General features: G+C 40.3%; 9 protein-coding genes across 13 annotated transcripts; 3 read left to right on the top strand and 6 right to left on the bottom strand.

The window, feature by feature from the left end:
- Positions 1-1,416: 1,416 nt before the first annotated feature.
- On the bottom strand, positions 1,417-22,031 carry map3k4 (mitogen-activated protein kinase kinase kinase 4). Its single transcript, XM_030748282.1, is given in 37 exon segments — positions 1,417-2,267; positions 2,422-2,600; positions 2,994-3,100; positions 3,392-3,514; positions 3,640-3,800; positions 3,880-3,995; positions 4,093-4,145; positions 4,148-4,162; positions 4,249-4,282; positions 4,284-4,378; positions 4,381-4,432; positions 4,597-4,676; positions 4,767-4,806; positions 4,808-4,868; positions 6,706-6,722; positions 6,724-6,829; positions 7,136-7,248; positions 8,863-8,922; positions 9,065-9,143; positions 9,773-9,906; positions 10,222-10,383; positions 10,765-10,817; positions 10,820-10,910; positions 11,014-11,280; positions 11,396-11,479; positions 11,634-11,733; positions 11,829-11,945; positions 12,083-12,183; positions 12,185-12,241; positions 12,339-12,371; positions 12,373-12,494; positions 12,624-12,661; positions 12,663-12,748; positions 12,750-12,887; positions 14,380-15,806; positions 15,909-16,099; positions 21,811-22,031. Coding segments are annotated over 37 exon segments (4,851 nt in total). The 5' UTR covers positions 21,843-22,031; the 3' UTR covers positions 1,417-2,140.
- Positions 22,032-29,463: 7,432 nt separating this feature from the next.
- Positions 29,464-39,223, top strand: kcnk1b (potassium channel, subfamily K, member 1b). The gene is given in 5 exon segments (XM_030748545.1): positions 29,464-29,829; positions 29,832-29,870; positions 29,873-29,968; positions 33,816-34,211; positions 36,470-39,223. Coding segments are annotated over 5 exon segments (1,002 nt in total). The 5' UTR covers positions 29,464-29,615; the 3' UTR covers positions 36,727-39,223.
- A 9,717-nt stretch (positions 39,224-48,940) lies between these two features.
- On the top strand, positions 48,941-101,414 carry slc35f3b (solute carrier family 35 member F3b). 2 transcript variants are annotated; one of them, XM_030748125.1, is made up of 8 exons: positions 48,941-49,050; positions 49,941-50,155; positions 88,326-88,665; positions 94,619-94,838; positions 97,968-98,093; positions 98,557-98,749; positions 98,880-98,969; positions 99,244-101,414. In XM_030748125.1, the coding sequence occupies exons 1-8, from the start codon at positions 48,941-48,943 to the stop codon at positions 99,483-99,485; spliced, it is 1,536 nt and encodes a 511-aa protein (XP_030603985.1). In that variant the 3' UTR covers positions 99,486-101,414. The 2 variants fall into 2 exon arrangements, with proteins under 2 accessions (XP_030603985.1, XP_030603986.1); XM_030748126.1 differs by lacking the exons at positions 48,941-49,050; positions 49,941-50,155 and adding an exon at positions 78,696-78,907.
- Positions 101,415-102,261: 847 nt separating this feature from the next.
- On the bottom strand, positions 102,262-104,254 carry LOC115793594 (5-hydroxytryptamine receptor 1D). Its single transcript, XM_030748642.1, has 3 exons — positions 104,092-104,254; positions 103,652-103,812; positions 102,262-103,554 (listed from the first exon to the last, which is right to left on the bottom strand). The coding sequence occupies exons 1-3, from the start codon at positions 104,252-104,254 to the stop codon at positions 102,262-102,264; spliced, it is 1,617 nt and encodes a 538-aa protein (XP_030604502.1).
- A 312-nt stretch (positions 104,255-104,566) lies between these two features.
- On the bottom strand, positions 104,567-117,170 carry tarbp1 (TAR (HIV-1) RNA binding protein 1). The gene is made up of 29 exons (XM_030748137.1): positions 116,176-117,170; positions 115,985-116,082; positions 115,827-115,896; positions 115,581-115,729; positions 115,431-115,483; positions 115,221-115,318; positions 114,990-115,125; positions 114,804-114,900; positions 113,813-113,902; positions 113,585-113,726; positions 113,234-113,500; positions 112,512-112,609; positions 112,237-112,395; positions 111,933-112,159; positions 111,582-111,813; positions 111,270-111,458; positions 110,965-111,164; positions 110,813-110,884; positions 110,585-110,705; positions 110,187-110,297; positions 109,962-110,111; positions 109,780-109,866; positions 109,483-109,685; positions 109,285-109,366; positions 109,025-109,196; positions 108,757-108,942; positions 107,573-107,697; positions 106,078-106,214; positions 104,567-104,818 (listed from the first exon to the last, which is right to left on the bottom strand). Exons 1-29 carry the CDS (start codon positions 117,095-117,097, stop codon positions 104,638-104,640), a joined length of 4,854 nt encoding a protein of 1,617 aa, XP_030603997.1. The 5' UTR covers positions 117,098-117,170; the 3' UTR covers positions 104,567-104,637.
- Positions 117,171-117,376: 206 nt separating this feature from the next.
- On the bottom strand, positions 117,377-130,079 carry LOC115793191 (FERM domain-containing protein 6). Its single transcript, XM_030748057.1, has 14 exons — positions 129,872-130,079; positions 127,265-127,463; positions 127,044-127,134; positions 125,771-125,850; positions 125,557-125,633; positions 125,228-125,423; positions 124,965-125,120; positions 121,303-121,368; positions 120,805-120,873; positions 120,536-120,710; positions 119,769-120,053; positions 118,939-119,070; positions 118,684-118,751; positions 117,377-118,599 (listed from the first exon to the last, which is right to left on the bottom strand). The coding sequence occupies exons 2-14, from the start codon at positions 127,340-127,342 to the stop codon at positions 118,309-118,311; spliced, it is 1,764 nt and encodes a 587-aa protein (XP_030603917.1). The 5' UTR covers positions 127,343-127,463; positions 129,872-130,079; the 3' UTR covers positions 117,377-118,308.
- A 1,313-nt stretch (positions 130,080-131,392) lies between these two features.
- On the bottom strand, positions 131,393-148,955 carry fam135a (family with sequence similarity 135 member A). Of its 3 annotated transcripts, none has more exons than XM_030748051.1 (21): positions 148,684-148,955; positions 146,451-146,580; positions 144,070-144,149; positions 142,629-142,768; positions 141,534-141,604; positions 141,249-141,422; positions 140,835-140,961; positions 139,666-139,819; positions 139,013-139,090; positions 138,632-138,681; positions 138,028-138,186; positions 137,826-137,899; positions 137,533-137,687; positions 134,841-136,779; positions 134,555-134,715; positions 134,368-134,459; positions 134,176-134,273; positions 133,627-133,778; positions 133,412-133,522; positions 133,209-133,322; positions 131,393-132,527 (listed from the first exon to the last, which is right to left on the bottom strand). In XM_030748051.1, exons 2-21 carry the CDS (start codon positions 146,525-146,527, stop codon positions 132,322-132,324), a joined length of 4,212 nt encoding a protein of 1,403 aa, XP_030603911.1. In that variant the 5' UTR covers positions 146,528-146,580; positions 148,684-148,955; the 3' UTR covers positions 131,393-132,321. The 3 variants fall into 3 exon arrangements, with proteins under 3 accessions (XP_030603911.1, XP_030603912.1, XP_030603910.1); XM_030748050.1 differs by lacking the exon at positions 148,684-148,955 and adding an exon at positions 148,592-148,648 and having other exon boundaries at positions 132,322-132,527; XM_030748052.1 differs by lacking the exon at positions 139,013-139,090.
- Positions 148,956-154,297: 5,342 nt separating this feature from the next.
- On the top strand, positions 154,298-168,770 carry col9a1b (collagen, type IX, alpha 1b). Its single transcript, XM_030748056.1, has 32 exons — positions 154,298-154,372; positions 154,812-154,874; positions 154,958-154,993; positions 155,087-155,149; positions 156,149-156,202; positions 156,558-156,593; positions 156,758-156,781; positions 156,893-156,946; positions 158,123-158,176; positions 158,387-158,419; positions 158,519-158,575; positions 158,670-158,723; positions 160,293-160,346; positions 160,465-160,518; positions 161,406-161,459; positions 162,110-162,163; positions 162,294-162,347; positions 162,446-162,499; positions 162,612-162,665; positions 163,049-163,093; positions 163,205-163,258; positions 163,346-163,399; positions 163,499-163,552; positions 164,128-164,199; positions 164,371-164,406; positions 164,512-164,556; positions 164,650-164,682; positions 164,806-164,952; positions 165,868-165,922; positions 166,816-167,004; positions 167,134-167,211; positions 167,805-168,770. The coding sequence occupies exons 1-32, from the start codon at positions 154,298-154,300 to the stop codon at positions 167,999-168,001; spliced, it is 2,040 nt and encodes a 679-aa protein (XP_030603916.1). The 3' UTR covers positions 168,002-168,770.
- A 211-nt stretch (positions 168,771-168,981) lies between these two features.
- LOC115793189 (collagen alpha-1(XIX) chain) lies at positions 168,982-282,019 on the bottom strand. 2 transcript variants are annotated; one of them, XM_030748055.1, is made up of 54 exons: positions 281,989-282,019; positions 275,917-276,038; positions 275,204-275,278; positions 275,016-275,115; positions 269,828-269,951; positions 269,466-269,741; positions 266,908-266,988; positions 266,230-266,349; positions 265,047-265,109; positions 257,967-258,011; positions 255,242-255,286; positions 246,158-246,211; positions 244,385-244,420; positions 240,331-240,360; positions 240,221-240,247; positions 239,640-239,693; positions 223,144-223,188; positions 221,541-221,576; positions 216,985-217,047; positions 216,864-216,908; positions 214,621-214,653; positions 211,406-211,444; positions 211,217-211,261; positions 209,685-209,720; positions 209,169-209,213; positions 208,320-208,373; positions 207,788-207,841; positions 202,814-202,894; positions 201,016-201,057; positions 199,355-199,432; positions 198,995-199,030; positions 198,799-198,852; positions 198,498-198,551; positions 197,699-197,740; positions 195,453-195,557; positions 195,232-195,285; positions 194,763-194,816; positions 192,348-192,401; positions 192,211-192,264; positions 191,688-191,732; positions 190,757-190,789; positions 190,545-190,589; positions 189,566-189,592; positions 188,363-188,416; positions 187,665-187,709; positions 187,306-187,350; positions 187,146-187,208; positions 186,680-186,715; positions 185,185-185,229; positions 184,530-184,664; positions 183,508-183,574; positions 183,279-183,407; positions 180,047-180,124; positions 168,982-172,553 (listed from the first exon to the last, which is right to left on the bottom strand). In XM_030748055.1, exons 2-54 carry the CDS (start codon positions 276,002-276,004, stop codon positions 172,453-172,455), a joined length of 3,369 nt encoding a protein of 1,122 aa, XP_030603915.1. In that variant the 5' UTR covers positions 276,005-276,038; positions 281,989-282,019; the 3' UTR covers positions 168,982-172,452. The 2 variants fall into 2 exon arrangements, with proteins under 2 accessions (XP_030603915.1, XP_030603913.1); XM_030748053.1 differs by lacking the exon at positions 281,989-282,019 and adding an exon at positions 278,452-278,580.
- Positions 282,020-288,358: the final 6,339 nt, after the last annotated feature.

Here is a 288,358-nt window from a genome sequence, read left to right as displayed (position 1 = left end):
GATGGCTACCTGATTGAGGCGTAAGCTGCTACGGGGCAGTTAAACAAATATTAGTGAGTGTATGTATATATTTGAGCCTGTATGTATACTTCTGAGCCTGTGTAGATCAGAGAAAATCCAAAATAAATTCAGACTACTAATCTAATATCATCCTAAGTATTATTAAGAACAGATACAGGCAGATACTGATGGGGTTTGAGTCCGTTTTCTTCAGATATTACAGTAGAAATTCACATAAAGAAGTTTGCTGTGGGAACCTCTTGCACAAAACTGTCCTCCCTTCTTCCTTATTTGCTCGTGTGAAATTCTAAATATACTCTCAACTCCGTCACAGCTTCACTGGAAGTTTGAAACTGACAGAGAGAGGCACTTGGTAATACAGAGTTCAACACTTCCCTCAAACTTATAGACAATTTATTGTAATTTTACAGTTTCAACACTTATGTTTTTACCTTAACACTGGACTTCAGAAGTTAAAGGAAATGCATAGAGCTGTTTTCCTACAAAACATTTAGAAAGGTGATTTAAGTGACCTGAATGTATCACGGTTGTTGGTGCCAGACAGGCTCGTTTGAGTAGTTGATAAACTGCAGATCTACTGGGACTTTCCTGCGTAACCATCTCTACGGTTTAAAGCTAACAGGAAGGTGACAGTAACTCAAGAAACACTTTGTCATAACCAAGGTATGCAGAAGAGCATCTCTGAATGCCCAACACAGCAAACCTTGAAGCAGATGGGCTACAGCAGCAGAAGACCACACTGGGTGCCACTCCTGCCAGCTAGGAACAGGAAACAGACTAGAATTCATGCAGGCTCATCAGAAGTACACAACAGAAAATTGGAAACAGTTGCCTGATCTGATGAGTCTCAATTCTGCTTCATCATTCAGATGGTAGGGCCAGAATTTATCCCAATAACATGGCGCATGGTGGTGTAATGCAGAGGATATTTTCTCGCCATGTCAGCATTGTTTAAACCACAGCCTACCCGAGTACTGTTGCTCACCATGTCCATCCCTTTGTGATGACAGTGTACCCATCTTCTCATGGTTACTTCCAACATGTCACAAGCCTAAATCATCTCAAACTGATTATTTTAACATGACAGTAAGTTCACTGTACTCAAATGGTCTCCACGGTCATCAGATCTCAAGTCACCCGATAGTTCACCTTTGGGATGTGGTGGAACAGGAGATTCACATCATGGGTGTGCAGTCCACAAATCTGCAGCGGCTGCATGTCAATACAAACCAAATCTCTGAAGAATTGTTCTTGCACCTTTGTTGTGGTATTTCTCAAAGTAAAAGGGGAGCCAACCCAGCACTAGCAAGGTGTAGGTCTGGTAAGTGTATAATACTTCTAATAAATTAAAATTTCATGATGACAGACAAAACAATTCTTAAAAAAAAAGGTCATTTAATCGTTTGTACATGGCAAACACTGTGAAAGCAGCAGAGAACGAGAAATTGTCTTTGACAATTGTCAGTGTCTTGTGTTTGGCTGTGAGGATGTTTTATGTTCAGCAGCAGGTGGAAGAGCAGACCCCGTTCTCCTCTTGTTGGTTGAGCCTCAGACACATGAACAGCTCTTCACTGGCAGCCCGTGGACTTTAACATTGCTCCAACTTGAAAATTTCTTCTCAACAAAGGCAAAGGAAAAAACCAATAATATAAAAAAAAAATAAACCTTCCCAGTGCCCATACTCGCCAAATGGCAAGTGATAACCTTGGTTATTATATGTGGATGGTTTAGTTCATAAGATACCACAACCGTTTCAGTCTCAGAGGGACAAACAAATGATAACTGCACTGCCCCCATGGGTAAACAGTTTAAAAGTGCTATAGACCCCACCCCATCCCCAAGTCCCATTTGTTTAATAAAAAGAAAAAAATATTTCTCAATGCCTTTTCAGAGGTCTATTCACCAGTGGGAACAAATAGGTGTGGCCAATCGCCAATGACGTTTAACTTTACAGTAATGTTACAGGAATTTTTTACTAATTCTTGTTTTAACTTTTACACTATGTACAGGACCACCTGTTCTTGGTCCACAGATAAAGACATAACAAATCAATACTATACAGAGCCAGCTTCTCACTGGAAATCACTCTATTAGTTCCTCAGCTTAAATCCATGTGCCTTCAGCAGTAACCCCCTGCTTCTCCGTGTCCACAGTTCTCTTTTCTTAATGAACATGTACAGTAGTGCTTTAATTTGTAAACTTTAAAGCCACACAGGAGGTTTCGTTTATTCTTCATCCGTGCAGACCTGAAACAGCAGAGAGGTAGGGGATATAATGTGAAATTGATGGTTAACCAGTATATCCATCCCTAAACCTTTAATCGCGGCTTGAAAATGTAAAGTGACCCTGCCTTTACGATCACGCTTTGTGACGTCAATCCACACAATCGCAGCATCTCACCTTAACAAACGGTGGTCTAGCAGCATGCTAGCTGTCCAGCGCCGTTTGGGTTCACTCTCCAGACAGTGACAGAGGAAGTCCTTCCCTTCCGTGCTCAGTTTCTCAGGGATGGGAGGTTTGTGGCCCATGCCCACTTTGTACATGATCTGAAAGTTGTGCTCATACTCATGCCAGGGCCTCTGGAGGGTTGAGATAATTGTAAGAACAGAGTCATTTCCTTGTGGTTTTAAATTTTAGTGAGTGAATTTCCTAAAGCAGTAAAAATAAGTTAAGTCATGTATCACAAGTGATACATTTGTAGTTTTTTTTTAGACAGCTATGCATTGGCAACAGTAACCATGCTCACTTCACTCTTGAAGTGGTTTGCAGAAGTGACAAAAGCTCAGAGTGACGCAGCATCTCAAGCTAAATCTCTATTTTAAATCTAGATTTTAACAGGACAAAAACTCATCTTTTTTTCATTTTCTTCTACTTAACTCATTTATTTAAACATGAAAAATAGCTGTGAGTGAACATTTTTTTTTAAAAGCTTGAACGCGTGAAAAGGAAAACCCGTTTCTTTAACTTGTTACCTTTCCGGTCACCATCTCAATAAGGACGCAACCCAAACTCCAAATGTCAGCTGCTCGTCCGTGTCCTTCTCCTTTTGCTCTGGTGATAACTTCAGGTGCCATGTATGCTGAAAAAATATTTACCAATTTACTATTAATAACAATATTATATAATGCATAATGCAGGTTTGACTGAAATGCTAATCATGCATAATACCTTATGTCCAATGTAAAATGTAGAACAACACAATAATATGCGAAGCATGAAATACACTGGATCCAATAGAGCTCAAGAAAATATTGGCATTCACATCGACTATACAAATATTCATAACAATGGCCACACGCTTATACATAGTTTATAGCATCTAGGATGGGGGGTTGGGGTGTGATGCAATACATCTCTTTTTTTTTTTTACCTGCTGTTCCCAGAGTGCTGTTCACCTCTCCTGGCATTGTATGAGTGTTGTTTCTCAACTTCACTGAGCAGCCAAAGTCACCCAATTTAATCAGGCCTGATGATGTCAGAAAGATGTTGGCTCCTGATGGGGACAAAAAGGAAAAAAAGAAGAGGATGAGGAAACGGTTGCTGAGTTTATGCATAATTTTCTGCACATCAAATAAGAAGAAGAAAAAAAAAAAAAGAGAACAAATGCATGACACTGACCCTTGATATCCCGGTGAACAATGCCGTGTTCATGGAGGACATTAATGGCTATAGTGATCTGTTTGCTGTAAAGCCTGATGACATGCTCCTGCAGCCCCAGCCTGGACACCTCCTCCAGAGTCCCCTCATCACAGTACTCCATGAAGATGTACATCTCCTCCTACAGGTGAGCACATTAACATTTATACCACACTGCCTCCACATGCAACATGTACTTCCTGAACTCACGCTTCTTACCACCGGTGAAGCTCCACTCCAAAGTATCGCACCAGGTTCGGGTGTTTAATGCCTTCGAATAGTTTCAGCTCGTCCGCAGTCTCCTTGATTGTTTTGTGATCATTTGGTTGGAATCGGATCTTGTTGGAGCAAAAAAAAAAAAAAAGGAAATGTGTGTTACTATCGGCAGTCACTATGATCTGTTAAACTGCTGATTCAATTTGCTGAACTACATACCTCCTTCATGGCCATCAGCTCACCAGTGTCAACATTGATGCAAGTATACACCTTCCATACTGGCCCTCACCTGTGATCAAACACAATAACATCACATCAGTGTTTGTGTGAGTATTAAATTGCATCACAATCAAAACATTCACAATGTAGTCATACCTATCTTGTTGCCCCTCTGCCACTTGAAGGTCACCCTTCCTGAGCCCAACTTGCATGACGTTGTCGTATGACTTGGGTGTGTGGCACACCTGGCCGATGATGTTGCGCTGCTTCATCATAGCGTAGCGTTCTCCTCAAACTTGCGAATGGAGCGCGGACAGCCTCCATGGGGCTTTGCCGCCTGCTGTGTCTGAGACAAGGAGACTGGATTCATGATTGATTTTTTTTAAAGCTGCTATGGGATTTAGTTAATATACCTCAAAGCTTATCAATACTTAAGTCTTTAAAAATTTTGTTCTGTGGCTCATAGGACCATGTTTTGGCACCCATCTCTAAATAATCTCTCACCCTTGGACTGCTGATGAAGGTGCGGAGCTCCCAGCTTCTGCGTGAAGCACTGTTAGGGTCTCCCTTAGGATATGAAGGTTCTAATGTAAGAAGGAAAGAAAATGAGATTCAGCCAAAGTATGCTAATACACAAAGCAGATCAAACCCCACAGATCACTGAAAGCACCCACCTTCTCTGTCCTCTGTGGGGCTTGAGTGGCGGCTCAGGGATTCTGAAATTCAACTCTGCTGCAACTGATGACAGACGGTCATTCTCATGGAAACTGGATCCCCTACAAAGACACAGAAGAACTGATGCAATGCTGTGATTCAATCAAAGACTACTTATTCAGATGGAGTGCTTCAGTCTGGCGCAAGTTAGTGCAATCTCGTCTACCGAGAAGGGACTTTACTTTATATGCTTTGAACAGTATGCTGTAGATACATTTTCTTTACATTAAATGAACTGAGGAAAATTTAATGGCTTTCTAAAGGCATCTTAATCACATGCAAACCACTGGCTTGCAAAGGAACAGAAATCATCTTCAACTTGAGAAGCTTTGAGAGACAATTTTCCCAGACTTGTCTTCATAATAAAACTAACTGTACATACAAAACTACTGGAAATTACATAATTTACATTTGAATATAATGCAACAAATTTAACGGTAAAACTTAGACTACAGGAGATATTTTTAGAGAACTGAAGATATAGATTAGAGAGTGCCTTATGAAACCCATTAATAGTTCAGCATGCGTGATGTGTGTGATTAGATCTTTAGTATGCATGCTCTGATTTCAGTACTACATGCTAACTCACCAGGAAAGCATCAAAGCAAGACAGGTGTGGGTAACAAAGCAGAATTCATAGCCAGCTCTTTCAGTGCGGTTCTGTTCATTTTCACACCATGCACAACAATCACAGCAGCTCTTCCCTTAACCAGAAGACCTGTGGAAGTCTTTTTTTTTTTTTGGATTTGGTGACTTTTGTAAAACTTTTACAAGTTACATTTAAGACTAGAATAGCGCTAACCACATCTTATTTTTTTTCCCATCTTTTGTAGCTATGCAAATTATTATGTTGTTGCATCTTCTATCAACCTCAGGATCCTCAGAAACCTTAATATCATTGTAATTTAATAGCCATGCTGTAAATTGATTATGCAGTCATTTAAAGTAAAATGGAAATGCTTCATGATTTAATTTAAATCAAGAGCTTAAAAATGTAAACCAGAACTAAACCAGACTGATGGTCTACATCTGTGATGCACCAATGTAGAGCCTGCGCTTGATTTACAAAGAATGAAATAGCCAATCCAATATCTCACTACATTTCCAAATAGAGTTTACATGCAGTCAGAAGGCTAAAAGCACAATGTAATCAGTCTGCAAGTGAAGCTATAATTAAAGTTATGACAAAAATAAACTCAATACAAAATGCATTACTTAATTAAATATTAGATGTCAGATTCAACTCATTGTCATTGTGCACACAAGGCACACAACGAAATGATCGTTCCAGATCACTCATCCAGAGACGAGCATCTGCGGTCATGCAGCCAGAGACTGGCGCTAACCGTTAGGCAATGTGGTTTAAGTGTCTTGCCCAAGGACACAACGCAGCGCAGGGGACAGGGGCTCAAACCTGCAACCTTCCGGCTGCAAGGCCGAGTGCCTACCCACTGCGCCACTGCCACTACAAATGTGTCTTTCTTACATTTTTGAAATTCACTGTTAAAGGTATACATTGGCACAACATCACAGATTTGATAAGTGGGTAAAACATGCTTTGGCTCTTAGCTCAAGACTTTAAACCCTCCAATACTGATTTTTGACTACATGATTTTGCAAATAATAAATAACATGAAGCATTTCCTCCTTCCATTTCTAGAAGCCTTACAAATAAATTTCTAACAGCTTGGGTTTTTTTTTTCCTCTTGTCTGGAGCTGAGCTCTGACAACAGTTTCATCAGTTTTTTTTTTGGGGGGGGGGGGGGGGGGGGGGGGGGGGGGGGGGGGGGGGGGGGGGGGGGGGGGGGGGGGGGGGGGGGGGGGGGGGGGGGGTTGGGGGGGGGGGGGGGGGGGGGGGGGGGGGGGGGGGGGGGGGGGGGGGGGGGGGGGGGGGGCTACCTGGCGTCATTGGGGGGGGCTGCCGGGTGCTTTGCTGTGGCTCTGTTCCCCTGGCCCCTGAGGGACAGGGCGAGGGCCGTTTGGGAACAGCTGGTTCCGGAGATCACAGGGGAGACTTCGAGAGCTGTGTGGTGAAAAAACAAACTGAGGAGCGCTGCCTTGGAGAAAAGGTGGCTTGCATGGATGTGTGTAGATATATGTATGTGTGTGACTAGGTGGCTGGTTCAGGGACAGATATGCACACTCACTCAAGACAGTCTCACACAGCACACATACGCACAAACAAGAAGCACACATGACACACAAGCTTAATAACTACAGAGCAAAAACATTAGAAGGTAAAAAAAAAAGCAAAGCATGCAGGATAGTTTGAACATAAAAAAAAAAACTTAGACACATTGTTCCAAAACCTCAAACTGCAGTCACCTACCTGAAGCCTTCAGCATTAGGGATGATCAGAGGGGGGTTTGGTGGGTCGCTATGGCAGCGGCCATCAATTTTCCAGTACGAGGGCTATTCCTGGAACCTGAAAAGAAAAAACACCTAATGCTCAATTTATTCCATCCTCAGATTGTCACTGGGTGTAAATCACGGCAATAAGAAATAAGTTAGCAGTAAGAAGAAATCCTCTCTCATGTTTTTACAAACAAAAAAAGTTGGAACACTGTAAAATACAACAAACACAGAATACAATGATTTCCAAATCTCATAAACCCATATTTTATTCACAATAGAACAATCAAATGTTTAAACTGAGACATTTTACTCTTTCATGAAAACAGTAGCAATCATATTAGCTTATCAATTTGATGGCAGCAACATGTCTCAAAGAATTTGGGATGGGGCCAACAAAAGACTGGAACAGCTGGAGGAACATTTACAACTAATGATATCAACTGGCAACAGGTCATTAACATTATTAGCAGAGTCTCTCAGAGGTGAAGATGGTTCACCAAGCTGCAAAAAAACTGCATCGACAAATTGTGGAGCAATTGCAGAATAATGTAACATAATTTAATATATTTAAAGTAATGTAATGAATAATGGAATGTAATTTAACATAAAATTACAACAACTTCGAATATCTCATCAGCTACAGTCGATAATATCATCAAAAGATTCAGGGAATCTGAAGAAATCTCCGTGCACAAGGGGCAAGGGCCAAAAATCAGTTGGAGGCCTGTGATCTTTGGACCCTGAGGCAGCACTGCATTAAAAACAGGCACGATTCTGGCCGTGGAAATCACTGCGTAGCCTAGGAAAACTTCCAGAAATCAGTCTGACCACAGCTCATTGCGCCATCCACAAATGCAGGTTAAAGCTCTCTCATGCAAACAAGTTGCACATCTGGAAAGGCACCACCAGAGCAGCATATGCTCCCATCCATATGATGTATTTTCAGGGATATCAAGGCAACAGAATGCTAAACTGCATACTGCAGTTATTACAAGGTGTTGAACTGGCTGTCTGCAGTCCAGACCTTTCACCAACTCAAAACATTCTGCACCTCATGAAACAAACAAAAAAGACCCAGCCCTGTTGAGAATGGGAACACATTCTCTCGCCCAAAAGTCCAGCAACTGGACTCCTCAGTTCCCAGATGTTTATGGACTGTGAGAGGGATGCTACACAGTGGGAAACATGACTCTGTCCCAACTTATTTTAATTCACGTTGCTGCCATCAAATTTTCTCTGTTTAAACATTTGAGGTTCAATAACCATAGAAATCCACAACAACCACATATGTTGCAACATTTTCCTTTGTTCTGGTACCAGTTTGTAAACGTCATATCTAATTTTCCACTCCATAACACGTTTTAACGTCAACAAATCATTTGGTGGTAGAATTATTTATCCATGTAACATTCCTTATGTTACATTACTTTACTTTTCCTCAGGTTTAATATTTATTCTTTATTTATACCCATTTACTTTAGACGAGGCTGAGGAACCTGTCCACCTTATTTAAATTAAGCTTCTCTATTCTATGGGAACTGAACTCCAGTGTCACTGCTGCTTTGTCTGCTTTGTTAACAGCATGACTCCATGGCATCCGGATTGTAAACTTGCAGAGCATACGCTGGAAATCAATTCTAAGCTCTAGATTGGAAGCTGGTATTGTGGAGAAGCTTCTTACCAAAGTACAGGCCAGTGAACCGGGCTATGAGGTTTTCCAATCACATGTCCAATACATTCATTCATCAAGGCTTGAAAATTCTGCAGAAACACAACACAAATTTTCAGTTAGTATAAAAACATTTTATTCCAAGCAGCTTATTGTGCATGTTATAGAAAACCAGAGACAAGAGGTTAAAAGGTTGAGCCATTATCTCTTATCTGTGTAGAAAACTATATTTACCAGGAAGTCATCCTCTGGTAATGCTGAGATAAAGGCAGGCTCAATAGCCTGAAGAAAGTCAAAACCCTGAGTCGCCCACCTGCAGAAGGGAAACATTGTAAATCAGTGTATCCAAAAACAAACAAACAAAAAAACAACAAATGGTTACTTAATGATTTATGATTTTTTTTTTTTTTTTTGAGAAACATGTCAGACAGGAAACATTACCGATTATGACAACTGACCCATGCCCAGAGTTAAGTGGGACTATTTCTGTTTGAGTATTTGTCATTGTCATACTATTAAAAGTCTTCCCTGTTATGTCTCCAAAATGTCAAGTTACGTCAAAGTCCTGACGCTATTAGAGCACAAAGTTTGCCATGGTAACTTGTTAGGGCTCAAAGGAAAGGCTCTTGACAAAAAGGACTAAAAATAAACACCTTAATGAACATTGTGATTTTACACAGTAAATAAATATAGCTGCAGCATAATATAAATCTTACACTGATTCATCATTTTTTGCCAAAGCCATTTCACATGTATGATGACTTAAAGCTCCAACAGTGAGCCTGGCTTTAGCCAGCTTTCAAGCACTGCTACAAAAAGCATCCTGAGCAGCATATTACAGACCAGACGACTACCCAGCAGAGCAGACACTCTAGAAGGGGCACAGTGAAACATAAGTGATTTTCTTAAACATGCTTGAGCTTAGCTGATGGAATGTCTTACCTGGGTTTGGTGCCCCTGCCACTCTCACATTTAGTCAGGACATAGGTCATCCACTTGCGGGCAAAAGCTATGTAACGATCCCCGATCCTCTGTCTGAACTCTCCTGACATCAGGCGCACCACCTCCTTGTGGTACTGGAAGCAAAGAAAATCAACCACAGTACAGTAAGAATTGAGAATTCAGAAGGGTTCCCTCCACGTCCGGGTATCCCAGATTGTTTATGAATATGAATATGAATCTCTATTTCAATGTATGTTTGCACACATTTCAATATATCAACTGCTTCTATTTCCATATAAAGAATTGAGGGGAAGCTCAAGACCTTTGCACAGTACTGTATGTAGCTGTACCTGTCAGTGTTAATGCATTTTTGTAATTAAAATAGCAAGTACGCGGGTACAGACCATGAGACGCAGCATTTGCCACATTTAATTTCTCAAGTTTTTTACCTCAAAGGCAAAGTTGTAGCCCTGAGTCATCGCCTCTCTATAGTAGTGATGCAGGGTGGCTGACTCTGACTCGTCGATCTCTGCCTCAAACTCCGTGGTAAACATGTCCTCCACTCGGTCAATGGCGTGGAATATCTTAATGCATAGTTGCAGTGCCTCGTTCTGTGAAAGCAGTGAGAAAATGAGGAGAAGAAAGGTTCAAAACCTTTCATTATTATTATTATTATTAATACAGTACCAGTCAAAAGTATGAATTTATTATCAAGTGCAATCATGGGATGCATATAAAATTGAAAATTAAAGGAAATCTTGTGAGTTTTTTCCCTCATATTATGGGCTTGAATATAACAGTTAGAGTTACTGAAAGTTTCCCTTTAGGAAGTACTTGACTTTTATGCAATGTGAACAGGCCAGAAAAATCAGGGTAGCTGATAACAGTTGCTATAAAAACAGATCTGAAAGTAGGACACTGACAGCACCTGTCTGCACGACAACACATAATAACCATGAGTTAGATGTCATAGCATGTGGTTATGTAAGCACCTTGAGCTCTTCAGAGCGCCAGCATAAGAGCTGACTGGATGTTTGCTCTCGGTTAGGGGTAGCACATCCTCCATGGACTGCTGAAAGGCCTTTCGCTGCGCCACTAGATGAGCTGACTGCATCACAATCAACAGCATGTTCTCTACCTGAAAGCATACAGAACCATCGTGAAGCATATAAGAATGAGACAAACCAACAGGCAGACGCACGCACTCACACACATAGACTGCACTTAGAAATGTGACATACCTTCATGGCCCTTAAAGTGTCAACAGTTTCCATCTGTGGGACAAGTTTGAGAAGCTCTCCATCCCATTGAGCCCAATCAGAATCAGTAGTGGATTCCCCAGCTTTGTGTTTACTCATGAGCAGGAAGGCCTCATTAGCAATTTCATCTGGCTCTCTGGAACAGTCTTTGCCAGCAGCAGCATTAAGAAGCTGCAGGATGACAGGACGCTGATCCATCAAGGCACACGGGACAAAAACTTGGAGTTCTTCCAAGCCCGGTATCTGAACCTGGGGGTAAAAGGAGAAGGCTAAACGGTTATATAAATGATCGGAGGGTAAAAAAAATAAGATCAGAAATTGGCTAAATAAAATGGAAAAATAAAATCCAAAACAAAATAAACACCTTGACATAGTTTCTTTTCTTCAGTGCGTCCAGGAGACAAGAAACCCCGTTAGTGATACTGAAATCTGCAGCAACCTCCAAGTCCTGCAGAGAAGGATGCAAACAAAGTACGTGTCAAAACACACGATCCTGATGCTTCAGTGAACAGAGAAAACAGGGTCAAAGACAAACTGCAAAGGCAGTACTGCTGCATCTTTTTTGGTCCAGAAAGTGAAAATTCTTTAATTCTGTCTCTCACCTTACGCAGCATTTTGGCAAAGCCGCAGAGCCTTAGATGCTCGCTCCTGGCCTCGTGGAACAGCGACTTAAGAGACCGACTAGTCTCAATTACAGACCGCCTAGAAAAATCAAAAGCTTTAAAGTTAAGCCACTGGGACAAAAATGCCAATATAAACTCAAATCTTGAAATCTAATAACTGCAATATCATCCCACCTGATCTCATCTGAGGCAGTGCTGTCATCCGCGCTTTCCCAGAATTCATTATCACTCTTTTTCAGGCCAGCATCGAGGAATTCTCCAGTGGATTTGAGCAGCATCCCAGCAATGTCACTGCAGAGAGCAAGAGTAGTGCTCAGCTTCATATAAATGATTAATAAACTTCTGCAAGTAGGCACCATGACTAAAACAAGAATGCAGTCACTCAGTTTTAAGATGGCACATTTTTGATGGACTGCGGGTTCACTCACCAGAAAAGCTTCCCAGACTGGGCTTCTCCTCCACGGATGTAGGGAGTGATGACCTTGGTGAAGTGCCATTCCTCCTCCAACAGGTTCTTTAAGCTATGAGAAGGCCTGAGGCAGCTGCTGCAACATCTGAATCCAGCTGTGCATGTAGTCAAAGTAAACCTACACAGAATGCAGCAGACAATGGATAATCCCAGAATCTTCAAAGGACAAAGTACAGCTGAAAAAAAGGAGGAGGGAGAATGTCTGGGAAACTTACCACTAACATCTTGTGAAGGTCTTCTTCAAAACTCATCAATATTGGCATTTATTTGCAAGCCCTGAGCATCAGTCACCACGCCATGCAGCATGAACTGATAATACTACTGCTTCATCACAAGACCACCTTTAAGGACCTCTTTACACTCACGTACCACTGCAGAGCACAAACAAACACAAGTAAGACACTTGTACATGACATGCCTGCAAGTATAACTCTCTTCAAGGACAACTGCCTGTAAAATGGTAACAATGCACACAAAACTACAAAAGCAAGGATTCCAACAGCTGCTTGCCTGTTTGATACTGAGCAGCGAGGCTCTCCGCAGGCCTCTGTTCAAGTCGCAGTTTAAGGCATTCGTGAATGACATTGAGGAGGACTCTACACAGCACGAGGAATGCTGGCCGGAAAGGATGGTAGGTCCATGTCCATCAGATCTGCCCAGGATACCTGATCTGCTCCGAGCTCTTGGTCAGCAGGACTGCTGCACTGACGTGACAGCTCCGGCAGGTAATCGCTGTACAGCATTGGGTCTGCAAAGTCTGCAAACTGCAAGTGGAAGAGGACAGTGAACTTAATTGAGCATCTCTTGGGTGAGGGGGGGGCTTCTTGTAAGCTCCTATCAGTAAGAACTTCTCAAAATGAGGTTTCCCCAAGTGACTAATTACATGATATTAACATTTGCACTACAAACAATGTAGTTGTTACACTGCTTCTGCTCTCAACACTCAACATTTCAAAAAAGTCCAGACTGCAGACACGAATGCTATTAAACTGTTTAGAACCAATGTATCACTGTTTTAATTGGAACAACAACAAAAAAAACACGCTTAATTCTACTGTTCCCTTATTAACGAGGGGGTTGCCACAGCAGGTTGCTCTGCAGCTTTGATTTGGCAGTTTTTTTCTTTTTTATGCCAGGGATCTGTGTCTCATGGATTCAAACAAAAGATCTTTTCTTTCTTGGGCAAATATATGAACCACTACACTATGGACTCACTTGAATATGGCAGTGAACAGATGTTTGGGAAACATCCTGTTTTGGTCTTCATTATCACCCATAACATGTAAATAATGCATGCAGTATAACAATGTACTTAAAAATCTTTTCCCTTGAGTTTCTTCTAGAACAATAGTTAAATGCTTCATGCCCCGTTGGTATAGAAACATCATGTTAGAATAGGCAGAACCTCAAAGTACTGTATTTTAAATAAATCAAAGAAATAATTATCTTTTCATTAGCATCTGGAAAAGGCTGCTAAGCAGATGTGTAGCTCAGCACATCCCACAGACAAAATTCTTTGGGGGCAGCGTAAACCTAACCCACCTACTAAAAACTCTATACATATGCAAACGACTTGCCAGGTAATGCAGCTGAGAGAAATCAGCCCTATTGTTTCTGACCTGGTGTGAGCTTGGGGGGTTTCCCCCAGACTGACTTGTGAAAACCTTTTGAGTGTTAACAAACCATTACCATTTCCAGTGGCAACTTGAACTACTAAGAACACAATAAGAACATGCCATTTTAGAAATCCATTCAATAATCTCTATCGGTAGAGTGATCGTCTTGTTTCATTTTAAAGATTTGGGTGGCCAAAATGGTAACAACAAGTTAATTAAACAATTATTTCATTTATTTAACAACAATTTAACATTTTAAAAACAAGAATGATGACATTCAAACTTTTTAGATACTGAATTTGCAGCATTTGTGCTAAAACTCATGTGGTTTTAATTAAATGAACATTTAAGTGACAGATTGCTGTAGGACTCGTTTCTAATTTTCTATTCATTTTTTAAATTGTCAATAAACAAGAACATGTTTCAGCAGTTAAAAAAAAAAAAAAAAAATAAAATATAATTTGCTTACCAAAGCTGTTGTTAGTTACTTTTCTGTACATCAATAAAGTGATTAACCAGGAGGGCCTTAAACACCAGATGTATACATTCCCTGATGTAGCTTTAATAAGGCTATCAAGTTTATGGGATTTCATTTGACTACCAGATTTCTTAGAATAAATTCATTGAATGATATCCTCACCTCTAGTGCAAGAGTGTGGCGGAGCAGCGCTGCTCTGGACCTCAGAAGAGAGCGATCCATCAGTTTGTGCAGTCTGAGGATCAGTTTACGCAGCCCCATCTGTTTTAGAGCTTTATCCACAAATGGTCTGTAGATGGATGTGGGACAGAATACTCCCCCTCCCACAGATGCTTCTGCACTTCCTGAAGTAGCATTTGGAAGAAACTCATCTTCAGACAACAATCGGGCAAATTTAGGAGTCAGGGTGGGAGACATCTCTCCCTCAGTGACAGTACCCACTTCTTCGTCGTCCTCAGCATCCCTGTCCTCTCCATCACTTTCTGTGACAAAAGTGGCTATTGAGTCATTCTCATCATCTTCCTCGTTTTCTTCATCTTCATTTCCGCGAGAGCAGCGAGGTGAAGGGATCTCAAAGACGGGCCACCCAATACGGGATAAATCATGGATGCCCAACACAGTGGCCATAACGCGCAGCTTCTGGTTTAGGTCCTGGGTGATATTGAGCCACAGACAGAGCGCCTGCACCCTGCCTTGAAAGTCTCGTGCTGCATACTTTTCATAGTCCTTTTGTAAGGCCTGCAAAGAGGGATATAAAGCTTCCACAGACTCCAACAGTTCCATAACACGCTTGACCTGCTCAAATGACAGCCGCTGACGTTGAAGATGCTCCCTGCAATCCGCGCCAGACCCCAGAGGCTCTGCTGCATTCATTGTTGATGAGGGGCAAGCACTAAAGCCCCAGAGATCTACTCCACAGTGGTTGGTCTCTGCTACAGCAGGCTCCCTTTTCTCTTCACAGACTAGGTGAGGGACACTTTGACAGTCTTCCTGAATTGCTTGAGACCTTGAACACTGAGCCCCTCTCAGGCTGTCGTAGTTGACTTTAAAGTGCAGCACCTCGTTGATGATGTCGGGGATAGCTCGGCGAGCAGTGAAAAGAAAAAGGTCTTGGTCACTGATGGAACGTCGTGCATGCCACGCCTGCAGCTCCAGCCAAATAACCTCGTTGTTGTGATCCATGTAAGGCATGTTCTCCAAGCCTCTCTGCTCCTTCTCTTTCCTCTTGGAGGACATAGATGTGAGCTTGAGCAACAGACGCAAAGTTTCAAAGAATTTGACACGGTCAGCAGGACAGTCTGTCCTGGAGGTCTGGCGATGGGTCCGGGCAATATGGGGCATGGATACAGGAAGATTGCGACTACTGCAGCCCAAACTCAAGTAATGCTTCCTGGGATCCATGCTGAGGGCACCAAAATGGCTTGACTTTGAGATTGGATCCAGCATGAAGGAACCCTCAAATGTCTTCTTGTGGTCTCTTTCTGTGGAGCGCAGTGTGGCCCTCTGTTTCTTGCCCTGTTTGTAGCTCTGTTCCTCAGAGGTCTCCATTACCTTGTGACTGTCCCTAACGGCAGATGAGCTGACGTCGGCTGGAATAAAAACAGACTTCCAGTCAGAACACTGTGTGCAAAGCTGCATGTAATAAGTGATTTCTATATAAATTTCTATGTCAAATTAATTTATTAACTTACCTTTGCTTGGAGACCGACCGGCACTCCTCCCCTGACTGCTCCTTTGGTGTTTGCCAGACATGCGTTTCATCTGACGGGGGTTATATGGAGGTGATGTCCCATACAGAGCTTCCTCTTCCTCACTGGGAGAGTCACAGGATTCATCCACTTCTTGGCCTTGTAGGGATGCATCTTCTGCTGGCTTGGCCTGCCTATTAAATAAGAATGACAACAGAAAACACAGCCTATTGATCTGGTCTAGATCTGCATATTTACATTAGATTTGCATATCTATATAAGCACTGTCACCTGGAACAGACACGAGATTTGGCAGAGACACAGCGACTTGAAATCATTTCATTCATATCACAAACAACACCTAAGAAATGTGTGCACAAGGTCAAAGAGTGCTCTCCTGTTTGCACCAAGAACAGACTGTGCAGCAAATCTCCAATGCCACAGCAGACAGGCTGCTAAATTGCAACTAGACTGAGTGTCTGTTACTACCTACAGCAGTCTGACGACTTGTCTGCCCTGGCTGCTCCCTAAATGTCTAACAGCAAAAGCCTGTGCATGACCACAGGCATCCAGGTGCAGGATAAACTCTCTTGGTAAACATAAAAGCTTGACCAAAAAGGGAGTTCAAGTAACCCATTATTAAATTTATCTTCTAAGTCATCAATCATACTGCCCAAGACTGAGCCAGTTGCATGCAAATATAGTGCTTATGCAAAAAGCACAACACCTTGAGGAGACTGCAGTAAATCCTGAGCAGCAATAAGGATTGGGCACCATGGCTACTACTTACCAGCATTCTGAAGGGCTATAGCAGTTAGTTCTGCAGAAAGGAAACATTATAAACACTTGAAACACTGGGGAAAAAAAAAAAGCCAAAGCTGGGAGCACCACGCCTTTCCAGATTACAATGTCAAGGCTTTGTTCACTAAGGCCTTTCTGAGAGTCTTTTTAATAGGATTAGAGTAAAGGGTTGGAAGGTCTCACCCTGTCAAAATAAAACAATGAGGAAGAAAAGGAAGCGAATGAAAACGAGTGATGTCTATTATATCTATGCAGGCCACCATGTGTCCCTCCGTTGATCATCTGACTAAATGGCAATCCCCTACATGTGCCTGTTAGTCTGTGTGCAGGCAGCTTCAAAAAAGGGGAGGTGTGTATCACTGTCACCTGGGGAGTGTGAGTATCATGGGGGTGGGGTTGATAGCGGAGGGAGACCACAAGTCTATCACCCATCTGCCCCCAGCAGAATGCCTATGTGACTCTCCACACATACACATACACATACACATTCAGAGAGAGCGAAAGAGAGACTGGGAGCGGCTGTGGAACTAAATGCAAGGCAGACACAGGTCAGACACCTGCTGAAAATGCTGCATGTGCAAGACTAGCTGCATACCTGTTCCTGTTCACAAAACAGTCATACTCAGCATCACTGCAATAATACGGCTAGTTTCTGCTCATGCAAAATGTCTCAAATTGTTAATGCAGTCAGAAGCTCCTTTTTTCACACGGTTCTAATCTTGTGGAGTGGCCTATAAATTCAGATGTTAACCAAAGCACCTTTTGTTTTTTACTAATTTTTACTAAAGCAATCAAATTATTCGTGATGTTCTTAAGTGCTTGGGTTATTATTAAATGCTCTGTTTTTCTCTTTAGACTACATTGGAAAGAAGTCTTCAGTTTAAGATATTTGTTTTGGGATTTTTTGGTCAGTATCTATAAAAACCCATTAATCCCCACGAGAGCACAACCAGCCTACCTAAAACAGTTTTGAAATTACAGATCAACTCTTAAATGAAAGTACACTGATTTCATTATGAGTGTATTCTATGGGAAACTGTGAGGGAACTTGTTCTGCAAGAGACGGACAAAAAAAGCGTGCAGTACTTTTCAATGTGCCTGCACAGTACGCAACTGTGTTTCTTACAATAAGGCATTAAGCGCCACAACAGACAAATCACTGTGGTTTTGTAATGTGATAAATCTGACAGGTATCAGGGAACATAAAGAAAGAAGACATATTAAAGCAACTATGCAACACTCAAGTACAAACTACTCCTGCATTAGATCAACAAAGCATTTAAAAACCTGCTATGCTTCCAGACACCTACGGCGTGTGTGTGTGTCAAAAGTGATCAGACGGTCTGTGTGTATCTGTAAACATTCCAAAACCTGGATGTGTGTGTGTGTGTGTGTGTGTGTGTGTGTGTGTGTGTGTGTGTGTGCGCATGTTTGGATGTGCATGAGTATGTGTGTGAGTGTGTGAGAGGACAGAAATAGTACATACATGTGAGCGGGAATGAGACCAATTTTAAAAAACGCACCCCTCTACGCAGAACAGAGTGATTCAATCACTCAGGAATGAGAGCGGAACCAATGACGCCATCAGCGCTGGTTGTTTGTTAGGTTGCCATGACACATTTCAAGCACAGACTGTGCTGTTGCTGTAAAGGGTACGCAAATTTGTCTTGTGAATTTCTTAACCTACTTACGCACTGCACAAAAGTTACCAGCATGTGTGTCCTGCAGTTAACCATAGCAGCACTGTGGTCTTCAAGCTGTCCCTGCCTGGCTGCCACTAGTGAATAATCACTGCAGATGGTGTCTGGCTGCTCTCAATGGCTCATCTGATGGCTCATTGGGGCTCCCATAAAGGCTAGTGGAATGCTAAAGCCCCAGGCAGAACACTGAGTGAATAATAAACAGCACAAAATCGAGAGTCTTTTCTGTATAGCGACTGAAGCAGAGATACCAAAGGCTGCCAGAGTCAGGGGGGCCTGACCTTTGACACCAACCATCCACACTATTGTACCAGCAAGGGGCACTCTATTGTAAAATGGTGACACGTGGCCCGTGAGGCCCACAGCTGAATACCACACAGCTGGTTAGTGAGCACACTTGCTCACAATGCCCAAACTAAAGGGGACTTTTTTTAAAGAGAGGAAAAGGAGGAGAAGGTGGTTGGGGTTTTGTATGAGCACACTTTGCTTTAATTAGGTCACGCTGCCATAACTGATGCCTAACTGGTAGGCTAAATACAGATTTGAATTACCCCCCCACTGTAAAATGCATGTGTCTGCAGGGTACTAATTTCAACCAGTAGCTCACTGCTGAGACCATGAGATTAAAAAGCAATTGGTGTGCACGTGCCCCTTTCTCAGTGGAAATGCAGCACATGTATATAACATTAAGCATTTGCGATATGCTGTTAATGCCTGATAAACTGGCAGAGCTGAAACCACCATCAGCTTTTGCGCTGTAAGCTGATAGAACTCAGAAACAATGAACATGATGTACTTAACCACACCCCCTTTGCTGGAACAATGTAACCTCCCAGCTTCTCCTGCATGCAATTATGCAAAGTACACTGTTAATGCGCAGTAAAGGAGTTTGCTTCTGTTATTACAGTGCACTAAATGGACTCTAATTCATAGCCCTGAAAAAGTTAATTGATCTACAAACATTGCTTTGATTACTATCTGGACTTGCTCTTTACTCACCAGAGGAAACCGTCTCTGTAAGAAAAAAACTGTACCAGAGGAAGCTAAAGTAGACACTGTTTGCAGACTGCCGGATGAAGCACGAGTTAAACGATAAATGGTGTAATGACATGTTTTTCACCTTATGACGCATGCATTATAAATGCGGTGAAAGCAGCAGTCTGCTCCACCTTTGAAACGTAATCTGAAACTGTAGTGGGAAACAAGCAACACCTCTTTTAGTTTCGACTTGCACTCTGTTCTGCAGCTGTGCACATTATAAAGCGTGTATTCAAGTCAACAAACATGTTATTCACCAGTGCTTAATCATTTTTATTACACGATTGCTCTCCTGCATTAGCAACATCAGTTGCCACAGTTCAGTAGTTACAAAAGTGCTATTGTTTAAAAGGAAATGACAGATGAAAGTGGCAGCCTGTGAGAGTGTTAGTTTCTTTCTCTAAAGCAGGTGTGGGCAGAGACAGGATGCAGATAGGAAATGCTAGAGGACAGTCCATCTGTATTCTACAGCCTGTGCTCCTGGCAAAAGCAGGCATTAATGAGTTCTGCCCAATGAGCGCCTACAGGGCTCCAGGCAGCTATCTACTGCACACAGTAGCCACATCCTGAAATCTCTGGAATGCTTGTGAGCCACAGTGTCTTCAGACTGACTTTGAGAACAAGACATTATTGACAAAGGACCTCTGTACTTGCAAAGATAGGGATAGCCTTCAACTGCCAAGTGAGCACATAACTGATCTTTCTTAAAATAGCTGATGGTGTGAAACAATCTTATATAAGCTCATAGAGGTAGATAGCTGCAAAGACTAAAAGCAAACTTCTTATAGTCTTTTCAGTCTACAGTTTGAATTTATATACAGAACTATGCATCATGAACCCGATAAAGGCTGAACTAATGTTGCTCCTCTGCAAACGCTGCAGCTTGGAACATGTAAACGCTGTTGTTTACAATTTTTGCTGGCAGTTTATAGTAATCCCATTACTATAGAAACAGCATGAAAGCAAATTCTGCAGTAGAGACAAATTTAGACCCACATTTGTTAACCAGTAAAAAAAACACTGCCAAGCATTTGTTTGAGCTCCCTAGAACATCAGTTACCTTTCATCTGCTGGTGCACAAAGTAAACGTGATATAATAAGCATGTAAAGTGATATCAACTTGGGACACATGCTACCAGCAATATTGCGGGCACTGGCTCATCAATTTTCTTTCTGCAATAATGTCAGGCAGCAATAAGCCTAACCCAGGCCCATTGTTGCACAATCAAGACGAGCTGTTTGTGTATCCACTTCGACTGAGTGGCCACAAAAGTGCAAGGTAATAACAAGTGGCTGCTACTCAATCATTACCGAAATAGCCACCGAAGAAAAAAAAACGTATGTTTGCTCAAAACTGGGATTATGGCATTTGACAAGAGTTGACCTAACATGACAAATGATGCTCACTCTGTCAAAAAACAAAACAAAAACTGCATATGAGGAGGAGGAGGAGAAGGGGAGGAGGAGAGGGGAAGACACAACAGCAGATTCCTGAGGGTCTATCGCCAGCGGTCAGGGGCAAACACTGCGGCATTTCGATTACCAGATACGCACATATTTTCCTGAGAATCTGCTTAAATGCAGTCTTCCTGCGCGATTGCACAAATGTGTCCCTCACCAACTTTGCCATCTAAGCACATACAGTACGGCCAAACATCCGCAGCGGTGCACATTTGCAATACATTATCAGCCACTATTATTCCATATCCCTGGAATAATAGTGACCCAAATGCGATGCATCGAGTCTGAAAGTACAGATTCAGCGTCCAGCAGCAGCGCCGAGTGGAGCCACGGGGTTAACAATAACAGTAGGGCAACACGCTAGCTACAGTAGCGAAGTTTGTGTGCCTTGATGTTATTGGGGAAATGCACAACCTGGCAATCCAAAATCATCAAAAACGGACATTCAAGTCCACTTAAGGGGCCCACACTGCAAAGCTAATGTAGATTCAGCACTGCCCGTTTCTGTCAACAAACTTGCGGCTGAACAATAAACTGACCAGCGGCGGCTAATATGGACGTTAGCTAGCTGGCACTGTTGCACTGTTATAGCGGTTGGTAATTGTTAATAACGTTACCTCAGCATTTGGCGAGCATTTTGGCCTCTTTCACGAGCAACAGAGACCTGCTTGGAAATAAATTATCTGCGGCAAAGTACGCAGAAAAATATTTCTCTAAAAAAACAAACAAAAAAGTTTAGAACTACAGTGCTCTGCAAATGCATTAACTGCACGGGTATCACTATTTGACAGGAAGTCGATTTCTGCAGGATGCGCAAGCGCTCCGATTGCAGTGTCATGGCTAGCTCACTATTTGGCAACTGCGAAATCCTGGCGATAAAGTGTCTGTTCAACGAATTCGCGTACCTGCTGGGCTTGTTCCGATCCGGCGGCTCCATAACAAAGCGGTAGCTCCTTATTTCAAGCTATGCATGGACTATACCATTCTAAGCTACATCAAACACACTTTGCACTGGTAAATCTATGCAAAGGAGGTGGATTTTGTCTCTTTATAGCACTTTCTATCCGCCGGCACAGTTGACTCTCGCTTGTGCGTATGCTGTCGCCATCTTTCCACCGTTCATTGAAGGAGGAGTGCCACAGCCTTGCAATGCTACGGCAACTGGGAGAGATCATCTTCGCTCATCAGTGCAGGGCCGGAGTGATCGCGTTTATCCTCAGGGAGCAATCACAGCTGTCGCATTTACGACAGACATTACATTGTCACCACTTGGCTGATATGACTAATTACACTTGAAACCACTTGTTATACAGAGCTGTGAAAAAAAAGTTGGTTGCGTGAAACGACTGAGACCAGTGGGTGCGTCTGATTATTTTTAATTAATTGTTCATGAGTGGGTGCGTCTGCGACAATATTTATTTATTTATTACTTTCAGAAAGCAGCTAGTATTTCTAAACTAGAAAACCTACCCCGTGTTTGCTGAATATTGTGCTGTCAATCCGACATAAAGTTATTTCATTTTATTACTATTATGATTTTATAACACACTATTTTGCATTACTAAACTTTATATCATGACTTGCCAAGTTTTGGGGCGGCTAAAAATACATTATATTATATTATATTATATTTGCAGTGAATTCAGTGAATTTTATTGTATCATCTACATCATGGATTGTGAGTATTTTTGTATGATTCATGCATGAACTCATCATCATAAATTTAGTTAAGTACATCATGTGCAGTATTTTTTTCTCACTTTTTTTTTTCTCTAATTCAAGTAATGTATAAATCAAGGATCCTCAAATCCAGGCCTCGAGAGCCACTGTCCTGCAGGTTTTAGATGTGTCTCTGCTTCAGCACACCTGAGTCAAATATAGAAGTCATTAGCAGGACTCTGGAGAACTTGACTGCATACTGAGGAGGTAATTCAGCCATTTGATTCAGGTGTGTTGGATCAGGGACACATGTAAAACCTGGAGGACACTGCACCTTGAGGCCTGGATTTGAGGATCCCTGGTATAAATCATAGCACTGAGGACGGTTGGATTAGCAACATGATTTCTGTCTCTGTCAGCAGTAAAGTGTATTGCTGTTATTACTGAGATAAGCAGCCCTCCCATGTTCCAGAAAAGGCCACAGTGGCTATTTTTGTGTGTGTGTGTGTGTTTAACCTCCTGACACCCTGTGTATCCATATGAAGACACAGCATTTTGGCTTTTGTGTACCTTAAACTTCCTTTTGCTCAATAAAAGGCTTTATACTGTGTTAAACACAACTTTATTGTTGTCATGCTGCCAAATAGAGCTGCTGTCTCCATATGAGAACATACTTTAAAACTTTCTGTTCAAAGATAATTTTTAGTAGTTATACTCATCAGGTCTAACTAATCCCAAATAGCTAAAAGAAATTTAAAATGCATCCCAAGCAAGAGCTTGAGTATAAGGAGGTTAAAATTGTAATTATTCATATTTTATAAGTATGAATAAGCCAAATCAAGTGCTTTATGAATTAAGTCATGATACAGGCAGAAAAGGTTTTTCTGTTGAAGATAACAAAGAACAATGGGGACACTGCTTCTTAAGTGAAGTGCTAGTCTCCCAGTTACTTCAGTGAGCCTGCTGTGATTATCAACTTCATCTGCAACCACATAAGGGGAGTAGGCCACCTTCATGGCTGCCAGGGTCTCCATAATCATTCTGTAATGTAATGAAAACAAAAGTTGTTTGCCTGTGATTAATCACCCTGTTATCTGTAGAAATGAGCCTGGTGTTTTGTTAAGATAAGACGATGAATGAATCCCTTATCAAGATAACACACATGGCAATAGATAATGAAATTTAAAAAAATCATTACAAGCAATCTCAAACCCAAACTCAAACTGCATCAGTTCTATTTGTCCATCTATTAGAACATCTGATAGAGTTGAAAGGTTTTCCCCACATTGCTCCAACAAGTTTATTAGCTGGAACGTCCGTGTGAACTGCTGACACACAAAAGTACAGTGAATCTGCTTTCTGAGTGCTTTGAATTGACAAAATTACATTAAAACATGTGAATTATAATCCTCCTAAACCAAAACCTCAAGTTGTCAGTCAGACAGATAAGAGACACTAAAAATACCAATATCTTCTTACACGCACTGATAAAAAATTCCTCGTTCATCAACATAAAAAAAAAAAAAAATCTAGTGTTTGTTTTTGGACAGGACTATTATGCAGATCTTAATCTATAGTCTTTGTGTAAAAGTCTTCTTTTTTGAATGCACAAATATGCAAGTAAAGTCAACTCAGTTTTATGTTTTTCCTCAGGTCATGCATTGCATTGTTAGAAATATCAAAATTTTCAGCTTACTTAAAGTGAGATCCCGCATTTTTTTTTGCAACTTATTACTTCTGACTTGCATGAGAACATCTGTTCCTCATGACTTTAGGAACTGGCTTCACTCATGGTCTCACAGATTCGCTGATGTAGGAAAACAAATCACCTGACCTAAGCAACTGAACTGTAAACACAACAGTCATTATGACAGCTCCTTTAAGCTAATACCCATAATCTTTGTTTTTTACCTTTATTTTATTTTTAAAAAAGAATTACTGGCAACTGCAGATTACAGCAGACAAATGTGATCCAGGAGAAGACCCTGATTACCTGCTCATGTAACTTGTGACTCCTCCCAGTTAGCAATTATGCTGTACAAGAGTAAACTGAACAAGAAATCATTAATTCGGATTACACAAATTCCCCTTCTTCAGGGAAAAAAAGCAAAATGTCTTGTGTTTCAGACAAAGAAAGACCCCCAAACAAGGTTCAATGTACACAAACTTAATTTTGCATTTTTAATATCCATATTTAACTTTGTTACATTTAGTTCTGCTTAGATTAATTTTTGTCTGCATATTTAACATTGTAAAAAAAAAAAAAAAACTCCCAGTGCCATAGTAGTGTAAATGTCACATGCTGTCACATGTATTCTTCAGTTTTTCTGATGATGCTAATGTTGAATTATTCATGGTTAAGGTTAAGGAAGATTTTGTATAGTACACTGTCATTACCGGTGCAAGAGTTCATATTACTGAGAAAAATGAACCCACTGTGAGCAAAAATGTGACAGGAAAAAAACAAACCACAAGCTGTCAGGGAGGTCATAGCATTAAAGGAACGTTTCATGTTATGAAATCCATGTCTGAGATGAAATCTTTTTTAAAGTACATTTTACAGAATATCTAATAATCTGTCATTATTTTTTATTTCTTCATTTTAATCTAATGACGGCTGCAGTTTTGATTGTATGAAACTGTGAAGAAAGTCATTCTGATTGTTGACTCTTGTCTGCCACCTTCAGGTCTCCTGCTGGTATTCTTTGCCTTCCAGTTACACACAACAGATTTGTGCTCTCTGAGTGCTGTTAGTACTCAGTGGGCTAAGCTAGCCCACTGTTCCCTCTGCTGTTCCACTATTACCTGATATGTCATCATATAGGTAGAACTGTTTTATAGCAAACCTAAAAAGCAACTTCAATATGCAGTTATTTCATATACATATTGTCTGGCAGCTATTATGGAGACTCAGGGTCAGCCCAAGCATGTGCCGCTAACTCAAAGCATCTACACCCAGCTGTACATCCTTTTTTTAAGCTACTGATTTTTATGTTGCATGGAAGCTCAAGATATAAATGTATCATGCTTTATGAAGGAGAGTAGATAAGATATATGGTAATGTATGTAATTCCTGCAATTGCTACAGTTGTTCAAATATTCCTTCTACTTTTTTTGCATGCATGAAGAATAAATTCACAGTCCAATCACCCAGGTTTTTATAGTTTTTATGGCCTGATGAAGACAGGAGCTCCTTGTTTTACTGTATGTATAACATCTGAAAGAGTGCATAAGTTAGATGGGAGGTTGTTGTTTTGAAAAGCATTTAAATGCGTCCCACATTAACGTGTACTCACATTCGAAAAAGTGCAGATGAGGACAATTATTAGCCCCCTTATTAAATTAAAAGTTTTTGTCAAAAAATTTTCCCATGTGCTTCTTTAACAGAGCAAGTGATTTTCAAGATAGCGTTTCTAAACATACTAGTTTTCTAACAGTATAAAAACTTCAGCAAGGGTTTGAGCTGTCACTTGAGAAACCATCAAGCCAAAAAAACAAAAGAAATCAGTTTAAAGTTGAGAAAAAGAATTGTTGATGCTCACCAAGCAGTAGATGGATACAGAGTTTCCAACTGTGAAGAACTGGAGTGAGAAATATCATTAAATTCAAAGAAAAACCCACAGTACAGAACAAGCCTGTCAGAGGCAGGAAGAAAAAGATTTCATAGACCCTGGAAAAAAACTAGAGAGCGACGTGTTTAAAGACCCAAGAACAACTGCCAAGACGCTAGTGAATGACTTAGACAAGTTGGGAATTGTAGTCTCAAAGAAGACAATCACTAGAATCCTGCACAGGAATGGACTGGAAACTTGTAAACCAAGAAAAAAATCAATTTTTGCTGGAGATTTACTTTCCAGCCAGACTGAAGTATGCTAAGGACAACCTGGAGAAAGAATATTCATACTGGAAGAGGATCCTTTGGTCAGATGAAATGAAACTCTTTGGCTCTTTGGCTATAGAGACGCTGCTTATGTTTGGAGAAAGAAGGGTGTGGTTTATTGATCTTGATGCCATGATGTTGTGTTTGAAGGAATTCTTGGTCAACACAGTCTTTATAAAATAACAAAATTTATTATAAAAAGACAATGTCAAAATACAGACGCTTAAGACATCTGGGTGAGAGAAAGCCAATGATTTTCTGCACCCTGGACAAAGAAAGCTACAGCCTTATATATGCTTTAACATCTGGTACACACGTTGTCACACCTAGACTGGTTTCTACCAGTTTTTGGAGGGGCTCAGAGAATCCTCAGTTTTACAACTTTCCTTTTTTGGTCAAGATAAACAGTGAAGATGAGCTCCCAAACTGAGAAGGCCTCTTGCTGGAATTTTCCTACACCTTTAGGAGACAACATACATGCAGTTTCACATAGGCGTTTCAGACACTACAAGGGAAAGGCGTACAACTCAAAGAACACCTTCTCCACAGTGAAACATGGTAGTGGGAGTATTATGCTGTGGAGATGCTTCAGCGTGTAAGGAAGTAGGAATCTTGTCGAGGTGGAAGGAATCATGAAAAGAGGATATGTAAAGATTCTGAAAGAAAACTTCCAGCAGTCAGCAGCAAAGCTGGGGCTGGGTTATCGTTTTGTCTTCCAACACAGCAACAACCATAAACATATGTGACTCCTGGTGAAGAACTACCTCCAGAAGACTAAAGTAATCATCACTGACTGGCCTGTACAAAGCCCTGACTTGAAACCCACTGAAAATATGTGGAGTGAACTGAAGACCAACGTCCACGCCAGAGGACCATCAAATCTAGATGTGTTGAAAACTTCAAACAATGACTGCAGACCATTATACAGCAAAAAAAGGGTACGCAATTGACTAATAGCAACAGAGGGGGTACTAAATTTGACTGGTTTTTTTTTAGTATTTGTGAATTTTTTTTCTTGTTCCTGTATGCAAAGTAAAATAATGTAAACATCCAACATAAAACTAGGCTGTCTGGAAAAGCGTGTTAAAATTCTTAACAGCACTTGGGAATTACTTAAAAAAAGGGGGCTAATAATTCTGTCCTCATCTGTATGAAGACATTGCTCGCTTCCTAATGATGCTGCATCTGAACCCTCACGCAAGAATAACACTGAGTGACAGTTCAAAACACCCATTTTTCACTGGGTGCACAGTTCTCAGTAAGTAATTATGTGGTCACTTTACTGGTTTGTGTTAATCTAGTTCATTTGTTTAGTCTTTCATTGAATAATTTATTGTCATTCCTCTCTCATCAGTCTCAGTTACACTGACCAGCATCTCTCCAGTTCTGGAGTAAACAGAGAAGGAATTCAAGATTTACCCACCAGCTGCTCAGGTGTTGGGAACAAAGTGGCGCAATTTATATAATCTGATTTTAAATAGGGTGGCTGGCCTCTCCCTTAGAGATAAGGTGAGGAGTGCAGCCATTCAGGAGGGGCTCAAAGTAGAGCCGCTGCTCCTCCACATTGAAAAGTTGAGGTGGTTCATGCTTCTGACTAGGATGCCTCCTGGGAGCCTCTTGGGTGAGGTGTTTCGGGCATGTCCTACCTGGAGGAGGACCCGGGTCAGACCCAGGACATGCTGGAGAGACTATATCCTCGCTGGCCTGGAAACTCATTGGGGTCCCTCGGGATGAGCAGGAGGAAGTGTCTGGGGAGAGGGAGGTCTGGGCTTTGCAGCTTAGGCTGCTGCCCCCGCAACCCAGCCCCGGACAAGCGAAGAAAATGGATGCATCATTTTAAATAGTGTATTGTCTTGTACAAGTAAATTCCACCAAAACTTTAAAACACCTGAAAAACTTACTAAAAAACAAAATGAAAAATGTTGTGTGACAGGAAAGCACTCTGAGTAAAGCAACACAATGTTTTTGAAGGGCAGGTAACTTCAAAGAAACAAACGCAAATGTTGGCTAAGTTAGTCCATGCATAACATGATGGATCGGTTTAAACCATGCCACGCCTCTGAGTGCAACAAGCAAGGTAACAAGCTGAACAGTAGTCTTCCTCTCTTTGTCACTGATGCAAAGAGCATTGTTGTGTACTTAGGTACAGCTGTGATTTAGTTATACTTGTGTATTTCCACTACATGTTGCCTGTTAAGGACTCCATTATATCTGCAAAGGAAAGTATTGGACTTCTATTTGACTCCTTTACTTAGGCCTTTACCCCTTTACTTACAAAATATATGAAAAAGCTGGACTTAGTTCCACTTTAACAAAATGTGATTCCTGTTTTACTGTCAGTGCATTTATAATAATAGCAATAATAATGATATAACAAGAATTCTGCCTGCATGTGCTTTGATACTTTAGGTATTATGTCACCACAAGCCTGAGTTCATGTGATTGACATTTTGCAGCCAGGAGTGGGGAGCAGCAGTGGAACATTATTCTGTATGTAGGGCACATGTTGGATGGCACAGAACTGGGCCAGGATAATTTTTGCCGTTTGGGACTTCACTCTCCACGTCTCAGTTCCTCTCAGCCTCTGCATTGGTGTATTGCGGGCGTTTCTTCATCCTCCCTTGATAACGACCGTCTCTGGTATTCGAAAATAGCTTTCTGAAGTCTCATGACTGCTTTCACTATAAATCGAAAGACAGGCTCGACTACCTGCGAGGGTAGAAAGGGGAAGTTCTTACGTCACAACGGCCTTTGTCGCTGCCACATCATTGATGCCTTCCGGAACAGCTGAAGCTCGGATTTTTCGATACCAAATAATATTAATACAGTTGGATTATCAGTCAACCTCTTAGTGTGCCTTTTTGCTTTTGTATGCTCAAGAGAGATCCAGTGACGACAACAACCCGACTCGACTGGCCTGTCATATGGAAAATATGTGTTTACAACCCAAATACTCCTCTGGTAAAAGTCAAAAACGGAGATTTCCGACTGCATTTGAAAGCATCACTTGCCAAAGCAGGTTTCAGTGAGGGGAAAGCAGATCTTCATTTGCGCTTTGTCTTTATCAACATCCCTATAAGTAGGCTATATGTCGTTAATTAAGACGTTAGGCGGTTAAATTAATAACCTTAGTGTATCATTATACAAACGTAGCTTAACACCTTTTGAAAAATGCTTCAGTCTTTAGCCAGCAATTCTTGTGTGCGTTTGATACAGAGTCACAAATCGACGTGGTATTTTGTATCTCTAGTGGTAGGCTATCTCCTCTACCTCATATTCGGCGCGGTTGTTTTCTCTTCGGTCGAGCTGCCATACGAAGACCTCCTGCGCCAGGAGCTAAGGGCCATTAAAAAGCAGTTCCTCCAAGAAAATGAATGCCTCTCCGAGAGCGCTTGGAGCAGTTTCTTAAGAAAGCACTGGAGGCCAGTATTACGGGGTTTCCATTCTCAATAACGCCTCGGCTAACTGGAACTGGGACTTCACCTCAGCGCTGTTTTTCGCGAGCACTGTGCTGTCCACCACAGGTAGGTGTTGGTCTGCGGGGCTGGCTGGGTGATGCTGCGGCCGAACAGGTGCGCAGCATAGCACAAAAAACCATCTTTCTTACTTACACTAGACCACACAGACCAGTGGGTTAAAGAAAGGCATTTTATGCTAAATTTAATAGTTAATCCCTTTCATGTGCTCCTATATTTTAATAGGTTATTTAGGCGGAAGAAAATCGATGGGTAGATGGATGGATATTTCAATAGACTTCATACAATTTAAATTATTTTTTAACAAATGTGATTTTATATATTAAGATGCAAAAGCAAGGAAATTTATGTCAGGTCGATTATATCTTGTTGTAACAAGGCTTCTTGGCAATAAATCTTATAACGCTGAAAGCCTGTTTGGTGCCACATTTGTAAGGAAATGCATTTGTGGGTTGCACCCATGACAAACTCGCCAAATATTCTCTGCAATGCCAAACAGCTTATTCTGCTATTGACTCTTGTTTGGTGTTTATCGAGTTCAATTGAAGTCTGAAGAAACAAGACATTTTTGGCAATTTAACAATTTATGGATTTAACAAACAGGGTCCTCAGTAACATGTGGCTGTTGTGGCCATACCGGCCACAACAGCCTGGCACCTCCTCCTCATGCTGACCACACACTGGTGTGCCATGGCATCCCATTCTTCAACCAGCATTTGTTGCAAGTCAGCCAGGGTGGTTGTGTTGGCTACTCTGGCACAAACAGCATGCCCAAGCTGATCCCACAGGTGTTCAGTGGGGTTGAGGTCAGGACTGCAGGCAGGCCATCCCATCCTTTCCACTCCCAAATTCTGGAGGTAGTCTCTGATAAACCCCACTCTGTGGGGGTGAGCGTTGTCATCTTGGAGGATAGAGTTGGGTCCCAGACTGTGGAGATATGGGATTGCCTCTGGTTGCAGGATCCCATCTCTGTATCGCTCTGCATTGAGATTGCCTCCAATGAGGCCTGATTGTCAGCACCTGGGGTACCAGAAGCTCAAAGCAAGAGTCAATAGCAGAATAAGCTGTTTGGCATTGGCAGAGAAGATTTGGCAAGTTTTTCATGGACACAACCCACATACTCAATTCTGCTGCTCAACCCACAAATGCATTTTTGCTTACAAATGTGTCTCCATTTAAGAGGAAATAAACAGGCTTTCCAACAGTATAAATGTATTGCCAGGAAGCATTGTTACAGCAAAGAAATAATCAACCAAACACAAAGTTCCTTACGTTTTTTTGTGCCAAGTTTAATTTAGGCAAGTGCCTTAGACACAGTTTTATATAAGTTGTCTTAGGAACAGTTTTGCATGATAAGGTACAACATTTTACCTTTTTGTATTTTGTATTTTTTTTTTCTAAATGTAGCATTTAATCAGTGAGCAGCCTTGCAGATCATTTAGAACACAGGAGGAGCTTTAATCTCACACATGGCAGCAGTAAATCTGTGAGGTTACAACATACAGTTATACAGGTACCCTTGTTGTTGGGAAAAAGGGAAAAAGTAGTAGTATCTTGTTTAAGGCTCACAAAACTGATGACTGTAAACAGACCTGACCAGGTCAGATAAACGTGTCGTTTTTCCTATTCAGTGTCAGACACTCCCTGATATTGTTGGACATTTTCTATTGCCTTTGTTACTGTACAAAACCACATTACCCAATACATAAGCAGTGACAGACATGGTATTATCTTTAATACTCTAATACAGCTTTTAAAAGGGCAGGGCTCAGTGTGCGTTCATCTTATTCTGAAGAGATGTAGTTTCAGTGTAGTTACTAAATAACAAGCAGAAACCGGGGATGAATTATGTGGGATTTTGTCACAAGAGAACAGTTTTATCATTTGCATGTTTATGTGAGGCAGTAGTGCGATGTTTTCAGACTTTTGTTCAGGTCTGCTTGACATGAACATGTCATGTTTTTATACTGAAGAACCTCTTCACATCAACACAAGTTCAGAACTGTGAACAGGAAGCTGTTTAGTACGACTTAAACTAGACCACAGATAAAGATAAACCTTAAATAGAGAGACACATTGTTTACAGAGAAGGAGTAGGAATAATTTTATGCATACTAATATAAAATATGATTAAAATACCATCCCAGTTCCGCAAGTGTTAAAGCCCTGTGTTGAATTAAATAATAACAGCATACAAAGTTTTAAATCTAACACCCCACATTTTATTCACAATCAAACACAGAAAACATATGAATTGTTTAAAACTGAGAAAATGTACTATTTAAAAAAAAAAAAAAATTGTCCATTTTGACTTTGATGACATCACAACAAACAGTCGCCTCAAGGCGCTTTAAAACGTCTGGGAACTGAGGAGTCAAAGTTATGGCCTCATATCACCCCAATAGAGCACTTTGCTCTCAGACTGTTGGCTTACTTGTGGTTCCTAGGACACTTAAGAGTAGAATGGGAGGCAGAGCCTTCAGCTTTCAGGCCCCTCTTCTGTGGAACCAGTTTGGATTCAGGAGACAGACACCCTCTCTGTTTATAAGATAAAGCTTCAAACTTTTCTTTATGATGAAGCTTATAATTAGGGCTGGATCAGGTGACCCTGAAACCTCTCGTAGTTACAGTGCAGTAGGCTTAGGCTGCTGGGGGCATCTCAGAGTGTTTCTTCTTCATTCACCTCATTCACCTTCATTTGGTGCTATATAAATGAAATTGGTTTGAATTGAACTAAATTGAATTACTTCAAAGCCATGCTATTGTAATAGCTGCAGTATATGGGTTAGTATTGTCTTGGTGAAACATGCAGGATCTTCCCTAAAAAAAGACATCTGGCTGGGAACCTATGTTGCTGTAAAACCTGTATATCCCTTTTAGCACTTATGTTGTCTTTCTAGATGTGCAAGCTGTCAATTCCACAGGATCAATGCACCCCTATACCATCAGAGGTGCAGGATTTTGAGCTGAGTGCTGATAGCCAGCTGGGTGGTCCTTCTCCTCTTTAGTCTGTTTTCCAAAAGAACTTCAAGTTTGAGTTTGTTTGACAACAGAACAGTTTTGCACTTTGCCTCAGTCCATTTTAAATGAGCTTTGGCCCAGAGGAGACAACTGCATTTCTGTATCATGTTACCATATGGCTTCTTCTTTGCATGATGGAGCTTTAACCTGCGTTTGTGGATGTCACAATTCATAAACAATGATTTCTGGATGTGTTCCTGAGCCCATGCAGTAATTTCGACAATATTGTGTCTGTTTTTAATGCAGTGCCGCCTGAGGGCTCGAAGATCACATTGATTGATTTTGTCCCTCGCACACAGAGATTTCTCCAGATTCTTGGAATCTTTTAATGATATTTTGTACTGCAGATTATGAGATATTCAAACTCTTTGCAATCCATGTTGAGGAACATTATTTTGAAATTGTTCCACAATTTGTAGATGCAGCGTTTTTTGTTTTTTTTTACAGATTGGTGAATCTCTGCCCATCTTGCAAAATCTCTCCAGTTATCTTAAATTAAGATTAAAATCCAAGGCAAAATGCATTAAAGAATAAGGAAAATTTGTTGTGTGCCACTATATAATTAAAGAAGAAGTCATATTGCCATATCTTCCAACATTTTTGCTTAATCAGTAACTATGATACAGGATGTTCCTTTTAGTGAAGCTGAGCTCTTCCCATAAAATACACAGGTAGAATCTTACTGTGTAATTACAGATCCCCCTTTCAAGGTAAATATTTGCTTAAATTCTACCCTGTGATCACACCTGGCATGGCAGGTGAAAGAACAACAGACTATGATTTTATGGCAGTGATTAGAAAAGTGTCCTAGAAAAGTATTACACTCTCACATTAATCTGCAGTTTTTGGTGACTGTAATGTTTTTCTGCTACAGGATATGGGCACACAGCCCCACTCTCAGATGGTGGGAAGGCCTTCTGCATAATTTACTCAGTGATTGGCATTCCCTTCACCCTTCTCTTCCTCACTGCTGTGGTGCAAAGGATCATGGTATTTAGCACACGGAGACCGATTGTGTACATCCACACACGCTGGGGCCTGTCCAAGCCACTGGTGGCCATCGTTCATGCCACTGTGCTCGCCACGTTGGCCGTCTCTTGCTTCTTCCTCATCCCTGCCGCCATCTTCTCGGCCCTGGAAGAAAACTGGAACTTCCTTGAGTCCTTCTACTTCTGCTTCATTTCGCTCAGCACCATCGGCCTTGGAGACTACGTGCCTGGAGAGGCTGTGAATCAGAAGTTCAGGGAGCTCTACAAAGTGGGAATCACTGGTGAGTGTTGATGAGTACTGACACGATGGCAGTATTGTTAGCTGACTGTCCATTTTCATCCTGGATACTGGATGATATTATATGAGTAAATGCAAAATATGTATATAGTAGCTCTATTACTTTGGTCCAGTCACTGTTACAAAAAGACATTTTGGTGTTATATTGTTTTTAGTGCCTGTGCTTCTCAAAACTGCAACACATCTTTCATTAACTCTGATGTATTCCCTGTTTTGTTTGCACTGGAAGAACATTCGCTTCATACCTAACCTATAAAGTGAACAAAGGGTCTCTACAAATCCTATACAGTGTAACACTATGTAATATATTACAGCAGCAGTCTTTATCTGTTCAAATTCAGCCTCACAACTTTCATTTGGAAATAACTGTTTATTTTGTTTGTTTGTTTGTTTGTTTTGCAGCTGTAAAATACAGTTAGAATTTGAGCTCATTGGCTCCAGCAAATATGTCACATAAAATTTGGGGTGGTGTAAGGGATAAAACAGCAGATCATACAGGGCAGCATCAGGACTAACATGTCAGAGGGAGGGATGGAAACTTTTGCTGCTTATATAGGCCAGTAAATTAGGAGGGTGTGTTTGGTATGATGTTAGTGAGGTTATGTTGTTATGTGTGTGTTAGCCAGTTGCCTGCCTGAACTGGCTCACAGGCTTTGCTTCATTTAAATATTGAAAATGTGTCAGAACTAATGCTGTAATTTTTCTGAGAAAATCACTTCTAGTGGGTTTTATTATGACTAACTTTGATATGACTGGCCGTACAAAAAATTAGCTGGGTCTTTTTCTTTTATCCCATTAGACAGTATTGTGCAGTATTGTGAATGCATTCATTAAAATTACAGACACACAATTAGCATTCATACTGCAACTGTACGTTTTTCCTAAGAGCAGTTTTATGCTCTTCTGATGATCTGTTTTCATCATAGATGAACTTGGGCCATAGTCAGGTAGTGTGTAGGATATAGCTGCACTGCTCTAGCAGATACAGTTAGATTCATTAGTGTGCCACTATGGAAAGTTTTAAAGTCTGCACACTAAATTTTCTAAAGCCTTCAGTTGCAATAGCCAGTTGTAAGCAGTTGTATTTTCTTAGATGTTTAAAGCCATATTAATCATTATGATAAAGAAGAATAGAGCAGTTTTAAAATCTGGACCATGACCTACTGGACACAGCAAGAAGGTCTTGCGTGCATTTTCAGGCTGACTTGTGCAGCATGTTGTTAGCAGCACTCCTTATGCTGAAATAGCATAAGCATTTTTTTCCTTTCCCAGAAAGGAAAAATGTAGAACTCAGTTTAAACCTATTAAGTCTTGGCAGCGTGTGGGTACACATAAATGGCAAACGCTGCTCCGCTGAGCTGTCTCCAGCATTTGTGATGTGGGTGTGTGGTCAGAGACGTCAATTTGTAGGCACAATGTGCCAGTCTGTAGGAGGAGACGAGGCAGGAACAGAATGTGTTTGAATGAATGGCTCCAGACACATTTGTGCAACTTCCTCTGTGAAGAATAAAATGTTTCGGAAGTAATATGACCATAACTGTATTACCGTTTGGGATACTAAGTAAAACATCTAAAAGAAAATCATGCCTCAGTACGTACTTAACAAACAAGCCTCATTTGCTGACGTTTCTTCAGTCTTGCTTTTGGGGATAAGCAATCACTGCTTTTGTGAGTTGCACTCAGGATTTTGTACTATTCTGTGTATTCTGTTAATGTGCGTTTTGCCCTTAATTGAGGCTTAACAAAAGACTGTTACTTAAATTCAAACATACATTGAAACACGCCATTTCAACAAATGCCAGACTCTGTTCTGATATGTTTGTTATGTTCTCCATTTTCTGAAAAGGTTTCTGTGTGTCTCTCTCTCAGTATTCTAAAGCACACTCCCTGTTCTTGTTAACATGTGTAGTTTACCACTGCCCTCTTGTGTCAGTCTGTATAACAACAGGGTTTGTGAGAACACAAAGCAGAGAGTGGCTTACACAAATCATTAGTCTTTCAGCAAAATCTCATCAGAGACTGCCATGCTGAAAAAATGCCACGTTTTCAAAGAAAAGTCTCAAATTCTGCAGGTCAAAGATCAAGTGAGGTTCTAAACTTATATTTAAATCCAGGAAAATGCAAAAGTTTCACATCAGGATTAAAGAAAATGCTTTTAATATGGTGGTAATTATAGTAAGCACCGCAGCTCATTACTCATAATTCTTCTAATCCTCGTCTGTGTTTTTTTTGTCTCATCAGTCTACCTGATCTTGGGTCTCATAGTCATGCTAGTGGTGCTGGAGACCTTCTGTGAGCTGCAGCAACTGAAACAGCTCAGGAAAATGTTCTACCTGAAGAAGGAGAAGCCACAGGACCGCCTCGCCATTTTGGAACACGATCACCTCTCCTTCACTACGGTGTCCAACAGTGGCACAGCCCAGAGTGAGGACAAAACCCAGACGTTTGTTAGTGTCCCGACTCTGGCCTCTCCCAATGATGATCCTATGATTCAGTAAAGATCAGTGGTGTAAACACTTAGTAAGGGATGCAAATGTAGAAGTGGGGTGGTAATGCACCCAAGACTACTGGCAGAGAGAAGGAGTAGATCTTAGCTGCAGGCATTCTTTAACACTCAACCCTGCAAATTATAGTAGTAAAAAATACGAGACTTCTCAGATCAAACAAACGTTTTCCTTTAGTGAACCACAATACTGACAATAGTGTTACGCAGCAGAGATTAAATTTATGTATATTAATAAGGGAGAAAATGAATATTGTAACAGTGACTATAAATACAAAGACAGCGATAAAAGAAAAACATTCTGCTGTATTACCATCTTGCAGATGTTAAACACCATTGGGAGCTGCATTATTTATTGCATATTTAGGAATATTTCAAAATTAGGGGCTCTTGAATCTAGCTAAATGCAGGACAAATCTCTGTTGTCTGTCTCAAAATAGTACATAAACATGTATGCGTCTTGTAAATAGAGATGCTTGACAGGTATGTGGAATGTACATAATCAGTCATTGTTTAAAATGTACATTACAGTGGCGCCTCCAGTTATTCCACGTCATGAAGATGATTCAACGTGATGTTAAAACATCTAAAAGCAACTAATCGTTTTAGCTATTTTAAGTTATTTTGTTTACTTGAAATGTGTCGTCACATCTTTATGTAAAAGTTGTTTTTTTTTAGGTCTGCTTGGTGCAGACTAATGAGATTGTTGCTGGGTAATCTCTGCAGCACTTTATTGCTCTCTTTGCTGTTGAATTAGCTTCTGCTGAGTTTCAGGTTCCTGTTGTTTTTTTTTGTTTGTTTGTTTGTTTTTTAACATATGGGTTTCACAATTGATTGATATGCTGAAAACATGATTTTTGTGAGCAAGTTAAACAGGCTTTTTGCTAAGTAGAAACACTTTGCAAACATGCGGTTTTTAGTCTGCTTGGTTCATCTTCATAGAGGTGTTCAATATTTCGGTTGCCCCTCCTCGCTGTGACTTTTCATCACGAGGGGAAAATATTGGTGTAATTTCTCATGTAGCAGCTCTGTTTCAGAATTATTATTGTGCCAAGCACTATAATTTATTGATTCATCTGAATGGCTTAATGTGTGCTGAAGCGTCTGAAAATGTTAGCCCAGCTCAAACAGGGAACTACAGAGAGCTGGCCCGTGGCATTTTACCTTCAACAAAGAGAGCTCAGTTTGCACGTGGACCAGAGTCGGGCAGCGATACAAGAACTCCTAAAGAAAACATTAGGTATTTTTAATGGAAGGAACTTTTTTTTTCATGGATAGTCTTTAAAACCTGAGAATTGCTCTAAGTTAAATTAATCGTGTTGAGCAGAAACTATTTTATTGTAGGTGCAAAATTTGAATGTGGCAGTGCTTATTTTTGAATATTACATTGGAAAGGTTTACAACATTTTGCTGTTAATTAAAGCAATTCTGTTCTATAAATGGTGGAATAGGAAATTAGGAAATTCTGAACTCCACAGTAGGAGTGCAGCTAAATCCCAGCTCTTATCCACCACCTCAGTTGGACAAGAGGATGTCAGATGTACTAATTTCATGTCATTATCCGTCCTTTTATCTGTTTGGTGCAAACAGGCGACCACTCAAACAGCGATGCATACTGCTGTAATGAAAACTTCTCATCATGTAAACCTTTAATAGAAGCGTCTGCAGTTTCTCTGAACTGTAACAATTGCAGTCTGTTTAAGGGAGCGGAAGTTCTGACCTCATCTTTCTCATTGGGTTTTGAATGTAACTTTTTTTTAATGCTTTTTGCTACGTGACATTTAAGGTCTGTTGAGAGTGCAGAGACACTGGCTGCTCTGCTGGCTCTAATTTCAGTTTCATTTGTTTGGAACAGTGCATACAGGTGTCATGACTTGAAAGATTACCACTTGAGTTGGGCACTGATCTGTAATATTGTGTTCTATAGTTCAGTGGTTCTCTCGCTTTCTATTTTTTTTTTTTACCAGTCCGGTCCTTCGCGAAACTGTGAAACACTGATACTGTTCAGATTGTCTCTCAAGAAGAAGAACTTAAACTTGGGAGTTTCTCTTTTACTGTCAGATGTTTAATTGCAGGCAGATTATGCAGATTGATGTCAAGGCTTTGATACTACATGTATGTGCATGCAGTCTGTCAACATGCACACACAGTTTGTCTTAAAGGCAGAAGCTGTCAGGTGAGGTAGTTCTAGCTTTGATCAGGGAATAAACATTGTGTGAAGGATTAAAAATGGAAGCACACTGACATTATTTATTCATGCTCAGAAATGGCATGTTTGGAGTATTTGGATTCATGAGTTTTTGTACATATCTCTTCTGCAGTGGATACTATATATTCACATTTGTTGTTAAGTATTTTAGTGTTGCAGTACTATGGTTGTACATGATTGCCGCTGAGTACATGAAGTTTTACATGAAGTTTATTTCAGCATAAGAAACAGATAAACTGTAAAGTGTCAGCATGTCTTAAATAAAGTGTTTGTTTGTTATTAAGTAATTAAACTTCTTCTTTTGTTTTGTGTCTTTGACATTTATCCAAAGCTATTATTGTCAGGAATTGTGAAGGACAGACCAGGTCCAAAGTCCACAACGTAAATAAAATACAATACTGGCTGGGTGACAAGCAGGGAAATTGAACAGAATCTAAAATACAAAACAGCCCCCCCCCCCCCCCCCCCCCCCCCCCCCCCCCCCCCCATGTCTGTGTGGGTCCATTCTTTTTCTGGGGCCTCTGGTTTCCTTAGCTGTCTCTGCGTTGGCCCTGCATCAGACTGGTGAGGGTTACCCAGCCTCATGCCCCACACATATGGCAGCTGGGCTAGGTGACCCAGAGTTAGATAAGAGGATGGCTGGGAGAACATGAGGTAGGATAACAGAAATGACAAGGACTAAATGGAACGCAACACTACTTATACAAAAGAGGGCAATTACAGGGGAGTATAAACACCTGGTTAATGAGACACATAGATAGTAAAGGCGAGACAGGAGTGAAGGTAAAACTAAACACAAGACACTAGAAACATAACTACCAATAACAGTTGAAGTGAGAAGAGAAGTGATAACTAAATGGGGAAACACAGACACATGAATGGAAGAAGAAACACGGTGGGAAAAACTAAACGAATACAAACAGGAACTAAGAACTCAAGACTAAATACCCCGAGGAAATACTTGATGAAGAAAATAGAAAATATTTAAATAAACAAAACTTGAAAGTCCATAAACACAAAAACACTGCATCAAAAGATCCACGAACACGTCAAGTACTGCATGCAACATGATAAAAAGCCTCAACACAGGCTAACAGTGTTAGCTCATGGCAAATGTGATCCAGTAGCTGTGTTCTCTTGTAGCAGCACATGATAATGTGATATGACAGTGTACACAATCTAGTAGGAGGAATTGGAAAGTACAACTAGAACAAATAACCACAGGGTCTTGTGCCACCTGGAGCTCTAAAAAAAAAATCAGGGTTTTTTCTTTTTTCGTTATATTGGTACTTGAATGCACCATTTTGACCTTTATTTCTTTGAATTTAAAATGGATGTGGATGCTCATCACACCTTTGTGTCAACCAGTAATTCAAGTTGGAGGTGAGCAAAAGGCTCAGACATCAGCAACAAGTGTTTAATCTGGAGATATTCTGGAACCATCTCAGCACAGAAACAATGGTCAGGCTCATGGGACACTTCATGAGAGAGAGGACATTGCTAGCTGTTGAAAGACACTAATTTACTATGAGGCTTTGGTATGACTGGACAGTATCTGATACAAAGAAATACATACAGCAAACATAACGCTAAACTTGAAATATTTATTTTGTATCCTGCTTTGGCTGTGACACCTTCCAGCCTCATCATCCATCTTAGACCTAAAGTTTACATTGTTTTTTTAGAGCTCCAGGTGGCACATATCTCTCTAAGGATAGTCAATTTAATTGTGCGATGTTTTTGTTTTATTAAGCAGCTGTAAGCAGCTTCGTGTCAAAGAGAAGTGTAACCAACTTTGACATGTGGGAGCCACAGAGCTGACATCCATGTTATTAACTCCCTGAATATAGATGGGAGGAAAGCAACTCGAATGCTTGCTCCCAGCAAGTATTTATTGGAAGCAAATTGTGAGAGTGCAATTATCTATCTATCTATCTATCTATCTATCTATCTATCTATCTATCTATCTATCTATCTATCTATCTATCTATCTATCTATCTATCTATCTATCTATCTATCTATCTATCTATCTATCTATCTATCTATCTATCTATCTATCTATCTATCATCTATCTATCTATCTATCTATCTATCTATGTATCTATCTATCTATCTATCTATCTATCTATCTATCTATCTATCTATCTATCTTATTCTATTCTATTCTATTTTGTAATCCACATAACCCTCCATATCCCCTGTCAAATAATGTCTGTCAATTATGGATGACATTTAACTGCCAACACAGAGAAAACAGTGCTGAATAAAAAGTAGAGAGATCACCCCCTTATTGAAAATGAAACATTCAGCATGCACAAGCAAGGTCTGTGCTTACAGCAAAATGAGATTGGATTTGCTCCAGACTCAGACAAAATACCTTCCATTCTTGGGATGCAGCCAGCTAAAGTACACCTCTACTTTTGCCTATCATCCATTGTCACAGTTTTTTTTTTCTATTAATTTGCACCCACACTGGCTGCGTCTTTTAACATTATGTAAAATTGTCAGAAGATGCAGCCGGACTGTCAGTCAAGAAGGTAACGGGGCAGAACACAAGCATCCCCTGAAGGCTCATCTCTACACACTTGAATAAAATTAATCAGCAGTTTCTTATCATTAATTTTGCCATTTGACCTTCTGTTTTTAACATGATTCATGAGCGTATTGGAAGCTACCTAAGGGATTAAGATCAAAACAACCAGATTTATTTTGAAATCTGATACTGACAGTGTTATCCTCATCTGGCTTTAGTTGAGGATAATGCAAGACTGATAATGCGACAGCTTAAATTACACAGTATTTCTCACAAAACCCAAGAGAATACTCATTCTAGTAGCACCCAGTGATACATTGCGCAATGCTTGACATTTCATCTTGGGTTGGGTTTTAGAATAACTTTGGTCCTCATATGCTTGTAGTGCAGGCACTCAGGGGTCATGCAGGACAGGAGGTGGGTTGGGCTAGATTGAGGCGACGACTGGCATCTACCCTATAGCACCGCTTTCTGATGGTGGAGCAACTCTATTTATATCCTGAAACAAACACACGTACACACACACACACACACACACACACACACACACACACACACACACACACACACACACACACACACACACACATAGGGACAATGTGAACGCAGGAGGCCTCAAGCACATATATTCCCCCCTGCCTACTCCACAACTGCTCTCATTTGCTACTGCAAACACAACATGTTCATTTTACTGACAAAAAAGTGGATGTTGGTTATACTTAAAAGCTATTAGAGATTTATTTAATTGATGAAATAAATGATATCTCTCAGGTTGTAGTTGTGCGTGACTGTTTATTTTTTAAACCGCATATATTGCAACACTTAACAGGACGTACCCACTCTCTCTCAGTTAACTATGTGTTGAATGAATAAGAGGTGAGACAAACTGACAGTACCAGAAGGGAGGAAAGAAGAGAGGGAGGATGCTAATTGGATGATGCAGCCACAGGCATTTGTTCTCTTGCAGCTATTCTGCAGTGAAAACTATCTCTGCAGTGTGTGATGTTTTGAGAACATCAAGACTGAGCTCATATCTAGTTTCATGCAAGGCAGATGCACATTTATTATATAAGAAACATGAGTAGATGGAAAAGGGAAATAGGAAAAAAAGATTATAATCTGCTCTAGTTTTCATAGCGGTTTAAAAAAAAAACATGTTGAAGCATTGTCAGTTGGGATGAAAAGTATATGAATACATAGGGAATATAAAGAAATTACTGGGAAAGCAGCAGCAGAGGGCACATCTGTGTTTTCTGCTTTGTAATCCTGCTAAAGCTTATCTGAGAGGAGATGTATAATGTATTTGATATACTGAAGATGCTGTGGACACTAATTAGATGACAAAAGTCACAAAACTATGCATTTAATAACACAACTGCCACCAAAGCATAAGAACATGAAGGAACAAAGCCGACTAATTGCCTTGCAAATTTCTGACATGATCAGCGTGCCTTTAACCTCAAAATGGCCTGATTGACAGATAGTCTTCATGCCCCACAACCCACCGAAAAATAATTGGCTATAAATATTAAAAAGAACCAGTCACTTGTTTCAAGTGGCCCATGTCGTACACCCCTCTGGACCTGCAGCATGCTGCTGAGGGTTCCTTGTGCAACATGGGCTGACCAGTTGTGACCAGCTGTTAGTTATAATAACAACATGGCTGTGATGGAACATAATAATGTGTTTTGACTGGGGGAGACTACAGTTATGTCATTAATTGAATGGCTGCTGTCTGTGTCTACACAGGCATTCATTTAATTGTTGTATATACAAGAGAGAGAGGACTCTCTGTGGCCACTTCCAGAACTTTAATCATTTATTTGTCAGCAGAACTAAAAAGAGAATATCTAATAATGGAAATCAGGGCAGTTAACGGCCAGATAAAGAAAGACGGATGGTGCCAATCTTTTCAACCCACTGGAGCCGTGTTGCCGCTGCAGCAAAATGGTCCATGATGTTGACACATGGTAGCAACAGCAGGACTTCTCATCCTTAAGGAATCTGCTTCTTCTCTCCAGCTGTGTGTCAGCCTTTCTGGTAATGGCAGATGAATAACAAATGCACCCTAAAGAAATAACACAGAACTACAGGGAGCCTGAATGTCAATGAAAAATTGATAAATTGTTTTTTTCAATTTTGTTCATTCCAGTTACAGAACTTCAACCTGCAAGATGTCATATTTTGGTAGCGGAACAGACAGAATACAGAACTGTGCTAATGGAGGAAGGTCTGCTGCTTCTAATACATCTTCTGCACATCTTTTAGGGAGAGGATGACTTAGCAGGATTAATGATGAAATAGAAATTATTACAGGAAAAAACGAACTTCGAGAAGAATGGGAGGGGATCGGGCCAAGAAAGGAGCAGTTTCAACTGGATGAAGAGATTGCAGCACACATTAAGATCTCAGAGTATGATTAATGGCAAAGCATTCAGTGAAACAAAAGGAAATGAAACGTGACCACTCGGAACAAGAAAAAAGAACAAGGCCTGAGGAGAAAGTCGCACCTCAGTTCATGCCTTCCCTGAACCTATGTCACTTAAATGTCATGTAAGCAACAGTCAGTGCATCACAAAGCTCAGAAGAGCACACAAATGATGCCTTTCATCTGTGACAAAAAGAGAGACGGCAATCTTTGATGGTGATCCATTAAAATGTCCTGCATTTTTGAATGCTTTTGAAAATAGTGTCAGTGGGTACATCCTACAGCAGTACATTTAAAGGAACTTGTGAGATGCTGCCAGCACATCAATCCAGAGAGGGGATATGTTAAAGATAAAGCATACTATAGGACCACCGTGGAAATGAGTAGGAGGTTATATGTGCATTGAAAAGGGAGGTTTCATGGCCTGTAATCAAAATGGAAGCTCTTCAGAATCACAGCTGTTTCCTCAGAGGCTGCTCTAATGCTGTGGAAGAGGTGCAAGATCTGCAGAAGTTAAATATGTCTGCAGATATGGTGAGCATCATTAGCAAGTGGCCCCTGCAAACTCAAGGAGAAGTGGAGAAGTGCAGAAGAGATGCCTCCAGAAAGCTGTATTGAATTACATCACGCAATTCATTTAGAGAAAAGGTTAAAAGCGCAACATACCCGGTGTTTGGTAATATGAAGGGTCTTTCTTCACTGGCAACAAACAAAAGTGGAATAAAAATAAATAGCTTTACCATCGCTGTAGCCTATTGTGGAAAACAAAACTCAGCATGGAATCAAAGGAAAGACAGATATTCAAGCTGAATGGAAGATGTGACTCTGCTGTGGAAGGAACTACATTTGAGTCACGGACATAGAGGCACGCAAAAAGAACAAACGTTTCATGGTGTAAAATACTTTCTGTTTTGATTATTTGTGCATTGAACGCATCAGCAAAGATTGCAAACAGATCTGTTCTGCACAATGTGGTCTAAAGCATCCAACCATAAAAAAGAAAAGAGACTTTTATAAACAATGAGGGAACCAGATGTGCCAGTGGACGAGACTCTGATCCAAAGCAAGTCAAAGAAGAGCAGCTGATTTGTTACCAGCTATGCTTTCTTGGAGGAAGGGAGTACAGTGGTATCACCTAAAGCGGGCTTCATCCATTAGCTGAGTCCTATTTTTCTAATAGAAAATAGATAAGGAGAAAATTGTAAGGATTGAATGTGGCTAGCTTAGATTGTTATAACTTGTGGGAGCTGCCAAAGGCTTAAACAGAGGAGTGCTGGGGGGGACCATTCTATGACACAGCTCTTCAAGGACGGCCTCATTTGAAACCAACAGATTCAAGCATGGAGTTGTTAATAGGGATACATTTTCCTCACTTCAGCCTCTCAGCAACTCTTAGTTAGTTTCCTTGAGTCTCCACTGTACTGCCTTCATAAAAGTTATGAGTCCTTCTGTAACAGATGATGCCTTGTTTAGCAGCAGATAAATGGATATGTCTGTTTGGATTAGAAAAACAATAATCCTCCTCATGTTCATGTATGCAAATCCAAAGTCCCTTATCAAACACAGAGTGAAGAGAAATATAAAATGTCTGTTAACTCTCTTAAATGCACAGTGATGAGTGTGACCTTTTTACTGGTTCAGAGTTTCTCTTCACTCTCACCATCGGCCAATCAGCAGCGGCCTGTCGCACTGTTTCCATGCTGAACGCTGCATTAAATATTGATAGTGAGCAGAGACAGGGTTTGCATCATTCTTTTTTTAAAAATGGTATGAAACTGGACACAGAAAGAGGAATAATAAAAAAAAAAGAGTGAAAAAGTAGATCAAGGATCATAACGTGCAGAGCAGAAAATAGCTGAAGGATGGGAAAATCTGTTACTACGTTTGCTCTCACTACATCAGTGCTGCTAGTTCTGAGAAATCATACTTACAGGAGTATCCTGTGTTCAGAGAGAGAACAGTCATTTTGGATTCAGTTTCCTTTATTTTGCAGTCATTCACGTGATGCGCTGAGAAATGTGTCCTAAGAAACACAAAGAGAATTATTAGTTGAATCCCATTTCTTTACTTTACTGGTATGGCTCACTTTTTTGCTGCCACATCTTAGTAGGACACTTGAAGAGTGTGGAGCCATGATTAATGCACTTGTAACACCTGTACTTTTCACAATCAAAGCTATTCTCCTGTTACATTCATAATGCCCATTAAAGAATCATTTCACAAACCACTGTGCAGTTTCTCAGAGGATTTCTGACCCTTTCATCAGAACCACAAGCCGCAAAAAGTTGTTACCTTTCAAAAAGAAAAGAAAAAAAATGTATAAAATGTACTCAGGGAGCACAATGGTGCCTCACAGCAAGAAGGTCCTGGTTTGAATCCATCGGAAAAAGCTGGGACCTTTCTGTGTGGAATTTACTTTTCTTGAATTTACTTGCATGGGTTCTCTCCGGGCACTCTGGCCACAGTCCAAAGACAAACATGGGGTTAGGTTACCTGGTGATTCTAAATTGCGTGTGTGAGATGTGCACAAATAGATATGTATGAGTGTTATTTGTCACTCTGTGTTAGCCTGTCCAGGCAACCTGTCCAGCGTATACCCCGCTTTTCACCCTGTGACAGGTGGAGAAAATGGATGGATGGGTGGATAAAATGTACTGAAACATTTATGTCTTCAGTAAGCAAAAAAAAAAAAAAAAAAAAAAGAAGAAGAAAAAGCTTCCTTTAGAGTAAATAAAACCCACAAAAATAATGAACTTTCTGTCAAAATTAGAAATGCAGTACAAGCTGACATGTAAAAATCTTTCTCCTGGCAGGTGTGAGGGAGCAGGAACAATGACATAATACTACACCTTTATAAGATCAAACTGCAAATACTTTTTTCATGACTGACTATTCAAGTTTCATGTAAGAAAACAGATGTCACATATTATTAATGACTGCATTCTATTAAAGTGGGGCAGCTCCGTGCAGGGCCCTGGTACTATGAAGGCAGGCTTTGACATTTAGTGGAGGGGAGAAACTGTTAGTAACACCTCTGCTTTCCTTGAAATGGCGGGACAAAATGTCAGCCGTGTAAAGGTTGATTGGAACTGCTTTTAGGAAAATAAATAGATTGTTATAGAATTTATTTTAGCTAGTGTCGCCTGTCATCATGTGTGAAGGAAAAAAACTGTGCAAATTGAGCTTTGGCTCTCATTTCAAGTCAGATCCATATTTAGAAAGGAGTGCAGTGCCCTGCAGACTGGGGCATCAGTTAGATGGGATCAGGCGTCTGCTGAAATGGAGGATGGTTTACTGGATAGCAAAGAATGACTGTTTTGATATGTATGAGCTGTGCCTCACAGAAATGGTGTCCATGTGATTTAGTTTTGGCAAAGAAGAAAGTCAAAGTGAGAATCGATTTAGCTTAGGCTGAGCTGTGAAGTTGAGAGGTGCATTATGCAAGATGAACTTGAGCCTGTCCTCCCTATGGCTGTCAATGAGAGGTGTTGACCTCCTTATCGATGACTAGACTCTACTTTGCTTTTGTTTTTTTTTTCTGCTCAAGTAAGCACAGGTGCCCCTGCCAACCACCTACCCCAACTCCCGTGGACATGTGAGGTGTGGCTGCATTGATCCATGCAAAACCTGTCTTCAAAAAGCAGTCAGCGCTCTGCAGTTGGGAGCTCACAGAATGAAGACGCAATGCAGCGAGTGGAGGACAGACCTGGGAGGTATGGACAGCACAACACCCTTCAAGCAAGGTAGAGTTCCACTCATCCTGACTGCTGGACCTGCATGTACTGTAGTTATTTCAGTTAGGAAACAAAGAAAATAATCATTTAAACTTTGTCAAATATTTAAAGAATGAACAAAAAACAAACAGTGAGTACGTTTCTCATTTAATAAATCCACATTCATCTGACACCTTGATAGTCAGGGCTGTTCTAGTAAGTGTAGCTTACAGTTGGTTGATTTGAATTTCCTAGTAGGTACAATCACCACCAGTAAGCAATTACCCCATTGAGTATAGCTCTGATTGGATGTAATCAACCACATCAACCTGTGCTTGATTCTATGGTCTTGAACATAAACCAAATTTCTACTTTTGTACCACTGTTCACTTGGAAAATTGAAGTAGAGGCCCTGCTATTGCCTTAAAAGAGTAGTGGAGATCTTAGGTAAAGTACCCATGAATAATAGAACAAAGAGAACCCCAGAGGCTTGTCAAATCCACAGTAATAGTTGCTGGACAAGGTAGTCTGGTAAAGACGCTGGCAGCGTGCTAGGAAACAGCCTGGATGTGTGCAGCTTATATTTCTTTGACAGCCCAAATATTCAAGATGGAAAATTCAGTCTATCCGCTCTGGCCAGAAAACCAAGGCAAGAAACAAAAGCAATATTGCAGGACTGCAACTGAAGCACTGTCAGATTTCTTTGCATTTTTTTAAATAGAAAAATGACATTTATTTCACAAAACATAAGCAGGGGGTTTACTATTACTTTTACTGTTATCAAGACAATTGGGCTACTTTATTATTTTATTACTTCCACCTTACATCCCAATTGCCTGCTTGCTTCACTGTCTTAAAAAAAAAAATCTCCAGAACAGTTAACAGTGCTCTGAGACAGACTGGCACAATCGGATAACGAATAAAACGTATAGTTCACACTTAAAGCAAGTCTTTTTCTTTCTTTCATTTTGAGCTTGGGGAGACTATGTCTGTTTGAACCTGACATCTTTAGGGAACATGCGGGGGGGGAAATCAGCTCTGTAAGCTGCAAATCATGCTGCGATGTACAGTTGTCATACTTCACAAATGTACACTCCGCATAATCCACATAAGGATTATTCCCCCGAATCCGGCAGATGACGCTCTTGCTGTGGTTCCAGGACGCAGCAGCATCCAGAGCGGAGCGCAGCCTTTTAATGTTAAAACAGTCTGTGCTGTAGTAGCCAGGCAGGCATATGTTTGTGGGGGTGAGAAGAAGCAGAGCGATGGTGCTTGTTTCCGTCAGCCTTGATGAGGATTTAGATTCACAGTAGCTGTCTTGCTGCATGGCCCTGAGGATGTACGGCGATGGAGAGGGCACTGTGTGGGACCGGGTCGGACGGCCCCACCGGGACTGTATGTGCTACCTTGGACCTCCTACCACTTTAATGCCGCTGTAAGACATTTAAACTTTTACAAATGCAGTGCAGCCAATCGATAGGAGGCAGGACAACCTGTTGCGCACTTGATTTCATAGCTAGACTGATAAAGTAAATTGATTTGATTGAGCAGAAATGTTAAAAATGTCCTCATCCTGATTGCTGTTTTGAATTTAATTGCTTTTTACTGCCTAATAGGAATTGTTTGGAATCATATTACAGTTTTACAATGATTGTGCGGTCTGTGCTGTAAGATATGGATGCACGGGGGAAAATTTTCCACACCACTTTCCTCTGAGTGGGTCAGTAAATCAGATTTTGCTGTCACATTGTGCCAGCAGAGGCTGTCAGGTCACTCCTGCGTTACTTTGCCAGGTTACTCCATACAGCAGAGCCTTAGTTGTGCAGATTTCGACCATTCTTCTTTGTGCTGTGCAGACGGCACCAAGCATGCGTGTCCTCTGCGTGCTAAAAGCACAATTGATAGGCTGTGTTGCATGGTAGGCGCAGTTTTGTGGTACACTGCCTACATAAAGCTGTCACAAATGTTGCATCTCCCTCTCTACAAATCACTCACGATCGATTCATTAGTTTCACACTCATATGAGCCTATAATAGGCGCTGCACAGTGCATAGTATACAACAACTGCAGGACCAGTCACTCTTGCTTAGTGTCTTCACAGTGTTGCCGTGCGCAGGGCCACTGAAGGATGATGATTTCTGTACTGTACAAAGGAGGCGTTGCAGCGGCCCTTAACTCCTGTCTCTGTGGAATATGCAACACCGACTTTCCTGTTTTAGCCAAGGAAAAGTCTGACATCATCAAGTCATATACAAGCTTTGCAGACTTCCTTCCCTTTGCCAAGTGGCCTCACTTAGTCTTAAACCTCTTGTGCTCTCTTTCCAGCGGGATGCGCAAGTCGCCCGACGTGAGCCCCAGAAGGCTTTCGGACATCAGCCCGCAACTCAGGCAGCTCAAGTACTTGGTGGTGGACGAGGCCATCAAAGAGGACCTCAAATCCTCCCGCTCAGTTGAGGACATCAACAGCGCGTCCATAGAGGAGCGAATATTACGCATCACCGGATATTATGGATATCAGCCTTGGAGTGCAAGCTACAAGAGTGAGTTATACTTGGACTTGTTACTTTCTGTGGCTGTAAAGCATGCAGGGGTGGCCAGAGAGGTCAGGTAGCCCAAGTATAGATGCTACCAGGGTATAAAGTCCTTCTGTTCTCTTGAATCCAGCACTGCCAGCACTCTGCTTCCTTTATGGTGAACCTGAATTTGGTACTAATGAATGCCCAAGCCCTGGCATTCCATGTACAATATGAGGTCTTCACAGAGGAAGTTCTGCTCATCTGAACAAGAAAAGTATACATGTGTCAGTCAGAATCTTCATTATTATTTCCCCTAAAATCTGAATGCATGAGTATTAGCTGAGAAAGTGTGTGTTTCTGGTTGCTGCAGAAGGTGGAGCTGATGTTTGCTTCAGTGGAGCTTGCTGAGCTTGAAGTCAAACAGGGAGAATTTCTCTCAGAGCAGTTCATTCTTTGAAGGAAAAAAAGTTGTCGCTTTTATTTCTGTCTTTCATTTCCTTCTCTGCATTGCTTCAGTAGATTTGTATAATTTTTTACACAGAGCATTAATTGCTTGAGCTGTAACTATACTGCTGATAATGGCTTGATAATGTGAAGGATTACAGTGTTGCTTCTTCTTTCAGCTGTTCTGTAGCTTCCTGGACTTTGTTGGCATGGTAGTGTCACGGCAAACCACAGTCCCGCTCTCTCTTTTTTAAACTGTTGCTCTGGGGTGAATATTTAGTAGGTAACATTATGCTGACTGACACCAAATAGCTGAAGGGCAGATTTTGTAAATTTCACAAGACTGCAGTATTAATCAGCTGCAGGGCTGCATTAAATTCACAGACCTATAGCCACTGTGAAATCTGAGCACTGCAGGACAGCTGCTCTTCTATTGACCAAAATGCTTTACAAGTGTGTATATGAGATGCTTCAGTTGATAATTAGAGTCAAATGAACGTATCTAGTAAATATAAATAAATACACATATATATTAATAAGTGACCTGTATAAAATCATACATGACTATACATCCATGTTCTTCTGCTTATTCAGTTCAAGGCTGCAGGGGTGGTGGTGTTGGGGGGTGGCACTGTTGCCTATTCCAGCTGTCATAGGGTGAGAGGCGGAGTACACCCTGCAACAGGTTGCCAATTTATCGCAGGGCTAACACAGAGACAGGCAACCATTCACACTCACGTTCACACCTATGCCCACTTTAGAATCACCAGTTAACATAACCCCATGCATGTGTTTGGACTGTGAGAGGAAGCTGGTGAAAACCCCTACAGGCATGTGGGGAACATGCAGGCTCCCACAGAAAGGTCTCAGCCAGGATTCAAACCCAGGACCTTCTTACTGTGAGGCAACAGTACTAACTACTGTTAGTGCTAACCCATACCAAGAGTAAACAAAACGACTAACTAACAAAAGACAAAGTAAATGCAGAAACATTCTGGTCTTTAGAGTTACATGCATTCAGTACTGTGGAAAGGTCTTGAGCCTCCTCTCATTTACTTGTGCCTGAACATATTCAGATGAATGTTTTCTTTTTTTTGCCACTTATTACTGACCAATGATTGACTCAGGCTTGAAAAAGCACCTAATTCAAGGAATGAACCATTGTTGTGTCTACACCTAATAGGCAACTTAGCAAAGAACCCACTTTAAACTGGATCTTCAGGCACTTTGTTACTAGCAGCCTGTCACAAAGTTTGCACCAACAAGGTGATTCCCAAAGAGCTATGGTGTGCAGTATTTTCATAAAAAAATTAAGGAAACTGGACAAGTCAAGGACAAAAGAAGAAGTGACAGGTCCAAAAAAAATATATATACGTATAGCAGGCAAACAGTATCTGAAAGTCATGTCCTTTTGAAATAGGGGAAAAAATCCAGCAAAAACCTGACACAGGACCTGAATGATGCAGCTGGCTCTTCAGTTGGTCTATTGTTCATCAAAGCCACATAGAAATGATCTCAGTGGAAGGGAGGATGTCAGGAAGTCATTCTTAAAGAAGGGAAACAGGGAGAAAAGGTTGAGGTATGTGAAACTACACAAGAAATTGACAGAAAATTAGTGGCAACAGGTTTTATGGAGTCCCATCCATCCATCCATTCGCTTCCGCTTATCCTGGTCAGGGTCGCGGGGGGGCTGGAGCCTATCCCAGCTGTCATAGGGCGAGAGGCAGGGTACACCCAGAACAGGTCGCCAGCCTGTCACAGGGCCAACACAGAGAGACGAACAACCTTTCACACTCACATTCACACCTATGGGCAATTTAGAATAGCCAATTAACCTAACCCCAGTAAGTGCATGTCTTTGGAATGTGGGAGGAAACCGGAGTACCCGGAGGAAACCCACGCAAGCACGGGGAGAACATGCAAACTCCACACAGAGAGAGGGAGAGGCCTGGGCCAAGGTGGAATCGAACCCAGGCCTTCCAGATGGTATTCTATCTGTGACGCAACAGCGCTAACCACTGCGCCACCGTGCTGCCCGTTTTATGGAGTCATGAATCCAAATTTGTTCTCGGTATGCACAGAGGAGGTCAGGAGAAAGGTACAACAGTGAGTGACTACAGCCATTTATAAAACATGGTGGAGGTGCTGTCATGGTTTGGAGCTGCAGTGGTGTCAGGGATCTTGTCAAAATTGATGAAATGTACCATCAGAATTTGATCCACCTTTTGGAAAGAATCTGATTGACAACAGATCCCAAACATGCCGTCATTGTAGTAAAAGCGTATCTGGGTGGGAAAATATTTTTGAAGCAGTGTGGAATCCTCCTGACAAAAGGCAGCCAACATCCAAAGAAGATCTTTGACTGTCATTCAAGAAGCCTGGAGAACCATTCCTAAAGATTACTTAAAGAAATTACAAGAAAGCTGCCTGAGAGAGTTCAGGCTTTGTTAAAGAATAAAGGTGGTCATACCAAATATTGACGTTCAAGCTCATTAGAATTGTACAAACTCTGTTTTGCCTCTTATGCTGCGTTTCCATTTATGTTTGCACGCTTCAATAAATCGCTGCATCCATTTTCCTATCAAAATACATAAAAATGAAGGGCCACTCGAGACTTTTGCACAGGACTGTAAATTTGTGACATTCCCATCGAGCGTGTTTATTAAATGTATTACATAAAACCCATTTTGCAAACAATGTTTTTATGGCAGGTAATTTAAACACTTCATTAAAAACTGTGATTTAAACTATTCCAGCATTTCATTATTCTCTATACAGCACTAGTTGCCTAATTATAATTGCTGTTCTGGAAGAGGCATCAGTGAGAACTGCTTGTTATACAGCAAGTGTTTTTATTAAACTGAACGAGTTATTGCACAATATTTTTCCAAAGTACACAAATGATAAGCAATGACACCATCTCCATATTCAGAAAACGTCCCACCTAAAGGAAAAAAAGCAATTTTTTGAGCCTCTCCTTTAAAATTTAACTTTTGGGGCAGGCTGTTGCAATGCATGAAATATTTTATGATGAACTGTACTGTTCCATCAGGTGTATTTCTGTATGCTTGGCCATCAGGGGAAATGATTGGACATTTAAGGAAATAATGGATTCATTTAGCTTTCTTCTGTTTCTAACAACACAGTCCTAAAGTTAAATGAATATGGGCCAAATCAACACAGCCTTCAGATCTTCCTAGCACAGCTTGTTGCAGGTGCTCTTCGTGGTGCAGAAGACAGAAGCCCACTCCTCATCTGTTGTCCACAGCTGCACGCCGCATGTTGATTAGAGGGCAGCTCGAAACCAGCAGCTAGTGGTTAAAGAGTGGAGGGCTGATGCTGAAAGAAGCCAATTTCAAGACAGGTGGGAGACTGAGTAATTCTCAGCAGCGTGCAAAGAGAAGCCTATTTGTTTCATTTACAACCAGCCTTCCCAAATTGGCACATGTGCTCTTTAACTCAGGAGTAAGCAGAGAGAGAGAGAGAGAGAGAGAGAGAGAGAGAGAGAGAGAAAGTGGGAGCTAGTAGTAAGGCATGACTCAGACTGGGAATGAAAGCTGGCTGTGAGACTTAATGGATCATAGCAATATCCTGAATATGAATCTGCAGGGATCACACACATGCAGGATGCTGTAATGGCCCTCTGAGCATTGCTGCATGTGCAACAGAGCACAGCATGAAAACCCTGCTTGTTTTTCAGGCCTGGCTTTGAGTTACTCTCCTGTTAGTGGTGTACATGCAAACTCAAAGAAGCGTTAATCTAGTGTTTTGCTTTTGATGTGTTAGATACACGTGATTTAGCTTACCAGTTTATCCCTGTTAGGATGCCGTGGGCTGTGTTTAACACATGTTGATGTATGTGTTCACCTGGCTGTACACCTTGAATTTCTTCTTAATTAATGTGGCATCTTTCCTCTCTCTTTATCCACTCTAATCAATTATTTTCTTAGTGAAGATCAACAAATCATTCCACATTCCCTGCCTGGGAGAAAAACACATGTACTGTATTTTAAAAATGGCCTCAGATAGAGAGATTGATGTCTGCATCAAAGAAAAGGTCACTGGGTACTGGGGAAAGGCTACTGGGGGGAATATCTAAAGTCAATACATCATCATAATAACCCTTATCAGTCATTTTTGTCTATTATTCATGCTTATGGTTTTCTATGGGAAACTCACATACGTGAGTACTTTATAGCTAAAATTAAAGAAGCAGTTAATGGACAACATAGAAAGGAAAAAGACACTTATCCAGCTGGCATTGCCATAAAGTGCCAGAGCAAATATACTCTCAGTGCTGAAGATGTAATATATAATCTTCTGACATATCGAACTCATTTCTATCTGTCCACCAAGAGGGATTACTTCTGCTGATTTTGAACAAAATGTCATTTTATAAAACCTCCCCTCATCATGATTAATAAAACATAACTGAATGTCCTTTTCTAAGACTGATTAAAAGTTTGAGTAAAGAGCAGCTCAATCTGAAACCCCCGAAGCAGGATAACACTTTTTTTTTTATGTGTAACAAAATGGAAATTTAGAGAGTGTCATCACTTTCTTCTTTGCCTCAGGAGTCCACTAAACACACATTTTGGGCAGTTATTCAAACTTCTTTCACCTTTATCATATAAATAATGTGCAGTAATATGGACAGAGGTGGCAGCTGTTGAATAATTTGACTCTTATGACTCTTCAAATGATACTAAATGTTTATTTCAGGATATTTTGATGATAAAATTACCTAAAAAGAAGAGTTTGCTTGCTGCTGCTTGGTTTAGTGTTTTACTAACACAGGTTATCCAGACAAAAGTTAGGTCTGAAAAGCTTGTCATACTTTAATCCACAGAGTGAAAGGCTGTTCTCTAAGATAGGTCCTTTCTTTGTCTGTGAAATTGTCTCTTTTGGTTTCTCAGGGTCCACAGAGAAGGGAACAATTTGTCAGACAAACGGACTTTGTTCTTTCTTCTAATATACTTGCACTATCTATCACAAATGTAGTGTCCCCTCTGGTGCAAATTTAGAGCTTCACGAGGCATGAAATGAGGTTGGATTCTATTTTGAGCTCAGGGTTTGGGCATGGTGAGACACAACACTGAAGCAGGTTGGAGAGAGCGTAGTGTATACCCACATACAGATTCACTGCTCGCAGTTAACAGGACAGCTGGAAGGGGTGGGCAAGGTATGGCTTTACTGTGAGAATGACTCCTTTCAACTCTCTGGAAGGTGAAGAGAAAGATGGAAATAGTTATGCAGATATACTCTCTCACTTGCCCAGCTCCTTATGGATAAATGCAACTTGCACACAAACTCCTAAAAGAAAGAGGAAGATTGCCATTCTGCACTAGAGTTCAACAAATGTTGTAAGGCAGAAAAAAACAGTTTTTCAATCAGCAAAGCAAATAAGAGATATATTGTACTTTTTCTTAAGTTGCAACAGTATAGAGGCCAGACGTTGGTATCAACTGATATCAGCACTGCTGATTGAAATGAAAAATTGCAAATTTTCATTGGACAAATTTTGAAGAACTGGCATAAAGGGGGACAAGAACCAACAAAAATGTAACATAAACCAAACAGGGGGGAAAAAAATTGGCATTGGCGACTGTCACATTTTGCACGTCAGCAGTGATGTCGTCCCAGAATTGGTACACTCCAACTTTTTTCTTTTTTTAATATTTTATTTATTGAATTTTTTTTATGTCACAATATACACAAACACAAAGAGCAAGAGGTTGCCAGACACTAAAATAAAGGAAACTGAAGATGAAGCGACTGCTACAACAGTAATGACATTAGGAAAGCATAACCAAGAACATAACCATAATATATAAACAAAATTCCACATCCTGTTGGGCTGAGAGAAAAGTAGAGGTCATTTAAGTAAAGGCCTCGATCTCCTGTTGAACCTACCCTAAGTATCTGGTTTACACATACAGTACTGTGAAAAAAAAATTCTGTTATCAGTCCACAGAATATTTTCCCCAAAATCTTGGGGACCATTAAGATTTTTTTTTTTGGCAAATATGAGACGAGCCTTTGTGTGTGTTTTTTTTTTTTTGCCCAGTCTTTTTCTTATTGTTGAATCATGAACTTTGACCTTAACTGTGGCAAGTGAGGCCTGCAGTTCTTTAGATGTTATTCTGGGTTCTTTTGTGAACTCTTGGATGAGTTGTTGATGAGTTCTTGAAGTAATTTTGTTAGGCTGACCACTCCTGGGAAGGTTCACCATTGTTCCAAGTTTCTCCATTTGTGGATAATGGCTCTCACTGTGGTTCACTGGAGTCCCAAAGCCTTTGGAAAAGCTTTGTAACCCTTTTCAGACTGATAGATGTCAGTGACTTTATTTCTCAGCTGTTCTTGAGTTTCTTTGGATTGTAGAATGATGCATTGCTTTTTGAGATCTTTTAACCTGCTTCAATTTGTCAGACAGGTTCTATTTAATTCTTGAGACAAGAGGTCTGGTAGTAATCAGTCTTGGGTGTGGCTAGTTAGCAATATTGCTCAAATGTAAACAGCGTGGTTGCATTGAGTTTGTACATGGTTGCCTTATGATTATAGTGATGTTATATATAATGCATTGATAACAGCAAATTATTTAGTATGGGTGCATTATAGTAATAGTGATAGTATAGTGATATTCTTGTACACACATGGGTATAATATGATGTGAATGTTTTGTGTCTGCTCTAGGATGTGGTTACCAAAAGATATTTGTAGAAATGTTAAAGGTAATCACAGAATATCAATCTTTTACAGCATGCTTAAAATTGTATTCATATAATGAGTATTGTTAATATTGAAAACATATTTTTGCTGGAATATGTATTATATCTTTACTAACTCAGGGGTGACTAAAAAGTATTTGGATAAAGGTTTAGGGCAAGGCCCCCAGATTAGGGCAAAAGGTAATAAGATGTCAGATGAAGGGTTTTCTTTTATGAAATGGGGCTGTAATGTTATCCTGATTTCTACATTTATTTTATATTTTCAATAATCGAGGGAGGTTCTTGTTACATAGAAAAATAGTCCACAGGTGAGTAGCTTGAGCGTGTTATCATGCTGTCTAAGGATTTTGAAAGGTATTCTGGGAAAGTAGTCAATCACTGGCTGGAATGGAAATAAGCAAGAGAACTTTAAAGCTGTGTATGCCTACCAAATAAGTCACAGACTGGCAATGTGTAAGGTTTAAGTGTGTGAAAGACACAATGCGTCTCGCAGTGTAAAAGCACTTTGTCGTCAGTAAGACTAAAAAAGCACCACAGCAAAAAAAAAAAAAAAAAAGTAACAGAATATTTAGAGGTGAGCTGAAAAGGAATTTTATCACTTTGTTCTCTGTGTGAAGTGGAAGTACCACAGTGTGCATTAGACTGGAGGTGAAACCTCAGCTTTCTCCACTTCTGTAGCCATTGTTCAAGTCAAGGGACACAGAACAGGCACACGTCGTGTTCATGTTCAGTCAAAGGACAACATCGTCTGTTTACAGATTCACTATTAAATTTCTGCATGTTCACATGCAGAGTCATCCACAAAGAAGAAGAAAGGCGTAAGAGAAATTGAGATGGCAGCAGAACAGTATTTAGGTAAACATTCATTACTCTGCAGAGTTTCTTCTGAGCGCTATTCTTCTTCCTCTGTGCATTCATTATTAAAACACTGCTACATGTTTTAGTGATATGCATAACATAGAACACACTAAAAAAAACCCTAGATACCCAGAGGACTTGAACATTGTGATATATTTATTTTTTTATGTAAATGGACTATGTAACAGTGGGGAATGTAACTGTTAGATCCATAGGGTGCAAATGCCAAAATTTGACATGTTGCCACAATGGGATTATTGACACATACAGTGTGCTTTGCTATACTTCGGGGTATTTAGGTATCTACAACACTGGAGTCTTACAAATTACCAAAGCAGCACAGGTACTGTGTCTGCAGGAGTACCAGCACTTAACAGTAAATTACCCTGCTTCAGCTCTCAGTCAGCCAAAGAAACTGGCAAATCAACAGTAAAAATAAACCAACACACTATCCAGCGAACAAGACATTTCTGACAGTTTGTCCTTATTTAAAACAATGTATATATTTTTAACACAGTTTTTTTTTTGTCCCAGTTCTGTTTTTATTCTGGTCCAGCATGATTTAATGGGCTACAGTCAAAGGTTTTATTGCTGTCCTCAATCAAAACAATGTCCCTACTGTATTTCAAAAACATAAGTTGAGTTGAATGTTTCTAGTTTTAGGTTGTGCCCAAGTGCTGCAAGCAAAGCTCCTCTGAACAAGTGTATTTTTGGCTTTTTACCATCTCCAGTACAGTAGATGCAGCTCCTCTTGCGTAATAGCACATCCATAATTGAGGAGGATGCATAGATCATCACACACCTGCTCCTGAAGTCCGGCTTGTGCTTATTGAACGGGTGGAGCTGCAGTTCAGCTGTAGCACTTTGAAGAAGGGAAAAAAAAAAATCCTATTTTGTCTTTCACAGTCAGTGTCATCCAAAGTGGTGGAAAAGCGGTGAATGCAGAGGACCAAATGAGTGTGCAGGTCCAATGGGCTTGAAATAGTATTAGGATTTGGTATTTCATTCAGAGGGACACAGAGTTTTAAATGCATGGCATGCATGTGCTGTGGAGCTGTATAGCCAGTGTAACAAGACAACAGCTTGCCTGGTGTTGTTAGTGCTTGTGTTTTAAAGAATTAATCCTGAAAACAATAGCCCAAACTGAATTACAGCTGTAGTGCTCAGTTCTCAGTGCTCACTCTTCCTTGTAATGGAAATCCTGCCAGTTTAATGCCAAATCCGTTCTGCTGTCACCCCTTTCTTCTCCTCACTCCTTTTATCTGCCGTTAATTAGAAGTTGTGAAGTGATGACTCCTACCTCTGCGTAATTAATCCAGGGTCTGCTGTGTCCCTGCACGGCACATCATTGTATGTGCTGGCCACAGAAGAGCAGTGCACACGAGTGGGAAGAGCAAAGTGTAAATGGGGTTGTGCAAGTAATTAGGAGGCTTATTTTGAGCATCTTGATATACATGATGAATAAAGATGCCAGCTTTTAACACTGATACAAAAATCCTCGCAAGTGTTCACTAACTTCTCTTAACTAGGAAATGTTGATACATTGGCCTTAATGTAATTTGTGTCCACTCGCCATGAGATAGGTCAGTGCAGACATCATTAGAAAATTGTTACCAGATTAAAAATGAGACTGATGCTTTGCACAGATGCAAGTGTCAGGAATGAAAGTGTGGAAAACTTTGTCTATATTTAAGTCCTAAACGAGGATTCCTTTCATTTTTGTTTTTTTTTTTTTTGCTTGACCACCACATTATCCTTCCTGATGCTAACCTTCTTACTACATTCAGGCCTCAGATGCCACAAAATCCAGCAATGACCCAGAGAAGTTAGTTACACAGGTTCAGCTGAAAAGATTCTGCACGCAGCCTGCTCCCTGCTGGAAAATTTCAGGCTGGTTGCAAAAAAATCTTGCTTGATAGTAACCTAAATTTCAAGGAACTTATTACAAAACTAACGGCATCATGTTTTTGATCAGAAATCTGATCTTTTTTTAACATTCAAAGACACATGGCCTATTTTACATGTTTTTACATAGATTATTGCGACAGCCTTTTTACTTGCCTTAGCAGAAAATCTGTTGAACAACTGCAGCTGCCAGGCTTTTAACTAGAACAAAGAGATGGAATCACATCACTCCATCCATCCATCCATCCATCCATTCTCTTCTGCTTATCCAATTCAGGGTGGGGGGGTGTTATATCCTGGACAAGTTGCCAGCCTGTTGTAAGGCTAACACAACACAGAGAGACAGACAACAATTCACACTCACATTCACATCTATGGGCAATTTTAGCACTTTTACACTGTGTGCCAGTTTGTTTCCGAATTGATTTTAATATATTGATTATCTTTAAGACCCTACATGGCCTCGCTCCCAGCTACAGTACACATCTGACCTCTTAGTAGCATATGCACTTTTGTTTTATTATGTTGCTCCTGTGAAGCACTTTGTCACATGGATTTTGAAAAGTGCTATATAAATAAAGTGTTTCAGTAAGTAAACATGAGACAGTAGACATGTACAGAAGTTGAGCAATAGGTAAATCAGTTTTGTTTTAACTGCCTCAAATCAGTTAGAACTGATTAGCGATTGTTTTATTGCCTCACTAGTGGTTTGCTAACACTACTATCATTTTAAATGGCTCAAACAGCTCTGTGTATTATGTACACTGTAAATTGATATAGACTGTATATAAAAGGTGGCTGTAGTCACCATGACATCACCCACTGGTTTTTGGAATATCTTTTTTTTTCTGAGACATGTCCATTTTGCTTGTTGCCATCATAATTTGTTAATGAGGGGTGGATCTGACTAAGAAGCCTCATGGTGGAAACTTATAGTGGGGCTCCAGTCACAAAACAGTATCAGTGCATAGCCTGTTTTATTACCTATTTGATAATAAATGGAACTATGTTATAAATTGAACATCGTGGTGTATTATAAGTCTAGCAATTTAGACCATGAGGTTTTTAGAAAAGTGATTACTCAGATAATAAGCGGAGTGAAAAGAAACTGGACTTCTCTTTGCAGCCAGAAAAGCGCTCCCTACTGCCCTTTAGAAAGAATGCAGGTTCAAGGCACTTGTGCTTCTTCTTGCTGTTCTTTGTTTGCAGGCTATGTCCAGCTTTTATATAACAGTCATGTAGACTATCTGCCTAAAACTGAGAGGTAAACAAAATTCTCAGGCAACTAATAAACATGGCTGAAAAGGTATTTTCCTAATAAAAAGAGAGGTAAAAGGAAAGGAAGATTTAATTCTGGATTGGAAAAAGTGGAATCACAAAATTATAAATGTATATGCATATAGCAAGCCACTGCAAGATTTTTGAAAATATTCTTTTGTGAGTATATTGGGCTAAAGATAGTAGATAAATATATTGTATGTGGAGGTACATTTTTAACCAGAGTCCAGGAGCAGCACCACAGACCTGTTTATTGTCCTATCTTGCCCCTCTCTGACTCTCTTTTTTTCTTTCTCATGAGGGATTCCCAACAAGACTTGGCAACTGCATACATTGCCTCTCAGCATCACACTAAAGTCTCCTTTAAAATCAGCTAATCGATAGAAGCATAACTAGATTCACTGCCAAAGAAAAACTGGCATAAATTATGCCAGCTGACATAATGAGACCCGCTGAAGCGAGCATTAAGCACTATATCAATGACTCGTGTATTTATAGAAAAAATATGCAGTACCTGTTATAATGTGTCACATCTACTGCAAAACACAGTAATTGTCAGATAACCAGAAAATGCAAGATGAGTCAGTTTACCACCAGCAAATCAGAACAGAGGGCAGTGAATATGCTGTGAACGGTGAGTACACATCTACACACTATGCAGAGTTTCTCCAGGGTCAACGCTCCTCTCATCTGCATTAGTGAGTCACATTATCCACAGGCAAACAGTAAAGAGTTGATGACTCATTTTCAAGTTTTAATTTGTGTTTGTTGTAAATCTCATACTTTGTCCCAAGGCATAAACACTGATGTTGATAAACAAATTCATAAAGTTTTCCAACAGGATAAAGGGACAGTTTATAAAGGTCATGGCTGATTATGACCACTTCATGTAAGTGAAAATTAATATTGTGCCTGATTTTTTGTCTGCAGAAATATGGGCATTGTTTAGCTGTCTGTTATAAATGGTTACAACTTTGTCTGTGATTGAGATTTGCATGTGCATCAGTTTGTCTAAAGTTGCACGTACAAATCTGATTGCATCACTGCAATCAAGACCATATGAACCAAAATTTAAAGTCCGCATAGATGATATACTGTAATTGTAAAAGCTCACCATCTGCACAGATTCTCCTAGTTTTCAGGGCAAATTTACATCCAACCTTGTGGGTTTACATTTTTAGCTCTCAAATATAGATTATGATTATAGTATTCAGTAAATGCAGATCTATATTTTGATTTGGCAGTGCTGCTGGTTTAATGAATGGAAATGCAAACAGATTAACTTTCATAACAGCTGAACCAGTTATCGACTGACCTTAGCTGTGGCATTGCCAGACTCAGCATTGCTTTACCATACCAGAGGGCATTACATGTTTGGATTACATACAGTCCAGATACAAGACTTTGCTGGTAGCAAAGATGCACGAAGCCACGGCCGCATATTTTACCTTTAAGTAACTCCTCATTTTACAACTGTCTCCCGTGTGCACGATTGACCACAAATCAAAGGATCCTTTTTAATAATGCACTAGTATCTATATTCCATCACTGTAGTCATGCAAAATCTGCTCACGCCACTTTGTTACTCACCTATTTCATGCACCTGACAGTCATTTTTTAGATATCATAATGTATTTATGACTGGAGCTTTGCAGCAGAGTGAGAGCTGCAGTCTCACTGGACAAAGCGCCTTTGATGTACTCTTGAATTTTAAACTCCAGCCATTCCCAGCTACAAGTTCCCTTTCCATGCTTATCTCTTCTATTTGGCTCAGCATCATTCCTTGAACACAGGTAAAGACGTGGATGGGGAAAAAAAAAAACTGCTGCTAAAAATAAATAAATAAATTGCTGATCTCAGCATGTGACACTTGAAATTTATCTTCTGCAGTCTATTGCAAGGGAAAGAGCAGCCATGCATGCTAGTTCTGGTAAACAGACTTATTTGATCCCATATTTATTTATCAGCTGCTCTTAGCAACAATAAACTGTGTTTGCTGTTGTCTTTAAAAGATGGAACAGTATGTGCTCTGCGGTTAGAGGGTTGTAATGTGCAGCCTGGGGCAGCAGGGATAACACATTACAATGAAGCCTCAAGGAAGCTGTTGCAACTAAAGGATCACTTTTCACGCTAACATTGTGCATCACTCTTCACTCTTTGTCATTTTCTAAAACCCTGGGATTAATAGACTTGTTTGACATTTTGGCAAATTTGCTTTTTTTTCACAAAACACATTTTCCTGCCTCACTGTTTTGTAGGGATTTATTTACACAGCTATCAGCTTGGGTAATCCTATTATCCTACTCTTAGGAAGAAAGCGAATAAGCATATTTCCCCAAATGTCAAACCGTTCCTCCCAGTGTTACCTGATGATACTCAATGCGCAAGCTACTTGTAAATGTGTGAGACAGGCTTGCTTCCTAAGAGAGGAACAAAAGCCTGAACCGATCTGTCAGAGAAAGAGAACGTGTCTGGGAGGAATAGCAACAATAAAGACCAACCGGATGAATCTATTTCTATTTCTAGATGATAGAGACCAATATACTGCCTGTAACGTGTGATAGGCCATGGGCTCTGATAGGCCAGCTAATTGGTATCTCTGCAAGAGGAAAAATTACCACCGGTTATCACTGGTATAATGTTTGACAGCTGATTCCTTTAGTCTAAAATTGTTCAGAGGGGAATAATCATCAGTGAACACTGCACAGGCAGCAACTTAAATCTGTTTTGAAAGTTATATTTTGGTTCTGTGGCCTGGTTAGAACAAACTTTAATTACTGTAATATAAGTTTAGACTTCAACCAGCTGAAAGGTTCAAATTAAATAGAAGGATGGCAGTGGTAAACTGAAATAGATAAAATTATACAGATGCAATTCCACATCCGAATCACATGTAAGTACTTATAACTACTACGCTGCTGTCAGTCACTTGTTCCATCTCTCAGATTGTTTGTGCACTCACAGGAGTATCACTAATAACACTGGTCAACAATGATTTTGCTACCTGGAGAAAAATACCTGATATAAGGCATTTCAGGTATGCTGATTCCAAATCTGTAATCAGAATTTCTCTAGCACATCAGGTTCTTGAGTTATGCACAATATTTAGCTAATGTATTGCTGTACTGGTGCTTCTCACACAAATGTAGAGTGTGCTAAGATTTTCTAATTGTGAAATTGAACAGAATTTAGCAATAATTTGGGTGATTTGGGGTGCTGAATCCAAATATGGTCATTAAAATTCAGTCAAAGTTTAACTGCCTATATTGAGGATCAACGATGCGATTCTGTTTGCATTTTTGGACTCAGCATATCCAAATTAGTAAAAATCTGTTGTTTTTCCTCAGGTAGCAGACAAAAAGGTTTTTCTTGTTGACCAGTGCAAGTGAGGGTAAGCAGTGGATTTTCTTTGGACTCTAGAAGCTATGAGCCATCTCATCCAGCTATCTGAGTTTCTCAGTGATGAACTATAGGCCCATAAGCTTTGAAAACTCCCCAAATGACCAGTTTTGTTGCAGTGCTTTAATATCTCAATGTAAGAATTAGTACATTATTGAAAGAATGCAGTTGGTATTGTGATTATAACAATAGTGATACATCTCAGTTTTTCTGTACAAAAAATCTAGATAAATTTGCTTTAACGCAAAGTTGTTCTTCAACATCTGCACAGAGGAGGGATTAAAAATCATCCCACTTGATTTGGCAATGGTTTCATCTCAATTTAAAGTTTTGGTGTCACCCACCAAGCCCAATATCTGTGAGAAAAACTCTTCTATAGAATAATGGGAGGATTTACGCATTAAATTAAGAGGAATGTAATGGAGCTGCAGTTGGTTGGTGAGAGCTGCGATAGCCGAGGGAGCGAGTCTTCCCCATGCATGTCACTATAAGTCATTATAATAACCTCCAGCCCTCAGCGTACAAAGTATTCTACGTTGGGTCAGGAAATCGGGCAATTAAAGGAGCTGGGGATGTGGATGAGAACTGACAGCCAATGGGGAAGTGCAGAAGGAGCCAGGAAGGCTTAAACCTCCTCTACCCTCGGGGAACTGACTGGTCCACATCCCTCAGCCCACTACATGTGCAGAGCAACTACTTAATCAGAATGCTTATTCAAATCAAATAATTCAGAAGCCTCCATTTGCCAAAGTATCACACCATCATTTAAAGACAGTACTCAGATCAGTTCATAGAATGAAAATTGTATGGAGAATGTGCTGCTATTACTGTTTTCTGATCAAGAATAAACATGGTCACATTTACAGTGCTGTGCAAAAGTCTTGAGTCACGCCTCATTTCTTAATATTTTGCTTCCAGTGAGCCAGGCTTTCTTGTAATTGTTTAAAGTGGTCTTGAGCAGTAGTTCTCTGGGCTTTTTTGAAAATTTTCTTTAGACCTTGCCTGTTTTGTCACTAATTTTCAGTCCAGTCCTCGTACATAACCATTTTCAGAGGAATGTGGGACTTTTTTTTTTTTTTTACTGTTATTGTTTGTTTGTTAAGCAACTTAACATTGACCTATGAATTATTCAAACATGAAAAGTACACCCAATTCAAGGGATGAACCAGCTGCATGAATTCAGACTGTGTTGAAGTATTACTAATGAGCATTCTTACCTTATACATATACTGGATTTTCATGTATGTTTCAACAAATTGCTGTACCTATCTTCCATTTTCCTAGAAAACTATAAAGAAACAAGGGGAGGCTCAAGACTCGTATAGGACTAAAGATATTAGTTTAATGATTTGTATAATGAATTAGTGCAGTGTAGTGTTTATAGCAGGCTGTCAGGTTTATTGAGCTCTCTGCTGTAAGAGTTTTAAATTTCCCCAGCTTTAAAATGATAATTTTACATCTGAAACACAGATAATACAGCCCTCAAATGCAGCACTTTCCTTCCTCAGCACGAATCCAGGGTAATTACGAAAGAGAATGAAATGTGATATTTGTCACGCATGCTTCTTACTTTACACTTATAATGGGGAGACTGCCCTGTAATAAGATCTACTCTCAATTGAAGGAAATTTCCTCATTTAGGAAATTCCATCACCAGCTGATGAAGACAACAGCTCATCCATAAATCCTATAACAAGCACACAAAGCTGTGCATTTACAGCTATGGGAACGCAAAGGCATCAAGCTCTATTTTTGTCCAACACTGACTGCTCACTGTTTGCCTGGTTGCTCTCAGTGTTGCAGGTTGGACTGAAAAGGGGGAGAAGGAGAAAAAGAGTGTGACTATTACACTAGTGACAGTACACACATCTTCTGGCCTTTTGAAGGGTCTCCAAACACCTTCGGCTGTAGTGGATGGAATGATAGGTTTCGCTAGTGTTCAGAAAACCAGTTTGATGAGCGGTGAAAGCAATCTGGCTCGAACGGGCAACTAAAGAACACTTCAAAGACAAAAACAGATCAGAAGCTAAATTATTAATCTTTTCTTTTCGTTTGGCCTCCAACAAAAAAAACATTTTTCTCTCCTGGGAAAGACTATTATATTGTTGCTGCTGCAACTGACAACTGCGTTAAACTGCTGCTTTCTGGTGTTTGAGCCTGTTTCCCATCTTTGAATTATTTACCAAAGAAGTTAGAGCCCTATGCCCAATTTTTGTGAATCTGTCAGGCTCGATTACATTCAAGAAAAAATGATTCAAATCACCAAATCTCTGTATAATTGAGGTGTAGAGTCTCAGGTGTGTTGCTTCACTGTTACTCATCTTTCTCATTTTGTGCTGAGGACATTCACTGCACGTGCACTGACAGCAGTCACCATTTGGAACAAAGATGAAGATGAGTTAAACCCCTCGTTTAAGGTCCCATGTTAAAGGCTGTTTCTGTAGTAGCACTAAGTGAAGGTTTTCAACAGGTTCTCCATTTCATATTCAGGATTCTGGGCCTCGCTGCTGCTTGTCATTGCTTTAAAGCTGATGTGCTGCGGGATATGACTGGTGGTAAGCCAGGGTGTTTTCTAATCTGAATGTTTGGGGTTTGATCACCTTTCTATACGTGCTAAAGACACACTTCTTCTCTAACCCTTTAAATCAGCTGTGATTTCCCAGTTTTTCAGTGCTGCATACTAAAGTAGAGGGAGAGAATAAAATAAAATTTATGCTTGAGGGATCAATAAAACTGTGTCAAAAGTTCTGGGGATAAAAGAGAGTCGGTGAAGCCTTATTTTTGAAATCCATGTTGCCAATTCCTATTCATGTTATAATGAATCTTTTATTCCACTGCCTGGGTGTAAAATAACCTTCAGCGTGCCTGTACATGAAAGCTGCTTATACATTCAGATACAGTACATGTGTATTCCTCACATATCTAGGATGTAGCAGTTACATGTGTCCATTATGTATTTGTTGTTTATTTATTACCACTGTTTGAATTACAGATATATCACTTTATTGTATTGCCTGTGGAGCAGCCGTGTGATATTGCTTATTTTTCTGTGCCAGACTGTGCTGCAACGTTTGATTGGAATCCAGCTGTGTCCAGCTGTTTTAATCAAACTATTTGACCTTTTAAATATATGTTGCTAATACCACCTTTTGCTGCCAATCTAGTAACATGTAACATGTTTTTGTTGGGTACTTAAAGCTTGAACCATATTTTTTTTTTTTGGATAATATTTTTTCCATTTTTAGAATCCCATTGCACATAGCTGCTAATAGACTTGTCTGTGTTTTATCACGTCAGTGTGGAGTCTCTGTACCCTTTTGTCACCTCGCCTCAGTGTCTGCTGGAAAAACAAAACAAACAAAAAACCCTAAAATAAAAAATTGGAGCGATTGCCTCACAGTGTGACAGAGCTTTAACAATATCCCCAGAAAGGACAAGAAAGTGAGTACAAAGAGCTGACATGGCTATTTTTACCTGTGTGTGTGTGTGTGTGTGTGTGTGTGTGTGTGTGTGTGTGTGTGTGTGTGTGTGTGTGTGTGTGTGTGTGTGTGTGTGTGTGTGTGTGTGTGTGTGTTCATTTAGGATCTTTGTATTTCTTCACTGTGTTCTCCTAAAGGTGTTGATCTGTTCTTACATAAGTGCACTGTACAGGTTATGTGTGAGTCTCTGTCTGCTATTTCCTGTGTATGTGGGTCACTTCATCACCTTTCATTACTGCTATCCCACTTTTTTCTTCTTCACTTCTGGGCTGTATTTTGATTTCTTGATCAGTTTTCATGCGAAGCCTGAGCAAGTTATTTATTTATCAGTGAGTAGACGTGGTCACAGTGCCCCCTTCAGGCACTATGGGCTCTCTGCAGTTTCAGGATGTTGTTGAGTACCTCAACAGCTGTTGTCAAATCATTAGTAGGCTATACCTTACATTTTCATTTGATTCATAATTTATATGTTAAAATGGGAAATTCAACATACTACCTAGCAGCATGATATACAAAATGTGCTATTTTTTTGCACATTTAGGGGCATAGCTCTTTCACAAGAGCTCATCACGTTGCAATAATATATATATATATTTTTTTATACTTTTTTGTTTAATAAAGGTGTGAAAAGCTTGGTTATCATAATGTTTTATAATTACATGCCCACACGTTTCCGGTTGAAGTAACAGCCTCATATAAATGCAAGTGGTAACGGGAAGCTTTTGCAAATGCTGCACCATAATTACAGCAATTTAGAGCAATCACAATAATTTCAAGCACTGTGAGATAAGTGCAGGTGAAAGAAGAACAGCTTCAGCTAAAACAGCTGGTGACATCTCAGAATATTAAAATTCCATTCAAAGTTTTTATTTTATTTTTTATTTTTTTAAAGTTAAACGCTGGACAGGTTTAAAATGAAAATCAAATTAACATGTTCCACACTTTCTGTTTTTTTTTTTTTTTTTTTTCCCCAGGCTAAGCTGCCCAGTAAAGCTTGAAGATGAATTAATCATACTGTAACTTGACAACAGAGGGAGCCAGTGGCATTTCTTTCTCTGCAGACAGAAACTGTCTCCTAAGGGAAACTTCTCACTTTAACCGGGAAGCGTGGTGCAAAGATTAGAGTCTCTGCTCATGTAGTGAGTCATAGTTAATTAAGTTCCTCAAGCATAATTTGTCAAGTACAGTCATGCAAATGATGAAACCAGAGCTCATGGCAGTGGCGAGAGCAGCCTCAAATCAGTGGACCTTGCGTGCGTTATCCACAGCTTTCTTAAGGAATATGACAAAGATGGCACTTAGAGATCAGGATAGAACTGGATGGTGAAAGCCATTGTAAAAGGTGCACAATATTTCTGCAGACAGAATAGAATAGAATAGAATAGAATAGAATAGAATAGAATAGAATAGAATGCCTTTATTGTCATTATACAGGATGTACAATGAGATTGGAGGGCCACTCCTGTTCAGGGCCATGTAACAGAAAATCAAACTCTCTAAATGAAAATAAAAATATTACAAAAATATTATAATCTAGTATAATCAATATGATCAAGAGATATACAGAAAATAAACAATGTGTAAAATATACAAAAAATAGAATGTATAAAAATATATACATACATACCTACATTGGTGCATCTGTACATTGTAAGAAAGTAAATGCGTGTATACATATAATAATGAAGATGATGAATATTGCACTTGGTGAATGAATATTGCACTAGTGAATGAATACTGGATATTACACAATATAGGAATGTTAGATATTGTTCAGTATGAATGATATAATATTGCACAGAGATGTGGGTGTTGCACAGTTACAGTGGGTGAGTGTGTGAGTTCAGGGTGGTGATTGCTCTGGCGAAGAAACTGTTCTTGAGTCTGTTTGTTCTGGCTTTGATGCACCTGTAGCGCCTGCCAGAGGGCAGCAGGTCAAACAGGTCAAAGCCAGGGTGTGAGCTGTCCTTGATGATGTTCCTGGCTCTGCTGATGCAGCGGGAGGTGTAGATGTCCATCAGGGAGGGGAGAGGGCAGCCAACGATTCTTTGTGCTGTCTTGACTACCCTCTGAAGCCTGACCCTGTCTGCCTCAGTGCAGCTGCCGTACCATACTGTGATACAGTACATCAGCAGGCTCTCAATGGATGAGCGGCAGAAGGTCAGCAGCAGGTTTGAGTTCAAGTTGTTCTTCCTGAGGACCCTCAGGAAGTGAAGTCGCTGCTGAGCCTTCTTGATAACAGCTGTGATGTTATCTGACCAAGAGAGATCAGCAGAGATGAGGACACCGAGAAACCTGAAGGTGTGGACCCTCTCCACACGCTCGCCGTTGATGTAGAGGGGAGCTGGGTCAGTCCTGTGCTTCCTGAAGTCGATGATGATCTCTTTGGTTTTCATGGTGTTCAGTACCAGGTTGTTCTCTGAACACCAGGCTGTCAACTTCAGGACCTCCTCTCTGTAAGCTGCCTCATCTCCTCTTGAGATGAGCCCGATCACTGTGGTGTCATCAGCAAATTTGACAGTGAGGTTGTTATTGTGGGCCGGACTGCAGTCATGGGTGTAGAGGCAGTACAGGAGGGGGCTCAGCACACAGCCCTGTGGGGAGCCAGTGCTCAGTGTGCGGGTGGAGGAGAGATGGGGGGTCAAGTCTCGCAGTCTGGGGCTGGTTGGTTAAGAAGTCCTTGATCCAGGAACATGTGAGAGGGGGGAGGCCCAGGGTGTGCAGTTTGATGGTGAGAATGTCCGGGATGATTGTGTTGAACGCTGAGCTGTAATCCACAAAGAGCATGCGAGCGTAGCTCTGCTGCTGCTCCAAGTGGCTCAACACAGAGTGGAGAGCTACAGCGATGGCGTCCTCTGTGGATCTGTTTGCACGATATGCAAACTGATGGGTGTCGAAAGTGGGGGGCAGATGGTCTTTGATGTGCTGGAGAACCAGGGCCACAGGGCGGTAATCATTTAGGCTGGTGACAGATGACCTTTTGGGCACGGGGATGATTGTGGCTGTTTTTAGGCAGGGGGGGATGACTGCTTGGGCCAGGGAGAGGTTGAAAATCCTGGTGAGAATCAGGGTGAGCTGGTGGGCACACGCTCTGATCACCTTGCCAGGTACTCCGTCTGGTCCGGCAGCCTTCCTGGGGTTCACTGCTAGGAGCACGCGCCGTACCTCATGCTCCTGGACAGTGAGTGGGGTGCAGCCTGGTGGGGGTGGCAGGACTGGAGCAGATGGGTGGTCCTGAGGTGTCTCAAAGCGAGCAAAGAAACAGTTAAGTTCCTCTGCTAGTGACACACTCAGGTCTCCTGCAGTCACATCACAGCCTCTGAAGTTTGTGATGTTCTGAATGCCCTGCAACACCTCCCGTGTGTTATTGCTGGACAGATGGGACTCTATTTTCCTCCTGTAGTCCGTTTTGGCTTTTTTAATTCCTCTTTTCAGAATCTGGATCCCATTAATATTACCCTTAACATACCCTCTACATGCTTTACACAGAAATGTGGTCATTATGTTGGTAAAACTACCTGAAGCAGCAGCTGGAATTGGACCAACACTACTATATGTACTGCATCTTTTATATCCCGTTCTTGATCTTAATGATCCATTATTGTCTGTCACAATTATTATGCATGCAAATAGCTGACGGATCTTTATGCAGAGGAAACAATATGAGGCTCAAATCATTCTTGCTTCTCCAGTGTCCAGCACACTAGGCTGTTTACAGGATAATAAAACCTCTTGGCCTTCAGGCACAGCTGCACCGCAAATAAGACTTTTGCACTTCACATATGGTGGTCTTGAGACATCCCTAATTGGGAAGGAGAAATGTGCTAGCAGGAGCTGATTCCTCTGGTGGGATGTAAATTTAATGGAGACTCACTCTTCCTGATTAAGCATGGGCCACCGGGATAGAGTGTGATTATAAGTGCTATCACTGGGTGTTACAACTTGATGGCATTTAAGAGATGCTGCTGGACTTAAATAGCTGTGGTTGTAATTAAGAGGAAGTCCCATATTTTAAAGTGACTGCCTGTCTGGCTCTCTGTCTCCCTCACAGAAAACACAGTGTTTTGGAGGGAGTGGAGGTCATAATCTCCGTGACCCATTTACTACCCTCGCAAAGTAGTGCTAGTCAGAACATTTATTTGGGTTTGTGTTAGACTGCAAATGTAATCGAGTGCTGGAACAATACTTGGCAAAGCAACTGAGGCAATTATACCACATAGATAAAGAACTAACCTGAGATTAGGATACTGATTAATGGAGAGAGCATGTGAGAATATGGGTTTTTAGTTTTGTCAGTTTTTGTCAGACTCTATGGTCGTTTTCTCCATAAACAGTAAAACAAATGATACTGCCAGAGAATAAATTAACTAGTCTACTGAAGGACAATGTTGTGTTTGCATACCTTTGGACTGCACACAAATTGCTACACTGTGGATGGCAACACCACAAATTCTTAATCATGTGGAAGCCTGGGATCAGAATATTATTGTTTATTCTATCATAAAATATTTATGTTGCTTTTGTCCTGCATAGAAGAAGGTAAGACAGCATTGCACAGAGACAACAAGGGATTTGCAAAATCCATAAAAAATCATTTTGAAATTATGTGTTGTGGAAACACAGATTTTCAATGACTTTCAGCCTGTATTTTAACAAAATGTGGCTGCGGCTGTATTATCAGTTACACTATGGCAGCAGAGATTTATAGTCTCAAGAGTATATCTCGGAGTATATGAAAGATCAGTGCAAGTCTGTGCTCCCATGTAACTCTGCAGTGTAACAAAAACAGGGAAAGTGTTTTGGCAGTGGTTTTCTAATCCTCGGGGGACCCCACTGAGGCCATTAATCCAATGAATTGCTGCTGGTTGCGGTACCTTGACAGCCACTCGCTTTTACAGATGAGCTGTGCCTTTTGCTGAAGATGTAAAGGGCCTCTGAAGAGGGAAAGTTAATTTGACTTGACCTTTCTGGTGCTCAGAACAAGCTGCTATGTAGGGCTCCATGCCACAACCCCATCTTCTGTTTCCACACTCAGGGAGGTATTATTGTTACACAGCGAGACACAATCTTTCAGGTTCGTAATGAAGCCTCAGCTTCCATGGTTAATACTTGTCCTCATACTCTTATGTGTTAAGCAGGAGTCAGAAGTCATCTAGGAGAGAGAAATTGGAAGATAAAAAAAAAACGCACTTTCTTTCTTAAGAACATCAAACACCGAAATCCTCTAAGGAACACCGTCAATACTTTACATCAATAATAATGAATCATTAATATTTATTGCAACATTAAATTTAATTGTCCTCTTTTTATATGTGTGTGTCTGTACGTCGTTTCTTTGCTCATACTGCAAAATGTGATTGTGCCTGTTTGTTTTAATGAAATGGAAAAACTTTGCAAAAAAAGAAAAGTAACCTTGGGAATTCTTCCAGTTCATTGCGGAATCATGAAGCTTAATTCATACAAAGCTGAGCTAAATGTTAGCACTAATAAGTCCACAGTAAGTTTAACATTGAGAGACTTAGTGGGTATAATGTAGCCTACCCATATGTGCTAATCAGTGCAAAGTAGAAGCTATGAATGATTAGGTTTTCTGTCATTTGATGGTTTATCTTTTACTTACTTACTTTTGTGTAGTGTGCCAGGTTGTGGGTGATGTGACTGTGAAACTGATCAAAATACAGATAAAAACAAAATGTTTGTAATTTTTACATTTTCCAAAGCCAACCAGTGGGTTGGATTGGACTCTTGGAATTCGAGTGCTCGAGCTATGCGGTGTTGTATCGTTCCTTAACACCTCCCTTAACAAATAGAATTCGAATATCCTCCATTGTACATGGAATTATACCAAGATATTTTACAACTGCTGGTGCAAAACATACGGTTCATCTCCACAGCATTGATAATGGCTCAGCCACGCTGTCGTGCGACATCTGTTACACTGTATCTCCACCAGTGGAACGCTGTAATAGTCTTGAAAAGTTAACTAACGTACTACACTATAATATGACATAACACAGGGGCCTTGAGTAATGCACTACGACTTGGTCATTGCCATTCTGGCAACAGCAAATTTATAACACCGTGTCTGAGGGTTAAGTAGGTTCGCTGTGAATCGTCTTTGAAAACTGGCCAATCCTTATAGCCTAAAAAAGATACATTTTACTCAACTCCATTTAAAAGCGAAATATGTTTAAAGCAATCTATTTCATGATAATTTCTTCCACACATTAGGCCCGTATCCTAATTCATGATTGTTAGTAGCGGCTGCAAACGAGGAAAAGAAACGACTCGAAGTTAAACAGATATTTCTTTATTGTTCAGGGCAGGCGTAATTTTATAGGCTATATAATGCAATAGACAATATATATAATATAAAATTATATAATACAAAATACCTTAGGCTAAACACATTGCCTACGATTTCAACAGAATTAAAGAGGAAAAAGCACAACTGTGTAATACCTCTATTAAAACGCTTGAGATGAAGGCTGAAGCCTTAAACGGAGGCTGAACGTGCCTGAAATGAAGAGTAATGCTTTTTCGCATTAACGAACGCCTTCTCTCAATATTTCCTTAAATTTAACATTCTGAAGCTTCTTTCTTTCTGAAAGTCAAATCGACGCGCGGCGACTTTTTTCCCGGTGTCCCGTCTAACGTTTCCCGGGAAACGGGAAATGGTTCTGATCGCAATTTCCCGGGAATCCCGGATCCCCGGGATTAAACCCTATTGGAAGGCTGGTTCTGGCCCCTGGGCCATGTTTTTGATGCCTGCCTACATTATCAATAGAGAATATATATATAATAATTAAGTTAATAAAATTACATAATGAATTGGATCACTTCCTTTAGGAGAAGACTGGGTGTCTCTAGTGTTCCTTCATTTCAGCAAACTGAGGCTTTTATAGTGTGAGACAAGGAATTGATTTGTCTTTCATCGGGTTTTGCGGTGTCACTGGATAAGAAAATGCCATTAACAGATCTGTCAGTGTCTGGCAAAGATGCACTACAACAGCTTGGACTGTCAGTAAAAAAAACAAAACATCTGGACACAAAGCAAGCTGGGCACTTTTGCTCATACTGGCACTTTAGGCTTATTTAGATCAGACAAGAAATCCTTTTACTCTTGCACACCTTTTAGCAGTCTGAATCAATCATCTTCCAATATCAAGTCCAATTTGCAGCTGTACGTTAATGCATTATCAGTAAAATAGATTTCTACACCACCTCGCTTTACTCCTTCCCAGCCAGCTCCACGCTTGCACAGCTTGGTTACTGTCAAAGTGGTGAATTTATGTTGCATCAAGTTGGTAGTAAATATCACAAGATGTGTGCATGTTGATGTGGATTAGACTTCAATTTTGTATGCACATTCTCATTTCTTAAGACTTTATGCATCTCCAGTTACTTTTATTTTGGTTCTAGTTTCATCTTAACCCAATAAGGTGCCCTTTGATTGTCAAGGTCAATTTTAATGAACTTTATTTACTGATCTCAATAGGTTAGTATTCCCCTGTGGAATGATGAACAGTATCTGAAATAAATATGAAAAAAAAAAAAAACCTCAGCAAAGATCTGACACAGGACCTGAGAAATGCATCTGGACCTTCAGTTGATCCATCTACTGTTTGCCAAAGCCTCACCAGAAATGGTCTCAGTGGAAGGGAGGCTGTCAAGAGGGTATTCTTAAGGAAGGGAGAAAAGGCCAAATTACACAAGAACTGGACTGAAAATCAGTGTCAACAGGTGTTATGGGGTGATGAATCCAAAGTTGAAACTTTTTTTGTCCAAATTATCATCGGTATGTATGGAGGAGGTCAGGAAAATATAAGTGAGGGGATGCTCAAGAATTTTGCAGTGTATGTTACAGCTATATCTTGTTTTAGATGAAGGATTGCCCTGTTCCAGCACACAATGGTGTTTGACACCGTTAAACTGTGCTGTTTGATCTGGAAAATTGCTACTCTGGCTTCCCTCATTATTCAGCATGAATAAACAAAAGAAAGAAAAGTACAAGCTGCTCTTTGGAGCACACTAGAACATTCCAAAGTACGTGGAAGAATAATCGGCTCTCTTTGCAGATCTGCTTCTTTTAAGGATAAAAAGAATTCATACGGCTGTGTTGATGCAGGGACGGGACCTCAAAGGATTTGGCTTTTTAACGTGTCGTTACTGCTTGTGCGCACTGATTGCTGTAGATTGTTTGTTAGAGAGAGAGAGAGAGTTGTCATGTGGCGTCTCAGAGCTTGGACTGGTTTGATCCTCCTCCGTGCTTGCAGATAAAAGTCTATGAGTCACTGACTGGGATCTTCTAATGATCTCACCCACTCCACCTATTTCCACATCCCTGTCTTTCCTATCAATAATAGCATGTATACAGTCTCTGAATCATCTCTGAATCTAAGGCACTGAAATTTGACATTAGTTCCCAAAAACATCTGGCAGCTGCAGAGACTCACACACACGCACCATGTGGAAATTTTTACTGTGACACACAATAATATAATTCATAGGTGACATGTTTATAATGTTTATCCATCAAACATCCTGTTCTGCTCTTTCAGTCCATTCACTGTGAGCTTTTGCACTTCATCCATTAGCCCCCATCCGCTCTCGCTGACATTTCCCATTTTCAAACCCAAACACAGGAGGAGTGGGCAGCAGTGGAAAATAGTAAAGGATCCAGTGGATTTGGTTGCTGAGGGATGCCAGAATGCATCTGGGCAGAGTGTTTTTAGAGCTTGCTGTCCTAGTTAGGCAGGGCAGGGGATTGTTGCTTGACTGTGAGTCTAAAAAGTGAATTATTCAGCACGGCTTCCTTTAGCTGGCTCACACTCTGCTCACGCAGATTTTGCACACACATGAAGAGCCGCTGCAGGCACTCACTCATATGTCTATAAAGACATTAACACAGAGTTGCAGGGATCAGATGCACTCACCGATCAGTATGGAGCTGGATAATTTGAACTGCTGACAGCTTTTCTCTGATGTGTCCTATAAAGGCTTCACATGAATAAAACACAAGTGAAACATGGAATGACATGATACAGATGCACCCAGGCACAATTTCAGCTGACCACCTACTATAACGGTGCCTTGGACAGATTTCAGTTTAAGAGAGTTATGAAACTCACAGTGAAAGTCTGAATTGTCACTCCAGGCTTCAGAACCAATGTCTGTTGTTGATAGGGCAAACAGACAAGAGTCCTAGGAGCTCAGAAATGTTTAGCACCTCTCGGTCACCTCGAGAAGCGCCCAGATATGCTCAGATTCACTTCTTTTACCAGAAGAATCCAAACTGTTAAGACTTTGTCAAAGACACAGATATGAGCTGCACAGAGAAGAAATAACTTCTATCAAGGGACTAACTTAGGTCACTCAGTTTACTTGTATTTTAGGGTAATAGGGTACTACTTTAACGCCTACCTGCTGATATACTAACATACAGTCTCATTTGCAGTCTATTCATGGCAGTGTAATTGAGGAGTACAACAGGTGCTGAGCATGGATTTGCCTTGGTATCGCAATGTTTTTAGTTTTGTTAGGTAGGCACTGATATGTCAGCTTGGTATCAGTGCAAACTATTAAATGGCTCTCATCAGTCCACATTAAATTCATTGACTTCATCATAAAAGTCACTATTTCTGCTCCATGACCTCATGTTACCTTACATATTGTAAAATATTTCCTGTGAAATGGAAGCGATCGTACTCGATAAGCACTCTGCATGGTTGAGGAAACAGAAACTGTAATAGCCTAGAAAAGAAAAGGGGGGGGGGGGGGGGGGGGGGGGGGGGGGGGGGGTGATGGGTGCTTTCCTCTCAAGAAGTTTGCACTAAACTGCAAGTCCACACAATTCCCTGTGCAAATTTTAGATTACATAACCTTAAAGGCAGTTCACAACTCATAAACAAAAATCATGAGCGTATAAGAACATGTCTTTAAAAGCCCATCAGCAAGCTGTATTACAAAGGTCTTTGAAGCTTCATTTAGCTTTTCAGTTGTGAGGGGGGAAAAAACAACATTATATTATTTCACTATGATCACTAGTTCCAGTTGCAGTGTTTATAGGCTAAACACACCCACACCACCCTCCCATCTCAGCTATACTGGTCCCATTATATCTGTCACACAATCCATTTATAGCCCAGAGTTTTAATGCACGCCTCCAGGTCGAGGACTGCGTCTACTCAGTCCCAAGCAGACTTTCCTTTGCACCGGAGGGACCACGGCCACAGGGGGTCTAGGAGGAAAGCCGAGCTTAACGACAAAGGGTGGTGGTGGATGGTGGGATGTGGTTATAAGGCTGATTGCTGCGTGACGTTGGCGAATTGCAGCAATCTCCAAACTGTACGTGAAGGAGAGACCAGCCAGGACGCACTGGATACAGCAGATTTGGGGAGGGAAGTGGAGGAAGGGGGTGGGGGGATAAGACAGAGGTAGAAAAAAAAAATTAAAAAACAGGGAGTTGGATGGATGTGAAGAGACAGACGGCAGGACACCGGCTCTAGAAACATCAAGGGTCCCATCAAGAGGTCTGGTGTCTGCACCAAATCAGGCTCAGGGATGTAGTCGAAGCGGTTCGGAGCTCTGCCCATCCGAGCTCATCATCATGAAGAAACACTCTGCAAGGGTTGCCCCGCTGTCCGCCTGCAACAGTCCGGTGCTCACCCTGACCAAAGTGGAAGGTAGGGAGTTCCGTTTAGACCGCCTGTAACCCCGCAAACTGGGGCTGCCCGTGTGCCTCTGAGACCGGAGCTTCAGCTAAAATATTTCTCTAAAGGCTGCTCACGAATCTCATGGAAGACTGCTCGATTTTTTTTTTTTCAAGACAAGGATCAACTTTAGAAAATCTTACAGTGAGCAACACGAAACGACGGGAATCAGCCAAGCGCTCAACTTAAAATCTATGGTGCAATATTTGTGGGTATTTTGACATCGGGCAGGATTAAGATCCATTTTCTTTATATAAGTGATGCCAGATGCTTCACTTGGATGAATTTGGCTATTTAATTGCTTTCATTATATAATAATGATAAAAACCCCGAAATGAAGCCCGAAATTGATCCGCAGCGTTTAAATTATTGCGTTACTGACGCACTGATTTGGGGGAATAATCGCGACTTAGGGCGGCTCGATGATCGCTGTGTTGAAATTTACTGGTCTCTAGGGAGGGTCTTAAGTTGTTATTGCAGCAGGGATTCCCCTCGCACTCTCCCCCGTGTACCCTTCATCATCACAGGCTGCAGGAGACTCTGCTAAAAATGCCAGAGCATAGTGCCAGTGCAGCTGGGACATGAACCCAGCAGTAAGCTTGTTATCAATGGTCCCTGTAAATGTTCTCTGGCAGTGTCCTTCAGTATTCCTCATGGCTTTATGTTGGGTCTCTCACTGGGTCTCCCGCTCTGCAAGAGCGCTGGCATTTCCTGCTGACATCATTAAGAGACAACACCTCTTCTTGTGCGTATATGTGTGTGTCTGTGGTGGATGTGCTGCTGCACCATTCTCAGCACCTTCTTGAAAGAGAAGTGTCATACTTGCCTTGTTGTGTGTACAGTATGCTTCTTCTGATGTTCTCCTCTGCCAGATTCTTGTGCAAAGAGCTGATCTTTTTTTTCTCCATCTATTACTCAAGACTACTGAACACCAGTGTTTGCGCAGAACAGCATTAACACATTGCATCTGAAGGAATCCTTATCAAATTTGCACCTTTCACTTGGATCAAATTGAGAAATAACTGTAATTACTTTGATGAGTTTCATGTAGCCTGATTAAGATACACATATGCATGTCTCACAAAATAAAAAAAGAACCTTAGAGGTCACAGTGAACCATACATAAACTTGCTGTTTGATCATAGTAGGTTTGGTTGCAGCTGTTCTCTTTGCAGTGCAGCAGTAATGCTCAAGGTGACTGATCATCAGTGAAGCCACTAAAAAAAAGCTTTCAGGTTATATATAACATAGAAATAAATACTTGTTAAAGTGTTTTTCCTTTCCGCCTCTGTTATGCAGGACTTGAGTTGTTGCTGACTCAGACTTGTCAGCGCAGCTTAACTCTGTCTCTGCTCCTGTTGTTTGGGAGCTCACAGTAGTCTAGAGCATTAATGTGAAAATATCTGAAAATACTTCATTATTCAATAATTTATTGCTCAACCAACTGCTAGAATATGAATGGTGAATTTTTTTGCAGTTATAAATGGATGTGGCAGAAATCTATCAGATTAAATTACAAGATGCCTGAGGTGTTTAGTCTGCATTGCATATACCCAGACAACACACCCTGGGTTGCCTCAGAATAATCAGTGCTGCAGGATTACCAAAGATTTTAAGCTCATTAGTGAGAATTTCAGGCTCCACACATTTTATTTTCAGAATAACTGGGATGGTGGGGTGTTATTTGACAAGCTCATGTATACAGAGTTGACAAAAACTCCGCTGTGACACGAGGCAGCGGGGAGAGAAAACGTGCGTGCGCGTCTTGTGTTGGGGGATGAAACAGTATTGTAAAATTTTTGAGGGGAGTCAAAGCTGCAAAGTTTGTGATGTGGCTGTTCGATTTTTAGCAGATGCTTTGAAGGAGTCGGGGGGAGGGGGGGGGGGGGGGGGGGGGGAATCACAGGGGGGCCACAGCGTATCAACACGCAGCTTTTCAGAGTCTCTCATGCTTATGTAACACCAGCTCCAAAACCTGTGTTCTCCTCGCTAACAACCTGCAGCAAACTGTCAAAGACTTAGGGTTTCTTTTCCTTTTTATCAGCCTCGAGTCTTCTGTGGTCTGTCTTTCCTCTTCTTTTTTGTGTCCGGTGAACAGACACAGTTTCACACAGTGTTAGTGAGGCACCGAGTAGTTTTGAAGCAACAAGTACAGTATCAGATTTGAACATGAAATTCAGTTTTTCTTACATTTATTGCTTGAATTGATCAGGATTTCTGTAGGAACATCCATGCAGTCATACAGTAGTAACAAATCTGTCATTCATCACAGTTGTCATGTGTTCTCAGTGTTGGTTGACTCAGTGTTGGTTCTGGGTATACAGTACAATGCCGTCTCTTGCAGCTTCAAGGTATTCCTGTGCCGTATTTACTGCCTCCTCTGTGTCTTCTTCCCATAGACAATAATTATTGATTTCTCTTTAAACGTATTTCTGTTGATGGCGTCTTTAGGGAATGTCTGTGTTGTTCCTTTGTCGTCAGAAGCAGGGGTAAGAAGTTCATAAAAGTCCCTTTAATCTCAGCAATTTAATTATATCCTCTGAAACAGAGCAGGCACATTGTAAGAGTGATTCAGCGCACATGCATCCCCCGGGAAGATGGTCACATTTCACCAGCTTCTGTTATGGGCACACTGAATCTCTCCCAAAGGCTTCATGCGCCTTGGTGTATATGGATCAGTCACTTCAGATGACAACAAATTAAAAGCCTTCATATAGAGAGGTAGACCCTTAGCTCAAACTTGATTAAAGCAAAGCTGGACTTGTGTTTGTTTCTTAGAGTAACCTGATTCATTTTTTGGTGGACAGCTCAGCACATTCAGTAGTGCTGGGAGTTGATAGAAAGGAGGCTATTTTGACCTACCTGCTCTGCTTTTTGCGCATCTTTATCTGACTGGATGACTTGGACAGTTCAAGACAGAAAACACAAAAATCTGAATTGTAATCATTGCCATACAGAAAATAACACGCCGTGTTCACTTCATGGACAGAATCTTGAATCTTGTACTCATTTGCATGTGTCTTATTTGTATGTAAATGTGCAGCAGTACCCTCAGTATGGAGGTCAGGCTACATCTGCCAGACAGAGGTCAAACATATTGTATGTGCATATTGTGTATGTATTAGATACAGCAGTTAAAAGGTTACCAGAAGTAGTGATGGCAAGAATTTTGGAGTTTCTTTCTAGGCTTCATTAAAATGTTGGGTCCTCACGTTCATCCTTTGAGTGTAATTGGAGTTGAATTTGTTGGTTGTCAGAGGAGTAAAATTAAAGCCTCTTCTTTGTGCTAAATTTATTTTAAAAGCCAGTGAAATAGGTCTTTGGGGCTTGATAAGTGTGCATTGAATACACAGTGACAGGGCTTTTGTTTTATTAAGAGGCTGAGCTTTTGCTTAGGTTTATCAAGTACAGTGTGTGTAGCGATGCTGTCAGATGAAGCCGAACTTTATTGCTGGTTTGTCGCCAGACTTCTTTTATGTATGTAACATTTGTAATTTATATAGGAAAAGCAGTGCAGTTAAGCAAAGCCCGCTACAAATATGGGTAAAGAGGAAGCTCTTAGCTGTAATCCTAAATTGAGTGAGCTGATCCGAAAGCTTTTCCGTGTGCAGGAAGACTGCCGGTCTTCTCCAAATACACAATGTACCCAGCAGACTAGATGCTACAGTTGTGGTGAGCCTAGCAGGCTGTTTATGACAAATAATTTAACAACCAAAATGTAAAAATTAATATTTATTTCAGCCATTTCAACAGAAGTTTGAATAACAGTGTATGCACACACGTGGGTATTTCTTCTATGAAAGTGAGTGGCCAGGTTTTTATGATAAACATACTTTTTCCCAAACTGTTTCACAGTAGGGACACAGTGAAATGGTTAAGATGTGTTAAAAAAAAAGCTGCATTTTTATGTAATCTGATGGAGTCCCTGTGTCATCAGTGGCCTTGCGGTGCATAGAGGGAGTAAAACCACTGTTTGGGCAGACACTCAGCGTACACCTGTGGTGGCTGCCTTTCCATTACCTTAACAGGAATGCTGTGGCCAATCTTTTAAATATTGATTTGTCGCGGAAAGTGCTGGGACTCTTGCCAGTCTGTTAAACTGTGGGTCCATCACACTGTATTCAGTGGTATAAGGTACTGCAAGTGAGGGAGGGCTGCTTCAGAACAGGGGTTTATCCTGTAGTGTACCCGATGCTGAATATGATTGCTATCAATCTGCTACAAAGCACAGTGCGCAGACCCACGCAATCACACTCTGCTTGTTTTGCACACAGTGTAACTAATAAGGCATTAAGGGGACTGCAGCATTGACCTGTATCATGAGCATCTGTTGAACCAGCTGGGCAGGTCAAGGCAGAGACAAACAGCAAGTTTGCTACTTGGCGAGGAAGTCGCCGCGCTGTCCTTTGAGGTTGAAGGAGAAACCGAGAATGAAGGAGAGCAGGATCAGTAACAGCTGTCCCACCCTTGTCTGCCCTTCTGGTCCTTTAGTCCCTTCAGCCCATGTGATCCTACCTATCAGCTGGTTGACGCAGCAGGGTGTGTTTTCCGCCTGTCTCTCTTTTGTGTTATTGAGTGGGACAGGCTTGTCAGATGAGCCTGCTCTGGTGCGTTGAAAGGACGCTGACTGACAGCTTGGCCTGACCAACTTGTCACAGTCAAGTATCACAGACTCCCACTGTCTGTCAGACTCCGAGACCACAAAGACAGTAACTGCTGTCTGTGTGCTGCCTGTCTATCGGGCTGTCTCTGTGATTAAACTACCACCCTCCTGTATAAAAGTGCAGTTACTGCTTTATTTAACAAAAAAAGAAAGAAAACAACTATAAATTGCCTTTCTTTTCAAACAAAAACATCTGCCTTTGACTTATGTCAGACCTGACAAACCAAATAAGTCAACATGTGTCTGAAGGATTTATTTTTATTGAGGTATTTACTGAGTGATTGATGCTGTGTGACAGCCATAAACCAGTTTAAAGAAGAAGAGCAGTGATTTTGAATTTGTTTGCTTTTTTAATCCAGAGAATTACACTGAAAATGTTAAGTGAAGGGGTCACTTCACCTAAATTAAAGACTCTTCAGTCATACCTTGCAGGTGACTTTATTCAAAAATGGAGATTTCCTTAAAAAGGGAAACTTAAAATTAAGATCGACTGCCTGTTTAAGGTTTTATACAAAGACTTCATGCTGTATTGTTTGATGATGACAAGGACACCACGAGTAAGGTAAACTACTCAATTCGTATTCATCACCAAGCAAAGCCAACAGACAGTAAGACAAGAAGAAGAGTTTCTCTGAAGTGTGTGTGTGTGTGATTGATCTGTTTACCCTCTTGAATCGCTGAGGCAGAGCACTGCGGAGCATGCTTGCTCCCACGGAGGTGTTGCCAAACAGACAAAACTCTCTTACCTCTACGTCTCCCCTTGTTGAGGTCCCAGGTGAACACTCCCTACTGTTGCATTGCCACCCTGGCAAACCAGCCTGAGCCTGATGCTACTGTTGCTGCTGCCAGCATGCAGCTTTGTTTTGGAAGCAGGGCGACAGAGAACGCGGTGTACGGCTTGGGCGGTGGCCTGTTCAGGGAGCAAAACAGGGACGTATCGGGACTTTCTCAGCCTGTCACGGGCAGGTTCTGTGAAGTGTGAGAGGGAGCAGTCAGGCAGGGCTCTGCTGGCACGTTTGGGATTTGCAGCTATCAGCAGGAGAGATCTGCACTGCAGAGACTGCAGAGGGAGGGAGGATAGCAGAAGTGGGAATGAGGCGGGTTGGGAAGCAGGGGAGCATGGACTTATATGGGAGAGAAGCTGGAAAACTGGCTTATTAATGGCAAGATTAATCTCAACATCCACTGGAGTACTTTGCCTCTACTGGGAGTATGATGTATATTCAATGTCGAGCATATGAGGTGCTCAGTGAACTAAAATACTTCAGGCAGGCACATGAGCATGTATGATTAAGACTGATTCCCTGTGCCTTTAACAAGACAAATACAGCTAGACACGCTCACACAGGTGGAGCAGTGTTACCCAGATAAGTGGATATTTCCTCTTAAGATGTTAACTGATGAGACAAAAGTTAAATGGTTTGCTATGATAAAGATGCTTTCTGTCAATCAGTGCTTTAAGTATTACAACAAAATCTTCTATTACTGCGACTTAGCTGTGCATAGTAGATCCTATGATGTTGGCATGCTTTCATTCAACTGAGTGGTAGGGACTATATTTGAGGAAGCAACAAGAAGAAGCCATATACAGCTGTCAGAGCAGATCACGAGCCGCCCCTACGGACACTTTCTTCTTGTCTCCAGCAATTTTTGCAGATGTCTGTTAGCATCCACTGAAGTATATCTGGACATAGAATGGATTGAATAACTGTAGACATTTTCATCTAGTTTTAAATTTTGCTATTGGAATAATCTAAAACTAAACCTAATCTGCATTTGAGTGCACGTAAAGGCTGAGATTAATTATTAAATATCAGAAATACACTATGCCCATGCTATAGACAGCTTAGTATGACAGGCTGACCTCGATGGTTGACATTAGATTACGAATTAATAAGGTTAAGAGCTCTGAGTTAATGATTTAACACTTTAAGAAGACTGTCTTTATGGTAGTAATAGCTTCAAATGTCATTAGCGGAGGAGCCTTTCGATCTCGATCTCTTTCGATCTCCACTCCACTGACTCATACACTGATGAATTCAGCTGCGCTCAGTATGTTCATTACTGTCATTCAGGGTTGATAAAGTATCATTAGTCACCGTTAGTCTAAGTGTTAAATAAGTGTGTTCCCTTTAAGCGATTAGTCTATGATGATACACTCATAACTCTGCATTTAATTACAACAGCTTTAATTAGCATTTTACTGTATGACACATTTTTATTTAATAAGACACAGAATATTGTATTCAAGTATTGTGGTAACAGCTTCAGCCTGGAGTATAGGCTGTATAATATCACTAGTGTTGTCATGACACTTCTCTAAGTGTGCCAGAGCTGAAAATGCTTAGCTGGGCCCTAGAGTCTGCCTAGGGGCTGATTGGCTTGGCCCATCATCGCATTTGGGAGATTAAACTGTGGTGCAGTCCAGAGAAGTGGTCAGAGCCACAGGATGTGGGACGGAGGCCCAGGAAGGACACAAATTGGGCAGCATCAACAAAGAGATGACCTTCAGAACAAGACAACGCGGTCCGGAGCTCAGAATAGAGAAACTTAATTCTCACCCCTGTGGCCCAAGACTTTGATAAACATCCATGTGTGCCTGTTTCTTTTTTTGGTCACTGCTGATTCATTACTTCATTGCAGTAACAGACAACGATCTCGAATCATCTTTCACTGCTGCCAAATTTTGCCTCTGCGCTGTCAGATCTGTCATTTTTGCTTCTGCAGCAGCAGGGAACATTGTTCAGGTTCCTCCAACAGTGCAGCATAATCTCATCTTAATTGCATCACTTTTTACTGTTTGCAGTAGATAAACAGAATGTGAATCTCTTATGCAGTCAGTAAGTAGCGAGGGGAAGCCGGGGCATTAGCATAAGAGGCGATAGTCATCAGGGGAGTTAATCCGTGATATGATGAGACCACCTGGAAAGGTCAGAGTCAGCTCTTCCAGCAACAGGGAGTTGCCTCATTGGGTGTGATGGATGCCCCCCTTACACAGCTCTTTTGTAAAATACGCAGCGTATACAGCAACTACTGATAAGGCACAGCTACAGTATTATGAGAGTTGAGTATCCTGTTGATGCCGTCGAACAATAATTTTCACAGCATAATCAAATCAAGTTAGATTTATTCTCGCCTCACTGAGGCCCTCTGAAGTGCGGTCTGTATTCCGGTCAACAGAGTACAGTGCAGTGATGAATTGGCAAAAGGCTCCCTGCAGCACGTCATTACCACTGGAAACGCCATTAGGGAGATCGCTCATTTTCAACATTTTGGAAGGTAGGAAGCGACCAAATGAATCATGATGCCTATTAGGTCATTCTGTTTATTGTGTTGGACTCTCACCAAACTGATTGCAAAGTTGCAGTCTTGTAGTTTTTTTCTTGGTGGTGAGAGTTTAGCTACAGGGTCTTTTTGGGTTCAGGACAGCCCAAAATTATTTTAGAGCTCTGGTGGCGATAATTTGTTACTGTTAGTTTAAAAAGAAGTTAATTATGATTACACGCTGAGTGAACAAAGGATAGAGATTATCTGGATTAAAAGCTGCCATAAACCATCACATCACCATCACTTTTTTAACTTTTATATTTGTAATAATCTGTATACCATAATGTCATCTGAACTTTATAGAGGACACAAAGTTTGTAAGTAAGTTCAGTGATTCAAGAGAACAAAATGATCTTGGTAAGTGAATCAGTTTTGAAGCACAGAGTGGGTGTGAGTGGGCCTGAAAACAGCAGGCCAACACTTCGCTTCAGTTCACACATTATTGAAGAAGCATGGAGGCTATCAGGTTTTGACAAGTGAAATAGAAAAGTTAAGTGTTGCGGTGTGTGTCTTTGCACGCTAGGGCAAACACACATGCCACTGCAGCTCATGCGGTGGAGAAGAGGTCATCTTGGATTGGATATCACATCTGCCCTCGTATGTCCTCTGTTTGGCTGCCGCCTGTCACACTTGATCACCACATTTTTAACACAGATTGATTGCCTTCAAGTTCAATTTAAGTTTGAAAGCAGCTGTGGTTATTTGGAAAATAATGACAGAAGACTGGTATGACCTGGAGTCAGTGTCTTAAACTTCTAGCTCAGATTTGCTGCAACAGATAATATACTGTATCTGGATTATAATTAGAGTGGGAAAAAAATGCCATAACCTGACCAGCTCTTAAGGCCATGACAAAAAGCATTCGGGGCATTTTATCAAAATAATTTATTAAACAAGCCAAAGTAACTTAAATACATACAAAGATAAGAGAACCAATGGAGTGTAAAAGCAGGCAGGATCAGTAGAACAGGATGTGCATGAGACTGGAGAGAGTGTGTGAGTGCTACAAGGTGCTGGAAAACAGCATGAAAGAACTGAAAAGAAAGTAAGTACACAGAAACTCAGAAGCCAGGCAGAAGAGCAAGAATCAGACGGCATGCCAGCAACAGTTTCATAGTCCGGAAACACCAGGCCCAGATGTTCCCAGTTGGCACTGACGATCCCCTGCCCACGAGGTGCCTGAAACACATGCAGAGCAAGAGGAAGTTGAGAGGAATCCAGCAATGAGCAAGGACAAATAATATATTATACTTTATAGTTTAAAATGGGTTGCTGTGATATAGTTACGTGTGCAAAATAATGAATGAGATGAAATATATGAGCTATATTTATGATTGTAATACAGATCTAAGGTATCAGTGTGTTTGGCCATCGATCTAATATGTATGTGTCCATCTTCAGGGGAAGACCGCTCCAGAGAGAATGTGGTCGGCACCACAGACGCACAGACGGCCGGTGCTGCAGGGGCAGAGTCCGGCTCAAACAGACGGCGGCTTCACTGCTGCATCCGAGTAACAGCTGTACAAGTGCGGAAGGCTCTGTGGGGAGTCGCCATGGTGATGTGCGTGTGTTCCTCCTGGGCAGGCTCCACCCAGCTGGCAAAGCTGACCTTTAAGCAGTTCGATGCTCCCTTCACCCTCACCTGGTTCGCCACCACGTGGAACTGCCTCTTCTTCCCCCTCTACTACATCGGCCACCTGTGCAAGAGTCCGGAGAGGCAGACACCCAGGCAGAGGTTAAGGTTAGGAGACACTCTCTTCTTCAGAGCAATACAAATGAGCAAGCTCAATTAGGGGGGCAGGCACTGAAGATGCTGTAGCCCTGTGATTATCACCCATTCTTCTCCTCCTCGTCCCTTTTTTGAAAATCTGTATTTCTGCTCTGACATGGTGCGTTCCTCTTGAATCTTCTCCGTGGTCTGCCTCTTCTTCTCTTTCATGGCAGCTCTATATTCAATATTCTTTGTCTAATATGTGGGCTGGTCCATAGTAGCGATACCCAGACCTATGAGCACACTGCCTGTCCTCCTCTTTTTGTTGGGTGCTGTAACTGTGCTATGGCTCTAGCCAACACTAGTTGCCTCGTGATCAGTCTTACAGATGGCTGGCTTTAGATGAGTAAACACTTGTTTGACAGCTTTTGATGCACTTAAAGTAGGCGATAGCAGCATGTTTTAGAAAACTAGTGGAACCTTAAGTCACTGCAAAATGCAGTAGCGACTGGGTCAAAATGAAATGAAGTCACATAAATTAGGTAAATAAAGTAAATAAAATGTTTATTTATTTATTTTCACATTGGCCTTTTACTCCCCAAAATGCTGATAGCACAAATGCTTGCAATGTGCTTAGACTTTGATCACTTCCATTTTAGGATGTATTTTAGATTTTTTTTAGTGTTTAAACAAAAGTCAGACATTCAATTATAGGAAGGCAAAAAAGAGAAGGAAGAAGACCACACTGACATACTTGTAAAAATAAGCAGTCAGGGGTTTTAACTATATTTTTTTTTATTTATTAATGTTTAATCTGTATTTTTTCTTCTTACTGCATCTAACGGGCTAACAGAGAAAACAGAAATAGCTGAGAAAAATATCGACAGTACTTAAATCAAAGGGCATTGTTTCTTTTCTACACTCAAAGGTGATGCACAGACTTCAGCAATTACAGTTTTACAGAAATCAATTTTTGCAGCAGCAGACCAAAGAGCAATGCAGTCATTAAAAATCAAACCAAAACAAAGTTTTCTTTCTCAACTAAATGTCTCACAACCCTCCTTTATAATGACTGGTTCTTATATAGTACTTTTCTACTTTACTTGAGCACTCAAAGCGCTTTATACAACAGGCCTCTCTCACACCAGAACATTTATCTACATCCAAGTGCTCTCTATCTACCATTCACACTGTAATCAACATATCAGGGAGCAACTTGGGGTTCAGTATCTTGCCCAAGGATACATAAGCATACAGAATGGAGCAGCCAAGAATCAAACCACCAACCTTCCAGTTAGTAGATGACCTGCTTTACCTCCTCCTGAGCTACAGCAACCACTGAGATAAACAATAAATAGATAGATAAAACCCACAGCTGATCTCTCAGAAAAACATCTCAAGTGAAACTCGAGGAGTCATCAGCTAATCAACCAAAACAACCAATGAAAAAAAACAAAAAAACACCTTTTCATGCTGTTTCATTTAGAGCCCAACCAGAAGGGGGTGCAGCAGTTAATCAGCTGATATACTGGCTATTTGCCAATCTATCTGTATCAGAATTTGTAATGGACAATAAATGGAAAAGTGAAAAAGAGACCGGAGACCACCAGAGGCCACTCTGCAACTTCCCTGTTGGCAACACATATTTGATTCCCTCAGAGTTGGGCAGAGTGTAAACGAGTAAATAAACAACTATACAGAATAATGTTAATGAAATCTGTGCCTGAAAGAAAAAAAAATATCGGGTGTATCAGAATATCAGATATTTAAATCTGCAAATATCGGTATCAGTATCTGTCTTAGAAATCCTATATCTGTTGGGCTTTAGTTTTTTCCTTTTTTCTTTTCTGTCTTTTTTCTCTAGTCACAACAAGTATGCGACTAATCAGAGGTTGCCACTAAATTAGTCAGGATAGGAAAAATCCTTTCAAAAGGTTAGCTTGATTACACAACAAAATTAAACATTATATGTGACATCTAGCAGCATACCAATGTGATGGTGGAGAAATGCTAATTGAATTTTTTCCTTCTGAAATTGTGTGGCAGTTTCTCTTTGTGTTTGAGGAAACAAACGCCTCATGTTCAGCCTGTTTCACCAGCTGCTTAGTGTTGTCATTTAGGCCAGTTTTTAATCTCACTGAATGAGCTAATGCTATTTCCCTTCTGTTTTTGCTTGTTAAGTATATGCAGTCATCCTCTCATCAGATTTTATTTCCAAAACACTGCCACATATTTACCGCTACATGTAGCAGGTCATGCCATCTTACTTAAGCTGCTGGAGAGAAAGTAATTCTAAGTGTGTTAGAGTGGCTTTCACAGGTGAGGCAGTCCATTGGTCTTTAGACAAAAGTGTTATCTCTGGTACCCGCAGTGCTGCTTCAGTACAAAGAGACAGAGAGTGGTGGTTTAGACAGTGTGGAGTGCTGGTGAGCTTGGGGGATTGGCTCTGTATTTCGGATGCTCCTCTGTGATGTAATCCTTCCTTTTTTTTGAGGGCTTACATTATGCGGGGCTCCCACTTCTCAGCTGGAACTCATGTGAACTGAATATAAATTTGCAAATTGCACCTTCTGTTGAATCTGACGCTGCAGAGCAATAGAAACCAAGGGATGTGACAGCTTTGTGATAGCCGACAGCCAAAATAGAGGCAAGGACCTGACCTTAGAAGTACATCTGTGAGGAGAGGATTTTACTGCACTCGTCTCCTTTTCTGCTGTTTCGTCTTACTATTTATAGACAGATTGTAGCAACAGTGGAAGGAAATGTATCTTTATTTACAAAGTGCAACTTTGCATGTTCATGTTTTAACTTCAGGCTGTAGTTTGAGAAGGTTTGATTGCTCTTTGTTAATATGAAACCTTCTTAAAAGTGACTTTAGATGTAAGCACGAAAAGAAGGATGGATTAACTTAGTTCCTGCCAGATTCTAAAGAAACCAAATAAAAATGACATTCAGGCTCTAGTGACTTTGGTAGGACAGTGTTTAACTCTTTAATCCATGACTCTGGTTTAATATCTGCCTCTATAGCGCCTTCTCTGGCAGCGTTGCAGAGCTTTAAAGTATCTTAAAAATCGCTGAAGATTACACGTCTCACAAGTGGAACAGTAAAGCATGAACACAGTTATTGGTTTGGCTTTAAGGTGGCGTAACCAGTGTCTATAATGAAATGCTGATAAACTGGTTGTCACAGAATTAGTGTTGTGTCCGTAGAGGGGGGTTGGAGCCGTGTGTGTGTTTAGTGCAGACTCAGCTCTGTGGAGATGATTCATAGCAATGCTGCTCTACAGTATCCTGGCAAATGCGCTACCTGCCACTCCTCTGATATTGCTGCTTCATCACTTTTGCAGGGCCAGATGCTTTCAGCCTAAACAGGATAACTCAGTAGTGCTGTTAAACAATAGCAGTCAGGTGTGGGCGGAGTCGTGCAGGTTGGGGGTAAAATAGAAAATTCTTGGCATCAAAGCAGAGCAACGTTAGTTCTTACTCAGCAGACAATGTAGTAACATGACAGAACAGAACCACCATGCAGTATTCTGATACTGATACATAATGTCATGGTTTGGTTCCTCTCTTGTGTTACTGACTCATGCCAATAGCGTTTGGACTGTCAGCTTTTATTCAAGGGTATTTTCATCCAGCTTCTTGTGTGTAGTTAGAGTCTGAAAAGCATGAATAGTGAATGACTAAGCCTCGTGCTGAAACACTTAAAGATTAATCACTTCTTCAACATGGCAGAATGTCAGACTGACTGTTAATCATATGTCACCAGATTTAGTTTTTCTTTTATATTGTCTGTTAAGACTTAGCTGGATAGAACTCCTCATGCAGTCATGGTGAAAAGAAAGTGCACCTTCTAACCATTCTAAGGTTTTATGTATCCAGACATAATAAAAGTAATCTCATCTTGAGCAGGCTATATGTGGAAAAACTAAGTAACACCCCCCCCAATTCAATAGTTTGTAGAACCACATTATAACTTGAAGTAATCGTTTTCTGCATGACTTTATCAGTCTCTCACCTTATTCTGGAGCAATTTTGGCCCACTCTTCTTAACAACATTGTTTCAGTTCATTGAGGTTTGCGGGCATTCGTTTAAGGTCCTGCCACGGCATTTCAGTCAGGCTGCAGTCTGGACTTTGACTGGGCCATTGTAACACCTTGATTCAGCAGAGGAGTGGCCATTGTAATACCTTTCTGTTGTAGATTTGCTTTTGTGCTTGGGATCATTGTCCTGTTGCATGACCCAATTTTGGGCCAAGTTTTAGCTGTCAGACAGGTGGCCTCACGTTTGACTCTATAATACTTTGGTATACAGAGGAGCACATGGTTGACTCAACAACTGCAAGGTGCACAGGTCCTGTGGTTCCAAAACAAGCCCTGATGATTTCATCAGCCCTCCACCACCGTGCTTGACAGTTGGCATGAGGTGTTTGTGCTGATATGCTGTTGTTTTTGCCAAACATGCCACTGTGCATTATGGCCAAACATCTCCACTTTGGACTCATCTGTCCAAAGGACATTGTTCCAGAAGTCTTGTGGTTTGTTCAGATGCAGCTTTGCAAACCTATGCTGTGCTGCCATGTTCTGTTTAGAGAGAAGGCGCTTTCTCCTGGCAAAACTTGCAAACAAGTCACACTTGTTCAGTCTTTTTCTTACTGTACTGTAATGAACTTTAACATTTAACATGCTAACTGAGACCTGTGGAGTTTGAGATGCAGCTCTTGCTTTTTTTGCAATTCCTCTGAGCATTGTATGGATAAATTTCCTGGGATGTCCACTCCTGTGAAGACCGTCTTGCTGTCTTGAATGTCTTCTGCTTGTGAATAATCTTTCTCACTGCAGAGTGATGGACTATAAATTGATTGGAAATGGACTTATAACCCTTCCCAGACCAATGGGAAGCAACAATGCTGATGTCTTTCCTCCTTGACATTGTGTTAACATACACCTGAAGGCTCCAGACCAGCAAGCTTCTGCTTTTATAGAGGTGTTCACACTTGCTGATAATCAGTTATTTCAGTGCATTTGATTAGCAGCATATGGCTACTATTTACCTTCTGAATTCCTGTGGAAGCACACACTGTTTCTACATTTTTTGCCTAGTGTCTGTTAAAAATAATAATAACATAGTGCAATATGTCATCTTTTGTAGCTCATCTGAGGTTGTATTTACCTAAATTTAAGACCTGCTAAGGACCAGATGATTTTTATTAGGTCCTGATAAGTAAAACCTTAGAATTTAAAGAAGTTCTTTCTTTTCATTGTGGCTACATATTGAGTCATTACAACTTTGCCTGAGATATTCATCATATGCAAAAGTCACAGCAACATTTATTTGTGTCCCCAGCATTCCTCCATGTTTAAACCCATACGGAAATGCATACCCAGAAGCCGAACTCCCAGAGTGTCCACAAGTAATGCTGAGAACGGAGGAAGATGAAAGAAGACTTTTCTGAGTACATCAAACAAATTTCTGCCTGTTGTCACAATGAAATACCAAACAGCTTTTTTCATTGATTTATTCATTAGTTTTGTCCTGTTGTAGCAGCAAAGATTATTCCATTTCTCGGCCATACTGAGACATTTCCCATACAGTTGTATGTTGTTTATTAAAAAAAAAAAGTAATCATATAAAACACCTAAGGAGGAAACATTGTTTGATTTCTTAATGGGGACAGTTGAATATTTAACTTCAATGCCTTGTGGCAGATCTGATTATGCGATTAAATATTAAGTCACTCTTCTATTCGGATAGGTTTGGTCCCGTGTGTCTATAATGTGGGACCAACATCATTTAGATGTAACCGTTGAAGTGGGAATTACTTCCCTCACTTAACAGCATTAGTGTCTTTTCAAGGAGTTTTTAAGATTGTGCTGTTTGTGTTCACTGGTGTTAATTAGTCCCAGAGTGGTAATATTTATCAACTTTTAAATCATGCCACATTATCGGAATGCTAACACTCTTCATTTTGATCCTGCACAGGGAGTGCTGTAGGTTTTTCGGTGACGATGGGCTAACACCGAAGGTGTTTTTCACCAAGGTGGCACCTTTTGGCCTCCTGTGGATCCTCACCAACTACCTGTACCTGCAGGCCCTCAGGAAGATCAACACAACAGATGTGTCGGCGCTATTCTGTTGTAACAAGGCCTTCGTCTTCCTGCTGTCGTGGATCGTACTCAGAGACCGTTTTATGGGCGTCAGGGTGAGCACATCTGCATGCATTGTTACTTTCTTCCAAGGGAAGATGCTGCATCTTTAGATAAGAGTCTAGCACAGGACACAGAAATGATTTTCACGTTGTGCCCTCCAGGCTTGTAACTTTTATCTGCAATAAACAAGATAATAACCAAAAAAGTGCTTTTTAGATTAGTTTTCAGGAAGAATTTGCTATGTTGTATAAAGTCATTATAGACAACGGGATATTTAACCCTTTGTGCTAAGTGTGGCAACAGCAGAACCCCCCCCCCCCCCCCCCCCCTCCCCACCTAGGAAATCGGTGAGCTGTGGGATGAGCACATCAGTGTGAATACGTGGTGTGTGTTCATTTTATGCTTAAACACTACATGACTGTAATACTGCTCAATGTAAAGCTGTTTTGGTCTTCACCTTTAGCGATTTTCAGCTGTCCCCCGATCTGCTTTATTACTGCAGTTGTTATTATATCTGTCCACGCTGTCACTGGGTGTTTGTTGTGTATAAAAAGCAATGCATAGAGATGCATGGTAAATGATACCAAAACGGAATAGAGGCTGTCACACTGAGTGGAAATTAAATGATTGTAAAGGCCAGAGATACTTAAATTTTATGAATCTTTACTCTCCGATGGATCTGCGCTTCTGAAGACTACTGCAAGCTGCCATCAACCCGTTCTGCACGCCCACGTTTACACCGTATATTTTGATTAAACGTTTGAGCATCCCATTTATCTCGAATCTTACTGTTTATGAGAGAAGGGTTTTAAGATAAGAGCATGGCCAATATTAGCCTCACAGGCAGACTGTCACATGTAGATTTATGTGATTTATGAGTAGTTCCACTAAAAAGTGTTTTTTTTTTTTTTTCCCTTTCCAGATTGAATTAGTTTGATTATGTTCCGATCCCTAAAGATACAGAAGTATCCTGTTCATCGTGAGACACGAGCTGAGATTGGGGGAAAGTCAAACAAATATCTAATTTTGTGTAGCAGAAAGTTGTTTCTTGTTCTCTCTTCTTTGCTGGAATGTAAATGTCTCTAGCTACCTATGCGCAAATTTGGGTCCTTCTATATTTCCTGTAGACTCTGATTAGGACATCATGTTGTATTCACTAAGACTTGAAACATATGATTGATTTTATAAACTCATCAGGAAAGTGTTTACTGAGGTCATGATGTTGACTATACCAGAACCAGAGTTTCTGCCACTTATTGGATGTTAGAAAAAAAAAAACAGGTTTAAGGCACTTCTGCATAGTTTTACCTTTTTAGAAACTGTATTAATCTCTTAATGTGGATTTACAGTTTACAGTTCATCAGTCATCAGTGACTGATGAAAAAAAGAAAGAAAAAAAACTGTCTATAACCCACAAAGGAATGCAAATTTGTGATGGGTTGCTTTGATTGGATTTCCATTTGAATGTGTGAGCTACACGCACAGCACGGTTGAGTAGAGAGCAGGTTATGAGCATGACAGGGTGATTACCTAGCAGTGACCGCAGTGTCATTCAAATGTGCCTCCTGGTGTGTGTCTGTGTGTGCGCGTGTGTTGGCATGCATGTTTGTCACTGATAAAGAAGAGAGAAAAGCAGAAGAGTAAGGGGTTAACTTTGTGAATTGAGGTATGTCCTTATCTCCTCTCACTGCACGCCTCAGATACTTTCATATCTGCAGCTGTCCTGCACTTTGCAGAATGGATTTCCCCTCCTCTTTTCTTTTTTCTTTTTTTTTTTTTTACTTTCACACACTCACAAGCATCCCATCTCTCCCTTGTGTATGCCCCGACTTGTCACCCCCATTATTCGTGATGAAAAGCCAAGTAAGAGACAAGTACAGTAATAGTCCCGCTGCTCTCTCTTACACACCCTCCCTCTCACTTTCTCTCTGTTGCTTGGTAGTGGGGATTGCAGTGTTTGGATGTCTGCAGTAATGCAGGGGAACTTGAACAAGTTTGTCATGAAAGTGAAGGAGGAGCGATAGAAAGGGAGAGAAAGAGAGAGAGAGAGATGAGGGGGATGCTACATCAACCTTGCTAAACATAGATGAGGTTTGTTTCAGTGATGTTGTGCGTTTAAACCGATGACGGGCTCAGCTTGGCACTGGCAAAATGATCAAATAAACTGGGGAGATTTTTTATTTTTTAGTTAACACGTGACCTGTGTTTAGAGTTATGATTTATAAAGAGCATAAGCTGCAACATGATCCAAGGCCACATGCTTTTGTTATACTACTATAATGACTTAAGCCACTAAATGGATTCGTATGTCACACCTGCACATTGCAGAACAAGTTTGTGTGATGCCATAGTCTTTTCTCCCTCTGACCCTCGCATTGTGCTGAAACATCTTAAATTGTTGCTGACCCCGTAAGCAAATGGCCATTCGCTAAAATGAAAGGTGTAGGTGTGACTGACGGGCAGCCCGCAGTGCAGAAAGAGACATTTAGCCAGAGTTGCCTGAGGAGCTTTGGCCAAGCAAAAACACACGGCTCATTTATCTTCCTGACACCTGCTTAATGCGGCGCTAATCCACTCAGCTGGACCGCACCATAGCCGTATCACTGCTGTTCACTTCTCGCATGTACAGTATGAACAAATTCCACAGACAGACCAAAATCTTTATGTAATAAAACACAAGAGATTTGGTTTTTGATGCATCAGAGTTGGCCCAGAGCAGGGTGAAGCTGATGGGTCTTTGCCATCTTGAAGCTGTGATAATTGCAGAGGCAGGGAGTGGATGAGATAAGTGGGGGCTGGTGGACTGAAAGGGGGGTGGGGGTATTTGGTTTGTAAACATGATGGCTTTGTAACGGAAATCAATGTCACACAATCAAGCCAACACTGTAAAAGCTGCCCATCCTGGATTGGAAGCGCTTACACAGTGACTCTGAGAGCAGATCATTTCTGCCGAAAAGCTTGTTTACTATTAAAGAAAACCCACTCGATTGTTATGCATTTTCAAGCCTGGCTCTGCAAGGCCTGAGATTTCTGCATTGAATAACAAAGCGGAGGCCATGTGGGCCTGCTGTGTCCCTCCGCAGCAGTATGGGATAAGGCGTCTTTTTCACCAAACTGTGAGCAGCATGTTGTCCATCCTTCACTCACCGATGCGCTCTCTATCTCTCTCGCACTCTCCACAGATAGTAGCTGCTATCTTGGCCATAGCAGGCATCGTAATGATGACCTATGCTGATGGATTCCACAGCCACTCAGTCATCGGCATTGCTTTGGTCGTGGCCTCTGCTTCGATGTCAGCACTCTACAAGGTATTTGTTTGCATTTCATCAGTGTATATTGTACTACTGGGCTTGAGTCCTTGCATGAAGCTCCATTGCAGCGCCACTTTTATTCACAGTGGAATAAAAAAGTAGTAAGAAACCACGAGCTCCCTTCTTGTTACGTAACCAGGTGGCAGAAAACAGAAGGGGATTATGTAGTGTGAGACACACCTGCCAGAAGTGTGTCATACCTATGCATTTGGTTGCTGACCTCAGGCTGTGATACACTGGTCAAGGGAGTTACAGGACAGATATTATATAGCTATGTTTTGACAGGGTCTGGTCTCCTTTGCCCTGCTGTCTGTGCTGCCCTAATGTGATAAACAGACAGCAGCGGCTCGGAGCCAGAGACATGGCAGGTACTTGGCATGAGCACGCTCTGTAATATACCCCAGCTCCTGAAGGGGGCAGATTTGATGCATTCATCACTCTCCTTCCTCTTTATCCTCAGGTGCTCTTTAAGATGGTTCTGGGAAGTGCCAAATTTGGAGAGGCTGCACTCTTTCTGAGCATTGTTGGAAGCACCAATTTTGTCTTCATCAGCTTTGTGCCAGTCATGCTGTATTTCACACACGTGGAGTACATCGAATCACTTGGAGACATCCCCTGGGCCTACCTCTGTGGGGTCGCAGCCCTGCTTTTTGGTATATAGCGACAGAGCAATAATGTGCACAAACTGGTTATGTAATCTACAAATAGCATTTTGCAGAGTTTGCAGTTTTACATTCTTATTGTGGAGTCTGCTGCTTCTCTAATTCTGCTTTCTTCCTACAGCTTTCAATGTCCTGGTGAACTTTGGCATCGCGATAACATACCCAACATTAATTTCCCTTGGCATTGTCCTAAGTGTTCCTGTAAATGCCAGTAAGTCTCTTGGCTTTCCTCCAAGTTAGCTTTTTATATCTGGTCACCATTTAATATTTGATGGCATTGGATTCTCCCAAAAGTTCTCATTTATATTTGATGAAAGACTGCATTTAATTTTCAAACTAGACTCTTGATGTACAATTAGCCATTTTTTTTATTTGGCAAACATACAGAGTTATAATGTATAATCATTTACACGAACCCAGTTCTTGCCTTGGCTTTACAATATTTGCAAGTTTCTTTTTATTAACACATCTTTGTAATTTTACAGTGGTGGACCTCTACACATGTGAAATTCATTTTAACTCAGTGCGCCTCATTGCCGTGTTCATCATTTGCCTGGGTTTCCTAATGCTGCTGTTACCGGAGGACTGGGACCAGTGCATCATCCAGCTCAGCCAGAAGCTGCGCAAACGTGACGAGCCAGCAGAGGGCGGCGGAGAGGCAGGTGCTGCCACGGGGCTCAACTGGAGAGGGAGAGGCAGGACCTCCATGTCCACATATGCACACTGAAATCATGAAATATCAACACAATACAAACACATATACATGAAGGGGGGAGACACATTAACCCATTTGACCTGCCTGACTCCTTGCCTTTTGGACTGCCCTCTGATCAGCAGCTTTTCAATCAAGGGGGAAGATGAAGGAGGTTCAGATTGTGTTTCATTCATCTGGCATCCTTTCCACTCACAAATTATCCGAGTTGGTGCATGGACCTATATCAGTTGTAATCTTTCTTACCCTTAAAATGATCAGGTAAAACTGATTGAATCATGCATTAATTTTACTGTACCTCTTAATCATTCCTCTGATTCCTTGCACCTGGGGAGACTTGCCAACTTGCCTGATATTTTCAGTAAGGAGGAATAAAGGGACAGACATCTCTCAAGGCAGGCCTAACACCTCGTAGACCAGCTGGCTTTAACATGTACACATTTACACACCTTTAAGATCCAAAGAAGAATGCCTACAAAGCTGAATGCCTGAAAACAAACAGGAGGTCCAGTGGCCTCCTGTGGGTGTAAACTTAGTGACAAATACCTGCCTTTGGTGCACTTGTACATAGCTATATTTCACACCTTGGATGTCCTGGAGCCGTGGACCTGTCAAGCTCATCTGGTGTGAAGGGATCTGTCAGGACATCTGAGGATCAGTCTGAGCTGAAGAAGCTTTCACAATGCATCTCTCTATTCATCCTGAGAGAAGAGGTCAGTTTCATTTCATCCGCACTGATTGGCTCCCCGTGGTTATGTGCTTTCCTTGGGCCAAACTCCCACTCTGTCATCACTCACTCATTGCTCGGGCCCACAGTTTAGTCACGAGATATCGAGCGCCACTATCTTTTTCGTAGTTGCTTTCAATGCATTATATCATTGACATGTTTGTCAAATGGTGGGCCTGCTTTCAGTCCATCCATAAAGCACTTGCCTCACATATTAAATTGCCGACGCACCAGTGAGAAAATAGTATGACCATTTTATTAACCCAGCAATTTAAATAATACACTCAAATGTCATTAAAAAACTGTGATAGCTCAAAATAAGACTGACAGGTTATTGAAAACTTGGAACTACCCCTTTAATGACATTGAACATAGCTATCTCTGAGCCTCTCTTTTAACATATTAGTATCATGTGCACACAAGCAAATGTGTGGCAGTTACATTGTTTCATTTCAGGTGGGAAATACAGTCAGTAGAAAACTGTCCCACTGTGGCTTGAGGGGAGAAGTGCTGACACACGGCTCTTCTCATGATCAAAAAAAAAACAAAAAAAAACCTTACTTACTTTCATTTATCACCTTTCTGAGGCAAGTTAACAACCGAGTTGACCCTGAGAGAAACTGAGGTGCACGCCTTGTAAAGCAACGGTGGAAACTCTGCCTTGTTGTGAATGTACGAACATCACTCGACCACACGCGCTCGCAATGTGCTATCTGTTTTTTACAGTGCCACCACAGACTGCTGCACAGAGACTGTTTAATACTATCCTTCTTATACTCATCTGAATGATTTTCTTTTTGTCTTTTTCTTGAAACAAACTTGATGCATCACAGTAGACTCGTTATATTTTTTGCATTTGGTTGCTGACTAACCTTGAGGAGACCGCGAGTGACGTCTTACAGAACGAGCATGCACATACTGTACGAGCAGATGCAGCCGAGAAGTCCACTTCACTGCCTTTTCTTTGTTTTGCAATAGAGTACATTAGCACTGTTTCCCATTGTCATTCTCTATGACAATAAATAATAATAATGTATTCCTCTGGAATTATTGCTAGACATAAATGTAAACCTTTGTAAGGAATGATGATTTTTACACTGAGATGCAACATATGATTATCACATTTGAGGAGGAAATATTTTGAACGTGAATAAATGGTGGGTTTATTAGATCTGCTGTTGGGTGTCAAGTGTAATCACATGTACTATATAAAAAAATCTTGCTTTTCAATACATTTCCTTGTCAAGGGATTTTTTTTTTTCATCCCGTCTGCAATAAATCTGCAATTCATCATTCAATCAATTGAGTGATAAACCCAAATGTTTAGCAGGGTTTAAAGCGTTGGGTTAGAAAACACATGACATTTGAGAAAGCCACGATCAGCTCTGGTAAGAGGGGAGGAACATCATTTTTCATATTTGTAAACTTCTTGAAACCAAAGGATTTATCAGTGAACCCGAAAACCAATTTAGTTTTCCCCCCCCAACCATAGTCTTGGCTACAAATCAGTCTGATTTGAAATGAGCCATCCACTTTTCCAATTCCCATCTGGTGAGGGGATGAGAGGAGGGGTACACACCTGGACAGGTTGCTCACACCTACAGCCAATTTAGAAGCACCAATTAGCCTAACATGCAGGTATCTGGACTGTGGGAAGAAGTACTCAGAGAGAACCCACGCAGACAAGGGAGATTGTGCAAACTTAATATGGCAAGCAAGTTGTGGCGCAGTGTATTAAAGTTTTACATTAATTTATTATATCTGGAAATGACTGCCCACTAACTATGTTTAATTTTTTAGGACTTATTAGCTTTGAATCTTTGCTGGTATTCTATGATAATGAAGTCTTTACACTATGAAGACTGGTGATCAAACAAAATAAGCAAGATAAACAGCAAATTTGGCTTTGCAAACTTTGATAGACATTTCACTTTTTTTTTTCTTTTTTTTTACTGACTAAACAAACAATCCATTGATTACCTGAGGGGGAAGAAACCCCCCAAATTAACTGATAATAAAAAAGTTGTTAATTGTGGTCTCAGTCGGATGCCACAGTTGTCCTGACTAAGAAATATCATGCTCTACTCTCACTGTTATCTGGCCATAGAAAAAAGTGGCCTGCCGCTCCTCGGTCACACCAGAAAAAGATAGAGTGCTGCTCTCTTGTGGCCGAGTGGGGACCTGCAGGCAGTCCACTCTCCTGTCACCTCCAGCATCTTGCCACGCGGAGGAGCTCTTTTGAGGATGACACACACTGCATAGATGTTCCTCGGGCTGATGTTGGAAGTCAGCGCTAACAGTAAAAATAGAGGGAGAGCACAATGATTTGCTGTTGTCAGAGCTGGAGGCCAGGCCGCGATGGGTGGAGGTCAGTGTGCTGGGGTCGCTGCTCCTGCCATCGTCTCCCTCTGCTCTGGCCTCATCTCCTCTTCCCACCACCTTCCCCAGACGAGCGCTAATTTTTTGCCTGAGTCCCTGAAGAGCGCTTTGGAAACGCTTGCTAAGCAGTGCATACAGCAGAGGATTGATATCAGAGTTCAGCAACAGCAGCCAGTAGGAGAAAGTAATACCAGAGGCTGAGACGAGGGTGGGCTGGCCTGCAATTGCAGTTTCTGTGGCCTGAATCAGGGCGACGCATATATAAGGTGTCCAGCAGAGGAAGAAGGCTGCGATGACCATGAAGAGCCGGACCACACCTTGGTGGCTCTGATGCTGCTGGAGAGGAAACTGGCAGGCACTCTGAGCCAGGAAGGAGAAAAAGCGCCTCGATGCTGACCTTCTCTGCTCTGTGGTAGCTTCAGGAAGAGCAGAGTTGATGTAATCATCTTCCCCTGTACCAACATGAGACACAAACTGTCCACTTATGTGATAGATAAGTGTCGAGGGGCTGTGGAGGCACCCACTGTGCTGGTCGGATGTTTCCCCGGGAGCGCAGTCCGAGGTGAGATTCCTGCAACGCTGCACGGCGTCCTCGAGTGTGTGAATCCTCCTGGCGTGGCTGCGAGCCACCTTGACAATGTTCACGTAGCAAAAGAGGATGACCACTGCAGGGATGAGGTACGAGAGGGCAGCCATGAAAGCGGTGTAACTAGGACTGCTGGCCCAGTTCACTGTACAGCTGTACATGGGGGACACATAGCTGAATGAGCTCCAGCCCAGCAGTGGAGGGCAACTGGTAGCCAAAGCCTGCAGCCAAATCCACAGGACCACACCGCAAATCCTCCACGGGGTGCAGCGGGAGCTGTAGCGCAGGCAGTATATGATGGAGTGGTAGCGGTCAAGGGCAATCGCGGCCAGTGTCAGCACGGAAGCTGTGCAGTACACAGAGGAGGTGTAACCCACATACAAACAGAGGTCCTGCGAGACAGGAGAGAAACGGAACATCACCACATGCACGCACGGTGGAGCAAAGCAAACTGCAGCCAAATTTAAAACCTGGACGCAGGTGACGTACAGTACAATCCACCCATCCAGGGTTCATGATGGACAGAGCAACGAATGGCATGACTCCGATGCCCACCAGGAGGTCACTGATGGCCAGGTTCATGATAAGCACTGATGTCACCGAGTGAAAAGTCTTGGTTGCAGCCACAATAACAATGACAAGAATATTACCTACACAGAAATACAACACACAGACACACACACACACAGTGACACACAGGTCAGTCTGTCTGTGACCCAGCAACAGAGGCAGAAAGCAACAGCAAGGACTGATATTAATAATGTGCAGCTATAAAACTCTATTATTATTCTGGTGCTGAAACAAGTGCTTTATTCAGAGTATGGATGTGAGTGTGCAAAAGAATCCTTAAGGAAAAGGAATACGATGTAACAAATGTAGGAATTAGAATACCTTAATGGTTTATTAAGTGTCAGCAGGTGAGTCTGTACCTGTCACAGCGCCCAAACACATCAGGACCATGAGAATCTCCAGGACCAGCTGGGTCTGGGTGGACACCCCCGGCTCTGAACCATTAGTCCCATTTGCACTGATAACAGCTGCTAGCTGCTGAAGCAACCTGGGCTCCGACCAGGAGTTATCCAGATTGTCCATATCCCAGTCAAATAACTGTTATCCTCACATGATGAGTCGAGTACAAGCCTGTCTCAACAGAAAAACACGACTGTCATCACATGTAAGCTACTCCATCTGCTCCTCTTCTCCCCGGAAGGTCTCCAGGTTTTAAGGGGGAGGGAGGAGGATGTCTGAGCACCTGCTGTACCTTATTTAACTCTTTCAGTGCTGCTTTTGTTATAGAAAATCATAAATCATCAGACACAGGTCAGTAAGAAAAAAACAAATGTTTTATTTATACATTTTTTAAAAATCCAAACATTACAGATATTTGTATTTGTAAATGCTTTCCTCAGAGATCGGCATGGAAGGTCAGCATCGGCTGGCAGATATCAAGTCAGTCTTCACATCTGGTTTCTTCTTCAGCTGCTTTTAGAGTCGACTTCTGTTGAGCCAAAGGTGAGATGCTGTCGCGTGTATTCCCAGATTAACAGGGCAGCGCTCACGTGCACGTTGAGTGAGCGGATGATGCCTTGTTGGGGGATCTCCACACACACGTCCAACATTTGGAGCAAGTTAGCAGGAATACCTTCACGTTCATTGCTTGAAAAGAAGGAAAAAATGAGTGAAGAATGTTTCTACCAGTGAAATGAATAATCTGACAGTTTTATTCAGACACATCTTCTCTAAATCAATTCATATAAACAGAGAGCACAAAAATCGACTTAAATCCAGATTAACCTCAAGAGAAAGGCCGCTGGGGCATTCGGGATATGCTCCCGCCTTATAATTAAATTACACAACTCAGTTAAAGAACCTGCAGTGCTTCCTTTCAAATAAAGTGCGAGTACACTGCAGCTGATTTGATTTTTTTTTTTTTTTAGTTTTCGTGTGGTTTTGTGATTCCATCCCTATCATTAAATTTAAGAGCCCCTAGGAGGAGCAGCCTTCATTTTCTCAAGTCTTAACAATTATGAGCGAAAATGCTCTTAATACAGATGGCTAATGATAGCGAGTCCAATTCAAACTGTAATCAAATGAGCTCCAGCAATACAGGCCAGACAGAGCAAACACAAAGACTTAATGAGCTTGACATCCAGTCTCTGCAGAGGGTGCCGCGCAGCAGGAAAGCACGACTTTGAAGAGCTACATTTATCTTCAGTGCACAAGTGGGGGAGATAATAGCGACCTGATGAGAGATTACAGCTTTGGCCATGCTGCGCTGAGGAGAGCGCAGCTGTGAAAGCAGTCGGGAGAGAGCTCGCACACGGGTGCTTAAGCTAACGGCGCTGCTCACACCTCTGTGACTGCACAGGGGTGAAACAAAAGCAGACGCCTACACAGGAGGCATCAGTATTACTCTCTGCCAGGGCAGCTCCACAACGGCATACTGAAGGAGGGTGACTAGCAGGAAAATACTGTCACATGAGCTTCTAATTTCTCAGTTGCTATAAATTGTCAAAATAAATACAATGACCCCGACTAATGAAATCAGCAGGGCTAAACTTAAGGTTTTCTTCTTGCTGCTATCGCTGCCCTTCTCGCACAGCTCTGTGTAAATCACTGCTTTTCCTCTGCTTCTCTGGGACAGCCAGTTATAACCCAGCATGCCCGGGCAGGTACACAAATGAGAGGAGATGTGCAAACCCCCACAGGGAAGCACACTAAACTGGCGAGATAAAATGAAATGGCCTCGTCAGCTCTCACCATTATCTATGCGACAGTCACAAGGGCATGGGAACACTGAGGCTTGGGTATGTTTAAGCACAGCTGGTTATGCTTAGGTGACTGAATGATGGAAAAACACCACACACATTTTTTTTTTAATTTCTGGAGTATGCCAAAATTAAAAGCTGTCATACCCTAGAAGTAACAGGGTCTTTTCAGGGAACTGGTAGTCCTGGAGGCTGTGACTGTTGGCTGTCTGCTCCACTCCGACAATGCAGTAACCTTCGCTCTTCTTCACCTGCAAGAATTCAGTGAGCTCCGCTGGCTTCACCTGAAGGACAGAGACCGCGTTTTTAATTTTCCTTTAAAACAACAATTCAAACAATCAAGGAATGAGAAAACTGTCCATGAATATTTATAAGGATGGACAGCAAGTTCAACACATTTTCATACCAAACATTACGGCAGGTCACAAATCTGCCACAGGCTGTCACACTGTGATATCAACAGCAGATTTTTCTGTTCCTTACGGTGGATTAAAAGATGTTCCAGACCAATTACAGGTTTCCCGGAGGAAATGCACCCTTTGCCTGGAATTAAAATGGAAGAACTTGGGTTTTCTATTAATACCAGAGGTTAAATTGGTCTGGAGGGCCGACTTGCATATAAATCATCAAAATCTGCTTCAGCCTCAAGCTGAATGTAGAAAGTCCATTTCTATGACTTGGAACAGCTGGAGCATCCCAGCAGCGGGATCAATACTGCATCCTCTCTGAGAGGAGCTGTGTGCAATTTACACAGCTGGCCCAGAAGATTTATTAGGGATTTCTATCTATTTATAGGTCACTCTGTTCTTGCATGGCCTTATTAACCTGAATGCTTTTTTACAAGCACGCAGCCTGGCTGCTGTGCACGTATTCAAATTCACAGATTTCTTGCCCAAGGATATTTCAATACGATTTACCACTTTATCACCTGAGCCACAGCTTCCCCACAGTCAGTCACATTTCATTATACTGAGCCTATAAAAGTTACAACTCACTCTTTCGTTTACCCAATGCAAAATATTTATGTTTTCATGTACAGCATGAGTGTCAGAGTTTCATGAACCAGTGTTTAAATTAAATGTATCTGTTAAAAAGGTCTCTATATTCAGGGTGTTATGTTATATGCATAATTCAAATTACCAAACAATACAAAAAGAATGAAAATCTTAGTGGCATCTGACTATGGAGGTGAAAATCTAATGGCATCATTTTAGATACAGAGCCACTATTACTCTGGATAATGCACATCTACTGATCCCTATAAACAGCACTTCTACTACTTCTAGAGAACAAGGGATTCCCCTCCTCACAAATCCCAATGTAACCCCTTTCTAACATTTCCCATCTTAGTAATTACTCTGCTGGAGCCAGAAAACTCAAAACTGCTGGAAAAAAGAAGCAATTTCAGGTAAGATGCTGAAAGGTTTCTTGATGGTTTTCTTTTTAGAACAGGAAGCTTATTGGAAACATATTCTTGCTATATTGGCTTCAGTAACCAACTAATCTGAATACTCTATGTGTGTGTGTGACCTTGATCCTGAAGAACCATTTTAACCCTGAGCTGACCATGTGCACTCTGTCTTAACCCTAGTCTCCTGTTTCTACCATGATCATGGAAATAAGTTTATTGTATGCACATCACCTCTAACAAAGGAAGCCACAGCTCAGCTGAGACGCTCAGGGACTGGAAGTTTTTGTCATTAACGTGACGGAGGCTATCCAGAACCAGAGCGCTGGCACCAAATATTTCACAAGTCCGGCAAAGACCTACAACAACAAAGACAGAAAGAAACAAGATGACGACAAAGCCAGATTAATGCGCGTTTGATTTGTGAACTCTGGATTGCCGTGACATCAGCATGGTTTTGAAAAGAAGAAAAAAAAAAAATGCTCCATGACATCTAAAGCAAGGAAGGATAAGAAGACTGTTTTTAGTTCTGAGCTTCCTAGTGTACCACCGTGGGCACAAAGAGACGCGCCGGCAATTGAGTCCGGGATTCAAGTAAAACATTTACAGAAGGGCCAGGCTAATATTCTTCTTTGCATTACACAGTATCAATATTGGTTTTTTTAAAATGGCCTCTTTCTCTATAAACAAATTCTCATTGTTTCCATGGCTTATCACCTGAGACAACAGCACTCGAGTACACTCGCAAAAAAAAAATATTCTGTGCTTGATGAAGGCCGGTCATTCCCCGTATATAACCAGATAAGACGGCTCAAATGGTTTCAGTAGCAGATGTGCTTTCCCTGTCCTCCCATAATCATCATTATGAAACAGAATCACACAAGTATTGTGTAAACAGTATGTGTGGGGGGGAGGGGCTTACAGGCATGGTGAAACAGAGAGCAGAGGTCCAGGGAAGTGCAGTGTCATTTCAAGCCATTTTGAATGAGCAGCACTCATAATACTGCTGAAAGGTGTTTTCTGTTATGGTTATGCAACTACTGATTGGCTGCATTTAGGACGTTAAAGTGACATCAGACGCTTGTCGTGCCACTCGCCACCTCAACTTCTCAATCTGTGGAAACTCTGCAGTGAAACTGTGGCTATATCAAAATGACCAATAGTCATAATAGAAGCTGATTACAGAATTTATTATTTAACGTCTCGCTTTATGTGTTTACCAGCGGCAACGCATACACACACTCATTCTGCGAGTATATTGTTGCAGCTGTTTTTTATGTGTAACTATTGTCTACATGTGAGGTTTTCAGAGGATATCTGTGTAGCTGCAGAAAACAACCCGGTTACACTCTCCCCAAATGTCACCTGTACTAGTGATACACACATGAAATAATACAATGATTTGTGGTGCTCCTGACCTCCCAAATTAGTGGGCTTGTCAATAAGCGAGGCTACAACCAGCAAGGCACCATGCAGTTTCCCCAATTTAGCAGCCCTCTGTGGTGGAACCAGCTGAAGTTCAGGCTCCTGCTCCTGGATGCCCAGTCTCCAGGGGGTGATCTTCTTCTGCACCTCAGCCCAGCGTTCCTCCTTCTCCTGCTCACCTGGAAGGTACGATGCCATGACCACACACAGTAACTGAAAAACTATCACTCTGCATGCTGCTTAAGTGTGTTGCTACTGTACTTCTGTCTTGCTGGATCCAGTCTCCAGGCTGGAGCTGGTTCAGGTCAGGAGCAGGATTTCTCAAAGGCAAAGATGGACTTTCTGAGAAATATGACAGTTTCTCAAACTTCCACGGTGGTATCCACTCATCATCAGCCAACTCAGACAGACTGGGAAACGTACAGAAAATTGTCTAGGAGAGAAAAACAAAGAAAGGAAATAAGTATGTTACACTGCGTTGCTTTATTTTAGCAGGCTTCATCATCTTTATAATAGCGTACCTCAAAACTGTAATCCCTGACAGGATGAAAGGCACCGAAGAAGAAGTGCTCCTGAATCCTTGTCCAGTTTTTGTTGGCATTTCTACACAAGACAGGAAGTATGCACTCAAATCAGCATATTAGCATACTGCAAAAAAAAAAAAAAAAAAAGCACACAAAAAGCAACTTTTAGAAACATCTGAAATGCTCTGCTCTCACCCGGTGCTCTGCATGGCTTCAGCCTGGTTCAGACAGGCCTTGATCACAGAGGATAGCCCTCCTAAGCCATCTGCCTCTTCTACATGGTTTTCTGCCAGGCTCCACACCCTTTTCAGAGCCAGTAAGGCATACAGGCGTACGCTGAAGTTATGGTTAAAACATGACTGAAGGATGACATCTAATGCTTTTCGCAACTGCGTTGCCTTAAAAAAAAAAAAAAAACAAGGAGAAAGGGATACTGTAAATAGAACAAAAGGAATAATGTTTGGGCTGAAATAAAATCATCAAAGCTTTTACCTTATCTTTAAGATTAGGAAAGATGACACTGAAATGCACAAGAACTGACAGGAAAGTGCAGACGCTCGTCTTAGTCTTTTCATGATCCTGCACGGAAACAAGCACAGAAACTGGTTAATAATTTCATTAATAATTAACACCCATTCACTCATGCTCTGTAGTTTGAAAGAGCTGGAGCTCACCAGGCTGAAGCAGGACCAAAAACTCTCAGTGTGTTGTGGATATTGGACAAGGATCAGAATCATCATCCACTCGATCAGATACTTGACTGAGGCCTGGTTACTGCAAAATGCCGCTTCAAACACATGAGTCAACAAAGTGGCAACAAAGTCCTGCAAAGGAAAACACAGTCTCTGAGTGAAGAAGCCCTTCCTGTAGAATTTAAGGTGAATGTGCATCTATCTTACTTCTCTGAGTTTGGGCAGCAACAGCATCACCGTCTGCCATATTCTGTTTTTGACACGATGCTGCAGGGAGTTGCTGTAGTAACGCACTTTTGACTTTGATATGTCACGATCCTGGAGAAATGAAGCAGGGAGTTAAAAAAAAAAAAAAAAAAAATAGAAATGAGTGTAAAGTAGCTGAAAATTAGCAATATCTGCTTTGTACACCAATCAGCCACAACATTAAAACCAGTGACAGGTGAAGAGAAAAACACTGATCATCCCCCATCACACGGCAAAAAAAAAAAAAACTCCCCCTGCTCTGGATAAACTCGAAACATGAAAAGCCCAAAATCTTAATCTGGCTTCCACAACAAAAATATTCTCATTCCAACTGTATCAGCCAGCCCACACAAACCCACCTTTTTCAACAGGTCCATAACTAGCTCCTCCATTAGCCTTTGATGCTGGAGATTAGAAGAATCCAGGTGGCAGAGGAAAGCCAAAGCACATGTGCGGGGCAGCTGATCATCTCTGTTATCACTGGATAATATAAACAGTAGTTCAGCTGTGGCAACATCTACACAGCAACAGAGACCTCTAGTGGCAGGATTTTAAAAATCACAGCTACAGGAAGAGAGTTTGCACACCTTGTTACTGCAACATTAGCTGCACATTTTTCACCAAGTTGCTCCACATATATTTGGACATCCTGAATGAGCCTTTGAAAGAGTAAGATAAAACAGTTAAAACAGCTCTGAGAAGCTACTAACTAAATCTGACAAATGCTGTTAACACTAACCGTTGATCTCTCCTGAACACTGGTCCATAAACACAAGCCTCTGTGATGATGTTCATATGGTTGAAAATACTAGAAAACACTGTGTCAGCCTGGTTACCGCTGCCTCCATCTGCAGGCCGCCACATCTGACAGCAGTGTTGAAGCAGCATGCCAAAAACTCCGCTCTTTGACTGAGACAACTCCATCAGATTATTGGTGATCTACAAACAAACACCGACGCCACATATGTAAATATCTAATTATAGAAAATGTATGTTTGAAATCAAAATTTCTGTCTCTTCCTTTCTAGCTGTGAGGTGAATCACCTGTTTCAAAGTGGCCATCAGAGTCGGCGTCTGAGCGTGTGTCAGTTGAAGCAGTTTAGAGTGAAAAGCCATGGAGATGAAGCCTTTAAGGGCTGGCCAGAAGTCATTGGCATTAGTGCTCAGACCTTGTACCAGCTCCCAGCTCAGACTCACAGCCTCCACACAGAGGGCCTCTTCATCATGCACTAACTGGAAACAAATATCATCACAACAGACACACAATGAGAAACACACTTGATTAACTACTGGTTTTTTAACAAATTACTCACATTGTAACTGAAAAGAAAAACACTGAAATTAATTGAGGCTCACTTGTGGCAGGACTGTCTCCATGAAGGTCAGCACAGGGAGCACTGAGTCACTGGGCAGTAGAGCCAGGGCGTCTACACTGCAACTCAAAGCGGCCTTAAGAGTCTCAGGTGCTTCTGCAGACTCAGGAATTCCAAAAGCCTTAATCAGGAAATTCAGACAAACCCACTGGTCTCGCACAAAGTTGGCAGCGATGTGTCCCCAATCCTGTAGCAGATCTTGAGCTTCTAGATCACTACCAAAAAGAAGAATCAGGCTCATCATTTGTTATAGCCACTGAGAACTTATATTAATCAGAATTGCTGTTTTTATTTAGGAAAAATTCATTAATTTAGTAAAAAGGCTTACACTAACCTTGAACAATCTCTCTCTGGTTTCAGTAGGCTCTGACTGACATTTCCTAGAAACATCTGACTGTGTGAGGAAGACAGCACTGGACTGAAGAAGTATTCATTCAGTGATTTCAGAGCAGAAACAGTCTCTGGTCGCTTGTCAATCGCGTCCTGCTCCATAAGACCACACACCGTGGCCAGGGATGCCATAGTAACTGCTCTAATCACCTGGTTTGCTAAAGAGGGGATCTGGCAAAGGTAAAACAATCAGAGTGATAACTGAAATCCCTGCCTAATAACAGAGGCATTAATATTCAGGTTAGTACCTCCTGGTTTGGTTCTCGCAGGACTGTGAGGCCGTACTTGAATAGTTTAGAGAACCCACTGTGGGGAATCCTATTGTAGTATTGTGGCACAGAGCTGCACACGACAACCAGCTTCCTCAGGACACAAAGATAGAGCTCTGCTCGCTCAACATCGAACACCTGTTTAAAAAAAAAGAAAAGAAAAGAAAACACAACACACATGCAGACGTCAGAGTCAGCCACCAGGGGCATCTGTGTAATTGGAGTGAGAGTGGCCTGCTTGACTTGCTAAATACCTCCTGCAATTCCCCACACAGCTGCCTGAAGATGAACTCCTGGATGGGATCAACAAGTTTTAAAATCGCCGTCTCAAGAGTTACCATCACACCGTCCCCTGTGAAATAGAGAGAGAAGTGGAAGGTAATGAATAAGACAGGGAGAAAGAAAGGAAGAAAATCAATATTTAAAATTAATATAAATGCCTAAAGTTTCCTAATAAAGGCAGCAGAAGTAATGGGGAAAAAAAACAAAAAAACACTGAAATAATAAGAGCTGAGATCCCATAAAACAATAAAAATAAATCACTCGATAATCCTTTTTTTTTTTTTTTTAAGGTCTTTGAGGGAAAAAAACAAAACATTTATACACTCTCCAAAAAATACTCTACCTAATTAAAATTAGAATTAGGTAGAATTAGGTAAGCATTAACAGCCTCAGCCTGATATGCAAGAAAAGTGACCACACACAGCAAGAAGTCTTCTGAAATGTTGCTCCTGGTTTGTTTTGTAAAATATAAATTTCACCAGTCAGTGGAAGAAAAAGATCAAAAGTACAAACCTGACCTGATTAAATAAACTGATGTAAAAGTGATATTTACAAGGACATTGTTTTACAATATAACACCAAGCAAAAATTGAATGTGTTGTTCACTTAATAAAAATTATCGACTGCACCCGCTGCATATTCATGAAGGCAGCCTGCGCAGCTGGGACAATAAATCAGTGCGATCCTTACAAACCTTGCTGCGCTCCGACATGCTGACTCTTTGGCATTTCTCCGAGTTGGAACAGTCTGAGCACAAGCTGCAGGCTCTTGTCGCTCTTACGCAGAGGCAAGTAGATATTAGTGCTGACTCTGCTCAGGGTATCCAGCAGTGGAGATAAAAGTGACTCCAGCGTGTTGCTGATCTCCGCTCCAGATCGACTCCTCTCCATATCCACGCACAGCAGAATGGCTCTGGCCAATTTATCGGCTTCTCTGGAGTCAGGTAACCTCTCGGCCTGACCTGCAAAGAAGAAAAACTACCTTAAAAAAACCAGCCCTGTCTAAAAATATATATTCTCCAGTGACTGTGTCACTTTAGACTCACCTGTGCTAGCTGGGACTCGGAGATAGGCGACTATCTCGGCTTGAACATAGGCTCTTACACTTTCCTCATTCGTAGAAGCATCAGTGCAGTCTTCATTCCTGGGCTTGAAGTGGCTTTCATTTTCCAACAGCCAAGCACACAACTGCAGTGATGTCCCAACATGCAGGATAATGATTAGGCAATCACAGTGTGCCATCTGAATCATACTTCACTGTTGATACGGCATACCTGATTCCAAAGCGGCGTCCCTCTACATAGTGACTCGTCCGCACGGAAATGCATCAGGAAGCTAAAAAAATCATCCAGGGTAACTGCACTCTGAAGGAGGAAAAAAGAAGCACAAAAGCAGAATAATCTAAATGACAGTGTTACTGTCACATCTGGATTTACTTTCAGAGATATTCATTTAACTCTGTAAGTGTGTTTGTTCTTACTGACAGACTCCTAGTACGCTATTCAGTCGTTTCTGGTGGTGACAATTAGTGTGACAATATTTTCGCCAGCAAAAACAGAGGTGGGGTACACCCTGGGCAGGTTGTCAGTCAGGTCACACAGAGAGACTGTTTGCACTCACATTCACATCTATGGGTATTTAGAATCACCAAATAACTGAACCCCACTAACTGCATGTCTTTGGACTGTGGGAGAAAGCTGGAGTACCCGGAGAAATCCCACACAGACACAGGGAGAACATGCAAACTCCACATAGAAGGTAGATTCAAACCCAGGTCCTTCTTGCTGTGAGGCAAGAGTGCTAACTACGTGCCACTGTCATAAACTCATAAAAAAAGAAAAAAGAAAAAAGAAACAAATGAATATTTGGACATTTGTCTTGTCAGAAATTATAAATGTATTTTCAGTACTGCTGAATTTTCTAATTCTTTAAGCATTATTTTAGACTACTGCATCAGAAACGTTACAACATTACCCCTACTAAAAAAAAGCAAAAACATTAATTGCTTCAAATTAAAGGGTGTCTAATTCAGAAAAACCTACCCCCCCAAATCATGGATGTTCCGCATCTGTGTGATGCTGTCATGTCAATAAGGAAAATTTCTGAGGAATCTTTCCGGCACCTCGTTAAATCAAGACCACAAAGAATTAAGGCAGTTCTGAAGGTAAAAGGCACTCCAACCCACTACTAGGCAGGTATACCTAATATACTGGCCAGTAAGTCTAGGTTTTTTTTCTAGCATTTTGCACCCTACTTCTGTCTTACCACAACTGTGAGAGAGAGGGCACTGTTAAGCAGGAAGCACTGGGCAGCTCCTCTCAAAAGGACTTGATGAGTGATCATGGTGCAGCGCAGGACATCTCTGCACAGATACAACAGACATGATCGGCATCCTTGTTGAGTGTAACCAGCTTCGACACAGTGTGTCTAAGTGCAACCATAATAAATCACCTCAGAGCAGTAAGCCCACTGGTCCCCAGCAGCGGACCTGGGGGAAGCTTGGACAGGGCCTGACAGAGGAAGAGGAGGGGAACTGCGCACCAGTGCTTAGAGCCCAGCTGCTGAATCAACTGAAGTAAAACACAACCTACAACACAGTAATTAGAAATGGATAAGCAATTTAACAAAGAGATGTGAGAGGACTTTGTTCACGTGTTCGCTGTGGCTTTGGTTCTCCTGTACCTCTATACTCTGGTGGCAGGCTACTGAAGAAGGTAGTCATAAAGACTTCAAGTTTAACCCCAAGTTCTGGACAGTCTCCTACACTCTGCCCAGCTGACCTGCATGTGGAAAGAGGCTGGGTTAATCAAGGCTAGTGCAAAACAATATACTCAATATAATAATCCCTGTACTACCATTATTTTCAGCTGTTAATGAATTTTAAATTCTCACCTGTGGAAAAGGGATGCTTCAGCGAGAACATCCATAAAGGGGCCAACGATGAACTTAAGCAAAGCAACAGAAGAGGAAACTTTAATGCACGCCTTTAACTTTAAGTTGAATGAACAGGACTGAGAGCCAGATAATAAATTAAGCCTGTACCTGAGAAAAAGCCAAAGCAAAAGTCGGCTGCTGGAGAACCTGGAGCTCAAGCAGATGACACACTCCTTCTCTCATTAAGGATTTATTCTCACTGTGGAACATGCGCTGGTATATGCATAGCAGCCAGGAGGGGTGGAAGAGTCCTTGCCCTGAAGCAGTATAAACATAAAATGCAACCCTGAGATCTTCAATACTTTCATAGTGCGTTATAAATATACTCCCTACTTTGCCCAGTTCTGGTGTTACCTTCAGTATCATTCGCTGTTGTTTGGATCAATGTGTCTATTCTGATTAAAACTGGTCGGACCACGTGAATCTGCAGAGGAAGAAGAGACAATAGTACAAAAAAAACTGCATCGAAATCTTTGGAAGAAGCAGTCAAATACTGGTGCAGGATATCCTACTTGGTTTTCCTCCAGAGTCTCCATCACCAGCACGTAATCCTCCCAGAACTCTCTGAGCAACTTGCTCTTGGTGGGGTCCCATTTAAACAAGTTCTCATCTGCAACATTTTATTTAAAAAAGTTAAAAAAAACAACAACAAAAACACCAGTAAACCTAAAACCGCTTTAGTGTCAGCTTTCAATGCGTTTACCTTCCCTTGATGCAGAAAGAGGACAGTGTAATCCATCCCCCTCGGACAGGGCTGCACACCTTTTCAGCAGAAACAGTGCCCTCTTTCGCGACACGCTGTCTCTGTGAATCAGTCCATCCTGAACCACCCTCCAGAACTGAAGGGGCAGACGATGGTCGGGGTCACGGCAGGAGGAGGGAGGGTGGTTGTAAGGTTTAAGGAGGTGGTCTGACAGGGCTGTCAAACACAGGAGCGTCCGCTCTGTAACCACAGGAGTGCGGTCAGTGGAGTGCCAGCTGCTCAGATCATCCAGGATCAATTTAAGGATGCTTTTTAATCGCGCACCGCTGAGGCAGTTCAGCAGAGTCAAGATAATCCTGACTGGCTTGGAGACCAGTGCATCAGGCAGGGTCCTGATGGAGGAGAGGGTAGAAGACAATGTGGTGTGTGTGAGCTCTTCATCTCCTGCCAGAAAAGGTAGAAGAGCAGCTATGACTTCACTCGTAATCTCCACACTGAGTCTTCCCGGAGAGGGCAGCTCTTCCTCTGACAGATGGAGTGAAGGCAGGATGGACTGACAGGCTCGCCTGCACACAGCCTGGTTACAGAGAGGCACGCAGACCCTCAGGAGTCCGCATGCGGCTGCTGCACTCTCCCTGCAGCGCACACCTTCACCTGCCTCAGCTGAAATTCTGGAAAGGAAAGGCAGACATTTGGTCCAAATGACCGACTCAATTTTATCTAGAACACAGCGTCGTTTTGCACCGGGAAACGAGTTTGAGTCCGACTCGGTCAAAAGTGGTCCAAGTCCTTCAATGAAAGCCGTGAGCGCCTCCACCCGCTCCGTCTCCGGCCACGACTCACTCGGCCAGGAAAGTGATTCAAACAGAAGATCGTAATCAGGTGAGCTGGATAACACCGCGTTAATTAAAACAGAATACATTGTGCGTGTCTGTTGTACTGATCATAACAAGCCAGAAGTCCGCCGCTGCCGGATGCCTTCAGCGGCACGTTTTGCTAAAGCAGAACGTAAACTTCCGCAAACGTAACCCCAACTCTCGCGAGAAATGGTGATGCAGAAAAGTCTTTTTTTTTTTTTTTGGACGCAGAAAACAAGTTAGTGCTTTGCTCAAGCTGAAAAATGCAAGCGTCTCTAATTTAAACAGAAAATAGTTTATCGGCGAGAGGAAATGCAGAGGAAAAGTCTTAGTTTGTTATAGGAGCATAAAGAATTTATTTTCAACATTATAAAAAAGAAAAAAAAAACTTAAAAAATATTAAGTACTGTGACTTTACATTTGTTCATATTACTGGCATTTAGTCAAAGTTTTTGTGTTTAATGGCTGGCAATCTTTCCTGATGACCTCATACAGGCTAAAGACAACAGTTCATCTGAACACAACACACACACAAAAGAAGGAAAAACAAATGGTTTTTGTTCAGGGGTTACATAATACAAAAATACTGTAAATTCATTATACACTTATTGCTGGCAATATTTCACCAAAAAAAAAAAAAAAAGTTGTGTTCTAATTATCACAGCAGAAGGCAAACGGAGATCAGGCAAAGCTTTGGCTGGTTACACTGACAGCTGTAAAGAAGGTCGATTTTCCACATCAGTAGTTACAAAGCTGTGAAAGACGTGACAGTGCACGCTATACAAAAGAGTGAGTTATAAAAATAATAAAATTGAACAAAGAAAACGAGAGTTCAAACATAGCTGTAAATAAAGCAAATTTACATACAGTGAGGAATGTAAGTGATGTCTTATGACTAATACAGAAAGCAATTGTATGGGTTTAAAATTTCACCAAACTTTATGCCCCTAATATTAATTGATTCAGACACTTGAGGAAATGTTTCAACAGTGTAAAATGTACAAAAGAATCTTGATTAAGTATTTTTCTGTTCAGAAAAGCTAAAATGTAATAAAATTGTACAGGTAATATGTACACAATATACAACATTAATAAATATGATCTGTTTACTACTTGAAATGGTGCTAAAAATCCACAGCTTTTAAAAGAAGATAATGTCTCTGCAATTTGACATCTTTACAGGGAAACACTGAGATTCTTGTGCTGGCAACCTGTGAGCTAATTTGCACTGTACAGAAAAATGGAGAACAGGTATACTCGTCTGCACCTGACATGTTCAAAATATGTATTCCATGAACTGTCCATCACCCAACATATCCAGGGAGAGGCAGTTGTTGGACCTGCGGCCATAGAAGGAAGGATTAGATTGGCAGTGCAAGAAGGGGTAATAACTGTGATCAACAGAGGTCTTTGTGTTTGCTGAGGGATCTGGGAGTCCAAAGGTGTAGCTGTGGGAGGAATCGGGTGGCAGTGCCACCCCCAGGGGTGCTGGAGGTGGGACGAGACGGACATCATCTAGACTGTGACTGTGCCGATCCACGCAAACTTGTCCTCTAGATTTCAGTACCTGAAACAGAGTTAAGATCAAAGCTAAGGCAATGCATCAAAGAGGCCAAGGAAACCAACCAAAGAAAGAAAATATATGACCTACCTGTTTTAACATATCCTTGTTACACAATTTCTCAGGATCTTTCTCACTGTGTAGAGGACCTTGGTTTTCTGTGGAAGAGACAGCATTTTACTGGTCAGTTTTACCAAAACTGTGTTTTTTGTTTTGTTTTTGTTTTTTGTGTGTGTGTGTGTGTGTGTGTGTGTGTGTGTGTGTGTGTGTGTGTGGGTGTGTGGGTGTGGGTGTGTGTGTGTGTGTGTGTGTGTGTGTGTGGGGGGGGGGGGGGGATAGTTTTACCTGGTGAGCGAGTCTTTGAGGAAAGTTCTGCACAATCCACTGAAACTCCTGCAAGAAGACTATTCAGCTGGAACATCTCATCAGGATCATCCACAAGAGCCTCATCTGGACTTCGTGTCCTGGTCTTGATCTCTGGGCAAAAGAGAAGATGAAAAGAACAAGAGGGAAGAAAAATTACAAGGTTTCTGAAATTTCATAAAGGGGTGCCGGTATGTCTCATTGGGTTGAGCAGGTGACCCGTATGCTGTAAGGTTAATGCAGAGGCCTGGATTTGAACCTGTCCCAGGTCTTTTTGCTCCTGTTCTCTCTTCCAGTTTTCCTGCCCACTCAACTGTCTTGTCCTAATAAAGGCTAAAAGTGCAAAAATGCTTAACAAATTTATTAGACCACCACTGAATGTAAGGTTTATGCCACAGTTGCCCTTGCAGTTATTTACTTGCATTCCTCAACAGAAAAAAAAAAAAAAAAAAAATAAATCACATGTTTACTGAGCAATAATTCTATTCTGTTCTACATTTTTTATAGTGAACTAAGAATGCACTGTTGAATTCCAACACTGTGGCACTACTGACCAGATGAAATAATACTGCAGTGATGTACAACATATGCCATAAACCCCAGTTTTATTTCTGGAAATTTAATATTTAACATTCAAATTCTGCAGTCTTATGATTACCAGCATGCGTCTTTGAAAAATACTGAGAATTACAATGTATTTAAGAATGATGCCTCTAGTCTGAGCATCATCATCATCACTGGTTTACTCCAGAAATATTTGCAGAGGGATGAACAAAACCTGTGTAAACGTTTTATTCTAACAATCATCTCACCTTCCTCTTGCCACCCTTCATCTTCTATTCGAGCTTTGCTGCCTGTGTCAAATCCTGAGGTACAGGAGCTGCCATGGCTGGCTGCTGAGCTGAAACATTTCTCAGCTTGCCGATGACCTTCGTCCCCCATGGAGACCATCTCTGTGTAGATGCTGTGTTGGCGGGCATCCGCCTCAATTCCAGAGCTGCTGGTGGAGTGTCGAGAGAGACCAGGACTGCCTTCACTGCCTTGGGGATCCAAATCCAGATCATCACTGATGTAGGACTCTCTGTAATGCTGCTTCTCTAAAATGAACATTGAACGTGTTTTTAATCAATTAAAAACAACAAAAACAAAACAAAAAAAAAAACACCTAAACAAACTGGCATACATTTCTGTGGTAAGAAATTGATATGAAGTACTAAATACCTAGGGCACTGGGATATACTAAAAATGGCAAGAAGCTAAGTTATTTAATAGCGCTTTTGTCAGCACACACCAAAATATATATTTTCAATTGTAAAACCAGAATTATCTTTATAACACATTATTTTAGACATAATTTGCATAAGTCCCATTCAAAGGTATCACAAAATTTTAAAATGTTGAATACCTAAATTGTTACACGAGATTAAGTTTAGCAATTAGCTTCCAGTAGCAGTTACTTAGTAACTAATTGCTATAATTAGCACTTAGCTACTGAGTTTACTTGGTACAAGTAGCCCGCAGCCAAACTGCACTGCTAATTTTCTTGTACTTTAACATACTTCTCCCTCTCCAGTTATACCTTTGCTCTCCTCCAGCTGTCGGAGGTGTTTAAGGGCAGGTTGGAGGCTGAGGTAGATCTGATGGCTGTTGCTCAGGTGCAAGAGGAGGTGGCGAGAGCGGAAAGATGAACCAGTGTAGTAAACCAGCTTCCTGGCGGATGGCAAGCCATCTGGCTGGATCTCGAATTTCTTGCCCTGAATGAAACAACATATTATATAGCTAATGCCCATTAAATAATTACCAGAATGCTAGCTCTTAACAGAGAATGAAAATAAGCTGTGTGCTTACCAGGAAGGTAAGACGTCCCACATTTGACCAGGGGAAGTCATATATTAGCTCAAGTATGTTGTTCACCTCCTGAAAATACATAATGTGTACACACACACACACACACACACTCTTAAAAAAAAGATTTCTGGATACATAATCTACTTTGATGCTTCTTAAATTACAGATCAATAATCAATTGTCTTTTGGAGCCATCTGGACTCAAAAGAGGCCAAAGGCTTCTTGAGGTATGCCACGGTCTGTTGGCTTTCAAATCAGCCAGGCCTGTAGTGCTAATCCCCCCCCAGATGGCCCCTGACAGACAGATCAAAGAACTGACAGTCATGGCAGGCAGCTCCCATCTCCTGATGGACTGCTGGTGGTGGCAATCCCCCACATTCCTCACACATCTAGTCAGAGGTTTTATAAGACTACAGATACAAAAGAGTGAATCTCTGAGCAAATACAACTTATTTTAGCGTACATACTGTGCATTAATACACTCACACATGCACGCACCTGATAAACTTGCATTCCTCGCAGGGTCAGACCAAGCAATGCTGTTCCTCTCTCCTCCTTTTTATCCTGGAAAAACAAATGATGAGCTGTCAGCGAGGCTGTGTCTCAGATAAGACAGCTATTTCACTGTTACGCCCTGCTCCTAGTTGACTGGAAAATATGAGCTGATATTAGCAACAAATTGAAAGCAACAGCAGATTACGTAATGGATGGGCCAAGATTCAAAGTTTCACTCAGTAGATGAGTGCCATTTAAATAGGGAGGACAAGAACTGGCATAGATGAATGGTTACATAAGTGCGCTATAGCTGAAGTGAAACAAACTGCACAGGTGTTGCATTTGGTGGGGTATTTAGGTCAGGAGGCAAGAAATGTGTGTAGAATAGTTTCAAAATGACCTTAAAAAAAAAAAAACAAAACAAAAAAAGTCCATAAGACATATTTTTAGGAAACAAATGGTAAATGGTGGATTGGTATTTATATAGCACCTTTCTACTCAATTTTGAGCACTCAGTGCTTTCTACTGCAAGTCTCATTCACTCAGTCACACACACACACACACACACACACACAGTCATACAGTGCTTTTATCTGCACCAAAGCAATTTATCTAACATTCTCTCTCTCACACACACACACACACACCCACACACACTCCCCCACACACACACACACACACACACACACACACACACACACACACACACACACACACACACACACACAGGGGGTAACTCAGGGTTCAGTATCTTGTCCAAGGGATACTTCAACACATGTCCAGGAGAAGTTGGGGATTGATCCATCAACGTTCCAATTGGTAGATGATAGAGGTGGGAAGGGGGAGGGGGAAAAAATCTATACAGCATAGTATCGCGATATTTCAATATGCCCCTAATTTCCTTCGGGATCAATAAAGTGTCTATCATTCTATCAATACAGGGACACCACATATTGACATTATTGTGCCCAAAATTTTGACTGGTACTATAGTGAAATACTCTGGGAATACTATAAACAAGAGGGCTCATCTCATGCACCACCATCATGAGATAACATTAGCCGAGCACACTTGCATTAAATTGGCTCAACCGAAAAACCAATCACTTAGTTTAACAAAGCTACCTCCTAATTCAGAGCAAGCTAATGGCTCAGTCACACAAATAAAACTACAACAGTAACCTCCTTGCAACTGCCAGAAAAAATAAATGAATAAAAAATAAATTGGTGGCTGCCTGGTGATGGTTTTGAATTTTTTTTTCCCACACTCTGCAACTGATTTCCCAGGGCTTAAAGGTGTTATTGCACACTCACGACCTGTTTTGATCGTACGGAAACTGTACAGGTTGCCTGATAGGAGGCAACCGTTATGCTAATTGTCTGTCTAACTTGGACTGACTGTAATTACTCTCAGAGAGATTGTTGAAGGTTTTCAAATACAGTGGTATGCAAAAGTTTGGACACCCCAATCGTTTTCATGATTTTCCTTTATAAATCATTGGTTGTTCGGATCAGCAATTTCAGTTAAATATATCATATAGCAGACAAACAGTGATATTTGAGAAGTGAAATCAGGTTTATAGGATTTACAGAAAGTGTGCAATAATGATTTAAACAAAATTAGGCAGGTGCACCCTTGTCTTTTCATTGATTTGAATACCTTTAGCACTAATTACTGGAACACAAAATTTGTTTTGTAAGCTCACTGACCCTTGGCCTACATACACAGGTGAGTCCAATTATGAGAAAGGGTTAAGGTGGCAAATTGCAAGTGTTTCTCTTCTTTGCATCTTCTCTGAAGAGTGGCAACATGGGAGCCTCAAAACAACTCTCAAATGACCTGAAAACTAAGATTGTTCAACATCATGGTTTAGGGGAAGGATCCAAAAAGCTCTCTCAGAGATTTCAGCTGTCAGTTTCCACTGTGAGGAACATAGTGAGGAAACGGAAGACCACAGGCACAGTTCTAGTTAAGGCCCGAAGTGGCAGGCCAAGAAAAATCTCAGAGAGGCAGAGGTGAAGGATGGTGAGAACAGTCAGTCAACCCACAAAGCAGCTCCAAAGACCTACAACATCATCTTGCTGCAGATGATGTCACTGTGCATCGTTCAACTCTTCAGCGCACTTTGCACAAGGAGAGGCTGTATGGGACAGTAATGCAAAAGCAGCCTTTTCTGCGCACACGCCACAAACAGAGTCGCTTGAGACTAAAGCACATTTGGACAAGCGAGCTTCATTTTGGAATAAGGTGCTGTGGACTGATGAAACTAAAATTGAGTTATTTGGACATAACAAGGGGCAGCATGGCAGAAAAAGAACAGCATTCCAAGACAAACACTTGCTACCCACAGTAAAATTTGGTGGTGGTTCCATCATGCTGTGGGGCTGTGTGGCTAGTGCCGGTACTGGGAACCTTGTTAAAGTTGAGGGTCGCATGGACTCCAGTCAATATCAGCAGATTCTTGAGAACAATGTTCAAGAATCAGTAACAAAGTTGAAGTTGCGCCGGGGCTACTTCAACAAGACAACGAGCCTAAACACTGCTCAAAAGCTACTAAGGCATTCATGCAGAGGAACAAGTACAACGTTCTGGAACAGCCATCTCAGTCCCCAGACCTGAATATTATTGAAAATCTGTGGTGTGATTTAAAGCGGGCTGTCCATGCTCGGAAACCATCAAACCTGACTGAACTGGAGATGCTTATAAAGAAGAATGGTCCAAAATACCTTCAACCAGAATCCAGACTCTCATTGGAAGCTATAGGAAGCGTTTAGAGGCTGTTATTTCTGCAAAATGAGGATCTGCTAAATATTGATATAACTTTTGTTGGGGTGCCCAAACTTTATGCACCTGCCTAATTTTGTTTAAACAATTATTGCACACTTTCTGTAAATCCTATAAACTTCATTTCACTTCTCAAATATCACTGTGTTCATCTGCTTTATGATATATCTAACTGAAATTGCTGATCCAAACAACCAATGATTTATAAAGGAAAATAATGAAAACTATTGGGGTGTCCAAACTTTTTCATACCACTGTAGTTGCTATCTAATTTATAAATGCAGACAGATTGCCAACATGTTGCCATAAGTCCGAATGAGACTTTGTCAATGAGCATAACTCGAGGGGACTCGACTTAACTGTCAGCTGGCTGCATTCTGGTGATATTCCTGTAGAACCGGAAGGTTGCGGAGCACAAATGCAATAATTAAATGTGAATTTCTGTCTATGCAGACAGCAACAGATGTGATTTTTTTTTGACAATTTATCACAGTTAATTGCAATATTATCAGAAACCGATTGCATGTAATTGTCAACTGGACCCCATTCGAACGCAGACTGACTCAGTCTTATGGTAACAATACAGCAGGTTTTAGTGACTGTGTTGATATGTTTGACAATCTCATTTGGAGGCAAAAAAATAAAAAATGACGTGAGATAACTATCTTACTGGATAAAGCAGAAACAGATATTGACAAAGTTTAACACTGAAGACATAATTTGCAGTTAAAAAAAGCTGATAAATCCCAATATGTCATTGCAATACTCAGTATAAACAAAATGTTAAAAATTACAATAATATCTGGTGAGTCCCACCTCTAACACTCTGAATTATAACAATTCAAACTCCATGATAATGAAATATTAGATTGACTGATAACCTTTAGCAATCTGTAAAATGTGACAGGTACATCCTCCAACTGACATGACTCTTTAATGAAGTGGAGGACTGCATCACGAGTAGACATGCCCCACAGCTCCTGGTGTACCTTTGGCCCATGACAAAGGAGATATTTCACCCCACGTTTAGCTATAATCTGCAATAGGGAAAAAAAAAAAAAAAAAGACATACAGTAGCTTCAGAGAGATTAAAAAAAAAAAAGTTACAATATTCTTAATAATTCTGCCATTTGGTGACACCTACCCACGGGGGAAAGTACTCCTTGGGTTCAAAATAAGGGGCAACCTTCATGCCCCGCTCTGGCACCGGGTGGTCACCAAGGTCAGCCTGCAGGGCGTAACCTGCCAGCTGGAAGTACACCTCCTCCTGCTGACGACATTCAGAGCGTAGTACTCGCTCACGCAAGTCAGAGTAGTAAAGATGCCGTGCCTTTCGTTCACTGGAACCACACAGACCCCAAAAAGAGGGAAGGGCACAAAAAGTTGTGAGAAAGTAGGACAAAGGTTAATGGGGGGGAAATAAATAAAATAAACCCAAACAGAAGTATCCAAGAATTAAAAAGATGCACATACCAAATGAGTCTACCATTCTCCACGTAGTACTGCACTTTAAGGCAGAGAATTAAAGGCAATGACCTCTTCTGTAATCCCTGTGGAAAGAAATATATCAGAATAGTCTTGCGTGTAGCTGACTGTGCTCTATAGGTTATTGAACTCCCAATTAATCTGTATAGAGAGCAGATCAAAGCCAAAAAAAAAAAAAAAGAGGAAAAAGCTAAAATGTTACCTTTCCTAATTCTTGGTTCCATTCCTTAGGAAAGTACTTATTGAGTTTCTCCTCCAGGTCTAAAAATATGTGCTCATTGTCTGGTATATAAAAAAAGACAATCAGGAAACAAGGAGACAGTTAGTAACCAAACAAAACAGCAATGTACCCAAGCGTAAAATTTACCCAACAATGGGATTCATTAGGGTATAAGAAAAAAAAGCCTTTGTTATTCTGTTTGTGAATAGGGCTGCTAGGAACAACACTGCCAACATTAATGTAATTTCAGCAACAGAGAGGCAGCACAGACCAACCACTGCTGGCAAGAGCTGTGGGGGTTTTTGTTGTTTTTAAGATTGTGCAAACACATGAAGAGACTGGTAGATGCATTCAATATACAGACTTCATCTTGATATGCTGCTTTGGGTTTATCCCGCAAGCCCCTTGAATATAAGGCTTCATGCAAATATTACTGTTGTTTTAATCACCCTTTCTTTACTGGGCCAAAAAACCGGTCTGCAACCCTTTTCAAGCACAAGGATGTGGTATCAATCTCTGCCTGGTCCTGTGAGTCATAGCACAGGCGTTTTCAGTTTGACCCAACTTATCTCTTCAGTTCACCTTTGTGTAGCCAAATCATGCTGTTTCACAACTGATTCCTTTAAACAGTCATCTCATCCCCACTCTGACTCACTCCCTCTCATTTCTTATACTTCATTGAGGCCTTTGAGTAAGCGTCATAAAGAGTCTCCCCTACCTCTTATTCCTCCCCTCCTCTTCCCCATCATCAATCCATCCCTCCACAGTGAAGCGGAGGAATGCAATTGTGCATTCCAGGCTTAATGAAGTTAATATTGCAGGAATCCAGGACTAAGTGATCGCTGACCCAACACCACAAAAACAAAAGGCTGCTTGTTCAAGCAGTGAGCCACTCAAGATTACCAAAGCATTTCAATCTATTTGTACAACAGGAACACTGGAAAACAGAAAGTTTAGAACTTTGCTCAGCAGCTAAAGTGGATTACACCATTCAATTATGCAGACTGGGAGGGCAGAGTGATTGTTTTTTTTTTTTTTTTCTTGTTTGTTTGTTTCAGTGAAATGGCCTCCTGGTAGAAGTGTTTCCCCAACACTGTAAATGAGTACCACCAAAGTAAAACATTTAAATAACCTAAACACGACCATCTTTCTAACCCTATTTAAATACTTGTATCTTCTATAACTACTATGTGATCTAGTGTGAAGAGTCCTTTCAGGTTCACAGGCTGAGGGGCTCAATGGGGATTCAATTTACCTTTCACCACTGTCAAGCCAAAAAAGTGAAGCTCTTTGATTCCAAGAAGCTCTGCCACATGATTAAGAACATCCTGTCCAGTGGACTTCAGCTAGTGGGAGGGAAAAAACACAACAAAAACACAAGTCTGCATTCAATGTGTATTCACAGTGTACAAATCTTTATCTACATCACACACCAAACAGAAAAAAATAAATAAATAAAGGGAATTAAACACTCACCCCAACAGTGATGTCCAGCTGCTCTTTGTTGGGGAGGAGAATGCAAATAGTTTTCTCCTGCTTTAGTGATGTGGACATGATCTCTTGTCTAAGTCTGTGATATACACTCTGTCCTTAACTGCTTTTTTTTGGCTCTTTTTATCCTTCACACTTTTTTTTTTTTTTTTATCTGTTCCCGGACAGCTCATCCATATCGCATCTAAAAAAAAAAAAAGATAAATGAAAACAGAGTAAGATAAGGAAAGAAATAAAATGAGTTCATGGGTGAATAACGGCGACACTGGAATGGAATTTAAGAAATAATCAAACGTGTGTGTGAGATCTGAACCAAACTAAGAGAATTCAACAGATCAGACCACCTCAAAAAGATGTTTTAGGTTCCACTGTGTAACAACCAATCTCCTCTCATTCAGTCAAGCAACAACAATCCTATTTTCAGATTTCAGTAAATGAATGTCTCCTCACTTACCCAGATTACCCCAGAATGGACACGCAATGTTGAGGTCCAACAAGACAAATGTTTGGAGAGCGCAACAAAACACGAGTTATGCTGCCTTAAAAATTAGTTAATAAAGTTAATGATCTGCAAACATGACAATGGTGTGTGACTGAATGTGCAGATTTGCTTCTTTTTCAGTGAGATCACAGGTACTATTCTAATTACCAGTCATTAACTGGAAGCAATCAGATAATCCTCATGCATTTGTTCCATTCCAGCAAAACATGCTAAAAAGGAATTACAATATTGCTGATTGTGCTTTAACACTGCAAATAGCCATGGTGTAGGGCACTGTACTATCAACCTGAAACTTGCCCTGCTATGCTTACCCTAAGCTCCAACTGGTACGAGGCTCATCTGATTATCGTCTAAGAATCAATTAATCAGGTTAATTACTGCTGTGCGCCCACTCAGATTCCCTTAAATCCTCTGAACGATAACCAGTTTAACAGGAAATATATATATATCATTGATGAGGGATTGGGGGGGGGGGCTGTTCTTGTGGAAATCACCTTCAGAAAACATATTTTAATTTTTAACTGAACAAACAGCCAGCAGAGCAGAAGATCTCTGGAAAAATGGATGTTTCTTTGTGTCACAGTTGTCTTTTTACACCCATCACCCTCCCTTTTCTTGAGGCGTGAAAGGGTGTTTACATACATTCAAAAGCACCTGGTGTAATGGTGTATCTGTGCTAAATGCCGAGAAGAAAACAAAACAAAACAAAACAAAAAGCAATGTTAAAAGGTGTTGTCAATGTACAAAACAAGTTGCGGGAGCTCTTGGCTTAAAACACTTGTTGTACCAAATCTGATTTATGGGCATGTTCAAACACAGCCTCACTGACATCTGGGTGTCAGCGTAACAGTCAAAAAGGAACCTGAAATACCTGAACCTCCAACATCTGACTTCTTTATGAAAGTCAAACTAAACTGTACGCTTACACTGAAAATGTAATGTGGGAAACAAGTACAAAATCTTCATGGACACAGGTACATTACATCATGCTGACCATGTGTAAATAAGCTTTAAAAAAAAAAAAAAAAAAAAGTAACATACACTTTTGGAGTCTTGGCTTGAATTTTATTGAAAGTAAATCTGGTCAGCCAATTTGAGCTACACCACTACAAACCTTATAATGCTGCCGTATTTACGTAACAGACTATGAATTAAACAGATGCAAGATAAATAAACACCCTTACTCAATAGAAAAAACTGTTTATTTGGGCTCTGGCTCTTTTTGGTAGAGTTTTCAATAACAGTTATTCAATCATTTGGCTCCTTTTGAACACTTGCTGTACATTCACCAAAGCCTTCATACTGCACGCACATAAGGCTGAAATAAGAAACAGGTGAACAACTACCTGGTGGAGTTAAACCATACCAATGTCACCTATTTCATCCATATAACCTAAACTGCACCCTGTCAACAAAACAAATTTACCGTCGGGCCCAAACGGCGTTCCCTGAATCTTCAGACATCCCGCATGTTGCTGCCTGGGATGGAACCTGGCATCACATGTGAGCAGCCATCTGTATGTTTTAATTCCCCTCTAAGAATGTTATAATCCCTGCGTTTACTGCTGGCTGGTGGAAAAACAACATCCCGTCTGCACCGAGCAAGCTCTCAGAAGGAACACGGATCCTCGCTACCCGCTAAAACCAAAACACAGTGGGGTGGGGACCCCCATTTACTCACATCCCACTTTATATGCAATAGTTTGGTGGGTCCAATAAGCATTTTTTATGACTAGAAAATTTATTTTTTCACTCCACTAAGTTTCACAAACTTCACCAACTGCTTGCTATAATAATGGCCCGTCAGGGGTCCTCTCTAACTTCAGCACTGAACTGCACTGAAGGCAATTCTACAAAGCTAGCCGCCGTGCAACTATCACCTTGATTTAATTGCACATATTTATGAGTGAGCTACAAATCAATACAAGACGGGAAAAGCTGACAAGCCATTTATACCAGTTACTCCCAATTTCTGTCCTGCATAGAAAACGTGTCTTCGGCCCGATGGAGTTTTAACGCGCAACAAGTGCATCACCAATAACTCTGCCTTTTCTTTTAGCTAGTTAAGTTTGAAGCGGTAAATTACTTACTATCACAGTATAAGAGATGATGGAGCTCAACAGTCAGTCGCAGGGCTTCTCAAACATGCAAACACAGTTCTTCTGTGTCCGAGTTAAAAACATGACCGAAGAAAGGAGCGCAAAACGCCGTTCACCTCCCTGCCCATTGCGTGCTGTAGTTTCTTGAGGGGTTTGCTCAACCATCCCAAGCCCGAAACATTTGAGCCATACCATTTTGGACAGTTGCGGGGGTGCTCTGTTGTAATAGAAATGTTTGTAAAAACGTTCGCTCCGTATTGGATAAACAGGTTAGTTGTTGTCGCATTTACATTTTATAAACAAACATGTTTCTATATTCATATGAACCTATATTTCAACAGCGGACAGCAGACGGATACTGTTGACTAGACGAGGAGCGCACACACACCCATTTTATGCTAGTTTAGTGACTCGTGTTAATTAGAGGTCCCGTCAAGCACCAGCGTTGAAAACATGAACTTAAAAAACGCGTAAACAACTATTCATGCAGTCTAGGTTTGGAAGTGGTTCAGATCCCTTTTGTTACCGACAAGTACTTCCAGAAAAATCAGTGTTATTTAATAAGCGTATCCTATAAAGTGGGATTTAGGGGCACCCTTAATCGCACTTCGTTTTCGCCATTTCTAATATTCACTCGAGTCGATGAAGTAAACGGGAGTACTACGTGTGACAGGGGTATGGAGCTTATCATGTGACGTGAACGTGCATCATCGCGGTTAGTGAGCCTGGTTGAGTGCATCCAGGGTTTTCATGGAACCCATTTAAACAGGCTGAATGGCCGATTTTACGGTTCAAGACACTGTTGACTGAAACCATAGACTGCTTAAATTATCACAACAATCCACTTAACACCACTTATAATGGCTATCATTAATTTTGTCCGAGACTTTTTTGATTTTTGTAGAAGCAGCAGGAATTTAGTCGAATTTATCTCTTTGCTCTAGCAATAATGCTGCGACAGAAACAGTTTACAATTAAACCCCTTTAGCACAATACACAAATACCCCTAAACCTTCTGGGATAGGGCACAGGCCTACTCCAACACTTTCAAAACAGGAAGCATGAATATTTTCACCTGTAAAGTTCTGATCAAATCACAGTCCGTGGATAAAAGCGCCGCATAAACACGCCTTATTGTGATGACACCGCCACCTGCAGGTTAATTGGTTGCATCGCAATAAATAAATAAATAAATAAACAGTGATAAATGCCAGACTAATCAATCCAAACTTTGAATTCCAATAACTCATGTAACTCTGATTTCAATTCATGCTACTTGTATACAATCACAATGAACCTAATCCAAAAAAGAACAAAGGAAAAGCTGTACATAAATGTGTAAAAAATAAACTAATTAAAATGATTATACTGCACAACTGTACTCCTAAATATATGGATGTATTGGTAAGTGATCTGAAATTTTAGAGCAATTTCCCTGCATGCACCATATGCTTTAAAGTGCCCCCCCCAAAAAAAAAATCCTGAAAAGAATTCCAGATGAAAAGTCATATAGCTACTTCATAGTATGCATATTTAATGGTACATTAGGATGATATATAAATTGTCCAAGAAACACTTCTCAGATCCAAGCAACACTTTCCAGTTTAAACATAAATAATCACCAAATGATTAACCAAGTACTTTCAATAAAAGTTCATATCACCAACATGTGCTTTTGCTTAATTATGAGCATTGCTTAAAACCCTGTAATAAAATGTCACCATGTTGTCGGCAAAGCTTTACTCTCCCAACACCAGGCTGGGTAAATGTGCAGAATGCTGACTGTGAGGAACAGCATAAAGATTTCAACCAAAGCCAAGGGTGAGAAACAATCCTATTTCAAATGCAATCTTTGCCATTAAAAATGATGGAAAATTGTTGATAAAAAAAGTAACTTGTACAAATGACCATTTTTCAGTACAAAAGCTTGTAAAATGTAGTTGTGGTGCAAATCAATGCAGTGTCTCTTAAATTTGGTGGAAAAAAATCATTTTGCAATGGTGAGGACAGTACGTGCAGACTTGACTTGGGCCAGCTCACCAAAACAGCCATTTCATTTTTGTAGCAGCTACATTTCCAGTTCAGCATCTAAAATTAACTGAATAACATGAGCAAAACATTTGTTTTAAGTAAAAACTTAGCACATAAATAACACTGAAAATATAGCATATGAGGGGAAATAATTAAAAAAAAAAAAAAAAAATTGTAGTACAAAAATAAAAATTGCAAGATCCCTAACCACTGATTCCAACACCATGAAACAAAAACCATAATTTTGCTTATGAATTAAAAAAAAATTATATGCATTTAAAAACAAAACAAAACAAACAAACAAAACCACGAGATAATCCAGATATTATGATCAGAATAAAATTTAGCTGCGGTGAGGTATTCACGTCACATTCCTCTTGTCCAGCCAAATGTCTGAATCTGTTGCGGTTCTACTGAAAAAACTTGAGGCCTGCAACGAGGAAGAACTTCTCCAGGAAGATCTCAGAGTCAAGGACGGCGATGTGAGCAGCCCGGCCGATAAGGGAGTTGGCTGTGTTGGGCAGGGCGTGAATGACATCGTATCGCACTAGACTGCAGTCTTTGTTCTGTAGTACTGGCAGCAGCAGGTTCTCAATCATCTCAGCATATACAGGACCTGATTGTAGACAAGAGCAGCAGGTTATTTATGGTCAATTTGCATCTATGTTTTAAAGAGACAGTTCACCCCATTATCAAATCAACAATTTTAGGTCTGTAGTGCTTTTTTTTTAATTTTTTTTTTTAATGTGCGACCTTTTCATGAATACAATGGAACTAAATGGCACTTGCCTGTTGCTTAAGGTAGGCATACACAAAAAATATAAAACTGAAAAATTAAAAATAAAGGCTGCTTCTTTCAAGTCAACTACATGTAGAATAATATATTAGTATCATTAGGAATCATAGTTGAGTCTATACTGCTTTGTGTTTTGTTTTTATAAAAAAAAAAAAAAAAAAAAGTTGAGTAAAGAGAAAAAAATTAGAATGTAAAGAAGTCTCAGAAAATAAGGAAGAAGAGGCAAAAGGAGGAACACTTTCAAATCATGAAGAAAAAAGAAAAGCAGCAGCACCAAAAATAGTTTACTTACCGTCTAAAACACACAAACCACACAAACAGAACTGAAGATCACAAATTAAGGGGAAGCTACGCTACATGGTTGAACAATAAGCAAACACTGTCCTGTGGTTTGGTGTGTCTGAGCTTTTAAGGCTTTCTTACTCCTCTTGTGCATTTACCAAACATCTTGTCCTGGAATGTAATATCAATGCACATGCTAAGGATCTTACATCAACTCACCTGTTTGTTTGTCTTTTAATGCAGTTTTGCACATTTCTATTCGAGCAGAATGATAGGGAACATAGCGATCCTGCAGTGACCCCACCAGCACCACATTCTTAAAAAACTGCAAACCTGAAAAGGTGCATAAGTGCATGGTTTATATCTCAATCTCATATTCCAAATAGACAACTTAAAAACCTGGTTAAAACAACAAAGCTTACCAGATTTCTTGCTGAGCTTATAGAGGAAAGTTTGGCGAGGATCAGAGTGATCACGGCAGGTCAGCTGCAGAAGTGACCCGGACTTTTTCCACTTCTGCATGAACCAAAGGCCTAGAAACAAAGAGATAGAGAATAAAACAAATCAGCTACCAGTAAAGTGGCTAAAATATGTAATGGAATCTCTGAAAATGCAGTTAAAATCTTTTGACATTCACCTGTATTCACCAGAGCAGAGCTGTTATACAGTGTACCCAGATGGGGCCCGGAAAGGGAAAGAAAAGTGTGTAGCTTACTCAGGTAACATTTAAACCTGGGTCTGGTCAGCACTGAGCGGACTATGAGGTTCCCCAATGAATGACCGACAAAGCTGCAAACAATACATAACATAATACAGAAAATTGGAAGATATAACAATACCAAACATTAAAATGCAACTACTTTGAGAGCCACAAATAAGCTTCAGCATTCTTGCTGATTAACCTGAGCTCCAACACACACACACACACACACACACACACACACACACACACACACAGCTACTTGTAATAAACCTTTCTACAGGTTTAATGTGCTGTACAAGAGACTAAATAGGAGACTGCTTAAAAACCCACCCTTCAAAACATGAACATGGTACTTCATTACTGTATAGAAATGCTTTTAGAATCAATTACTTGCATTACTAACTTATCTCTAAGTGCAACAAAATACAAGCCTTTTTTTAAATGAATATGTTATATTAGATTTGGCTTAATCGAATGTATTACCTTATCTTTGACACTGTGAGGTTGTATATCTGAATGTACTGGACAATTTCATCCAGCAGCCTGTCTGTCATTGACTCAAAGTCAGCAAATGTGTCGTTCTGTGGATAAAAATAATATTAAATCAACAAGGCAATGAAAATCAGAAAAAAAAAAAAAAGACACTATTATCCAGTCTCATCCTCACATCTATACCTGATTCCTCTCTGACATTAGAAAGTCTATACGAGCACCAGGGAGTCCAAGCTCCAGGTAGGTCTTCACCAGTCTCAGGTCTGCACTGTTACCTGCAACAATAAAGGGAACAAAATGCATCCATGTGTTTGTGAATACAAAGCAACCTGATTTCAAAAGAAACTAGTTTTGATGTGAAATCTCCTACCATCCAGGCCATGGACACAGACTATGAGATGGATGCCTTCTTCACAGCTTTCATCTTCCTCCATGCTGAAATAGGGCATAGTGGATGCCAGCTGAGGCACCTCGCTGTACAAGAAACCAGGAAGCTTTAGCTGCTTCATTTCTTCCTTGGCCTTAATGAACCTGCACAAATACATATAACAGGTGGATGAATATTCATTTGTGATGTGTGAAATGTGACAAATGTGTGCATAAAGTACAACATTAAGTGATATTTTGAAAAATAAAAATTCTGAAGGATGACTCACGCTTTCATCTGTGCTGTGGGAGCACATTCATACCACTGCAAGCTCGAAGAAAGGGAAGTAGTTGAATGGGGAGGTCTTCCTAAGCTATACCCAGCACTGCTGGAGGCTAGGTTTGAGCAGATTGGAGCTTTTGATAAATCCTTTGTTTCATGGAGGTAGCCAATGCCAAGCTGTTCAAATGTAAGATTTGTTTCTTGAGCCGCTGCATCCCCAATCTGCTCGTCATCAGCAACGCCATTCACAAAAGCATAGCCGTCACCTTCCTCATAGTAACCATTCTCTATCATCTCGTGCTCTGTCTCGTCCTCATCCTCCTCAACCTGTGGGCCGGTCTGGATTCCCAGCGTGATAGCAGATGTTTCTATAGGGCTGATCTCAGACACATCTGTGCTAGAGCATGAGCCAAAGTAGTTCTCAACCATCCCACGTTTTACCAGGTCAGTACTACTGGTGGCAGAGTTACTGGAGGGGCAGGCTGTATGGGGTTCACTACGGGACTCCTTGTATCCAGAGCTGGCTGCTTCCTGTAGTCCTAATTCAGAAATACCTATTAATTTGGGGTCTGTTTCCAAATCCAAAGAAGGTTTTCCAAGTTGAGAATCACCTGCAACAGTGTCAGGGTTGCATGCAACATCAGGTCTTCCGGTGACATCCCCAGAGAAGGCTAAACTCTGCTCCTGCACCAGGATGCTTGACTTCCTGCCATGGACTTCAGCTCCACTGGAGGCCCTAGAGGAGCCTTCACCTTCATCATCTGATGGCAAGGAGTTAATGGAAGTGAGAGAGGACTGGACTCCACTGACAGCACTGGTATTTTCTGGGTACAGAATTTCTCTCACCCCACCAGGCTTTTGCACTGTGCTTTGTTGAAAAGACCTTGGTGCAGAACTCTGGAGGGGCCTCTCAGGCTGTGGGGTAGCAACAACACCTGATTCAGTGACACTTAGCCCAGCACAGGTGTTTGGTCCTAGAACAAGCTGAGTAGCAAAGGAGCTGGGCTCACTTTCAATGCCTGAGTCTGAAAGGCGAGATGAAGCACTTGGTGCTCCTCCATCTGTTAACCGGATGCAATCACTCTTTACCTGTACTGAGACTACACAGGGCTGGCTACGCTGTGTTGTCTCTTTACCTGGCCCTTCAAACACAGATTCCAGATAAGACTGTTGTGAGTGACAGAGGTCTGTCTGGGTAATCTCAGGAATATTACTTTTGAGTTTTCCTTCAGCCTGAGTTGGCAGAAGAACTGTTACTTTATCACGCTGGTATGGGTCCTTGGTACTTCCTTCCACCTCACTTTGTTTCAGTCCAGCAGACCACTGTGGTTGCTTTTGGCCACTGTGGTCAACTTGCTTATCTTTTGTAATCGGTTGGTTGTATGTAGCAACATCCCCAGTACCTGCCTGGGGATTATTTTGAGTGTCTAAGGTTGTAGGACTTATGAAAACACCTTTCTGACAAGCAGCAGTAGTTATATTATTGTCCGCAACATCATCAGCACGGTTTCCAGAATGTAATGATGTGACAGAGTCAAAAACAGAACTGGCATTAGTCCTTAAATGACTACTTGAGTCCCCCTGCAAGGTATCGCGATCCTCATCTTGGTTAAAGGCAGCTTCCCCTTCTTTGTACTTTGAGCTGCTGGCACCATAAGGAGCTTTGAGGTTCTTATAGCCCACCAAAACCACAGAGTCCTTAGAGCCTTGTCTGATCAGCTTCTTAGAGTTTTCAGTCTTTGAATTTTTCTTCAGTTTGACTGACTTGCCTTTGGACTTGGGTGGTGGATCACAGTTGTCAGGCCAGGGGTTATCCACAGGGGCACATCGTGACTCAGGTATGGGGCTGGCTGCTGCATTGTAGTCCTTGGCATTGGGTTTATCCGTTTTACCAGAAATTGAACTACTCCTTGTATTGTGCATGCCCAACCATGGTCCATCCCGATCTTCAAGATTCAAACAAGTTAAATACCAAAAAGGACACAAAATTTAAATAAGGTAAATAAATAAACTTAGCATAAAAAGTAAGGAAATTTGTGTTTAGTCAGTTATTTGTTGTAACAATACTTCTTCGCAATAAATCTTACATTGTTGAATAGCCTGTTTAATTCCCCTAAAATGTTGCCACATTTGTAAGGAAAAAGCATTTATGGGTTGAACAGCAGAGTATGTGGCTTGAGTCAATGAAAAACTTACCAAATGTTCTCTGCCAATGCCAAACAGCTTATTCTGCTACTGACTCTTATTTTGAGCTTCTGGTACCCAAAGGGACTAGCACAACCACATCGGCTGACTTGTGATAAATGCTGGTTGAAGAATGGGATGCCATTCCACAGCAGTGTATGACCAAGCTGGTGACCGGCATGAGGAGGAGGTGCCAGGTTGTTGTGGCTTTGTATGGTTTTTCCACATGTTACTGAGGCCTCTGTTAAATCAGTTAAGTGTTAAATTGCCAAAATGTCTTGTTTCTTCAGACTTCAATCATCTAATCCAATAAATGACACCAAACAAGCGTCAATAGCAGAGTAAGTTGTTTGGCATTGGCAGAGAAGATTTGGCAAGTTTTTCATGGATGCAACCCACATACTCAACTCAAATTGCCTTACTTTTCGTGCTTATTTTACATTTAAAAACAGGAATATTCCTGATTTAAAAAAAATTAATATATAATCAATGAACAACAAAACAATGTTTCTGACCTTCAGTAATAGAGTCCAGGTATCTATCTTCAAAGATGATAGGCAGAGAGCTAACATCACCATCCAGGTCAGCACATTCCACTGGAAGTGGAGGCAAAGACAAGAAGTAGCTGGAGCTTTTGATAGCATTAGTCATCTGTTGGTGACTGTGAGCACTAAAGGAGGGGAAAAAAGGAGACAACAACGCAGGAAGAAAAAAAGTTGTAGTATTTCAGGCAAGTAAGTACTGGTCCAGGTCTGGTAACAGGAATGCCACATTTCACAATCAAGACACACACACCAACTTGACTTACTGTAGCTCCTGATATGCCAGTGCAGATTGTCTTGGATGTTCAAGACAAAAGAAAGCCTCAGCAAACCGTCTTACCTGTAAAATCAGCATAGAATTTAGTCAGTACTATGGAAGTAAGACTAGTTTTTATGAAAACAGAACAGATTATCATCACTGGCAGATATCTAGCCAAATGTTTAAATGGTTTAAGAAGTTGGACTTACTCTTAGTGTATGATGCTCCACGGCTAGTACGGCAGCAACATGCTCCTGCAGGGACACAACCTCTAGGAATTGTCCCCAGAGAGCCATGAGCAGAGAGCAGAGCTGAGCTAGGTTCATGTTAACTAGTTCTGCCAGCTCATCAGGTGACTCTGCTTTTTGCTAAAAGTACAAACACACAAGTCGGCCAACTTCAAGTTAACTTTTTTTTTCCTGACAAAAATGCAACAAACTGAAAACAAGTTTCTTAATGTACTACCCCCATCTATTCTAAAGCTCTGCAAAACATGCTCCATCACTGCAAATACTAAGAGGGCCTAACTAGAATGACTTGAAAAACAAACCACTAAAGATTGGTTATCTCAACTACACAAATCTCAAATACTTTCGGTTTCAAATGCCATCCAGCTCGGAAACAGCACAATGCCTGCTAATGTGCTCACAAATTCTGCAGAGGCAAGTGGCATCTGAATAATTTGCTGACACACCTTGAATCTCTTGGTATAATGAAAAACTCGCTGCTAAGGCAAATTAAGCTTTCTATGCAATTCAGTGATTCATGACAATTATCAAAGACAAAAAAGCAGCAGCAATTAACAGGTCTTACCTTGACTAGTTCACACAATTCAGCCAGACGAGCCTCTAAGTCAAGTTGTTCTGGAGGAAGCAGATTCAAGAAATTATTTAATCATACAGAAATGTTCTCCTTGTAATCCACCCTTATTAAGAAAGTTTTGTCAGAGAGCGCTCATTTTAGAAAGTATTTTTATATGAGTTATTAAACTCTTCGACAGAGGTCTTTTCATTAAGGTAGAAAGAAAGGATGACTATACAGAAATGAAAAGCAAGATGACAGCAGTTTATTTTGCTTCTAAAGAGTGGGTGATTGAGAGATCATGGCGCTTTCAGCAAGAAGGAAGCTGAAAGTGAAAAGAAAAAGGGAAACAAAAGCAAGCGGACTTGAGGTACTTTAAGGGTTGGGACATACCTATGTAGACGTGCCTTTGACTTCGGGGATAGGGTCTTCTGAGTACTCTCTCATAAAGGACTTGCATGCTGGGCTTGGCTAGTAAGATTGCACATATAGTCATATTTAACCTTTTTCATTATTTGGACCCCTAGGATGGGTTAATATCTGGCACTTGTGTGGATTAGGTTTGCTGAGCCATGGTTACAACAGTGAGTTGTCTCTGGCTTTAATCTACTGGTTAACAGACTTTTCTACCTAAAGCAATTATTGTAAGCATAATGAACTGAGATCAGCTGGTCACAGATCTCTAAAAACAACTTAGTAAGCTGGTTGCGCAGACTGTTTACAGGGCTTAATGTGATAATGTCTAGGGATCAGGTGAAATGATATGAGATCACAAAAAACTTGTACACGGCAAACACAATGCTGAAAAGAAAAATAAAACAATGAGAATCCACTGACTGCAAAAAATGATTAAGAAGCTATATTATATTTAGTTTTGTGTGACCCTGAGAAAACATGCTTTTTCTCAGTGCTTATGAGTTAAAAATGCATGCAAAAATAATATAAAGCCTTGTTTCATTAAGTCTTGGGTTTAGGGATATTGCATTGCTTTATAGTTTATTATAATCACACCTTTGATGCTGATATTAAACCACAACGCAGCATACCTAATTCCATACGATGGGAAGAGGGCAGGTCCTTGGTAATAGAAGTGAAGTAGCCAAAGAGACCCTGATAGGCTATTAGGAGATTGGAGCAAAGGTTATGGTGAAGACTGAAGGCATGTTGCAGACACTGGTCAGTTACCAGGAATGTCCTGCCCTGAGGAACCAAAAAGGACAAAGAAGAGGACATGAAAATTTTAACTCTGCTGCTCTTGACATTGCAGCACATGTAAATCATTGGCACATTAGCCAGTACCAAAAACAAACTCTTCGACACAGGGAAAAAAAAAAAATTGTGTAAATTTTTTTGCCTTTTTCAGGGCAGACTTAAAAATAAATATGCTCTGTGCCATGGGTGACAGAGTCACTGGTCATAAAGAGAATTTAGAGGCCTCCCCTTTTTTTTGTAGAGCATTCAAATGTGATGTATACCAACATCCCCGCAAAATTACTCTAAAAAAAGAAAACAATTTGAAAATGTATACCACTGCATGCTGCATGCCTCATTACTCTGGTATTATAGTAGTTCCACGGAACACTATAAATCCCAAAAGATTATTCTGAGTTGCTTCCGGACATTTGTCTTCTGTACAATAGTTACTTTATAGCGGCCGCCGTACCCCTTGTTGTGAAGTGTTGATGGCTTGTTACTGCCATGCTGCATGTTAGTGATACAGCAAGGAGTGATGAGAGGCATTGCTAGTGTTCTGACTGAAAGACTAAGGTATATTTACACTAATGAACCTTAGAGAAAGCTCTAGCAGCCCACTTCTCTCTCTGATGGCAGGCAAATCACTCCTGGACATAAGTGAAAGTAATTGATACTTTTCCCCCCTTGTGCCCCATTTATCAACAGTTTGACACATCAACACATTTATGAAACACACCACTCCTCATGATGTGTAAAACTGTCAAATCCACCACTATATACAGATAATAATCAAAGTGTGCATTAAAGGCAGGCACCAAAGCTCTTTTTTTCAGCTTATTTCCCTCTTAGTTTCACAACATATTTCACCATGAGCATCAGATTTATTACAGTCATGATTTTGGCATTGTTTAATATAGTCTTAGTCCAGCAAACTTGTGAAACAAACCAAAAAACAAGAATATTTTAGACCAACTCTGAGGTTTACAGTCATCTACAAATGCTATATGAGGAGGTCACTTACATCTGGTGATACTTGCTTGACATAACTGCTGCCAAACACGACATTCTCCAGAGGTGGGATGACTGAGTCTTTGCTCTGTGCTGGAGCATTACGGTTAAGCCATGTGGATTTCACAGGTCGAGGTAAACTAGGAAATGACACACTGAAGTCAAACTCATGTAACCCTAAGATTTTAGTAAGGTCCTTCAAAAACAACTTTCATCTACTTTATACTTAATTTCAGACCACATTTGTAAGTTACATTTATTACTTAAAGCAGACAGTATTGTATTGAGTAAAAAAACAAAGAAAAACAAAAAGCTTCATGTTGGAGATTTCTGCATACAAGACAGCCAAATGACATCATAAAATCATGAAAGTGCTTCAAGACCTGTGCTTGAATATTCAGTGAAAAAAAATGACCCCTTGTCTGACCTGATAAGGGGCTGATGTAGTGCCACAAGGGAGGCATGGATAGCTACAGAGATGACAGACAGGTGGAAGTAGTCAAACATGACATTGATGTGTTGATGGATGCCTCGCTGAAGGCTAAAGTGCAAACGAAGTGTGCGGCCACTGATATTCTGTAGAGAGCTTGGATCATCTGGCCTGCAGAAATTATATAATGAAAAACCTTAGAAATGCCTTATTTGCATAGGAGATGCAAATGTCAAAATTATAAAACACTGTATAATGCACAGGAAATATTTCAACACCTACGTGTAATCACCATCTGTGAAATATAAATCCAAGAAGAGCTGGAAATCCATATCATTGAGGGACTCTTCCACCTGAGGATGATGAAAAACAATAATTGGTAGTTAAGCTGTGAACTTTAAAGCCTGCGTGCAAAAGCAAGGCTGGTCTGAAGCAATCAAGAGGTTTCTGTAATTTGATGGCATCAGCTCTAATAAGCCTGATACATTTTGAAGCCGTTTGTTTGTGTGACCTATGCCCCAAGGGCACACCAGATGTCAAAACAGTCTAATGCATCCTGTTAGAGCAGCTGAAACTCTGCATTGCTAGCACATTGCTTTTCCAGTGAATAAACACCAAAGTGGCACAAATAACTTAGAAGCAATTTCAGAGAAGACATTCATTCTGACAGCTGCGCTGCTTTGGGTTAGTAAGAAAGAAAATAAATAAATAAACAAATCACTTTGTCTCCATTTCCATGATATTCTGCAGGCGTATCATGCTCATACTGTGCTGCTTTTGGCTAAAGGCAGCATCTGGATTTCCAAACTGTGTTCATGTGTGTGTGTGAAGGAGGAATGTCCCAACATTTCTACCAAAAAAAGTTTCAAGGCCAACATTTTACAACACAGTAAAGACAATGTGTTTATGATTCCAAATTTGACAAAAATGTTTGACCATTTAATTAATATAAATGCATATTAATCGCAATTAAATATAGTTTAATTAACAAGACTGGTTAAAAAATGTTTTATAATAAGTCTCGAGCCTCTGCATATATCTGTAATCGTCTCTGCAGGGGGAAAAAAAATTTAAAAAATCTTGCTCAACATCCACATTTCTGCTTAGTTTTTTTTTCCTGTAACAGGGAACCAAAAATCCAGATGGTAGACATTTGTATAGAGGACACTCTCAGTTTCAGAACCACAGACAACAGCGTCCACAACAGAAAACAAGAAACCTGTAATGTTGACTATATTCAGCTGTGAAACAGTTGGTTCTGCTTTATGTCAAGTACACAGGAAAAAAATAAAAAATAAACTCTAACTTTGGCATACTGTATTGGTAAATACATTGCGATGAATAAATGTCTGGAATATCTTTCTTTCCCAAACTTACCTTCTTCTCATCAAGCAGCATCATCACTTTGAAGAGGAGGACATCATTCACGACAACCTCTTCATTTTTATACAGGATTTGGAAAGTTTTGCTGCAGATGACATCATCTTGGACTGATGCAGGAAATGCCAGATCAGAGCCTAGATAAAGATTCTGATGATTAATTGTGGGTTCATGAAAAATAATTGAGGGATTATAAACTACCACGCCTTAGACTTGTATTATCTTTAGAAATAGTACCACCATGGTATCTCTACAATCTGTGTCAGGAATTATGTGACAAGATATATCCTATTATGTCTGTAATCTGCAGTAACAGATTTGGTCCGTAATAACAATATTACAAAATAAAGAAAACTGAAATTAAATCACATCCCTTACTGATGAGCTTATATTTCTGAAAGAAAGAAAGAATTTGAATATTTTATATTGAAGGAACAAAAAAAAAAAAAAAAAATGAGTGGATGGTCACTGCTTTGGGTTGACCAGCAAATGCCAGCTTATAATACATGTTATTTTTGTCTGTTATCATAGTTACTGTGTCAGATTAAGCAAATGTATTAATAAAATATTGCCTTTTCATGACGGACATTACAGACAGCATCTTACTTTCCAATCAATCACATTTGCTGTCTTTAGTAATCTGCATGCCGTCACTGGAAAGCAGGCGAACAAAGTGTATGACATCAGCCGTGTGCTTGATTTCATCATCTCATCATTCCTCTTTTGCTTTCTCATGTAAACCTGAATGGCTTTTAGGTACTCAGTGCTCAATTACCAATTATCCTTACAGAAATTAAATGAACAGTGGTGGTTCTTAAAAACAAAACAAACAAAAAAAACCCCAAACATTCCAACGCACCGGTCTTTCTGTCAGGACACTGTGAGTCAAACTTTATTTGTACAGCCACTTGCATGCTGTTTACAGAGCTTCACAGATGACAGACAAGCCAATTAAAAAGATGGAGCCAAATGTAACAAAACTAAAAATTTACAATGATAAACCACTTAAAATGAAAAACAAAAACAAAATATCAGAAATTAAATTTCAAATAGCCTACAAGTACTTCAGTAGAATTAGGATCTAATAAAAGGATAAAAATTAAATAATCATAATACAATTAGTTGATGGGCACAACTCCCATTTTCTGTTCCAAACACAAATAGATGTTTTCGGTTATCTGGATCAGAGCACAATCAGGCTGATCTTGTCTAGTTTCAACCACACAGTGCCTGAATTCTTTTAAACTAAATAAAATTAAAGAGACAAGAGTTTTTGCAACAGTGGGCCGCAAACTCTGGAATTCACCTGAGCCTGAGATCTGTGGACAAAACTTGGTGTCTTTGTTATTTTGTTTTTGTTGTGAAGCACTTTGTGATATTTAGCTTGAAAGGGGCTATTAAGTGCAGTGCAAAATGGCATATGTTGTCCACATTTTACCTCCCGGGTGAAGTAGACTGGCATCAACTTTGTGTGGGACGCGGGGTGGCACCTTAAGACTGGCACGCAGCTGGTAGAACCTGTAAATACATATCAGTTTTTTTAAATGAACACATCCATGAAAAACAGCTCTATTTGCGTCGTCCTGAACATTATTAGAAGTGCTATAAAAGGGGAACAAACCGCACAGGTTAGCTACAAGAGCCTCTACTTGTAAAAAGACACTTCACCTCTCATAAATGAATAATGAGCACTTTTTTGCAGTCGCTCATGTAGTAAACCTAAGCTCTTAAAGCACTGATGAGTCAGGAGCACTGGGCAGGAGTTTTATCTCAGCACTGGGACATATTGTTACACTGCTGCTCTAAAAAAAATAATTTCCAGATGTTAAAGATCAAAATTGCAGCTTAAACAATATAATTTTTCTTCCTTACTGTTCCATTAAACGTGCATTAGTTGCACAATGCTGGATGTCTGCATGGTGTATATTATTCCAAATTGGCAGGACGACAGAAGCATCGCACAGCATCCTGCTCAGTGCCACTTGGAATCATATTAGGGATCAGGAAGTAACAGTTCAACTCAAAGGGGAAAGCCGGACAGTAGCTTGCTTCCAATTGAAGACTATAAAAGATAGTAAGTGTTTTATTCAGAGTAATAAGTGCTTTACTGCTAAGTGAGGTTAGCCCATAAAATGACAAATGCAGCTCTTAAATCTGATACGATTACCCGGGTGGGTGTGTGTGTGTGTGTGTGTGTGTGTGTGTGTGTTATTTTGCAACTCCCAAAATAAAATAAATAAATAAAAATAGTGAATTAAAAACTCACAACACTCACAACCACTTTTGATTGCACAGGTCACCTGATAGGAGGCAACCTTTATGCTAACTGTCTCAGTCTAACTTGGACTGACTGTAATTACTCTCAGAGAGATTGACGAAGCTTTTCAAATAATTGCCATCTAATTTATAAATGCAGACAGATTGCAAACATGTTGCCATCAGTCTGAATGAGACTTTGTCAATGAGCACAACTCGAGGGGACTCAACTCAACTGGCTGCCAGCTGGTTATATTCTGGTTACATTCCTATGGAACAGGAAGGTGTCTGAGTGCAATTGTAATAGTTAAATGTGACTTTCAGACAGACCTGTGGTTTTCAAAGATTTATCACAGTTATTTGCTGTATTATGAGAAACAGAGTGCATGTAATTGCCAACTGGACACCATTCAATCGCAGACTGATAGACTGAATCTGTCTAATGCAGGTTTTAGTGACAGTGTTGGTATGATTGTTGCCAATTTTATTTTGCAGCAAAGAATAAAAACATTATCTTACTTCTGTTATTTTTTTTTATCTTATTGGATAAAACAGAAGGATAAATTTTAACTTTGAGGACACAATTTTGAGTTGAAAAAAGGTGATAAATCACAACATATGTTTTTGCAACACTCAGCATATTGCAAAATGTTCAAAAAAAAAAAAGTCAAAAATATTGTATTGTGAGTGAAGTACTGTAATAATATGTTGTGGAGTGTCTGGTGATTCCCACCTTTAATTAATTGGGTTTCTAAAATTATTGCTAAATACAGCTAGAGTAGCCAATCTGTGGCAGATCAAATGTTATCCTGTTGTCCTGTTGTACCAAGTCATTCTTTATGAATGCAAAGCAAGCAGTTTGTTTGTTTAAGTTACATTTGCCTATTATTCACATTATTCACAGTATGCTATATCAGGCTTCTTAAAGCATCCATGTTCATGCTTCAATTAACAGTAGATCATTTAACTATTTTACCATGCCAGCTACAATATGGTAAACAAGATGCAAATTAAACATTAGTGAGTCAGAAAAGAAGAGCTCCTCTTTATCTGTACTCACATGGTACACTTCACTGCATACCTTCAAAAAAGGTACCAAACTTTACTGAGTACTTTTTAAAAACAGTAAAGATTACAGTTTTAATACATTTACAGCATGATCTTTATTAACACTGTGTTGTGATAACAACCATTATCAAATAGAATAGGCCTCAAACAGTATAGTCAAGTACTGTTTAGCATATTCTGTGCTGTCTGTATAAGAGCATTTGTGAGTGCCCTGAAGGTCTGAACAACATTGCCAAGTGTCCTACATTGGCTGGGACACTCACAGAACACCTCCTGATCCTCTCTAACACAAACTGCAGGCCAAAGCTTGTTCAGATTTCTTCAAAACATATCACAGTTTAACAATGTTTTGCATAATATAATGTACAAGTATCTACAATATATGCTTGGGAAATGCATGTCATAGGTAAACTGCCTCTTGCACTCATGCCAGGAAGAAAATATAGAATTACACTTTTATAAAACACTGAAGAAAAAACAAAACAAAAACCTCACCCTCTTTGGAACAGGTCCACATTGTAAAACTTGTGGAGCTCCACAGAGAATTCCACTGTGGCCTGGACTTCAGTCATCTTGGTCTCTACAGGCAGAGGTGCCTCACATCATCTGGGACACACCTGTAGGCCTACAGGCAAAAGTAATCAAATTAATCATTTTAGCTCCAGGACTCTATTAAACAAGTTTCTGCAAAACCTTTCCATTTGAAAATACAGTATTTCCACTAGAGTTCAAATGATTGAGAACCTCTAAAAAGCTGTAAAATGATCCTGAGTATTAAAAAAAAAAAAAAGGCTAGGTCCAGTGTCTTACTTCACCATTTTAAATACTTAACGGTATCCACACCAAATTTTTTATTTGCTCTCACTCGATCAATCCCAAGGTCTTTACCGGGTTTCATGAAACTCTGAACAGGTTTGTGTGTGTGTGTGTGTGTGTGTGTGTGTGTGTGTGTGTGTGTGTGTGTGTATAATGACCACATACCTCCCAAGGTGAAATCAGAATGTCAGTTAAAAGAAAACAACACCAACGGTCACAAGATCAAGTTTAACAATATATAACACTTGGGTTCATTTTTAGAGAAGTTATTAGGGCATAAGGTCTAAATTTGGCACAAGAGGCATCCTGTCCTCTGGGCATAATTAGTTAACAGCCAATAACAATTATAGCATTGATATAACAGGATAAGAGAAAATACTATTAATAACATTTCACAAAATAGGCCTGAAATACAATATTACCAACTGGTAGTGTTAGTAATACACACAGACCTACTTTAGACCTTATTAAAGACAAGGCTGTATAGTATTTCTGGCTGTAGCTGAGACAAAATAAAACTGGCAAAAACAATCATGCAGACGCTGCCTAAATTAGTCATGTATTAAATGAATAAATCATCCATAACATAACTTGTGTTCATGCCAGTGAAAAGAAATGAGCTACAAAAGACCACTATTAACTTGACCTGGTTAACACGAATGCCTGATAAGATCTAAGAGGTTGATATCCTAATTTGCTTCCATCCCTGAAATAAGTACTCTTTGAATGCTGTTGCTTTAAAAAAAAAAAAGTCTAAGTGGGCACATCACAGAGGACATACAAGGACACCGGTGGTCAAATTTGCCTTTGCAGTTATGTTTGTTTTAGGTATTAATTCCCTTTGCAACCCTGCATAAACACTTTATGGTCACTTTGAGTTTGAAAGACAACTGTTTAACTAGTGAATATGAATCAAGCACCCAGCTGCAATTCATACCAAACTAAATCAGATCAAATCAGTGACTGCTGCTTTTGTTTAGATTTTGGTAAATACGCTGTATGTCCTATAATAACGGGATGGAAAATTTGACATCGTAGCCCCGTCAAACAGTTTCTCACTGTGTAATTGTTTCAGTACAAACACTTAGATAACACTACGGATTTATGAAGCTGGGTTTTGGGGGCAACTAGTCTATCAGGTTTAGTCTTTAGACAGCAATCATGTCTGAGATTATCTGTAACAATACGTAAAAGTTATCTACGTGGAGAATACAAAAGACCAAGTAAGGCGTTGACCGAAATCCCAAAGCGCTGCTGTCAATACATCAAGCAACCTGCCAGTGCGAGGTGGATCCACTCACAAAAATACAAAATTTTCACTTGGAGAGAGAGAGAGGAAAAAAAGACAACAACAACAAAGAAGCCACCACCACAGCAAAATGACACTTTTCCCGATCAAACACCAGGCGATTGATGATAAGGAGATATCACTGGCTCTTAAGAAAATTCAGGACACTTCGGGGAAAGTAAAATTTAAACATCTAGTTCTGTTAAAATATACATGACAAGGCCTTAACAGACATCGGTCGGCTCGATGGGTGCTTCCAGTAAAAAGGAATGCCAACACCTAAAGCCCCAAACTAATAAAGACAAGGATATAAACAGCTGTTTAAGTTGAAACTTAGCTTTAAGATTTAGACGCTAGAAACCAGTAAAGGTCCCAAGCTGAAGGGTAGAACCTTTGCAAGGATTTAATATCGGTTACAGGTGGGACGCTACCAAAACATTTGTTTTCCCGAAAAGGCCCACAGAAGGTCAAGAACGACTTGGCAGGCAAAACACTTTAATAGACCACCAAAAAAGTCTCCCCTGATACTCACTTAGCTAACGGTAACACTTAGCGACGTTAGCCACCCACCGAGCAGTTGTCACCGGGCAACATTAGCTGCGCAGCCAAGCTAACGCTACTCACCATAGCGCTGGGAAGCTAACATTAGCCGGCTAACCAACGTTAGCTCAAATTTCAGCCCTCTCGCCGTCCTCTCACAGTGAAGTGCGCACAGAAAACAATCCTATGCTGACTTCTTCTCTTCCCGGTCTGGCCAGCGTTATGGGAAAATTGCCGTTAAAATGCTTCACAGAGTCAGCCGTCCACGTAGTTCTCTCTGTGAGCAGTGTTTGCTAAGCACCGAGCTAAATATGCTCAGTCTGAAGCGCTCCAGCGGTACGTCTGTAAACGCTCAACCGCGCGTAACTGCACAGAGCGGAGGCGCAGCTGACGCTATGCAAAACCGCTACCGTTAAATGGGACAGCAAAAAGTTGAACAAGCCTATGATAACAATAACAAGAAGATGATTCAAAAGATTTTTTTTTTTTTTTTTTTGCCAAAGACATTTATGTTGCAATGTAGAACTTTTGTGTAACACTATGAAGCATAATGATTCATGAATCATAATTAAACTGTTCTTGTGACTTTGTCTTCACTTAAATAATTCAGTTCAGTTCAGTTCAATTTATTTTATTTGTGTTGCCCATTATCACATATAGAGGTTCAAAGGACTTCACGGACATAAAAACATATTAGGAAATGAGGTCCCTTGTATGTTAAAGCAGACGCTGAAACAACCCATCAGAAATACATAAATACCTAAACACGCACAGACAGACATACAAATAATAGATAAGTAAAAATAAATCATACATAAAATCCCATGAAACACAAACAGAGAAATATGGAAAAAAAAATAAAACAATATTAGAAATAATGGAAGTAGAAGGCCAATGTGATATTGATGATGAAAAAGATATGCATATGGACTGTATCTGCTACAATACCAAATGTGGCTGAACTCAGCAGGTATGGCTGTACAGTGGCATTATTATTAAGTGGAAGTACTAGTTAAATGCCAGAGGAAAAAAAAATTATTAGGCTCAATAACTGGTCCAGATAAGGTTGGATATCAAGGTCTCTGACATGATTTATGTATGCATGTATCTCTGCTGCCTTGGTTTCTTCTTCTCAGAGTCTGCAGACATGAATGTCCTTACCTTGTGCTGTAGAAAAAGTGCTGTTGTCTGCAATTTGTGCACTACTCTCTGCTTTAATTGGTCAAATTGAACTCATCAGTGTAGAGTCAAATGAATATGTCACTTGAAAGAAGTGAAAAATGACAAGCTGGAGGGAGGAAATGTGGGGGAGGGACATTAATTTACAACCACTACTTTCATTTCTTATTTGTAACCACTAGCAATCTTAACAAAAAGGTTCAGTTTCCCAGTATTTACCACAACACATTTCTTTAGACTCTGGATATCGTGACTACAATAAAAAATGCAAGTCCTACACCTTCTTGCCTTCTTCTGAGAACAAGCACAGCTTGAATACTTCCTTGGTCAGAGCCTTTTTATTTTCAGTTTGGATTGTACTGGAAACAAAGCTGTCTGAATAGCATGCAACCATAGAGATCACAAAGAATGTAGTCCTAAAAGTGCAGGGGAAATGAAGGCACCACAGGGTAACATGATCTTTTTCACGGCTAACGTAATTTTACTTAGTATGCACAATGATGAATATAGAACTACAAATTGGGTACAGTATTGGAATTATATGCCTGAAATATCATTATAAGCCTAACATTAAGACCAAGGTGGGTGCAAGAGAACTGCAAAGTTGACACTACAGAGACTGTTGACTCACTCCTGCAAATAAATAACAAAAGTCAAGCTTATAAGAGACCTCTCACTGAGACCTGAAGCTATTCACTTCTGCTGACTGAGCAGCAGTTTAAGGCTTTGTTCACTACTGGAAGAAAATCAGAAAATAAATCCTGCAGCGGGTGATTTTTGTTTAATGGGTGGAATCAGAAGGTACGTTTTTTAACTTAATAGTGACAGTGTGACTAATGTGAGTTGTCGCTGCCTGTACTGCCTGAAAGCTGAAACAAACAAATTTGTTTCTCACTTAAAGAGATGTTGAGGATTTCTTCTGATTAAATTGCAGAAATATTCTTTTCTACTCATTGTGCTGCTGCTATGTGATCCCACTGCATCTCTGCACTGGACTTCATTCCCAGAGTAAGTAATGCACTGTATGGTGCAATTGCCAAAAAACCAATGACACATGAAGCTGACATTTCATAAGAAAAAAAAAAAAAACTATGAAGTAACACGATTATCAGGGCACTGCATTGCCTCAAACATGAGTCATGCTCAGTATCCATCAACCACAGCATACTATACATAGTCATTAGTTTGTACTTGTGGCAACTGTTCCTCTTTGTTGAGACAATTTCTCTGAACTGCATGTTCTTCTTGACATTCTTGAATAATTGTGCCATTTCCCTTACAGCATACAGTGTGGTCTGAGATTATGGAGCTCATGGTGCAGATGTTTTTCTATAGCCAGAAGACTTGGATAAAAGTCATTTAATGAGTATCAGTAAATCAATAAACTGACATGTATTGATATAAGGCACATGTATTTATATAAGGCACTTATTTCATGACCTTCTTTTCCATTAGGTTTACACTGTTTGACTTCCTTCCTCTCCCCATATATATTTCTTATTTATATTTTATGACACATATCCAACATGAAGGTCTGTCTAGAAGCACTAACATCACGTTTAATATGTATATGTAGCAATGCACTGAATTGTATTTGTAAAGTAAAGTGCATTGCTAAATATACATTAGGGTAAACCTACCGTTATCAAGGCAGACTTTTAGACCTGGACAGTGTGAGGCGCTTAATTCAGTGCTGGCCCTCCTCTTGGCAAATACAAAAAGAAAGATTCTATTCACACTTGATGAAAACCTTAAACTTTCCATGCAGGTGTGTAAAAACTGGAGCTGAATCTGGAGCTGAAGTGTTAAAGAGAACATGACAAACAGCCAGAGATAGTCTAATATTTATTCAAGGCACCGGTTCTGCTTTCCAAACACTGAGCTTTTATTCCCTCCTACAAAACACACACACACACACACACACACACACACACACACACACACACACACACACACACACACACACACACACATACACACACACACACACACACACACACACACACACACATTGACTACTTTCTCTTTCCTTCTTGCAGCTGTGAGATTTTCATCTCAAGTTGGCATTCATATGGAGACCATGTGCCCTCAGATCAGGATCGAGGAGGATCATTTTCCAGGTGGACTAAAAATACAATGCAGACAATGTAATCTTGCTGGTAGGGGAAAATATGTATAATGAGAATGGGCATTTTTCCCCCTCTAATGGGACATTAAAGGAACAGATTTAACAGGACATAAACAAAAGATGTAGTACAATGGTTCTCCATCATGCAGAATTATCAACTTAAGATCCTAAAGGACTATTGCAAGCCTATGAGTTGACTCTATATTTAACCACTCTTGTGTCCCTGTCCCTCAGGATTTTATATTATGTCCCAATTCCACATTGCTGAGCTGGCGAGGAGAGGCACAGTGAAAAAGGTCGCCGGACCATCTCCTCAAAATGTTGCTTATCAAATAGGCCCGGCATTCAACTTCAGAATCAACACAGGGTGAGCTGCTGTGCTTTGAAATATATGAGTGAACACCGGCACCTAGCGGATTAGCTGGGTTAACGCAATTTACCCTGTCCATGGTCCTGACCATCAAAGACGTGATTACCTGCGTCGCCAGATTCCTTTTGTAACCCATCTTTAAAAATGTTTTATCTTAATTTTATAGCAGAGTGATCAACACAAACATACTGAAAGACCATAAATCCTGACCAATCTTGATTTTTAGTTGAAGATGTGTTCTAAGGGTTTAATAAATTGTCCACCCTTTATGTTGCAGATCAGCCTATCCGCTTGGACTGCCGGAGGAGTTTGCCTTCGTGGCGGTGCTGCGCATGAGTGGCAGCACCATAAATAAAAGCTGGAATATTTGGCAAATGCAAGATGCGAATGGCGACGAGCAGGTGGCCGTCAGACTCAACGGGAAGTCCAAGTCGTTGGAGTTTACTTTCACAGCGCCAAACAGCGGGAGGCAGACTGTCGTTTTCAGCCCCCTGGGGTTTCTTTTCAATGACCAGTGGCACAGAGTGCTGCTGGAAATCAGCAGGGACTCTGTGGCCCTTTTTGTGGACTGTGTCCTGATCGATTTTCGGGATACTGAAGTCAGACAAAAAGTCAGCCTTGATGGCTTCACGTTGATAGGAAAGCTCAAGGATAACCCAGTGGTGGCAGTTCCGGTATGTCTATTACAGAACCAAGCATAGTACTAAAGTTGATGATGTTCACCCACTTTCAGACCGCTATATATTAGTGAACAGTAATTTAGAATTTGACAGCATAATTGGACTTTTTAATAATTTTCGATACCTAATGTTTCTTACTTCAATGCAGACCTTTCTTTCTTTCTTGTTACGGTGTACCTTGTACTGCAAAAAATGACTGTAAGATACATAAAAGACTGATACATAATCACTTTTCGTTATTCATAGTCGAAAAATAGACTTTTTAATGAAAGCTCAAGCACTGTTTTGATTGACCATCCACATGCGCAGACCTACACTTTTTCAATTTTAATATACAAATCTTTCAGTTAATTCTCCTATATGCATATTAAACCTTCCAGTAACATTACAACCTAAACATTTTCGTAAATGATAACAGCCCCAAGGCTATTACTATTTTACTACTATCCTCATTCAAACTTTACACCAGCTGGTAAGGAAAGTTGTCAGTACAGACTAACTCATCTTCCGATAGCCACTCCACTTGTGCACAATTTCCAAATATATTGTCTTTTTTGTGCGCAATTACGCACGAAAGCATATCTGAACATAAACTGACGTTTACTAGCTTCGACTACACCAAGACTTCCTGGCCAGGAAGTCTCGGTGTAGTCGAAACTAGCGGTAACCTTTAACTTACTGTATAAAAGCAGAGCCTAATGTTTTTGACTTAGTTTTACTTTTTATACTTGTCTTATGCTAGAGACTGACCATATATTATTAATGGACGTAATCAGACTAAGGGAGCTACCGTGGTATTGTAGTAATTAACTATATGTATATATTTTTGTCTATTTATCAAGTTTGAACTCCAGTCAATGCTGATTCACTGCGACATGACGCGAGCCCGGAAGGAAGCTTGTTATGACCTCGCAAACGGGGCATCGGTAAGGATGATCAGTGTCGGTCGTAATGAAGAGGGAAAGGGGTAAAACAGTATCCAAAATTTGCACTTTACAGAACAAACTTCTGATCCTTATTATTTATTTGTGTCTTTATTTTTGTTATTCGTATATAAAGATAGTTGGTCACACCATCTGAGGTTAAATAAACCGCTGATTCTCCTTATTGGTAGTGCCTGCAGTGTAGCCCCTCCCTATGGTGTCCCCCGGCAAACCCTCCAATCACTTCCTGTATCCGGCCATTGTATGAATATACATGAGCCTTTGAAAGCTATGGGACCTCTGACTGTCTGGACGGCTCTAGGAGAAGTCAGTTGGGTTGTTTTACAGGGGGCTCCTTCAACCCAACAAACCCCAGAGAAAGGACTACCACTTTTACCTTTCCTGCACAGAGGAGATCATGACTGGGGCCCAGAGCATTAAAGGGCCATTTCTGGTGCTGTTCTTGCAGCTTGTCCTTATTTGCTCCTCTCAAGTAAGTCTCATTATGTTTCTCTCTCTCTGTTCTCTCCATTGTGTCTCTAGACAGATGTTACAGAAGCGCAGGTAAGCTCTTCTCCAAGTGTGTATGTCAGACAACAAGTTAATTTGCCTGCATTTGTGTTAAGACTGGGATTGCTTTCTTCAGTAAATTTGTTTGGGCGTCAATCTCTTATGAAAAATGCAAGATGTTCAGCTTTTATTTAAAGTGTTTCTTTTTCAGTGTTTTGTCAACTACTGAATAATTTAAAGCAGAAAATATTTTTATAGACTGTAATCTGTTTCAGTATTTCAGAGACAGTGTTGTGTATAATAAGGCGATGCACCTGTTCTCGTTTTTTCGTATTCTCTGTTGTCAGTTGGACAAAACTGCAGAGTTGTATCAGAAACATAAATAGATATCATCCTATTACAATTATTTCCATTTTACACAGAATAACCAAGGACTCCCTGGCCCTCCTGGACCTGCAGGTGTCCCAGGAATTGATGGCATTGCTGTAAGTGCTTATAGTTTTTCAGCATTGTCCATATAATGTGCCAGGCAATTTGAAAATAGTTCACTGAATCGCTCTTGTTTCAGGGGGAAAGGGGAGAAGATGGCGAGGATGGTCCTGCTGTAAGAACTGAATTTAGTGAGAGCTGTAAGTAATTGTTTTATTTGTGTGTCTTTTTTGCTGACTATTGTGTGTGTTTGTCACCTTTGTTTTAGGGACCCAATGGGGATTCTGGCAAACCTGGCTCTGCAGGATTACCTGGAATTCCTGGAAATGATGTGAGTAAAGTATATTTTGTGCTTGATTGAATTGGTCTTTGCTCAGTATTATTTTATAAAGTCAACAAGAAACCCTGAAACCTACAAGGGGGTGGGACCACAAAGGGTGTTCCTCCCACATTATAGGTCATGTTTTCACATATTAATCTTTTAGAGTGACCAGTGAAACTTTAGATGTGGAAGGGGATCTTAGTGAATGTGAGCAAAAATTTGAGGAATTTATTCAACAAGATGGACAAGTCCCAGTTTCCTTTCCACCATGGCCTGCATGTTCTAGGCTCCTTTCAGAGTTTAACAGTGGCTTAGGAAAACAATAAAACTCAAAAATACTTTTGGACTTTAGGTGAATTAACGTTCACTTTAGAAATATATCAAATCAGTTACCTTATTTAAAGTATATATATATAAAAAGTAATGACTGCCTGTATAGGAACTGCACCCACCGCGATTATGAAAACAATAGGAGCTTTGTTGGCCAGCTACTGTTAGCGTCTCCTGTTGAAACTTCTCAAAACAGTGTGGAATGATGTCTTTGAGTGCAGTGTTTGAAATGAACCAGAGGAATGCTGCAGTCTTAAAAGTTTTGCCCTCTGACCTGCTGCTAATATTGTTTGTGTGCTTGATAATTTGAAAACACTTTTGTTGATGTCACCGCATATTCAGAAGATTTCAGCACGACTGATGAACATAAAGCAGCACAGGAGTGTGCACTGAAATTCTGGGATGTGTTATAGTCCCGTTATTCCCAATTAAGAACAGAATAGCATTCCTCCCACACAAGTATAACTCTGAAATGATGATGTAACATATGGAGATCAGCTGATAAATTTGGAAATACTGACTGGGGTGGCAGGGTGAATGACAATAACATTTGATTTAATGTGTAACATGTTTAAGTTGCAAAAGTGTTTTTTCAAATATGAGGGTGAAATAGGCACTTGATTTTTTTCCAAGATTTGCCGTGATGTGTTAATTTCACTCGATGGCTCTTCTCTGCAGGGTTTGACAGGCCCCATTGGAGATCCTGGGCCTGATGGTCCCCCCGGACAGAAAGTGAGTGACTAATGAGCCTTTGCTTTCCTGCTTCAGAGACTGTCAGTGAAATGGTGCCAAGCTGCTGTCCAGTCTTTTGGCATGGCAGAAAGAGCTGCAGTGCATAAACCAATTCCTCATGACAAATGAGACTTAATCCTGCAAGACTTCTGTGTAATCCCCGTGGGGCATGAAGCCCCCAACATCGTTCCTCATTAGGCTAAACATTGCTTGGCCAAGTGGGCCCAGCTCAGTCATGTGATGAGCTGGAGGAATGTTAATTTGAATTGTCTACAGGATCAAATAGTTCAGTTTTACCTGAACACAGTATTTCAGTGTCTCAATGCCTAATCCTAAAGTTTATCTCTGTTTTTAGGGGGAACCTGGTAAACCTGGACCTCGTGGAGCAGCTGTAAGTAACATTTCCTCTTGAAACCTGCCAGTCTATGGATATGGCCAACCATGGCCACCTGGAAATCATAATATAGATGCTGTCTAAATTTTAGTGTTTAAATCATACTCGTGTGCACCAAACCTTGTACATCACTGTGAATCATATTGCACATGTCTCTTTAGGGTGTTGGGCCAGATGGACCCCCTGTGAGTAATTTGTTGCACAATAAATATGACACTTTCCTGTAATTCTAAAATCTCATATTATTTGGCCTTCAAGATGTCTCAGTAATACTGAATGATCTGAAATGTGAACAGGGACCACCAGGACCTGGAGGACTTCCAGGTGAATTGGGAAAAGCTGGACCACCTGTGAGTAGAGACAGAGAAAAAGGCTGTTGTCAGTCTTTTTTTTTTTTTTTTTCATTGAGGCAGTCAGAAGAAGACACAGCAGCATCAGATAGTACAAGCATAAGTGCTGGAGTGATGGTGGGCTACCATTTTCCAATAATATGACAGATGTGTGGTAATAATTGCAGTCCAAGCTGAAGTGAAAAAGTGTTAGAGTAAAGCAAAGCAACTTACACTGAATTGATTATTGATAGCACTGTCTAGAAGTAATTCAAAGTTTCATCCATTATTACAAAGCTGTAATATAAAAGAAGAAGAGGCTTCTTTTGGCTGCTCCCTTATTCACAAGGGTTTGCCACAGGGGGCTCTGCATGTTTGATTTGGCAGACTGTTATTTTTTAACCCAGAGTCCCTTCCTGAAGGGATTTGTGCCTCCATCCAGGGTCTAACTGGGGATCTTTCTCTTTTTAGGTGAATGTGTAAACCACCATAAATATATCAGCATATAAAAGTTGTATTGTACATTTCTATATCCTGTGATGTCAGTGAACTGACAGAGGTACAGTGCATTAATACCTCTAAAAAGTAACAAAACACATGTGTGGACACACAGAATGCATTCACACTCACATACACTGTGCACTATATTATGCTGACACTAAAACCAGAAATCAAATGGATTCATCATTGTTTTACACTTTTTAAGAAAAATTATTTTGACACTAAAATAAAAATCAACCCAAAATATATAAATCATCTGAACAGATTACCTCAAGGATGGAGATTTGCATTTTTAAAATCATGAATATAGAGTTAGAATTGCATTAAATGTAATATGTGTCACTATCTTTAAATGAACATCACATGAAACAATTCATTAACTATATAATCTTCCAGTAAAAAATAATCAATCCCAATTCCTGTGACCTAGCTATGCTAGTTTATTTTGGCAAAATGAATGTAATGTACACCATCAGAGTCAAAGTTCAGGTGGTGTAAGAGTCTCTGTTAATATTTTAAATGTCTCCAACAGACAGTAATCCACATCTTTTTTTTGAATTAGTAATTTTGGTATGCATCAAATGAACCTCCTAGACATGTCTTGTTTTACACTTATCCCCTTGCATCTTAGCAAGCATATACCATGTATACACCTTCCCTGTGCAGACTTTGATGTGTTTACATCTCTCACCACAGGGACCCATGGGTGTGAGGGGGCCGCAGGGACCTCGTGGACCACTGGGGCCCAGAGTAAGAGATGAGGCTTCAGCTGGCCTTTGATGAGATTTCCAAATCATTACATCTAACCTTTCGCAATGCAAACATGAAAGCCATTAGGTTTAATTAGTTAATTGCCATCAATAGACACTGTTGTCTTTCTTTTAGTGTTTCAGAAGCTCCTCTAATCCATCATGATGTTGCATTATGAAAATATTAACTGGAGTTTTCATTCCATTTCAGGGTGCTACTGGAGTGCTTGGCAGCACTGACCTGGTAAAACTGTTTTCTGTATATATAATTTTTGAATATATTTCTTTTTGTTTTTGCACTAGATTTTTAAAAATACTTTCTGGCTTTTATTGTGTTGCTTAGTGTCCCAACTCCTGTCCACCTGGGACCTCAGGACATCCTGGTCTTCCTGGCATGAAGGTGAATAGAAGTCACTTTTGTGTTGCTCTGAGATCATCTAGTGTCTCTAAAGATATATTTTTTTAATGGGTCTCCCTTGTCTCAATGTTCCCAGGGCCACAAAGGTGCAAAGGGTGAAGCAGGAGAACCAGGGAAACAAGGACACAAGGTAAAATATGTTAATACTAACGCAAAAAAAAAAAAAAAAAATGTTTGCAAACTAAAAGCTACTCTGACTGTTTCTAGGCATACGAACTGATAGAAACACTCCACACATAAACAAAGTGAATTTATACTCCCATAACTGTAAAAATAATCCCTCAAAACATGAATCTCCCCCACAACTGTCACAATGTTGCACATGAGGAAAAGAAAAATATGCGTGACTTAAACTTTAAAAAATTGATTCCCGACACCACTGAGACAAGGATTATTTGTGCTGCTCAATTTTAAGAGGACGCGACACAAGCGTGTGTGTAATTTCTCTGACTTCTTGTCATGCACGGGGGATGATTTATTTGAAATGACGTTCAAGCAGATCTAGCTTCTCCCCTGTAATGTGTCCACGCACTATATAAATGGAAATGAGTCTGGGGCTATCTCCCTTTATCACCCCCATGCCAGGATATGATTTACTGTCAGCTTGCACTCCTTCCCTGAGAGTGATTTTCTCCTTCACTGGAAGTTTCATTTGAGACGCCTTTTGGCTGCCTTCAATTCACAAACTCACACGTACAAAGATATTTACAGTTAACAATGGGACAACACTGTGCAGGGGTTTAAGTGCATTATCTCGTGATATTGGAAAGTAATGTTGAAGAGAGAATAGGTATGTGTTTGCATTTATGTAGAAGAAACTGGCATAATGTAAAAAAGCAATGGCATTCATATAAAACATGGAGTGTATTTGTATTTGTATTTGAAGTCATCAGACATGAGCACTGAACTCCAACCTTCATATCAATAACATCAGTATTATTCTTTCATTCACTCAGAAGTGCAACAATGAACAAAGATGATGAGATTTTGAAGCTTTTTCTTTTTTAAAGTCAAATCACCAGAAAGTCAGGACATTTCTTTAAATGATTTAACAGCCTGGATGACGTTTATCTTCTTTTTGAAGAGCAAGAATATTGTCCAAGTAGAAGAATATGAATTCTGAATGTTACATCAGACAGCAGATGATCAAGCACTTCTCGTTACTCTCGTAATAAAAGCAGCAGCTGACCTGTTTGACTGCATTTGTTTCAAGTTGTTATGTAACATCTGATTATCATCCGTATATTGTTTACATATTTTAATTGCCAGTTTTATTTAAGAGAACAAATTGCCTTTTTACCAGCAGAAAATGTGCGCAGCTCTAGACCCGACCCCACTATCTGCCTTAATGGATATGCTTTCTCTGGTGTATCGCAGAGGCAGCAAATAAATTATTTGTAATTTGCGAAGCTGGGGACTGGTTAAATGCTTGTCTGGTTTCCCCCCTTTGCAATCCATTAAGAAGTGGGTATTAAACACTTTTCAGAATGCCTGCCCCATTTTCTAATTAACACACAGTGGATAAGAGCAACATTTATTTGATTTTTTTTTCTGCAAAAGAGATACACTGATGGGTTGCCAGTTCCATCATGGGCCAAAGAATGGCTGCACTCTTATAGTTACAGTTGCAGTTCAGTGCTTCATCTGATTAACTAAATATTGCTTTTTGAATAATGTTCTTTCTTTTTCATTCACCAAGGGCGAGGAGGGAGACCAGGGAAGTCCAGGGGAGGTTGGAGCCCAAGGACCGAGGGTAAGTTACAGTGCTTAATCTGTGATTGAAGAGTCTTTCAGGTTACAGTTTGTTCGTTGATGTGTTGGCTTCTCTTACATGCTCACAAGGTATCTGCCTAACCTATTTGTTAATACAGGGAACTCAGGGAATTCGTGGAGCAATGGGAATGATGGGCCCAAAGGGAGAGAGGGTAAATATTTCTGTAATTTTTAAGCCCACAACACCATGAAAAATGTAAATAATAATTAGTAGATCATTTAAATAAATGCATTTTTTAAATTAAAAATTCTTAAAAGACAAAATATTAGTTTTATAGAAAATACATGTTCATTTTGAATTTGATGCCAGCAGTCCATTTGCAAATTTCAAGATTAATGTGTTTTATTGGCCAAATATCAGTAACATGATAGAGTAAAAATGAATGAGTCTTGATGAGTAATGATGATGTCGGCACTACATTAAAAAAAAAAGACATGATTCTGTAGTGTAGTGGTCACTGCATGGGCCTAGAAACACTTCTGAAACCAATTGGCAGTATACACTTTTTTTTTCCCCCTTGGGTCCACAAAGGTGAAAACATAGCATAAATAAATTAGATCTAGAAATGTTTTTCAGTTGCAGTTCAAATGAGACAAAATAGATAACTGTCTTGTGGTTGAAACATAAAATAAATCCTTGAAAAATTCTCCTGGTTAAAGAAGATACTTATATTTTGGGGTATTGTTGGCACCTGGAAATGTTATGGGAAGTCTGGGAAGGAATGTCTTGCTTATTGCAGCAAGGTAATGCCAAACTACACCCATGCATTACGATAGCGTAGCTTCACAGTAAAAGATGCTGGGTGCCAACATAACCGCTTGTAATCCAGTGTTGCTAATTGAAGCACTGTGTGGGTTCTATAATATGCCACATTATAAAGCCAATGCAGTGGTAAATATGTCCATGTCCTAATATTTCTGAAAGACATTAGCTGGCATTAAATTCAAGATCAGGAAGATCTTAAAAACAAAAACAAAAATATTTAATTGTAAAAGGTTGTAATGAAATGATATTAATACTTACATTGATCTCTGGCAGGGACCTCGAGGTCCTGATGGAGATCCAGGTCCACAGGGTGTCGCAGGGGCAACCGTAAGTTTGTTTTCAATCCTAATACATTTGTCTTTCGTAGAGTTGCCAAAAGTAGAGTGGAAGGCAGAGGCTTCATGCTCCTCTTCTGCTGAACCTGGGTTTGGGAGACATCCTCTCTACTTTTACTTCTATGATTAGGCTTAAATCATTCCTTTTTGATGACGCTTAGGCTCTGTAGCTATAGGCCCAGGCTGCTGAGTGACTTCCCATGATACACTGAGCATTTCTTTTCCCCTCTTTTCACACTTGATGTGTTTATATGGAACTACTGTCATTACCTTTAGTCTACTCTTTCCCACAGTTTGTGGTTTGTCTTATTCTTGGTCTCTATGTTGCTCTTTTCTCTCTTATCTTTCCCGTCCCACTCCAAACAGCTGTGTGAGATGTCTGTCCCTCCCTGAGCCTGGTTCTACCTGAGGACTCTTCCTATTAAAAGGGAGTTCTTTCTCGCCATTGTCCCCAAATGCTTGCTTATTGTGGATTTTCTGATTACTGGGGTTTTCTCTCTAATACTGCAGGGTCTTTTCTTTGCTATATCATATATAATTGCCTTGGGATGACTTGTTGTAAACTGGAGCTACATAAATAAAACTGCACTGAACTGAACTGGAGCAAATATGACGTGGATATTATTTGACAACTTATTTCAGGGGGATCATGGCCAGAGAGGTGCTTTGGGTGAACTTGGGCCTAACGGTGAACAAGTAAGTAGTAGCACTTCATCACTATGGACATGAACATTTTCAAAATAAATAAATAAATAAGAATCACTAGACACTATTTGTACTGCCATTATGAACTGCTGACTAACTGCTTTGCTGCATTGTTGTTTAGGGTGTTCAAGGGTCAAGAGGACTCACAGGTGTTCCAGGTCCCAAGGGTGAGCCTGTGAGTATTGGATCAGTGATGATAAATAATCCTAGAATTATCAGATACTGCACATTGTGTGGAAACAATGCGTTGTTCTTTCTCCCCTTTCTCATCAGGGCTTACCGGGTGTGGATGGTCGTGAGGGTATTCCTGGAATGCCCGGAGCAAAAGTAAAGCATTAATTCTAGTGTTTAATACTAATAATTTGTACTGTAATTGGTAATATGAAAGAAAGAAGAAAGTACTTTCAGTAGATTCATTTTTCCCTTTGATACCCTGCAGGGAAGCATTGGGAAGTCAGGCATTCCTGGAGAGGTTGGACTTCAAGGGCTTCCAGTGAGTATGACCCTCGAACTCAGTCATTAAAGTTAACCTGGTTACTGTGGGTTTCATTTCTTGTAATGATGTTATACAGTGCACATATAGCAGACAGTGTTGTCAGGGAGTGATTACTGTCATCCTCAGGCACAAGTGCGAGAGCGGTGTTTTTCCATTCTGCTAATCTGTGATTTGTCAAAGTTATGAGAATCAGCTTGAAAACATGACTGATTTTGAAAGCCTTATGAGTGATTATTATCCTATTTGCATTTGGTTATATCCACTAAACCAGCCTTTATCTGCCCTTATTTTCACAGTGGGGCTAATTTTGTTTTAAGAAAGAAACGTTTCTCTTCTGTTCCTTTTTTCTGTGTATGTCAATACATGTCCTCTGTTTTTAGGGTTTGCCCGGTGTACCTGGACAAAAAGGCACAAGTGGCCCTAAGGTGATTTCCCTGATCAATATATTTAAAAATATGTTTTCTGATGCTTATTTAATTCATTTTTTCACTCTTAAATTGTTAAAATCTGAAAGAAATTTTGATGTTTCTATACAGGGAGATGCTGGCCAGCCAGGCCTTCCTGGAGCAATAGGATCTGCTGGCAAACCAGTAAGCATAAACAGAACGTGCTGAAACATCAGCCTAGTTGATGTCGCCTCTGTTATGTCACTGTATTATTTTACTGCCACACAACAGGGTGAGCGTGGAGAACAGGGAGAGGTGGGATCTGTTGGACCCATTGGTGAGCCTGTAAGTGTTTATCCAAGCAGATTTTCTGTTTTAGTCATGTATTAGATTTAAACTTTACTCAAACTTCACCTTCTTATTATTTTCTCTTTCTACCTACAGGGAGATAGAGGACAGCAAGGTCCTGCAGGTCCAGCTGGAAAGCCAGGTGACCGGGTATGTTTTAAACACAAGAGTTACAGCCTAATTAAATATAAATTTTAAACGGATTAATTTTGATTTGAAAAGTTTTTTTTAAAGCTTATATTCATACCTTAATTGTGAAAATGTATCCCTGTAAAAGCCCTGGCAGCCAATGTGAACCCAACAAACAACAATAGCAACAAATAGAAATGCTGATAGATTATATTCCTTAATTCTCTATTGGTCATTTAATTGTCTTCAAATGAAAGAAACTAAAAAGAGGGAAACTTCAGACTCAAAAGTCTCTGCTGTTGTTTTGCTGGAATGTCTCAGAGAATAGATGGAGGCTGGATCTCACATGAGGTCTATTTTCACAGTAAGGAGAGACCAAGCAGCAGGCTGAAAGAGCTCTCTGTTCTCCTGGCATTCCTCAGAAAGCCGGACAGTGATCAAAGGGAGAATGGCGCACACAAACACGATGAAGAGAATAACTAGCAATGCTAAGCTTTACAAAAGTTAATTATAAGCACAGTGCCTGTGCGGAACATTTTTTTCAACCCCTGCTTAAATGTTTCGACTTATCCGACACACATTTTCATTTGTTATAGGGACCTAAAGGTGATCCTGGTCTTCCTGGTCTCCCTGGTCCTCCTGGTCTGCCTGGGATAAAAGGAGAAAGGGTAAGTAAACAAAACAGTAAGACAACTGCCTTAAAAAAAATGCTAAAAAAGTAAAAATGGAATCAATGATCAACAGCAAACAGCTCATCGGCTCCCTCTAGAGTATACAAATGAAATCTTTTGTACTTCTGAATTTTGCATGGCATCTTCACTTGTTTTTATAAATTACAGGGAGATCGTGGGGAACCAGGACCCAAAGGAGAGCAAGTAGGAATGAATTAATTCTGTCTTAATAGGAAAATACTGCATTTAAATAACAAATGGGTTTCTTTGTATAACTTATTTGCAAACTTTTTTTCTTTGTTTTCATAGGGAGTTCAAGGTGACGAGGGAAATCCAGGAGATAAGGGGGATGCTGTAAGTTGTTACACTAATGGAATAAATCTGATTTATTTTAACTATTCACTCTTACTTATAACATTTCCATCATTTGCATTATTTTTATTACAGGGTGAACTAGGAGAACCTGGACCTAAGGGAGAGGTGAGCTCAAAATATAAATATATTTTAACCTTCTGCAGCATCACTGTTTCCCTGTTGTGCCAAACCGCTGACAATGTGCTGCAGTTTAAAATGTAACTAGTCTCATACTTTTCTTCTGCTTAGGCTGGCAATCCAGGTGACCCTGGCAGAGCAGGTCCTGAGGGAAGTCGAGGCCAGCCTGGCATTGAAGGACCAGCTGGCACACCTGGACCACGGGGCATGCAGGGAAACAGGGGTCCCCCTGGAGTCAGAGGAACTCAGGGTCCTGCAGTAGGTCCAAGAGAAATAAGTTACCACCTTCTTATACCAAGAATCAATAGATTCTTGGTATAATAATAAAAAAATAAGACCATAAATCATAGGTTTATGCATGAGGATTCCACACAGGAAGGCCTGGATTTGAACATTCTTGCTGTGAGGCAGCATAGTGCTAACCACTGCATCATCATGCCGTCCATTTTTTTAGTAGATATAAATGTATCTATATATTTATTTTTCTTTTATTTATTTTATTTAGGAAATGTATGACTGTATAATCTCAGGTATTTATATTTTTTTCTCAGACTCTGGAATGGGTTCGTGAGAAACATTAAAGCCTTAAGTTAGTGTAGGGTTTACTACAACCCTACAGGCTTTATTATCTTGATGACTTTAATATATTAAATAATTCTGCAAAGTAAACAATAACACACAAGTGCCATAAAGCAACAGCGACTACGCCAAACTACAAAATTCAAGATGCTTCTGAAATACTGTTTCACTGAGATCTTAAAAGTTGCTGCACCCACCTGATACTTCAGTCTGCGTGAAGCGAATCCCCGCTTGCCCCCGGCTTGCCGGCGTTCCGGCATCCCTATAGAAGGAGGTGAGCAAAAGGAATGTTTCCTTATCGTGATCCGTGAGATCCCAATTCAAATTCAGCACCTGTGCGATTGTAAGGGGAACACTTGTATCTCCACAAATGTCAATTTTTAAAGAGTGGAGAAAGTAAGCCTCGTTTTCTGCTCTACCGCTGTGCACTTTGTGTTTATTAATCCTGTTATAAGAACAGCAGCATTTTCTCAACATAAAGAAAACCTGATAATCTTTCAGTTGAAGCTAGTCTACAGTACTGTGGAGTCTCTGCATACATGCCTTCAACACATGTCTTCATGAAATCTATTAACTATTAATTTTTCCTTCTAGGGTAAACAGCCAAGTGATCAGCACATCAAACAAGTTTGCATGCGAGTCATGCAAGGTAAGAAAAGATAGGCCTTTGACCTCATTTATCACTCCCCTGTGCCTCATTTCATGACTTTAATATATCCCGGAATGCCTCATTACACAACCACACACAGAGCCACGGCTACATTTTCTCATTTAGCCGAGTGGTTACTGAATACTCTGAAGTTGAAAACGGGAAGGTCTCATAGCCAAAACATGAAATAAGCTTCAGCCTTTGTTTATTTGATGGATGAAAGATCCCTCCTCCGAGCTTTAGAAATGTTTCACCGGAGTCACAACCTCTGTTCTCTTCATTCTTTTGCTCTTACGTCTTCGCAACTCATCTCCTATACTCATGACTATTTTATACCCGATGTGCTGAAAAATTAATTTCACCTCCAGCAGACCTACACTCCTCTGCTCCAAGCAAAGAGTCTGCCTGGAAAAGAAATCTTAAAAAAAAAAAGAAAAGAGAAAAAAAAGAGCAGTCAAGCAGCTACTGCATGAATTTTCATCAGCAGCCAGAAAACTGGAATTTTAAGTGCAAAATACCGTACAGAAAGGAGCCACAGGAGTTTAATATTAGATCCTTTGCACCATGAACATAAATTTTCTGTTGCTGATTGCTTGAAATAAAGAATATTATCTCCTTTCTGCTCAATTTCCTGGTGTTCTATGGAAAAAGGTTGAAAACAGAAAAGGCTCAAGGGATATCATGACCACAGTTTCACCTCAATCATGTCCAGTAAGAGTTCTTAGATGACAATTGTTTTGGACCTAAAGGAGAAGTGACATCAATTTTCACAAGCCTTCTTATGATACATGTCAGATAAGTTCCCTTGATAACGATCAGCTGCAGCTGTTTAGAAACATTCGGCACCCATTTTGCATCTAATGGTGTGTCATCTTTCTGCTGCGCTTCCACAGAACAGCTGGCTCAGTTGGCTGCTAGTTTAAGGAGACCAGAGTCTGGCATGGCTGGTTTACCTGGAAAACCTGGACCTCCAGGGCCTCCTGGGCCTCAAGGAGAAAATGGCTTCCCTGGGCAGGCTGGAGCAAGAGGCCTTCCAGGACTCAAAGGGCCACCAGGACATATGGGAGGAAAAGGACCCAAAGGTGATGAATGTGCTGTCGGTCTTTGGTTTTTAAGGGAATGTGGGTTAATTAGACATTAAACAAAACAACTGCATAATTGTTCGTCTTATTCTGTAAACAAATCCAGTTGTTATGTAACACATGTTACAGGGGACATGGGCGACAGAGGGGCCAGAGGGCCCACTGTTCGAGGTCCGAAAGGTCAGCCAGGACCACCTGGACTTCCTGGTGAGGACATTTTTACCTCTGTATGCCTATGATGGGTGATTACACATTAGAAAAATTAAACAGTCATACTGCCATATGAAACCCAGTGTAATCTAATCTATTGAAACAAGTTATTTTCTGCAGGCCATACTGGGCCTAAGGAGCTCTGTTAATTCCACTGTGACTGAGGACACCCACACCACATTTGTCTGGTATTAAAATGTGTTGTACTAATATTAGAAGTCTGAGCCAGACAAATCAGCTGGAGCCCGACCAAAGTTTTTGGTCTTTATAGTATCATTTTATTAACAAAGAATTACTGAGAGCTTAAGATGCTAGAAAGTAAACTTTGGCCAGCTCATACTGCTCAAGCGATTTGTTAGCTTTAGCTGACTCACTGTAAACAGAACCAGCTTTGTGGAGTTTGCTTTTGTCACTTGAATGAAAAACCATTAAGAAACGGATCTCTTGAAAGAGGATATGGACAGGATGGATGATTACAGCAACCAACACTGTTTCATTCTAAATCAACTGTGTAGCGGTTCCACTAAGAATAAATGTTAACATGTATTTTAAATTCAGCAGCTGAGTAAAGCATTTATTTGTCATCACAGGGGAGCCAGGCAGACCTGGCTATGGCAGGGATGGTCGGGATGGGCAGAGGGGACCTCCTGGCATTCCTGGACAGCCCGGCGTGCCTGGGCCTCCTGGTTCAGCTGGTCCCAATGGTTACTGTGACCCATCAGCCTGCAACCTCCAAGCAGGAGCCGCACACCAGTCCCTGGATGTGAAGGGACCTGCAGGCAACTAAGAGACATTCTGGCAGAAACAGAAAGACTGTCGAATTATCTCCCCTGAGCACACAGCATTTTTCACAGTTTCTTCCCAGGGGCTGTGGCTGGCACAGTGCCTTTGATTCGCTAACCTCTTGTCTTGTGAGCATGTTTTGTGCCAGCCACATCTCCATCAGGCGCAGCCAACCTCTTTGAGTCGTAAAAAACACACAAAACATGTTTTTTTTTTATGTGCTGCAAAAATCTAGCCTGTTCCGGTGTATGTGGTGTTTTTTTTCTACCTGAGAGATGTTTTGGTATATTCAGGACTGTGCTCCCAATTTCCGAGATAGAAAAATGACCAGAAATGGTTGCTTATCCCACTCTCCTTGTAACTCTGCCTGAATTTTCTTTTTGTGGTCTCCCTTAACACAGTTTTATGAAATAAAAGCTCTCTTCCTCTTCCTCTACTCTCTTCCAGAACATCTCAAATTATTAACCAAATTAAATCAGGACGAGGATTTGGTTGGGTCAAAGGTTTCAAACTATCATGTTCTCCATGTGCCAATCTACCGAAGACAACCCTTCTGAAACTCCCTTTTGAATATACACTTCTACATTTCTGATGGCCTTTTCAGGCTTGCTGTATGTTGTAAATCTGTAAAAAATGAAATGTGGTTAATTATATTTCCTACAAAACCACCTGATGTGAGATGTTGCCTCATTGTAAAGAATGACAATGCATTTGTAAAGAGTATCAGGAAATAGTTATCCACTGTTTTTTTTTTTTCCCAGAAACTTGCAGCTACAAAAAAGAAAAAGAAAAACACAAATGTCACAACTGACTAAACAGTCTCACAATCTGCCAGCTGTTTGCACCTTCCAATCGTGTCACCAGATTCTCTGCAGCAGATGGCGCCTTCCCAGTTACAGAGGTTCAAATTTCCATTTTCTCCTGAGAAATAAGCACTTATTCTCATAACATAGTCAAAAATCTCCAGAACAGCCACTAAATGAACGTTGCAGCGACAACATTTGTCTCAGCTGCTGCTTTGATGTCACAGCTGCTTAAATAGTTTCATTTCAAACTGGTTTTAAACACATCGCTCGTTATTACCTTTACTGCTTTACATAAAAATTAAAAATTAAAAAATTGTAGAAATGGTAACTTGGCTAAGAAAAAACAAACATTCACAGAAACAGCAGTTGTTATGTGAATAAGATTTATTGAAAAGAAGTGGAAACCAAGCCTTGTAAATGCAGAATATATAGCATAACACAGGAAATCAAGCACTGAATAACATTTATTGCACACGTGTAAGGCAGATGCCATTAATCAGTGTAAATAAAAGAAACGTGTAAAATATAACCTCTGGTGCCTGGTAACCACACACGCACTGGATCACACCCCCGCCACACACACACACACACACACACACACACACACACACACACACACACACACACACACCAGAAACATCGCCGCACCTGTTCTCTGTCAACACTTCAGCACACCAACTGATGTCAACATCCAAGACTGTAATCTAAGTGTTTTACATACACATGAGGTTTTCATTTGCTTTGTCAGTAAAAGGCAACAGTTGTTTTGGTATTCCTTTCCCTCCCAAAAATATCTGATCATGTAGCTGTGGTAAAAGAAGACTGAGGTAGGTGCTCAACACAGAACAAGCATTAATGTCACACGGCACAACATGAGCTTATAAAAGAGCAGAGATCAGTTTCACTGAAATCAGCAGGCAGACATTTTTAATCCTAGGGACCACGCTGAGAGGCTGCTACGTATTATATCTCATTACAGGCTTGCTTACAAGATTAGATCATATGTGGCAACCAGATCAGCTTACATTACTGTAGAGAATATGGAAAAAAGAAAAAAGAAAAAGAAACATGAATCCACAAAAGTGGTGTTATTGTTTTAGGATGTTTCAGGCTTCAATGACTCCGTCCATGAGTTTGCTTTCATCTGACATTTTCCACTTAGAACAATTGGAGTAATATGAATGGCTTCAAATTTCTAGTGAAGTGAGCTGTGTCATCAGCAGCTAATTTGTGTCCTCCCTACTGATTATACAGTTTAGCTAAACTGAAGTCGCAAACTGGTGCACATTAATATCAATTCAAGCTAAATTCAATATATGGAGGGAGGTGCTCTCATCAGCACACCGAAAAAGTTTAGGTCACATTAGTTTGCTGATGCGGTCTCATTTGAATCTCAGCAAGGTCAATGTTATTGTCTCTGACAGGAAGCCATTAAAACCAAATATGAAAATTAGCATGATGAAAGGACAGAAGCCGGTAGAAGGGGGAGATTTAGTGTGGCCTACAAAGCAAAGAATAACAGTTTCCCATTCACATTACAAGCTATGAAACACATATCCAGCAGGGGGCTCTTTCAACTCACAAATGAAGTTTGTGGCAAGCGTTTGATTCAGTACTCTTCTAAAATTAGACCCACTCAGTCTGATAAAATATAGCAGAGATAAAACCAAGCTGGCATGCTGAGAAAAATGTAAAAAAAAAAAAAAAAAAAATGCTCTCCAGCTACTCAGTAAGATGTGAGTTAAAATTTACATGTATAAGAGAAGCATAATGACTATGAAGTACAAAGAAAAAAGTGTCAAACAGATCTTAAAGGAAATACAGAAAGAACCAAGTTCTTAATGTCAAAAAAATTTCAGATACACCCACAGAACGTTTCAAACATTAATCACAGCAGGACTCTTTAAAAGTAAAATTAAAGCCTTTGCATCAAGCTCTAATTAAACAGAGCTCAAAATGAAAACCTGAGGAAAGCAATATACACTACAGGCTAATTATCTTTTTCTTCTACATAAAAAGTTTATTGTTTAGTGAGATTATAAAGTTTGAAGGAACAAGTGAACAAAAACTTTTAAAGAAGGGAATAAATTGAAATCCAAAGTCTGAACGGTGGATTTTCTTTTTTTTGTCATCCTTAGAGTATTTAGTTTCATCCTTAAAGTGTGAGTTTCTGCATAAGATGTACAGTACAGTAAGTGGCCTGTTTAAATTAAAAAAGGCTTCTGAAAATGTATGACAAATAAATAAATTAAAACTCCAGTCTTACAGCTCCCTGCAAACCAACTGTTCAAACACCGTGATGCAATTGCAACAACCAGGAAGAAAGTTCAAGTACATGAAAGTATGACCTATCAGTTGTAGTGTAGTATTCTGATCTCCTTTGTGTTTATGAAAATCAAAAATATACATAAAAACCAGAGGAATCGTCATACATGACACCTTGTAAACAATATATGTTAATAATCTGCAGCAGTGTGTGATTGTTAACACAAGTGTGAACCTTAACGTGTTTTTACAATGACGACTTGCTCATGAAATTATATTTTCAGGTCCCTTAACAAGCCCCATTAGACAAGAAATAGGAAAAAAAATACACAATCCACTATTTACAGATGAACTCAACAGTAAAGGTAAATGAAGGGTCACACTACACTCACTCAACACAAACGCCATTTAAAGTACATTCATTTCAGGTGGAAAAAAAAATTAAATAAAATCGGCCCTTGATGTAAAAGTCTTGCAAAAAGCTCCAGACAGTGTCAGTGAGCTGTTTGTGGGTTTCGTCTTACAAAAGCTTTGGCAAACCTCAACGATGACTGCTCAGTAACAACTCGTGACTCACAGAAAAACGGGAAGACATGTTAACCAACAATTATACGGCAGGTTCTTTTAAAAGTGATCATTGTACACAATGCAAAGGTGTCACGAGAGGCTCTATCAGGATTATGAGTAATCCGAAAATCCACTTTCTAGCAATAATGTTACTCAATATTCATGCTACATTTAGTACATTCATTATTACCATTTTCAAAATACATTCTTGAACATGTTTAAAATAAATAATTTCTATATCAGACATGTCGGCTGCACTTTGGTTACATAAGGCATTTCATAAATCTGCTGTTTTCTCACACCTACACGCACAATAAGTACATTCGTTCAGCTAATCCGTTCCTCAAACACACAGAAACACGTGCAAACACACGCACACAAGAACACAGAAACATGAGATGTACCTTCTGTCAGCACAACAGCTTATCTGAATGCGAGCAGAAGAGTGCATAGACATGCCCATTAAAGAGGCAAACACATAATTAAGATGGTGTTTTTCAGACAGGAGTCATTTCATGGTCTTGAAAGACATGTTGAGAGTTGACAAGGAATGCATCATGTCACAGTAGAGGATGTGAAAAAAAACAAAACAAAAGAAGAAAATCACTTAAAAGTACTGCGTTGCAAAGAGATCTCAGCTGCATTCAAAACAAACCCAACAGCAATCCCAGAAAAACAAAACCCCGACAGCATCCAAGTGTTGTAGTAAAGTGAACAAAAAGAGGTCAGCGGTGAGTCTCTCCCAGCTTCCCCTGCTGTGTGGCTGCAGCGCTGAGCTCAGAGCTGGAGAGCTGTCTTCATAATAGCTCTGCTGGGCTTACAAAGATGGAAGAAGACAGTCACTGGGGTCACAAGTGCCAGCGGGTCCACGGGGCCCTGGAGAGCCAGGAGGGCCCCGAGAAGAGATCCCAGGTGGGCCTTCACAGAGAATTAGAGTGCATTAATTACGGCACCAGGCTGCACTTTATCATCATTCAGAAGAGCTTTCAATTAGTGATAAAAACAGGCACATGTTCCCCTCACAAACACTCACAGCCATTCACTGTCCGCACAGGCGAGCTGTACAGAATTACAAATGGAGGATGTGTAAAGCTGTAGGCAGATTTTTCCACTGCCAGCTGTGAGCATTACAGTGCTTCTGCTACATTTAGATCATAGCCTGGAAGTCCTGCTCTCACCACTCGCACATGCTCATTTCCTCATGGACCTCAAAATTGCACAGAGAAGAAAAAATATACTCTCTCCAAGTAAACAAAGTTATATAAGTTAAAAATTAGCAGCAAGATAAAATGAATTTGGCTGAGTTTGTACAAATATGATTATTAACGTTAAAACAACAACAACGAGGAAACACCATAATTTCACAGAGCGATCTGCTTTGTAAGTATTTCCAGCCACCAGCTTTAACCAACAAGATGAATCACTATTCTCAAGCCATTTCTTGTTAAAGTTGCATTTTCCCATTTCCTTCGACTAACGAGCGGGCTGGCTAGCAGGGCCTTTCTCTTTATCATTTTGAGTGTATTGCAAGACCTAAATTGAACTCACCACCGGACATAGGCATTGGGGAATTGTGTATTCTTATTTTATTTACATGCATTTTATTTCTTACAAGCAAAAATGTTAGCCAATGTATCTTAATAGGGTAGTGTTACCTTTTCACACATATAAAACAGGCTGGAAGGGTTAGTGAAACTGTAACCAAGTTTAAAAGAATTAAAAAAAGAACCCAGCCATTTTTTACCTTCAATTGTTCAGCAGATATATCCATATCTTACATTCACTGGTGTAAATATAATCATTTTAATACTGTTAAATCCCCAGCCCTTTATTTATTTTACTAAATATGTATTTAAGGCTCCAACTTCATTGTCTCTGCCAAAATGGTTTGTGATCACAGTTTTGACACTGTGGGGGAGAGCCAGCACACATGTGGTCAGCGGAGTCACAATGTTACTTCTTTAGAGTGATCTAGAGAATTAAGTTGTCCAGAGGTGCACATGGAGGTAACCTGGCAGGGGAGATTGGCCAAATTTAAATAACTTATGGCCCTGTTTTTTTGTTTTGTTTTTTTATGTCAGATTGTTATTGGTAAATATGAGAAACTCCTCAACTTAAAAAATAGAAAAACAAATCTGAGGAATCCAGCACTGCTTGTTTATGGTATGCATTGATTTATAACATATACATATACTACTGGCCAGTACTGAGGTTTTGCAGACATGTGACCACTAACCACATGACATTAACTTGTCTGCTATTTTGGAAGTGTGACAACCATGGTGACAATGTAGGGTCAAGTGAATAAAGCCCCATCACACAGGCCTAGAGACTGGTTCACGACCATCTGGCAACCACTGGTTGCGAGGGGAAAATTTGCTTTTCCCGACAGGTTGCAAGTGGTTGCTGGAGGTTGCAGACTGGTCAGTCACCCCCTGACAACCAACTGTCACTAGGGAAAAATGTATACTCCCCAGCCAGCTGTCAAAAACCTCCCTGTGATTGCTTTGGTCACTAGCATATTGCTGCAGTCACAGTTTAAACATTGTCCAGCTACTCTCCGAGCTGTAATGAAACCAAAAAAAAGTGCAACACAAACCAGAAACAGCCTTCAAAGTAAAAGTTGGGCCTTTTGAAACATGTCGGCCGCAGCACTAAGGCACAACTTTTACTTTGAAGGCGAACCTTGTCAATTTCCACTTTGCATTGCACTTTATCAAGTTGTACTAGTGCTCTGCTAGTAGTTAGTGAGTATTTGCAGACAAACATGAAAAACTACAGGCAACTGTGGCAACTTGCTAGCAACCAAAGCAACCACTGGGAGGTTTTTGGTGCAGTATCTTCTTTGCAACCGATTTTACCCAGTGAGAGCCGGCAACCTCTAGGAACCACTGCTAACTAGTCAGGGAATACACATTTAAACTAGGGGTGGGACTCGATTAAAAAAATTAATCGAATTAATTATAAGCTTTGTAATTAATTAATCGAAATTAATCGCATTTTAATCGCATTTCAATATTTGACATGAGAAATATTAATTTAAGTTTGGTTGATGAATAAATCAATATACATAAGCTTAAACTTCAAAATGTTGCTCATTTTCCCACCAGTCTACTACACAGACCAATGAAGGGTGGAAGTGCTCCTGTGATAAGCAAACTCCTGAAATTAAAGTTAAGCATCATAACTGGATAGTTTTATTCAACATTAATGTCTCACTTGTTATAGTTGGAAATTAATCATTCTCTCAGCTGTATTCCTTGATGTTGAAATGTGTTATGCTTGTTTTAACAGCTTATTTTGAATTAAAGACTTAAAATTAAACCACAAAAAGGAGAAAAAGTTCGTTCTCTGTTTAACCAGCTGCTTTTACACAGCTGTGCTTCACACTCACGGTTGGTAGGCGACATGAGCTACGCAGAGGTGATGGCAGCTGATATGAAGGCTAGCTGCTCACTTCCGGCCTGTGTGGGCTGCGAAAGACGTGGGCCGAGTCCTTCGCAGGATGCAGCCCCTAATTTGGACATTGTGCGTCGATATAATCTGTATGCCGGGAACTCGCGCACTGAGAAACGTTCCACGGTGCAAAGTGCGATTAAAATGCGTTAAAATTTTTAACGCGTTAATTTCCCCGTAATTAATTAATCGAAATTAACGCGTTAAAGTCCCACCCCTAATTTAAACATTACAAATAAACATTTTTCCCTAGTAACCACTGGTTGTATCACATCCAATATGACCATCCAATTTAACTCTTGAGTAATGTTTACATGCCATCATGTAAGAAACCTCAGTACTGTTGCTACATTTTTTTTAACCAGTACCAATGTCTTTGAAATGAAGTGACAGCCAGGCTGCAATTCATACTAAGAATTATTCATCAGCATTTCAAAGCACAAAGAAATTTCCTATTTAGTCGATTTTGTCAATATTTGATTAATGGAAAATGAGTCAGGCATTTTACTGTTTGCTGCTTCTAGGTTCTCAATGTGTGAAAGGATAATTGAGAGACTAATTAAAAACAAATGTTAGGTGCAGCTCCTATACAGTTTTATCATTTTGGAACATTTTAAATTTTATTTATTTAATTTTGTTTCATTTTAAAATAAATAATAAAAACAATCGGTAATTAAAGGAGTCTCAGTTCTTCTTTATTTTCATTTAAATGAGAAATGCTCCTCTGATGTAATGCAAAGTGGGATTGCAGTGAATATCAATAGATCACTATATAACTGCATTGGAAGAGCATTCAGAACTGAAGATATCTCATTTACAATTAATGAATTCTCCAGTTTCTAATGAGAATGGAGGAGAGAGGAAGTACACTTCCTCACTCTGATATGGTGAGGTCATCACGGCCGATGAGACATTAGTGTCTCTTAGCAACAGCTTGCTCAAGTGTCAAAGCAGTCTGCATTGCTTCATGGTCTCTCTCATATACTGTTCATATAACAAAAACAACACCCATGAAAACACCTCCTTTCAGATGGATCTTGGCAAGCCTGCAAAAAAAAAAGAAAGAAAAAACTTCCACTGCAGTCCTGCTCCAGGAGTGTCCATTACATCAGTCAACCCATTCAGAACTCGAGGGAGCCTTGCGTCCACTATAGTTTGTACAAAGAGAATTGCAGGTACTGCCTTGTCCTTTACCTCCCTGCGAAAACACAACTTGCCCTTTCCATCAGAGCCACATCCACATACTGCTTAAGTGCTCAGACAAAGTGTTGCGGTGGTGGAAAGGTGTAGAAAAAAACCCCAATCATCTAAAGTACTTTATGTTCCAGTTTGTTAATTCCGTCTGTTAATACAGTAAATGTAAGTGGCTTCTTACAGCTGATAACTTAACCCTGTTAATTTGCTGCAATTCAGAACTAATGCACCGCAGGCAGGCGTGACTTAGCGGCAGCACCTTCAGGTCTAATTATCATCAGAGCACATCAGGGAATGAACATGTGGGGGCAAAGACAGCAACAGTATGAGGTCACTTCTCAAAAATTACTTGAAATGATTAGAAATGTTTTCATTCACTGTGCAGTTCTCTACCATATTGTTTTTCTCATAACAGCCAACAGCACTGATGATGGCGCCTGCCAGAAGGATTATCACTCTTTACACTGCTCCAAAAAATTAAAGAAAGACTTTGAAAACACATCAGATCTCAATGGGAAAAAAAAAAATCATGCAGGATATCTACACTGAGGTTCGTCAGTTGATTTTTCCTACTGAATCATGAATTCTCCATTAACCCAGATCATATGAGTCATCTCGCTAGATGCTGGCACTAAGTACAAAAGGCGAGTTAGTGAGAGTGGAGTAGTGAACACTGCTGACTCAGGTGATTCAGCTTAACCGGGTCACTGACTTCACTCCAGTCGGTGATTTAAGTAAATAAGTTAAATATTCCACCCAGGGTCCACTAGAGGTACCCTCATGAAGTCTGTTTCTGATCAGACACATTCACACCAGTGGCCTGATGGAGGTCATTCTGTAGGGCTCTGGCAGTGTTCATCCTGTTCCTCTTCCGCTGATGGATTAAGGACCTTCTACGGCCCTGTCCATCACTCCTAGAGTAACTGCCTGTCTCCTGCAATCTCCTCCATGTTCTTGAGATTGTGCTGGGAGACACAGCAAACCTTCTGGTACTGGTATTGATGTGCCATCCTGGAGGAGTTGGACTATCTGTGCAGCCTCTGTAGGGTCCAGGTATAGCCTCATGCTACCAGTAGTGACACTGACCCTAGCCAAATGCAAAACTGTTTTGGGGGTTGTCTCATTGTTGCCCCTCTTGTGCACCTGTTGTTAATTTAATTAACACCAAAGCAGCTGAAACTGATTAACAACTCTCTCTGCTACTTAATCAATATCCCAGAAGTTTAATTGACTTGGTGCTATACTCTGATTAAAAAGTGTTCCTTTAATTTTTTCGAGTAGTGTAAATTTACTATATTAGAACTGATAAAACAAAGTTGTGCAAATTTCATTTATGTGACTCACATATCCCAGTCTTTGTAAGTCTGAGGGGAACCTGCTTTATGTATGGTTAGTGTCAAGAATACCACCAGGAAAACCACAGCAGTGGGCCAGCTTATTGATAGCAGTTTGTTTAAGGACTTTCAAAGTCTTTCCTAGACGTGACTACAGCTTAAGTCTAACCCCCACCAGTTGTGCCGCAGGTGCTTCTTATAACTGCGTGCCTGCAGAGATGATGTCTTTCAAAAGCTGTGATTTATCCTCTCTAGAGGAGCTAGAGCCAAGATCCCTTTCCCCTGCACATGCATTATGCACATACATTGATAAACTCCTGCAGTCACAAGGGTGAAATTCAGCGAGCTAACCCCACTTCTCATCTTCCATCAAGCTATGGGGAGGTATTTTTTAAGTTAGTTCTTTTGCACCAAAAAAGGACATGCTGACATCTTGGTTTGTCTTCTTTTGTTCGTGACATCGGCGAGCATTTCGCCGTACGGAATTTCTGCCACTGCAGAATTAATCCTCTATTGGGGGCCTATTTATGTCACAGGAGCACAGGGGTCTTTGAGAAAATAATGCAATCTAGAAGCTAAGTTGACTCTAACATGCTGAGAAACTAAATAAAGGCTGAAAGAGAATTAAAGGTTTGAGACTTGACACAGCCCTAGTATATTTCCTCCCTTTCTGTGGACAGCTAAGAAAAACTGATAAATAATGGAGAAAGGAGGGCTAACAATGTAATGGTCATTTAGCCTGGTCAACTTGTGACAGCTGCGGTATAAATTAAAGCATGAGGAGCACAACTCTCAGAACTGCTTTTTTATATAGGCACAAATAGCATAATTTGTTTAATTTTACTAGAAATGTATGTAATGTACTTGTAGTAATGTCTGGCTGACAGTGGAAAAAAACAACCTTTTTATTTGAAAATAAAAACACAAAATTGTGGCAAAATTCAAAGATTTAAAGAAGAGAGCCAAGCAGCTTATAATGAGCCCTGTTAAATCCAGCTGCTGGCTTGAAACAACGTTGATAGAGGTGAGCGGGAACAAAAACAGTAACTCTGCAGTCCATAAAACTAAAACAATGAGCTTATAGACCGTAAAATGCTCCATAGAACTGAAGGGAACTGCAGAGATAGGTGGTAATTCTCTGCATGTTCAGCACTATAATTGACCCTTTCGACTTTACGGATCGTCCTTCGATCCATAGTTGCTGCAATCACCGCTGGTGATTGTGTAAGTTATTATATGGATAAAACCTCCAATGTAAAGCAAAACAACATGTCACCTGTTATGCAGGGCCAATTGTTGCAGATGCCTGATGGCGGGGGTTATTTTAATGTCACTACTTTCTCTCTTATGCTTGGTTTGCTCAACCAGCAATTTATATATATATATATATATATATATATATATATATATATATATATATATATATATATATATATATATATATATATATATATATATATATATATATATATATATATATATATATATATATATATACATACATACATGCATAGACGCTTTATTCTTCAGCACAGTCTGAACTGTCTTTGGCAGATGTCTTGTCATTTCTTTAAGTAGTCTTCAGGAACAGTTCTCCAGGCTTCTTGAAGGTGGATGTTGGCTGCATTTTGTTCCATTCACTGTCAAGCTGATCCCACACTGCTTCAATAATTCTGAGGTCTGGGCTCTGGTAAGGCCAATCCATGATTGATAGTGTTCCACTGTGGGTTTTTCTACCCAGGTATGATTTTACTATATTGGCAGTGTGTTTGGGATCAGTGTCATGGTGAAAAATCAAGCTGCTGCCAAGCAGATGCTTTCCAGATGGGGTTGTACAGCTGATCAAAATCTGACAGTACATTTCTACATTCATAACTGACCTGACCTTCTCTGTATATATTGATGACAATTTGAACCAAAAATCTTTTCACCCTGTGTCCCTTCCATAAGAATGGCTTCCCTTCCACTGAGACCATTTTTGATGAGGTTTCAGTGAACATCAACTGAAGGTCTGGATGCATCTTTCAGGTCCCGTGTCAGGCTGGATGTTTTCCTGTTTCTTAAAGACATGAATTTCAGATACTGTTCGTCTGCTGTAGTTGCCACTTAGGGCAGCCACTTCTTCTTTTGTCCTCTACTTGTTTCTGTTGAATTTTTTGTAAATTCAACAAAAAAAAAAAAAAAAAAAATGGGAACGTGCTTTTGCAACAGGCTGCTAGTAACAAAGTGCATTACACTTTACTATGGAAAAATCCAGCCAATGTCCAAAGAAAAAAATTTAAAAGACTTTCAAAAAGCCTGGAGAAGTATTGCTCAAGACCACTAAAAAAAATGCCAAGAAAAAAACGAGGGGTGGATCAAGACTTTTGCACAGGACTGTATATCAAATAAAGTGTTCAGATGCTTCTACTAGTGAGCTGTTCTTACCTGGTGGCCCCATGGGTCCTGGATCTCCTGGTAACCCCAGACCAAGTTGGCCTCGCTCTCCTTTCTGACCCCTGATTCCTGGGAACACACACACACATGCAACACTGTGGCTGAGAACAAATACTGCAAACCTAAAGTAGTCCTATGTGCTGGCACGTTTACACAGTGTGCAATACAGTTAGTGAGATTAGTACAAATGTGGTAGCACGGTCAAAGTGTCAAAATGAGGACACACTTGTGGAGCCTTTATAACTGTCAAGAGACTCACGACAGCACTACACAGCTTATTGACCACGTATAATCGGAATGACAACAATGTCAGGTATCAAGTATGCACTTATTTTGAGAGATGCAGCTTTAGTAGGTGAAGTGGAAACAGACCACTGCATCATGGGTTTGTCGAGCTTTCAAACAACAACAACAACAGCAGGGCCACAACCACACATCACATCTTTGACGATTTCAGAACAGAGACAAGAGGCTTTTTTTCAGAGATCAGATATGTGGGTCACTAAAGGCATTCAGAGAGTGAAAAGATAGGCCAAGTCAAAGGTGAACTCTACAAACAATCAAAAGCAATTGTGGCTATTCATGACAAATGCTCATTATGATCACGCTGTCCTATGATGGAGACTGGCTGCTGCATGACTACCTCCAAGAAATAAACAAACCGTGATGAACACAAGCACATGCTCAGTGTGTCAAAAAGGCTGATGGGTTAAAAAAATAATAATTCAAAGCATTCGCGCATCTTCAAGTCAGACCAGGCAGACGGTTGCTTTTAGCTGTATGTACACAATCACATTATTCAAGAGCTTTTTCGCTGCATGCAAAACCAGTAAGTCTACAGTTCAAGACAGCAGCATACCAAGCAAGAATCTGAGAAGCTGCAAAAAAATATTTCCCCATAAGGCACTTAAAGTAATGGAGTCTCACAACCAGTGGTTGCATGGAGTGCATCAGAAACACTGACAGGAGTATCAAGCATTGCACCGCTCGGCCCAAAGGGGAAACGCTTCAACGCTTACATGTCATAGAAAATCTCAAGCAGAAAAAAAGGGCTTATGAATGCTCCAAAACTGAATCTCAAAGAAAAAAAATAAAAAATAAGGGGGCTATCTACACATTGCCACAATAATGAGACTTCTTTCAACACTCACAGAGCCTGAGGCATTCATTCAGGGAGGAGACGTTCCATGGAGAAAAGTGCACTGTACCTTGAGCAAAAAAAAAAATTCTGAATAGCACAGAGGGCAATAAGCTTTGGGGCCACACTGGATTGGTGCACTCTGATAAATCGAAAATGCCATACTGCGTACTTGGTTGAAAACAAATTGTGTCTTGGGGCACTAATGGACAAAGTAAGTTAACAAAAAAGAATACTGCCGAACAGTGGGTTTTCATGCTTGGTTGATCCTGCACCTGTTGTACACTGTTGTAAACAATATTAAAAGCCATATCTACTTATTTGTACCGTGTCTTACAAAAGAAAGAAAAAAAACACATTTCTTTGAGCATCTGTGCCATCAAATATTCTGGGATATTTACTGATATGTCCATCTTGCAAGAAGAACAGAGCAGCTTTAAAACAACAGATTACAGACACTTTGCTTCAGTCAGTATAAATATTACACAGAATGCACTGAAATACAAAACAAGTTAAATAAAAAACAACAAAATGCAGAATTTATGAAATATGCACTTAAACACAGTGGCTTTCATCAAAGAGAAACTTCATGAAGATCCCAAAAGTGAAAGATGAATCATAAATGAGCACTTAATTACAACAAAGTAGGAAATAGCAAAATGATGCTCTCCAGCGTGAGCCCCTGTGGGCATTCTCTTAACAGCTTGAGACTTTCGCCCATGTGAAATCACACCAAAGAGAAAAAAAAAAGAAAAAGTGAAAACTCAACAGAGGGGTTATTTTTCTCCATAAACAATTCATTTTGGCACACTGGAGAAGAAGTCAAATTGGATATTCCAGAGGAGCACGGTCTCCAACGGAGGATGACGAGAAATAATGAGGAAATATTACCCCAAACTCTCTCACCAGCTGAGTGGAGGCCCGAGTCAACAAAGAAAAAAAATTAAAAGTTGTTGAATTTTTGATTTATCAAGGGAAATAACTTTCCTCTTTTTTTTTCAATAAAGATTTATTGCAAAGCTGCATTAAAGATCACCTATAAAACACCTTTTTTTGAAGCATAAAAAAATAAAACAAGCAAAACAAAGTCCAACACTTGTGTTAATGCCAGTGGCATTAACACAGCACAAATATTTAGAGTTGAGTAGTTGGCTAATTTAGCTACATTATTCATGAATGAAAGCAGCGATTTGTATTATAGCAGTGGGTTAAAATGTAAATGGTCTTGAATAATGTGAGGTAGATAACAAAGCTCAAAGAGAAAGGCCAATGCAGCGGTGGGTTTGATCTGCACCAACATGTAAAAACACCCGCCCCCTCTTCAAAAGTTTAGATACCATAGTTGTGCTGCAGACACAGTACAAATCTAAGCAAGTCTGAGATACAAAGCCTGACCAGCAAACCATTAGTGTTATATGAGCAGTCAGAAATTTGTATTAGTTTGATAAAGAATGTCAACCCTCTTTCCTGACTACGCTCCTTTTGCATTTTAGACGCTTTCTTTCCCGGAGTGAGGTATCAATACTGGGGCTCTTTCCTGTCCACATTGATAACACTTTCTCTTTTTCACAGCCAATTCTTCGTTTGTCTTCATATTTCCCAGAGAGCCGCTGCGCACCACACTCCTGGCCTTTCCTCTGCTCCCCGCCCCTCAGTCTGCATTGATATATGGGTCTATGCAAGAGAAGAATACCCATGAATCCGTACAAAATGCAAGTGTAAGCTCGACTCTAATCCAGCCAGTCTCCAACATTTCAAATCAACTCTTCGCATCAAAAAAATAACAGGAGGTGCAGACATGAGATGCCAACCTACAGACTGCATCTTACAATAGTTATGGTTTCCTCTGTAAAATTTGAATGGCTAAATGTATGGTTCAGTAAACCATACAGGTTTGCTGGAGCAATTACATGGGCACACATGTAATTGCTTTCAATGAAATCAAAGAACCGAAGGTTAATCACGTTTCATCAACAGTTGTAGCATTCAGATTTTCCAAGTGTTACTTTCTATTCATTCATTTTGAAATTGTAGTGTTTTTGCAGCAATGGTGTTAAGGAGCAGCTGTTCCGCCTGCCATCCTACCAGGAGGTCCAGGCTCTCCTGGCGAGCCCGGTAATCCATCCTTTCCAGGAGGTCCTGGAGGTCCTTGGATCTGCGGTGCTAAGATGCCTGCAGGTGTCTTCTGTAGCATGGCATTACTAGACAGCTTCTCTGCAGAGCAAGAGGAGAGTGCTTAGAGGTAGCACAACACTGAAAAAGGAAAGCACATCAAACCAATGAAACTAAATTCGGAACATTTTTTTTTTTTTACCGTTAACAATCCTCGATACTTCATTTCGGATGAACATCCGGAGTTCCTCTGTGAAGCTGGAGTCATCCTGTGTGTGAATAGAGTGATACAGCACTCACTATTTTAACACTTAGAAAGAAACAAGCAGATAAGAGACAACAAAAACAAACAGACACAGTAAAGGTAACTATGTGGGTATTGCTGATGTATACCAACTAAAACATTTCTTCTACACAGATTGCTGAAACCATACTTGATAAAAAAAAAACAAAAAACAAAAAAAACAGGGCAGAGTGAAGATAAATTCAGTTCAGACTTGAAAGCCTACAGTGCCTTGCATTACAGTTTAATATAACATCTGAACCCAAACTCAGCAGGCAAATATTAAATTTGGGATTATAGCTTTAAAGGTGGTGTTACTTTATATACAATTCAGAAATAATGCACTGCCTACTTAGACTGAAAGTGTTGCTTGTCACACTGGCTCTATTTGCCTCTAAATATATGGAAGGATAAGGAAAATATATACATAAAACATACACACAGCACACAATACATGCCATTTGAACCTTTCTCAGCCGCATTGTTGAAGCTTTTTTGTGCTGTACAGTACCAGTTAGGATGGCAAACAATAGTATCCTTGGACCTTGAATCTTTGCATTCAGAACCGTTTTTCACCACTGTGAGTGTTATATAACTGTTGTGGCTGCATACAGTAAGTGTAAAATGCCTGTGACAGATGGAGGTGTTTTCGCTGCTCTGCAGAGCTCCAGGCACGCCCACATATCTGTCTTTCTTTCTGTTTCCGTCTCGCTCCCTCTCTGACCTTCTGTTGCGCCTAGATGATCAGGAGTGGGAAGCGTTGAGCAGAAAGAGAACAGCAAGTTCCCTTGCACTGCCTTGTTTGATGTTTCATGCAGAGAGCTGTAGCTACACCATTTTCCAGGGAATGAGAACTGAACTAGTAGCATGCACGTTGGCTGGTAAAGCTTTTAATTATCTGGGAGGATAGTGTGTGTTTACTCTGAAAATTTAGAACTTACCAGGAGGCTTGCACTCCCCAGGTGTCCTGGAGGGCCAGGGTCACCTTTTGGGCCTTGGGGTCCGATCGAGCCAGGGTCTCCTGGGCGACCTCTATCGCCCTGAATACCTCTTTCTCCAGGAATTCCTGGATCACCCTATAGCAAGAAACAAAAAATCCCAGATATATCTTAGCTGATGCAGAAGCACCAAGCTGCATATGTGTAAATGTGCTACAGTCTAACAGTCAAAGCTACCTTTCCTGGCTAGAAAAAGCTGGATCAGTGTCAGTATAATTTTCAGGTCCTGCTGTATTACTTTACATACTGTGAACAATGACCCATTTCTCCTAATGTGTCCAGTTAGTTGCTGGTCCTGTGGTTTTGCTGCCAAACACAAAGCTAAAAACCTCATTTTGCATCCTCTATTAAAAGCGTTTGCAATAGATTACAGCAGAAGTGTGACCGAGCGTTTGCAAATACAATAGCAAACTGCACAGAGCGTTAAATGCCTTTATCTAGTGCTTATGTGCTTGTGGGGATTAGTCATATTTGTGCTGAAGTGAAGACTTTCATTACTATTCATTACTATTCATCAAAATCTTTTTTTTGTGTGTGTGTGTGTGTTATAGTTGGAGTCATAAAAATAGCTTCCTTTTAAGAAAAGAGGAATGCTTACACGCTCTCCTTTGGATCCTCTTTCGCCTTGTCTACCTGTAGCTCCCTTAGAAAGGAAAAACAAAAAGGTATATTTGAAGTCTTTGTTGAGGAAGAAAAAAAAGGCAATGAAACAATAAAAGGAAATTATTCTGACCCTGAAACTTTTTACTCACTGCACACAAAGTATTGGGTAATATGCAAGGGCACACACAATACTCAGTCACTCTAATATGTTCATTTGAATTTGTTCATTTGAATTTCTGTTAAATCCACTATGTGCAATATTTGCAGAGGATTCGGCTTGAAGAAAAACTGTGAGGAATTATTTGACTTTGAGAAATGTACATTCCTCAGATGAGTCTGCATTGATTGCATCTTACTCAGCTCAGGTATAATTCCTCCCCTGTACAGTGTTTCACCTTCTGCAATGTCACAGATCCTCTGCATCACTCCTTGTTTGCATCAAAAATGGCTGCTTTCCCAACAGCTGCCTCTACTGTACAGAGGAGCTGGGAGAAAATACCTGTCTCTGGCTTCGTGTCACAACATCTTCTGTCTCCCAATCCCTCTCTGTCACTCCTCATTGCTTCCCTTTACTCTGCTCACAGAAATACCTTTGGGAGCATCTTTGTATCAATTTCCTGCTGGATTACAGGAGCCATGCAAAAGACAATCTGGCATGATGTGGTTTTTAAAGCGGGCATCGCTTTGTGATGCCGTTCTCCCCTGCCTGCTTTAATCTGCAGCACTCTGTATTCCCCACTGCCTGATGGGAGGCTTAAATCTATCATCTTGCCCACTGAAATGTGCTTCCCTGAGCATTACATTAAACCTCAAAGTAGTGTGCAAGGAATTTTGCTAGAGAAAGAAAAGACACCTGCTAGATGGCACTGTTGCCCCACCAAAAAGTCGGGCTGTCTCTAGCAAGGCTGCGTGATGCTGAGATTATGAACAAATAGAAGAAAAAACAAAGTATTGGGGCTGTCATTAAGGTGTAAGGTGAAAAAAATATTGTAAATCAGAGCAAAGCAGTAATAATCATTGTCAATCTAGTTTGTGTATTAGATTGTACAATGTGGAATGAATGGCAATTCAAGCACATCCTGTGAGACCATCCTGTGCGATTATGCAGTAAACAGTGCAGATTTGATCAGGTACATAAAAGTAGACTTTTATGCATATTTATTTCAATTTTAGCCAGGTTCATCAGGCAGGAAAATGCATATTTAATCTGAAGTGTCTACTGCCCTCTATTACAAACATTTTATCATTGCCTGAAAGCATTAACTGTATAATGAGGGTGAAAAGACTAAAAGTCAACAAAGCCTTAAATCTGCAGGATTCCATTTAGTTTTTTATCGTTAAAATCTCAAATATGCAAATAACTTTAATGCAGTCAGCACGCTGCAGCTTGGGGGGGTGGGGGATAAAAATCTGCTGTGCCATCTTTCTGTAGCTTGGCTGATGTAAAGCACTTTCTATAAGGGGATTTGCGACACATTCGCACAACTCACCTGGTATCCCGGAGCTCCATCTTTTCCAGGTCTCCCCTGCTCAAGGAGCGCAACACAAACAAAGACATTTTGTATCAGCTCCCGCCTTCGATTGGATCAGCACTGTTGCACTCCTAGTAATCTCCACAGTTAATGAGATATCTCAACCAAGGGATAATGATCCTGATTGCTGTGCGAACATTGTTCCATTGTGTGCTTACAGGGAAAATTACAGAAACCATCTCTGATGGTAATTACGTGGAGCAATGTAATCATCTACAGGACAAACGGAAGCTAACACATGTATTTTATTCAATATTGTCCTTGTTATCGTGTGTTTCATGCACACTACAATGGTAAAAGAACCATACAACCATGTTTTTTAATAGCAACATTTCTCGTGTGGACATTACTGGAAGGTGCTTTGTCAACATCTAGTAGTGATTATATAAAGGGACGAGCGACAGAATTCGTGTAGCATCCTTACAGGAACACCTTGGGGTCCCTCGGGCCCAGGGAATCCTGTCTCTCCCAGCGGACCCCTCTCACCCTGTCAGAGAACAGAGACAGCCAACGTGTCAGTCGGCAGTGACAAAGGAATGACGCACAGATTGACAGCTCAAAGAGAGTTAGAGGCTCAGGCTCACCGGCTCTCCTGGGATCCCTGGCTCTCCACGAGCGCCGGGCTTTCCCTGTCAATCACAAGTATAGGAAAAGAAGAGACCGTGTTTGACAGGTCCTCGATAGTGTCACATCTACAGCACCTCTGTAGCCTTCCATTTAAAATATAGCTACCAGACTACCATAACTGCACAAAAAAACCCACTGCACAGACAGAGCACGGCGTTATTAATCGAAGTAGTTTGATGTTACAGGAATTGAAAGCTGCTATTCTGTCTGCTTAACAAAACATCATTGGCTTGTTGCCAGGAGAAGACTTAAGCAACACAGATGATTGATCAGAGGCAGGTATGACATAAATTAATTTTAAACAAGTCTCACTTACTGGAGGACCTGGCGTCCCAGGTGGACTAGGCAAGCCCATATCCCCCTGGAAACATAAAGCTTATTAGGTAGATGATGTACACATAACATAAAGAATGCTATAAATCACTGTCACATCAAGGAGACACACAGATAGTGGTATCAGAAATTCAGTGTAATGAAAGCTGCCGGGCTCCAATGTGTTTGGACAAATGCAATGCAAAAATCCTGAAATGCTTAAAAAAAATACTATAAATATCTCCTCAGAAAAATCATACATATATATATTTATTATAAATGACTTCCTTAAGAACTTCGCTCTTCTTCATATTTCAACAGCAAATGCTTTGCATATGTCAAACCTTTGACAGCAGACCCTGAAAGGATAAATTACTTTGGATGTCAGAGAAACTGAAATATTCCACCCCCACCAACCTTCCACACAACGTACAGCCACACACTGCCAATCGGTGGAAACATTTCGACACAGCATTAAATGCAGGAAGTTGTGGAAAGTTGCCTGCAGGACTTTTTAGTTTTATTAAGGAAAATTCATTCAGTAATTGTGCAAATTGTTAATTATTATATTAACACTTTGGCTCCAAATTGTTTTATGCCCAGCACAGAAACAATACTACTTGAAATTCATAGAGAGAGCATTTAAAACGTGGACATCGTGAAAATCTTGTCTGTATTTTCTGGGCTGATGCCGTCGCTTACCTTAGCACCTGGCAGCCCTTCAAGCCCAGGTAATCCCATGGGCCCTGGTTCCCCCTGTGAGAGAAAAATACAACAACTGTTGTGTTAAGACAAAAAAAAAAAAATGTCCTTAGTTTCCCCTTTTTGCACCCAAGAATGAGGTTATTTCTGTCTCACACTCCTAGGGTGATGTTGGCGATAAGCGACTAGAAAGTAACAAGTGTCATTATAAAGCGGCCATCATGCATAAATGAGCAGATATAGATCAAAAATACATGAAGGGAAGTAAATTAAATTCTGCGGGGGCCCCACATTTTACACATTTCCCGCTTTCCTCTTGATAATCTCGATCAGGTATTGAGAGGACAATGCTTCAAATGACCTACGACACATGCTGTCGCACCTTGAAGGCTTTATATCCATTAGAAAAACGAAACCCATTTGACAATCGCAATCACACCTGCTTTCTTCACTAAAAATAGAGAGCCATTCCCAGTGCTCAAGCAAGTGATGGCCTCCTTCCACCTCATCTTGCTCGGGCTGCCACGGAGAAATGCTATTACACAGAATAGAGGGGCAACCGGCACTGACATAGACGGATTGTCCAGGTAATTGTCACACATGTAGATTGTCACGAATATGCTACCGAGGCTACGGGGAGAGAGGGGCCAGCCAGAGGATCAGCTGTGAGACGGATTGGGGCAATTCCACCACAGCACTGAGGCTGCTCGCACAATTTATTAAAATGTCAAATTAACATCCTAGTGAAAAATCACTGTGCTTTGTTGCACAAACAACAACAACAACAACAAAAAATGCGATTGGCTCAGTGAAAATAAAGAATTCAGGTTGATGGCAGAGAGGTGAAGTTGTTCCCATGTCTGTGTGGATTGTTTTCAGGTGTCAGGGTGGGGGAGAAGGGCATTTGAAGTGCAATGAAGGTTTGTGGGTTCCCACTGGCAAGACAATGTGGTACAAAGGTTTCATATTTGTACGAGTTGAGATCATTTTTTCCTTTTTTTCTTTTTGCTGTGTGTTGGAGTTCTTTTGAAAGTGGTTAAGTGCTCAGGCTTGAGGCTGTATTGACTTATTCTATCCAGCAGAAAGCCGTAGAAATAATTATAGAAAGCAACTGGCAACTCTGACTTCTCTGTTTTTGCGAGGAGCACAAAACCAGCCAAATGCTTCGAAAAATATAGCTCACAATGAAAAGCTTCAACTCACTGCAGGTCCTTCATCTCCTTTGGGACCCTTAAAGAAAAGAGAGAGAGAGAAAGAGAGAGAGATAGAGAGAGAAAGAGGACATATTACCCCCATGAATGTGACAACTGCTTCCATAAAAATCATAAATATCATCTTTAATGGCATGTGGTTACTGTATGTTATTATCATTAAAATTTATATTAGTCATTATTACTTGTCGTTTCTCACATTTCCTGTCTGTAAATCACATGAACAGTGTAATATTGTCTCAAGCATGATTAAAATGACCAGGATCATATAATCCAGTCAAAAAGGCTTAAACCCCACCAGCCAGCATTTTTACACATTAAAAAACACCAGGAATTATTGACGAATTGGGGTCCCTTATTCTGCTTAACACTGATGAAGATGCTCCTTTATCGATTGCTCCCAAGGTGTTTTTATTCTGTGATGGATGCAGTAGACGGAAAAGTATCCTTAAGATTTAGCTATGGCTCATGTCCATTGTGCACTGGGGATAGCAGAATGTCTAGTTTTTGTCACCACCTTAAGTGTTCGTTTTGGTGGATGGATCCCTGCAGGGCCTGTGACTGAATGTCTCTCAGGACCGGACAAGATTACCAACTGTCTGATAAGGAGGAGCAGGGGGAACCCGATAAGCAAATCGGGTCACTTCGGCTTGGCACTGTGCAGAGCAGCTGAACTTCTAAGTCCATTTTGCATTTCAATGATGTTGTGTGTCCTGGGGTGGATCAGAGGCACCTGTTTGAGAGTCAGGAAGCCTCTTGGCCTTCACCAACCACCAGATCTCAATGAGCATGATTGACTGTGATATAAGCACCTTAGAAGCCAAGATAACACCAGAGGGCTGGTCAGGTTATTTGTTATTCAGCTCTCCCAGGCTCTGCACCTCAGACAGTATCCACATGCCTGTTTGCTAGTGTTACTCCACAATTCAGTGTAAAGGATTTGCTTCAGGCACAACAATGATTATACTTACCGGAGCCCCAGGAGCCCCAGGGGGTCCTAAAATAGCTCCACCACTCTGCAAAAAAAATTTTTTTTTTTTGTTATGACTACATATTTTATCACATGGGTCAAAAACAACAAGCACAGAATCTTTCCTGCAAATATGACTACTCAGGCTCTGTACAGCACCATGCATTCAGAAGATCACAATAACATTAAGCCAAAGTTAATTAAAGTCTTTACCTGTGGCTTGTACAAGCTGCCCATCCCGTTGCCCTGCAATACAGTCAAGTGTAAATCAGACACCTTCTCTAAGAGACTATTTTCACTGTGAATGTAAGTTCTAGGCACCAGGAGTCCTTACAGAAAACTGTACAGTAGGTCTGAAGCAGTTATACACTGCTAAGCCCTTAAAAGCTACATGAGCGAGATCAATAGCTCATTTGGTGATTATAGAGAGAGAAAGGAAGTGAGTGCGAGAAAGACTGAGAAGTGAGAGGAGGTGAAAAAAACAGAGAACCATAGACTTAATAATCCTTGAGCTGGTCGTAATTCCAAAAAAACGAGTGCCTCAGAAATACAAAAGAGCACACTGATTAAAAAGATTTGGGTATGAGAACTAGGTAATCTGCTCCTTTTGTGTAGTATTAGAACATATAATGATGTTTTTCCCATGATAGATTTGTAGAGGGCAACTATTGTAAACGTAGAAGCAGTCAAGGTTCTCATTTAGAAGCAAGTGAATACGCGTGCCCTTTTCAGGCCACTGAGCCATCCCTTGTCCTCCCAGACTGCAGTTTATGAGACCAGGGTGTGAGGGGAGGGGGGGCAAGGCAGGTTCAAGGGGATGGCTGATGAATTATAGATTTGCCTTTGGAAGTGCTTACTCACTTTCCTTTTAAAGGAAAGGAACATGACTCAGTGCCAGTGAGCAGGTCGCCACGATTTCATCGTATTTGTACTTGTTTGTCATTTATGATTTTCTTGACACAATAAATACTGTTAGACTGAGGAAAACATAAGTGCTGAAAACATGCATTTAACTCACTAACCGTAAGAGTGTTTTTAACAGGATAAAGTGCCAGCAACTAAACAATGTTTAATCTATTACCCTAATGTAAGTTTTGAGACTTATTATCAACAGATGGCTCTTGTTGAGGCACCAGGAACTTACCGGAGGCCCTGGAGGCCCTGGTCTACCTGGAGGTCCTTCATTTCCCTGCCAAACACAAGCCAGAGGAATTTTTAAACATGTCTGTGAAAATGGAAATGTTTATCAGGCACAGTCCCATGCTAATGTAGTCTAGTGATACAGAATCTCATTTGCCAACCCTGGAAAAAAAAAAAATTCTTCTGAGACATCTATCTACTTTCTAGCACTTTGATACATATAGCAAACTTTAGGAAAAATCTGTTATTTAGTATTTTCAAAAAAAAAAAATTCAACTGCAGTTATGTTGTTTTTCTATTTTGTCAATCTATCTGTAAGATTTATGATACCACACACGGAGATACTGTAATTTCATTTATATACTCAGTCAAAACAATTTATCACAGGCTTTGAAACCACGGCTCACAGTCTTTACGCGTTCATGTAACCAGCACGTCACATACCACTCACAATACACTGTATATAAAACCCAGAAAGTCATACACTTTGGTATGCAGAAAAATGCCTAAATAGTAAAACACATTACTCTGTCTCCTTTGGATCCAGGCTGGCCCATTGGACCTGGTCTACCCATGAGTCCCTGCAAACAGAACAGCACACTTACTTTGTGGCATGAAACAATTAAAGAGACCGCGCATAATTTAAGACCACAAGATTTCTTACTGGGGCCCCTGTTCGACCAGGCACACCTGGTAGTCCTGGTGCTCCTGAAGGGCCCTGGAAGAGACAAAATGTGGTATTAGTTTATAAAAATGACTTCTCACTATTAAGAAAAGAATAATTACATTTACATTTTTCTGCATCACTAGTGGCTCCATAGGGTAATAGTTTACACATTTCCCTAAAAAAGTGAAAGATCTCCAGTTTGATCCTGGGAAGAGACACAAATCCCTTTGGGGTTGTGTCAGGAAGGACATCTGGTGTAAAAAATCTGCCAAATCAAACATGCAGTGCTACCTGCTGTGAAGAAGGGAGCAGCTGAAAGTAACTTTTTATTTTCTGCATCACTGCAGTTATAGTATACCTTCTCAACCAGTTCAAAAACATCATATATGAGGCGAAATATGGCAACAAGTGAACACATTCAGAAAGCTCTACACTTGCACTTGTTCCGGAGTATGATGTTGACTGGTATGTGACACAAATCTTTTAGTCCTTGATTCTTGTTTTGGATTCTTAGTGAATATATCTGAGTTGGAGTTTCATTGTTATAGTGTTTGAAGCTTTGAAGTTTGGTATTCCTGATTTGATTTCTTTTTGATTCTAATACTGAGAGTTTGAATTCTTGTGGTATTGTCGAGTCTTCATGGTTTTACTTCATGGGTTCCTGGTAATACCTTTCTGCAATTCTGAGTTCTGGTGTCTAGTTTTGGATACCTGTTTACTATTCTACCATTACTGTAGTTCCGAATTCTTGATTTATTTTTAGCTCCATTGGCTACTTTTAGTTTGTTAATTGTGTTTTTAGTTCCCTCGGTGTTTCCCGATCTGTTCTTCCTTCTGTCATATCTTTCCGTGTTCCCTGAATGAGCTCATTTGTGTTTTGTATGTCTGTCTTATTTTGGTGTCCCCTTGTTTCAGCTGTGGCTAAAAACTGGATAAAAGATGGATGTAGCTACCATCACATCACCATTTTAGTCATCCTGTTTGGAAGCCTCGAGAAGAGGGTTTCCACCACTGCTATCTTGGTTGTGACAGGCTGGCGACCTGTACAGCGTGTACCCTGCCTCTCGCCCTATGACAGCTGGGATGGGCTCCATTTTGAAACATAGCATGACAAAGACTTACAAAATACACTATTCTGTATGAGTAACTTAGCTCATAAACTCAAGAGGAAAGTGTTTACAGAGGTCAAGACAGAAAACGGCTTTCTCTTAGACCTCTATAGTATCAGAAGTCCAACCACAGCTATCGCCATCTGGCGGCCTTCAGATAGAATGCAGGTTTAAGGCACTTCCACACTGGCTTCATTTTTGTGACCCCAAAGCTATCTCCATGTTTTATACTGTCTATGTGGCTTATTTTCTATGGTGTCTCACTCTAGTTTGATTTCCTGTTTGTGATTGTCCTAATTATTCTCACCTGTATTAATTATATTCAGCTGTGTCTTGTTCCCCACATGTCTCCAGTTTCCTATCAGCCCCCAGAGTGTGTTGATATTGGCCAGTCCTTCAGTTTGTGTATCCCCTGATGTCCACTCATTGTTTTTCATTGATAGAAGGTTATGTGGCCATACTGAACACTAGCTACGCTGCTCACAACACACTAAGCATATATTCTTAAAATCTGGATAAATTAAATTATTGGTCCATGTGGTGTTGCATCTGTTTTGTAAGCATACTCTGATTAAATAATTCAGCACATAGAATTTACAGCTACATTGTAAGGGTGGATTTGAAAGCTTTTCTATGCCCTGTCATGATTGCCGGACTTATGTTTGTGTTTTCTTACCTTTATAGCTTATCTGAGAATGCAGAAGCAGCAAAACATTGAATTTTCTACTGTGGGGTATTTATCATGCAGCAACTTTATTAATTTATTTAGAGACCAGGTCCTATAGTGAACTGTTAGTTGTATTTTAGAGATGCAATTGCATGCGCTTCTGTCAAATATTTCTTTGATCATCGAAAGAAACTTCTATCTGGCCAAAACATGTTTTTTTACTGAGCCTATATAATCTATTAACAAGTGGGCCTGTAGGTTAAAAAAAAAAATCTTCTGCCATGGAAGTTCTGTGCTGAAAGTGGACGTATGAAAAGCTTCTCAGCTTCTTTCAAGAGTGCCTTTTTAAAAAAAAAAAATTAACACACACAAACATGCAGGGCAGGCTTTGTTCTTTATAAAGTAGCTCCTTGGAGAGCACGAGATAGGGCATAGTGCAAATGCAGCTCTTTGGATAGCTTTTGATAGCTTCTTTTGAAAACAGACTCTCAGAGCAGTCAGACTTTAAGATGAGGCCGACATTATAATATATTTACATGCGTTTGAAAAACCCCTTTCTCAATGTCATGGTCACTTCTGACCTGGTTAGATAACCACTGGATTAATTTGTTTAGCGTCAACTTTTTCTTCACTCACCTCATCGCCTTTATCTCCTGTAGGGCCTGGGAACCCTCTCTCTCCTTTTAGCCCCTGCAGGAAAGCAGAAGCAATGAAGTAAGGAAAAGTGAATGTTTTTCATAAAAAAAAAAAGTCTTAAACTAAAGTCTGATGGGCATAAACTTCAAAATGTATCTTCCAGCACACAACTTGAAATTGCCTAGCCTGTTTCACCAAGGTACAAGACTGTATCCATAGCAACAACTTCTGCAGGGGTACCTAAGTGTGTTCAGAATAATATAACTTGTGGAACAGCTGGTTAGGCTTTCAGGAATAACGCAAAAGGAAAGTTATGAGAAGAATTTTCATTGTAAATCTCTGTTTACCAGATTTAACATATATTCAACATCCACACATTGTTGCCATGCTGATAAATGAAGTAATTCATTTAGTAATATCTACATAAAATGTGTTTCGTTATTTACACATTTGACATCCCCTTGCCTACCTTTGGGCCTTCTTTTCCTGGGTTACCCATCGGACCTCTGACACCAGGATCCCCCTGTTTAGAATAGAAGTCCATAATGGATATGGCTTCAATCACACAAGCATGCCCTCAAAATATGCCACAAGCAGCCCTAAAAGCATGATGTGACATGCAAATCAAAGTCACTTTTTTTTTTTTGTAGATTGTCTAAATTGTCTGCTATGCAAATGAGTTACTTGTACCTTTTCTCCCACCAAGCCCTCTACTCCTGGCACTCCAGGGGACCCCTTTTCTCCCTTCTGTCCAGGCAGCCCTGGGACTCTCGTCTGGCACACACTGCAGGCATTCTACCAGTGCAGGCAAGGCAGGAAGCAAAAGTGGTGTCACAGATAAGATTTCATCCGACCGAGCTGGACCACTGTATTTTTGCCCTTTATTATGTCACATCCCCTGGGTGGAGGACGAGACCCCAACTGACATAAAGTGTTCCCAAAATGTCCACAGAGCAGAAATAATGTGAACCCACCAAGAGTGCCTCCAAGAGTGTCTCTCATTGAGGTGAGTGGTGAACTTTGTCAGACTCGCTGACTGTGACATTTAGGTGAGAACTTAAATATCACTGGACCACTTCTATTGGCACTGCTTCAAGTTGGGACTTCTGTGCAGCAGGATTTGGCTAATTTTAATTGGATGCTGCACTGCTGTATTTGAATGTTTACTCAGTTTTGTGAGAGCATCATCTTGGTAAGGACATTTTGCTCAAGTGGTTTTAAGCAGTGTTTTTACTGAGACCATTTTTACATATGGATACTAGATTGTTTTTGACTGCATACTTACAGTACGCATAAAATCTAAAATGACGTTTGTTAAATGCACCACTGAGCCCAGAAAAATGTCACTAAGGGAACAACAAAGTGTATTGCATCATATCAAACTGCATTGTATCGGATCGCACGTATCACAACTTATCTCATCACATCACATTTTATCACGTTGCATCGTATTGTATCATATTGCATCTTGGTCTATTCTAGATACAGGGCAGGCTCTATTCCTAGGGTGGGAAAGAAGCAGGTTTAAGTTAAGAAAAGGCAGTAAAAATGAATACATTTCAAAATAAAAAACAAAAAGAAAATCAAACTAAATTTGAAAAATAACATGAATAATAATTTTTACAATATTGCAATTTAAGCAAAAAATTTTAAGACTTCAACAAAATGGCAAAAATAAGAAGAATTTGCTGTTACTGACATGAATGAAAAAAAAATAGCCTTTGTTAAATGTGTTTAGCCCTTTTTTTTTGGGAAGATGTCATCAAGGTGTCAAAAGTACTAATCACAGCAGCATTAAGCGACTCTGATGAAGGCTGTAAACAGCAGCTGAATCTAACAGTGCACTTAACGGATAAAATAAGTTGAATCTGAAGGAAAGGTTGACAGAAAATAATAAGTCTGCTGACATCTGGCTTTATCTATCAATGATTAATCATGTGACGGGATTATATTTATTGTCAGAGTTGGCATATGTTAAGCATAAAAACGATAAAGCTTTAATTAAGCTAAGTGCTGTCCTGCAGGTAACAACATGTAATGAGGTGACTAATATACGTCAATAAAAAGAGAAAAAAAAGAAAGAAAAAAATTGCACTGATTTTGACAGACTGTTCACATTATGAAAGGAAAAAGCTACTAAAGCAGCACTTGATCCCATTTTAACACTGTAATCTCAAGAAATACAGGCTGAGGAGTGCCTGACATTACATCTGGCTTTGTAGTCCCAGTACACATTCTGGGATCTTCAGCACTGTTACAACAATATATTCCAATGTATGATGAATATGTTAGAACACAGTTTCAAAGTGCTGGCAGTCTGCTGATTTGGGGAGCAAATGTATATGTCATAAGACTTAGTATCACTTTAGATTTACTAATTGAGGGTTAAGGTGATGTAAAATGTGGACAGGAGATAAGAAGGAGGTAGAGCAGATGAAAAGTAATAGCTGTTTTTTTGTGGGTCAAGTAGTGATACATTCTCCTTATGTTTGAATGGAAGCCTCCCATTTAGCAATTATTCTTTTGTAAAACTGTATACAGTCCATATCTGATTTTGATTTTATCTTTTCAGGCAGTAATCTCTTTATAATCTTGTTTTGCACTTTATTTGCATTGCACTTGTGCGATATTTCAATATTTCATTATAATACTGAGAGGCTTTACTAAACATGTTGTCACACTGCACCTCTGGTGAATAAGTAATCCTAGCTTCCTTCCTTCCTTCATTTTCTGGATCTCCTTCTCCCAGTCAACCTGATGAAGGCACTCAAGGGCTTTCTCACAATATTTCTCTCAACTGATTGCCTCCATGTATTAGTAGAAGAGTACTCTTTGAAACCAACAAACACTGTTCATTTTCAATACTAACCTCACACTTTTGCATGCTTTTCTTTGTGAAAACAATGCAATTATCATTAACTATGGAGATGAAATACCTTAAGTAAAGCACCCATGTCTCCAAAAATTGGCAGGGCAGTCTGTTAGGAAAAAAAAGAAAGAAAAAAAAAGTCTTAATTTCATATCTCATCTCTTGTTTTTGAGCATTCTGCAATTGTTTGTTTTTGCTTGACTGCTTCTTTTAATAAAACATCACTAGGTACGGATATAAGACCATCTCACATGCCTGGAATGTGGTTTTTCCCTGAACATATTTAACAAAGTTTGCTTTTCAGTGTTTCATTCTCACTCTTATCTGGAATGCTTGAGGAAACAGTTTAATAACTTTTGTGCTGGAAGACATGATTCTCGCATCTTCAAAATATTGTTGTTCTCTGGAGCTCAGAAAAAAATATTTTGATGTGAAGCCCATGTATTTAAAAAAAAAACATAAAATGGACTATAAATGGCTTTCATGCATCTTTACAACGCATGAATATAAATGGGCTAAAATACAATTTTTTCAAGCCTTTGATGCAGCAGCAGCGGTAGGATTCGTGAGGTACTCACACTACAGCTATTAGCACTATAGTAAACGTTCCTCATTTGAAACTCACAAAGACACAAGAAAGGATTGAAAATATGCTCTAACAACAGGGTGCCGCCAATTTGTTGTAAGCTGGCACATTTTCCTGAATGTGATGTCGGTACTGAGCACTAGAAGTACAGCTGCTCATTATCCCAAAACTGGAGCTATAGTCCGAATACTAAGTTTGGCTTTAAGGTAATCTCAGTAGGTCTCATGGCTCATCAGTGATGCTGAGCTGCAGTAAGCAAAACACAGATTTTCTTACTTACTGGTTCACCTGGAGGTCCAGCAGGCCCCGGTGGACCTGGCCTACCAGGGGAGCCCTTTAATTGAGACAAAGAAAGGAGTTAACAGCCCTTCTGGCTTTGATATCAAGCAGACAGTCAAGGCTAGAACTTGCAGCTTTCACACTCTTCTCAGTTGGTGGGGATTTGTGTCCAGGAGCTGTGATACATTGTACTTGTTCATCCACAGTTGGTAGCTGACATTCTTTCATGCTTCCAGCCATCATTCATCTGTACATGTGCAAGGGAGTGAAACAGAGTGGAAGGACAGACTGCTCTAACTCACCTCTCTTCCTGGAGTTCCAGGGGGGCCAGATGGACCCAGGGGGCCACGAGAGCCCTGAAAAATACCAAGATAGAGACTAACAATCTTGCGTTATGCAATCACCTACAGAGAGAACCACAACTAATTAGATGAGAATCTTTAAAAAATCAACGTGAGCATGTTTGTGTGTTGTGGATACAAAAAATTGATCAGACACCTCAATCCCTGGCTTCCCGGGAGGTCCCATGGGGCCCTAAAAACACATCACACATCTTGTTAACACCATCTGCCCTCTAGCACCCAGTATCCAATAAAGGAATTGTGTTAGACACCTTTTGCTCTATTGATTCTCTGTCTGCAATCCTGTATTTCCAAAATGAACACACACTCCCTCACAGTCAAATTTAAGTTTCAAACTAGCAGTCAAGAGCATGTATGAAGTGAGAGAGCAATATGCCAACACCTTTCTTGTCTATTAAAAAGGCATCTCCGGTATTCAGACAGCATCTCTTTCTTTCCACGGTTAAGACAAAAGCAGGAATCTGAATGTTTCAAGTCAATACAACATCATACTCACAGGTGGCCCTGTAATGCTCTCCCCAGGTTCGCCCTTCTCCCCAATGTCTCCAGGCAATCCTGGGATGCCTCTCTCACCCTAACCCAAACACAAGGGAGGGGTCAGTGGTGATACAATGGCAGTGAATCCTCGTAAAGGGAGGGCTGCTGCACTGCATGATCATTAAGTATTCAAAGTCTGCCAGAACCCATTTCCTGTTATCTTGTGCCTTTTAGCTTAAAGGCTGAAGAAAAAACAACTGCGGTGAAAGGCCATTATCATGCAAATTTTAATTATGTACACCATTTTGCCTATGTATGATGCATAACATACTCAAACGTGCAATTCTTTTTCCACTGATAATGGTAGAACAAAGTTATCAGAAAAAAAAATGGTATTTCATATTTTTTGACAATTATATCTTCCTAAGAATTGAGGAAAAAAGTATCTTTCAACTGAATGTTTTCGTGACCACTACATAAGGTGTCATATACAAGTGACTTCCAGTTGGGATTATATGTAACTTACAAGATGTTACATGTAATTAAGTTAATCTCTACATTTACACACCTTCTTCTAAGATGATAGGTAGACTCTGTCTAATTTCTCTGTGACCCAAGAATAATGCTTTGTGGATGGCAGTACGTATGACAATAGCTCCAGAAATAAATTCTAATGACTTGGAACAAAAGAAATTATTCCATTGTGAGAAAAATCCTCTACAAATGATGCAGATTTCAAATGGCTCCCAACTGGCTCAAGAGCAAATTGTTAGAGGGGGGAAAAAAAGTCTCCAAGAACCCTAAAACTTTATTACACAATGTTTAAGTGTGCCAAAAAGCTTTACCGTCCAAAAAGAACATCAAAACAAAATTAGATTGATAATAAACTTCAAGCTAGGCCTTTTGGAATAATGTGCTCTAACAAATCAAGGAGAATGTTTCAAATGCAGTAGACCAGAGCCCACTTTTCAAGAGAAGCTGTAAAAAAGTGTCCTTGAAGAGACTGTGTTCAAAAAGTTGAAGTTGAACCCAAAGTGTACCTTTCAACAGGATAATGACCTTAAGCACACTGGTAAATGTAGCAAAGAATGGCTCAAAAAGAAGAAAATTGAAGGTTAAAGAATGACCCAGTGAAGTAAAAAAAATTGGAGAAACTATTTATCAAAGGGTGGTTAAGAATTTCAGTAAGGCAGTGTAAGACTTGGAGGACAATAATGCAAAAGACAGTGTAAGAAATGATTTGTGCTAAACGGGGCAGCGCTACCTTCTAAAGATAAGGCTGTACTGACTTTTTCACAGAGGAATATTGCATCAATTGATCTGAACAAAGTGTTCAGATGGCCACATAGAGCTCTGATTTCAGCTTCACAGTCTCAGTCTGGGATTACATAACATTTCATCATTACATCATTACAGACCCTGACACTTGTAGTCAGCATCAAGTTCTGTAGAACAAAGCACCAGTGTGGAAATTTTCATTCCCGTGATATGTTTCAAAGCCAATTAGTTACGTGGAACTCGTGCCAGGTAAGCTACTTGTTGGTAGTTTTTTTTTTTTTTTTTTTTTTGTGGTATAATTACATTTGTTTAGTTTGATGGGGGTTTTTTTGTGTTTTTTTTTTTTATTATTGAAAGTGGTTCTTTAGTTTTTTATGCTGCATGGGGCATGGGGGGACTTACCTTAGGTCCACGAGACCCTCTAGTTAAAGACAACCCGTCGCCCTATTAAAGACAAAAACAAAACAAGAAGACATCAGAATCAAAATTCACTGCACATTGATCAGTAATTCTCTTTGAGAACTGAGGTAAGGCCCAAGAAGCAGCCCTAGTGCTTTAATTCAAACAGGACTCTTGAATCGGTATGAGCTACACACGCTACTGTTGCCTTATGAGCTCATGTTCAATACTGCTCACAACAATTTTATTAGTTTCGCTGTACAGATGCAAAGTGATAATGCTATACCACAGAGGAAAAAAAGAAAAAGAAAACAAAAACCGATGATTGGAATCGGGGTGTGAGCATTATTTACTGTGCCATCCAGATGAGACATTGATTTCTGTGGTCAGCATGTATTGGTGGTACAAGCCCTACATTGCACAATGTAAATGAGCTGAGCAGAAGCTGGATTTGAACTAACACAGCAATTCTTACAGTTTTGGGGAGGAATGCACTAGCTCATTCAAACATAAAACACTAAAGTTTGGGAAGTACAGAACTTTTTGAAACAGATAAGATCCTATGAGTGCATTAAAAAAAACTAGTACACGTTAGTAGTGCACTGTCACTCTACTGAAACAAAACTTCTGTATCAGTATGTGTGAATAGATCACAAAATTATGGAAAAAATATGCCAAAAGTACAAAGAGTCAACTGGTCGTCATTCATTTGAAGTGTGTGGCTCCTTAGTGTAGTGGTTTAGACATTTGCCTAACAAGGATAGATCCCCAGTTTGATCCTGGAAAGAGAAACAAATCCCTTGGTGGTTGTGTCAGGAAGGGAATCCTGTGTAAAAATCTGCCAAATCAAATATGCAGATCTAGCCGCTGTGGTGACCCCTTGCGAATAAAAGTAGCTTTGACCTTAACTACTTGAACAGCCAGACTCATTAAAGATATGCTCAGACTATCTGCACTGAGTTTTGTTGATTGCTTTTTCCCTTATCTCTGTGTTACATAACAAAGCCAATAAATCTTGAGCAGTGGTTGTCTTCCCATGTCTCCACACAGTAATGACATCTGTAGAAGACAGAAATATATCTGCTTTAACTGAAAGCCATTTCACTTCAGCTTTTTCACCTATTGTATGTAAGACTGTAAGAGGTCATTGGAATTGTGGTAAACAACCCCTATTTGACACTCACAGCCATGTTTTTGAATGCCTTTCCAATTTTCACAGTGCGGGAGAATGTTAAGAGGTTTAAATACGTCGGCCTGAACACAATCTTTCCTTTTATTACTCTGCTCACAGTACCCTTTGCCAGCCTTAATGTTCAGATTGGTGTTTCCACACACAAACAAACATGACTGTTTAAAGCTGCAGAACTCCACAGGTGATTGAGAAGCGCAAGGGCCATCAGCCGGGATTGAGGCTGTGGCTGCACGCTCACAGCCTCTTTGGTAAAGCTATAATGAACTTTTCTATATGCGGAGCCATGTCCATAAAAGAAACTCAACAGCTATGTGCTCCAATTATGAGGATAGGTGATTATCCAGGATGGGGTTATGTGTTGGTGGACTGCCTAATGATATTGCAACTTCATAATGTCATGGCATCTGCACTGCTGGAGGACCGAGTTTCTTTAACTTGCCTGCTGCTACTCCGTTTGTAGGTGATCTATATTTCTGAAATTCGGTTGTGTTTCCGTCTGCTGTTTTATTATTCTACTTCAATGGTTTTTAATGTTGTATCCTGTGTCTTCAGGGCTGAAGTCAACAAGGTGACGTTAAAGTGACTGTCTACACTTTATATAATACCCACCATGTATCCACCCCCAGGTTCGCCAGGCTCACCCTTAGGACCTGAAGGTCCTGGTGGCCCAATCACTCCACCAGAGTCCCCCTACAGAGAGAAAGACAGACAGCATTAAGAAGTCTCTAGATAGACAAAATATTAAATCAATCCTGTACTCTTAACAATATAAAGTGTTACACAGGGAGATGAACAAAAGGGGAAAAAGTTACAAGGATGCACACATGAAAGATATCAAGACCAACACTGTGTGCTAGGGGACACTTAACATACAGTGTTGACAACTTTTGGTACTCTTACAAATTTATGTTGGTCTAAAATTGTTTTCCAAAAAGGCAGAAACAGGACTGTCTGCTTTTTTTCTCTGTCTGGTAAATCACTAACATATATTAACAATATTAATAGATAAATAAATTAATTCCATTGCATTTCAGTGTATTTTATATTATAATATGGGAGAATGTGTTTTATCTGGGAAAATATCTACTTATATTTAGATATTTTATTATTTTAAATGTGCAAAATAAAGTAATATTTTTTATAATTTCTTGCTTTATTTATGTATTTATTTATTTCAACATTACTGTTATGGACCTAAGGATATGAAACTTTAAAAAAATATATTGGATGATATATGATGATGAGTCCTACTGACTTTGACAGCAAAACTCCATTTTGCATGATACTTAGCATGTCCTCATTTCTAATTTTTTTTGCATATTTGTCACACTTGCATGTTTCAGATCATCAAACAAAGATGAGTAAATACAAAATGGCACAGCAGAAAGGCTCATCTCTCATTTGCCAAAAAACATCTTGATGATCCTCAAGACTTTTGGGAAAATATTCTGTGGACTGACAAAACAAAGAAAAAGTTGAATGTTTTTTCAAGGTTTGCATCACATTACATCTGGCATAAAAGTAAGACGGGATTTCATATAAAGAGCAAGAACAACATACCAACAATTAAACATGGTGGTCATAGCGATTTAACAGGGGAGGCACTTACTTTTTCACAGAGGGCCAGATAGATTTGGATAGTTTTTTTCTTTAATAAATGAAATTATCATTTAAAGCTGCATGTTGGTGCAAAGTGGTGCCAACAGGGACGTCTCCCAACCACCCCCTGCAGCTACCTTTACTGGTGTGTAGGCCCCCAACTCTTGTCTTTCCTCCTTAACCATAGCCAGTAGCTCGCTCTCTCTGCCTCGTCCTCCAGCTCTTTTAACACTTTCAGCAGGCTTGCCCCTGCTAACTCTGCCCCATGGAGCCACTGGACCGCGGGCCTACCCACAAATCCTCAACACCCAACCTCCATGGCGTAAATTCTGGCTTTCCGACCAGCCTCTTGACAAACTGCTGCTAGCTCAGCATACTTGAGGTACTTCCGCTTATGTGCTGCTGCCATGCCCTCTTCCCAGGGGATGTAAGCTCAATGAAAAGGGCCCTCTTCTCTGCCGCAGACCACATGATGACATCTGGTCGGAGCATAGTTGTGAAGATCTCCCTTGGGAAGACCAACTGCTTTCTGAGGTCTGTCAGCATCTGCCACTCTTTTCCTGGAGTAAGGAGGCAATTTCTTTCCCCTGTGGGAAGACAGAGCACACTTCCAGACCTAACAAAATCTATCAGTGTAGGCTTTGTGGATATTGGTGCCTAGTTTGCTGCAACCCTGCACCTCTCCAGGACCTCAGCTAGTTTGGCAAGAACTTGGTCGTGGTGTCTCCTGAAACAACCTCGGGTCAGTGCCACTTTGCACCCTGATAGAATGTGCTGGATGCCTGCCTTGATGTTGCCACAGAGCGGACAGCCCACCTCATCTTCAAACCACAGGGTAAGATTCCAGGGGCATGGGAGGGTGTCATAGGTTGCCCTTAACAGAAAGCTGATCCTGGATTGTGGTGTCCTCCAGATGTCTGCCCGGGTGATGATGGTCACACCCCATCATGTCCAGGATCCCTGGTTAGCCTGGGCTATTGATTTCACATGGAAGTGCTCCTGCTCCAGTCTTGTGACTTCACCCATCACCATGGTCTTCTGCTGTTGCTTGGTGGCTTTGGACCAAAATTGCTCTGGCGTTCTCCAACCTAGACCCGCACGGCCAGACTGGGCCAACCCCATCACTTCCCGATGTTGCAGATTAGAGATGGCATGCTGTACTTCAGCTTGCGCCCTCCACTTGCGACCTGTATGGATGGAAACTTGTGGATCTCTTATAAGCAGGTCTGCCGAGTCCTTCACTTCCAGTACCAGCCATGCCTTCTCTTGTTTGTACCCTAGGCCAATGGACTTGAGGGGAAGCTGCAGTATGTTTTGGCCAAACAGGCTTGCATCCGAAAAGCAGCAGGGCAAACCCAGCCACTTTCAGATGAAGCTGTTGGCTAAGCTATCCATCTTGCTAATTGTAGATATGGAGATGTCACAGACCTTTAGAGGCCACATCACACGATGGTAAAGAGTGTGCTGGTAACGCCAAACTTTGCACTTCCCAGGCAGGAGGCTTTGCTTGATCTTTGCCAGGTCTTCTGCCAGTTGTTCCTTGGCTAGCTTCCCCATTTTCCTGTCTGACAGCTCTGCTGTGTATTCTCGGCCAAGATTCCTTAGTGGTTTGTCATCCAGCCTAGGGATGGGCTCCCCTCTGGCTACAAAGGTGGTCCTTGCATGTTGTATGCCTTTCCTAATTGCCAGACTTCTTGATTTCTCCACCTTGGCCTTTGTCCTTGCCCACACGAGCAACTAATTGAACTGCTTTAGAAGCCAGGCCATGCACGGTACAAGCAATACAAGTTACATTATCCATGTAGCTGCTCAGTGGTGGAAGTCTCACTCCTGATGGCAGCTTAAAGCCCCCAACCATCTGCCTGGCCCCTCTAAGGGTGATTTCAAAAGCCACCACAAATAGGACAGGGGAAATGGCACATCCCATGGCAATTCCACATTCTAGCTGCTGCCATCCTCTTGTGTAGCTTTCCAGAGTGAAGAACACATGAAGGTTGCTGATGGACCTGGAGATGACATTCTGGACACAGTCTGGCACGTAGAAAAATTGCAAGGCGAAGTCTATCAACTTATGTGGCATGGAGCCATATACATTAGCGAGGTCTAGCCACACCACATACAGGTTACTCTTCTCTTGCTTTGCCCGCTGGCTTTGGTCCCAGATCACTGCAGAGTGCTCAATGCAGCCGGGAAAACCAGAAATTCCAGCTTTCTGGCAGCTGGTATCATTATATACGTTTGCCAGGAGGAAGTTGGTCAGTCTCCTTGTCAAAATTGAGAAGAAAATCTTCCCCTTCACATTCAGTAAGGCAATACTTCTGAACTGGCTAATGGTGTAGGAGACATGTTCTGTGGGAATAAACATGCTGGCTGCCTGCTGCCACTCTAGTGGAACTTGTTCTTTTTTCCAGGTAGCCCTCATGAGCTTCCACAGAATTTTAACCACCCCGGGGCAATGTTTGTAAAACTTGAAAGGAAGCCCATTTTGTCCAGGGGCTGAAGGTGACCTTGCCCTTTTGAGAACCTCCTCAAGTTCTCGCAACACAGCTCCTTCAGGCCAACTTTTTCAGCGGGTGAAGCTTGCTTCCAGTTCTGATGGAGGTGACACCTTGATGTGACTAACTCCTCAATCTCCATCTCTCTTCTTCCTCTCAGCCCCTTTTTCCACCGACTGGGTGCCGGTGCCAGTATTTGAACCGTTCAGCGTTTTTTCCACCGTAAACGCGCTCAGTGCTCGGCCGAAAAAAGGGTTCAACTCTGGCACCGCAAGCTAGCTGGTCTAGAACCAAGAATGTGTGACGAAAACGACAGAAGGGCGTGACTCTGCCATCTCAACATAAAGTTTTCTACCGCTATTTCACTGCATGGTGTGTATTACACGAGAAAAGCGATGCAATTTTCACAGCTGTGAATTAGGTTGGGCCCTAAGGTTGAACTTGCTGCTTTGTATGAGTTTATATCAGAGATAAAAGGATGCAAAGTGCGTACTTGTCGTCTTGCTCATAATTGCTGTCTGTGTTTACCTTGTGCTTCACACAGATGCTGCAGTAGTTTTGTTTGGACCGTAAAATGTGTTCGCAGCACACCAGCATGTTCTCCCACGTTTGTGCACTTCGGCTTCTGTGTCCAGACGAGGATCCGCCCACACTCATATGTAAAGGATCAGCTTGCAAAGCACAGTGGAAATACAGGCCCGTTCTTAAGCGTTTCACCAGTTCATTGACACCAGCACTGGCACAAGCACCGGCACCTCAGCGGTGGAAAAGTAGTATCATTGGGACTGTGCGGTCAACTTATTTTTGTATGATTACTTGGCTGATTAAGCTAACAATATAACATATTTACTAATAAGCTTTACAGTTCATCTTAAGAATATTTATTTCTGTTGTCTAAAGCCTGTCAGCTGCTAACTTTTTTTCTCCTAAGCTAGGCTAACTGTCTCCTAGCCCCAGCCTCATCTTTAGGCCACAGACGCTGCTTATTTTTTTCCTCCCATTTATTCATAGAGTATCAAATGAATGAAGTGCCTCTTAGATTGCAGTTCGTATAGCAAATTTGACAAACAAGGATTATACAATGAAAAAAAGGAGGCTTAAGCACTTTGGGTATATTTTTCTGCTCTAGAGAATAACAGAGTGACTCTGGTGGGTAGGGAGACTTGAGTGCATCTTCATTGTTTCTGACAAGTAACAAACTCCATCAAATATGCATGTCAGCTGTGTACTTTTCCACTTTTATACTTTGCCACTTTCAGCAAAGTGTTTGGAGTACAACAGCAAAAAAATCATTTGTGTACAAAAAAAAGAGGAGCGAGAAGCATCAGAGACAGGAGCACAGAGTTAAAGAATGATTGAGGAAAGGACGAAGAGCAAGTTATCTAGGAGGTATCTTTGCAAGTTGTCTAGCATGTTCGACCTGTAATAAAATATCATAGCTTCATTTTTCTTTTTGTTCAGGTGAGAACTTGATTTGAAGTTTGCCTACCTTTTCTCCTTTTGGTCCATCTTTTGCGGGCACCCCTGGTTCCCCTGGCGAGCCCTGTAAATAGTGGTGAAAAGAGACACATCTATCACCAGGCCTTCATCTTCTCATACACATTTATCTCCTCCTCCTCACTGCTTCAGCAGGCTGCTGTGTTCCAACATAATTTCCCTTAGCCGGGATTTATGAAATGCCTCTTTTCCCTCCCTGCTTTTGAATAAAGACAGATGCTCATTACCGAAGCAGGTGTGGAGAACAGATTGGGCCTCTGCCTCCGTTCCTGGTATAAAGCGCTTAGATTTGCCTCTTTCCACTAATTAATTCTTAAATTTGATTACTGATCGTCTGTGTAAAAATTCTGGACTTTTCTCCCCCACTTCTTCTCTGTCTCTGCCTGCTGAGGTTTATCTATTTATCTCTCTGTTTGGCTGGCTGAATTAAGAAAGAAGAAGATATGGCAAGGTGACAGATAAGGCAACGAGAAAAAGGAAGTCTTGACATGAAGTGCTGGTGTTTATGATGCCGGTGCACTTACTGGCTTGCCCGGGAGTCCTGGGGGTCCAGTGGATCCGGGAAGACCTTGCTTGCCCTGGAAAATCCCAATGGAAAAGAAACACTTCAGACATTTGATTCCCTTTTTTTTGGCGATAGATAGATTGCCTGGGCTTGGAGTACTCTTGCCCAGCCAGCTACAATGCAAACACTGACTTTCTAGAGAATTTCAATGCAATGTCATTTAAATGACATTGCACTGAAATAAACTATGCTTAGTTTAAACTGCATTTAAATAAACCATGTTTAGTTTCATTGTCATTACTATATGCTGAGGATGCCATCAAGGCTGTGCAGCGGTGCGTTTGCACATTGCACATTGCACATGGTATTTCAGGTTGAAGCTGCTGGTGTTATTCTATTCCAGCTGTCTTTGTATATAAAGATGATCTAAATGATCCACATGTTACCATGGAAACTGAACTTTTACTGTATCTTGGCTTTTATCTTTCAGACCATCTTTTACAGTAACACTGGGACACAATCTTTTTTTGGTTAACATTTGATATCAACATGAACATTATTCAATAAATATGATTCAATAAAGTTACAAAACAGACTGAGAAACAATAAAACAGCACATTTGGAGTTTATTTAAACCCAAAACTTAAGAAAAATAAAAATTCCAGTAATTTATTTTTTTTACTTTTACTATTAATAATGAAAACTTCAGCAGCCCTAATTATTATGTCTCTGGGTCAACGCTACAGTATAATGGCCTGTCATGCCTATACTGGTAGCGTTTTACCTTGAATTTAGCACATTTTTAGACATCAAAATTTGACCTACTCTGGCACAGCACAGCAGCCCTGACATAAACACAAAGCCTTACCTCTGGTCCTTGATCTCCCTTTACTCCTGGGGGCCCCATGTTTCCCTGTTAAATCACCAAAAAAGGCTGAATAAGAAGTACATGGGAAGCTCGAAACTGGAAGAAAAACATCTTGACCTGTGCACTTTTTTATACACTGCTGAGAGAAAGACTACATAGATTTGATTTCTTTCTGAATTCAGTATTCAGCAGCACTTTTGTGCACTCCATAAATGTTTTGGAATGTTTGGTGAAACCTAAACAACAGACAGGAACTTTGTGCAGCATTGTACCCGCCGATAATAGCACCATAACATCACTGCACGTCGCAGAGTTGCTGTCTAGCCTGAGAAATATACACCAAAGAAAGGATCCTTTCTATAATAATAATAATACCATGCTGTTATTACTGGTGTACAAACACTGTGGAGTGTTACACAGAGTGCTATGATGGACGGAAAGGAATCTTTTAAGCCTCATTTTGTTGGCAGCAGATACTCAAGTTTTAGTGCAAAGGCTAAGTCTTTGATAAGTCACCTTGAAGCCTTGCGGTCCTTGAGAGCCTTTCTCCCCCTGCAGAAAGTAAAGGAAATAGAAAAGCATCCTTCTCAAGATGTGTATAAAGATCACAGTCAAGCAAGCCATTTCTCTTGCCGACCGTGGTATGGTTTAAAAACACCAAAAAAAAAAAAAAAAAACCATCCTCAAGGACTTTTATAAAGTTAGCATATGATGTGAAGGTTAAAACATAGAATATTTCCTTTGCTATATTAGCTTTTTGCTCTGAGAATGTGAATATAATAAAAGCAGCAGCTATTCAGAAAAAATATATGTGTGAAACGTCTTCTGCTCCTGGCTTCATACCATAGTGCATATTTTTTATTTGTTTGTGCTGTTCTTCAGACTTTTTGAACAAAGAAACACCAGAATATTAAAGCGACAAGTCTCAGCTTTAATTCGACTGTGACTAAAGAATTATGTGGGGGATGTAACACTGTTATGACGCACACACAGTGCCCAATGTTTAGGGGTTGCCAAACAAGAGATAGATACAAGACATGGGCTGCACTGCCTGAAGTCTGCAGGCCTTCTCTATACATCCACTTTCCTCTTTGAATGGTCTCTTTGCTGATAGTCTGCCATCCAGTCTGTTCTTCAGCAAGCAGACTGCATCCTCAATCAGACTTAGATTAGAGTATTTGACTCCATCACTTGAGGGTATTCTCCCTCTTCACCCAAAAACTCTCATTTCCTTTGTGTTTTTGATTTTTTTTTTCTGCTTGCATTTTATAGATTTTATAGATTAACACACACAATACTCCTGTATGCAGTGTTGCTGCAGAACTGCTGTCATGTTTTACACATGAGGTTGTATGCCTTGCCCCCCCCCCCATCCCCCAACATTTGACTGAGGTTAATTTTGACACAAAATTTGTATAATTTTGTGTCAAAATTAACCAAAATTAATTAATTGTTATGTGTTAAAATGACTCTGTTTCAAATGTTTCACACATAACTCTTTCAGCATTGACATAAATGTACTCTAATTAAGGCTGAGACTTGGCACTTTAATATAGATTACTTCAAACTGAATGTGCTGACACAGACAGCCTGATGAAAAAAAAAGAAAGAAAAGAAAGTGTTGCTGTTCAGATTCCTGATAATATGGACTGTATCCCTGCTTGTGATTTGCTTTTTTTTTTTTTTTCCTTTTCATTTATCTGGCTGTCTTTTGATGTTTGGTCAATAGCTGCGTCAGTGGCCTTTGTAATCTGCTTGCGTCCCGTAGATGCATCTGTTGTTCTGAGGTCCAAACAATAATTATATGCCAATTTATTCAGTGGCTCACCTTGTGTTTCTTTACAAAGAGCAAGGATGAAATTCAACTCAGAATCACACAGCAGGTGGCGTCCCATTGTTCTTTCAAAAAAAATCAAATGTCATCCCTGCTTTAGTTGCTGTTACATAAGAAATTGCTATTTTTCCCCACTGTGGTGTTGGATGCAACGTCTGAAACCTAATGCTTAGTTTCCTGCAGTTAAACTGTCTTAATAATGGGAGAAACTCACCTCATCTCCCTTTTCTCCCTTTAGGCCTCTTTCCTTCATTTCATCCTTAAAAAAAGAAAGAAAAAAAGAAAAGAGACTGCTTTAAAATTTGATTGTACTGTACTTTGTGTGCAGGCTGAACAGGGAACAAGATTAAATAAGACACTCCACATAAACATTTCATGTTCAGTGACATAAGCAGCTGCTTACAGTTCCAGAAAGCTGTCTTAATCCATGAGCTGTCATCACCTAGGAGTAATGGAAAAGACACAGTGTTCTCCAAAGAGTTCGTTGATCTCACATTTATGGCAAATTAAAATGAAAAACAATAAAAATAAATTAAAAAAAGAAAACTGAGCTGCACTCGTGCATTGTTTTAAAAACAATGCATGAGTGGCAGCTTCAGCTTAATTCACTCTCTTGCCTCCAATCTGAACCAAGGTTAGATGAGAAAAGATTAAATCTGTATTTTTCATTTCTCTTTCACAGTATACTTTCAAATAAAGCTCAGAGATGGAGGTGCAGCTGGGCAGAGCCTGCTACATAGGGTTCAAAGTGTTTGTACAGAGCTCCCTGTTACACAGCAAATCATCACATCAAAAACCTGACTCAGACCTGGCATTAACATGCATCACAGCAAATTACAATACAATCTGAAATGAAAACATAGGTGTTAATTCACCAGCTAAACTGCTGACAAATTGAAAACAAGTAAACATGCAAATTATGAATCCCCAAATTCCTTCTAAGACTTTGAAAAATAATAGTTTCCCACAGTTGTCTTTCAGAGCATGCACACGCCGGCGAGAGGTGGCACGGTGCAGCCACCGATGACACGAGTGATTGTTTCCGTTGGATCGCTCACAATCACATTTCAGGGCTGACACTGGAGACACCTCTGCGGATGCAACCTGGATATGAGATGCACCATAAAATGTTGGTATAAAGTGAACAAAAGGTTTTAAAGTGGATCTGATGTTTCAGGCCTAGTGCATCTATCTGTGCTCATCGGAACTCACTGCATGTGAATGTCCTCAGGCCTGTGCTAAGCATGTGTTTTGTGCCTGTGCGCGGTTATTACCAGATCATTCTTGTAAGATTTAATGATATAAGAAGCAAGAGAAAACAGGAGTAATCTTGGGACTAAGAGCCATATCTGTGTGGGGAATTTTTTGTGTGTGCCTACTGCTGGCATAATTGTCATTATTAACGGGACTGTTTCTCATTTAAGTGTATTTTTTTCTACATTTTTTCTCTATCCAGCTGTACAGATGTCCTTATTTCCTTACTGCCTTTTGGAAATGTTGCTGTGAAAAGGCTCCAGAAACTAACCTCAGGGTTCTCGCTCTTCCTTTAGCAGCAATGGTCAAATTAAGTTTTAGTAAGATACTGAAACCTGTGCCCACATAATCAGTCAACCTTCAACTTGCAGTTTCTAAACAAAAGCAGCTCCTGCCAACTGTTTTGCCTCATTGTCGTCAATATGTGACTAAATTTCTGCCTGAATTATTATTTAGAGCTCTGAATAACTGTGTATAACCATTCACTCAACATAACCTGGCACAACAGATTCAGTTTAATAGCTTATAAAGCTTATTGTAAAAGCAGGAACAATAAAAACAGGACAGTGTCAGAGCTAAAAAGACTGTTTTGCCACTTTAAGGACATTGGGGGGGTGGGGGTGACCGTGCATGCCTGTGAGCGCACTGCTCCTCCCTGTCACTAATAAACACAGGCACAAGAAGGTTTATGAAGGGAGGGTAATGATCTGAACCCTCGCTTCTGCTGTGTAAGGGAAATCAATGTTTAACTGCCAAAATTATCTGCCACGGGAAAGCAGAGAGCGCAGACACAGCCCGGTACTAAATATTCAAATAGCCTCATTTATCAAATGACTAATGTTTTCCTCTCTACTGTGTGCTCCAGTACACATCTCCTATATCCTGGGTGGCCCACACCTCACTACACAACAATGAACACAACTGAGCATTTCTGTTTCTATAGAAACATTCTTTAGTTTACTCCACGAGTATAAAGTAAATTTAGGTAAAGAAAAAAAAAAAAAGAAGAGATATCTCAGTATTAAAACCTCCTGCACTGATGTGTTCTTATTAAATGAGTAGCCATTTTTGCTGGATACATAGAAACCAGTGAAACCAGCAGATATTTGTTCACTTTGTAATTAAGTTGTCTAATTTCCTTATGAATCGCTTGCTAACGAGCAATGAAAGTGAGAGTAAGTATCAAAGCCATCAAACTTTGTTTCCAAGCTCATGTCTAAAACCTTCAGAAGTTCAAAAACCTGCAGATCTTTAGAACAAAACCCATTAGGACCTAGTCATTTAAATGTCAAAGCCCTCATTCTGAGACACAAAGACTTCGAGACTATGTTTTCATTTGATACTTTTTTTTAATCCTTTTATTTAAAAAAAAAATAAAAAGAGGCTACAAATAGTTGCTGCCTCTCTTTGGAGTCATTCCTGCCGCCTCAGAGATCTTTACCTGATTCGTCACAGTGTATTTTTGTCTTTAAAATGTCTAAGCAATGAGTTCTATCATGCCAGCACCACCCACTCTGTGTCACCTTCAGCGTATGTCAGACAGCGACTGTGACGTCAGGGTTTCTCTGTTTCTGATCTGCTTTTCAGCTGAAACTGTCGCACACACACACACGCACACACACACAAATGGCTTGTAATGGTCTGTAATTCTGTAATTTAAAATTATGAGCATTACGAGCAGGTCATGTGCCGCATGACCCCCATTATTTCACACGATAAAGACTTCCAAGAGAAAGATGACAACATCTGACGAGTGCAAATGTGTTCAGTTGATGCCAAATACACAAAAAGTCACAGTTTGTAGCTTTCACTGCCGTGAAAGCCACTCTGTGCGCATGGCTTATAGTTCACAGGGAGCTGCCAATTATCAGTGAATTCATTATCTGAAAAAAGGGGAAGCTATTTCCAGAAAAATTCAACATGACTAATCTCATCTGCCTTAAAAAGACTGCCCATGTTTGGTGCCCTTTATCAACACTGATCCACCGCTCATAGAAAGAAAGAAAAGAGAAAGAAAAAAGTATCTATCTAATGATGGAACAAAGCTGCAGGACTGTCAGAGAATGGAAATTGGTTACAAGATGACATGCCACCATGGTCGAGGTGTGACAGCAAAGGTAAACACTGCACCACTTTTGATTCCTTCTCCTCGGTTCCCAAATTGTAGTATTATAAAAAGCTTGGTGAAGTACAGACACCGGACACATTCTTATGTTTGTGACAAAGAAAAAGTACAAACAAATCCTTTTGTGACTCATCCAACACGGTGTGTTGTCTCTCAGGATGATACCTAACAATACAATTTTATACTAAACTCACAATAGGGAATATTCTGTAAGGTGGGTGTTTCATAATTATACTTACAGGACCTGGAGGGCCAGGAGGGCCAACATCACCCTGAAAATACAACAGAAACATCGAATCAGTCACTCTTTATGACTGTGACAGAGTGACAAGCAGGCAGTGACAAAAAAAAAAAGAACATAAAAAGGCACTTGAGAAGCCAGTGCTGAAAGCAAGCTGCCACAGGTTACCTAGAACAACTACATCAATAGGTTTAAGTGGAACAGTTAAGAAAGCAATAACAAGAGCAGTCTTTGGTGAAAATACTGCCAACAACCACGAGAACAACATTCAATAATTCTTCTTAAAGAGCATACTGGGATGCTGCCTTTCATATGCCTCACACAGAATGCTAATTAATATCGTATACATCCATACCATATATTGTATAACCATTTTAATGGGTTTATTAGGTTCCCCAGGGAACCTTTTAATTTGCCAAAGCATGTGAGAGCCTTTTATTCATAATTTATAAAACTGTATTTTTTGTGGATTTATTAAAGCAAGAAAATTTGATATTTGTGTATTTAGCATAAATAAAAGTATGCTGTACCTTACCAAGCCTACAATGTCATCTAAATGTGTGTGCTTTTTTTCTTTTTTCTTTTTACGCCATTTAAATGATGATCAAAACACACACAAAGACACACTTTAAAAATACCTATATCCTGCAAGTCACACAACTCTTTTATGGCATGGCTCTCGGGACAGCAATGTCAGTAAGTCCATCGCTTTGGTCCAGTGAGAAATACTCCTGTTTGATGGATTGCTATGAAATTGCACAGAGGTGCAGATATGCATTGTTCCCAGATGATGAATCTGGCTGACTTTTAGATTGTAAGACTTCTAGAAATATGGTTCCCATTTCCATGCTGCCCATGTGATGTAGCTGGTCATTCTTTCTCAATTCCTCTTGGACTACAAGCAAATGTTTGACTTTTAGCATTTGGATGGACAGCCATTCAGTTGGACACATAGTACCAAGACAATGAACCCTGATGACTTTGGTGATGTCCTAAGTTTTCCTCTAGTGTCAAGAACAGGTCAAATTTCCCCCTTTATCTCTTTGACTAAAACAGCACAGACTTTCCCCGTGTTTAACATTTGTCCTAATGACTTGATCCTTTAGCTTTCTTTCAAGCATTTGCTTTAGGTAAGATTTTTTTTCTTTTTAGTTAAATGCCCATTTACTGTACAGTCCTGGAGGAGCAGGGGATCAAACCGTCAATACTGATTTTAGATATCCTCCTTGACAAACACAGCCAGATCACCCTTGACTGAAATGCCTTTACCTGCATTTGGGTGCCACAATTTTAAAATTTAAATGTGCAGTTTAATCATTTGGGTAATTCAATAACTCATCATCTATCACCACCATCATCAGACCAACATTTCAACTTGTCCAGCTGTCTAAACTAATATGCAGACCACGGTCAGACTGATACTCAGGATCAATATGACAGCACTGATATAATGGGAATGGCTGCAATTTAGCTCCAGGTAAAATGCTGTGTCCCAAGTACAGCCTCACACCTCCACAAGCACTGCTTTAGAAACAAATGTAATCAACTGAACTTCGCATAAATGTATTCAAATCAAGTTTTTCATGCATTGTAAGCTATGCCTACCTCTCACAGTGCCTACCTGTTTGGAGTATAGAATGCAATAATGTTGAATGTATGTAAAAGAAATTCAAAATAGGCAATGCCTTAAAATTATTTGCTGCCTATTTTTTAAGTACCGGTTAGAATTCTTATAGTTTACAAGCCAGGAGTTACTGGCAAAATGTGTTGATTGCACTGTCAGCTTGAACAGTAATACTTCATTCTTCTTTAGATCCAACTTTCTCCTAAGTGACACATAAAGAGACATACTGAGATGATTACAGAAAATACAGCGCAGGCACGACTGAGAACTCTGGTCCTGGTTTGTTTGTCTTTAGTGCAATTTTCTTCTGCAAATTATTGCTCTGACTCGATTATATAAACATGTAATATGGTAAGAAAATGGCCACGCGTTAAAGAAGCAAATGATACGAACACTTGCAAATTAAAAAAAAAAACAAAACAAAATAAACAGCAACAAATATTCATCTGCAGCTTTATTATTTGTTGGCAGATGATTTTAAAGATCACTGGAGGTCAAACTGTCTTGAAGAAGATGATAACTCACTCAAAAGTTTTAACCTCTGGAATATCAGAGTCTCAGGGAGCAGAAACAGAGGAAATCATCAGATTTGACACTTTGACATTGATGTGACTTACTTTTTGTCCTTTCATGCCGCTGGATCCCTCGGCACCTGGCTGACCCTGTTTGGAGGGAAGCCTTGGTTAATGACTCTGTAACACAGCGGCATTGTAAATGTCAGTGCAGGAAAATACATACAGGATCTCCTCTTTCTCCTTTCTCCCCTTTTTCTCCCGGGACTCCAGACTCCCCCTTCTCCCCCTATATGAACAGAGCAGATCTTTGACAGTGACTGACAGCAAAGGCAGGACGAAAAGACACAAAGCTCTGAGAGTGAAACTTAGGTAAGGACAGCTGCTATGAATAAGTAATCAGAAAAAGCATAAAGTACAGTGTCATCTCAAAATCAAACTAGTTTGTAATTATGGAAGGGGGCAAAAGAAACACAGTGACACACGCTTTATGAGCCTGTGACGTTGTGTTGGACTTGCAGGATAATGAAAAACTTCACTCCCTGTTGCACTGCAGCACTTATGTTTCATAAAGCCGTTCCCTTGCCTGCCAATAGATGGCACTTCATGACTGCCAGTGAGCTGCCCTTGAAGCATTTTGACAGGATTTCTTCCTGTCAGTTATGTGGCAAATATGCTAAATAAACATAACTCTAAGACAAATGTGCTCGCCCCTTGGTCAAGACAGATAGTTAATGAATAATTTGTGATAGAAGTCAAAGTTTGTTTCGCAGTCTTACACACAGAGGAACTCACTTTCTCACAATCTGTACACATTTAGCACCGTCTTATGACCTTTATTGCTCATTTTTCTGTCATGCAAGGTCTCAGGGCACAGATACTTGACTACATTGAACTGCCCTGCCCTAATAGAGCTCACTCAAACATTTTTTTTTTAAATTTATTTTCCCAAGAACACATAAGCAGTGAGAAAAATAGGTTGTTCATCAGAGATTCTAGTTTTATATGACGTGTGAAACTTTATAGGAATTGCTTCACACACTCCGTGCTGAGACATTATGGAACATCTGTTTAGCAATCTCAGAAGACAAAGAGACATCTGAGAAAGTTTGCAGCACATTTGTATGCTCCCTAATAGCGTCTGGACGCTAACAGAAAATAATTGCCATTCAGTTTCAGGCTCTCCCCCGTTACTTCGACTTGCTAATGACAGACATGGTATATTCATTTAATGAGACATAGTCAGTGTTTCCTCATCCAAATTAGGAGCTGTTATTAAGTCAGTAGTGGCTGAAATGTATGAACAGATGGATTGTCTTATTAATATTTTAGTTGGGGAGGAGGAACAAGTGGCAAAACTGACTTCGAGTACTAATTCTTTGCAGCTTTATCAACTACATGGAAACTTGCGATATTACTGTGGAAATGTTACAAGAAAATAAACTATATAAATGTTGGGAGGCTGTAAAATAAGCCACCAACCCTGTATACTGCGCACAGAATTGTGGAGGTAGTTAGCGAGTGAGTTATGACTGACATACAGTGTAACACATCTGATGGAAAACTACTGTTACCCGAGTTGTCACTTGTACACTGTAATCTGGCACAGACTCATGGCAAAAAAATATTTCTATCATTATCTTTGTTTGATCTCCACAGAAGATTATTCAAAGTCAATTTACTGGCAGAGGTGTATGTAACAAGTTAATAAACCTTTCAAATGAGATTAACTGCGCCACAGCCAATATTTATGTAGATTATGACTGTATTTATACGAAGAGAAAGCCCAGCGTGCGTAAGACAGGGAACCGCTCCACCTGTGGATGTCTGCGGGTGATATGTTGACTCTGAGAAACCTCGACTCATCAAACTGCAATTAAGACGGTCTGCGTCCCTCCATCCATCAATATCTGCAGCATTCTGTCAGAGCCCATTTGAGACTGTCAGCAGGAGACACAGTTATGGAGACGTAATTCATGAGAACACTGTCTTCCCAGCACATCATGCACTGCAGACCTTTTTTTCCTTTAAAACATTCACACTCTGTTGAGTGAGTGAGAGAGAGGGGGGCTCAGCTCACACAGATGTTGCACAAGTCGCAGTTTAGTCTAACTTGCCTCTATTTTGTCCAAGTTAAAAAATGCACAAGGAGTGTGCTGAGAGGTACGGAGAATTCAAGACGCCGTTCAGTTATTGCTGCTCATGAAAACCATTACTTTTCGTTCCTTTCTGAGGTGTGAGAGCTTATTTTCTCTCGCTTTATCGTGCTGGTTTGTTTAAATTCCTTTAAATGCATTACCATTCTGGTATCATTATAGGAGATTAAAATGTGTGGTGATTCTCCGGGACACAAGTTTTCTTGTCATCCACAGAAAGCATAAATTTGTAATGATAAAGTGAAGATGTATCCGTAATGTAGGGGCATGACTGATTTATGGTAAGGGCAAGGCTGGCATGCACATTTAATGGAAGAATTAGAGCATGGGAACAATGCTGCTTAGCAGCGTATGTCTCATCTAACATCTACGTAAGTATTAAAATGAATGCTTTAATCATGTTCTTTAATCAAAATGTTACATTTAATCTAATCGCAAATGTGGCTTTAGTCTCCTGCAAGCATTGTCCCCTTCAGGCGTAACACTACATTTAATAAGAATTCATTTGAATGCTTTAAGTCACAGTGGGCCTGCAGGTCTACTTTCTGAAGCACTTGTAAACTTTAACACAGACCATAAACCAAAATGTACAAAATTAAGCAGATCAAATCATTTAAACTTCCATCCATCCATCCATCCATCCATCCATCCATCAATCCATCCATCCATCCTTCCATCCATCCATCCATCCATCCATCCATCCATCCATCCATCCATCCATCCATCCATCCATCCATCCATCCATCCATCTTCTGCCATCTTAAATATTTTGAGTTTATGTGACATTTTTCACCCTTTTCTTACTATATTTGGTTACACTGAACTACTCTGCAGTAAGCACCACACGAGCCCGTGAGGTTAAGGACAATATTAAACATGCAATCACAGCAAAGTGCGAGCAAGAAGGCCAAGAGGAAGGGGAGTTAAACGCAATGATGGACCTACGCCTGTTTTAAAATCAAATACTGTGTGCCGAGCTGTAACTTGCTCAGGCTGTTTAATTTACCTTCAAGATTAGCAAAAATGTGACATCATGAGTGAAGTGAATTTCTGGGAGTGATGCTCTGCTCAGTGTGAAAATAAAGACCTGCGAAGGGAAATTCAATTTGTCTCCATTGAAGTTTTGCAAGATTAAAATTATGCTTAGTCTGCTACAGTGTGATGCTGCTTACACTTTAATACAAAAATGGAAAAGACGCAAATAAATGTTTGGTTAAGGTAGCGTAAGCATCTTTACGTCAGTTTAATCCCACACCAAAGATGAGTGAAAAATAAGTTATGTTTTCTTTGTCAGCACTTTAATTTATTACACCCAAATGGTAAATTTATAAGTTTAAGAAAACATGATATTTCTGAGTCAGGAAGCCAGGACAGAATGCTGTTTATTTTCACTGCCCGACACTGTTGTACAATAATTATTTGTTACTGTTTCACGGTTTTAGCTCTGTGTGCCTTTTTCTTCTCTGTGTTCAAACTCTCAGAACTTTTATTTAACAAAAGTCTATTAAAGAAAAGTGGCAACTGCAAAGAGAAAAAAAAAGAAAGATTTTAAGCCAACAATCTCAAGGCTATTTTCATTTCTGCCAAATGAAATTTTGCGTGTTATGGTTTCATTTTACGATTCAAGTATAACAGCAAAGCTGCAACTCAGCAGCCAATTGGAGAAACATGAAAACGCTTGTCAGTCGATTCCACATGCTCAGTACTACAAACCACTGTACATCTACAGTACTCCAATCCCATTTGTTTTGAAGTTTAACAAGTGTGTCCTTTTATAGACAACTTTTTTTTTTTTCAAGGTCGGCCAGCTGACACTTCTCCTTCCTCTGGGCAGAGGGAGCAGGAGGCTTTCTGCAGCCTGAGCTGACACCACAGCGAACGATACACCTATACATCAAATGAACAGCTGCGGTCAAGAGGGTGTCCACTACACAATAGCTTTCATTCTCAGCATGATCACAAGTAGGCCACTGGAGGCTTGGTGGGTGGGGGTGGGTTTTTGAAGGAAGCAGGTTACAGCAAAGACAATGGGAGGTCTGGTACAAGTTCATGTCTGGGTATTTTTTACACGGCACATCTCATGCAGCCTCTGGTGAGCTACAGCACTCCTGGGCTTCATGAAAATGATTGCAGGGCCTTTTTTGCAAAAGCACTGTATGTAATGGCCATCCGTCTGTTTGGAGTGTGAGCTGTGAGTCACGCTGGGCTGCACTGCAGGAGATGCAGGGTGGGAACAGCTATTTAACTTGCACAGTAGAGAGCATACAATTGACTGAAAGGTGCCACTTCTGAAGACAGATATCATTTCCTGACTATAAACATGAAAAACTGTCAGTCAAGGACAGAGCAGATTCTGCTTCTGGTTACACATACGTCAGAATTGTCTGGGCTAGTTTCTTGGGACAACAACTTTGGTACATCTTTATACAGACAACACTTTGCAGATGATTAAACTCCTCGCCTATTCGGAAGCTTGCTACAGTGAACACTGCTCAGTCATCTTGGCAATTCGCACTTGCTGGAAGTGAAGGTAAGGGCCAGTTTATCAAACCGGGAGACAGCTCAAATCTACTTTAAACGCCACTTGTCAGTATTTGTTTTGTGATGAAAAATGTTTGGGTGATACCTTGGCACTTGCTCCTTCGGCGGTTCCTGGGGGACCCTGCAAATAAGCAGACAATTGCATGAAAACCCATTCGAGCACTGCATGTGCCATTCATTAAAAATACATAACAATCATAACCTTATCCTGACCCTTATGAAAATACAAATTATTCCTGCAAATATCCCTGTAACAGTGGCTTGCTATATTATATTTTGTAACCTTTGCACTGATGTTGCCTTTCATAAAGACATGGCTGGATCCCACTAGTCGGCAGCTAATCTTTGAGTGTGTCTTTGTTATGCGCCTTTCACCGACTCGCCTGTTGTTGTGAAATGCTAATTTGACTTTGAAAAATAACCGCTGCCTCCTCAACTGCGCACACACGTCCTGCTGCCAATGGACAAGAGAGAGTGATGCCCTGGAGTGTGTTTTGAATAGATGATTTTGCCCCTGAGATCTACCTCAGCAAAACAGGTGACTCATAAATGCCAATACCAGGGGATGGAGGCAAATCTGGCACATGCGAAGGGTATCATCAGGACATTGCCATTTAGAAATGTCACACCTTCTCCATCCTGCCTTTCTTTTCTCCTACGACTTTGTGATCCACGACTTTATGAGTTATTGAAAAAGAGAGGATGCAGGGGATGCAGTGAGTCGCATGTGGGAGACACTGTTTAACAGTGAGTGCCTCAGTTATAACGAAGATAATTGAACTCGGGCGCTGGTAACAGACGCAGCACAGAATCTCTCTTGATTTGTGGATGAAATAAAATAAGACAAACCCTATGTCTCTGATCTAGAGTGTAATCAAGGCAATCGTGCATGAAAATAATTGGACACCCAAAGCATCGGAGCTACACAATCCCTAAACACTCCTGTTTGTCCTGGCGTCAGAGCAGTTAAGCATCTGACAAGCTGTCTCCTTTAACGCATCACGGTGTTTGTGACCTTTAGTGTGTGGGTCACTACACAAACACACAAACGGTGTCTGGAATTGGCTTGCTCGCCTAAGGAAAAGACCATACTTCAAGGAGTCAATGGGCCCTCTAGGTGGACTTGTCCTGCTTGTCAATACAAACATTCTAAAGTGCTACCTTAATATACCCCTTGTGGTTTTGCGTTGATAATATAGCTGGTTTGCAGCAGTATAGGAGAAGATTTTGAGCAGATCAATACAGCACAAGAAAGCATGAAATTAGTTAACATAGATGCTTTAAGGAACAACGTCAGTGTAATTGCTCTTTTTTGGGCAGATTTTGTATTCTGCGGCGCTGGCCTTATTGACTGCTTGCTTTAATATGCTTTTGCACTTGTGATAAATTTGTAGCTCCTTTAATTTGTCAGATTTTAGTTGGATATCAGTGGAAAAAAAGCTTTTTTGTGATCTCATGGGCTTTTTGTGATTCTCCGTCAAATAAAGGTTGAGCTGAACTTTATTTTCAGCGCTGGTAATTGGGTCTTATTTGCAAACACAGTAGATGTGCAAACCAAACAAATTATTTATTAAGTTGAAACTAATGCATTCAAATATTCTCAGCAGTACTGTAGATCTTGTCTTTTTATTTAAAATGAAAAGGAAAAAACCTATGGACACAAGTGAGAGTGACAGTATATAACTTACAGGCAGGCCTCTGGGTCCAGGGTCTCCTGGATTTCCTCTCCGCCCCTTAGAAAAGCACAGAAAAAAAAAATGGACCAAGATGAATCAATATGCAATAACAGGTGTGGCTGGGCATGCATGCTGCCAGCAATTAAGGCTAGACAGCAACTCCTGTCACAGTCTCTAATTTGCTTTTAATTAACAACAAGAAAACTGCTTAATTGCTGCACCCTGTGTGGCCCACTACTCTTTGTTCCCTCCTTTGGTTTACTCTCCTTTCCAGCTGTGCGAGTCCCTCGGTGCATCAATCAGCCCGAGGAGCACACACAGCAGTGAACAGGACAAGCCAGCCAGCGCTGTCCAGTGTTGCAAAACAAAGTCAGAACAAAGCCAAATGTTGAACCATTTTGTTCTGAGTTGTTTTTGACATTCTCTGAATAAGAAAAACCCCCTAGCTCTGACAGGCTTTGAGTCTTGAAAAACTGAAATGTAAATGAGATGTAATGCTATCTGAACCAAACCAAAGTTGGTTTAATTTACATCAAGAGGGTTTACATCCTAGTGAGAAAAGAGGATAAAGCTCTGCGGGATAGTAGTACAGCTATCCACTGGCAGAGCATCTCTGCCAGTGGCTCTGTATTGAGGAGTGCCTGAAATGAGCTTCCGTGCACACAAAACCAGTGTAAAATCAACTCATTTAAGAGAAGATAATACTCTGGCAGCAATCAATGGCAGAAGTGTGAGACAATACAGAGATCTGTATTAAGGCTAAATATGATTTCGTCTTTCTAGTATGAGTGTCATCATCTGACACAATTGTTATATTAATGCATCGTACTTCTCTCCTACTGTATGTGTCAGTATGGGTGACACAAAAACACCGCTCTCCTCTTCCAAGTTAGCGGCTGTGCAGATCTGTGGAGAGGAAAGGCTCAGTGGCTGCTGAGAGAAAAGTTAGGAATCACAAAGCAACGCCCCCGACTCTTCCTTCTGACATTTCATGTATGCAGACTTTGATTATCTGGGTCGGATTTGACATGTGCGTTTGCCTGCAACAAAGACAAAGGAAGAAACTTCACTAAGAGCTATTGCTTTTAATCATCTGCCTGTGTGCTAATGCTCCTACTCTGTGTGTGTTTCTCTCTCAGATTACAGGATTATGAAAAGGGGAAAAGACAAAGTGTAGTACTGTAAATATTAAACTTAATAATGGCACAGTAGAACCAATGTGTGCCTCCTCTTAGGAATTGCATGCTTTCCTCTGTTCGTGCTGTTTGATGTACCAACAAAGCCCTGGCCAGCATCTTTTGATCATCAGTGTTAATGCATTTCTGAGGCTACTGTACGTGTGCTTTAATGTGAGCACGAACGAGGGCTATGTAGAGAAGAGGTGGAAAGTTGAATTGCCTTGATGTGAAGAAACAGACTCTTTAACCCTTAAAATCCTTTGCTTTAAATGACTGAGATTATATATTATGTTGGAATAACCTCCTTGAAATGTAATTGAGGCTGGTTACCTTTGTGGCAGAGTGGCAGCTGAAGCATTCAGTTAGTGCTCATGCTTTAGGATGCAGCTTCCAAACTGACTTCTACTGTATGTGTCACAGTACTGCATTTTTGTGAGGGTGGATGGTGCTGATATTTTACAGTGATAATTCATAGGCTGCTACTGAATCACTGATACGACTGCAAAAAGATCAGACTGTTTGTTCTAGCCTCAGTTCCTGCTGCTGCCCTTTCCCCTCTGAACACACCAACAAAAGCAGATTACACAGATAAGTAATTTAGGTAATGAATATTTCATAAGCTATTACTTCAAGTAGGTCATGAATTATGCAGTTTTCTAAACTATTTTTTCACATTTGCCCTTAAATCTCTTTTAACTCCAAAGTACGTACTAATTGTATGCCTATGCATTTGCATACGTTCGTCAAAATAAATAGTGGCACTCTATATCTGAGGTTATCTCCTTGTATTGCCACCATCTTTTGATCAAAAAGATGCTAGTAAAAGTAGGTCTGAAGCTTAATTGCTTCGGGCCTTAGTTATAAGATCAGATCACAACCAGCTGAACACTTCTCCCTCATCCAACGTTTTCCAAGTGTGTAGGAGGACCGACCCTGGCCACCAATTCAAGGTAAAAAAAAAAAAACCCAAACCAAACCAAAACAAAACAGGAAAGGTCAGCTCTGCAGTCAATGTTTGGTTTGCCTCTTCAGAGCTACTGTAGAAACATGGAGGTGCAGCATGGTGAGCTCTGGAATATGACCTGCTCCTTCTCTAGATACTGGCTTAATTCTAAACAAATTAAAACAGAGTACTTTATAGTCACAGGTGATTATACTGAACATAATGGCAGAAGGATAGCAGCAAGAGTGAAAGGGGAGGTTTACAAGATGGTAGTGAGACCTGCTGTGACGTATGAAGACAGCTGAACTCACAAAAAGGCAGGAGGCCGAGCTGGAGGTGGCAGAGTTAAAGATGTAAAGATTTTCATCGGCAGTGACCAGAATGGACGGGATTATAAATGAGCACATCAGAGGGACAGCTCAGGTTGAGTAATTTGGAGGCAAAGTTATAGAGGCAAGGTTGGGCATGTGCAGAAGAGGGAGAGTGGATATATTGCACAAAGGATGCTGAATATGGAGCTGCCAGACAGGAGGAAAAGAGGAAACACACAGAAAAGATTTGTGGATGTAGTGAAGGAGGACATGCAGAGAGTTTGCGTGACAGAGGAGGATGCTCTAGAGATCGGGCCAGTTTTAGGCAGATGATCTGCTGTGGCGACCCCTAAAGGGAGCAGCCGGAAGAAGAAAAAAAAAAAGGAGGAAAAATTATACACTAATAAAAACCCAACCATCAGACATGTACCAATTTCAAAACATACCACTACTAATGTTAAAAAATAACTGTCTGTCTGAGCATTTAGCTGAAAACTAATATGACCGAAAAGATACACAATGGCCACTTACACTAGTAAACCGCCTCATATTTGAAGATTGATGTCAGTCAAAAGAGACAATACTGGTTGCAATGTGGATGATCTATTGGTGAATGTGATATTTCATTCCCCCTAAATCTTCCACAGCAGGCAGGTACAGAGCAGAGGACTGTCTTTAAAAACACTGGTACAGTGTCCCTGCTTTTTGTGTGTACATGATGCAAGATCCGAGAACAATCAGAGTTCTTGGAATTTTTTTTCTTTTTTAGCTCCTTCCTCTGGGATAGAGTGCAAGAGGAACCTCTGTGTGAGGTAAATGTACCATGATCAGTCCCGATGGCCTTCAACTGACATTTAAAAACAAACATGTAAACAATGGTAAAATGGCAGTTATTTAGACAACAGTTCTTAACATTGATTGTTAGTGTCACTGCATAAAAAAAGATATGTAGTTCTTGTTTACTCTCAGGAAATACCCAGAAATGTCTTAAAGGGCCTACCAATCCCTTGAAACATTGTTATGACTTTTAATCACTTGCCTGTTTATTGCATACACCTACCTAAAACTATCTTTATGTTTTACACAATACAATAAATTATACTGCACTCTGGATTGTGTTGCACTATAATGAGAAGACTCTCGCAGTGACTCGACCCTTGCTTGTAAAAAGGCTGACATCTAATTTAGCTATGTGCAGATAAACTCAGGTGGGGATGTCTATTTGGAAGCGCATGTCCAATTTCTTCTTTTATAGTATCCTAATAGTAATTTAATATTTCTAAACACCAACAGTTCAGATAATCATTCTCGCAACAAAGTAATCCATTAAAATGACTACATCAAGTGACCTCAGGGCTCAACTGACGCTTTTATATCTAGAGGACCTCTGGTTAGTAAATCTGTGCACAGTGACAAGAAATAATTAGTCAGGAGCACAGCTGTCATCACCATTTGCACTCAATTGACTCTCCAAACTGAAACATCTGCCAGTGACACAGCGGTATAACCTCTACCTCTACGCAGGCATGCTGCCTTTTATTAAGCTACAACAATCACCAAGAGTTTATAATCATTCGCATAGGACCAGATTTTCAGCAATGCCGGCATCTATTTTTTTCAAATTGGACAAAAAAAAAAAAAGCCATATAACACATTCGAGTTTTGGTGTAATAGTCTAACAAAAAACACCAAAACTCCAAGGAGTCTGTAACTTTATACAAAGGTTTATTATAAAGTTCTCCAATTGCTTTAGACTCAGTGCCAGAGGAGAAAGGCAAAAAGTGAGCACTGTGGAAAGACAAGAAAGAAAGAAAGAAAGAAAGAAAGAAAGAAAGAAAGAAAGAAAGAAAGAAAGAAAGAAAGAAAGAAAGAAAGAAAGAAAGAAAGAAAGAAAGAAAGAAGAAAGAAAGAAAGAAAGAAAGAAAGCTCTTTGCAACCAAATCAAACAAAAAGCATTTCCACTAAACACTACCTGTATGCCAATATCATATTAAACAATGGAAACACAATGATTATAAATTCAACAGAGTGACAAGCATGCAAGAGCAGCCAGCGGTGTCTGTGAATCTTTTCTTTCAGCTAAGCCAACCTTAACTTTCTCATTTCCTTTTGTGTTTCTCCATTCCTAATTTATCTCTCCCTTTGTGTGCATCATAATTCTTTGACTCACATCTCATCCCTCTCTCCTGCTTTTCTTGTCAGCTCTCCTTCCCTTCCTGTCTCCTGTCACTCGCCCCGTTTCTCCCTCATCCAACTTCCAGCGCCTGTTGGATCACCCTGGCAATCTCTGTTGCTATGCAACGCTCAGTGTCCTATAAATTTGACAACATCCTAGTGCTTGATTATTATTTGAGCGCTGCAGTGTGAAGCCCTCCTTCAGGTCATTGCAGTAGATTAGAGGGAGGGAGAGACAGAGGAAGGCAAGGAAGGAAATGAGGGATGAGAGGGAGGGAAGGAGGCGGAGGAAGATGAAGGGATTGTGGAGGAAAGGAAAGGAAAGGAAAGGAAAGGAGGGGGAGTCGGAGTCAAAGAGGAGCTAGCTTTTTGAGTTAATGAAAGATAGGTTGGCACGACCAAACACATATTCACATGTACTATTTATCTGCTCCACTCTCAAAACCTGCAAACCATAAGTGTGAAAAGCAGCCCGGATTAACTACTAATTCAATAGCTAAAGCTGGAGTGGGCACACATTTGAGCTGCAAAGAGGAGACCTCAGTAGACTGACAGCATATTTTGAACTCCCGACTTAATCCACATGGATCCAAGCCTTGACTTGCTTCAAGTCTGCTATGAGTTGTAAAGTGTAAAAGCAAAGCACAGACATGGGGCCCGGCTCAGTCCTGCTATACAAGACCCAATCTGAGAGCAAAGTCAACAGTGACAGTGACACACAGCAGAGACACTCCTTTATGATGACTCCATAATCCTTATCCCAAATGTCAACATGTTCTCTGAGACATTCCATGTCTCACTACCCTATACTGGGATACCTCAGTAATATCAAATGGAGAAGGCAGAATGTGTCGCATTTTTAGCAATAAAGCAGATATACCATCAACAAGCCACATAATCCACCTGACAAATGACCCTGTCAAGAGGGGTCAGTAGATAAGCTGGAGAAGCCTCCAGAAATGACCTGACATAGAGTGCAGAGGGACAGAATGATATTTTTTTTTTTTTTGTAAGCAGGGATAGATATTAGTACTGAAAACACTTTATTTCATTGAACTATTTGAGGTTTCAGACACAAAATCTCATCTCTAGTTTACCTCTCTGTGTAAATAGATAAAGGCCACTGGGGCCAGTTTAAAGCTGTCTGTGTTAAACTGTTATATATCCACAGGAGTCACAATAAGAGCATTTTAATTTTAGGGGATCTCTTTCTCCATATATGTAACCAAATTTTTCACCAACCTGACTTTTGGCTGGCTAATCATCAGAAATATGGCTTTTCATTCCTACGTTTGGCAAATGGTAACACAGAACTTTAATGTCCTGAATTGGAAACTGTCTGACATTGCCAAGCCAACTTGGTCTGCAACAATGTTATGTAGCTCACAGGAGAGATGACCTTTTCTTAACTGAAAAAACTCCCATGCCTCTCCCACTCTGCCTGAGCTGAGACCCATCTCCCTCTGGGGACATGCACTCAGGCCTCTCGAGCTTTTTTTTTTCTAACTGCTCTGCTGGGTTTAACAGGAGCTGACTGTTTAGCTTATGAACAGCGGCTGCATTAGCTTAGTAAATAAATGTCCAAAAAGCAGTGAAAATGATAAATTGTTATAATATCCTTACGCTGAACTGATCATCCATAGGCCAAAGAGCAGGCGGCTGGCCCTTAAATATACACATTCTGTCTTTTTAAGAGCCATCCAAAAAAAAAAAAAGAGGCACAAATACAGAGAGACAAATGCTCACATGCTTCATGCAACCACAAAAACAAGTTAGAAGAGGCTTGCCTGTCACAATATTTATTCCCCAGTGAAAATGCTTGTCTGCTCCTGGCCTGTGAAAGATGGGGAAAGGGACTGACACATGCACATGCACATGCATTTGATCCCCTCAGCCCTTTGGTCAAACCTTATGTTCCTTAGCAGCACTTGCTGGATCCAGATTCAGATGAGATACAATTTCAGCACTCCCGGCAAACACTAATTTATTCTGTAATTAATGGTGAAATGTCATCCTGTCCCCTTGAAGGAATTTTCTCATCTCTCATTTAACAATTTGCAGGATGAACCCCAAGAATCAACACGGCTAGGAAAAACAGCAAGTTTGCGCAGGGGATCTGTAAAATATCAAGATTTTTGCAGCGACCTTGTGAGAGGTTCAGTTTATTTTTGCAAATGTGGGGCAAAGTGTTGTGATTTTGTATTCTGTGTTAAGTTCAAATTATCAAAGAGCCACATTCTCCTCTTCACTTATCACACATGCATTAGCCTAAGCCCTGGTGCTCCTAGGGTGCCAGTTTTTTAAATAAAATGGTAAAAGGGAAACATATCCAGTAAATTCTCACAGCTAAACATCCTGCAGTTGTCCAAATCTTCGCCAGACCTATTTCCACTGTGTCAAATCAGCTATCAACCCATGTAAGACAAATATTGATTACAGCGCTTGCTTGAAATGTCACAAAAACATGCTGCAGAGAACACAGCCCCACCTGCTTGTTATTAAGGATCCAATTAGAGACAGACAGTGCAAATTCCCTCTTTCCGACTGCCCTCACTGGGTGCCATCTTAGGACACTGCACAGCTCAGAAAATGCCTGGGCACTGGAGCTTGCAGAGATCCCTTGCACTTGGTAAAAGCCTCAATAAAATAGGATTTGTTCCAGTTGTTTACTGAGGGTTAAGAGGAGCGGCCGGGGCAGGAAGAGAACGGCAAAGCCGACAGCTGCCTGGCAGGGGCTCAAATGCAGCTTAGCATTTTTCACCATTCTGACTGGCACACAATGCTCTCTTTAACTCCCAGCCATCTAAATATTCAGGGACGTATAAAGAGATGGCTGACACTGCAGCCGACTTAAGACACAGCTCAGCTGGCCAAGATTGCACCTATAGTCTCTTGGCTTAAGCTTTCCATGAAGGCTTTCCTCACAGAGACTCAATCATAGACGCCCTGTGAATGGCTATTTGTATAAGTGCCACTAGATGGCAAACTAGTTTCATCACAAATTTTGAGCATGGCAGGGGACAGAGCCAATGAGGAAACCAATGTTCTCTCTAAGAGAGGATGGATGTCCTCAATGCATGAATGTATGATGTGTGTTGGGTAACATCCCTAATTAGGCAGTCTGGCAATTAGGCACTGAATACCGTAAAAGAGATTTTTCAGTGGAGGGCTTACAAAGATGAGAGACGAAGGAAATGGACGAGAGCAAGAAGCTGCATGAGAGTGAGACAGGGTGACGATAATTCTCATACCGCATTATGCCTCCTTTCAGCTGCCACACAATGCAAAGGGACACAGGTGGCACTACATGGGTACAAAGTCACAGAACACAGCATATCATTGGGTAAAATAACTATTATAGAGCTTTTTCAGCAAACACCCAGCTCTTCACCACCACACAGTGTGCAAACATTAGAGCCAAAGGCAAACAGAGGAAATGGAAACTGAGCCCTGGACGTCCCAAAGGACAATCAGAAAATCTCTTTACAACCACCACGTTTGTACCATATCTTCACAGATGAGTTTTAAGAGCTCATTGACTTTAACAACTTCTAAGGAGAGGAAAGAGGCTTGATGATATTATCTGAATTTGCATTTTTATGTGGCGAAGAAGTGATGATAAATCTATATTTAACTATGAGCTCAATTCCCACCGATCAGCTGAATGTCTGTGCAGCGTTTCCGTGCAAGCTGGTTGCCTATTGCGTTGGCTCCTCACTGGGACAGCAATGCCTCTTGAATGTTCTCATCTCCTAATGGATGCTGTTATTAGTCTTGGCTCTTTCACAATTTCACAGTCTCATCTGGACTTTTGGCCGTATTATTCATCCAGAGCAGATTGCTCCCGTCCTATGTTTACAGATACTGAGTGTTTCATTAATGCATTATCCAACAAGTGAATAGAAGAGGCTGAAAATCTACTTTGAATAAACCCTGGTTCATTTTACAAACCAAATATTGGAGGTCAGAGAAAATGCACTGTGCAAAAGATCCACAGTGCGCTCTCTCCGGGTACTGTAGCCTTCGGCGAGTCTTATACTTCATATCACTTGCCACGCATAACAGATTACACAAAGGTCCCTCACATTACCATCTGTATAATATCAGGCCACTGTCAATACGCTGCTCCCTGGCATGCCATTAAAGTGGACACAGATGAATGTATGTCCGTAAATTGGGTGCAGGCAAGAGGAGAGTGTGAGAAATCAGAGTATGGATGATAGGCTGCAACAGCGTGCTATAAGTGATGCAGCCTCCCACTACCACGCCTCTGTGTTCTGCAGTGTTCAGGGCAACACCCCACCCACCCACATCCACTCCCCCCACCCCCAACCAGCCTTCATCCCTCCGCTCTTCAGCTCTCACTGACCTCCTCCCTCTCCTTGGCCAACTTGGCCAAAATGGCTTTCATAGACAGAGCCTGTGTGGGGCACGCTTCAATCCAAGCATCCTAGATAGAAAGAAATACCCTTTTAATAGTATTTACATTCTTAGCATTTCTCATACTACTGTATGCCTACTTTCTGGACAGACCTAACATGTCAGGAGGTGTCTTTGCATATTGCCAGACTGTTTGGAGCCAGAGAAATCCCATTGTTTGGATAACTTAGCCATGATGTTATTCTATTCATGCAGTTGCGGGGGGGGGCATCATCACCTCGTGTCCACTTACATACCTCAGTGAGTAAAGTGAATTCAGTTCAGCTGACCCTGTTTTATACATGACACTCCAGTAGCAGTGCTATGACCTGGCACACATTGAAACAACATTTAAAGATGCTTGGAAAGTATTAGACATTGGACTTGGGGGGTCTCGGGCCGTGATGAATTTGAACACTAAAGCATCAGGGATATATATATTGCCTCCAGCGTCCCTGCTGTGCGATACAACTCTATCTCCTGAAAAAGTTGTAAGGTTGTAGATGTGTGAATGAGGGCTATGCTCCAGCCAACTATAGCAAGTCTATCTAATGCTCAGAGGATATGTTGACCTACATTACCCCTTGTTGAAGATCAGCTTTTCACCACTATGCATACACACATCGACTTACAGGCACATACAGACACATGCACAGAATGATTATAAAAAAGCCAGTGAACAAGGTGCGATCAAAGTGGCCCTCACAAAGACCTGCCCCCTGTATTCGTCCCTGTAATTAATTGGCCAATTAATGTGTGTTTATTCTGGACACCCATGGATGTAGCCAAATTGGGGCTCTCTGGGAAAAACGAGAGTCAGACAGATAAATCAAAGCTCCGTGCATCTGTCCTTGCATGTGCCAAACGCTTCCCCCTGTAACCCTCCTCTTTCCCAACAGGCCCCAAATGTGAGACCTTTTCAGAGCCAATCAGGTCAAATCTTTGTTTCATCCTCCCTCCCAATGCACTTGACATTGACAAGATTAATTGCCTTGTGCACTGGGCAAACGTGTTACCTCCTGGTGCAATACAGGTGTCAAAAGCGTGGCTCGCCGAATTTCCTCTGGATGAATTTAGACAGAGAAGAGCAGAATAACCTGTTTCACTTTGCTCAACAAAGGGTTAACGAAACCTCCCCCTCCTTGTAAAATCACACAGGGTGTAAATCTGGCCATAAAATCTCAGCTGTGAGCCCTGCTGACCTGTAAATTCTTCTCTCTGTGTTTCTCTGCCACCGAGCTTCGGCGGGTCAGGCCAGAACTGTAACTACATATGGACATCACGTTACTGCGTTTAAGCACAGCTGTGAAGTCACACGCCATCACCACAGGGGTATGGTTCCAACTGTACCCCTGTAGTTTATTATACCACATGAAGTTGTTTTACAGTTAAACAGAAATTGAGTTCCACTAAGTTTAACAGATATAAAAATAAATCAGTAGGTACAGGAGTTTTTTTCCATGTGAAATATGCCACAAAATGTCAAAAGAAATAATAATGAATTTCTTTGCTTCTAATTTATAATTTCTTTGAATATAGCTATAGTTTTCACTAAAAGCATAAAAATATACATAGATCAAAAACATAGACCAAATCTCACTGAAGGCAAAGCAAAGCAAAACCACACAAATTGTTCGCTCAAATAACCCCTGTTAAGAAAGCCTTGTCTAAGAAATTAATTTACCATATCATTATGCGGTATAGTGAACTGGACAACAAAAAAAACATGTCTCCAATCAAATGGTTGCTGTAATTTCATGCGTTTACTGTTTCACCCCCAATCAGTGGCAGCCTCCTGTGGAGAACTTCTGGCAGGAAGGCTGGTATTCTCACCAGGGACTCGTTACTTAATAATCTCGCGCTGCAGGTGCTCTGGTAGAGGTCAACAGTCTGTTACAGTGGCTGTTCATGTCTGCCTCCACCTATGAAGCAGCAAACTGCTGCCAAATGTTTCAGTCCCCACAAACTGAGCCATTACTCCTTCCCTATCACTGTCACTGCCTGTTTGGGTCTCTGCAGACACACAGACTGATCGAAATGAACCTTAGCCAAGTCCATTAGATACAATATGAATATTATATATGTATACGGTGGCGGCTCAATTATCTCAAAACAACATTTGCTCTGTCCCATAGAGGAGAAGCATCTAAATTACAGTTCCAGCATGCATTTGGTTTTCAGAGAACAGGATACTCATTCAAATTAGGTTAAATGACAAAACCTATCAACCGTGCAATGAGGATACATAGGTTTAGTTTTAAAGTAGATGAATGTTATTGTATCTAATCTGGCACTAATGGTTTGACCTCAGCTCACCCACATACAGCCTTTTAAAAGAGAGCACTAGGAAGACAGTGGTCCCCAATCTTGTGCCAAAAGAAAATGACCAACAGTTTGGTAGCAGATAAAATGACACAAGCGTAAGATTGCATGGCTTTCCTCTCGTCTGGGAGAAAACGTTTGGCCTATAATTTGCATCCAATGGACTGACACTCTCTGAGACGTGTCAACGCAAGGGTGAAGAGGGAAAATATGGAAAAAGATATGCTCATGCCTTTGGTCAGGACTTACAGACAGCTGTCTCAGTCATTCAGCACAGGGCATGAATGGAAAATGAAAGCACGACTACCACTTCCAAAAGACGGCAATTACATCCCTTGTCTGCAGAAAACTGGATCAGTCCATGTTTCCAAGCGGAGACAAGACAGATGATCCTTTCTGCTGTTTTGACAGATTATATCCATGCCACTGTAAAGAGCCCAGGCAGCTGCCGCTGATGTTGCTTTTTCAAATTTTTTGACACAAGAGAAGAACTTAAAGTGTTTCTGCAATACAATTACTGACGTGCACTGATCTGAGACTATGATATCAGATGATATGAAGTGGTGACAGCTGACGGATGTGATGCAACAGCAGCTGGAGTTTTGAGGTACAGACCTGGATCCTTTTACAAATACCCATTAGCTGAAGGAGATTCTCTTAACTGAGAAACTGTCCTCCAACCCAATATCCCAAGTGGTCAGCATCATGTTTACACTTAAGCTGTTATCCAGTTTCATTTGACTTCCGATACAAGGGTCACAGGTCTAACTACTCTCAGGTTCAGTAACCCAAGGCTCCATGCTCTTTCATGTCTGCCATCACAGCATTCGGAAGTATTAAATCCAGTGTCGTGAGGAACCTTAATCACTTGTTACATGCAGCAAACAAACAGGCAAGCAAAAAAATATTGACTTAAAAATCATTTTCACATTCAAATAAACATAATGGTAAAGGGGAAAATTGATGTAAACACACAACAACTTGAATATAAATAATTAATGATCTTGGAGACCCTGTAATTAATGCACAAAGTCAGAAAAAGGGAACTGATTCAACACAGGATGAAAAACCTGTTAGTAAAGTCAAAGTCCTGTCATCTTACAGCTCCACTCTATAATGCTTCTTCAATAGCCATCAATAATCTGGCTGGATTCTTTTATCAGTGGTATTGATGTGGCACATCATACTATTTAGTGAGAAATGATTCCTCCTGGATTAAAGTCCCACTTTTAATGGCTTTTCCCTTCACTAGATCATCTTGTGCTGCCCGCCCAGCAAAGGCATCTAGGTGTTTTCTTCATTAGAACTTTTGTCCTCTCTTATCTCCTTGACATATGAGGCAGGTATCTTTTGCAGCACGGTGTCATCCATCCACATTTCCAGCTGAGGCGCACAGGTAAATATCTGTATGAGAAACAGGAGCTTTTTTTGCAGAAAAGCTGAAATAAAAATAATTGAAAATTGAAAGGCAGTCAGCTGAGACTACCACCACTTACCTCGCGGTAGATTCTTTGTAGTGCAGTACACAAATCACCTTACCTCATGCACAATAAGACACCCGCATGTTTATTACTGAGCTGCAACCCCACCACCTAGTAATCCATATATTTACCAACTGGGTCAGCTAGTTCAGTCTCTAAATAAGAGAAGAGCATAAATAACCAGCTAACTAGATTTGAATATATAACCGGATAAATAAATGACTAAGAGGATTTTGAGTGCATAATTCATTTGAAGAGAACACATCTGTAGACACCACAGCTGCAATGTTGTCCTTCCTCTAGGGCTTGCTGGAGTTTCATCATCTCTGCACTGGTAAAGCTATGCCTAATAAGAACAAACACTGTGGAGCACATCTGTCAGATGTGAGCATCTTCTAAAGAAGGAGACTAGGAAACCTTGACACGGTACAAGCCCTCAGCTTATTACAGGAGGATTTCAAATACTCTGCATTTGCAGTATTTACATTCTGCAAAATGCATGAAAGAAAATAACACGTTGTTTGTCAATAGGGAAATTTAATGTGCAAAGGCAATCGTTTGCAGTGCTTATGCAGAGGTTCCAAAACATTTAATTAGAACACACGACTGTGCATTTATGCTATAATGCAACATCGCATCCTCTATTTTTCATTGAAAACCCAAGAGTCAAAATGACATTTGTCAGTGACTTTACCAAGGACTTAAAGTATTTCTCTATACAGGTACATTTATGCAGCTAATAAGGCTTAATGTAGTGTTAGGCATGGATTAAACCTCCTAGACCCACCTTGCAATAGGGGATTTCTTAAGGTGATTATTTATTAATCCACAGGAACCTACTGAGTTGCCCAGAGACCCATGTCAGCTCTGAACCAGCTCACAACCCTGAGCCAACTACAGAAGCAGGGCATTCTGGGAAATCTTGGCACAATATGAATGAACCATGTTCACTGTGGTGCTCCTGTATATGTTGATGGATAAGGATAAGTATGCACTGACCAAATGTGGGTTTTCAGATCTATTTTGAGCAGAGGAATGACGGAGCACGTTACTTTTTACTCTTTCAGTCTCTAAATGGTCACTTTTGCATGCATATTTATTATACAGTCCCCTGGACTGGTTGATGAATGTCAAGCAGCCGCTCTGTTCTGCACACACAGAACTTTGCATATAGTGAATTTTCTTTCTGCATGCATGTCTTTCACCTCCTCAACTACTGTAGGACAGAGCCAGCCTATAGTGACAACCCAGTGCTTAGCACATCATTACAGAGTGTGATGAATATTTTAGCACACTATAGTCAGCAGGGGGACATATCCCCTTTTTACAGGTGCTCCTTATATTCGTTTTTGATCAGCTGTAATGTACCACTGAATCCCAAAGTCCTACTCTTTGCCTGCTATTCTGTGTCAGTTCCACTCATAATAGATAGAACCAAGTCATTCACATTACCATTAATGGCAATGTGTAATGTGGGGGCAATACATTCCCATAAACTCCCAGACACAGTTGGACTGGCCCATACCTCCAACCTGACAAACTTAAATAGCCATCTATCAAGTTAATAAGATGAAATAAAGACTGTTATGATCACATGAGGGTTTGGGTGACCGATATCCTCTCTTGCATATGTTGCTTTAAGCTTCGGAGAAGGTACAACGCAAATGGCATCCTTCCTCTTCTCCACCACTACAATGTCCTCCACATCTCCTTGAAGTAAATCTAGATGGCTTAGAGTGGTTATATTTTTTCCAACATCAAATTGAAGTAGACAGTTTGAGAGATGGTCTGGCTTGAATATAAGGCTTTGTGAAAGCTTTCCACTCCCGGCTATTCTATGAAGGTTGTGGGGCGGTCAGTCTACATCAAGATATTCTGTTTCTTTCATACAGCAGCTATGGCTCTTATAAAACCAATAAGTTACAGGCATGGACAAGAGTTGCTAACTAGATGAGAGTCTCTTGCTGTATCAGTAGGCCACTCACTAGCCTCTGATAATGATACATGTCCAGCTTCCTAAAATAGGAATGTCAAACTGCAGAAACAGAGGTTGGTCAACAACTTGGATCCCATGTGACTCTTCAAGCTAAGAATAATCAGAAACTTTAGCACATTAACGGGTCTCATGAAGTCAGCCAGTCATCAAAGACAGTAGATCAGGACTGTATCTTCAGCAACAACAACACCACAAAGTCTGCGATCACCTGTTTAAAGCCCTGTGGCTGCTTTACCTGCAAAATCTTCAAAGAAATAACTAGTGCAAAAAAATATTGTGGGGATATAGGAAGCCAAGAAGCCACAACATCAAACACAGAGAGACTCCCCTATTTCTTCTAACCCAATTATGATTGAATGATTTATTATAAAACTGTATTCCAGAAGAAAAGTACACACCATAATTGATGTCTCAGTCCCTTTGACGCTCAGCCCTCACTTAAGTCAGGCTAGGCATAAAATAACACAATGACTAATGAGGCAGAGAAAGCAAAAGCATGAAAAAACAAGGCAAACAAAACAACCAAAAAAAAAAAAAACATCAGCACTCAGATCACTTTTGTTGACCATGACTTCTCACCCTCACAGCAGAGTCGGTTACTTCATTGCACTGAGGAAACGATCCATTGAGACATAACACAACCGATGATAGGTCATAAATCTATAATGCTATTGGAAGAAGTTTTGAGTTGGAATGCATTCACACGCAGAAGGGTGGAATTTTTGAGATACTTGTGTCCAGATGTCACGAGCATTGTGCATCATCTTGGGTTCAGCTTAATCTGAAAAGAACATTTGCTTGACCTACTTATGAATGCTCTACAGCTGAACCTGCTACATATTTTATATTTTGCTGCAGTGAGCTGAATGTTTTCCCACTGTTTTATGGCCATTCTCTGCAAGACAAACTCTAATACTGAGTAGCGCGAAGCGCCAATTTTTGATCACAGGCGAGTGTATTCACACCAAGTCAATAACGGCACACACAGAAGGACATTCTCTCCACCTGTGCCCGAGGAGGAAAAAATAACATTCTTACTGTTGTTCAAGTTTCTAACCACCATGTTTTATGTTCATCCATTTTTAATGTCAGAACTTCATGCATGAATTAAAAATGCGACAAAACAATTAAAGTATAATCACCTGGAATTCACCATATGTTCCCACGAAGACTGAATTTTTATGTTTAAAAGCTTTGAAATAAACTGTTTTGAATAAATACTGCATCAAGTGTACATTTTTGACACACAGTTTTCAACAAATTCTGACACATTTCTAACCGCAGTTATTGAAATGCAAGGTGACAAATAAATAAATCCGATATGATATTTCAGCTGATTCAGTAATGGATGGTGTGTCTGTCCCAAATCAAGCTGGCCTTTTAAGAAACCAGATACTGTCACCCAGTGGGACTGAACCATGTGTTCTGCCAGTCATATTGTGAGTGTGTGTGTGACCCCTTGACCAGTGAGCCCATTCATTAATTGTCATACAGCGAGCCCACACCAACACTTCTCTTTTTTTGCAGGCCCTTTGCAATCCCCTTGCCACAGATCATCTTTGCCTCCTCTAAAACAACAACAGCCGCTCAGCTGCTGCCTGGCCTCTCCCCAGGCCAGGTCCTCTCAGTCAGTATAACCACAAGCCAGGCCACACAACTGGTGATCTGTCTCTGTTTACTCACCCTTTTGCCCTCTTTCCCTGGTTCCCCTGGCTGACCAGGCTCTCCAGCTGATCCCTAGGGAAAGGACATCTATCATGGTGAAACGGGTACTACAATTGGCAAAGCGGAAAGATACTAGAACTTGTTTCTTGTGAAAACTGATGCAGACAGATGTTTAGGCCACAAGCTCTTAATAGACCAGTGGATGGCTGGTGGGTTTATTTACAGTGATAGGAAATACAGCATTAGTTTAGTAAAAGTTGCATGAAAAATTGAGGAGAGAAGATCCTGCTGTAGCTTTCTTTCTTACTCATAAAGGGCTTTTACATGAGTAGTATCGCTTTAATGGGTAATTTGCAGCCTCAGTTGATCAGATATTCACTCCATTGCTCTTCAAAGTATCTTGATAAGAAACTATTAGCGAGTTAATCAAGGTATCTGCTGAGCAATGTCTTGTGCAAGGGCATGCATATGGTGCTTCAATAATTGTCTGCTAAACCAAGTAGTTGTACTTTATTGAAAACATGCTATGTGCACCTTCTGCAACAGCAAATACAAGAACATTATATTCTAGACATGAAATGTGGTGATGCATTTGTTACCTTCTCTCCTTTTTCACCTTGGGGACCCTGAAAATGGAAAATTATAAAATGTAAAAACAGAACAATACTAGATGCCTCAGTGAAAACAAAATTAAGTGAATTCAAAGTACCTGATCTCCTTTCAGACATTCTTTGTCAGCCTACGATTCAAAGAAATATTATTTAAAAAAAAACAAAACAGTTGGAATATGCAACACACACGATTCACACAGTATGATATAAAAACATGTGCTACACAGTTGGTCATGTGGTAATTATCCTTGACCAAAATGACCTGAAGAGAAGTAAGGGCATGACTGTTAAAGCTCTCCTGACACCCTGTTGGCCACCGTCAAGAAAGGGCAGACAGAGTTGTCTCAGAATGAGAACAAGGCCACACACAGCATCTCAGCTTTCAAATACAGCCCAAATAATTGGTGTCGTCTTTCAACTGGCATCCACGAGTCAAAAATGGCTATTTCTTCTCAGAGACAGCTGCACAGATGGAGGTTCATGACACACGTCTTTCAACTCGGTCACACGCCTCATGCAAAGTAACAAGAGAAAAAAAGTTAACGAGGAGGCTGGCAACCCTCAGACTTTTTGCAGCTGTATCCATAAAAAGAAAGCCAGCTCTGACCTGTGACACTCTCAACAAAACAAGACTCAGTCCCCTGCAGTTGTTTTCCTAATAAATCAATTATTCATGTACAATGGTACAGTGGTCTTCAGCTGGATTGTTAGCACAGAATTTTGACAATGGCTAACAAGCAATGCAATGCAATGCAAATCCACTGGCAACACGTCTGCACTAAGAAATCCCTCCCAACGTTTTCTGCTCATGCTCACCAACCAATTTACTGGTATGATGTTAGAAAGTTTGCTAAAATCTTGTTTGCCTGTCGGAGAAAGACTTGTTTGTCCTTACAAATGGGAAATTAGCATTAGAGAATAGCTAATGAATGGTGGCAGTGTTCTGTGGGCATTGTAAGCACTATTGGTGACATAAAAGGGGCAAGCCAGAAGCAGTGGGACACAGTTTTTTGTATCAGACCAGCGCTGATTAAAACTGGCAGGCTGATTCCCACATGTTATGCACATAATTAGCTAACCACCCACAGTATACCTTTACTCTGTATCAGCAATCAGCTCCCTCGCTACAACCTACACACTGTGCCCACATGTTTACAATACAGTTAGGCCCATGCTTTTGGAAAAAGACACCTTTTTTGTAGTTTTTCCTCTGTACACTTCCATGGTGCATTTTAAATTGAAGCATCTGTATGTGATTGAAGTGCAGACTTTCAGCTTTAATTCATGGGGTTTTTACAAAAGGATTATATTAACTGTTAAGGAACTGCAGCCATTTTTACACGCACTTTTCAGAGGCTCAGAAGTAATTGGACAGGTGAGGCAAACTAAGCAAACAAATTAGGTAGATAACAGATGTGGCATCAAGTTTTGAACTTGTGCCGTTCATTAGAACTTTCAATATGAGATCCAAAGAGATATTGTTTTTTCAGACACCATTAGGCTGAAAAAAACAAAATAAACCTACCCAGGACACAGCAGAAATTTTTAGGAATGGCCAGATTAACAATCTGGCAGATTTTTAAAAAGAATGAATGCACTGACCAGCTCAGCAACACCAAAAAGCCTGAAAGACCACAGCAGACGAGTACAGTGGATGATTGCAGAATTCTTTACTTGGTTAAGCAAAACAACTTAACGACATCTAGCCAAGTTGAAAACACTCTCAGGGAGGTAGGCCAGGGGTTAGAGTGGGCCGGAACGATCCGGAATGGCAATCCGGCACCTTCAGTTAATGAGCAATTAAATCTGATAGGCAGGTTATTACAGGTTATTACTGTTGAATACGTTAATTTTTTGTGTGCTGCAGCCTGGCATTGCTTCCAGTATTACTTCCTCAGTAATAAGAAAATAATGACAGCCCAAGGTCTGCTTACACCTTCAGTACATCCCTTTTTTCTTCACATCCCTGTGATGGAGATGCAGATGTAAATAAAGTTTCAACTGCAATACTCAGCATCTACCTAGTGTTACAGAAGATGAGCCAGCATAAACTGAATACCATTTTTTTTTTATTTTTTGTAAGTGGGAGGTAACAGCTCAACAAATATCACCAAATACACAAACTCTGTCTGCAGTTTATCACAAAATGTGTCTGCTAGCTAAATGTACAGTTCCTGTATTTCCTAAAGAGAGACAATTAAGGAGCGGCAGTCAGGGATGGAGAAAGACGGGAGAGGAGATGAGATATTATTCTCAAAAGGTAAGAACTGCTCAGCAAGTTAAATTTTATGAATTGCAAATTTAAATCTTACATGTTATGGCTTGATTCATTTGAGTTTTCAAATGAGATGTTCAATCTGTAGATGATGTATTGCTAAATTATGTTTTTTGTACAATGTCTTGCAAAACAAACTGAAGCAGGCCTGTACCAATTCTGTGTTATTCAGCCAGTTTGATGCTGATTAGATTAACCCATCTACAGAGAATGAATTGGAGTAGCAGCACAGGTCAGCACACGTCACGCAGCTTGTGCAGAAAGAAAAATATACTGGAGCTCATAAAACAAAAAGTTATTATGTCACTTAAGTGATTATTTTCCTTGTGCTGCACAACTGCACCTGATCTCAGGGTTCCCCTACCTGCCAAATCACACTTTAACCTCTGAGGTAGGTGTGTTATTGTCAAGGTCTACAATCAAGAGACACCCTTTATGAATGGAAATACAGAAGGTTTACAACAAGGTACAGTACAAACCACTGGTTACACACAAGAACAGGAAGGCCAGCTTCTGCACAGCTCTGAAAAAAATTATTTGGACAAAGGAAACAAAAAGGAACAGCTCATGATCTGAAGCATACCACATTATCTGTCAAACATGTTGGAGGCAGTGTTATGGCATGGGCATGTATGGCTGTCAGTGGAACCAGAGCACTAGTGTTTATTGATGATGTGACTGCTGATAGAAATAGCAGGATGAATTGTGAAGTGTGCAGGGCTATACTCTCTGCTCAGATTCAGCCAAACGTTTAAAAAAAAAATGATCGAGCTGCACTTCAAATAGGTAATGATCCAGAGCATACTGCCAAAGCAAGAGTTTCTCAAGGCAAAGCCATGGGATATTCTTCAGTGGCCAAGCCAATCATCTGATCTCAACCCCATAGAGCATGCTTTTCAGCTACTGAAGACAAAACTGAAGGCAAAGAGGCCCACAAACAAGCAGCAACCAAAAGTGGCTGCAGTAAAGGCTTAACAGAGCATCTCAGTGGAGGAAATGCAGCCTTCAGTGATGTTCATAGGTTCTAGACTTCAGGTAACTGGGGTTATGTATAGAAATGTCTGTAATTCCTAAAAAGTTAATGCAATACTTTTGTCAAACCCCTTGTATTAAAGCTGAAAGTCTGCATTCCAATCACATCCTGATTGCTTTCAAATCCAATCTGGTGGTATACAGAGGGGAAAAACTACAAAACATGTGCCAATTGTATATGTTGGTAGGTAACTACAGAAGGAAGTACACATGATGAATATGAGGTCTGCTTCAGCTTCACTTTTGTTGTGAATTGGAATTGATTAAAGCTTATGTTCCCTTTCTGCTAGATTGTACCAAACCAGAGAAAAAGCACAATTAGAGCCAGTTCAGTTATAAGATGGAAAGACATTAAACCACAGTGTAGTTTCTCACTGGTGTCTGTGAATGCACAAAGTCTGAGGGACAGACACAATTCCAATAAGTGCATGTCTCACCCATGTAGGATACAGCCAGTGACTACCTGTCAAACTCCACACCCGGCCTCAGGCTTGGAGCTCCATTCTTCTCTGCCTGGCTGCTCATGCCTATCCTTTTCGGCCCGAGTGAAGCCGCCCACTGAGCCCTATCTATCTACTCCTTGTTTGACCCATTCCCAGGCGATGGTAATGTGACACAGAGAACACTCACCGAAGTGCCCCACTTTCCATCTCTGTGGGCCAGATGTTTTAACACTGTGTGTACAGCCTGCCAAAAAGGCTGTGGTATTTACAAAGCTGGGCTTTGCCATTTCTGACATTTCATTTCATACCCTCATAAGTACATTTCAGCATTTCTACTTTATTTGAATGCACTTACATATACAAATTGCATAATGAGATATAAATGGAAAAGTGTGAACTTACAGGCAGCCCTGGAGTTCCAGGCAGACCCGCATCACCCTGTAAGAGAAGGAAATAATTTAAAAAAAAAATCTGTAAAACACACGATATAACATCTTTATCATGCTCAGCTAAATTTATAAAGTCTTGTATTGGATGACAAATATCTAACCTAAAGGCCACCAATCATGTTTGTAAAAAAAAAACCAAAAAAAAAAAACCCTGAAGGTCAGCTCAAATAAGACGCCACTGCATAGCACTAATATTCAAATCTAAGCCCAATGTACGGTAGAAGGCTATTACCTGGTATTTACACCATGTCCTTACATGAAGCATGTTTGATGACTTTCACACTGGCAGGTGGGCCATTAAATGTGACAGGATTTAAAACAAATGCAGCCGCACTACATCACGAGAAAGCTGTGCAGCATTAACAAGGGGCAGGCATGATAACACTGTTTGGCGACTGTTACATACAGGCAGTCACAAAAAGTCATATAAGGAAAGCGGAGATGTCTTTTGATGCCGGCATAATCCAGTGTAAACAATGAGTTCACATGCTTTTTGCTGACTGTCTTGTTTTCTTTTTTGTGTGTCTTTTAAAATAAAACTTGTGAATCACTATTACTGCCATCCTAGCCCCTCTTCACCACAATCCCCACATTTATAAAGCACTGAGCTGAGAAATAGATGATTTTACAACTGCCAATATTCTTTTATCAGTGCATGAAAGAAAAAAAAAGATGGTGTTTGTAGTTCATATCCATTTTGTTGTCTAAATGAATGTCACAGCTAAAATATGCCTGCTATGGGATATTCAGGGGACTCATTACTTTATGCTTCTAAATCTGCTTCTCTCTGTCAGCTTCCATACAAACAAACACTCTCTCCACCCCCCTCTCCCACCCTCCCATCCGGAAAACAGGATAAAATACCCTGTGATTCTCTGTTGTCTTCACAGAAACACACAGACCTCATTATAACTTCAAGGCTGGCAGACAGTGCATTGCACCTACAATTATGCGGTGAGTTCTACCAAAAGACGACGACAAAAACAACAACAACAACAAAAAAAACCCTAATAAGGGAAGAAAAATAAAAGAGCAAGAGATACAGCAACTAATTACAGGAAAAACATTCCAACTCATACATGGGAAATAATCCCACTGTGGTATGAAAAGTTAAAAAAAAGAAAGAAAGAGATTATCTAATTCATGCCACTGACGAGAGCAAGGGTTTTGCATCAAACTCCTTAGCTGTACCTTCACCTTGTCCTAAATTGCAGACTTATGGAACCAGTTACAGCTGTGCAGGACATACCTACTGTATGCAACTACTGGATTACCTACTATTCCTATGAGCAGTCCAGCAACCTGCAGGCAATGGCATGCATTTCACATTTTATCTGTAAGCTTTAGTATCATAAAAGACCTGTTTGGAAAGGGAAAGACAAAGAGATTTGTTGGGTATGTCCACTACAAAAATATATCACTTTGAATATATAAATACTACACAAATAGTGTGAGTGGAACGTTTTCCCTCTGCCAGGATAAAACCTACTCTATATGACCATCAATAAGGTCTTGCTAAGTTATGAAAGCTATAAAAATACTCTTTAGTTTGCCATGTTTGGAGTAGCAATTCACAGCAGCACTTGAAACAGATGGACAGACACATTATTGAGACTGCGGCTCATGAAAGTAAAGCAGATTCCCTGATGATAGAAAAACAAACCAAGAAAAAGATTATTATTATTCTAATTTTGTCCAGCCCAGCATGTATGGCAGACTCACTCACTTTGGTTCCTTTGGGACCAACTGGACCAACTGGCCCTGGGTCACCTTTCAAACCCTGGGGACAAAACAATATATACATTTTTTTTTTTCTTTTAGAGAATGATGAATTTAAGAAAAGGTAATAAAAACTTCCAAAAATGTGTTACTGTATGTCAGTATGTTGACACTCAGAAAAAAAAATATAGCATGCAGATGTGAGATTCTCATGCCTGTCACAACTGGTCAATGAGAAAACGAGCAGGTAGCGTCAGTTGCAGGACACTGCATGTAGCCAAATTCTGGTGAGAGGCTCACAATTAGCTGGTTATGCCGTCTCTACCCCACAGCCTCATCCCTCTGTGTTCCCTTCCTGCACTTAGGTTTAGCAAGGACAGTGGCTGTCATTGCTTTTAAACCTTGAAGCACAGAACCTGGGGGTGGGACTGAACCGACACTAGCTTAGGGCAAAGTCAAATCTTTCGGTGGCGATCTGTGAAAAGTAGAAGGACGGCTCAGATGAAGAGTGATGGCTGATGAATGAGGCCTGACACATATTGACAGGCTAAATTTGCAGCAAGCCTTGTTAGGTGTGACACATTTGGGCCAGTAGCACCAACTCTTTGAAATAGGTTGGGGGGGGGTGGGGGTGCGTGAGCGGGCTGTAAAATGGCTCAGAAATACAATAATTTGTCATGGTTAAATTTAGAGTCAGATAGGCTATTAATAGTGAATTATATATCTGGAGAGGATGATTACCTACCCTTATCACATTAAGTCTCGCTACCAGAGACATGGCAAATTCATTGCCTGCTCCCTGCGAGCCTTGTCTTGAACCTTACCCTTCGGAAAACAGAAGCCCTGCTAATACTGGTGGAAAGTTATTTTCTATTAGATAATGCCAACTACAGCACGGCCTCCCTTTAAGTCGCACCAACAGTGAAGTGACAATGACATGATTTTATCAGACTGTATCAATTTATGTGGTCCCTCGGCCCACACACACTTTCAATAATAGAACAGCTGTCTCATAGTTGTACATGTGTGAGCTCAGTTCTTTATTTAAATCAACAGCCTAAGCACTTCGCTGGGGCAATCTGACTCAAGGGAATCCAGAAGCAAATTCCCCTCTTCACTATTACCAGAGCTGTGGCAGAAATTAAAGAGCATCAGAGCGCAAGGCTCATTTGATAACAAGGATGAAAACAACTGCAGATTCTGTCGATATGAGAGGAGTTATTACAATGAAACGCCTCTCGTAATATAAACATGTTTTCTTGCTATTGTGATCTTGAACAGCTATTTTAGAAAAGGAACCATTAGGCAGCCATTGCTGCCATTCACGGCTCTGTGTTTGTGAGGTTACGGGGAAAATTTATACACATATCTAACATCACATTACAATATAATATTCACACCTTGACAGCCTCTCGTTGAGGTCATTTTTGTCAAGGTTCAAAACTGGATTTGTTATCAAAAGAAATCATCACAGCTTTCTCGCTGACACGGCGATGTGAGAGCCGAGGTTTGCATGGCTCTTGAAACATTAAGCTAACAAAAGAGTATTTTAGTATAGCAGTGCTTAAGTCTAATTTATGAAACATTTGTTATCACTCCTCCCTATAGCTGAAATCTATATGAGCACAAGACATTATGGCTATGGGCAATTTTCTTTTCAGTTGTCTGAAGTTGAAGTTTTGTCAAACCCACGCTGCTCATTCCTGTAAGCCACTATTAAAAGATCATTAGCAAGCTCTCTGACAAAATGTTATCACCCTCCTCTTCATTCCCATAAAGGATCACTCCTAGCCTTCAGACTGCCACCCTCACTCACGAAGTTATAGAAACATAGTACTTACTTATGCCAATAAATTGGTACATTTAAACTGAATAAACACCATATTGGCACATTTTACGACAGTCTCAGACTACTTTGTTAATTAAATGTATTTTATTTATTGTTATTTACATGGCCACCAAATTCTACCAACTGTTTTAGGGACCAAATGAACACTTGGACCAAAGTGTTCATTTGGTCATTTGTTCTGTCTGTTTATTTTCTGTATATTTTTAAGTGTTTTTTTTTTTACTGCATGGCACTGAACAGGAGTGGTCCTCCAATCTCATTATACATTCTGTATAATGACAATTAAGGCATTCTATTCTATTCTAAACTGAAGGAGCCAATGCTTTTCACTGTTCTGCCAGAAGGAAGCATTGCACTGCAAGTTGTTAAGAACGGATCACATAATGATATATCATATCAGCCAGAGGTCTAAATAATCATCAGTTTTACAGCTGCATCTTTTATAATGACCTTACACATGGCCTGCCACACCACACATAAGAAGATGATTCGTCATGGCTCCTGGGTTTTGATCTCAGGGGTTTGAGTTTTGTATTTTAGGTTATCTTACAGATTGGTTCTTTCTATATATTCTTAGTTAGTTTGTGATTTACTAGTTGTAAAATTGTTACTTTTCGTTTCCCTAGTGATCACTCCATTTTTCTGGCATTAGTACAGCATTTTAGTTGTCAGCGTTTTCCCTCTGTTGCATTCTCGTTTTTGTTTCCATTATGACGTTGTTCATTTCCTGTTTTACTTTGATAGTGAGTTGTCTCTTGTGTCTTCTCTTTAGTTTTACTTCATGCCCTGCCTCTTCGCCTTGATTGTTGTCACCTCTTTCTTGTTTCCCAGACATTATCAGAGTCATGTCTTTCATTTGTTCCATGTCACATTGTACTGAGTTTGTTTGCCTGATACCTGTGAGTCCTGTATTTGGGTCCCTAACCTGCAACTTCTCAAATATATGAAAGAATTAAGCCAAGGAGTGATGTAGAAGCATTTCTTTGAGACAGTATAATTAAAACAGTAGCATTTCTTGGTAACTTTATAAAAATGGACGATTCATTCAGTCTGAAATTTTCAGAATTTAATTATACTTCTTTACAATAAAAGGGGAAAGTATGGAGGCTTTTTATGGGTAGGTATTCCATGGTTTTACTGTTCTGACTAAACTGGGTTGGGATCCACCAACTGATACCCCTGTACTACAAATATATCATGCACATATCAAAACAAGTTTGTCATACAACTGTCATATTTAAACTGGAACAATTTTACTCTGCAAAATGGACTGTGTCCTTCTGCAGCACTCGCTTCTCCCAATTGTAGACACAAAACTACAATTGTTTACTAAAGAGCTGACAGGGAACTGCCATAATTCAAACTGAATAATACAAGTGGAATAAGCCTCTGTAAAGTGGTGAGTTATTTTTCCAGTGGCACCACATGTTCTTGTCAGAAATTCAGGTCAAACTAAAATTGAGTCAGCCCACAAGTCACTCTCTCATCTTATTTTGAATTGTAGTCATTCACACAGTCAAACTAAGCTCTACAACTGCCGTAGCCAATCTGTGGGCCTCAAAGATGTTTCCTTCTGTTAAATATTTTAATTACAGAACTCTACAAAGTAGCTTTACAGAAAAGATTTAGAATGTCTCAATTATGCCAAATACTAAAAATACACACTGTAATAAAAGACACTTACACTGGCTTAAAATTTGCTTGATAAAATCTTGGTACATCTGTGTGATTGTTCAGATGACTGACCTATAAAGAAGACATGCACTGCAGGCCTACACATCATCTGGAACACAACCTGAGCAATTAAAAAGTGAGCATTCCCTTTTTTTTTTTTTGGATGACGTTTTTTGGCAGGTTTTCAAAAATTTTTTTTTAAGTCTTATTCACAGATGGACAAAAATGGAAGATAGAAAAAAAATCCTTACCGTTTAATAAGCTTTTCCTTGTTTCACATTTCCCCACAGCCAATCAAAGTACAATTCAGAATTGTACTTTGAATGTGTTAACTGAAACTTTGGTGTGAAATAGCCACAATGTGACATTAAGTGACTTTCTGGATGCCAAACTATAGTGCCAGCATCCCAAAAAAAACAAAAACAAACTGGTGTACTTAATTTACAACTAGAAAGGATGAACACATCAGAAAAAACAACGAATGGTCCTAATATGAAAAAGCAACATAACCGACTTACTCTCAGAGATTTTGTTGGATTTTGCTGCTCTCCTCTGCTCTCTGTTTCACCACCAGGCACCTGGTGTGTTTTCGTGTCTTTACATAGCATGCCACTATAGAACCTTTAAGTTTTAGGCTGCTATCTCCTTTAGGATATGAGAAATTCAGGTAAACAGATACATGGCCACTTTTTCCTAAAGCACAATGCCAAAATCAAATTTTTTGTCATTGCCGTTGTAAACACTGTACATCTTGAAACCCACCAATTTCACACAGCTGTCAGTGTGAATGCTGTCTCAGGGAAAATTAAATGTTTGACATGAGACTTAATTTCTGTTATCAGTTTGTTAATAGAAACACTAAACATCAGTTTGAGTAGAAAGTTGAAAAGAAAGAAAAATGTACTGGTTTTCCATTTGAATTTATACTGTACATATATATTTCTCCACAATATGTCCTCACAAGACCATATGCACTGTTTTGAGCCATCCATACAAACAGTAATTACAAGAAATTTCTCCAACGTTTTGTAAAGTCTGGAGGTGATTTCTTTCCAAGGAAGGGATAAGATGCTAAGTCAAAAACAAACAATTCATTAAAATGCAAATGAATGAATGCAGCTGTTAAAGAAGCAGCAATTGAGCTGTTTTTCTAAAATAATGCTGTTCAAAATAATCTCAACTGACCAGTGCTAAATTGCTAAAATGCCATCTGAAGAGAAAGCATCTAATGACCCCTTAGGAGGAAAAAAAAGTGCATTTTTATCTCTTTTTTATTGTCCTACCTTCTATCCTACAGCCTGGTTAAGAGGTTTCCTTTCTATCTAATGGACTCAGTAGTGAGCCCATAGGCTTAATTTAGGTGCACAATGACATAGAGGGAGATGCAGACTTGAGGGGCCAGATATATTGTTAGCTTCTGTTGCAAGCTCGGGGCTTTGTTGCATTTACAGGGAAGGATAAAGGAGGCAGAAGGGGCTGGGAATAAGCTGGTGCTGACTGTGTGGCAGTTGTTCCTGCAGCACGAGGTCAGAACACTGTGGGGAGCTGTGTACACTTGCCTGCTAATTACACACACCACTGTGTCTCTTCGCTCAGGTAGCGGAGGGGCCACAAGACAATCTGGCAACTCCCCAGCACAAGACAACTAAAGCAAGCAAATAAACAGAGCCAAAGAAGTAAGGATGAACAAATGCAGTCTAATTGTGTTTACTTTTACCTTTTACCAACTAGAACAGCTGCAGGTCAGTGCCCTTGTCTAAGAAGAGGGAGAATGATTGCAAGTTCTAACTACTGTAAACAACTTAATCATCACAAACAAGGTTTGGCCTTATTGAGTGAAAGCTAAATTAAAAATTGGGAGATATTGTAAGTATTATGAATGTTATGGTGGAGAAATGTTATTACACTGAATGACAGGCCTTTAAAGCTTCGTGGAACAGGATCTGTAAGTAACATAGATATCTTGAGTGCTGGCCTACAAATGCCATGGAGGTTACAGAAGGAAATGCCTTTTGTGACTTTCCCTTTGCTCAGCAATGCACCACCACATACAGTCTGGTATAAGACTAATCTCACTGGCATTGAGTGCTAGCATTGACAGCTACCGTGCTTTTTGGATAACTACAGTTTACCAAGGCAACCCAAACAATGGCTCATTGTATGAGGACATTATAGTACACTGTCAGAGATCATCTAGTGCAAGGGATATCATGTTCTATCAGTGTGACCAGTCCTTTTTTTCCCCTATGGCGCTTCACTCTTCAGCTGAACATCCTGTCTCCACGAATGTAACTTGAATTACCCACAAGGTAACACGTCTTGTCCCATAAGAGGTGTATCTGCAAAATGATACTAGAGCACATGCTCATACACAGAATTCTGGCTTCTCGGGTGTCTACTCCAGCTTTAAATAACACACTAGCTTTAAAAATGGAATATGAGCTAATTGCAGTAAAAGGACAGATCAGGTGATGGAGTCTGTCACAGTAGTGGTCACAGTAAATAGGTTAACTGAAATCATCAAATAAGTTTGTGCAGCATAAGATCTTTAATTTGTTTACACTGAAAAGAGAGCGACCTTTTCTGCGCTGCTATAACTTCAGCAGGTTCACCGTGCTCTCCACGTCTTACCTTCTAAATAAGTAGAAGCAGCGCGATGAAATGACAGTATATTCATTTAAAGGGACACTAAAATACAGAGCAATATTTATTTCTACAGCTGGGGGATGTCTACACACTACAAATGATGATTTTAGGACTTTCAAGTCTCTTAGCACTAATTTCTGTAAGTGATTAACTGGAAAGATGGGCCAGCCTTATTGCAGGTTTATTTAGTCGATGAGGCTCAGCTTCATCTACTCACCTGACACTGGGGATACTGGTTTTTAATCCTGTAATGCTCACTGCACACTGATGAGACACGGGGATAGTTTTAATCCTATTTCTCTACAGTGTCCTGCCATCATATTATTCTAAATCAAAGGTAAGTTTTAGATCAAGAAGTCAAATAAATCACAGAAAAGCTGTGGTGGGAAAATTCTAATAATCATAGCTTGAGTTATACTATAATTTCTTCTCTTTCTAGGAGGATACTTACAGCAAACATAATCTATTGTGCTGACGGCGATGAATGGCTGAAAGTTGTGTCTGTGTTTGCGTTTTTTTTGAAGAAATTATCACACGACTGCATGTCACATAGCTGCCTCAGCTCTATAGAGCATTAGAGTCTCTCAGCTTATTGTCTTGCTTTGATTGCACCCAACTTTGCTATTCTGGTTCACTGTCACTCGCTGCTGTCTTCAGCACCAAGTTTGAAAGCATACTCTGTTGTTATCTATGCAGCAATAATTACAGATGACAGGCTAGTGGGCATTATAGAGCATTCTGAGTGAATATTAGCTCGAAAATACAGTTTTAAAATGAAAGCGAACTGCTTCCTAACTGCTGGTGGTAAAGGAGGAAGTTTCAAATATCATCTTAAGAGTGATAATACAGTACGTTAAAGGATGTCTCCAGCTGTACCCAAGTTGACAAAAAATCTGTTGTGCAGGGAATCAAATTTCTAGCTTTATGGCACATAATGTGGATGTTTAAGTATTGTTTAAGAAAATGCAATTTAGTAAATAAAACTGATATCACTTAATTAAAAAGAAAGACTTAGAGCATTTGGCTTGATTTAAAGCTGTATCCACTGCAGAGCAAGTTCTCCATGCACTACAGAAATGTACTGTTCTCTAAGGAACGCGCTGACATTTTGGGGAAATAGACTTGTTTTTCTCTCTGAGCACCAGATGAAAAGATAGATGTCAGTGTCATTTCTGCGCTTTTCTACAAAGACAGGTCCACAACATGTTTATGGACCTCAGCTCAAAGACAAACCCCAGGATGTACTAGGGGCAGGCTTGCTAGATAACAAGATACAGCAGGTCTGAATCGTATCCTTTTTTTTTTTTTCCACTTTTGATTTAGCTACACCAGCTGTCTTCAACCTAAGCTAGGCTAAGCATGTCCAAGATCCATACATTATTATATATAATGGGCATCTGAGATGCTGGACCAACACGCCTGCTCGAAGCAATGCTTCACAAATAGGGAAGCAGTTTCTCAAGTTTTTCTTTGTTTCAAATCACTCAAGGAAGTAGGGCACAGTATAATAAATCCCTACAGGGTATGCACGGAAAGCCATTTGAGCATGACCAAAGAAAGCCCCAGCGCCTAGGGATGTACAAAGATCAAAACAAGTCACTTCCCTAGGAAAACATACATCCTCACACCAAACTAGCGGCACAGTAGTTTACGACTGAGCATCACTAACAATGACGCCTGCCACCCAGAGAGAGAGAGAGAGAGGGAGAGAGAGCACAGGGGAGCAGGATGACTTCTCAACAGACCCTTGGTCCAATCCTGTCAATGTAGCAGCTCACTGCCCTTTTCAGACACTCGATGGTGGCATTAATTCCAAAAGGGACAACAGAATCTAGCTCATCAAAGCTAATCCTTCCTATTTTAACCACTTACTTAATCATTTCTTTGAAAGCAACAGGGACAGGAGCCTGTTTTTTTTTTTATTTTGCTTTTTTCTATAGTTGTCATCAGTACCGGTAATTAAATATTTACTGTATGGCATACGGCCCTACAACACTATGTGCTTTTCTATTTAAATCAGAAGGAATGTGTATCATCCCGTCAGTGTCTAACAGTCTGAGAACAGGAAGGTAATTCTGCTGGATTTAATCAGTAAATACTCTTTTGGCTCAGCATACTCATGTTTATCCCTGTTTTGGTTTTTTTTTGTTGTTCTTTTTTTTAAATATCTGCTTTCTCTTTCTGTTATATGGCAGATCTCAGGTCCACAGCCTGCAGGGAGGCTGATTTCTGTGGCAGCTGTTTGTTGACTCAAGTGGGAGATGGTGATGAAAAGAAGTCCCTTTATTAAGCCACTTTAAACTGACCATCTGCACAGCTTTCAGTACAACTACCAAGATTGTGCTATGTGAGCAAACAAAAGCTGCATAGCAAAAAAAAAAACAACCCCCCCAAAACAAAACAAAACACGCTTTCATTTAACTTATGCTTTAAAGGAAGGAAAATAGATTTGCTTGAGGCTCAAAACGCTTACTAAGATCTAAGCAGAGCTGTTGTTTCTTTCTAATGGACTTGTATTCAAAACAATTATCGTTTAATAGAGCGCCTTATCAGAGTTTATATTACGTACATTAGTCTAATCACTGCAGCCAGATTTAAGAGCATGCAATAAAACGTAACCTAAAATGACACAGAAAGGGCTTACAGTAATTTGAGAAATGAGTTTAGTCCATTAGTATGTCAAGCCCGTGGCAGCATATCAATTAATTTCACTGCAAAAGGACAATGTCGGCTAGAGCACGCTTTGCTCTACTTCAGATATGACAAGCACCTGAAAACAGCCACACGGTAAACTCTGCTCTCCTACCCCCAGGTCATCACACAGAAAATGAAAAGCCTATAAGAATTGATTCCCTGACGAAACTAGACCTGGTTGATGTGCTAGGTATGGAATATATGTCTGCTGAAGATAGTGGTACTTACGTTCTCTCCATCGATTCCCTTTTGCCCTTCTGATCCAAGTTCCCCCTGCAATGACAAGGCTGAAAGTTAAAAGCCGCAGAAAAGACCCTTGAAAAGTTTATGCTTTCATCTTTTTTCTGTTTTTTTTTGTTTTTTTTTCACTCTGACACCCAGCAGCGCTAAAGTAGGGTTAAGCAGACACACGGTAGCTCAGAAAAGATGTTAGCTTTTAAAAGTTTTTAGTATTTCATAAGTGGATGATTAGATATTCATTACATAAGCTAGGGAACACATTAACCTGCAAATACTTTTAATTAAATCATTAAAGAGTTATAGTACTGTCAAGAAAACCATTTATCCCTATAAAAATGTAAATATAAGCACCCCCCTCCCCCCAAGGGACACCACAATAATTACACTACTGTATGGATGCACTGGGTTGTGTATGATATTTATCATGCACTGCTCTGGAGTTATTGTATGAATGTGCATGCGCTCATGTGAGTGCAAACATGCCAAAGGGGATGCGTTCATGAGGAGACATGAAAATAAATTATTTCTTGTCCCGTCCTCACCGATTAAATAAAGTGAAACCTTGAACTTCAAAGAAGTTCTAAGAATCTAATCTATCTTGGCATTGCCGACACAAAAACACACTTGAGAATGTATTTAGAAGGAGAAAAAAACCCCATATACACACGCCACACATCCAGAAACCTCATGCAGTCTCATTTGCTACTAAGCTCCCTGCAGCATTTCTGCTTCAGGAAAGTCTATAACATGTGTGGGATTATTTGTAGTCAGTAAAAAAAGCTGTTAGAGGCTTATTTCCACAAATATCTTTCTGATCAGTGATTCTTCTCAAGCTGCCCTGCCAGTGCTTTCCGAGCACTCTGCCAGAAATGTGTGAGATGTCTTCGAACCTGTTGGCTCCATTATGAGAGTGTGACCTATACAGTTTAATGACCTCAGCTGGCCCATAAAGCTCAAACAAACTGCAGTATTACAGTGTCCAAGGGCGACCATATCATTACTCTTATAATACCGACAGCTGCAGTGAATTGTTGTTCTCACATTAAGACTACCAAAAGAGTCTGAAAATCTGTGTGTCTTAGCTGAAAGTGCCCACAGCCATCTGTAGAAGTCTCCAAACATGCAGCATGTTCATACCATATGCACATACTGGATGTCCACAGATGGATAAAATGGCGAGAATAACAATAGTGCACACACACAGGTTTCAATAAAATATGTCTGGGTCAGAAAGAAACCTTATTGACGCAAAATTGAGTAAAGCTACAAAACACTTCAATAAATGGCACTTTGCGTTAGCATCTTTATCAATACTACTGCTACTGCATTTCTTGTGCGCTGTTGTGTAACAAAATAGCTTTTGCTGGCTCTTGTACAAGTGGAGAGAGCTGTGCCATTAAGTGCTATTCGTTATTCCACAAATCAAGGTTCCTGAGCAAATAAGTCACCCCACAGTGAGCTTAACGGATACAGATCCAGGATTAAGCCATCTTGCACAATCAGGAATAATCCTGTTTACTGACGATGCATAAACAGCTTCCGCAACGATCTTCAGAAAAATCGATCCTTAAATTCAATGTGATATCTGGTGGATATATGTTTTTTTTTTCTTGTTATGCATTAGCTATATTTTTCTGAGAACAGAATCAAAATCCCACGCCCCCTCTTTCCACTCCATGATATACTGCAGGGTATTCTCAGCATAAGATACAGAAACAACACCCTTGTACTAGCATTACTGTAAGTAGTTGGCTGGCCTCCCATAGCAGATGAGATTAACACATGCATCTGAGATGCAACATTTGATAGTCAACAACCTAACTGATGACAATATCACAGAACACTATAAGCAAGCGGCAAAATAGCAACTCCAGTGAAATAAATAGCAAATGTGGACATTTTCTCAACCCTTCAGGAATGAAAAAGCAATAGTAACAACAAAACAAGCACTGTGTCATTCTGAGATTTCATAAGAAAGATATTATATAGCATTTTTCCTGCCATCTAAAGACTCCCCTGAAATGTTTGTCACTCTTGAGTCCTAATTTTGGCCTGAGGAGGCTGTACACAGTAACATGCTTTCTCAAATATGCATGAAGTTATTCAAGTCATTTGTTTTTCACTCAACAGTGAAGGACTTCATTAAGAAGGCGCAACTGAGGCTCACACTCAAACCACCTTCTCTGCACAGACAGCCCAAACATCTAGTAGGAATGGCTAGTGCAGTGGCAAGGACATGATCTCTCACTGGCTTCCCACTCAGGAGGACTGCCAACTATGTCCGGCGGGGCACATGGCCAAGCTAGAAATGCCACCGCTTGGGCTTGAACTTGCATCTCTGTAGCAGTACCGAGCAGACACCCACTTGATGATTTAATTAGATTTTGATATTGCTCTGTTTTCTGTGTTGCTGTCATGGGGTCACCACAAGCAAGCCATCGAATCAATCCAATAATGCTAGAAAATAATCTCAGAGTGCGGCACTGACAGATTCCATAAATCACTTAACCAAAAGAGCCACCTGCTATTCAAGCTCCTGTAGACCATGCAGCAACACAAAATCAATTTGAAACTAGAACATTTATTTCAAAACATGCAAAAATAAATAAAGAAATAAATAAAGCCCAAGCTAACCAAAACTTTGATCACAATTGCAAGTGCAAACCAGCACTGGGAAGTGTTAGCTTTTCAAGTTATTCAGTGAGCGACCCACCTTAGGTCCAGGGTTTCCTGTGGACCCGGCCTCCCCTCTGTCCCCCTGCAACGAAAACAACACAGGGAACAGTTAGTGAAAGGTCTCTCGTTCACACATTAGTGAATAGCTTTATGAACACTTGTCATTTCAGCAGCGATCTCACTCCTACAGCTGTTCCACGAGTTCTTGCTGACACAGTGCCTCAGCAGCTGCAGATCAGGATACTATTTCCCAACAACTGGAAAGTGCATATCTGAACCCTATTAGGAGTCATCATATTGTTTTAATAATGGCATTATTTTTAGAAAGATGGACAAGGCAGGGCAAAAAAGGAAGAAAAGCTGAACTGTCTTGGGGGATATACTTTTATAGACAGTTAAGACAGATTGGAAAGAAACTAAAATAAAAGAGTAGTGTCCACAGTATTGTTAAGAGAGAGAATGGGGTAGACTGTTATTTAACAAATTAAGCAAATGCAGAACTCGCTGCAAGCTAAGAATCTAATTAAGCATAATGTCCATTCATTGTGACACCTTCATTACAAGCCCTGTTTGTTGGCTCTCAATAGGTTTCTTTAGAAAGAACAAGAAAATGTACCTAATCTAACAAATGAGTTGCTTTCTAGGCTATAGAATAGATTATGAGTCTATTAATGCACCCATTACTGCAGACATATCCACTCTACTTTTTTTTTTTTTTACAAAACATCTGATAATTAATTGGTCATGTGAACAATTATAGCATGTTAAGGATTCATATCAGACAACGGAGATCCACATGATGCCTGAAGTGTGTATATTTTGCAATACTGTTATCCATTCATTTTTCACCCACTCTAATTTTCTTTTCACCCACTGACACAAACCTTCTAAAAAGCCAGTAATAGTACAACACTGATTATAATAATAGGAACAACGAAGGGTTTTGACAGCCAATCAAAACTGAGTGTTTTATGAAACAATAAACCGTCTTGACTGAAATCCCTATTATAACTCACTTCAGAGGTAGAATGGGTATAAATTGAATTAGGGAGTACTAATTGAAAACACAAGCCATAAGGGCAGGAGAGTTGTAAATGGTGCAAAACAAATTATGGGTATTGTAAAAGGGAAAGAAGTTTTAATTTCACCATTACGCCTCTGTTTTTTTTTTTTTTTCTTTGGGAAGTACATGCAGGAGCTGTAAATCTAGTAATACCAGGGTTTATGTGCAAGGCCATAGAAAATGGATTTCCTTTCAAGTAAGCTGCATTCTTATAACCCACTACTTATCTGTTTAATTTCCTGAGGGATTCTGGATTAATCATAGCAGTTTAATCCCTTTGCACTGCATTAGAATCCTCCATCAAATTCTCACTGTAATGCGGGATAGTACTTTCTGTTGGAGTAACACAGCAAAAGTAATCCCCACACATTTTCCCAAGAAGCCCTCTGTGTAGGTCACGATGATTGGCCTGCAGTTCTAATTATGGTTGTTTAAATGCTCTAAATTGCCCAGATGTCTTTGATTAATCTCTGCAAAGTCAATCTAAATTGTTAGTAAGTATACTCGGACTATTTTTAATCTTATACAGAATAAGATTCTCAAGTCTCATGAGATTACCTTAATAACAGCGTTCTATGACTTTGCTACTGCTTGTTGAATGTATTGTAATGTAAATCTGAAAGAGTTCACCATTGTTTAACTGTCCCATGAATACTGGGCTGGCAATATGGTGGCAACATGTGCGTCTTGTCCAACCAATCAAAAGTTAAAAAATAAATAAAAAGTTCAGCAATTGGAAAAGTAAATAATCATATGCAGTTTTTAACTCCAGATTGGTGGGGCAGCCTATAGCCTGCCTCCAAAGTCACATACTGCCCACCTCCATTTCTCACTGTGTTCAAGAAACCTACAGGTTTGGTTTTATTATGCTAACTTATGATTCCTTACATCATCTCTCCCCCTTTTTCCAATCTGGTATCACGGAGGACCAACCAATTTCTTAAATGCTCCCATCAGAGACAACGATCAGGATCAAGTAGCTTGTGGAAGAACTAAAAGCACAGAAACACAAACGTATCCTGGGTGGAAGTCTTTATATCAGATGGCACGATGTGTGAATGTTGCCCCTCCATGCACAATACAATTTACTTTCATGGCACTAACTTCATAGTGCTATACATAGGGACCAGCAGATAATGTAATGGAACACAGTTGGTGAGCTGAAAGATAATAAACCATCATCACATGTGATAAATCTAACACTTAAGAACAGAGGATCATTTAAAGTGTGGTGGCATAACTGTACATGAAGCAGCAGTTTTTTCCTTAATATGTCCCAACGGTATGTGGAATATTATTGTGCACATAAAAATAATGTAAGGAAATAAAAAGCTTAGGGAATGTGATAAATAACACTGATACACAAATCAAAAGACTATGGAGGAACAAATATGATGATAATTAAAAAATATCTAAGCTATTGTAGCTACTGTATTTTAAAAGCATCTAAAACAAGAAGTTCTATGAATATTTATACAATTTTAAAGAGGATACAGATCCATCCATCCATCCATCCATCCAGGGCTAAATAATGGCTTAAGACTTAAGCTATGGAACCAAAGATTTGTCATCTAGCAGTTATATCTCCTCTATGCTTATATTTCTCTCTCATTTTCTTCAGGTTTCCATAATGAAAATCATTCTGGACCTTTGAAGCAAGCAAAACCCTCCACTACACAGAATGAACTGTGATGGTTCAGACTGCACACACACATGGTCCCACTGCTTGTGAAAAATCACACACTCAAACACAATACCTACTCTACCTCCTAATGAATGAAATTTCTAAACATTGGCTTAACTTAAAATAGATTTTGGTAAATTGGGTTTTTCGGTTGTACAGAAATTATTCTCAGAAAGCATCCTGCATGTGGCCTTAAACCAAAAACCTTCAGCTCTTCAAAACTCTGAGCTATGTCTGCCTCTGTGTGTTCCCTGGCTATTATTCTACAAGTCCACCCTGTAGCCAGGAGAAACAGGTGGAAACTGACCTTGGTGGAACACCGGTAGAAATTCAGGGATCAATAAGAATTAAATATGCCTTAACAGAAGTGAAATGCTACCATAATATACCAGACAGATGAATCTACAACAAGGTCAGTGTGAATAAGAGAAAAGTAATGAATAAATGACTGTTTCAAAACACAACATTTCTACTGTTTTCCCTCAGTTGTTGTGGAAAATTAAAAAAAAAAAATTAAACCAATGATCAGATGAATGGGATACAGCATATACTGTTTGACACATGCAGCTCAGACTGACAAATCAGAACTATACCTCTTACCATGTTACAAGACAGTTTATTTCATAAATAACTTGCTAGAAATTACATGGGCGACCAAAACTATTGCACATCAGTCTAAGTTTAGTTTTTAGACTCATTTCAACCCCAAATTAGCTACGTTAGTACTTACTAACTGGCAACTATCACACCTTCCTAAAACTGTGTTGAACCCCCTTTTGCTTTCAGAACTGCCTTCATTCTCCATGGCACAGATTCAATAAGGTGCTGGAAATATTCCTCAGAGATTTTGGTCCATATTGACATGATAACATCACACAGTTGACAGCTGACAGATTTGTTGGCTGCACATGCATGATGCAAATCTCCCGTTCCACCACATCCCAAAGGAGCTCTATTGGAATGAGATCTGGTGACCGTGGAGGTCATTTGAGTGCACTTGAGTATAGCAAATTCATTGTTATGTTCAAGAAACCACTTTGAGATGATCTAAGCTTTGTGATATTGCATGATATCCTGTTGGAGGCAGCCATCAGAAGACAGGGTACACTGTGGATATGTCCAGAAACAATGCTCATGTGGTACTAAGGGGCTCAAAATATGCCAAGAAAGTGTCCTCCACAGTATTACATCATCACTACCAGCCTGAACTTTCAAGGCTGGACAGATTCATGCTGTCATGTTGTTCATGCCGTATTTTGACCCTATCATCCAAATGTTGCAACAGAAATTGAAACGCATCAGACCAGGCAACATTTGTCCAGCTTTGTTGAGCCGATGCAAATTGTAGCCTCAGTTTCCTGTTCTTAGCTGACAGGAGTGGTACCCAGTGTGGCCTTCTGCTGCTGGCAAATGTCACTTAAATCGCCTTTCTTCCCCATTCTGATACTTGGGTTTTAACAGAGGGTTGGGTTGACCATGTCCACATGACTAAATGTGCTGATCTGCCATGTTGCTGCCATGTGATCAGCTGATTAGATATTTGCATTACTGAGCAGATGAATGGGTATACCTTATAGTGAGTACACACATGGGTAGAGCTGCTGTGGTAGTAGCCATAAATTGAAAATGGTATTTTTACATAATGAAAATGTTTTGTGTGCTTGTGTGTTTTCTGAACTTTGAGCAACAAGTTTACTGCACAATGAATAAAGGGATGAAGGAGGTGAAAAAAAGGGATTAAGACGTAAAAAGTTTCAAATTAAAAACCCGTACCTCTGGAAACACATAGTAAGGGAAAGAAATTAAAGTATAAATATTCACATTAACATAATTTCTGTAAGGATTCCATTAACAAAGAGAGAAAATCTGTCAAACTCAAATTCTGTGAGGTATGCTCTATGCTGTAACTTAACTGAAAGGAAGTTCATGTTATGATACGCCACTTGTTAGCAGCACGTAATATCTGTTACTGAAACCTGCTTACAAGTTAGATGCATAAGTATTTGGACAATGACATAATTTCTGTAATTTTGCCACTGTACACCACTACAGACAACCAGGATGTGATTGAAGTGAAAACTTTACTAAAGCAATGCATTAATTGTTTAGGAATTGGAGCCAATTTTATATATTGTCCAAATACATTTGGCCCTACGTAACTGCATAGACATTGGCTAGATGGATGATAAATAAAAAACACTCATGTGGTTATTATAGAAATGTATTAGAAATCTCTCCATTCAGCTGAATTAAATTTCAGTTCATTGCTGCCATTTATTGTTTTTCTGGCAATTTTTTTTTTTTACTTGATCATAATAGTAAAAGCACGTGGACCAGTTGGTCTAATAACGCTATCCAAAAACAAAACAAAACAAAACAAAAATACCAGGATTCTTCTCAGTTTGTGCTTTTAATAACAGCGGTGTGTTATCAAGTGACTGAACTAGATGGCTTAGTCCTGAATGCGTGGGCCCTGATCATATCATTGCTTAACTCTATTGATTTAGTGTTCAAGCCAGTAATAGGATTTGTTATGAATTTTGTTGTTCAGTCAGTAAACAAATGTTGCCAAGTATTGATTTGTTGAAGACCTGAAATTAGATTTCAGGTGTTAACAGCAAGAGCAACTGTGTCATAGCACAAGACGTGGCCTGCAGAGAGGTAATAACAATAAAAAGAAGGAAGGGCCTGTGATGAAAAGCGTGTTCAAATGATTGTTGAATCATTTGCAGACAGATAAAAGACATGCACCGAGGTGCTATTTGGATGTGATTTAGGCATCAGGTAAACAGTGGGAAGCTATAAGGCTATTTGTTGATGTAACAAAAACACTGACAACTTGCCACAGTGGCTGCTATACTGTAAATGAAACCTTTAGCCTGTTGCATTCTACCCACTAAATATAGCCACACCAATTAACAGCAACTAATTAATCACCAGCATTTCAGCTTGAGAACTGAACTCTGCTGAGTCACTTACGAATCATTAGAGGCCAATTACAACACATCAACAAATCTGATTACGGCAACCTGTTTTGTTTGTATGTTTTAACAACAAAGCAGCTTAAAATTATATTCAAAATGATTTGGGGCTTTTTTTTAAAACATAACACAGTTGTCAACTAACAAAATCCAATGCTGTAAATGCTCAAAGTTAAAAGCATTAAGCATGCATATCTCTATTAACCTATCTTTACTAACAATAACAGAAGCTAATTATACTCAGATTTTCAGTGATATTGTGATAAGCGGCGTGCAAAAGTGAGAAAATGTACTTCTTTTTACTCTGCTAGAAAAGGAAAATCTATAACAATCTATAATCTTATGCATACACACCAGCAGTACCTTGTTGGTGCTGTTCAAAGGATTACCAGCACTAATCACAAAGCCACTTTTAACAACTCACAGTGTAGAAAGCTCAAAATAGCCCAACTACAAACTGAATGCTACAGGTATAAATGATTTAAAATGATGCTTTTGTGCCTTTCAGAATTGGCTGTTTTTCTAGGAACAAAAACTCTAACAGTCCTCCTACATATCTTAATCCCACAGCCACATCATGGTAATTAGGATACTGACCCCAAAAGCCATATGGTCTTATCAGGCATACAGTACCACCACCTGCTCTTCCCCGTGAATTCTTTTCACTCACAGCTTTCTCCCTTTTGTCATTTTTTAACCTTGTACAGGCAGCTAAAAGTGGATTTGACTCTCCAAACAATGTGATTTGTCTAGGGAATAATAACACTTTTTGTCTCGGTATTTGATGGTTCCTTCATGTTTTACTTGTCCTCCAACTGACACAACACCCACAATTTTCAGTGACTGGGCATTTACAATTTACATTTCTGCTTGTCTAGTGAGCTATCATGAATCGCTCTCTTTTTTTAAACTATACCTATTTTCAAGGGATTGAGCAAATGTATGATTTACCAATTCACACTGCTTGGGATATTTGGGAGGAAATTTGAATGCTTCAAGGTAATTGCATGGTAGCTTCTCCAAAGGACCTTGACTGAAGAACACGGAAGACATTTTATTGCTGAAAGAAACATCTATTCCTCTTCCTCTAACAATGAAGTATAAATGTGCCCTACGGGGACTTGCTGTCTTTCTTGACATTTAGACCTTGTAGCTGTCCGGGAAAAACCAGCAACATTGCCCACAAAGAAAGCTCACGGGTGCAGCTAAGAGTATTTGAGAACAAAACCATGGTCATTTGCAGCAAAGGTGCTGAACACAATGCTGACAACCTCAGGTTTAGACTTCTGTGAAATCACTAACATTTCCTGAACAACTCAATTTCCTCTTGAATAGATGTCAAGACAAATGTGTGCATTTATCACAAGGCACTAAAAAATTGGCCCTTACCTTTTCCCCTTTATCTCCTTTCTGTCCTGGCAGTCCAACTACACCTGGAAGACCAGCCTCTCCCTGTGCAAACACAAGATGCAGGACTGAAATTATATGTAGATACATTTATACTATCAACAAAAATCTTTTGACGTACAGTGGGGGTCAGAGGTTTACACTCATCATGGGCATGAATGTCATGGTAATTTTGAGATTACAGTGATTTCTTTGAACTGTTCTTTTTCCAGGGTAGAATGATTGTACAGCATACATAATTAATGGCTTTAAAAAAAATATAAATTGGGTGCACAAATGTGACTTCATTTTGGATTTTCTCTAATCCACACAAGGCCAAAATTATATGCACAGGCTCAAATATATACATACACCCCCACTAATCTTTGTTAAGCTTAAAGATATTGTAAAACTTTCAGCACTGCTTGTTAAAAAATTTACGTGAGTGTATGTATGTATTTGAGCCTGTATATATACTTTTGATCCTGTGTGAATTAGAGAAAATCAAAAAAAATGTTAAACTTGTGCACTCAGTTCTTGTTTTTTAAAGTCCTTAAAGGTGTATGCCGTACAATCGTTCCATCCCCGCAAAAAGAACAGTTCAAAAAAATCATTAAAAGCCCAAAATGACTATGATATTCATGCCTGTGATTAATGTACAACTGTACTTAAAAGAACAGAAATATATATATGTATATATATATATTTTTATCAGTAAAGCAATATTTACAGCACCTGCAGTAAGCACTGACATTTTTAGTCATATGTTATTTGAAAATGTAAGAATTTTTATCATTTGAGTATATTCCTGTATCTCATATCTATTTCCACTGACAGAAGATGCAGAATTGGACATCACCTAGCAGCTGTACCATTTCAGGTTATTATTGAAGCGAACATTAATATCTGCAGGTGAAAGAATCCTTTTACGGCTTCGCAGATCTATTGCACGGTGTATCTTTGCCATGCTCGGGAGAATTATAGCTGCATTTGTATATACATTTTGGCTGTAATGTGTTTGGTTGGCATTGCAGGAAAATAGTTTTTGATATAAATGGTGTTTAACTGTCTCTAGAATGCCCATATCGGATTGAGTACACGTGGCGTCAAATCAAATGCTGGTTCAGTTACAACGGCCATTACATTTACTCAATTAGACGTCCCTGCTGGGTTGAATTGAGTGTACCTTCTCAGCTGGGCAGCGACATCTGTCATTGGAGTGTGAGGCCGGCTGAGACAGCATCAGGGGGATTTGAGCTGAAACCAGGGGAGGGGCAGTCCCATTAAATGTCTTCTCAGCTCCACACTGGATCAATAAAGAAATTTCACTATTTAGACGCTTTCCTTTGTATTCTCACTTCAGGGCACAAAAAAAAAAAAAAAAAAAAAAAAGCAAAGCCACCGCCACATATAGCACACTTCACCCAGATAACCTGAGTTTTTATGCTTATGTGAAGCTTGCAAACTGTGATAAGCCCTTCTCAAGGTTGTGAGGCTTCTCTATGAGTAACTTTACACTGGCATGGAAGTATGCTTAGGGAGATCTGTAATGGTGAAAGTTCAAAGGTCATATCTCCATTTGGAATCACTGCAACATTAGCTCTTAATGATTTTATGATGATGGAAGTTCTCTGTTAGTGCATTTCTAACTGGGGATGCGTGCTCTTGTGGATGACACAAAAACCTTCTTATACTTTTATGTATTAGTTAAAGTTGGTCAGTACAGTATGTTGCAGAAGACAGTATGGTACCAAGACACAAGAAACCTAACTTGTGAAAGACTCATTAGCCCCTTACTATTATTGTTTTTTTATTTACAATAAACAGTAAGTGAGTTCTGTTCTGAGGCGTTAAAGCATTTTACCTTTGGCTCCTGGAGCTCACAGCAATTTTCCAGCTCAGCCATGTAAGGGTCACAGTAGATTAGAAATTGTTTCAGTTCAATCTGTGGAGACAATCACTGCATTATACAACAGTTTCATCATCTCGTCACGCTTCTCTTTTAACTGACAAATGTCTACACATCACTGGCTAAGAAGTGAAGTACAATTTGTTCACTTGTCAGCTGTTGTAGCCATAATGTCCTAACACCGCAACTCCTCTCGCCTGCGAAACAGCTCTAAAGTACCACATCTAAACATAACATTTTATTAACATAATATTTTTTTAAAAAAGCTTCAACTTCTACAGAACTTGCAACTGGTTCAGTGGAGAACTTGACACCTATGTTGTTGTTTTCTTTTGAGATGTAGTTACTTAAGCTATTATCAGTCACACAGGGTAAAAAATCAGCTGTTAATCCTCCTTAAGCCAAGGTCTATCCAGAGGCATGGCTGACCTAATGGCAAGACGACCTTTTGTTTTTTTAGCACTTTGGCCACCTCCGGGGCTGAAAAATGAAGCCAATGCGGAAGTGCCAACAAATGCAGTTCACTGAGCAGTCACTTCAGGCTGTCTCCAAAAGAAACCCAACAGACTCCAGCGTTAAAGTGCCTGACCTGAATAAAATGTTTACTGCACAGTAGACATGTTTCTTTTGCAGTAGTGCATGACTGTCAAAAGTAAACTAATACACTCTTTATAGCTAATTTCTTCCTTTCTTGAAAACTGAATGGGGGTTACTACTACTGCTTTAAGTGGTAGGTGAGTGACAACTAGGTTGCTAGCTAGCTGTGATGTAACTGGACCTCTGGAGTGTGTTTCTGGTGTTGGTAGCCTTTGGATTATTTTTACTGCAATTATCTGACAAATGATGTGGCTTGCTGTGTGGTTCATTTTGCCTAAGAGCTTGTCCAAGAAGTTTGTGCACCAGTTTTGGTGAGTGAAATTCTAGTATTTTATCTGAACTAAATGGGAAAACATGCCTCTGCAGATGCAATCATACAGTCTATGAATGCAGCTTGCTAACCGTCCTTGCTAGTATTAGCTAAAAAAAAAAAAAGAAAAAAAAAGGACTCTCATCCAAATGTGCTAAAAAAGCAAAAAAAAAAAAAAAAAAAAAAAAAGCTAAGCTGTTGACAGCCAAAATGCCAGAACCAAGCTTTCAAAAGGGGACTTACACTACAATAGAAACATCCATCTACTGTAGCACTGTGCAAAAGTCAAGAGCCAGCTCTCATTTCTTTGTTTTGCTAAGAAAATGGGAAATATTGCAGTGATTGAGCCAGGCATGTTGAAACATACATGGGGATACATCATATAAGGATTAAAACAGAGTTTGTACAATTCTAATATGCTTGAAAGTCAGTATTTGATATCATCATTTTTATTTTTCAATACATCCTAAACTCTCTTAGGCTTGCTTTCATACCATTCCCTTAAATAGGTTTCACCTAAGACTTGTTACCTCTGTGCATCTGTATGTGTAATTTGGGATACCCAAGCCTTCTCTCTGTTTCTCTTCCTTAAGAATGGCTTCTTGACAGCCACCCTTCCTCTGACAGTTTCTGATGAGGCTTCAAGGAACAGCAGATGGATCATCAGGAGCAGATGCATCTCGCAGATCCTGTGTTACTTCTTTGCTGGATTTCTTTCCTATTAAGGATATGACTTTTGGATACTGTTCATCTGCTGTAGATAGTTCTTTAGGCCTACCACTTCTGTTTTTTTGGGGGGGGGATTTTGCCCACCGCTTCCCCAAATTTCCCCCCAAAAAACTGCACACCATGTCGAGAAATGCCAAGTTAACATATAGCTCTTTGAGAATCACCTGGTTGGTGCAAAAATATTATTTTATGCCTGTCAAACTGTGCTATCTTTGGCATTTTTCATGGATTCACCTAAAGAAATGGGACAAAAATTATGTGTTTTTGCAAGTCACAAAGTGCCTCAAGATACATTTTAAAATTGGATCTTTGCTAAGTTGTGTGATATGTATAGACACAGCACTGGTTCATCCCTTGAATGAGGTGGCTTTTTTATGTGTGAATGATTCAGAGGTCAGTGTTAAGTGGCCTAAAAAAAACTAACTAAACAAAAAAGAAGACATTCCTCTGAAAATGTTCAGGTTTGAAGATGAGTGAAAAACCAGCAAATGTCCAGAGAAAAACTCTGAAACACCTTCTAAAAGCCTAAACAACTACTGCTCAAGACCACTTTAAAAAGTTACATGAAACCCTGACTCTTTGGAAACAAAATTAAAGAAATATGGGGTGGCTCGAGACTTTTGCACAGCACTATACATGCAGTCGATAAACACATATGACACAACAGAAGATTTATACAGATTAAAAAAACTATGCACCTGTGCACATGTTTTGAATGCTGTTTGAAAGCAGTAGGGGGTACATTGCATATTTTCTGTGAGGAGTAGTTCATAACTGATCCAAAGTGAACACACTGAATAACAAACTGGGAAATTCCCAAATAGCAAATGGAAGATATGAGAAAAAATGTTTCTGATATGTTTATCATGGGACATACATCTACAGGCCGTCCATCTTCTATTCGCGTAGTGACCAGTGAGCGCCCACTGGGGTCAATGCTTGCCCTCTCATCAGTCACTCTTTTTTCTATTAGTTTGCAGTCCATGTAAATGGAGACAACATTGGTCTGTACAGAAATGCTCAGCTTGTGCCACTGGCGATCGAACAGGGCATGGAGGTCACGGCTTTTAAAAGTGTAGCGGAGAGTGTTCTTTAGCAGGCCCTGGAAAGAAAACTCCACCACCTTCTTACCGCCGTCAACCACAACTGTTACCTGAGGTGTAAAAAACAGGATCGTTACTGCAACATATCAATATACTCAAACTGATACACAGAATTAAAATATATACTGGCACTCACCTGACTGCCTCCTGACTGGTCAAATATCTGCCAAAGATACCAGCGATCTTTTTTTGTAGTCCTTCTTACCCGCCAGATGGACACAAGGGAGTACTCGCTCGGAAGACCATTTGGAAATATCAATCTAAAAAAGAACATTGGGAACAGAGTCGGGTTCATACAGAACACCAAAATTAAATTTAATATTAAAATATCCTAAAAATCGAATAATAGTGTCCAGTTTAATTTTTCAATGCAGAATGTAAGCAGTTCAAAGCTTTCAAGGGCTGAGTAACGAACCAGCCAATCAACTTCAGTGATCAATATAGTTTCAGTATCCTCTTGCTGCAGAGACATCCACATAAATAAGCCTGACAAACTTAATTCCATTTAGCGTGATGAATTTTATACAGGCTTCCCTGTCACTCAGATGGATGAAAGCATATAGACATTGATCCAAAGTCACAGAAGTCAATCTTTTACCTCGCTGACATACGATGTGCATGCACAGCTACAGGGTTATAGAGTGTGATGCAGCTGCAGGTTTATGTCTATGACCTCAGCCGCTCCCTGTAAAGTCAAATAACACACCTTCTTCCAGCAGAAGAAAAATACGCGGAAAAATATGGAATATATAAGAAAAACAATATCATATTTCAAATCACACCCACTCCCAAATGATTTGCATCTTACTCACTAACTCATCTCTCAACCCATACCCCCCCCACTCCCTTTCTTTATTTTACACATTGTGTTCAAAAACGAAACAAAATATTGTATCCTTCAAAACACTATAACCTTAGCCCTAACTCCACACTCAAATTAACAACCAAACGTGGAAGAGCATAAACATAATAAATCAAGATCAGCAAAAATAATAATAATGCAATGATAAGGTCATTGAGAAGGCAGAGCACAGCCTGGGGGAAGAAGGGAGAGAGAGTTTCCTTAGACAGGTTGGAAATTAGTTTTCACTCCAATATATCATCTCCTATTCTCTCAGAGCTTCCTACCCTCTTCTATTGTGTCCCTTGAATTCGTTGAGATTTCGGTGTGCACGGTACATGACTAAAATGATAAATATGCCAAGTTAAAGCTCCTGAAAAATCAAATGCTTCCGCGAGGGGCCGAGGACTGGGAAGGTCATTTGTTGCCTAAGGGGCTAAAGGATTATTTGAGCAGCAATTCAATATCAAAAGTGATGTGGCAATTTATAAAAGTGGGAATCTGAAAATAAATGCGGCGTAGAACACTTTAAGGCTGCACATACAGTACCGGCTTGCACTAAACGGATTACACATCGTTATTAAGATGCGAGAAACATCATGAAATCAAAGCGAATTCTGAGAGCTTTTGCAGCGCACTTCATCTCGTGGCACTGTTTTCTTTCAGGGCCCTGCAGGTTCATACCATTTTTCACAAAGTCCCATAATGAGCCTACTCTTATGTCAAAACACGGCCTGGTGCGACACACTTCTCTCTGACAGCCTAGAGGGTTAAAGGTGATGACCTTGTGTTGACTGACATCGTGGCTAAGTGGCTAAACCTGGAGTTCATTGTTGGTTATCTTGAACTCAGTTTAATTGTTTGTTAAGATGCTACTCTGCATGATTTTTAGTGGGTGATAATGAGTGAAATAAAATAAAAATCCATTTAATTTCACTGCTACATTGCCAAAACAACTTTTTAGAAGCTCTGTATGTGATTGCGCCCAACCCTGACCTCATGTCGACTGCCCTGGTGGCCAAACGTGGAGCTCTGTGTCAGTTGTTTTGAACACCGCTTGTCTGATTCTTTGGGAAGGCGCCACTCTGCATGATTTAGAGGGATTTGCATTCAATTTCCCTATTACACTGGCAAAACACTTTTACAATATACTGTACGTGATTCTGCCAACATTTTCTTTTACAAGTCCCATTTGAATAGAAATCATTCGGACTGGCAAATATACTTTGGAACAAAAGGAAATGTGTTCCAGATCACATTCATTAGTAAAGTTTTGGTTCATTGCAAACCTTATAATGACTGTTTACTATAGGGTTGTGTTCCACAGTATGAAGAATTGGGGTCTGGTTTCAAGCCAAAGCACTGAAACATTTTTTAGTACAATATTGTGCACAACCACAATAAGAGAAGCACAAAAGATCACAGAGTAACACCCTGGAACTCAAGAGTTACAATCAGAGCTAATTCCATTTTTATAAGGAATGACCATGTGCTTTCTGGAAAGTGTCACCACTCTTGGAACGTGCTCTTGACTGGCTGTATTGCTTGGCTGACACTACGTCTTGTATAATCAGGGACAGGGGTTTGACAGAATTGTCACAGCAACACCGCCTTTCTGGCAGGCAATCTTATGGAAGAGACTTAAGTCTCCTGCCTTGTAAGAAATCCTATCCAGGAAGATTCTTTAAAGTGAGCTGGAGGAATCAAATTGCTGCAGCTGAAACAATCAAATCTCAAATGGAAGCCTAGTTGGCTCATATCCTCATCATTGACATTCAATCTTTGTGCAGTTGGTGCAGTTTTACCCTAGATCCATCATTCAAGCTCCAAATGTCTGTAACGTCTTTTTCCCAGTGTGGGTCCACTTCTTTGTTTACATTTGGCAGAGGAGCTGTTTTTGCTGGTGTGAATTTGATCTGGAATAAGGATATTTTACTTTGTACAACTGAAGTGTATGTAGGTAACTGGGATGCGTAAGATGAGCTCATTCCTAGGGTGTCAAAGCCACTGGTGTCCCAGAAGTGTCCTTTGGCATTGGTGCTGTTGTGGCAAGAGTGGAACAGCTTCACGCCCAAATTGTCACATATGGACACTTGGTCAGAAGCGGACTGGCTGCTCTTAAAGCACATTTAACATGCAGTGCTAATGCACTAAAAGGGAGTATCAACACAAATCCTGATCTTTTCCTAATTACATGGTTTTGATGCCTCAAAAGAACCAAACAGCAAGTGAAAGTAAAAAAAAAAAAAAAAAAAGTGATCTCATCTGAAAAAAGTAAAGCAAAGTGAGTGCAGCATACAAAGTTATCAAGTGCAACACAAATTGAGATATGCTGGTTGAAAGTACTGCGATTTACATTTTACAACTTCCCTGTTGGCAACACCACAAATGCAGCAACCACTTGATCTGAGCAGAGTTGGGCAGAACGTGAACTATTAAATAAATACCTACACGTAGCAAATGTTAGGATCTGTTTTTGTTTTATGCCTCTGAAAGGAAAAAAATATTGGCCGATATAATCGGTTTATCACATTTTCAGATCACCAAATATCAGTATCGGTCTTAAAAATCGGATATTGGTCGAGCACCACTATGGATTCAAATAATGCCTGTATGATTAATTAGCTGACCCAAAAGTTACACAAACAAACACTTACACATTATATCTCAGCATAAGCCACATTATGAGATTTTGCAGTTAGATCCAAAAGAAGTGTTGATTCAGTTCCTGCTTATACTTAATTTGCTTTGCTAATAAACAAAAACAAAAGCTACAATACCTGCCTGCCACTTTACACAAATCTGAACTTCTTTTTCTTTTGCTAACCACCTGAACACAGAAACGCACACCCTTGCAAATTCTGTTGAAGCTCTAAGAGCTTGAGTCGCTGAACTATACACAACAATTTGTAAGGCGGATAGTTGAGATTCATTCAAATGTATTTAAAATGCAATCCATATAAATCAGTTATATAAATCAGATGTGAGACACAAGTTATTATGCGATGCAAAGAGAGCAAGAGCAGACATAAATATGCTATAAATATGCTGGGAGCAACTGCAACACTCTGCTTTAATACTGTATGGATGAATATGTGTTGCTTTTTGTCGGGCAAATGTGCTCCCTCACACAAATGTTCCACGAGTGTGTCAGCAGTGTTCTATGAACCGTAATGTGTATTGTGCCAAGGAGTGGGCAGAACATCAGCCATATCTACGCATCTATTGCTGCATATGCTCCGAGTGGAGTGAGCAATGTTTTACTGGCTGTGGCAGGGGGCACTGGGGCCTCCTGCTTCGTGCAATTGCCCTCGCTTTCCCTCCTCAGCTGACATGCAGTATCACCTGTCAAAGTACTTAGATAATTGGATATGAGAGGGATCGCAGTCCTGCCACTGTAACCAATGACACTGTCAGCAGCGTCACTGAGAGGCAGCATCTTCTTGCACTATGGGCCCAGACTGAGTGAAGAGCTGAAGTGAATGTATTTTCAGCTGGTTGACTGAACAGGGAAGCAGATCACAAATCACCTGGCTCAAAGATTTTTTTTTTTTTTCACCAAGCCAGGGAGGGAGGGAGAGAGAGAGAGAGAGAGAGAGAGAGGCAGTAAATGTTTACAGTTGCATATAAAAATACTAAATATATCCTGCCCTTCTGGAAGAATGACAAAGCGTTCTCTTTCACTGTTACAACCCGAGGACACAAAACAATGAATAGCTCAAGATACATTTTTAAAAGTCCAAAACCTCACTATAAGTTGCGCAAGTCTTGTGTGATACAAATGTAAAAGGGCAATAGGCTTTTATGAATACTATATAATATCAGGTGTTCCTATATCATTATATCAGCATCAGCAAAGGGATGCCACATCATGACCCTGCTGGTTGACCAGGGAATAAAGGTCTTCAGTAAGTGAATGTGTCATTTACATAGTTATTTTAATATTTCTGTCTTATTATACATGCTCAGGATTTTTTTCCCATTCCTTTATGTCCCAGTTTTTGCCCTTATGAGATTTCAAGAATAAATGCAATATATATTAATTCTGTTCAAATTATTCCCCATCTACCAGCTCACCTCACCGCTTGCCCTTATTAGCCAAGGCAAATGGAACTATTGCTCTGAGCAGGGTATATCTGGGTTGCCTTAGTTCAACTGAAATTCAGTTATGGCTACACAGTCGAAGTAAGCAAGCTCAAATTCTCATTATGGTCACCACAATAAAGATATGTAATAGCAGTAAAATATCATAAAGTCTTGCAGTATTTGAGTGGAGAGAAATAAGCAGGACTTTACATTTAGAACCTGCACATGAAGGAGCCAAAGAGTAATCACCTGCAGTTTAGTGCTGTTCACAGCCTTGGCCACACACTTTACAGCATGCCTGCATTGTGTGGTGTTCTCCCAGTGAATAACATGAGCACAAATAATGCAGAATGTACACACACACATGCACCCTAGCACAGATGTGAATGCTACCTACTTTGTTGGCTTAATAAGTGGACTGCTTCCTAATCGAAACGATGGCAGGTCTTCTGCGGTTGTTCCCTTTCGGAGAAGAAACGTTTCTGTGAGATCAAATCCTGCGAACGGGATTACAATGTGTTACTAGATTTTGAACAAGCCGATGTTTACATCTCCACAAAGCCGCCGCGTTCATTCAGTACCTACCTGTGATTTCCAGGGGACGATCTAAAATATCAGAAAACCTGTGTTCCTCTACAGTCAGAGGGGGACACGAGCCATCTAGGAGAAAGCAACCGAGAAATTGTTTGCGCTGGGTACAGATGTTCATTTATATTTGGAAGCAGTTTTGAGAAGGATTACAGAAAAGACAGTGATGAATTCCATCATGAAATAATTTCCGCTGTGGATTTCCTGTCATTTTGAAGGCAGAAACTTCTTAAGGGGAAAAACACATCAGAGCAGAAAAATCAGTTAAAAGTTTGCTTTTTTTTCCCCCATTAGTCTTTAAAACTTTTGTTTGAACATTAAAAAAAATGAAGAGGCAAGATTGTGAGATGTAATTTCGAGACATGCCTAAATCAGCTTCACAAAAAATGAAATTTAAATCAACTTTATGCATTTTTGGTAGTTTTCTAATATATTTATGAATCTAAAGTTTTGGTTCAAGTAAAGTCATTACAAAAGAAAACTGCAAAAGACTGAATTTGAAGAAGACGATAGGTCTATTTATTTTTAAATAGATTCAGCATATTTCTCTCTATATCTCCTTAAATTGGCATTAATACTGTAGGTGAGATAATTTGCCTGAAATACCTAAGCTAGTAGTTCATTTGTAGACTATCACCATCAATCATCTTGTTTTGTTAAAAGGAATATGCTGCTACAGGCAGAAAGTTGCAGACAATAAACTCACGCACCTGCTTGTTCGCTCACTGCCATCCCTAAAGTGCAAGGAATGGAACTCACAGTCCAAATGAGAGCAGTCCACCTTAGCAAGCAAATCATGGCTCTGACTCTAGAAAGCAGTCCACTTGAAAACCTGAATGGAAACAGGATAAAATAATGAATAAGCGCAACCTACTTCAGCCTTGACTAAATATTGTATTATAAATAACAGCAGACACAAGAAAACAGTGGGGCTCTACCCACTTTATTATAAGCATGCTATTATACTGGGTAACAGCATATTTTACTTACTTTTACTAACTGGATTTATGTAGCAATCTAGCACTTAATCAGTGATCAAGTAAATCATGTGATTGCTTTGCAAACTTGTCACAGGTAAAACCTTGGAAAGTTTTCCATAATTAAGTGAGGAAGAAATCATATACATGTGCATTTTTAATTTTTTTTTTTTTTTTTCATTTTTAGAACCATGACTGAACTGAATTCAACACTAAAGTGTGTCTGATTCTCCTGTTTTACCCAGCTCCCTTGTGCATTCAAATGTCCCTCTACCTAAATGTGGATTTATTTCAGTCAACATGGAGAATGAGCTGTTCACTGTTTTGTTCTCATTAACATTTTCCATACAGTGATGTTTACACTTCAGCAAAAACCCATGTTTCTCTTTTAAGTTTTGATTACCCGGTGAGTCAAGCATCTCAATTTACAGCTTACAATTCATTCAGTCTGTTCATCTGCTCTCCTCCCACAATTCTTCTTTTTTTAATCAATATCCCAAATTATGTTTACAGTATGTTTGACAGAGTAATTGTATGATAAGTTTAATATGGGATTGGCCTCTTGATCATATTGCCACAGCCTTGATCTTTTATTTATGTACTACTCAATCAACACTTTGTTGTTCAAGGATATCACATGCAAGGATCAAACCTGGAAACCTCCTGTTACAACTAAGTCCCCTGAACCATTTCACTATGCTGCCAAACAAAATCTTCTGGATTGCTCTCATGCCATTGCAAAGGCGCCACACATTTTTAGGGTAGTCACACTGGATGGTAAGTGTTTGTTCCAAAGTACAGTCGGTAAAGTACCCTCAACTTTAGTGAGCTTTTAAAACTAGCACTTTCAGGGAAGACTTGATTGCTCTGCTTGACAAAAAAAATGGTGCGCTGCCAAAATAATGTTGATAGCTGAACTCAGAATGTAATAAAAAATTCATGTGGCTTTTTCAAAGACTTTCAAGGACTTCAAGTTGGGGGAAAAAAAGAATATGAACGGACTTGTGATACTGAGCATAGTAAAATCTATTTTATCACCTTATATTAACATTAGCCATGAAACACATTTATCAATACCACAGAAAAGTGTCAAGTCCCTTCATAGTGAACTAGCAGTTTGGGGGATTTGGAATTTGTGACAGCATTGTTGCCTGACTGTACTTCTTCATTCCTGGTGCACCTTTATCTGTTTCCACCACGGATGAAAACCCTGAAGACATTGCTGAACAGACCCCCAAAGACCTTAATACAGCTGCAGCAAATTAATATAGTAATATTAATATAATTCCCATCCATGTTCCAAGCCTTCTCCCACTGGATCATAAAGTTTTGCACGCAGGCCTACAGCATCATGGTGCTCGGTAAAGAAGTGACCATGCCACTTACTACAGCTATGCAAGCGTCATAGACAAGCAGCAGCACAGAGATATCAGATTCCGTGTCTGCGTGAAGGAGTAATGTTATTCTGGTCATTTCTGCAAATGTATGCAATAGCAGCAGCTCTGCAGCCGGACCCTACTGTCGCAGTTACTCAATACCTTTACATATCGCAGTCCTATTATTGACGGTTCTGTGTGTGTTAAATTGCAACTTTAAAATCCACACGCTTCAGCCGGTGCAGCACGGTGCACACAAACGCTGCCTGACCATCTGCTCTATCTGCATCATCTAAACGGACACAGCGGCAGTTTAAGGTAGTTACATGCAGGCTATAACCCTGCATGTAACACAGCTTTAGGAAGGCACAGGCACAAAGCTAAACCTCGTGCACTAAAGTTGGTTTATCCGTCATTCATTCAGCCACTTTCGGTCAATGGCAGTAACTCAGTGCAACTCTGCAGTATTCAAAGAAGCGTGTTTCTAAGCGCGATCGCTGATTGGCTGTGTGCTTTTTACATTTTTTATTAATAATTACCAAACGTTGTACTTCATATTCGTTCAGTGTCCAGCATATTACGCAATTTGCTGACATCAAATAATGTAATATGGGTGCATGTTTACGCACGCAGAGCTGTAAACAAATCAGAAATAAGCCGCTTCTAAGGCATGTGTCCCAGCAGAAGTTACACGGATGAAGCCGCGAGTTTAAAAAGAAAAAAACTACACAAAAACACACTTTCCTGACAAAACATGCAAAATGTGCTAGTTAAAAAAAAATGCATTTTCGATAAGTTCACACGCTGATTTCTACGTTATGCCGTTCTTGGTGTTTTATCTTCTTTTTTTTTTTCGTTTAATGTGAAATTAATTTGATCCATAATTACTTACAGTAGCTGATAAAGTTTCCTCTAATGCGAAAACAAACAAAAAAACAGCGGCAAAAGCATAGTCCATGTGTGGATACGACCAGTCCGATTCCGGATTCCAAGACTTGGAAATAAAAGTCACAGTGGGATCGCCAGCTCGATCGCTGTCCTTATTAGTTGCACAGAGTGGCCCTCCCACTCTGTCATTATTACCGAAATGCTCACTGACAGAGAGTTCAGCAAACAAGAGGAACACACAGTGAAAACAGCTTTTGATATTCAGTAAAATAAATGCCCAGATGCAGTTCAAACAAACTCTGCTATTAAGAAAGCCAGGTGCGGGTATTACACAGTGTTTGATGTATTGTGATTTAATCAAAAATCCCCAATAAAGACCCTAATCGTGTGGCTAAGGTGCCTTTATAGGAGCAGTAAGAAGGATCCAAGTCAAGCTTAAAAGTAAATATGTGCAGAATACAAAACGTGTTAACGTGTATACCTGGCTATTCATCACTTCATAAAAAAGGCATTATACTCCATTATGAGCAGAACGAGCAAGAGATGATGAGCAGACATAAAGGCAGCTTTCAGGGCAGTCCTGGTGCTACAGCAACAAACTCAATCCACATACTATTTTAGTTAGAAGACCCAAATGCCATGTTGCAATACTACACTGCTATATGGTAGCCAACAACTTATGTTGTGCTGAGTTTCAAATGCAGGTTCAACAGGCTTGTCAGTGTAGACTTTGTCCAAAACCCAGTGAGGGTCTGCTCATGTTGATCACCGTCTGAACAGTTTCTATGTGTCACATCAGTATTCTAATCCATATTTATAATCTATATTAAAAAAAAAAATACTGTCTCAGTTCAAAGTGTTGGCTGAAACAAAACTACTTGGTACCCTGAAGTTTTGTTTTTTTTTTTTTTAAAAAAAGGTCAAGGCACTCGCTCCACAGTAACAGGTGTTCAAGATTCTCACATGTAGTTGTTTAGACAGATGATTTTCATGCACCCTCCCCTTCACCACAGGGTCACACACCCTGAGATACAAATTTAAGCACTGTGCTGAAAGAAACCAAGAAAAGGGCTCTAAAGAAATGAAAATTCAAATGAAGCAGATGGCTGCATTTCTTTGTTTCCTTGCTTCTGTAGTTCTAAGAACTGCTGCTTTTCTCATGTCGTGCTTAAAAGTGTTATTTGGTGTGTTGGGATTGAAGTCATATGAATCCAAATGTTGGAAAACTGTTTTTCGACTGCACTCTTTTGTTGTTTTAATGAACTGATTTATTTCTAATCAGACGCAGGCTGTGTACCAGCTCCAGTGTATGTGTATAAGGTTTGGGTAAATTCACTCTTTAAAGTAAAGGCAAGAGTGAAATAATGAAAATGGCAAGGAGTCTTAATGGCCCTGCAGGATACACTGCATTTAGCAGCAACTTCACATGCACCATTAGAAGAGTTGCTATCAGTCACTGTGAACATAAAGTATTTGTTTTTAAGGGCTTTTATTATAACAATATGATCTGTCTTCCTCATATTTAATATGTGGACCCCAGGAAGAATGGTTGTTGCTGTGGTAACCTAGAGATATTAATACTAGCAAAGCATATATATTCAGCATCCACGAAATGTTTTTCTGTGGACTGCACCAACTGCAATTAAAGTTAGCGCATTGCCTAAACTTATGTATGTATTGTTGGAGCTGACAAATACAATCCACTGAGTGCTACAACCATTAGGATAAAGAAATGATACAATTTCCACTTAAACAATTATGCGCATATACACAAACTGTAACCTGTTAATTACTCAGGTAATGTCTGGATCACACACCTAATTATTAGCCTGATTAGAGATTACAAATGAGGTCAATAACTTTTAATAAAAGTCCAACATACTCTGCTCCACAATCTTTGCTTGCAAAGTAATCCTCTACTCGCAGTGCCGTGAAAAGCCGAGCTGTTGCTGGGTTGCTTCTCTGTGGGCAATGACAGATAGTGTGTGGTGTATGAGGTTGGGATTTTTTCTTGTGCAATCCTAAAATCCTCACTAAATCATAAGCTGTCAAAACTTTTCAGAAGCATTTCTTTGGCAGCCCCAATGAAATCTGCTCGCAGCATTGTCTGCAGATATTCAGCGTAATCAGGACATTATTTCAGAAAGACATATTGCTGCCGATGTTTTTGTTTTGTGTGTGAGCATTCCAAATTAAATTCCCGTCACCTTCTCTCTAAGGCATTACTGAGGCAAACACAGAATTCTCAACGGATTCCCAGATACATTTTTTTTTCCCATTTCATAACAATAAAAATTGAAAACATGGGGCTTTACTGTAAGTGTTATTGAGCTAAGCAGGCAACTGGTCATCACTTTGACCTTTAAACCTGTTCAATATGTCTATTTTTTTGTTTAGGATTCTGTTAAGAAGAAAAATGTGTGTAACATACCTAAAAATGTAAGAACATGAGGTTCTTGTTCTTTAAGAACTGAAATAGAGGAAAATAACCTAGATATCAGTTATTAACCAGAAGTCACTGTCATTTAAAACTTGGAAAGCAAGAGCATATTTTTTAAATCACAGAAGAATATCCTGCTAGACCTTCTCATATTTCTGGGGACATGCCCTTTGAAATATTTGTTTTTCCTGGCATTTCAGCTTTAATAGACAGTGGAGAGTCAGATAACAAGTGAAATAGGGGGATGTGACAAGCAACAGATGGTCATGCTGATTCTGATTCCAAGACATTAGATTTATATGTTTAGTGCCCTTAAATGAAAAAAAAAAAAAAATCAAAGCTATTTGACAGAAATTTCCCTTTTATACATTTTTAACCCTTTGCAGAGTCTGTGTGTTTAATCACAGTATGTGACCTAAACTACTGTTTTATCTGTAAGAGTCAGTGGCTTAGGAGGATGGCAGCTGGAAGCCATATCTGCCTCACAAAAAAATTCAAATGTGTTATCACAAAAAGCAACAACAACAAAATAATTTGCCTGTTTCAGTTTTAGTAATCTGTCATATAAGATGAGAAATAAAGTTATCAGGGCCAGCCTAGCCCCAAAGATAATAAATGTTTAAATTTTCATCTAATATGTGCAAATTTTTCATGCAAGTTCAGATAAAAATTAATACATATTAGGAACTCTTCTATAACAAAGGTTCTGGTTAGTTGCTTTACTTCTTAACATCAAATCAACCTAAAAAAAAAAAAAAAAAAATGCATCATGAGTTATTCCTCATTCATGCTCCAGAGCCAATGAATTATGGCATGAACACTTTTCATCGAGATAATCTCTTTATTTCTGTGCTTAAGAAATGGTCCACATCCATATCATTATTATTGTAGGGTAGCTAGACCAGAGGCTCTGAAACTAAGTGCAGCCATACATTGCCATGCCTTGTAATTAATTTTATTAATTTAGTTTTATTCACCATGATTTACACAACTTTAAGCATGTAAAATGGTGCTGTTATATATGATGTACCACGTGACAAAAACATTTTAAAACTACTAAGCCACACTAGGGCAGAACAATGATGCAGTGGTTAGCCTTACTGCAAGAAGGTCTTGGGTTTGAATCCGCCATCTTTCCTGGACCATTTTGTGTGGAGTTTGCATGCTCTCCCCCTGTCTGCGTGGGCTCCCTCCGGGTACTCCAGCTTCCTCCCACAGTCCAAAGACATTAGTGGGGTTAGTTCAATTGGTGATTCGACATTTCCCATAGGTGTGAATGTGACTGCAGATGGGTCGTCTGTGTCTCTGTGTTGGCCTGCCTCTCGCCCAGTGGTAGCTGGGATATTCTACCCTGGATTTAAAAAGCTAGACCAGCTAACTGCAGTAACAGGTGAAAACTCTTTTGTAGTCTCACCCTGTTACTTTCTTTCATTTTTGAAAAAGCTTCTTTTATCAAATCCCTCCAAACACTGCTTTAGAGAAATATCGAGCCACCATTTGTTGCTAACAATGACACGCTGCATAAGCAGTGCGTCCATGCCTATCAGTGCTGCTTGAATAACACAGGAAGGAAAACTCTGATTCAAAGAATGAAGAAAATGGCATATGGCATAATCCCACCTGTTATTATTATCTAAACAGAATAACATGCCCTCAAATTTCTAACAAGAAGCAATGACTTTGCTTGGGCTAGCTCACAGTTAGCTTGCTGTCCTACTGCATTTAAGTGTTTTCATACATTTTCTTTGTTAAGAAGCTAGCTTAGTAGTTGTTAAATTAATTCAAAAGATTGCTGATGACTTAGGCAAAGTAATTTTCTCAAGAATGGGGATTACTGCTTTCCAAAATTACTTTCATTGTACAGACAATAAACTTATTATATCACCCTTCCCACACATACCTACCTGCACATGCAGTTTGTAAATATTACAACAAAACAATTTACAGCTGAAAAACTTTTTCTGCTTTGCCTTATACAAAATAAGTGCATTCAATCTCGCAATAAACTGTATAACTTACAGTACTCTCCTCTTTGTGTGTACGTGTTTCTGCCTGTGTATAGTTTTCATGGATATGCACATGCATAACCTTAGCAAATACTATTGTTTTGTCAAGCAGATGTTTGCCTTAATACAATACAAATCGCTGCTCTGATCCTTCATTCATTTCACTCTTGTTGAAGTGGTTTAGGGGAAAAACACCTGCCTGTTTTACAAGATGATTTACTAAATTGGCATATGGCAAAGCACTAGACAAAAAACATCATATTGTATGTCACTAATCTGTATGCAGACATAACCACTGATGTGTACCTTTCACGTGCTCATAAAAATTACAAAAGCCATTAAGGACCCTGTTTATCATTTCTGAGAGTTCACCTGGGCATGAAAGCTTCAGTTGTGCAGACAAAAAGGAAAATGAATAAAAAGGTACAACAACTTGTCAGTTTTGCCCACAGCTATAGATCTGTGGGGCATTCTTGTAATATGATCATATAATTGACTTGTGTATTGAAAAGTAGTGAAAGAAAATCAGTTGGTGGGAAACTGATTGGGGAAGCTGTCTGAAGTTGGGCTTTAATGTGGTACATACAGCTAGTAGGCATCAGTATTTTAAATTAACGACTCTGAAGTTATTAGTACAGCAATGAGACTGCATTTAACAAAAATCATTCAACACTGGAAGAGACCGTTATTGTTTTACAGTGTATTGCGTCTGCATTGTTTGTATATATATATATATATATATATATATATATATATATATATATATATATATATATAATATTCTGTTTTGCCATTTTGCAGTTTTACATGTGTGTATTGTGAATGTTCTACAGCCACTGAGTCCCTTTACATAAATTTGCTTGTGATGGCTGACTGCATAATTTGCAAATGATACACACCCTCTGTCAAGGTTAGAGTAAGGTAAGGACAAGGAATACTCAGCATTATAAAACTGAACTCTCTCTCTCCCTCCTTATACATATAAAATAAGTTCCCCACTCACCCTATGAGTGGTCTTTTGTCCTCCTCCAAGTTTGGGTCCTCTACCAGAGGCCTGGGAGCTTGAGGGTCCAGTCTTAGCTGTTCTTGGGACTGCACTCTTCTGGACAAACATCTTGGATGTTGTTCCTGGAGAGTACTGAAGCCAGTCTCCCACTTTGGGGCTCACTGCCCCGAGTGTTCCGATTTCCACACGGACCACTGTTACCTTCACTTTCCACATACTGTAGCGCTTCTCCCAGTCCTTGGTATTTCTTGAGCTTCTCCTGTTCCTTCTTCCTGATGTTGCCATCACTTGTTATTACTACATCTATCACTACAGCCTTCCTCCTCTCCTTGTCCACCACTACCATGTCCGGTTGGTTAGCCATCACCAGTTTGTCCGTCTGCATCTGGAATTCGCACAGGATCTTAGCTCTGTCATTCTCAACCACCTTTGGGGGCATATCCCATTTCCTACTTGAGACTGCCAGGCCATACTTGGAACAGATGTTCCTCTATATGATGCCAACCACTTGGTTATGGTGTTCCACGTATGCTCTGCCTGCTAACATCTTGCACCCTGCGATTATGTGCTAGATTATCACAGGGGCATCTCTGCACAGCCTGCACCTGGTGTGGTAGACCCCCTGACCTCTGTGCTGTCTTTCAGTTTTTCGATATAAGCCACTTTACTATTGGCCAGTGGTACATGCTGTACTGGGGCCCATCCTTCCATCGTTCCTGTTCTTGCTTCTCTTCTTTCTGGGGTTTCTGTTGCCTGAGGTATTCACTAAGCAGATGATTAGTTGTGGCCATATTCCTGATATACTCATGAATCTTTGTTGTTTCATCCTGGATAGTGGTTCTCACACTCACTAATCCTAGGCTTCTTTCCTTCCACCTAGTGTACAGTTTCAGAGTGGTGGATTTGGCAAGCTTCTTTGTCTTGATGTCAGGGGCTTCTGTCTCCTCCTTTGGCCAGCTTATTATCCCAGCAGGGTATCTGATGATGAGCATGGTGTAGATGTTGATTACCCGGATCTTGTTCTTCTCATTCAACTGACTCCTCAGGACTTGCCTTACTCCCTGCAAGTATTTGGCGGTTGAGGCTTTCGTAGTGGCCTCTTCATGGTTGCCATTTGCCTGTGGGATTCCAAGGTACTTGTAGCTGTCCTCAATGTCTGCAGTGTTGCCTTCTGGTAGTGCAATCCCCTCAGTTCTGACATGTATTGAGACATGTGCCTGTTCACCTTAGCCACTCAATGTTGTACGGAGGCCGGTATTGTATTGGGACCAGTCCCTTCAGGGGATCAGGACTGTTTGGCCTTTGGTTAGCTAATCTGGATGCATCTCATCCATTAGCAGCTGGTTCATTTGTGCTGCCAGGTGCTCATGGAGTACAATTAGCTTTTTTAGCCAGTAGGTTTGAATCATGTCAGGGCCGGGTGCTGTCCAACTCTTGCTATTTGAGACTCTTTCTTGGATGTCTGCCACTGTGAGAGTCACTGGATCCTGTTTAGGGAGGTTGCTGTGGTCTGCTCTCAGATCCACTAGCCACTGAGCATTGTTGCTACATGTTACATGTTCAGTGGAGAACATCTAGTTTATCCCCCTGGCTTCTAGCTCTCTGGTATAACTCTTCAAGTGATTAGCCAAGGCTGTCTTTGCTTAGCAGTTTCTAAGGCCTCAGGTATTTCCTGACATGGATCTTGTTAATCCAGGTGATGTCCGAGCCACTTCCCATCAGTGTGTCCCTATGCGGACCTTGTTAATCCAGGGGACAGATTAACAGATTATGGCTCCAATTATATATCTCTTGCTCATATTCCGAGGTAGGCTTAAGTAGCATGTCTTTATGACCACAATGGACCCATCTTCTTGTGACTACTTCCAGAAGGATAATACATCATGTTACAAAGCTCAAAACATCTCAAACTGGTTTCTTGAATATAACAGTGATTTCACCGTACTCAAAAGGCCCCCACAGACATCAGATCTCCAGTAGAGCACTTTTAAGAACAAAAAGACATTGTTCATTTATTAAAACACAAAACTGATGAGACTTTTTCATTTTTAATGAATTCTTTCATGATAAAGAATTTCAGATTTTTAATGAAATATCTAGATTGGCATACAAAGGATTACTTTCAGCATCAACAGCTCCTGTTTTCCACTGACACATTTTACCAAAGGCAAGTGCACCATACCAAAAGGCTAATTGATAACAACAATAATAACAAAGCTATCACTCAAATTAATGTGCTACTTTGGGTCTCTTCTGCAAATCATACATTCAAAATGCAAGTGAATCTGTAATCTAAACTGTACTAAAGCAGATAAAAGGAAAAAAATGACTATCTATCTATCTGTCTATCTGTCTATCTATCTATCTGTCTGTCTGTCTGTCTGTCTGTCTGTCTGTCAAGACACTATGTGAGTATTAATTTTTTTATAAGATGGCTATCATCAATATACAGTTATTGTCACAGCTCTAGTTAGCACAGCTGAGATCTGTTGCGCTTTTTATATGATTTTCTCTCACGGAATAACTCTTTTGTAGTAACAAGTTTCAGAAGATATTTTTGGTCCATTTTCTGATTATATTTGCACCCGCAAAGACTGCAGCTCAGAAAAACAAATTTATTCCATACAATATCATCAGATCAGTGTTCAGCTGTGATATTATAATTCATACACTGTTGCGATGTCACAGCCACACAATTGAGGGAAAAAAATACAGCAGTGACAGAAGTTTGCATTTAAACATTTCTGCCAGAAAGACCCCCCCCCCCCCCCCCCCCCCCCCAACCCAGCATAATGACTTTAGGAAGTTAGCTGAGAGAATATAAAGAGCAAGAACATCTGCAAAGGGAGACGGCTGTGCTTGCTGAATGGGACAAATGCCGTACTTTCACCTAGGATACTCAGGCGTGCGTCCAGTGTTAAACTAAAAGTGAATGTAATGTGTGGCTTATTATAGGCAAGTCAAGCAGCTGACTTATTATTTTGACCTTTACACTCCCAGCTTTTTTAATGCTTAGTAAGATTTAGGCAACAAAACTATATGTGGTCAGGTTAAGGAGAAGATTATGTTTTAGTTATACATTTGGGTTAGACATTTTTCACAACTGCATAACAATAACTTGCTATAACCTTGTGCCAGAAAACCTCAGGACTGCTGCCTTTAGTCAATCTCCAGACTTTTCCCTCAAGATGTAAAGCTATGACATCACAACAGCATGACTGGTCGATTGCAATGATAGTAATCAGGGACCATCAATTATAATGTAGGAAAATAACCAACAAAGCTGTAGGACCATGAGCTCCACCTATTTTCTCACAAAGTAAGGAAGAGACTTCAGAGTTTATAGGGAAACAAAGACTATTTTGGCAGTACACCTTGTGTTCTTCAGCTGAACTATAAATGTCAGAAAGAAGAAAGTGGATGACAGGTGAACGTGATGCTATAATTTCAGTGCAGCTAAAGAAAAAGGGGGCAAAGACCAGTTAATATAAACTCAAAATAAACTTTAAAATAAAATCTACTCGATTGAAAGAAGCCCAGACGATTGCCTTCCTTTTTTTAAAAAAAAAAAAAAAAAAGCAAACCCACTTTTAATAGAATTTGGTAGATGGTCTCCATTGGGGCAAATTGCCAAGCTGCACTAAATAAAGGAATTTGCAGTTTTGAAAGGTTGGATGAATAAAGTAGACCTATATACCTTCCCTGTGCAAGTGAATAATGGGTTGTGAAAAACTTTCATTAGTTTAATTAAAATTCAGGGGCATAAATGAAGCTTAGATATATGGGTATTGATTCTAGTGAGTTGAATTTATAAGTGTCCGAACCAATAGTGACCAACTAATTAACTGGTAAGAATGTTCTTCATTACAATTAGTTACAGGCTAATTTCCTCAATACAATAGATAGCGGGTGCTCATAGAGATGTATTATTTTCACTCTCAGAAACCTTAGAGTCTCAATGTCATCATAGGCTGCTACAGTACTCCCCTTGCAAAAGTAATTACTCAAGTAATAATTTAATTTTGCTGCAATAATTCTCTGTGAAGCATGACTGCACATTCCTATTGTAATTTAAGAAACAATATAGCCCATAAATGGAGTAGATTTCTTTTACCTATTGCACTTAAAACTGTGAAAAGGGAGGCAGAATGAAAAGATGAAAAATCCTTTATAGTGAGGAAGCATGGGTTTCAGCATCTAAGATAAATTTGATAAGAACTGAAAGAAATGGTGAGTAGCCTGGAAGAAAAGAAAAATCCTGAGCACACTGGTACAACTCACACAGAGTCTAGAGTCTGGAAAAGTTTATATAGTCCCACCAGTGGATAAGTTTCTGGATCCCGGATACTTCAGAAGAGTTAGCTTTTTTTATTTCTGTGGTATGGCTATTAAAACATTTCTAGACTTCAAATAAATACATCCCATTGCTTTTAGGAATTCACAGCTCCCCTAGTCACTG

Source organism: Archocentrus centrarchus, chromosome 15, assembly GCF_007364275.1.
Source record: "Archocentrus centrarchus isolate MPI-CPG fArcCen1 chromosome 15, fArcCen1, whole genome shotgun sequence".
NCBI lineage: Eukaryota > Metazoa > Chordata > Actinopteri > Cichliformes > Cichlidae > Archocentrus > Archocentrus centrarchus.
The sequence above is the reverse complement of the archived record's forward strand: the minus strand, read 5'-3'. Positions and strand labels throughout refer to the sequence as shown.

Bases quoted from the DNA above. Each gene is read 5' to 3' on its own strand.
- tarbp1 (XM_030748137.1), bottom strand. From the start codon at position 117,097: ATGTATTCTGTTTTAATTAACGCGGTGTTATCCAGCTCACCTGATTAC. The intron at 111,814-111,932 runs GTTAGTGTAAGC...TCTTTTTGGTAG, and splicing joins CCAGAGAGAGATTGTTCAAG to TGATCTAGAAGCTCAAGATC. The intron at 109,367-109,482 runs GTGAGAGCAGAG...TGTCTTGTGTAG, and splicing joins GAAGCCATGCAGAGCACCGG to AAATGCCAACAAAAACTGGA.
- col9a1b (XM_030748056.1), top strand. From the start codon at position 154,298: ATGACTGGGGCCCAGAGCATTAAAGGGCCATTTCTGGTGCTGTTCTTG. The intron at 160,519-161,405 runs GTAAATATTTCT...GATCTCTGGCAG, and splicing joins TGGGCCCAAAGGGAGAGAGG to GGACCTCGAGGTCCTGATGG. The intron at 163,094-163,204 runs GTGATTTCCCTG...GTTTCTATACAG, and splicing joins AAGGCACAAGTGGCCCTAAG to GGAGATGCTGGCCAGCCAGG.
- LOC115793594 (XM_030748642.1), bottom strand. From the start codon at position 104,254: ATGGACAATCTGGATAACTCCTGGTCGGAGCCCAGGTTGCTTCAGCAG. The intron at 103,813-104,091 runs GTACAGACTCAC...ATTTCTGTGTAG, and splicing joins GTGTTTGGGCGCTGTGACAG to GTAATATTCTTGTCATTGTT. The intron at 103,555-103,651 runs GTACGTCACCTG...CCTGTCTCGCAG, and splicing joins CTGGATGGGTGGATTGTACT to GACCTCTGTTTGTATGTGGG.
- fam135a (XM_030748051.1), bottom strand. From the start codon at position 146,527: ATGACTGAAGTCCAGGCCACAGTGGAATTCTCTGTGGAGCTCCACAAG. The intron at 138,187-138,631 runs GTAAGACCTGTT...TTGTACTTTTAG, and splicing joins AATTGTGTGAACTAGTCAAG to CAAAAAGCAGAGTCACCTGA. The intron at 137,688-137,825 runs GTAAGTCAAGTT...CCCCTCCTTTAG, and splicing joins CTGGCATATCAGGAGCTACA to TGCTCACAGTCACCAACAGA.
- slc35f3b (XM_030748125.1), top strand. From the start codon at position 48,941: ATGGCCCTGAGGATGTACGGCGATGGAGAGGGCACTGTGTGGGACCGG. The intron at 49,051-49,940 runs GTAAGACATTTA...CTCTCTTTCCAG, and splicing joins CCTACCACTTTAATGCCGCT to CGGGATGCGCAAGTCGCCCG. The intron at 98,970-99,243 runs GTAAGTCTCTTG...GTAATTTTACAG, and splicing joins AAGTGTTCCTGTAAATGCCA to TGGTGGACCTCTACACATGT.
- LOC115793189 (XM_030748055.1), bottom strand. From the start codon at position 276,004: ATGATTTGCTTGCTAAGGTGGACTGCTCTCATTTGGACTGTGAGTTCC. The intron at 199,031-199,354 runs GTGAGTATGATG...ATGTGTTTTTAG, and splicing joins AGAGCATTACAGGGCCACCT to GGCCCCATGGGACCTCCCGG. The intron at 190,590-190,756 runs GTAAAGACTTTA...TTTTTTTTGCAG, and splicing joins GCAGCTTGTACAAGCCACAG to AGTGGTGGAGCTATTTTAGG.
- LOC115793191 (XM_030748057.1), bottom strand. From the start codon at position 127,342: ATGTCCACATCACTAAAGCAGGAGAAAACTATTTGCATTCTCCTCCCC. The intron at 125,851-127,043 runs GTAAATTGAATC...TTTATATACCAG, and splicing joins TGGCTTGACAGTGGTGAAAG to ACAATGAGCACATATTTTTA. The intron at 125,424-125,556 runs GTATGTGCATCT...GTGTGGTTCCAG, and splicing joins GAGAATGGTAGACTCATTTG to TGAACGAAAGGCACGGCATC.